This window comes from Mirounga angustirostris, unplaced genomic scaffold (assembly GCF_029215605.1).
Source record: "Mirounga angustirostris isolate CCGP_5_RB_7025 unplaced genomic scaffold, mMirAng1.0.hap1 SCAF_6, whole genome shotgun sequence".
In the NCBI taxonomy this organism is placed as follows: Eukaryota; Metazoa; Chordata; class Mammalia; order Carnivora; family Phocidae; genus Mirounga; species Mirounga angustirostris.
In genome coordinates, this window is record NW_026991714.1 from 148,960,709 (window position 1) to 149,194,066 (window position 233,358).

General features: G+C 45.5%; 1 protein-coding gene across 2 annotated transcripts; it reads right to left on the minus strand.

Moving 5' to 3' along the window:
- Positions 1-281: 281 nt before the first annotated feature.
- On the minus strand, positions 282-220,678 carry CUNH10orf90 (chromosome unknown C10orf90 homolog). 2 transcript variants are annotated; one of them, XM_045876317.3, is made up of 10 exons: positions 220,439-220,678; positions 201,779-201,851; positions 87,311-87,402; positions 78,281-79,376; positions 24,505-24,795; positions 21,253-21,425; positions 18,965-19,142; positions 4,958-5,021; positions 1,296-1,395; positions 282-1,213 (listed from the first exon to the last, which is right to left on the minus strand). In XM_045876317.3, the coding sequence occupies exons 1-10, from the start codon at positions 220,676-220,678 to the stop codon at positions 1,175-1,177; spliced, it is 2,346 nt and encodes a 781-aa protein (XP_045732273.2). In that variant the 3' UTR covers positions 282-1,174. The 2 variants fall into 2 exon arrangements, with proteins under 2 accessions (XP_045732273.2, XP_045732274.2); XM_045876318.3 differs by lacking the exon at positions 24,505-24,795.
- Positions 220,679-233,358: the final 12,680 nt, after the last annotated feature.

The following is a 233,358-nucleotide window of genomic DNA, read 5'->3' on the forward strand; positions in this document are numbered from 1 at the left end:
TGTCAACAGGGCTCCTGCTTAATCCCCCAAACCTCCTCCTCATTCTGGGGCAATTCCTAGTGAGATGCGAGGCCTTCAGGATCCTAAACCTTGCTCTTCAGTTTCCTTGCTTCTCTCATGCCTGCTTTCCGGGGCTCCTGACCCGGGTGTCCTGGTGGTGAGAAGGTGGCAGAAGAGGGGTCAGAGGCCCCCGCCGGGCCACGACAGCGTTCTCACCGAACGTCATCCACAGCAGCTGCTCAGTTCATAACGCGGAATATAGAGCGGAGCGATACTTCCATTTTTGTAATAATTGCATTTATTTCCATTTTTGATAAAAACTAGTTAGTTCTTAACTCCCCAAACACACACTGGTAAATCATGAACATCATCAGCGTTGGAAGAGCAAATGGCAGAGTGGGAGCCACCGGGCCATTTTCAGCAACACAGCTTTGGTCCTGGGAGGAGGGGGCTGTGCAGAAAACACTGAAGTCACCTGTAATTTTTTCCCCCACCAATTCCGCTCTCATAGCTTCTGTGGAAATGGACTCTTTTTCTAAATGAAGAGAAGCACTCGGTGTGGGGTGTGGTCGTGAGGACGGCTCTGCCCACCCTGGGTCGCGGACACACAGACTGCACGCTCCCTTGTTCAGAGCACCCGCTTACTTCCAAGGTCAGCTTCCAGCATTACATGGCCAACACATCCAGAGAGTATTTAAACATACTGGGCGCTGACCCAAAGTGTGGACTACCGGCAGAAGTTGGGACTGATACTTAAAAACTGATAGATGTGGGTCCCAAAAATTTGATGAAGAAAAATAACCCCCTAGGATCTAGGCCCATGTGAACGTATAAGGCCTTTCTCTGTCTCGGTGGAAATGGTGGCGCAGTGGGTGGGTGGGTGGGGGGATCAGAAGCAAACGGTAAATTCCAAAGTGGAGAACTGAGGGGACTGTATCTAGTGGTTTATATCGCGTCGGTCACCCCTCCACGGTCTGCTGGCCCATTTCCTCAAGGGTTACTGTTTCTGTGTGGTTTGGGCAAGCAATTCAGGAAGCTATGTTTTCCTTTATGAAAAAAAAATCAAAAGTAAAGTAAGTGTTTCATATCATGAAGATAATGCTAAGTTTAATGGTTGATCCAGCGTTTGAAGTCATCCCAGGTCCAGGGAGTGGGTCAGCAGGGCAGCCTACGGTTAGACCGCGTTCCTTTGAAGGAGCTGGTCCAGTAATTGCTAGGGAAGCAGGAGACAAACACGTCAAGGTCAGGTTCAGCATCTGCATGCCACACACACCTGCTGGCGGCCAGGCCGTTACCTTTTTGAAGACTTCAGCACGCAGTCTGTTACTCTGTAAGATCACTCTTTTCTTTTGTTCTTCTTTTTTCTTTTTCACTTCCGGCAAGTTATTATAGATTCTGAAACAGATTCAGAAAACACGCTGAATGGTAGCGAGACACCATGTGCCTGGGGTGGATCTGTGTCCTGTCTTGTCAGCAGGCTCTTCCATTTCAAAGACAAGACCAGCTGCAGACGGGCCATCCCAGATCAGCGAGACGCCAAGACCCAGGGCTGCCCTGACAGTCTCCAGAACAGGCCGCCGAGGCAGGGACGGCGCCAACAGGCAGAGTTCCCCCCGCCCCCGCCCCACCGCCCCGGGACGAAGCTCAGAGGCCAGTTGTCTACTGGGCAGGCACTTCTCTGCCCCTCCACTCTCGGAGATAATTAATGACTTGCGTGCATCAAGTGGGAGATTCCAAACCGACTGCTTTCCCACTCTGTGTAAACTTGCCCCCGATAGATACCTTTTTGCTACATGTTTTTTTAAGCCTTCCTATGACTTAGAAAAGGAGCAGCAAATAAATGGAAGTAGCAGGAACTATACTGGAATAACACACACGTAAATGTGTGTTTACCTCTTAACCTGTTGCCTTCCTAAGTAAACTGCTTCCAGATACATCTCAGGCATAAGTATTGTGTTCTTGTCCTGGTGTAAAATTAGTAGGAGTTTCCAAGTTACAAGCAGGGACCAAGAGACCTTCTTCTGGACCCTTCTTTCCTACCTCTTAATAGAAACTGTGTCCGGATGCCAAATGATATTTCTGCAAGAATCCATAGACACGATGGAGGGACTGCAGCCTGAGCTTTGGGGTTGCCCTATTTATGGCACATGGACAAACACCTTTTTTTTTCATTTTCTCTCATGTCTGAAAGTCAGACAAAATCTGTTTATAGATTCTACCTTTAAAATAATAATTAACGGGGCGCTTGGGTGGCTCAGTTGGTGAAGCGACTGCCTTCGGCTCAGGTCATGATCCTGGAGTCCCGGGATCGAGTCCCGCATCGGGCTCCCTGCTCGGCAGGGAGTCTGCTCCTCTCTCTGACCCTCCTCCCTCTCATGCTGTCTCTCATTCTCTCTCTCTCAAATAAATAAATAAATCTTTAAAAAATAATAATAATAATAATTAACAAAGTATAAAAATATAAATGAGGACAATATTAGCAGGTGACATTATCTTGGTTATTGAGCTCGAGGCTAATCACCTGGCATAAATGTTCTCAATCCTCACAGCAGTTGAAAGAAGCATGTAATGTCCTCCGCAATACGACTGAGGAACGCAAGCCCCAGTGAGGTCAGGAGACTCTTGTAAAGTCCCTCAGCTGGCTAATGGTGGGCTGGGATTCGAACCTTGGACTCTCACTCTATGTAACACTGTCCCCCAACCACATAGTATAAAGTGTCTGCGAAATGCTTGTTCCATTGATATGGTTTGAATGAATCAATGAACACAGAGTTGCCATATCCAGGAACTATTCAAGAAAGGGCCCGGGAGAGGACCATAAGGAATCAGTAGGAAAGCTGAATGTCCCAAAGCTTCACAGTGGAAATCCCTTCAGATGCATAGAGACCATCTTCCTGATACTGACCATATGAATCATGTGGGCAGTTTCAGATACAAATGCTTAGGTCTCACTCCTGGAGCTTCTGATGCAGTATTTTGTTAAAAGGGCTTCCTAAATAAATTATGGTACACCCATATAAGGCACCACACAGCAGAGAGTTAAAGGCAATGAGGAAAATCTGTATCTGTATCTTTCGCCACAGAAAGACCTCACAGACATATTATAAAGCAAAAAAAGTAAGCTACGGAAAAATAATACATATAGTATGATCCCATTTATGAATAAAAATTAGATAACTGTTGATGTACAAATAAAAGTCTATTTTTCAGGCAGAGAGAAAGGCCGGGAAGGATACACAGAAGGCTGATAACTGTGGGTCTCTGGAGAAAGGACTGGGCCCAGGGAAATGTGGTGGGAGAGAAGACAGCCAGGAGGGACTTCAGCTTTATCTCTACTGTTTGAGTTTCTAAAATGAAAATGTGATTTAACAATACAACTAATAACAAAGAATACAGAAGAAAAGAAAGCTCCAGAGTGATTGTGGATGAGTGAGGTCTGAAAGCCAGGGTCAGAGCCCCCACCCAGGACTCAGAGTGAAAACCCAAGTACGGACTCCATCCAGGGGATGCACCGTAACCTAGCTCCTGCATCCTCCCTGAGCCTCCATTTCCTCTTTTGGAAAGCTGCGGGGTCAGCCATCCTGTCGACCCTGAATGCTGCGTTGAGATCTAGTATTTTAACTGCGAGTCTCTGTAATAACAGCTTTGGGTTTGGGGACTGGGAGGGGAAGATTTGGCTGAAATTTTTCAGTAAATTGAAAAAGGAATACTTCTGGCATGAGGTACACACAACTCTGCAAGTCTCAAACAGCAAGTCTGAAAACCCAGTGGACCCTCAGAACCCTCAGTTAGAAGGCCATGAATCAGGTCGCTAATGGGATGCTCCCCTTCTCATTTCCCCTCTTTGACTTATAAAGAGGCTCCTTGGGGCCCCTGGGTGGCTCAGTCGCTAAGCATCTGCCTTCGGCTCAGGTCATGATCCCAGGGTCCTGGGATCGAGCCCCGCATCGGGCTCCCTGATCAGCGGGAAGCCTGCTTCTCCCTCTCCCACTCCCCCTGCTTGTGTTCCCTCTCTTGCTGTGTCTCTCTCTGTCAAATAAATTAATAAAATCTTAAAAAAAAATTAAAAAAATAAAAAATAAATAAAGAGGCTCCTTGCAGATGATCAATGTTAGCCAATTATCATGGAAACGATCCTAAAAGCAGAGATTTTGTGCCTGGACTGTGGAGAAACATATTCCTCCCATTTCAGTAGTTTCTCTAAGCACACTATCAATTGGGTTTAATTATTATAGTTCCTCCCAGTGCTAGATACTTTATTATAAACTCATGACATTTTCTTGCATGAACTTGGCCAACATTGCTGAGGTATTACCTTCTGGTTAGGAGGCCAGGGCTCAGAAAGAATGACCGCCTTTGTGTGATCCGGTGGGTGAGAATTAGTAGGAGTCTAGAATAGCAACCAGCCAAGCAGAACAGGGAGAGTTTGCGGGAAGCAGAGCCGCCAAGCCGGCCGGGGACGGAGCGTCAGGAAGGCCAGCGTGTGGCCCTCTGTGGCTTTGCTGGCTCCCACATGCCATGGGCTCCCAAGTTTGGACTCCTCCCTGCAGGCTTTGCCACTGGCAAGGCCCTCAGGAGAAACCACCTCTCTCCTCCTCATAAAATCACCTTCAAAGGTGCCCAGTGACAAACAGCACCTGCCCACAGAGACGACGAGAGTGTGCAGAAGCATTCCCATTATGAGTCTGGGGATCTCTTAGAGACCAATTACTAGGTCGGTTCAGAATCCAAGACCCGCCACTTTCCTAAGGCTTTTCCAAGAACGGCATTAACATTCAGAGGTGCAATTGGACAGCTACACTTCTTTTAGCCAGCATTTCAAATTCACGGCCAAGAAGACCTCAGACATTAAAGGTGGACCTGGGAATAGTGACCCCTCTGGACAGCGCCTGGATGCAGAAGCCACCCCTCCCCTACCTCTCCCCACATTTTTCGACCTCACACAATAACCAAATACCTTTTAGATCGCATGTGCATCTCCTTCTCTGAAATGTATCTTTCTTTGGGTTTGAACAAGTTATCTGGAATGAAATAGAAAGAGGATTAATTTCAGAAAGTATGGATATCGCACATTTCTAGAGAAACACTGTGGTGGACTTAGTACACACTTTGTTATTGATCCTTAGTCAATAGGATCAATAGTGTAAGCCCCAACCTGCTACAGATACTGCAGGACTCGGTAGACACTCCTACACCAGAAACGCTTATATTGAAATTGACAACCAACAGATTGGTCTTGACAATAAATACAGGCATGAAGTACAAGGCTGGCATCTAAAATACTTTGCAGACAGTGACCCTTCTGCGTGCTTCAGGTAGTAACTATTACAGTGTGCTCTGCAGGGAGGATGCAGGAGCTAGGTTACGGTGCATCCCCTGGATGGAGTCCGTACTTGGGTTTTCACTCTGAGTCCTGGGTGGGGGCTCTGACCCTGGCTTTCAGACCTCACTAAACTGTGTTTCAGGGTCACCCTGGGTGCAGGGCTCTGGGGGTCAGGTGGAAGATCTCCACACTAGGTTCCTGGTGCCTCTGAGGACAAGGAAATCTCCCAGCTATCCCCAGAGCATTTTGAGAGCAGAAGTGGACACTCACAACCGGGACCCTCCATCAGGGACACTCAACCTCTGCATCCATTCTCACAGAGGACTAGCTCTTTCCCAGTCAGAAAATGCAATGGACAGCAACATAGGAAAAATGTCTGTCTAGTGTACCTTGAGAAAGTACACGCGGCTGAAAATCACTATGAGTCCGGAATGTTTTCCAACGTGAGTACATATTACTAATCACAGTGATGTTTATAGATGGCACACTTAGAAATAGTATGTATTTTTTAAAAATAGTGTGCATACCCTTTTGTAATAACTCAAATTCCCACAAGGCTCTCAGCCCTATAGACTGGCCAAGAGCCTGTCACACAAAAATGCTCTTGGGGTATGTGTTGCATGGAGTGCATCTGAGAAGCTGCCACACTTTCTGGAACACCTGTAGGTGACCAGTTCACCTCCACCACTGAGCATAAGCAAATAGACAACTCAGCATCCTAGCTAAGCATCACAGAGTTGACATGGGCTCCCTGTGATCCCCAGTGAAGACCCCATGTATTTCCATTAATCTCTCCACATCAGCCTGTCCCCTCATTCAGCACTCCAGTGGAGCCACACAAGACTTTCGGGCTTGCAGAATTATCCATGAATATACACGAAGGTGGGGTAGAGACAGGGAAACTAACAAATTTCTCCCCACTGGAGAAACAAAACACAGCTATGGATTTACAAACTGGAAACAATACAGTGGCTGAGCTTGTATTCTGTCTAGTTATTTAACATAAAAGAAAAAAATGGCACCATTACTTAACTTCAAAGACAAGGTTCAAAGGAGAAGTAGGAGACAGGAACAAAAAAAAATCAATAGAATTTTCCCAGCTAAAGGAAAATGTCCTTCGCGTTTGGAAAGGCATGAGAGAAAGGAGCAGTCAACACCACCGTGAAGATTTCCAAGATGCCTCCCAGTGCACACTCTTGGTTTTCACTCCTGCTAGGACCAGCCCGGAGTGGAGAGCCTTGATGGGGGCGCCTGGGTGGCTCAGTCGGTTAAGCGTCTGCCTTCAGTTCAGGTCATGATCCCAGGGTCCTGGGATTGAGCCCCACTTGAGGGCTCCCTGCTCAGCGGGGAGCCTACTTCTCCCTCTCCTCCCCATCTCTGTCTCTCTGTCTCTCATAAATAAATAAAATCAAGAAAGAAAGAAGAAAGAAAGAAAAGAAAGAAAAGAAAGAAAAGAAAGAAAAGAAAGAAAAGAAAGAAAGAAAGAAAGATCCTGATGACTTTCCCAGAGAAATGGGGTGCCACCTTAAGGCAGCCAGGTCTTGGGAAAGTAGTTCTGTGACTGCTTGAAGACTCCTACTCAGGCAAGGAGAAGGAACCTCTCCAAAAAAATTAGACCCAAGCCCGGATTAGCATTCTTCAGGAGCTACTCAAGATTAGGGTGCAGCCAACCCAGACAGATAATGGTGCTCTAAAGGAATAAAAATGTTACAAACATAGTTTGTATCTTAATCCAATTGTATGTGGTCTACTTTGGGAAATTAGATTTTTTTTTTTTTAAGTTTGTTTCTTTAGAACACCTGATACCACAATGAAGCTTTGGTTTTATTTCCAAGAGAAAACAAAAGCAAATGTGAGCTCTTTGGCACCTCCACTGTTTTGTTTTCTGAACTCTTCGTGGCCTGCTGTGCTTCAGCAGAAATTTAAATTCGGGGCAGAGACGCCCATATTAGGTGCCAAACAAGCAGGTCTGCATCCAAGACGGCCAGCCTCACCCCAGCTGGTGCTCCTTGGTTGCTGACTCTTGAGTTTTTGTAACACCACCAAACCCGTCTGATGAGTAGTGAGACCTTTCTGGTGAGGAGGAAGGAGAGAAGCAGCGGTTCTACCCTCCTGGAGGGAGGCTCCCAACCTCCCCGGAGCAAATGGAACCCTCTCTGGCATTTGGAGGAGAGAATGGCATGGGACGGGGAAGGGAACGGCGTGTCAGACTTGAGGGGTCTGCGTTACTATTTATAACAATACTCCTAGCGTTTATTGGATGCTTCCCTACGTGATCTTCATACCAACCCTGTGACATGCAAACGATTTTTTATTATTTTAGGATTGGGGAACCCTGAGTTCAAAGGGCTGTTTCCTGGGACACCTGGGTGGCTCAGTTGGTTAAGCCTCTGCCTTCGGCTCAGGTCATGATCTCAGGGTCCTGAGATCAAGTCCCACGTCGGGCTCCCTACTCAGGAGGGAGCCTGCTTCTCCCTCTGCCTGCCGCTCCCCCCACTTGTGCTCTCTCTCTCTTTGATAAATAAATAAAATCTTAAAACAAAAAAACAAAAAAAACAAAGGGCTGTTTCCTGTTCAGACTCATGAAGTGAACGAGTGAGTGGCAGAGCTGGGTGTCAAGCTGAGATAGCCCAGCCCTGTCCTCACATTCTCTTCCCCTCAGAACATGGACACCCACTCGTACTGCAGAATCCATATTTTGGGCACCCTGGTGAGCGCTAGTCCACTTTCCAGGAGACCAACCCCAAATTTACTTATTTTATAATCCTTCCTCCTACATCTAATGAGCAACTCCTGTATCACCAGGGGATGCTCAGAAGAAAAAAAAAATAGGTAAGATCCTGCCACCGTGAACTTCATTTGTTGGGGGATCAGATAATTAACAAAGAAGAAAAAAAAATAGGTAAGACCCTACCACCGTGAACTTTGTTTGTTGGGGGGAGGGGGGATCAGATAATTAACAAACTGGCTACAACATATCAGGCAAGTGCTTTGAAGGAATCGAAACAGGCCCACGTAGTAAAGGGGGACTGGGGTGGTCAGGAGGGCCCTTCAGGGGAGGAGGTATTTATTTATTTATTTTTAAAGATTTTCTTTCTTTCTTTAACAGAGCATGGGGTATCGAGTTCCGATACCCCATTCTTTAACAGAGCGAGACACAGCGAGAGAGGGAACACAAGCATGGGGCGTGGGAGAGGGAGAAGCAGGCTTCCCACTAAGCAGGGAGCCCGATGTGGGGCTCAATCCAGGAGGAGGTATTTAAAGCACAACCCAAATGACCAAGGGACCAGCCGTGGGAGGAACTGGAGCTGGGGGGGTGGGTAGGGGGAAACAATGAGGGCCACACTGGATACAGAGTGAGGGAGCGAAGGAATGAGGCTCGAGGCAAAGTCAGGCCAGCAGGTGACACAAGATCAAAGACAGCAACATTCTCCACCCAGGTATGCTTGACAACCACCTGGGGACGTTGACCGCGATGCAGGCACTGGAAACGTGAACCAGAATCTCCAGACTACGCCACTGTGTACCAAGACTGCAAACCATCCGAATTGGGTTATGTAAGCCTGTTGAAGGAGTTTTCCTTCAGAGTAAGAGAGATGGAGACTAGAGATGGCCGTGCTCAGAGGGCGAAGTGGGGGGACTCCAGCCTCACCAACACTGCCCGTGTGCAAAGTGAGCTGTGGGCTGGGAGAAAAGGATCGGGATGACTCCCAGACTGCAGGCCGGAGCGACCACTCATTTGCTGACCTCTTTGGTGCTCTGCAGTAGAGACACAAAGGTAACTAAGACTAAGGGCTCAAAGCCCAGGGTGAGAGCCACATAAGTAAGGCCTTTGGGTGCCAGGACCAAGGGTCTGCATGGGGTGGAGGGCTCCTGGGGGAGTGGTCAGCCCTCCGGGGGAGGAGCCATGCCGGGGAGACTTTGCAGCCGGAGGCAGCTGAGCTGAATCTCAAAAAAGACAGACAGCGGGCTGGAGGAAGGGTGACCCCAGGGGAGAAATGCAGCAGGGCCACTGGGACCTGCCTGCAGCAAGAGATGGTTCTCCAAGCACACATATGTGCAACAGGACCCAATGGGACCTCATTTCAAGGAACAGAAACCATCCTGCATGCGCTTTGTTCAAAAATACAGCAAAATCACATCTATCAATTCGCTGTGAAGGAAATTCTTCCTTTATGAAATTAGAGTGGTGAGAACAATATTCAGCCTGCTTATTGGTCTTTTATGGATTTTCCTTGAAGCGTTGTTATTCCAATTCACAGAGAGCAAAGGGAACCATGGTTGTACTTACCTCTCGTTAATGTTCAAATAGAAGAGGTTTGAGGCTTGTTTTCAGTTTTTTCAATAAAATTACTAAAGTAAATTGCGCATTTATGTATTTCTGGAAAATCCTTTTTTCCCGCCTGAATCTGTTGTGTGTGTCTGGCTCATGATTGTATCCAAGCCCCAGGGCCTGTTGATAATTTAATTTGGCAAAGCCAGACATGCTTAAGCCCTTGCCTCTTTCAAAGTCAGCCAATAACCAGCTACCAAGATTTTGGTGCCTCTGAGGCTGCTCTGGGCGAGTAGCTGAGCAAAAGCTGAGTCCCGATACCCCGTCGATCTCTGTAAACACACGTGAGTGTTTATTAACGACCCTCACCTGCTTCATGTGTGAACACACACATCTACACCCATTCGGTGTCGCCAGGAAGCAGCAAGGGTCACCTAGATGCCAGCATGATTGGTTGTTTGGGGGGCTGGGGTTCTTCTCCCTCCACACAGAGCCCTATCTACAGCTCTGATTGCAAAGCTTCATTTTCCCTGTTGAACAAGTAATCTAAATGATAATCAAGTTCACCCTGGATTTATTACTACAATGCCCTCCCAGAAGCACATTCTCTGCAGTCACCCTGAGCACTTTGAAGAATCCTTCAGGTACTTGCTTCCCCCACCTTAGAAATACCAAAACCAAGAGATGCCTGTTGGAGAGAATCCAGCAGGGAGACAACAAACCACTTTGGAGTGTAGATACCAAGTCTACACCTCTCAGCATCTTCTATTAAAGACTGGGCCTCCCAAAAGGAATGCAGATGAGGTGTGGATTTGGGGGGATAATCTCCGAAGTTTGTCCCCTATAAAAGGACCCCGATATCTGTGTATTCTGAGATCAAAAGGCCCTCCACTATGCCAGCTTCAGAGCCAAGGAGCAGCTGAGCATCCTGTCACTGGAGTAATTACATCATGGTTTTGAAGAGTTAAATCCAATTACTTGCACATGATTTCTATTCAGCTCACTTTAGTGGGACCTCTAATTTATTGGACATAGGCAAGAGCAGAGTGGTCTAGCTTGGACTAATTAGCCCTCCAGAAATTAAATGGTACACATTGCACTGTGGAAAGGCTTTTGGGTTGTCTGCCTCTGAAGTGCTCTTGTGATGATAAAATCTGGTGCTGGATAAACATTCTCATTTTTCTCAGATCGCTTCGAGCCTTCTGGGGAATCCCGCTCTGAATGACAGTTCCACCTGGTAGGCAGCCTGCTCCCGGGGCCTGGAAGGTGGTAGACACAGCAGAAATGCTGGCATTGATGTGAAAATGATGTTCTTGCCAATTACCACCCAGCTACACAAGAGAGATGCTGATGTCAAAGTTTTGGAAATGTAGCGAGGCTCTCAGATCCTTCAGGTGAAGGCATACACCATTAAGAAATGAAGAATAGGGCGCCTGGGTGGCTCAGTCATTAAGTATCTGCCTTTGGCTCAGGTCATGATCCCAGGGTCCTGGGATTGAGCCCCACATCGGGCTCCCTGCTCAGCGCGGAGTCTGCTTCTCTCTCCCTCTGCTGCACCCACCCCCCACCCCGCTCATTTTCTCTGTCAAATAATTTTTTTTTAAATCTTTAAAAATTTTTTTTAAAAAAAGAAAAGAAATGAAGAATAAACCAGAGGTCTCCAGGGATATCTATTTCTCTGTTTGCATGCTCAATTTGAGAAGTAAAGTATGAAGTCTCCTGGTTAAAGAAGTGACTTGATCTCTTCATGGAGAGCTCAGCTCCTGATCAGAGATTCATCCTCAAGTTTAGAGCCGGGGCAGGGGCGGTGGTGGTGACAACGGGCCCACCAAGAACACCAGCAACCCATGAGACTCCCCGCAGATCTTCATAATGGGAGAGCCCTTGATGCGCATGGGCAGACGGGGCCTGGGGATGGCAACTTCAGCTCCCCCAGCTAGAGGAACCAGATCCCCAAGTCCAACATGTCTATGAAGAGCATTTTTGGAGAGAAATGCAGTCTTTATGCAATCCCTGGTTCTATCCTGCTCTCAGACCAAGAGCAGCTGCTCAAGCCCCTCCTTCCCCATTTCCTCGGGGTCTTTTCCTATGTGATTCTAGACTTGGTTTTCAGCTGTCTGCCAGGCCAGCTCTCTTCCCAAGTGGCACTGAACCCCTAGAGGACAAGGGTGGGGGGGATTTCTTCTACCCTTTTTGCTTCCTCATCTCCTCCCCGCCCCCATGCCCCTGGCTCCTTTCCATCCACACTCCATCCCTATGGCCAAAGACAACAAATGTTAATATTTCTTGTATTATCTGGTTACTCCTCAAAGACCCAGTAAAGGACAAAGGGGTCCAAGGCTCTCTGCTAGCTCTCATAAAAGCCACGGGGACCGCAAAAGAAGGCGAGCCTGTATCAGTCACACCTCTCCTCGGAATCGCTCCTACCCAAGCTCTTGGCACAGGCAAGGACTCTCCTTCTCCTATTATTTCACGCTGTCGCATTTGTGACATACTTTCCAAAGGGACTGTGACTGGCTCCTTTCCTCTGATGGACTTTGTGCTGGGTACCAGCATGATGGCATTGTTACAGATGCCAACGGAACCTACACGGAAGACAGGTTAGGCAGGGTCTGTCAATGGACAAGCTTTCAATGAGGCAAAGCCAACCACAGGATCGTGAAGTTGGCACCAATCTCTACTGCCCAGAGGTGCCCAGGAACCTCAACCCTTGCTTCCTGGCACTGCTAGACCAAAGGGATACAAGTAAGGAGAGTAAGACCTCTTTTCTACAGTCCCAGGTTTCTGTGGGAAATGGCAGACTTAAACTCCAGTTGGGGGTTCCTTAGCAAAGCATGGTAGATATTTCCATAAGCAAAGATTCCTAGAGCAATATTTTCAAAGTGGACTCTCAAGAATTGGATAAAAGCATTTCAAGGTCAAAAAAAGTTTAGGGGAAATAAGGTCAAACAAAGGTTAGCAGTCTTCACGGTTGCACAACTTATCAGTGCCTTTAAACAGTTATAATCATAGGGGCGCCTGGGTGGCTCAGTCGTTAAGCGTCTGCCTTCGGCTCAGGTCATGATCCCAGCGTCCTGGGATTGAGCCCCGCATCAGGCTCCCTGCTCCGAGGGAAGCCTGCTTCTCCCTCTACCAGTCCCCCCTGCTTGTGTTCCCTCTCTCGCTATGCCTCTCTCTGTCAAATAAATAAAATCTTAAAGAAGTTATAATCATCAGTTTTCAAAGTTATTATTTGTAGCTATAGAATAGGATTTAATCTATCCTAAAAAGAAAACCTGGTGTATTTTCCCCACATTTTAAAAAAATGTGTTTGTGTTAAATGGCAAGTTTAAATTACTCATTTAAAGGAACTTTAACAATGGCTCAAATCACCCACTTCACCATAAAACAGCAACAGTTAGTGAAAGTCTGAAAGATTAACTGTTGATATGAGAGTCATTGTTTGCTCCAATTCCAGGGTTTGCCAGCATTTTTTAGAGAACCACAAAATATGGTGATTTACAGATGATGAATAAACTTTCCTTCTCATTGCCAAGTAGATTTATATCCTCAGTGTCACTGCAAGGTTTACTACTGAGCTGCATTGTGAGATAAAAGGGAAATCATTTGGAAAATAAAATCCAGGCAATTGGGAAAAGGAATCTCCCATAAAATTAGTTTTTCCTACCATTCTGCAATTCCTGTTTCCACCTTGAACGATTTTAATTGGAAATAACACTGTCCTTCTAACCAACAGACGTAAACTGGTCTTTTCTTTCCATGTTTTTTTTTAGGAAAAAACACAATACCTTTATCATGGGCCTGTGAAGGATACCATAATAGTATACGTGTAAATATCTTTGAATCAGGGAAATAGACTTTTAGCTAAATCATGCCACTGTTTTCTTTGCAGGCTGATGAAGTAACAATTACTTTTATCTGATAAGCACATTAAAAAATTCCTTTGTGAGTGATATTGGGAGAACTACCTCCAAATATTTATTCAGATGTTTTATGGGAAAACATTCACAAGATCAGACCAGGCAATAATAGGGACAATACGGCCGGGGCTCAGCTAGCTGCATGATGAACAGCACATTTTTATTACTGCGATGACTTCCCTGCCATCTCATATCTGCTGGGTCACTTCTCCAGCTCAATGCTCTGGGAATGCAAATTCATTTTAATACTTGCTCCAGCCAAGATCATCAGTCTGAAGGCAGATCTGCTGGAGGAGGAATTCTGCAGTGCCTTCCGGAGAATTCCGTTCCTCTACTAGTCCGTGATCTGAATGGCTCTGACTTGGATCACCTTGGGAAGTGTGGATAATGCAATTCAGATGAATTCAGTCTGTTTTGCTACATGAGCAGGGCTGCCCAGAGTGGTTTAGTGCAGCGCGGGCCCATTGGCGCTTACAATCTAGGGAGACTTTACTAGCATCCCCACCTGACCATAATCCAAAGCGGAGAAGCTAAGAAGGTAGGGGATCCAAAGAGATACAAGCGTCATGAGCACTCAAATGGAAGAGGAAGGGGGCAGGGGACTGGATGGGAGTAACAGGGAGAACTTCGTGGAAGAAGGGGATATTCCTCATGGGTTTTCTACACATTCGCAGGTTAGGGGGGACAACCTGGGAGGGCTACGAGGAGAATCCCGACAGGCAGAGAAGAAACAGCTGAGACAGAAGGACAGCAGCCTGGGCTGTGAGCATTGCCAGGTTCCCGACGGGCTGCCACTAGCAACCATGATTCATAAAGAGCGAAGCACTCTACACCACACAGAGTAGGTCAGGCATTACGGGAAGCAGAAGGAATGGCCTTGGGAGTAAGAGGTAAGGAAGAGGCTGGACTTAGGCTGGGCCGGTGAGGTGAGGCAGGATTCTGTAGGGCAGAGACAAGGAGAAACAGATAAAGCTTCTATCAGGTGGTTTAGGGGCCCTGACTTAAGGAAGGACAGCTAAGGAGACCAGCTGGGGAGGGTGGGGGTGGGCAGAGTCAGGCTGGGAAGGGTCCAGGTCACAAGGTGGGGATGAAATCCAGGGGGGCTCTGGGCTGGACTCCCAGCGATGAAGAGGGCGAGGCTGGGGAGCTGCAGCGGGAACTGACTAGAGCCACACGCTGGTCAGCGGAGGATAGTGAGGGATGCCTACACCTGTGGGTACAGAGCCACCTGCTCCCAGCAGGCGCTGTACCACCTCCACCTGAGGGTGCTATACCTACCGCTCTCTGTTCACCCCGCCCAGACTCATTCCGTAAGGCAGAAGCATGACTAATTCTGAAACATCCCAATTCCCAGGTTAGGGTCGGCCTTTGAACACCACCAACCCCCGGGCCCCTGGGAGCTGTGTAGGGATGACGGGGAAGGCTTGCCTACAGCCCAGTAACTGTCGTGGAGTGAGCAGGGAGAGTCCTCACGTGGGAAGGCGTGGGGGGGGGGGGGGCCCTGAGACTGCAGAGCCCATAACCTCAGAGACCGCACGCGAAGCCTGCCTCTCGCCTTCCTCCTTCCGCTGCCCTGGCTCTCACCTTCTCTCCTCCACAATGCAGCAGTCACCACACTCTACTGACGCTGCCACCTCAAAACCCATCCCATCTGTCACCATCCTGCATCCCACCGCCCTGCCCGAGGCCTGCCCATCCTGTCCTGCCTGGAGCCACTCTTGCCTCAGCTCTTGACCTCAGGATAAGGCTAAATTTGGAAGCAGCGTTTATAATCCCTGTTAGCCCTCCTGGGCTCACCTGCGGCCCCTCTGGCTCGCCCTCGGCCCCCCACTGTGCAGTGCAGTCCGAGCTGAACAGACATCCTCACGCCCCCGCATCCCGTCCCCCCCCCACCACCCTGCACCACGATGGGCTGGCGCAGCCTCACCCCCGTGCGGTTTGGAGGTCTCCCCAGCAGAAGCCTTCCACCAGCCCCAAGTGCTGCTTCTACCTGTGTGCTTTCCCCACGAGGTGCTTTCCCCACCAGGGACTGTTCCTCACAGTGAGTTCTCAAGAAAGGCCTGCTCCGTGATGGATGAGAAAGCTCTCGGGTCACTGCCCTGGGCACGCAAGGGTGGCCCAGATGGCTCTGGGCAAGGACAGAGACGTACCCGTGTACGGACTTTGGGAATTTAAGCTACAGCTGGTGAGACAGTTAAAGACAGGCGGGCGGTAGACAGGACCTTTATCAGCTACTTCCTAGTCTCTCTGTCGTCTCAGTTGGTCCTGCAAATCCCCATCTACAAACAGGGAGCCCAGTGAACTCACACACACGTGCATGCATGCACGTACATGCGTGTCCCTGCCCTGAGCCTTGAAAACCACTCAGAATTCAAGAGTCAACAAGCAGCAGAGTTGGCCCCCTGGCCCTCGCTGTCATCGTCCCGGCAGCCCCTGCCCGGCGAGGCATTCGTCAGCCACCAGAGTGCCCACCTGCGCTGAAGACGAGACTGCTGGACAGACCCTGATGATGGGTGGCAGCTAGCACAGTTCAGAAAGCAGACCCATCTTCCTTCGAACGGACATCTTGATGCTGTAGCCGGAGCTCGTTCACGCATTTGATTTATTAACAAATTTAGCATGTAAGAAAAACATCTGCATTTCGCTTTTATCATCTTGCCAGCAGACAGGCTGAAGACAAGATGTGTACTGTAGACTTGTTTAATGGGGCCCTAAACACTCCCTTCTCCCTTGCCCCAGCTTACATGAGGCTCCGGTTTCAGAAGTTGTCTGCTTTAACTGACCTAACACAAACAAACAGGAGCATAAAGCTCTCATCGACACATAAATACTGCAGGGACCGGCAGAGTGGCCATAAAGTCCCTGCCCCAAAGTCCTGGCCACAGCATCCTACATGCTGGGGCTACCTCAGAACTGGGGGGACAAAAAGGTACCTTGGTTATTTAAAACTACTGACTGGGTCTGATCACACTTTATTATAGACGAGTTGAAGATGTTCATTTAAAGTGAACTTCATTTAAAGATTTCATTGAATGTGAGCTTGTGAGGAGATCTGCTTAGGGGAAAACGCCACGGTTGGACAATGTAGTGGGTAGAATTATGTCTCCCCAAAAAGACATGTTCAAGTCCTCACCCCACAACCCAACCTGTGATCGTGACTTAACTTGGAAACAGGGTCTTTGCAGATGCATGTGAGTTAGAATGGTTCATACTGGATGAGGGTGGGCCCTGATCCCGTGACTGGTGTCCTTCTCAGATGAGGAAATTTGAACACAAAGACACACAGACAAGGGGAGGCGGCCACGTGAAGATGGAGGCGGAGAACGCGGTGATACATCTGTAAGCCAAGGAACGCCAAAGACTGCCAGAAGCCACCAGAAGCGAGGACGCCCAGGCAGAGCATGAATTCTCCCTCTGAGCCGCCAGGAAAAAAACCAACCATTTAGACACCTTCATTTTGGATTTTTGGCCCTTGGACTCTGAGAGAATAAATTTCTATTATTTTAGCCTCCCGGCCTGTGGTCACTTGTTAAAGCAGCCCTAGGCAGAACCAACAGGCATCTCTCTAATATTGGTGATGATGGTAATTCTGGAGGATTTGGCACCCACCGTGTGGCATAGCTGGAAAGCAGCTGGCCCAGGGGATGAAGAACCCAGCACTGCTGCTGAGGAATGGCCCCACACAGAAGATGCTCCTGAGTGTCCCTGGGTCCCCATTTCTTCCCACACAAAATAAAGGGATCTGACCAAAAAAGAAGCTAATCAGAAGCCATTTTTCATATGTGAATCTGTTGAGCTCCACAGTGGCACTGTTTTATGTTTGTTGACAACACATTTGTTAACCACTTTTTAACAGGCAGGATCTTCAAAAATGTCAAGGCCAAGTGGCCCACACATCAGGAGCACCCTTTGAGCCCTTCCCAGGACAAGCGCAGACGTCCAAGTGCCCGGGGGGGGGGGTCCCACTTATGGCTGACGGCCGGTTCTCCTACTGACTTGAAAAGTGTGCACCTGAACCCAGATTGCTCTTTGTCGAGCCAGAGATTTTAGTCCCCAGGAGAATACACCCAAATCGAGCCTGGATCTGCTAAGCAGCTTGCAACACTGGTGAGACTCATTTTCAATGAGGGAAAGTCTTTGCGTGTTCATTTTGTTGATTTTTTTTTTAAAGCATACTGGAGGGCGCCTGGGTGGCTCAGTTGGTTAAGCAACTGCCTTCGGCTCAGGTCATGATCCTGGAGTCCCTGGATCGAGTCCCGCATTGGGCTCCCTGCTCAGCAAGGAACCTGCTTCTCCCTCTGACCCTTCCCCCTCTCGTGCTGTCTCTCATTCTCTCTCTCGCAATAAAATCTTAAAAAAAGCATACTGGAAAACGTCACTGGGAAGGAGCAGCAGGTGTTCTGCTAAATCCTCTGCCATGAGAAGGATGCACCCTTGCCCGGGGTCTTATGACCTGCAGCACCATGGGTGGATGAAGGAGACAGCCTGCCCACAGGCCAAGGAGGTGAGCAGGAATTCTGGAATAACACCCTTTGTCCTCTGTCACCCAGGCTCCCCTACAATGTCTGTAATGTTTGCTAAGCTGCATTTTATTGAATATGGTTATTTTCCTAAAGGACTTTTATTCAGATTTATACTCATGATTTCACCTCCTGGGGGCCAGAACATTTTCCTAGGAAGAAAGATCTTGTTCCTCTATCCAAAGGAATAAAAGGGAGGTTTCCCCAGGCCTCCAGATTTTCAGATTTGAGTTGGCAGGCCATCCGTATGTGCTCCGATGTCCCCATTTTTGCTCTCATCTCTTCTTGTTTTTCTTGCTGCTTTAATAGTCTGTTTATAAGCTCCAGGAAGAAAGGATCAAGGCCAGTCTGGCTCACGGTGCTATCCCCAGCTCCCAGCGTGGTGCCTGGCCCAGAGAAGATTCCTGAGTACTCCCTGTCTAACGAGTGTATGCATGCCGCCCCTCACGGGGTCAGCTCGACACTGGCTCTGCAGCGTTTGGAAAGCTGGCCATCCACTCTCTGAGCTCCCAGCAGGAAAAGGGTTTCAAGATGACGAATGTTGATGTAGACAAGCTGGAGTCACCCTCTCACCCTGAGATCTGTTTTGCAATCTATACAGGGCAAAGGGGATCGCTCGCACATGTCTGTTAGGAGCCAAGAATTTGAACTTGCTACCCTGGCTGCTACAGTTGTGTGGCTTCTTTCCCAGCTAGAGTGGTAAATTTGTGTCCCAAGCTAGTTCGGCTGAATTCAGTGCCCTCTAGAAGCTCCCACAAGGGGCTGGCTTCCGGAGCAGGCTTTATGATACCGCGGTTTGGATGCGTGGAGCAAACCTGAGTCCAGGGCATCTCAGAGCTATATCATCTGTACTATCGCCGTGGGTGAAGGTCCCAGGCCCCTCAGACCCCCCAGTCTCACCTGCCCTCCCGAGCCCCCCGTAGCTTACCGCTAAGAGGGTGGGGAACCGTGAACTGCTTCTTGTTGGCGCGGACAGGAAAGAGACTCTGCTTCTGGCCCAGGTTCTCCTTCCGCTGGGCTTTTCTCTGCTGTACCATGTGCTCCAGCTTCTTCAGCCGTTCTTGGGAACGAGAAATGAACTGGGGTTTCCGGACTTCCAGGGCTTCCTAACAGCAGCGAGAGAATATTTTATCTTTAATAGACGTGATGCGGGCAAGAGATACAGCCCTCTGATTTGGTCAAGAAGCTGATCAAAAGCACAACATTCAAAGACCGACAGCCACAGCGCATCTGCACACCACGATTTTCTGCCGCTGCCTCGTGTGGAGACTGTGACAGGCATGTTGACGACGTAGGTCCTGTGGGGCGACCCCAGCCAGCCCCCAGGGCCCCACTGCAGCATGGCTGCCTGGCCACCGACAGCAAGGTGGCACACTTCTACCCATCCCTTCTTCCCCGTCAATCCAGTCGGTTTCCAGCAGACCGAAGTCCGAGGGCCCCGAACTCCCTACTCCGAAGAGACATGGGTGGGGAAGGAATGAAGGCACTAGGAGTCACTTGCTTCTGCTGGGGGTTGGACGCCTCACACACAGACCGAGATCATCCACCCAGTGTGAAATACATGCCTTTTCAGGAGAAACAGTCATCTTGGCTACCAGGAACATCTGTTCCTAGGAAGAAAAAGTTGGCAAAGTATCTTTGCCTATGCAAACTGGTTCTGCAAGCTCCGTAGGGGATGTCTGCATGGCCGTATTTCCACTTCGGCCACATCCCTCAATCACATCCCCTCCACCCACGCACATACTCAGGTCCACTGAAAAAGATACCACCACTGATGCATTCCACTCTGTGTCAGACACCGGGCTATGCACTTCATGTGGCTCCATTGTCTCTGGGAATCCCCACATTGATTCTGAATGGCAGATACACTTATCCCCATTTGACAGAGGCAAAACCCAAGGCTCATTGTGGTTTGGTGGATCTGAGGGACCTCCACGTTTTTTTCCACACTGCCTTCCATGGTCTTAACTTGCTATTCCTTGAAAACCTCTGTTCAGGTGGTTCCACTGCCTGGAGGAATACCCTAGCTGCACCCATCGGAGCACTCCAGCTCTCCCGGTAAGCTCTGTCGGGTCTCCCCATTCAGCCCGAGCCTCGTGGTACCTCACAGACCACCTCGTACAACAGATTCATACACATCGATGGCCATGCTGGGCTGTGAGCTCCTGGATGCCATGGTCTCACCCACCCTGTAGCCCTCCCGCCACTGCCCTGAGCCCCGCACATAGTAGGGCATGGCTATGCTACCATGGCAGACTGTTCCTCTGCCTCACTGCTCCCCCAGCCCTTTGGGAGCTCAGGGTCCCACGGGGAGGGCAGTTCAGGCTCCATCTGCGTCCTGGAAGTGGCCTTGGCAGCTGTACCAGGAAAGGAGTCTTCTTGGCCACTTGGTCTCCATGGCACCGTCCCTCAGTCCCAGGCACACTGGGGCTGCACAGAGAGCCCCGGGACCAGCCTCTTGGCCCAGCGTGGCTGTTTCGGGGGCATCATGAGTCTCTTACCATGGACCTACCAAAGACCCTGGGGTGCAGGGACCGGCCAATGGCACTGTCCCCACATCTGCAGGGATGTTTACGGCCTATCAAGTCCTTTCCTAGACCGTATGCCTGATTATACAACACGCTGCTAGCAGGAGCTTTCTCAGAGTTGTCTGCCTTGCTAATTTTTATATCTCTGTGATTTTGAACTTTAAAAAATGTGTACGTATTACTTCTACAACCAGGAACAGACACCAAATGAAAGCTTTCACATCCTTGAGCTCATGGCCACGTGATTTAGGGCAACCTCCTTAATCTTTCCAAAGCTTAATAGCCTCACTTGAAGATGGGGTCAGAGGGACCCGTGCCCCATAGGGGGCGGTGTGGATGGAAGGCCCTGATGCCTATAAAGTGACCTGCGCAGTGTCACCCATAACTTCTCAAGAAATGCTGTTAAAAAAAAAAGAAATGCTGTCACTACTACGATCATGTCACTACCTGTATTATGCGATCCTCATTCTAGCCCAGTGGAGTAGACCTCGTTTCTGCATCACTCACACCGTGAAACAGAGGCCCAGAAAGGTCAGGGGACCTGCCCAGGGTCACACAGCCATTACAAAGGGGAGTCAAGCCTCCAGTCTCAGAGGTGGAAGTGAGATCGTGACCCCCCCCACCACGGACTCCCCAGGAGAGGTCTCCCCTCGGTGGGGATCAAGCCGGGGTGCACAGAGGGCCTTACCTGCAAGGTCAAGGAGCCTACAGGTGTTCGTTGACCCTCAGAACAGTCTTCGGACAGGTCAGGGGTCTCTGGTGGCTCAGGGGACGCTGGCTCCGGGGGAGCTGGCTCGGGGGTCTCCTCACTCTTCCTGCATTCCTTTATTTTTACAACCAAGTCACAGCACTTGTAATCCCCTGGGAGAGAAGATTTAGAATCCCATTTAGAGGGGCAGCAAGATTTCCTCCTGGCTTCTCAGAGTCATGAGACACAGAAGACAATTTGGAAAATAGAAACACCAGTGGGTTATTAATGGGGCTCGTTAAGCCGATGAGATCCTGCCTCCACAGACACTCCCCCCCCCCCTGCCGCCAGGTGCCCTGGTCACAGGGAGGCATGTCTGGGGGCAGCCAGACTTTGCACCGGCTAATTACACCATGGAGCTATTCCCTCGGCTTCCAGGGTTCAAAACGCTTTTGTTCACAATGAAAAGAAACTTTTCTATTCCAGGCTTCATATTAAGTGTGTCCTGTACAATTATTATAGCTCAGTTGTTTGGGAACAGTGTATTAATTTGTCTTATGTTTGCTACACTAATGATGTAAGACAGAAAAACGGTGTTCAATTATTTATCCCTCCCCTTCAGTTGCTAGTGACTACCACTGGCTTTATATGTATAATTGGGATGATCTCTCTCTCTCTCTCTCTCTCTCTCTCTCTCAGCTGGATCTGGCCACTTCCTGGGCCATTGACATTCCCTTGTGGAAAAGGTCAGGGGGCGCACTGATTCAACAGCACTTTGGGCAGGACAGCCTCTGGTGTGGGGAAGGACGAATTAATACGTATTCACTGACCACTTACTGACCAACTGCTCCGCCAGGAACACACTGTCCCTTCCACTCTTCCTGTGTGAGCTCCCCTACCCTCCTCCGCACTGTCCCCCCAACATAGCCTCCCAACACCTCCCCAGCTCTGAAACCCAAAAGCATCTTACTCCTCACCCATATGCCCTCCTATTGCCACAAAGCCCCCTCGATTCCTGTACCCAGTGACCTCCGACCTGCAGGCTGAGCCCCGATCCTTTAGGAAGTGCCCCTCTTCCCAAAGCAGGCTCCATCCCACCAGCGGTGTGTTCTCACGGCAGAACACGCTTCTCACACACAGCAGCACTGTTACGGGGTAAGGTCATAACAGGATGCTTTACCCCCACAAGCCTGTGTCTCCCTCGAGGGCTGGACCATGTCATATTCCCCTTGCATCTCTCCATGGGGGCAGCCCAGGAGCCTGCCAGGAGCTGGTTCTGTTGGGAGTGGAGAGGTGGCCATTAGGAGGCTCGAGGGGCCACAGGACGCACCTCCAGGGTCCCCTGAATCTCTTACCTGAAGCCCCTGCTAGAACATCCACCATCCATGCCTGGATCCTCTCTGGCCTGAACCAGCTGTCCTCTTTCCATGTAAAATCCACCCATGTTCCCTAAGACCTACAGGTCCTGCAAGCAGCCCAGACTTTTTGTAGCTCATTCGTGGTGGATGTTCCATTTCCAACTATTGCCTTCCATTCTGTACCAACAACATACTACTTAGAGGATCTCAAATCGTTCTCTTTCATTCCTTCGGGCATTTGCTCTTGTTCTTCCTGGAGGATTTCCCTGTTGCTCCCCTATGCCTGCTTCCAGCCTAACCGACCGGCCCAGATATCGATCCCCCAAGTCCCCTGCAGCTAGAGTTAATTACACCTTCCACCACACTGTCCCCCTTTCTTGCTGTGAACTTTCTCCTGCCTCACCTCACCCACAGGGATGTCACAGTGCCTCACAGCCTTTCCCACCCGCACCCCACCACCAGCCCCTGCACCCCAGGGGCGGTGCAGGCATGCCCGTCTTCATCAGTGCTCACATCAGTGCTCTCTTGTAGCTTCAAAGTCTCCCTACTGTGGCCTCTCCTCCCCAGTCTGTGCTCCTTGGCAGGGCCTCAGCCCCCAGCCTCACCCTTTGCCTCCCATCCGCTACCCCCGCCCCACCGTCCAGGAGACCGTCTCCTTCAGAGTGAATCTAATTAGATCTCTGCCCCTCAAGGGCTTGGCCTTGACTTCAGTTCAAAGCCCCTGAGTGGGTTTTAAGGACTTTCCAACTTGACCGTGTGACCTCAGACTCCCACTAAGCCCCCCTCTGCCCTCCTAGCACTCTAGCCCCCCTGGATCCCAAATCAACCATATTCTTTCCATCAACCCTTTGCTTTGTGCATGCCTTTCCCTCAGTCTGCAATACTCTTCACCCTCAGGTCTGATTTGTAAGCTTCTAGTCAGCTTTCAAGTCCCTGCTCAGAATCATTTCCTTGAGGAGGAGATCTGTCCCCACCGTGGAGCACCTGTGGCCACCTGCAGCTTCCGGACGGCTCGGCACAGAGACAGGTATGATCCTGGTGTCTCCAGCACTGGAGGTCAGGGAGCACTGAGCACGGTGACTAGCACACAGGAGGCATGTATATAGTAGGTGTTTAATCAATGTTTCTTCAGTATATTAATGGATGAAGAACTAGGGATTAACTTGGCTCCCAGGTGAAATTAGTTTTGTCAACTACCATAGCCCTTTTAACCTTTATATTCCAAAACTATATAACCTGGTGGGTTTCTTTTTGTCCTCATCCATAGTTGTTTGGGAAAATCTTCAGAGTGATAGGAGATCTAAATTTTCTCACTGAAAACTGGGCACCACAGATCTCTTTTCTATTCTGCCTTTATATTCTTTTATATATCACTGCTCACTGCAATATTAATAGGGGTCAGCTGCTTGATCTTAGAGGCGGGATGGCCAGGTTGGAATTCTTGGTTCCCTCATCGGTGCAAGGCTCAGATTGGGACCTACCTGGAGGACCCTGCGGGGCCTGCACCTCTCAGCCAGGACCCTTGCTAGGCACTCATGGAAGACCACGGGCGGCCTGGTGGACCCCAGAGCAGCCACACCAATGTCTCATACCCTCCTTAGCTAAGCCTGGGAGCCTGCCATGTGACCTTCCTCTAGGCCTTAGTGGATCCAGACCTGCTGCGCAGCGGGGCTGGAATCCCTGACCCACACAGGGTTGTCTTCTCCATGCTTCGGAGGGAGAACTCACCCACCATGGAAACCTGCAGGTCCCGCCTGCTCTCAGCTCACACAGTCCAGAAGGGACAGCTTTATGAGGTGAGCTTGTATGGACCAGGGCTCAGGAAGACATCATACCATTTTCCATATGAATATCAAGGCGGAATCACCTCAACCCTACCTCCCTTGCTCCTTACCTTTGGGGAACTCTCCTTCTATCTGAACATCACTGTCTTCCTGTGGAAATGTGCATAAATCTTGTAAGGGGCAAAGAAAGCCAGATAAGGGGATTCCGGATTTCAGGAAGCTTTGCTGTTGACTCTCTGAGGGCTCAGAGAAGTCGCTAGACTGACAGTTGTTGTTTGGAGAGCTATACCCATCAGGAAGGAACTCTTTAACCAGCTTCTGTTCCGCTGGGGGAGCAGACAAAGTCACACGTGCTTCTCCTTGTTGCTTCTCGCTGCTTCCAGAAAATACTTTTGCTTCTACTAAAAATAAAACAAGAGTTGTGCTCAAAACATCTGACGAGTGCACATCAAATGTACTGACTTTGGCACACCTTGCTTGTCTGGAGACGGAGACACAGGTGAGCTGGAGTCATTGGGGGCCAATGTGCACGTGCTCTGGGGGCATTTGTCACGTGATCACCACTCTGGGTAGGACGTCCCCCAGCTCACTGTGGAGCTCCACTGTATACACCACTTTCATGCATTCGGTCTAAAGACTTTGTGCTCGCCAGTGCCCTTAGAAACTCAGATGACTTTCTCAACACTAGTCAAGAGAGTGGGTGGTTCAGCACACTGACTGTGGGGTCAGAGTACCTGGGTTCAAATCCCACCTCTACCACTTCTCAGGTATCCAGCCCCATCTATAAAATCGAGGTAATCACATTATTACTTATTTATTATTTTATCTATTTTCATAAGAAGTTCATATATGTATGTAACAACACATTTATATAATTTATATCATTCTTACAGAATAACATTATAGTAATTAAAATTGAGGCAATATGAAAAAATACTGATCCATGTAAGGTGTTTAGCATAGTACCTGATACACGGTAAGCACTTAATAAATGTTACCTATCATCATTAATGCAGAAACATTGATGGAGGCTCTGTACTATGGCAAGTACAGAGGTAGGAGGTAATTAATGAGGTCATAGTGCAGACTTCTCATAAAGCAGTGGATAGAAAATGTATACAACATGTTGCTTACTGCCACACTGTAACCCCAAAGGTCTAGAAAGCACCTGCTGCCCATCAACAGGGGACTATTAGATCCTAGTGCCCCCACACTTTGCAGCAAGGGAACAGAATAGGGCAGATGCTCCTTTGTAGATGTGGAATAATCTCAGAGATGTGTTATCAAATGAACGAAGCAAAATGCAGGACCGTGCATCAGGTCTGCTTCCACTGGTAAGTGCTTATATACTCAGGGCATCCCTGGAAGGACCCAGAGGTGCTGGACATTGGGGACCCTCAGGGCAGTGCAGGACCAGGAACTGAGAGTGGAGGAGAGACTTTCTGTTCACTTTTTGCCTCTTTTATACTCTTGGTTTTTCTTTTGAAATACTGTATAACGTTTAAAAATTACTCATTTTAAATAAGTTAGTGACTCTTCACCGGGCACCATCTCCTATGTTAAGGCCCCCTAAGGAGCAGGGCCCCACCCGGGGAGAGAGCCCCCACTGCCGGGAGCACATGTCCAAACCCCTTTGAGCACTGAGGAGAAAAAAGTCCTAGGAACCGCTGGAATAATAAGGACTCTTAGAAGCTTCTTGCAATATTTTCTCAAATGTCCTATGCAAAAAGGAAATGAGCCCATGACCACCTGGCATTGACTAGAATGGGGACCTCTTTTAAAATATCTCAGTTGTCTGCACTTCATTCCAACCCTCCTGTCCCTGAGCCCTTGTGTCCTCGACAATGAGAACAGGTTGAGTGTGGTGATGCGGGGCGGGGGGAAGAACAGAGGACACAGAGGGCACAGACGGTGTGTCAATGTGCTCCCTGGCTCTGGCATCTGGGCAAGTGAATCCACACAGGGTAAAGCCGGATTTCCATGTTCTTATAACAAACAGCCAAAATGAAGGGAAGCCCCTAGTGGGTCCCAGCACACTGGGGGTACAAAGAAAACGGCAGTTATTCTTGGCCCTGTCATTTGGAGAGGACATGTGGTCTCCTCCAGTAAAGGTTGGGCTTTGCTCATTTGTACAGAAAATATCTTTCTAAACTGTTATTTCAAAAACTGCCAATTCTGTTTAAGTATGAAATGCCATGAGCAAAAAGTCTCAAAATAGTTATTCCTTTCTATGTTGCTTCCTTGTATGAGAAGCTCTCTTAAAAGAATCAAAAACGAAATCAGTGATCAGTGGTGCAGTCCCCATCTGCTCCTTGCATACTGGTGTCGAGCTCTTTAAGGGAGGCTGACCTCCCTACCTACCTACCTATCAGTTACCTGTTGATCTGGTTTCATGTAAATTCTTTTTTTTTTTTTTTTTTTTTAAGATTTTATGTACTTGAGAGAGAGAGAGAGAACGAGCAGGGGGGAGAGGCAGAAGCAGAGGGAGAAGCATGCTCCCCACTGAGCAAGGAGCCCGATGTGGGACTCAATCCCAGGACCCTGGGATCATGCCCAGACGTTTAACCAACTGAGCCACCCCGGCATCCCTGGTTTCATGTAAATTCTTATGTGAAGCATTCTCTACAAATCAGGTGGTCCACTTGTAACTTGGAAGGGTTAAGACAACTCCCAGAAAGTATAATGTAGTTGGGGTGCTGGAGAAGAGAAAAATATGCAGTCCAAGAAGGACTCTTTTTTTTTTTTAAGATTTTATTTATTTATTTGAGAGAGAGAATGAGATAGAGAATGAGATAGAGAGAGAGAGCACAAGGGGGGAGAGTGGGAGAGGGAGAAGCAGACTCCCCGCTGAACAGGGGAACCCGACGCGGGACTCTATCCCGGGACTCCAGGATCATGACCTGAGCCGAAGGCAGTCGCTTAACCGACTGAGCCACCCAGGCGCCCAAGAAGGACTCTTTTGACAACTTATTGATCAGATCTCTTTTTGTGGATTCTGAAAAGTACAACTATCAACTGTGAAATTGTCCTCAGGCAGGTCTTCACAAAGCAAGGATGTGCATGTTCTTTCTCCCCTTTATGCCCTGCGTGTGGGTTGGGCTGGACATTCTCGATTCATGCCCCCAATTTCAACGCTATCACCCCAGTGATGGCCCATTGCACTGCTGACTCTGCCTCTCTTGAGGGTCTTAAGAGAAGTGTGGGAAAATCAGCAGCCTCCAACAGGCATTTCTAGTTCTTGACTCAATCTGGGCCAGGTGAGGCTACCCCAAAGTCCTGAGCACAAAATGAGGAAAAGGTACCCCCTTCCCTGAGACACTTCACCTCCACTGGCAAGAAAATAGCATAATGAACCAATCTGATTGGAAAAGATACTTCAGTGATTCTTTCCAAATATTAAGACAGTGCACCATCTTTTATGTTCTAGTTCTTTTTTTTTTTCTGAGAGAGAAAGAGAATCAAGTAGGGGGAGGGGGAGGCAGGGGAGAGGCAGAGGGAGAGAGAGAATCTTAAGCAGGCTCTAAGCCCAGCACAGAGCCTGATGTGGGACTCGATCCCAGAACCCTGAGATCATGACCCGAGCTGAAATCAAGAGTCAGACGCTCAACCAACTGAGCCACCCAGATGCCCCTACAATCTTTTATGTTCTTAGGTGAGCCCATACCGAGCCATTATCCCCCCACTGGCCTACAATCCTGCCTGCGACAACTTGGCTCACAACAGAAGCTAGAAAATGAGCAGTGGTTGCTACAGAGAAGGACCTGCACAGCATCCAGAGTCTGTCAGTGAATTGCAAAGGAAGAGCGAATTAAAAAAACAGGAAAACACACACATGAGCCAGAGAGGATAGCTGTCTAGGGGATGCTGAAGAGCCCAAGGCAGGTACGTCACATACAGAATACATTTTAGAGTCATTTATCTCCAAATTAGTTTAGATTTTGTTTTAGGTGTTTTGGCATTGAAGATGGAACTCAGCTCCTAGGATGGTCATCTCTAAGGGTTTGGCCTACCTCTGTGTACCTTCCTGCCTTCTTAAAACAGACCGAACCCAGCCAATTAGCCAAAGAGACATTTCTGAGCAAGGCCGGCTTCCTTGAATCCAAGGCATACATTTCCTCCCGTATTTCAATGTTCCTGCTGGGGATATTTCTCCCCTCGAAAGATGGACCATCTTACAAATGACTGGGTCTTAGAAACAGAGTAATTGAAGCTTCTGTCGATGTTTCTGGGTCATGGATATAACCATGAGTTCTAAACTACAGGGCGAGTCTGAGGATCTCCTAAAGGACAATGTTATTTGCACTGTAGCCCCGACTGCCCTCGCCCGTCACCACCTTATTAAAGCTCTTATGTCTGAATTTTCTGTACAGTTTCCCTAACTCCTCCAGCTAACCCCGGAAGCACCACATCTCACTGGAAACCAAAGCCGTGAGCTTGACAGCACTGTGTGTCAATCAGCCGGAAAGCCACTCTGCGTGGCACCTTGGGGTCAACTGCAGACTCTCCGTGCTTTCGGCAGGACTTTGCTGTCCCCACTTTTGGCACAGGGACCCAGGAGGCTGCTGTCAAGGGAAAGACAGGGCAGCACAAGGCATGCTAGTTTTTGGACACAGAGGCTGTTGCAGGGGGAGGGGAGGCGGCACCATGGACCCTCAATAGCACACAACTTCTTCAGCAAGGGCTTTGCTCCTTTCACCAGAGAGAAATCCTCCAACTACCTCCAATTACGATATGCAGAAAGTGAAATTAAAGAAAGTCAACTGGTGGCCCACCAAGAAACTACCAAGAGAGGAAATAAAGAAGAGCATTTTGCAACGAGCAAGGCTGGCGGATGTTTTGTCTTTTTTACGCATCAAGGCTTCATCTTTGAGCTGCAGGTGAAAGCTCATGTGGAAATGGATCTCCACATGGGACCCCGCATCCCACCCAATCCAGACTTCTGTCTGAAATCAGCCGAGAATTGTTTCAGCATATTTCTGCTCAGTTTCTATGAGGAGCTGATGTGGCCTAGGAGGGGAGGAGAGTCCGAGGAGGGGAGGGGAGTCCGAGGAGGGGAGGGGGGCGGGCAGCAAACGGGATAAACAGCTCCCGGCAGAGAGGATGGGGGCAGCAAGCCCCTGAGCCAAGCCATCCAGCTAGAGCTGCTGCCCTGGGGAAGAGACGAGAGATGAAAAGGGAGAGCCCAGGGGAATAGACTGGCAACCTAAGAAGCAGAGGGTAAGGATGAAAGGGCGTCCCAAGGTGGCTGGGCCAGAGGAAACATACGAGGAACGAGCCCTTTCCTTCTCCGGAAATGAGACTTCCTGCCCGTGCTAGCCCTTCCTAGACAGTAAACAGCTCTCCTCTGCTATACGCCCCAAACATCAGAACCCTGTCTCTCCGTAAAGAAGTCGACTCCACGGGGGCGGGGGCGGCCACTGAGAAATACAGCAGACTTGTAAGTGGGGGCGGCAGCTATCATCTGTGACAGAGCCTTCCCCTTCTGGAACGTTGGCACACAGTGGGGGAAGGGAGAGCGGTTACGTTGTCAAGATGTCTATATGGTGTCAGGACACAAACATGCCTGCGCAGGGATCGGAAGACCTCTGTATGCAGAGAGCAAGGGAAAAACGCACTATGTCCACTGCCATTGTTCTAGGGTCAAGTTTCAAAATACCACGTGGCAAACAGTGCACGCAAGTCTTGTTTACAGCGAAGGCTCATATATGCAATTCCCGCGAAGAGCAATTTCTGAGTAATACCTCCCCTCTCCCAGAGACTATCTAGAAAGGACACTGAATAAATAGAGCTGTTTTTCCAATTATGTCATAATCCTAGAGGTCTTAAGGCTGATGAACAAAAGTCTCAGAGCATACAAAAAGTATTTGGAAGACAGAAATAAAACGCACGCCCATGTGCATGTACACACACTCAATGCCTGTCTGTTTTCTGTAACACGGTCACCTTGAACACGTTGCAAGTGATGATCAAGAGACACAAGTTCCAGGTGATGACGAGATCACACCTTTCTACCTTACACTCAGGAAAGACAGTCCCAGATCATTAGATTGTCCATAATCTTCTACCCCAAAACGTGACTTCTATTCCTGAAGCACAGGAAAAGCACATTTTAAGCCATTTCTTAAAACTTGACGCTAGGGGTGCCTGGGTGACACAGCGGGTTGGGCATTGGACTCTTGGATTCGGCTCAGGTCGTGAGATTGAGCCCCGGGTCAGGCTCCATGTGGAGGCTGCTTGGGATTCTCTCTCCCTCTGCCCCTCCCACTCGTGCTCATGCTCTCTCTCTCTCTCTCTCTTTCTAAAATAATGAATAAATAAATCTTAAAAAAAAAAAAAACTTGACGCTAAAGTTCCCCATAGCAACCATTTGGGAAGATAATTTTCACATTAAAGCACACTTCCTTTAAAAAACTTTTCTCAAATTACAAAAGCAATAAATGATCAAATTTGAAGTGTAGGAAAACATACAAAAAATTAAAATCAATGACAAGCTGTCACTCAAAAATGTTCACAATGATTTTCTCTGGGAAGTAGGGCACATTTCCTGTGGAATAATCACTTTCCCCTTTATTTCTTTCATTTCCATTACGGATATCACTTATAACTAGACAGGATCACCCGCTTCCACACCAGTGATAACATAAAAACGCAGGTTCATTAATATACTATTGTTTGGAGAGGCTTATGGCTGTTGCTAGCTGCTCTTTCCATTTTGCTTGATAATTCTGGCAGGCTTTCATCTCACCTCCTCTTCTCGCTTTTCCTGGGTGCTCTGACAATTACCAAGCAGGTAATGCCGCACGTTAAAAATTGATTAAAAAGAAAATCAAGCCAGTCTGCCAGGTGTCAAAGGGAGCAGCAGAGGAGAATCTCAGTCAAGGTTCCTGCAGAGTGAAATGCCTGCTGGGCATGTGTGCGTGCGTTTGTGTTAGTGTGAGTGTGTGCATGTGCCCATGCATTTGTGTGTGCATTAGTGTGTGTGTTAGTCTATTTATGTGTGTGCATGTACCCGTCTGTGTGCGTGTGCACGCGTGCGTGTGTTTGTGTGTATATGTGTGTGTGGTGCAGCCAGGGGCTTCTAGGTCTTACCCCATCACCTTCATCTGAGGTCTCAGTACTCCAGAGGAGAAAACAAGGCTTGTTTTTGGTCTCTCCTGCTCTCTCAAAGAAAATGCCTGACCTCTTGATCTTCAACAACACTCTACTGAGCACCTACTATGTGCCAGGCACTGTTACAGGGCACTTGGGATGCAGCAGTGAAAACAACAAAATTCCTGCCCTCATGCCAAGGGCCATCGATGTCAGCCCCCCTCTTACAACCAATGACCATCACCTCCACGTCCACTGGCAGTGACATCACTCCTGCTCCTTCAGCCAGTGAAGACACCTCCATTCCTATAACCAGTGGCATCGCCCCCACCACAGCCCACCACTCCTACAGCCAGTGACCATCACCTCCGCTCCCATTCCTACAACCAATGACATCACTTCCACTGTGCCCTCCAATCCTGCAACGAATGACATCACCTCCTCTACAGCCCGCCTCCCACAATTGTGACCATCACCTCTGCTGCAATGCCCCTCCTAGAGCCAATGACCATCACCTCCCCTCCTACAGTCAATGACATCACCTCCACTCCAGCTTCCACTCCTACAACCACATTCCATACCTGGAATGTATCTGCACCCAGAGCAGCCGCTCGTCCAAATCAGTAAATGGAAACCTCCTGCTCTCTGACTCCATCCGCTAACTCTTCCAGCTCACAGAATGCTACTTTCTCCAGGCTGTCCATTCTTCATTACTAAGACCTCAAGTCCCCACCACTCCTGTGGCACACTGGTTGGCTTCCTACCCAATCTCTAATTTGTCTTTTTTCTTAGAGAACCCTCATTTTGTTCAAGATGGCCATGAGCTCAGCTAAAACCAAGATTTTGGTGTCATAGGCTACTGATCTGGCCAGTGACATAATAGCAGAACTACTTTGGGAGAACTTCTGTAAGGTCTCAAGAAGGACTGTTCAGCTGGTATTTACTGGGAATATGGATGTGATGGCTGGAGACCCAGCAACTCTCCTATGAGCTTAGTAAGGAGTCAGATCTGAAGGAAAGTAGAGCAGGAAACCAGAGGCCTGGGCTCCCGACGACATTGTCGGCCTGCCATATCTGCCCCAGACTGCCCATCTCTGGACTTCTTTTACAACAAAAATAAACTCTTGCACTTTTAAGCCACAGCTTTATAGATATCTAGTTACTCAAAGCTACACGCAAGTCCTAAGTGATACAACCCCCATCCATCAGGGCATGGGTCTGGAGCGGCGGGGTAGTGGTAACATGTCTCTGAATCACAAGGAAGTCTTGTTAAAAACCAGAATCTGGGGCACAGCTCCAGGGTTTCCCACTCACTAAGTCCAGAGTGGGGCCCGGATGTGCATTTCTGAGTTCCCAGGTCATGCTGAGGCTGTTGTTCCAGGAACCACACATTGAGAGCAACTAGATTAGGCTCTATGGAAGTTAAGCAAAAAACAAAAACAAAGTTTTATGGCTCAGCACCTTGCTACTAAAAATGTGATCAATGAACTCCATCCCTGACACCAGATGGGAACTTTAAAGACAGAACCTCAGACCCTCCCTCTGACCTACTGACTCAGAATCTACATTTGAACCAATACCCAGGAAGGTACAGCACAATTTCCATACCCGAGTCTCAGCATATCACTGTCCACAGGACCTTGACACGTGCTTCATGATGTTGAGGCAGACACTCTGCACTCGCCCATCAGGGCATCTACTCACAAGCCCTCCAACCACTCAGATTTTCATCAGCCAAAGTATAATGTCCAAGCGGAAGGACATGCAGTCTTGCCACGTGCCCATAAGAGCAAGAATGTGAAAGAACATCTTAAAGATGAAACCACAGTCGGCCTCCTCATTTCCCAGATTTTCTGACCCCCCTTCAACTATTCTCAGACTAGAGACCAAGGAAATTTTAACAGGTCTAAGTACAAATGTAACCACAAGAATAAAGATACAAACCTTCTTAAGTACCCTTCAAAAATTACAAATAAAAAAACAAAGAGTTTATCTTAGAGAAAAAGAAATATAGTAAATGTACCAAAATACAAATAATCATAAAATTATGATGAAGATGACATCAAACATCAGTCCTATTAATAAATGCAAATGGGGGACGCCTGGGTGGCTCAGTTGGTTAAGCGGCTGCCTTCGGCCCGGGTCATGATCCCAGGGTCTGGGGATCGAGTCCCACATCGGGCTCCTTGCTCAGCAGGGAGCCTGCTTCTCCCTGTCTCTCCTTCTGCTTGTGCTCTGTCAGATAAATCAAATCTTTAAAATAAATAAATAAATAAATGCAAATGGGCTGAACTCATCTATTAAAAGAAGACTTTTAACACAAAGACTTGCAAAATGGGAACCTTGGTGATACCCAACAGAACCACATATGAATTCACCTTCCGGCCTAGAAATCCCCACACTAGGAGACCACTCTAGTGGTCTCAGGAGACAGTCTGGCCAGACCTTGCTGATATCATCGACCCATTTGCTCTTGTCAGACAGAGGTGAGAAAGCAAGCTCAGGGCAAGAGGGACAACTCTCAAGCCTGTAGGGAATAAGAGCCCTGCTGCAGAATGCACAGACATCAGTTGGATTCGCATTTGGGCAGACCATAGGTCACCCCCCCAAACAGCCAGTTTCGATGCCAGCGCTGAACTGAGCACCTGTTCCAAGAAGTCCAAATGACCAACCAGTGAGCGAATCTGATATGTGGGAGCTGGCTGACAGAGCCCAGCAGGGCCTTCTAGCTAATGAATGTGGTCAAGGTGATGTAGAAAAAAACATCCAGGGGCACCTGGGTGGCTCAGTCGTTGGGTGTCGGCCTTTGGCTCAGGTCAGGATCCCAGGGTCCTGGGATCAAGCCCCGCATCGGGCTCCCTGCTCAGCGGGAACCCTGCTTCTCCCTCCCCCACTCCCCCTGCTTGTGTTCCTTCTCTCGCTGTTGTCTCTCTCTGTCAAATAAATAAAATCTTTTTTTTTTTTAAAGATTTTATTTATTTATTTATTTGAGAGAGAGAGAGAGACAGAGAGCATGAGAGGGAGGAGGGTCAGAGGGAGAAGCAGACTCCCTGCCGAGCAGGGAGCCCGATGCGGGACTCGATCCCAGGACTCCAGGATCATGACCTGAGCCGAAGGCAGTCGCTTAACCAACTGAGCCACCCAGGCGCCCATAAATAAAATCTTTAAAAAAAGAAGAGAACATCTGAAAGCCAAAGGCAGCAAAACACAAAACATCTCTAATGATACTAACACTTCCAGGCAGTTCAGGGGGTGTGGGGGGTCGTCATCTAAATCAGTAAGTGAAGGCTCATCGGACTAGATTAGGCCTTAATCCCTTTCAAGTGATCTGGCGTTAGCCCCTGGGCAGTCCACATAGAGGCAGATCTTGATGTTCTTACATTTTATTTATTCATTTATTAAAGATTTATTTATTTATTTGAGAGAAAGAGACAGGGTGGGAGAGGGGCAGAGGGAAAGGGAGAGAGAATCTCAAGCAGACTCCCAGCTGAGCGCGGAGCCCGACATGGGGCTGGATCCCAGGGCTATGAGATCACGGCCTGAGCCAAAACCAAGTGTCGGACACTTAATTGACCGCCCACCCCGGTGCCCTAATGTCCCTACATTTTCGAGCACCCCTCAACAGCTTCCATACTTGGATACTGGAAGTTGGCACCACCGCAGACAAAAAGATCCCCGCAGGGCGATGCTGCCTTCAGCATTAACGTGATAGCCACTGTGGTGTGGACTGCTGTTTTCTGGCCATAATCTGAATATATACATTTTTCCCTACTAAAAAAAAGGGAGTGGAAAATAGTCGCATGAACCTGCTTAGGACTCATTTAATACAATCACGATGAAGATGGGAATCGTCAGGTCCTGGAAGCAGCAAATCTTTAACCTTCACTCTGCGGTCCCTGGATTCAAGCCAGAAACGGATTGATTTCGTGCTGAGTTGTGAAGGAAATAAACACAATTAAAGAGCCAATCTGAAGTGCTTAATATACATGCTGAAAGCCCAGGCTCAAAGTATGGGGTATAAAGTTAGAGGTCCGGTAATACGGCTGAGGGCTCTGCCTGCAGAATCCCCTTTCTCAAGATGCTTTCCAGTTCTCCCAGGCAACTTCCCCTGGTGCTCTCGGGTCCCCGGCCGTCAGGAAGCCCTGTTTTTCTGCTCAGTGGGGCTGGGGACAGGAAGGAGACAGGCTTGCCTGATACACAATACCTCCACTTCCTGCCTCTCCCAGTCGGTCCTGTTCCTCCCTCCAACCCCAGTCAGACATTCGTTTCCATTACAAGATCTGGAAACATCATTTGGGGAAGCTATAAATACCTCCAAGGGTTCCATGTCAGGAAAGGAAGTGAATTGCAAGGCTGGAGGATTCCCGTGGAAAAGGCTCTGGGTTCTACTTCTCAGTGCTCTTGGGATTGCCGGAAGCCCTTCCTTGAGGGGCTGACGTCATTTTTCTGGTTTTCTCAGACACTCTGTACAAACCTCAGTCATGTCAGACCAAACTCAGTTGGAAACACATGGTCCCGTATGCATCTTCTTCTAAGAATGCTGTGCCCTTTGAAGAACTATTTTTGAAAATCAGAATTGGAGAGACTCCCCAGGGCCTCTGAAGAGAAGCAGCAAAGAGAAAAATTTGAAAATAGTAACGAAGAATATATCAGGCAACACAAAGAGCCTGAATTAGGGCTGGCCAGACTGCAGTCAACATGCAGAGAGACCCTGAGGCTGGCTGGCTTTCTCCACTTTCATCACATAGGTGTGAGGCTTATACACGTCCTGTCCTTTCAGCCCCTGTTCCCTCCTGAATGACCATCACGGCCCAATGAAATAAACAGGTGGTGTCACACCAGACAAACGCTCTGTTTTCCCATTACTCCCATTTAATGTGGATTTCCTGAGTTATTTATTTCTCGTCTCGGAGAGTAATTCATGAGAAACAAAACATATTTAGTTTATGGGCTTGCCCCGAGAGATCACTTAGGTACAGAAAAATGGAACCATGTTTAACTGTTTCTTAACAGCCATAGTATTTGCATCTAGCCAGCATTTTCCTTATGCCCACAGAGGGGAAGGATATTTTTGTGTGTGTGAAAATAAACTTATCATTGTCTTATTAAAAATCGTCATTTTAGAGCAATGTGGGAAAGGCAAAATTGTTACAGATTACCAGCTTTTTTCTGAGCTGATGCCTAAAACATGAGCCTGGGGAAAGGAGAGAGACCCCATGTACTTTTATTCCTTCTAGCTGTTTCATGTTGGCTGGGAGAGTAAATAACTTCCTTCTGACAATTTCAAATGTTCAGCTAATGCAGCTGAGCATTGTTTTATATAAACTTGCACCACTGGCCGTGAATTATACTGAATTAGTGTAGGATGCGTTTTTGTTTTTTTGTTTTTTTTCTCCCATACCACTGCCTCCCCCTCTTTTTTTTGGTCAGGATATTCAACTTATTCTTGATTTCAACATGGTAGGAAAAAAAAAAAAGATAAAGATAGTTGTCTGGTTTTCATTGGGCTTTTAAAGTCTTAGTCTAAAACCCCAATCAGGTTTTCCAAAGCTTCACTTAGGAAGAGAAGTCACATTTCCCACTAGTTCTATCCAGTTCCTACAAACTCTGAGCCATCTTTTTTTTTTTTTTTTTAAGATTTTATTTATTTATTTGACAGAGAGAGCAAGAGAGCACAAGCTGGGGGAACAGTAGGAGGGTGAGGGAGAAGCAGGCTCCCCGCCAAGCAGGGAGCCTGATGCAGGGCTCGATCCCAGGACCCTGGGATCATGACCTGAGCCGAAGGCAGACGCTTAACCATCTGAGCCACCCAGGTGCCCTTGAGCCATCTTTTTTCTCATCTTGATGACTTTCAAAGAAGTCTTTTGGGTCAAGCTGTAGAGTAACTACGGCCCCTTTAAAAGTGGGTTTTCAAGCAGTGGGTCTATAAGTTGCATGGGTGCTTGACTTAAGAAATTCGTTTTTTAAAATGGTCATTGTCAACGTCTTACTTGTTAGCATTAGGGGAAGCAGGGTGAGGGGTGCAAGGAAACTCTTTGTATTTTATCTGCACCATTCCTATAAGTCTAGAATTAGATTAAATTTGAATGTTTAAAAAAAAATGGTCATTTGTGAGAGGTTAAAAATCGCTCCCAGGGTTACAGTTTTTCATAGAATTGAAAGTCCCTTCTCAGTAACTCTGTAATGTGACTCCCTATCTCTGTATTTGTTGATGTACCAGAAATGACATAGGCATGTGTGTAAAATCCTGCTCTGTATTTATTAAAACACCCTGATGCATCTCAGCTCGGTTTCCAGTTTCTGGCAATCTGCTGGTGAGTGGAGATGGGTCATGAGCTACTGAGAATCCCACCAAGGTCAGCTCTGTTAACAAGGTAGCTGCATGGTCCCTCAGATGGCCAAGTTTGCAACATGACATCATTTCAGAGAGCCGGAAGGCACTTGGAATACAAATGACAGGAAGAATTCGGAATGCACACTAGAGATCTGTGATCTGCTCCAACCTGGGTTTGCCTCCCATTAACTGTGACTAAGCAGCAGATCACCAAGCCCATCTGGCCTTAAGTCACTCATCTATACAACGGGATGATAATCATCCTGCTCCGTGAGGACGAAATGGGACAATGTTCACACTCAAAGAGAATAATGCACTGTGCAAGGGTGAGCCTTTGTTAGAGTTTACCCAGCCCATAACTAAGGCACAAACTTAAAAGTGATATGGATGAACTTTGTCCTTTATTTCAAATCCAGGGGGAAAAAAATATACACCCAAGGACAGACGGAGAGGCAGGAAGACTGCTCAATCTTTGACTCATGTCCCACCCCCATGCCCAGACTGCTGTTTCCTGCCTATTGTGCCAAATTCACTAGAGAGCCAATGAAGGTCAACGTGGGTTATGCTTTGTGGTCACTTTATATGGCAGGATAATTGCTGACCATTGGGTGGGGCAAACTGAGCCATCTTCTTGGGCCTGCAGGGGCTCTGGGGGGAGGGGACTCTGCTCTCCAGCCCCACTGGCCTTGATCTGTCCCTTGAATGGGCCATCTCTCTCCTTATGCCATGTCTGGAGATTTTCTGCCAGGGATCAGGTGAGAGAAAAGGATGTGGAATGACCTGCAGGGGTGGGAGAAGATCTGAGACCCTCAGGTGAGCTTCAAAGGAAAAGCAGGTAGAAGGGGACGCTTCTATACCTTTCCCTTTCCCTTCTCACTTCCAGAGATACCCTGACCACTTCAGTCAGATTGAGCCGGATATAAACACCTACACTGGGGTGGGCTAAGGGGAGAGGAATACGCAGCGAGATCCACCCAACCCAGGCACTGAGGGGCAACAGACAGTTGTTCAAGGTCAACCCGTGCATAAAAACATTTGGAATTTTTCAGAAAAGTCATAGGGGCCTCGCTCTAGGGTCACAAAGGTGGACCTGAGGACCCTGGAACAGAGGAAGAGAAAGCTCTGAGAATCAGTGATGCAAGGAGTTTCCCAACAAGCCATGGCAGATCCCACCCTGCCCAGATCTGGAGCCTCTGAGTGCTGAGCTCCCAAGGGACCCCGATGGTTCAGTCCCAACTCATCCCAAGTAGGGTCGGACGTGGACAGGACCTGCCCCCAAGGACACAGAGCTTATATATGCCGCAGTGAGACCTCTCTGTGGTCACGGGCCGGCTGTTATTTATACACTCTGGGATGATTCTTCTCCTTCATGAAGATGCCTTTCTCCCATTAAAGCTAATGGGAGTCATGTGGCTGAACTGAAGGCATTTCATTCTCCAGCTTTTCTAAAAATAAAATGTGGAAAAGGGAAACATATGTATTGTTTCCATTTAGGATTGTAAAAACACAAACAAAAGGGAACCAGAGAGATTCACTGTCCAAGAGATCCGGTTCCTTCTCGATTATAATAGTGGAGAGGTTACTTGTCATTAAGTAGGTTTAGATGTGAGATAATCTGAAATCCTGCTCAATGTATTATGTGAGCACAGTTTAATAAATGCTCTTTTTATCCCTTGAAAACTACATCCCATCTTCACCTTGATGACCAGGACACTGAAAGGTCCTTATTAGCTAATAGAATATGAAACGGTCCTGTATTATGGTATGTATTATGGTATGTATTGTGGTATGTATATTCCAGAAAAGTTTGCTGTAAAGAAAATTACTAAAAAGGGAATTTTGTTTTCCTAATGAGTTTCATTATTCATTTGTAATTACGTATGGCAAGGATGAAAAAAATACCTCTTGGGTAGAATAAAATTACACTTAAAAACACAAACATCCTTTTAAAGTTATATGTTTAAGGAGAAGATGATAATATTACGTTGATACCAATCGCACCAGGGTCCAATCTCAAGATGTCACAAAATAGCAACACTGCAAATGAACTTCTGGCCTGCCTTGTCTTACATTAAGTGTAGTATTATCTAAAATTGGCTACCTTTGCTCAGTCTTCTCTTGGCATGAACATTTCTAATTTTCCATGGAGGACCCTTTCTGTTTGTTTTGCTCTTCCCATCACTTGTTTACAGGCATCGTGAAACATGGTCACACCTCCCAGTGCTTGGGAACCCACAGACACTTCCAGTCTCTGCCTGGCCATGAAGGTTTCCCCGCAAGGAGCGGTGAATGGACAGCAGTCAGCTGTCTCATATATTTGAAAAGAATTAAATGAAACCTGAGCCAGCCATCCTGCCCCATAATTCAGTGAGTTATTTACTCCCAAATCTTGGCATTTCCTTCCTTCCTTCCCTCCCTCCCTTCACTCCACAAGGAGTCCATCAGCAAGTCCTGTTAACTCTAAACCACCTCAAACCATTCGACTCCACTTCTGCTGGTACCACTCACTTGTTGACCCCTGCTCTCCTGACTGTCCTGCTTCCACCTGAGATCTTGGAAAAATGTAAGTCACATCAGGACAATCCTCTGCTTAAATCTCTCCAATAGCTTTCATCCCGCTTAAAATAAATCACAAACTCCTCCCGACATGATCTGTCTTTTGCCCACCTTCTCAAGCTCATGTGGCCACCCCTGCCCCCCTGCGCTCCCCCACTGGCCTTGGTCTTGTCCCTCAAATGTACCAGCTCCATTCTTTATCACATCAGGGGCTTCTCACCAGCTGTTCCTTCCATCTAAAGTGCTTGTCCTCTCCACCTTCACAAAGTAGGCTCCTTATTATGCAGATCTTGACTGAAACATCGCTTACTCAGAGACGCCTTCTAAGACCGCCCCATCTGAAGAAGCCAGCAAGTAGCCCACCCAATCACACCACCTGACTCCAGTGCTCTGCTAAAGCTCTTATCGCCACTCAGAATTTCTCATGTTGATGCATCATCTATTTGTGTCCGTCTGTACCCACTCACTAGAGTAAGCTCCTGGAAGGCAGGGATGCTGCATTGCTTACTTCAATGCCTAATACACCTAGATGCTACCTGGCACCCTCAATAAACCTTTCTCAAGTGACTCACATCATTTAAGTGATGGCTCATGTCTTCAGTAAGGGCTTAGAGTCCATGCAGAGCCCAGTAAAATCCTGAAGACTCACTTGCCTACCAGATAATTGGAGATGATGAAGAGATACAGGAGCTGCACCCAAAAGTATCATCAGGGGGATTTTGACAGTTTCTTAGGGGGAAACATTAATTCAATAATTCAGTAGTATTTTATAGGTACTTTCTATGGTCAGAATTCCTATTGTGAATGACCAACAGAATGTGAACAGAGACATAGCTCTTGGCCCCACAGAGTGGCAAAATTGGGGTATTTGTGACAAAAGGATAAATGCCTTCAAACTGAAGATAGTTAATTCCATCCTCACTCTATGGTAACAAAAACGTAATTCTATAGGCACCTGGGTTCTTTCAATTTCAGTGGCCTCAAGGAAAGGAAAATTGTTTTGAGACTAAGCCTAATTCCTGAATGACAGAGCCATTTCTGCACGCTTACAACTTTTTCTTTTTCTGGAATCATGCACTCCACTCAGGAAGGTGTTGGAAGACTTGCTTATCTTTAGCTGGACCACCATACTGGCAGGCACTGCAAATCCATTTCGTTGAAAGGGACAGGGAGAGTGGAGAACGTGGCGTGTGTGCATCCCTGTCTGATGGGAACTGGACATTAGCTGACATTCAAATGTACAGATTTCATTATAACCATGTCATCGTGGACAACAGTTCCTGCCCCTTTCTCATCCCAAACTTTTATAAACCAAGTGGCAAACTTGACCAATTCCAATTCACAGTCTCTGCCCACTGTCTTAGCAGAAGCACGGATGGATAGAAAATTAGACAAAAGCCAGGTGGATGGAACAGCGGAGACAGAGAAGCAGAGGGCTCCATTACACTTTGACTGAAATCATTTACTTCCTAAATAGCTAGTAGTTGGCACTCTGGCTTTCCCCAGGATGTGGAATTACCCGTTTCCCATTTCTGACATGACCACCAGTCTAGCCATATGAGGGCAATTTTCAGGAAGGAAGCAGCTGATCTGCTTTACGGGCTATGTAGACCAGACAGCGAACGCTGGTGTGTCCCTGGGGAGAACAAGATGGTCAACTTGTGTGTGAGATTAGCAGGGGTGAGCATTTCCTTACAGGAAAAATAGTTCAAATTGTAAAGGGAAGTTTCTCTTCTGGAAAAGGAGTTACGGAACAACTTGGGTTTTGTTGACCTGTTAATTTTTAGTTCCCCACACCTATTACATTAGGTTTTCTTGCTGAATAATATCTAGCAATATGCAATATTCAGAATCCACTGCATTTTAAGTTACCGTCTGGAAGATACTGCTAGCTGAGACAACGCAATGCAAGGGAGTTACGGTATGTGGATTATATCCGTATGAAGTTGTTATTAAATCACTCTTTAAAAAAAAGCAGGGCCCTTCACCAAGGTGATAGGCATGTGGCTGGCAGGTTTTGAACAAGGCAGGGACAGCTGGGGGTTGCACCATATTAAACAAAGAGCATTTCATGCCTAGCAGGTGGAGCCCAAGTGAAATATGCTTGTACACTTAGCATTCTGGTCTTTGCTAGTCTTTTGACTCGCAGTCTAATTTCTTTTGGTTGAGTAACTAATTCAACTCAGCTGCAGAGAGGATCTGCTTTTTGTGCGCTAAGTTTCATGATGTAATTAACGATTCCCATCCAATTACATCATGTTAAAAAACCCCTTCCAATCCTTTCTCTACTAATCCTGGACTCAGGGCCTGTGTGGTGACTTGATCAAGGCTCAGGAGGAAAGCAGAAAGCTCATTTGCAAGCACAGAGGTGAGCCTGCCATCATCTTTAGTGATACTCTGGTCAAACCCATGCATGCTTTCAGTTTGTGAGTTGAGATCGGACGTATTTTTATAAGAAAATCCTAAGGAAATAGAATTTTACAATAAGACTTTTACAGTAGCCCGTAAACATGGTTTCCCTACCAGCTGGATGCAGGTATTGCCACTTGACTCCGTGAGGCCCTGGAGAACTTCACAGTGCCCCCAGAGTGAGGCCTGAGATCTCTGCTGTGGACTACCCTCCACAATGGGTCCTGGACTTCTTTCCATTTCCATATCTTGTTTGCAACCCATCAAGTCCCCAGGGACCTAAGTACATGTTCCTTTTGTCATTCTCCTAGATCTTCTGAATTTCCATGTCTGCTGTGTGGTGCTTTCTAGCCCCTGGGATGTCCTTCCCCATCCCACTAATGCCAGGTTCTCCCTGAAACTTTGCTAGTTCTCTCGTTGGAAATCAACCCCCTCGCTCTGCTGGCTCAGCACAGGGTGTGGATTATCCCATGGGCCTGACTTTGACTCATCTTGCATTTCTCTCTTTCCCACTAGCCTGTGAGTATCTTGGGACAGAGAAAGTTCTCTTTCTCTTCACCATACCACCAACAGCACCAAGAACAGTAATTCATCTGTACTCTGTTTTCAATAAAACTTTGAAGTGAGTTATTTTTGCATCCAGGTCTCTTCATGTGCATGCCAGTTCTCTGAAAATCCATCATTATTTGTGTTGTTACAACAATTTCAATTCCCTAAAGACAAAGAAGACAGAATACAGTAGCGGAACTGTAAAATGGAAGTCCAAAATGACTTAGGGGTGACTATACACTAGCCCCAATGGTAAAGGCTGAGCGCCGTGGTCCCTGGTGACATAAAAGAGTTCGTACCTTAAAGACCCCTAGGAAAAACCCTAATGCTCAAGGAGCTGAAGGGGAGATAGAATATAAGACAGTTTCCAAAGCAGGAAATCTACATGGCCAATAAACAATTCTACACCATCTGAAATTAAACATGACTAAGATACGATCTTTCACCTATCGAATTAGCAAAGCATAAAAATATATGCACTCGATTTTAGAGAGAACATAAGGACGCCAGCTCTGCATTGCCAATGGCCGCAGGCTGCGACAACATTTTTGTAAAGCAATTGGTAATATGGTCTCAAAAGCCTTGAAAGTGTTCAAATACTTTATCCAACAATCCTCCTTCCAGGAATATAGCTAAAGAACACAAGCAGAAGTGTGGCCTAAGACGTACACATGAAAATATAGAGTATTAAGTATGATTTATAGGGGTGAAAAATTAAGAAACAAGCAAAATGCCCAACAGGAGAAATATGGTTAAAAATTTTATATCACTATGTGATCTGAATATTAAACTAATATGTTTACAGAGAATTTTTAATAACATGGAAAACAAGCCACTGTGATTCATAGCTTGAGAAAAACTGTAATGATGTTAGATAAAGTCTGATCAGGTCATAAAAAAAAAAAACCCAACTTAAAATAAGCACCACTTAAGTCTCCTTGTGTAAATGAAGAGGCATACAATATACAGGCTTTAAAAATTAGTATTGTAGTGATGACTATTAGTCTATAAATTTAATTTTTAAAAATACCCCAGAATCCCAGCTTTTTTTTTTTCTATGGATGTCCAACTCAAGAAAATTCTATTGAAAAAAAAATGAATAAGATATTTTACTTCCTGCAACATGGTGAACTAGATACTCAAAACACCCTTAAGCTAAAAAACAACTAAAAACTTTGGACATAAGTATAGATACATATATGTGGCTCAGCTTGCAGGAAAGTAAGGAAACCCTTCAGAGCTCAAGAAGAAAACTGGAGACCAATCCACTTTCCCTAAGGGCAACTGCTGATTTCTGGTCACCTAGAGCTTTGGATTTAAGGACAAACAGGTTAGCAGACAAAACCTGGCAAGTGAGACTGTGAGAAGTCAGGCTAGAAACCCCTGCATGAAACACCAAGTCATAATCACAAGCTGATCCCCTCTCAGGCTTGGGGCCAAAATTCACACAACCTGCTCAGTATGAACAACCACAAGTTGGAATTTTAGCGTAATGTGAGCCCACCTGAAAGAAGCATGAAAATCTCTGGAGAAACTTATCCCCAATCTAGGACTCAGAATTTCCACAGATAAAGTTCCAATGAACATGTGCTCAGGATCACAGTAACGAAATAGGAACCATATATGGTGACCATGGTTACCATAGTACCCATATGAACCCAAAATCACAATATATGCAAGAAACAACCATCATTAGCAAAAGTCAGCAGATAAGCCAAACTGTAGAATCTGACTCACATATGACCCAGATATTAGAAATATCAGATAGAGAATATAAAATAACTGACATGTTTGAAGGAAGAAAAGAATTAATCAAAATTATCAGTAAGGAATAAGAGAGATTATAAAACTGACCATGGTCATTTAAAAAAAAAATTTTAAAGCACCCCCCACAAAAAAATGCATTAATTGAAATTTAAAACTCAGGTGAATTTTGATAGAGCTGAAAAGAGAATTAGTGAAGTAGAATACTAGCCTAAACAGTTTAATGAATGCATCATAGAGAGTCAAATAAATGGAAACTGAAAGGCAGGCCAGGAGGAAAGAGGATGGAATGAGTACAAAATACATCTGAGCAGACCTGAAAGGAGGTAACAGAGGAAATTAAGGAGAAGAAATAAGGAAATGGCTGAGAAACTTCCAGAACTAATAAAAAGAATCATCAGATTCATGAAGCACAACAAATCATGCAAATGACAAAAAGGAAATCCACATCTAAAACCGTCATGGTGAAGCATACTCCCAAACACAAACAGAAGATCTTAAAAACAGTGCAAAAAAAAGATACAAAGGTCAACAATTAGACCTACAGCTGCCTTCTACAGCTGGAAGCCCAAAGTGCTGGGATAACATTTTCAAAGGGCTGAGAGAAAATAACTGTCAACAGAGAAACTGATGCTTTGCAAAGTTTTCATTCAAGAATATGGCAAAATAAAGATGTTTTTAGAATTCCCACCTTACACACCCCCAAACAAATTTGGAGAGTTTATCACCAAAAGTCCCTCCAGTTTGATGTACCACCAAAAGGGACATCTCAAATACGTACTTTAGGAAGATGAAACTTGATATCAGCCGCAAAGATCTGGCATACGTAAAGGAAAGGGGAGCCCAGGCAGTGGTAACCATGAGGTAAATTAAACACTGATTGTGTAAAAATAACATCAGATTTGTAGGAGTCACAAAACAAAATAAGATAGAACTATAACATATACTAGAACTAAAACACCAGGTGTTACACGCAACTAATGAATCATTGAACACTACATCAAAAACTAATGATGTACTATATGTTGGCTAATTGAATTTAAATTAAAAAAACTAAAACAGGGGCGGAGCAAGATGGCGGAGGAGTAGGAGACCTGGATTTCGTCTCCTCTCAGGAATTCAGCTGGATAGGGATCAAACCATTCTGAACACCTACAAACCCAACAGGAGATCAAAGAAAAGAAGAGCAACAACTTTCTGAACAGAAAAGCGACCACTTTCTGGAAGGTAGGACGTGCGGAGAAGTGAATCCGAGGGGATATTCGGGAGGATAGACGGCGGGGGAGGGGCCTCCGTCGGCCGCTTCTGGCAAGTGATAGAGCCGCGGAGCACAAAATCGGAACTTTTAAAAGTCTGCTCCGCTGAGGGACGTCACTCTGGTGGCTAAGCGGGGGGTGGAACCCTCCGGGACAGTGTGGTCTCAGGACCCTCGGGGTCACAGAAAGACCAGGGGTGCCTGAGGGTGGCAGAGCTCCCGGGGATCGGAGCAGGGAAGCAGGATGCAGAAACGGAGCCCAGGCGCGGGCTCTCAGCTCGGGGGGCCATAAACCGTGATCTGCGGCACAGTTGGGCCCCTGCTCCTCCAGCAGGGACCCCACAAGCGGCAGATCCGGGGAGACTCACCTTCCTCCCCCGGGAGGAGCCGCGCGGGAGGGCACCGCAGGGATCTGCTGGGTTTGGAGACTCCAGACCGGGTTGGGTGCCAGAGATAGAAACGCGCGGTCACAGGCCGGTTGAGCATGGAGTGCAGCCGGAGACCGGGGAGACGGGAGTGACTGACGGCTTTTCTCTGGGGGCTCACTGAGGAGCAGGCCCGAGTTCTCGGCTCCTCCGGGGCGGAGATTGGAAGGCCGCCATTTTCACGCTCCGCCTCCAAAGCTGTACGGAAAGCTCGCAGGGAACAAAAGCCCCGGAGAGCAAACCTGAGCAGATGACTTAGCCGGGAGGGGGCAAGGGCGGGGCAATTCCGCCTCCGGCAGAGACATTTGGAAACCACGGCAACAGGCCCCTCCCCTGAAGATCAGCGAGAACAGCCAGCCAAGACCAAGTTTACCGATCAATGAGAACGGCAGAACTCCAGCGCTAGGGGAATACTGCACATAGAATTCACGGCTTTTTTACCATGATTCTTTAGTCTTTCAAAGTTAATTTTTTTTTTAACTGTCTTTTTGTCTTTTTATTTCTTTTTGAATTTTTCTTTTTCCCTTTTTCAAACAACATCTTATCAATCCCTTTTTTTAAAAAAAAACATTTTTATTTTTCATTTTTAGAGTCATATTCTATCCCTTCATAGTAGTTACCCATATTTTTGGCTTATATATATAAGTTGTTCTCTCTTTAAAATTTTGAGATAGTTTCTTCTAACAGATTAAAATATACCCTAAATCTCTAGTATATGGTGTTTTCTATTCCCCTGCCTGATCACATCCTCTCCCTTTTTTTTTCTTTTTCTTTTTTCTTTTTTTAAATCTTCTTCTTTCTTTTTCAAACAACTTCTTATCAATTCCTTTTATAAAATTTTTTATAATTTCCATTTTTACAGTCATTTTCTATCCCTTCATCATATCAACCCTTATTTTTGTACATATATCTTTTTCTTTCTTTAAAATTTTGGGAGACACTTTCTTCTAAAAGACCAAAACACACCCCAAATCTAGTGTGTGGCACTGATCTATATACCATATAGATCATATTTGATCACATTCTGGTTTTTCTTTTGTTGTTGTTGTTTTGTTTTGTTTGTTTTTGTTTTTATCTTTATCTTTTTCTTTTTTTTTCTTTTTCTTTTTTCTCTCTTTCCCCTTCTTATCCCACTGCTTCAGGTCTTTTCTGATTTCTTTAGAGTATATTTTCTGGGGACGTGGTTACTCTGCTAGCATTTTGTTCTCTCATTAATCTATTCTCCTCTGCACAAAATGACGAGACGGAAAAAATCACCTCAACAAAAAGAACAAGAGGCAGTACCGACTGCCAGGGACCTACTCAATACGGACATTAGTACGATGTCAGATCTAGAGTTCAGAATCATCACTTTAAAGATACTAGCTGGGCTTGAAAAAAATATGGAAGTTATTAGAGAAACTCTTTCTGGAGAAGTAAAAGAGCTAAAATCCAACCAAGTAGAAATCAAAAAGGCTATTAATGAGGTGCAATCAAAATTGGGGGCGCTAACTGCTAGAATAAATGAGGCAGAAGAGAGAATCAGTAATATAGAAGATGAAATGCTGGAAAATAAAGAAGCTGAGAAAAAGAGAGATAAACAACTACTGGATCATGAGGGCAGAATTCGAGAGATAAGCGATACCATAAGACGAAACAACATTAGAATAATTGGGATCCCAGAAGAAGAAGAAAGAGAGAGAGGGGCAGAAGGTATAATGGAGCAAATTATAGCAGAGAACTTCCCTAATTTGGGGAAAGAAACAGGCATGAAAATCCAGGAAGCACAGAGAACCCCTCTCAAAATCAATAAAAATAGGTCAACTCCCCGACATCTAATAGTAAAACTTACGAGTCTCAGAGACAAAGAGAAAATCCTGAAAGCAGCTCGGGAGAAGAGATATGTAACCTACAATGGTAGAAACATTAGATTGGCAACAGACCTATCCACAGAGACCTGGCAGGCCAGAAAGGACTGGCAGGATATATTCAGAGCACTAAATGAGAAAAATATGCAGCCAAGAATACTCTATCCAGCTAGGCTGTCATTGAAAATTGAAGGAGAGATAAAAAGCTTCCAGGACAAACAAAAACTAAAGGAATTTGCAAACACAAAACCAGCCCTACAGGAAATCTTGAAAGGGGTCCTCTAAGCAAAGAGAGACCCTAAAAGCAACATAGACCAGAAAGGAACACAGACAATATACGGTAACAGTCACCTTACAGGCAATACAATGGCACTAAATTCCTATCTTTCAATAGTTACCTTGAATGTAAATGGGCTCAATGCCCCAATCAAAAGACACAGGCTAACAGACTGGATTAAAAAACAAGATCCATCGATATGCTGTCTGCAAGAGACTCATTTTAGACCCAAAGACACCCCCAGATTGAAAGTGAGGGGGTGGAAAACCATTTACCATGCTAATGGACACCAAAAGAAAGCTGGGGTGGCAATCCTTATATCAGACAAATTAGATTTTAAACCAAAGACTGTAATAAGAGATGAGGAAGGACACTATATCATACTTAAAGGATCTATCCAACAAGAAGATCTAACAATTGTAAATATCTATGCCCCTAACATGGGAGCAGCCAATTATATAAGGCAATTAATAACAAAAGCAAAGAAACACATCAACAACAATACAATAATAGTGGGGGACTTTAACATCCCCCTCACTGAAATGGACAGATCATCTAAGCAAAAGATCAACAAGGAAATAAAGACTTTAAATGACACACTGGACCAAATGGACTTCACAGACATATTCAGAATATTCCACCCCAAAGCAACGGAATACACATTCTTCTCTAGTGCCCATGGAACATTCTCCAGAATCGATCACATCCTAGGTCATAAATCAGGTCTCAACCGGTACCAAAAGATTGGGATCATTCCCTGCCTATTTTCAGACCACAATGCTTTGAAACTAGAACTCAATCCCAAGAGGAAAGTCGGAAAGAACTCAAATACATGGAGGCTAAAGAGCATCCTACTGAAGAATGAATGGGTCAACCAGGAAATTAAAGAAGAATTAAAAAAATACATGGAAACCAATGAAAATGAAAACACAACTGTTCAAAATCTTTGGGATGCAGCAAAGGCAGTCCTAAGAGGAAAGTATATAGCAATACAAGCCTTTCTCAAGAAACAAGAAAGGTCTCAAGTACACAACCTAACCCTACACCTAAAGGAGCTGGAGAAAGAACAGCAAATAAAGCCTAAACCCAGCAGGAGAAGAGAAATCATAAAGATCAGAGCAGAAATCAATGAAATAGAAACTAAAAGAACAGTAGAACAGATCAACGAAACTAGGAGCTGGTTCTTTGAAAGAATTAACAAGATTGATAAACCCCTGGCCAGACTTATCAAAAAGAGAAGAGAAATGACCCAAATCAACAAAATCATGAATGAAAGAGGAGAGATCACAACCAACACCAAAGAAATACAAACAATTATAAGAACATATTATGAGCAACTCTATGCCAGCAAATTAGATAACCTGGAAGAGATGGATGCATTCCTAGAGATGTATCAACTACCAAAACTGAACCAGGATGAAATAGAAAACCTGAGCAGACCTATAACCACTAAGGAAATTGAAGCAGTCATCAAAAATCTCCCAAAAAACAAAAGCCCAGGGCCAGATGGCTTCCCAGGGGAATTCTACCAAACATTTCAAGAAGAATTAATACCTATTCTTCTGAAACTGTTCCAAAAAATCGAAACGGAAGGAAAACTTCCAAACTCATTTTATGAGGCCAGCATTACCTTGATCCCCAAACCAGACAAAGACCCCATCAAAAAGGAGAATTACAGACCAATATCCCTGATGAACATGGATGCAAAAATTCTCACCAAAATACTAGCCAATAGGATCCAACAGTACATTAAAAGGATTATTCACCATGACCAAGTGGGATTTATCCCTGGGCTGCAAGGTTGGTTCAACATCCGCAAATCAATCAATGTGATACAGTACATTAACAAAGGAAAGAACAAGAATCATATGATCCTCTCAATAGATGCAGAAAAAGCTTTTGACAAAGTACAGCATCCTTTCTTGATCAAAACTCTTCAGAGTATAGGGATAGAGGGTACATACCTCAATATCATAAAAGCCATCTATGAAAAACCTACAGCAAATATTATTCTCAATGGGGAAAAACTGAGAGCTTTCCCCCTAAGGTCAGGAACGCGGCAGGGATGTCCACTATCACCACTGCTATTCAACATAGTATTGGAAGTCCTAGCCACAGCAATCAGACAACAAAAAGAAATCAAAGGCATCCAAATTGGCAAAGAAGAAGTCAAACTCTCACTCTTTGCAGATGATATGATACTTTATGTGGAAAACCCAAAAGACTCCACCCCAAAACTGCTAGAACTCATACAGGAATTCAGTAAAGTGGCAGGATATAAAATCAATGCACAGAAGTCAGTGGCATTCCTATACACCAACAACAAGACAGAAGAAAGAGAAATTAAGGAGTCGATCCCATTTACAATTGCACCCAAAACCATAAGATACCTAGGAATAAATCTAACCAAAGAGACAAAGGATCTTTACTCAGAAAACTATAAAATACTCATGAAAGAAATTGAGGAAGACACAAAGAAATGGAAAAACGTTCCATGCTCATGGATTGGAAGAACAAATATTGTGAAGATGTCAATGCTACCTAGAGCAATCTACACATTCAATGCAATCCCCATCAAAATACCATCCACTTTTTTCAAAGAAATGGAACAAATAATCCTAAAATTTGTATGGAACCAGAAAAGACCCCGCATAGCCAGAGGAATATTGAAAAAGAAAAGCAAAGCCGGTGGCATCACAATTCCGGACTTCAAGCTCTATTACAAAGCTGTCATCATCAAGACAGCATGGTACTGGCACAAAAACAGACACATAGATCAATGGAACAGAATAGAGAGCCCAGAAATGGACCCTCAACTCTATGGTCAGCTAATCTTCGACAAAGCAGGAAAGAATGTCCAATGGAACAAAGACAGTCTCTTCAACAAATGGTGTTGGGAAAATTGGATAGACACATGCAGAAGAATGAAACTGGACCACTTCCTTACACCACACACAAAAATAGACTCCAAATGGCTGAAAGACCTCAATGTGAGACAGGAGTCCATCAAAATCCTAAAGGAGAACACAGGCAACAACCTCTTTGACCTCAGCCGAAGCAACTTCTTCCTAGAAACATCGCCAAAGGCAAGGGAAGCAAGGGCAAAAATGAACTATTGGGACTTCATCAAGATAAAAAGCTTTTGCAAAGCAAAGGAAACAGTCAACAAAACCAAAAGACAACCGACAGAATGGGAGAAGATATTTGCAAATGACATATCAGATAAAGGGCTAGTATCCAAAATCTATAAAGAACTCATCAAACTCAACACCCAAAGAACAAAGAATCCAATTAAGAAATGGGCAGAAGACATGAACAGACATTTTTCCAAAGAAGACATCCAAATGGCCAACAGACACATGAAAAAGTGCTCAATATCGCTCGGCATCAGGGAAATCCAAATCAAAACCTCAATGAGGTATCACCTCACACCAGTCAGAATGGCTAAAATTAACAAGTCAGGAAACGACAGATGTTGGCGGGGATGCGGAGAAAGGGGAACCCTCCTACACTGTTGGTGGGAATGCAAACTGGTGCAGCCACTCTGGAAAACTGTATGGAGGTTCCTCAAAAAGTTGAAAATAGAGCTACCATATGATCCAGCAATTGCACTACTGGGTATTTACCCCAAAGATACAAAAGTAGGGATCCGAAGGGGTACGTGCACCCCGATGTTTATAGCAGCAATGTCCACTATAGCCAAACTGTGGAAAGAGCCAAGATGTCCATCGACAGATGAATGGATAAAGAAGATGTGGTATATATATACAATGGAATATTATGCAGCCATCAAAAGGAATGAGATATTGCCATTTGCAACAACGTGGATGGAACTGGAGGGTATTATGTTGAGTGAAATAAGTCAAACAGAGAAAGACATGTATCATATGTTCTCACTGATATGAGGAATTCTTAATCGCAGGAAACAAACTGAGTGTTGTTGGAGTGGGGGGTGGGGTGGGAGGGATGGGGTGACTGGGTGATAGACACTGGGGAGTGTATGTGCTCTGGTAAGCGCTGTGAATTGTGCAAGACTGTTGAATCTCAGATCTGTACCTCTGAAACAAATAATGCAATATATGTTAAGAAAAAAAAAAGAAGAAGAAGAAGAAGAAGGTAGCAGGAGGGGAAGAATGAAGCGGGGGAAATCGGAGGGGTAGACGAACCATGAGAGACGATGGACTCTGAAAAACAAACAGGGTTCTAGAGGGGAGGGGGGTGGGAGGATGGGTTAGCCTGGTGGTGGGTATTTAGGAGGGCACATTCTGCATGGAGCACTGGGTGTTGTGCACAAACAATGAATCATGGAACACTTCATCTAAAACTAATGTTGTAATGTAAGGGGATTAACATAAGAATAAAAAAATTAAAAAAAAAAAAAAAAAAAAAAACTAAAACATAATGATCAATATGAGGGGGTGGTGGGAGTTAAGATTCTAAATTGAGAGGGGATTAAAAATATTAACTTTCAGCTTTGTTAAATTCACATGTTACAATTTGCAGCTGGTGAATGAACTAATAGAAATAAAGAGTATAACTTCCAAATAGCAAAGAAAAAAATAGAATAGAAAAAAATTAATTCACTACAAGGTTATGAAAGAGATAAAAAGGTAGGACAAAGAGAAAGCCTAAATAACATGATGGAAATAAATCCACATATACCAGTAATCAAAATGAGTGTAAGTGGTCTACATTTTCTATTTAAGTAAGAATAGCTAATAACATTCTGGGGAAAAAAAAAGAGTAGCAATTGTATTCTTGTCCTATCAGATATTAAATCTCATTATGAAGATACATAAAACAAAGTGATGTTGGTGAGTATATGCAGAAAATATTTTGAACTGAATTAAAGTGAAAAATGTATATCAGAATTAGAAGGAAATTCATATCTTGAAATAATTATGTGAAAATATTTTATATGAGCATTTGATCTAAGCCTCCCCCCTTAGGCTAAAAAAGTAAACAGGAGAAGAGCAAATTTAGGACAAAGTAAACAGACGCACAGAAATAATAAAGCTAAAAGCAGAAATCATGTAACAGAAAACCAATATACTACAAAAGAATCAATGGAACAAAACCTAGATCCTTGGAAATATTTCAATAAAATGGATAAACCCCTAGCTGGACTGATAAGGACAAGAGAGAAGACACAAATTATGAGTACCAGAAAAAAATGAGGAAACATCATTACGGATCCAAGGATAGTAACAAAATATTATGAACAACTTTGTGGCAATAGTTTCAACAACTTTGATGAAATGGCAAATTCCTCGAAGGATACAAATTACCAAACAGACTCCAGAAGTAGTAGAAACACTGACTAGTCCTATAACAATTAAAGAAATTGAATTCATAATTAAAGCTTTCCCACAAAAAAAACTTCAGGCCAAGATGACTTCACTGGTGATTTCTACCAAACACTTCAAGGAAGAAATAATATCAACCCTCCAAAGTCTCTTCCTGAAATAAAGAGAACACTTCCCAGTTCTTTGTATAAAACTAGTATTTTCCTGATACCAAAACCAAAACATTTCAAAAAAAGGACATACCACTGTTCCTTAAGAATAAAAAAAAAAAATTCCTAAAAATATTAGCAAATAGAATGCAGCAATATATTTATTTTTATTTTTATTTTTTTGGTTTTTTAAAAAATTTTATTCTTATGTTAATCCCCATACATTACATCATTAGTTTTAGATGAAGTGTTCCATGATTCATTGTTTGTGCACAACACCCAGTGCTCCATGCAGAATGTGCCCTCCTCAATACCCACCACCAGGCTCACCCATCCTCCCACCCCCCTCCCCTCTAGAACCCTCAGTTTGTTTTTCACAATCTATCGTCTCTCATGGTTCGTCTACCCCTCCGATTTCCCCCCCTTCATTCTTCCCCTCCCGCTACCTTCTTTTTTTTTTTCTTAACATATAATGCATTATTTGTTTCAGAGGTACAGATCTGAGATTCAACAGTCTTGCACCATTCACAGCGCTTACCAGAGCACACACCCTCCCCAGTGTCCATCACCCAGTCACCCCATCCCTCCCACCCCACCCCCCACTCCAACAACACTCAGTTTGTTTCCTGCAATTAAGACTTCCTCATATCAGTGAGATCATATGATACATGTCTTTCTCTGTTTGACTTATTTCACTCAACATGATACCCTCCAGTTCCATCCACGTCGTTGCAAATGGCAAGATCTCATTCCTTTTGATGGCTGCATAATATTCCATTGTATATATATGCCACATCTTCTTTATCCATTCATCTGTCGATGGACATCTTGGCTCTTTCCACAGTTTGGCTCTTGTGGACATTGCTGCTATAAACATCAGGGTGCACGTAGCCCTTCGGATCCCTACTTTTGTATCTTTGGGGTAAATACCCAGTAGTGCAATTGCTGGATCAAATATATTTATTTTTAAAAGTATAATGCATCTCTGCATGGAGCACTGGGTGTTATGCACAAACAATGAATCATGGAACACTACATCTAAAACTAATGATGTAATGTATAGGCATTAACATAAGAATAAAAAAATTTTTAAAAAAAGAATAAAGAGAAAAAGGAAAATCTCAAAAAAAAAGTATAATGCATCATGACTAGAGTTTAACCTAGAAACATATAATTTATCATGAAAATTTATATAATTCCCCCATTACAAAATAAAGGAGAGAAACCCTATTATTATCCCAATAGGTACATACAAAGCATGTAAGTATTCAACAATAATAAAAGCTTTCATCAAATTAGGAATAGAAACAATGAAACAAGAATAAAAAATGGGCAAAAGACTTGAATAGACATTTCAACATCAAAAAATATGCACTAATATATCAGCTACAAATAGCTGATAGGCATATGAGAAGATGCTCAACATCACTTAGGGAATCATTAAGGAAATGCACATCAAAACCACAATGAGGGCACCTGGGGGGCTCAGTCAGTTAACGTCTGTTTCGACTCAGGTCATGATCCCAGGGTCCTGGGATTGACCCCATGTCAGGGTCCCTGCTCTGCAGGGAGCCTGCTTCTCCCTCTCTCCCTGCCTGACACTCCCTCTGCTTGTGCTCTCTGTCAAATAAATAAATAAAATCTTAAAAAAAAAAAAAAAACACACACACACAATGAGATACCACTGCATACCTGCTAGGATGGCTATTGCCAAAAAATCAGAAAATGACAAGTATGGACAAGGATATGGAAGAACTGGAAGACTTGTGCTTTGCTGGTAGAAATGTAAAATGGCACAGCTGCTGTGGAAAATGGTATGGTGGTTTCTCAGAAAATTAAACATGGAAATATATATGACTCAGCAATTCTACTTCTTGGTATATACCCAAAAGAATTAAAAGCAAGAGACTCAAAGAAATGTTTGTACACCTATGTCCACAGCAGCGTAATTAACAATAGCCAAAAGGTGGGTCCATTGACAACCGAGTGTCCTTTGACAGATGAACAGGTAAACAAAATGTGGTCCATCCATATAGTGGACTAATATTCAGCTGTAACAAAGAAGGAAATTTTGACACAGGCTACAAAATAGATGAACTTTGAGGACATTGTGCTATGCGAAATAAGCCAGTCACAAAAGGACAAATACTGTGTAATTCCACTTATATGAGGTACCTAGAGTAGTCAAATTCCTACAGAAAGTAGAATGGTAGTTTCCAGAGACTAGGGGAGAGGGAATGGGGAATCAGAGTTTCAGTTTTGCAAGATGAAAAAAGTTCTGTGGATACATGGTAGTAATTTAATGCCACAAAACTGTACAGACAAAAATGGTTACAATGGTAAATTTTATGTTATATATATTTCATCAGAATTAAAAAAGAAAAAAATCGGAGTAGAATGAATCCTGCTCAAGCTGGCAGACAGAATCTATCCACCCATCTATTTACCTTCCTATCTATATTTTTAAATCCCTACAGCTAATAAGGGAATAAGTCAAGATGCTCACCCTCATTATTGCTGTTCCACATTTTACTGGTGAGTCTTATCTAGTGCAATAAGGCAAGAAAAAAGAAAGTAAATGCATCAAGATGGGAAAATAATAAGTAAAATTTTAATCATACATAATATTACTGTGTACATTGAAAATCCTGGGGAATCTACAAAAAACACTACTATAATTATTAAGTGCTTCCAAAGACATTGCAGGATTCAAGGTCACTACACAGAAATCAATTATATATGTCTATGTGTAAGCAAAAAAAAAATGGAAATGAAATGTTTAAAAATCACTACCATCATTTTAGGGAGCATTCAGAATGTGAAATAAGTAGGGATGCATTTAACAAAATACATGAAAGATCTTTATCATGAAAACTACAAAACATCATGGAGAGAAATTCAAGACAGTTGTCATGATGTAGAAGAATTTCAAAAGCATTAGTCTGAATGGAAGAAACCCTCCCTAGAGAAAGCCCAATCTGCTTCCATTTATATAGATTCTAGAATAGAGACAAAAAGATGAGCAGTTTTCTGGTATGGGGACAGGGGGAAGGCTGACTGGGAAGGAGCCAGATATTTTTCTGAAATATTCCATATCCCACTGTGGTGCTGGATACATGGGCACATACGTTAAACGTGTGTACTTTAAGTTAAACCTCTATAGAGCTGATTAAAAGCAAACAACAGAGTGTGGGATCGAACTGAGAGGGCTTTTTTAAAATATAAAATTAAAATTTGAAAAAGTATGATGGTGGCCACAGTCCCTCCCCCCGGACTCCCGCAGTGACAAGATACATCAGATGCCAGCAGGACTTTACACTTAGGAGTATCTAAAGAGATTTCCCACCTCTCAAATCCCTACACGGTAACAGAGCAGCTTCTGTGAGTCACATAATATTCAAAAGGCATGGAAATTTCTAGAAGGAAACTGCGTGAGTCAGGGAAATCCTCATATAAACATAAATTCGATACAGGATTGTCATTTCCAGCCAGCAGAGAAATAATGGATTAACTCATCAATAGTCCAAAGACCATTGGCAAACCATTTAGGGAACAGAGATGCCAAGCTTCTACCATCTGAGGACATACGTCAGGAGGAATTATAGATTTACACAAAGGAGCTGGAAAACAGGCTTAGGAAAATAATTAAAATTACTGACTGTCAAAAATTAAACAGACTTGGTGACTAAATGCAACATGGTGCCCTGGATGAGATCCTGGAACAGAAAAAGGACATTAGGGGAAAAACTGGTGAAATCTCAATGAAGTCTGGAGTTGAGTTAATCACACTGTAGCAATATTGATCGCCTAGTTTAGGTCAGGGATTCTCAACTGTGGGTGATTTTGCTCCCGGGGAAACATGTAGTAATGTCCAGAGACAGTTTTGCTTTACAGCGAGGGAGAGAGGGGGATGTGCTGCTAGTATCTTGGGATAGAGGCCAGGGATGTTGCTAAGCATCCTGCAACACACAGGACAGCCCCCACAACCAAGAATCTCCCAGAGCCAGAATGCCAATAGCGCCGAGGTGGAGAAACTCTGTCTTGGGAGAAAAGTGCTGTGATTATGTAAGATGGTAACATAAGGAGAAGCTAGATACATGGGCTCTACAGGAACTCTCTGTACCACCTTTGAAACTCTTCTGTTCATTTAAATCCTTTCAAAAGTCAAAGTTGAAAAAGTTATGATAAACAACATTAAAATAATACAAAAGGATGTTTTAACATAAATGAAAATTCAAAAGAAAAAAGACTGAAGTGGACAAAGAAAATATAGGCAATTTACAAAAGCAGAAATATAGATATATCACAGGGGAAAAGTTCAACATCAAAAAATATGCACTAATATATCATAAATACCATTTTTCACTTATCAAAATGGCATGGAAATTTTTGTAATGCCAACACTGAATGTTTGTGCATGTTCAGGGAAGCTGGTGTTTATGTATTGATAGTGTAACTTCATACACCTCTTGCAGAGAATCTTTTGGAAATCTATTCTAAAAGCCTCGAAATTCTGCTTATCCTTTGACCCAGAAATTCTTAGGAATCTGGGTTAAGGAAATCAAACAAAATGCCCACAACGATTTCTGGACAAGGACACTTATCAACACATTGTTACAAAAATGTAAAAATGGAAACAATCTATTCAACAAGAAGGTTTTAAAAACAAACAACAACAACAAAAAAACAGGTAAGAGAGAGGCGGAGCAAGATGGCGGAGGACTCGGAGACCTGGATTTCGTCTCCTCTCAGGAAGTCAGCTGGATAGGGACCAAACCATTCTGAACACCTACGAACTCAACAGAAGATCGAAGAAAAGAAGAGCAACAACTCTCTCATCAGAAAGCGACCACTTTCTGGAAGGTAGGACGTGCGGAGAAGTGAATCCCAGGCGATATTCGGGAGGATATACGGTGGGGGAGGGGCCTCCATTGGCCGCTTCTGGCAAGTGATAGAGCCGCGGAGCACAAAATCGGAACTTTTAAAAGTCTGCTCCGCCCAGGGACGTCACTCCGGTGGCTAAGCGGGGGGTGGAACCCTTGGGGACAGTGTGGTCTCGAGACCCTCGGGGTCACAGAAAGACCGGGGTGCCTGAGTGTGGCAGAGCTCCCAGGTAACGGAGCAGGGAAGCCGGCTGCAGAGGCGGAGCCCAGGCGCAGGCTCTCAGCTCGGGGTGGCCATTGACCGTGATCCGCGGCACAGCCGGGCCCCTGCTCCTCCGGCAGGGACCCCACAAGCGGCAGATCCGGGGAGACTCACCTTCCTCCCCCGGGAGGAGCCGCGCGGGAGGGCACCGCAGGGATCTGCTGGGTTTGGAGACTCCGCCCGGGGTCGGTGCCAGAGATAGAGGCGCGCGGTCACAGGCCGGGCGAGCACGGGGTGCGGCCGGAGACCGGGGAGACGGGAGTGGCTGATGGCTTTTCCCTGGGGGCTCACTGAGGAGCGGGGCCCCGAGTTCTTGGCTCCTCCTGGGCGGAGATTGGGAGGCCGCCATTTTCACTCTCCGCCTCCAAAGCTGTACGGAAAGCTCGCAGGGAACAAAAGCCCCGGAGAGCAAACCCGAGCAGATCACTTAGCCGGGAGGGGGCAAGGGCGGGGCACTTCCGCCTCCGGCAGAGACATTTGGAAACCACGGCAACATGCCCCTCCCCAGATCAGCGAGAACAGCCAGCCAAGACCAAGTTTACCGATCAATGAGAACGGCAGAACTCCAGCACTAGGGGACTACTGCACATAGAATTCACGGCTTTTTTACCATGATTCTTTACTCTTTTAAATTTAATTTTTTTTAACTGTCTTTTTGTCTTTTTATTTCTTTTTGAATTTTTCTTTTTCCCTTTTTCAACCAACATCTTATCAATCCCTTTTTTTAAAAAAAAACATTTTTATTTTTCATTTTTAGAGTCATATTCTATCCCTTCATAATAGTTACCCATATTTTTGGCTTATATATATAAGTTGTTCTCTCTTTAAAATTCTGAGATAGTTTCTTCTAACAGATTAAAATATACCCTAAATCTCTAGTATATGGTGTTTTCTATTCCCCTGCCTGATCACATCCTCTCCCTTTTTTTTTCTCTTTTTCTTTTTTCTTTTTTTAAATCCTCTTCTTTCTTTTTTCAAACAACTTCTTATCAATTCCTTTTATAAAATTTTTTATAATTTCCATTTTTACAGTCATATTCCATCCCTTCATCATATCAACCCTTATTTTTGTACATATATAAGTTTTTCTTTCTTTAAAATTTTGGGAGGCACTTTCTTCTAAAAGACCAAAATACACCCCAAATCTAGTGTGTGGCACTGATCTATATACCATATAGATCATATTTGATCACATTCTGGTTTTGTTGTTGTTGTTGTTGTTTTGTTTTGTTTGTTTTTGTTTTTATCTTTATCTTTTTCTTTTTTCTCTCTTTCCCTTTCTTATCCCACTGCTTCATGTCTTTTCTGATTTGTTTAGAGTATATTTTCTGGGGACGTGGTTACTCTGCTAGCATTTTGTTCTCTCAATCTATTCTCCTCTGCACAAAATGACAAGACAAAAAATCACCTCAACAAAAAGAACAAGAGGTAGTACCAACTGCCAGGGACCTACTCAATACAGACATTAGTACGATGTCAGATCTAGAGTTCAGAATCATCACTTTAAAGATACTAGCTGGGCTTGAAAAAAATATGGAAGTTATTAGAGAAACCCTTTCTGGAGAAGTAAAAGAGCTAAAATCCAACCAAGTAGAAATCAAAAAGGCTATTAATGAGGTGCAATCAAAAATGGGGGCGCTAAGTGCTAGAATAAATGAGGCAGAAGAGAGAATCAGTAATATAGAAGACCAAATGATGGAAAATAAAGAAGCTGAGAAAAAGAGAGATAAACAACTACTGGATCACGAGGGCAGAATTCGAAAGATAGGCGATACGATAAGACGAAACAACATTAGAATAATTGGGATCCCAGAAGAAGAAGAAGAAAGAGAGAGAGGGGCAGAATGTATAATGGAGCAAATTATAGCAGAGAACTTCCCTAATTTGGGGCAGGAAACAGGCATCAAAATCCAGGAAGCACAGAGAACCCCTCTCAAAATCAATAAAAATAGGTCAACTCCCCGACATCTAATAGTAAAACTTACGAGTCTCATAGACAAAGAGGAAATCCTGAAAGCAGCTCGGGAGAAGAGATATGTAACCTACAAGGGTAGAAACATTAGATTGGCAACAGACCTAACCACAGAGACCTAGCAGGCCAGAAAGGACTGGCAGGATATATTCAGAGCACTGAATGAGAAAAAAATGCAGCCAAGAATACTATATCCAGCTAGGCTGTCACTGAAAATAGAAGGAGAGATAAAAAGCTTCCAGGACAAACAAAAACTAAAGGAATTTGCAAACACAAAACCAGCCCTACAGGAAATCTTGAAAGGGGTCCTCTAAGCAAAGAGAGAGCCTAAAAGCAACATAGACCAAAAAGGAACACAGACAATATACAGTAACAGTCACCTTACAGGCAATACAATGGCACTAAATTCCTATCTTTCAATAGTTACCCTGAATGTAAATGGGCTAAATGCCCCAATCAAAAGACACAGGCTAACACACTGGATTAAAAAACAAGACCCATTGATATGCTGTCTGCAAGAGACTCATTTTAGAACCAAAGACACCCCCAGATTGAAAGTGAGGGTGTGGAAAACCATTTACCATGCTAATGGACACCAAAAGAAAGCTGGGGTGGCAATCCTTATATCAGACAAATTAGATTTTAAACCAAAGACTGTAATAAGAGATGAGGAAGGACACTATATCCTACTTAAAGGATCTATCCAACAAGAAGATCTAACAATTGTAAATATCTATGCCCCTAACATGGGAGCAGCCAATTATATAAGGCAATTAATAACAAAAGCAAAGAAACACATCGACAACAATACAATAATAGTGGGGGACTTTAACAGCCCCCTCACTGAAATGGACAGATCATCTAAGCAAAAGATCAACAAGGAAATAAAGACGTTAAATGACACACTGGACCAAATGGACTTCACAGACATATTCAGAACATTCCACCCCAAAGCAACAGAATACACATTCTTCTCTAGTGCTCATGGAACATTCTCCAGAATAGATCACATCCTAGGTCATAAATCAGGTCTCAACTGGTACCAAAAGATTGGGATCATTCCCTGCCTATTTTCAGACCACAATGCTTTGAAACTAGAACTCAATCCCAAGAGGAAAGTCGGAAAGAACTCAAATACATGGAGGCTAAAGAGCATCCTACTGAAGAATGAATGGGTCAACCAGGAAATTAAAGAAGAATTAAAAAAATACATGGAAACCAATGAAAATGAAAACACAACTGTTCAAAATCTTTGGGATGCAGCAAAGGCAGTCCTAAGAGGAAAGTATATAGCAATACAAACCTTTCTCAACAAACAAGAAAGGTCTCAAGTACACAACCTAACCCTACACCTAAAGGAGCTGGAGAAAGAACAGCAAATAAAGCCTAAACCCAGCAGGAGAAGAGAAATCATAAAGATCAGAGCAGAAATCAATGAAATAGAAACCAAAAGAACAGTAGAACAGATCAACGAAACTAGGAGCTGGTTCTTTGAAAGAATTAACAAGATTGATAAACCCCTGGCCAGACTTATCAAAAAGAGAAGAGAAATGACCCAAATCAACAAAATCATGAATGAAAGAGGGGAGATCACAACCAACACCAAAGAAATACAAACAATTCTAAGAACATATTATGAGCAACTCTATGCCAGCAAATTAGATAACCTGGAAGAGATGGATGCATTCCTAGAGATGTATCAACTACCAAAACTGAACCAGGATGAAATAGAAAACCTGAACAGACCTATAACCACTAAGGAAATTGAAGCAGTCATCAAAAATCTCCCAAAAAACAAAAGCCCAGGGCCAGATGGCTTCCCAGGGGAATTCTACCAAACATTTCAAGAAGAATTAATACCTATTCTTCTGAAACTCTTCCAAAAAATAGAAACGGAAGGAAAATTTCCAAACTCATTTTATGAGGCCAGCATTACCTTGATCCCAAAACCAGACAAAGACCCCATCAAAAAGGAGAATTACAGACCAATATCCCTGATGAACATGGATGCAAAAATTCTCACCAAAATACTAGCCAATAGGATCCAACAGTACATTCAAAGGATTATTCACCATGACCAAGTGGGATTTATCCCTGGGCTGCAAGGTTGGTTTTACATCCGCAAATCAATCAATGTGATACAATACATTAACAAAAGAAAGAACAAGAATCACATGATCCTCTCAATAGATGCAGAAAAAGCTTTTGACAAAGTACAGCATCCTTTCTTGATCAAAACTCTTCAGAGTATAGGGATAGAGGGTACATACCTCAATATCATAAAAGCCATCTATGAAAAACCTACAGCGAATATTATTCTTAATGGGGAAAAACTGAGAGCTTTCCCCCTAAGGTCAGGAACGCGGCAGGGATGTCCACTATCACCACTGCTATTCAACATAGTATTGGAAATCCTAGCCACAGCAATCAGACAACAAAAAGAAATCAAAGGCATCCAAATTGGCAAAGAAGTCGTCAAACTCTCACTCTTTGCAGATGGTATGATACTTTATGTGGAAAACCCAAAAGACTCCACCCCAAAACTGCCAGAACTCATACAGGAATTCAGTAAAGTGGCAGGATATAAAATCAATGCACAGAAATCAGTGGCATTCCTATACACCAACAAGACAGAAGAAAGAGAAATTAAGGAGTGCATCCCATTTACAATTGCACCCAAAACCATAAGATACCTAGGAATAAATCTAACCAAAGAGACAAAGGATCTGTACTCAGAAAACTATAAAATACTCATGAAAGAAATTGAGGAAGACACAAAGAAATGGAAAAACATTCCATGCTCATGGATTGGAAGAACAAATATTGTGAAGATGTCAATGCTACCTAGAGCAATCTACACGTTCAATGCAATCCCCATCAAAATACCATCCACTTTTTTCAAAGAAATGGAACAAATAATCCTAAAATTTGTATGGAACCAGAAAAGACCTCGCATAGCCAGAGGAATGTTGAAAAAGAAAAGCAAAGCCGGCGGCATCACAATTCCGGACTTCAAGCTCTATTACAAAGCTGTCATCATCAAGACAGCATGGTACTGGCACAAAAACAGACACATAGATCAATGGAACAGAATAGAGAGCCCAGAAATGGACCCTCAACTCTATGGTCAACTAATCTTCGACAAAGCAGGAAAGAATGTCCAATGGAACAAAGACAGTCTCTTCAACAAATGGTGTTGGGAAAATTGGATAGCCACATGCAGAAGAATGAAACTGGACCATTTCCTTACACCACACACAAAAATAGACTCCAAATGGTTGAAAGACCTCAATGTGAGACAGGAGTCCATCCAAATCCTAAAGGAAAACACAGGCAGCAACCTCTTTGACCTCAGCCGAAGCAACTTCTTCCTAGAAACATCGCCAAAGGCAAGGGAAGCAAGGGCAAAAATGAACTATTGGGACTTCATCAAGATAAAAAGCTTTTGCAAAGCAAAGGAAACAGTCAACAAAACCAAAAGACAACCGACAGAATGGGAGAAGATATTTGCAAATGACATATCAGATAAAGGGCTAGTATCCAAAATCTATAAAGAACTCATCAAACTCAACACCCAAAGAACAAAGAATCCAATCAAGAAATAGGCAGAAGACATGAACAGACATTTTTCCAAAGAAGACATCCAAATGGCCAACAGACATATGAAAAAGTGCTCAATATCGCTCAGCATCAGGGAAATCCAAATCAAAACCTCAATGAGATACCACCTCACACCAGTCAGAATGGCTAAAATTAACAAGTCAGGAAACGACAGATGTTGGCGGGGATGTGGAGAAAGGGGAACCCTCCTACACTGTTGGTGGGAATGCAAGCTGGTGCAGCCACTCTGGAAAACTGTATGGAGGTTCCTCAAAAAGTTGAAAATAGAGCTACCATATGATCCAGCAATTGCACTACTGGATATTTACCCCAAAGATACAAAAGTAGGGATCCGAAGGGGTACGTGCACCCCGATGTTTATAGCAGCAGTGTCTACAATAGCCAAACTGTGGAAAGAGCCAAGATGTCCATCGACAGATGAATGGATAAAGAAGATGTGGTATATATATACAATGGAATATTATGCAGCCATCAAAAGGAATGAGATCTTGCCATTTGCAACGACGTGGATGGAACTGGAGGGTATTATGTTGAGTGAAATAAGTCAAACAGAGAAAGACATGTATCATATGATCTCACTGATATGAGGAATTCTTAATCGCAGGAAACAAACTGAGTGTTGTTGGAGTGGGGGGTGGGGTGGGAGGGATGGGGTGACTGGGTGATAGACACTGGGGAGGGTATGTGCTCTGGTAAGCACTGTGAATTGTGCAAGACTGTTGAATCTCAGATCTGTACCTCTGAAACAAATAATGCAATATATGTTAAGAAAAAAAAAAGAAGAAGAGAAGGTAGCGGGAGGGGAAGAATGAAGCAGGGGAAATCGGAGGGGTAGACGAACCATGAGAGACGATGGACTCTGAAAAACAAACAGGGTTCTAGAGGGGAGGGGGGTGGGAGGATGGGTTAGCCTGGTGGTGGGTATTGAGGAGGGCACATTCTGCATGGAGCACTGGGTGTTATGCACAAACAATGAATCATGGAACACTTCATCTAAAACTAATGATGTAATGTATGGGGATTAACATAAGAATAAAAAAAAATTAAGAAAAAAAAAAAAACAGGTAAATCCATGCAATGAAAGCCTGGGTAGCCATTACATGGTTAATGGGAATATTATAGGACATGAAAATGAACTTCATAGTCCACTGCTGAGAATGAGCAGCCTCCTAGAATGATGTTTTACATGATCCCCTTTCTATTAAGAGAAGACTGGAAAGACAGAATAAAGAAAAAAGAAGTTTGTTGCATCCAAGGAATCTGGGAAGATCTATGGAAACGTGCACAGTGACGTTGCCTATGGGTAGTAGGGTTATGGTTGCTTTTTGTTTTCCACTTTTTGCTTGCCTAATTTTTAACTTTTACAATGCATTTTTTTTTTTAACAAGAGAGAAAGAAAACATTACAACAGCAGAAGAACTAAAGGAGAAACATTACATTTACAGTCTTTTCTAAGCATTTACATGGATGCTATGATATCTGGGGAGAAACCACAGAGCTCCCAGTGGTGCCAACAGCCAAGGAGGGCTTGGGACTGAGACAATGAGGATGGGCTTTCCCACACCGATTACATCAGCACGAATTCTCTCTGATGTCTAGGTAAGTGACATCTTCCAAACGTACGAACCTGGGACATTCAATGCGTTTGAAGGACCATGTCTCCCAAACTCTGCTGGCTGGGGTCCAATGCACCACTCTTCACAGCTCCTTTGCTATCACTTCTAACTGAAGCAGGTTACTCAGTCTTACATGTGTATTTATGGGGGTGCAGGACAGGATGCCACTGGAACTCAAGGTCAGTTTCACCATCCACACGGGCCATCCGATCAAAATCACCACGATATAGTCCACATTTATGCAAAAATGCATAGGCCTCTATCTTCTTAAAGCACCAGAGCTTCTCATCTGCTGAATATATACCAACCTTGCAATGCATGCCCAGGCCTTCAATTTAGTCTCCTGCCCAAAGAGGGAGCAGATTTTAGGTAAAACTGTACAATTTTTCCCTTCATTTCAGCCAACTTAGATATTTGTACATGGGCAAGAAAAGACAAAGCCAGAACACCAAATATTGCCATAAGATTCTGCATATTTACAAGAGAAGGGCCTTGAAGTTGTCTGGATTTTCTGGTAATGTGGAAGGAGAAACATCAGGGGATGTGTGGACCAAATGCCCTGAGAGGTAAGAGTTGCTCAGAAGACACACAGCTCTGGGAACAGGGAATGTAGAGGTGTTATTGCTGTGGGGCCCCCCCCATAAATGGGATTGTTTAATATGAATGATTAGGCTCATGACACAACACACCAAAGCATCATGAAGACAAAGGCAGTTCTACAGAAGATCAAAATAATGCAGTCCTTGTACCCCAATGTTTCAACTAATTAAGAAAACCTGGATTTTTAGCTTTTGCCTCCAACTTCTGAGTCTATAGAAAACCACCACCTAACGGGCCAATTTATATAGTCCTCACCCAGACTCTGAGTTTTACTCTGAGTTCCTACAGGGCATTTATCACAAGAATGGGAGGGGGCAAGGGCAGGCATTTGGGGGAGCAGGTTCTCACTGTACGTGGCATGACAAAGGCTCTGCTCCTGCCAAGAGAGCACCTGTCCTGTGCACCTGCCCTTCGGGACCCCTCGGGGGACCTCAACCTTGAAGAGTTTGATCATTAGCCCTAGAGAGCAGAGAACCTAGATGCACAGAAGGGACATGCCGTCCTCCAGACAGAACTGTCCCTGAAGGGTAGAAGCACATGCCACCCCAAAATAGGTCACTTTGAATGAGGAGCATTTTGAGCTGAAAGCAACTGAAAAAAGGCAGAGAGAAGAAAAGCTCTCTGCCCTCTCCCTATTTGCCTAAAAGCAGGACATAAATTTACAAAGGGGTCCCTCCACCCCTCTCCACCAGGAAGGACAGAAGTTAATCACCAGAGACAACTGTAGACAATCAGCCAGGAGACAGCACCAGCAGAACGGACATAACAAACATCAGCCTTTATCTGAGCAACAGTTTTCCTCCTTGCTTTGCAGAACCCCAGAAGCCTGAAACTGCTTGCTTTCTTTTGTCCTGTCATTTCTTCATGGAACCATCATTCTTGTTGGAACTCTAAACCCCTGTTCAGAGTCAGATTTCCCATGCATGCATTTTCCCATGTACACATGTCAATAAACTGATTTGCTTTTCTCTTGTTCATCTGCCTTTTTTTTTTTTAATAGGGGCCCCAGAGAGCACTTAGGAGGGTGGAGGGAAAATTATTTTCCCTCCCCTATAGACTTCAGAAAAGAGGTCTTAACGGGGGAGACACTTGATTCCAGCAGAGAGTCCAGTACGGGCATTCTGAAAAAGTATCACTGGTGTGTCTGATGCCCTTCCCTGGTTGAGAACACATTTACCACACTCTGATGGTAGGCCCTAAGCCACATAAGATCACCAGAATGCTCCCTATGTGAACTGTGGTACTTCATCCACAGTGATGCCCTCACCGGGCTCTGACCTAATCCAGGATATAAAAAACCCCGAGTAACAATATGGGAACAATTTCTACATTTAGCAACAAGCTACTGGGGCATCATGGCTTAAGATGACTTTCCAGGCTGGTCCTACCATCTTCATTCATCTCTCCTTCTCCCAAAGTTAGTCGGTAACACGGAAAATGTTTACATTTTTTGGAAACACCTGAGCTTCCGCTTTAAGATAATGGGGAAAATAGCAAGACTCATGAAGCCAAAGGAGTTAAACACACCACCTATTTCTCACATTTTTCTTCCCTTTTTTCCAGGGTCATCCATATTTGGACCACTTCCTTCCAGAATTCACCGTTATGACCATTCCTTTTTCCGAGAGCACGTCCACGTGAATTTCCTGCTGATAGCTCAGGTGGCACTTAGGTCTAAAGATAATTAGGTCCCACTGCATACACACCATGCTCGGGTCTCCTCGTGACACAAGGTCAGCAGCTAGCAGAGCCTGAACTGAAACTCAGATGGGTCTCATCCCCACACCCACACGTGGGTCTTTTTTCTGCTAGGTCCCCCTGATGATCACCAGTTCTCAGGCAGATATAGATGGCAGCTTTGCAGTTGCCTAATTTAAAAGGTCAGACCATGTATCCTGTCAGCCCACCACAGTCCTTGAAATCAGGTCTCTTAATCTTATCCCTGGCAAACCTGAGCAAATGACCCATTAGAATGACCATTTCCTAAACAAAATAAGGCCATAAACCACTCATACAACTAACGGAATTAGGAGGAAAAAAAGGGGGGGGGACATTTTTTTCCATAAAGACAGTTGGGGTAGCTGACATGAACAACTTTTAGAGATCATATGATCTGAACAGCATAGTCAAGATTATGGGGAAAACAACACAATCCCATCAAGATTTACCAAGAGCTAAATGAAAAACACACACGAAAAAAACAAAAACCTTCAAAATGTTTTTGCAACACTGTCCATATGTTTTCCCTTTTAACATTAAATCTGACCATCTAAAGGATAATAAAGCAGTTGTTCCATGACAATACTTACTCTTAAGGAGTTCTTGGAGGAAACGATAGTTGGAAACTTTTTGCCGCTAAATTTTAAAACCAAGTGGGAATACTATAGTTTTCAATTCACTTTTTTACAACCTACCTCTGGACAGTGAATCTTACATGGCTCCCCACCTTGTCCTGGCCAGAGAGGTTTTAGATATGGCCACAGGGAGAGGTGGTTTGAGGAAAGACAAGGCGGCTGGCTTTTAAGTGACCCTGACATCAGCTAAGCTTTGTTGGGTCATCAAAATGGCCTGCCCTCCACCCAGTACACAGGTCCTGTGCAAGGGCTCTGTGCTCTGCCGTGGAGAGGTCAAGGCCAAGACTCAGACCTGGATCCTGACCTCAAGGGCCATGCAATCTAGAGGAGGAAAATGGTCCTCACAAATAGCAAATACATTATATTAATAGGCCATAAAAGTCCTGGGAGTTGAGTACTTGAGAGATGTGGCTGGACCATGCGCTGAGGCTCGTCTCAGTCTGGTGAGCAATGAGAACAGCTGAGCAGGCTGGTCCACAATCACCACGGACCGTAAGGAGGTTTGGGCATAGTGTGGGCCAACTGTTCTCAACCACAGGGGATTTTGACATGCCCCCAACCAAGCAATGTCTGGAGATGTTGGTTTGGTCACAACTGGGAGGGAGGGCTATTGGCACCAAGTGGGCGGAGGCCAGGGGTGCTGCGAAACACCCTACAATGTACAGACGGACCCCCAACAGAGCATGATCTGGCTCCAAATGTCTAGCTGCTGAGACCTAAAGGAGGAGGACATGAAGGGTGGGGTCACCAGGAAAGCCAAGGTCAAGGTGAGAAGCAGGAACAATGGACACTCACCAACAATCACAGAGATGCCAGCTCAAACCATAAGGCTGGATTTTTCATCTTGGAATTTGCAAAACTTAGTAGATTGGTTCTAATCTTGGCCAAGCACATACAGAAAGGGCCTTCGCAACCCTGAGAAAAGAAGCTTCCACCTAGGCTTCTCCTGGAGTTGAACTTGGCACCATGCCCCAAGAACCCTAAAAAGGTTGATACTCTCTGACCTAGACATGCCAGTTAAAGGATTTTCCAAAAGGAAAAAATCTAGCAAAGCCTTACACACCAAGTGTCCGCATTAATATTATTCCAAAAAGTGAAAAATGAGTAACAACTTTAAGGGCCAAGAATGAAGAAATAGTTAAACTATGATGGGTCCAGAAAACACACCATTTCAGTCAATAAAATGATCTTTGTAAAGTACTGTTAATATCAGGAAATATTTATGACATAGTGCTAAGTAGCAGAGACCCGAGGGAAATCACATACGTAGCAGGATCTCGACTATTTATTTATTTTTAAAGATTTTATTTATTCATTTGAGATAGAGAGAAAGCATGAGCAGGGGGAGAGGAAGAGGCAGAGGGAGAAGCAGGCTCCCCGCTGAGCCAGGAGCCCGCATGACCTGAGCTGAAGGCAGACGCTTAACCATCTGAGCCACCCAGGCGCCCCAGGATCTCAACTATTTAAAAGAAAAAGCATATATGCATAAAAAACAATGGAACAAATTCACCAAAGTATCAACAATGATTATTAAGCTTTTTATTCTGCATTTTATTAGTCTCAGTTTCCTATAATGTATTAGTTTTATAGTCAGGAAAATAAATCTATCTTGGCATAGAAGTTCATGAAAGCAATAAAGGCCTGGGTGGGGGTAGTGGGTGTGGATGCGGAGAACAGGGGACAGCTGTGGGAGACTGTGGGCTTTGCCAGTGACTGAATAGGGCAGCGAGGGACAGGGAAGGAGTTCAAAGAGGACCCAGACTTCTGAGCCTGGGGTCCAGGAGGTGAGATGGTCGCTACCAAGAACAGGAGCAAATGAATCTGAGTGTAAAGGTGACAACAGTGGCCTGGGATGTGCCATCAGGAGGCCTGGGGAACACGGCCAGGTGGGTGAGCACGAAGCCTGCCCCTCCCCCCCACAACTAGCAGTTGCTTGGGGCAAGCCCGTTTACCTGGAACCTGGAGGTAAACAATGTTCCCACCTCATGGCCTTTGAGGGAGCAGGAAAGGGATGAAAGCCCTACTGTACATGGCACAGCTGAGACGATGCTAAGACCCCAGTACGGAAAAGCTGCCGTAGTCTGAGCACTACCGCTGAGCGGAAATCCTTCTGCTCCTGCCAGACCTCAGACATTTGCTTCCCGGCCCTTTGCAGTCCCTGTCCCTCTCTTTCCCTGGGCGTTCTCAAACTCTTCTGCAGCATAAAACTCCAACTCTAGGAAGAAGCCCCCAACCACACCTGTAGCCTAGAACATTCTCCCGAGCTCTAGATTCACGGGCCCAATCTCCAGCTTGCCGACTGTGCTGGAAGTTCCCGCTGACACTTCAAACATATCCCGACCTAGTGGTACTCGGGATCATCTCGGCTCCTCCTCATGTCCTCCGCATCTGGATAAAAACCTTCTCTCCTGTTATCCAAAATACACAACTCTTAAAACTTGACAAGAAGAAAACAAACAACGCCATTAAAAATGGGCCAACACCTTAAGAGACACCCCACCAAAGAAGATACACAGCTGGCAAATAAGCAACCGGAAGAATGTTCCGTGTCCTATGTCATCAGGGAATTGCAAATTAAAACAACTACACACCCATTAGAATGGCCCAAATCCAGAAGGCTGACCACACCAAATGCTAGTGAGCCGCGGAGCAACAGAAGCTCTCCTTCGTTGCTGGTGGGAAAGCAAAATGGTACAGCCACTCTGGAAGACAGTCTGGCAGTTTCTCACAAAACCAAACATACTCTGGGAAAGCTTTCTGTAAAAGTAAACAAACCAACAAAAACTAAGCATACTCTGACCACGTGATCTAGCAATCCCACTCCTTGGTATTTCCCCAAAGGAGCTGAAAACTTACGTCCCCACAAAAACCTGTGCACAGATGTTTATAGCTGCTTTGTTCATAATTGCCAAAACCTAGAAGCAACCGAGATGTCCTTCAGTAGGTGAGCGGAGGAAACCATGGTCTGTCCAGACAAGAGAGTATTATTCAGTGCTAAAAACAAATGAGCTATCAAGTCATGAAAAGACATAGAGGAATCTTAAATGCATATTGCTAAGTGGAAAGAGCCAATCTGAAAAGACCACATACCGTATGATTCCAACTATAGGACATTTCAGAAATGGCAAAACTATGGAGACAGTAAAATGATCAGTGGTTGACAGGGGTTAGTGGGAGGGAGAGATGAATAGGCAGAGCACAGAGGATTTTTTGAGCAGTGAAACTTCTGATACTAGAACGGTGGATACATGTCATTATACATTTGTTCCAACCCATAGAATGTACAGCACCAAGAGTGAACCCTAACGTAAACTACAGACTTCGTGTGATTATAACATATCAATGGAGGTTCACTGATTGTGACAAATGTACCACTCGGGGGGGGGGATGTTGATAGTGGGGGAAGTTGTGCATGTGTGGGATGTGGGATATGTGGGAAATCTCTGCAACTTTCTCTCAGATTTGCTGTGAGCCTAAAACTGCTTTAAGAAATAGTCTATACACAAAAACAACAGCGACTTCTCTAGATGCTTAAGTCAGAAATCTGGAGTCCACCTTGCCACCTGTTTGGCTCCCTCCTCCCAAGCTCACCGGTACTTGAGGCTTGGGAATTCCACTATCAGACTTCTCCTACCCCGCAGCCTCCAGTACGGCCCTCAGATACTCCACAACAATGGCCTCACCTGCTTCTGTCTCTCACCCTCTGAGAAGCAAGACCATCTTTTTTTTTTTTTTTTAAAGATTTTATTTATTTACTTGAGACAGAGAATGAGAGAGAGAGAGCACATGAGAGGGGGGAGGGTCAGAGGGAGAAGCAGACTCCCTACCGAGCAGGGAGCCCGATGCTGGACTTAATCCCGGGACTCCAGGATCATGACCTGAGCCGAAGGCAGTCGCTTAACCAACTGAGCCACCCAGGCACCCAGCAAGACCATCTTCTTAAAGCATACATTACAACATAGCATCTCATTACACTTGGGATAAAATTTTAAAACCTTATTCTGCTCTCTAAGCCCCTAACCGTGACCATGACTGTGGCCCGAGCTCACCTCTCCAGCCTCGTGGCACAACTTACTATGTTCCGTGGTAGGCTGCAGGTGGTCAGTCTGGTGCAGTGCAGGTACACTGACCTTCTCAGCCACTCCCAAGTGCCAAGACTCAAAGCTTTGGCACACAATGGCCTCTCCACTTATGCTTCAAGAATCAATTTAAAAGCCTCACCCTCAAAAAGTTCTTGCTAACCCCTGCCTGCACCACAGAGTGACTTCTCCCTCTGCCCATTCCTACTTTCTTCCCCCCTTCCCATCCACGGATGCCAAGACTGCTCTCTAATAAATGCCCGTTAACCTCCCCCTCAGAGTTGGGTTTCCAGAGAATCCAACATGCATGATTGGCAAACAGGGTAAAGTTTGTTTTGGAGGACGAATGATTCAGAGTCAGCAAATTTCAGCCAGGAGGCCAAATCGGTCCACTGCCTGTTTTTGTAAATAAAGTTTTATTAGAACATGTCCGCACTCATTTATTTATGCATTGTCTGTGGCTGCTTGAGTTGAGCAGTTGCTATGGAAACCATCTGGCCCTTTACCCAAAAAACCTTATAGACCCCAGCTTTAGATCATTAAAGAAAAATCAAATTTGTAAAATAAGGGCTCCTCAAATGTCTTCTGGCTCCTCTAGTAAGAGGTTCTCATGGGACCGAAGCAGAGCCTAATGCAGATTTCTCTGGAGGCTTGACATGTATGCATATAGTCTGTCATTTTCCCTTGAGTGATGGAAGTACTTTCTTCATGACATAAACCTGCCTCACTAAACATGTATTAGATTATAGCATCAGAACACTGGTAGACACAGTAGACACTTCGCGATCCAGTAGGAATCCGGTCATTCCTCTCCAGTGAATCCTCTCCAGCCATCCACATCTTTGTTCACCAGTGATGCTAAGCTCCACTGGGGACTTCTCAGACCAAGGCCACCAGGAGCCTAAGCATGGGCTGTAGCATACTGAGACAGAGAGTCTACCACAGAACATCAATGCTTGGGGCAAATCAAAAAAGTACATTCGTAAGTCTCTTCTCTGAAAGCGTCTAACAAACTTCCATGGATGTCTTGGGAACAGGGGAGAGCTTCAGATCTAGGCCACAGATGCAAAATGAAACTGACAGTAAGAAACGTATCAAAGTCAATACTGTTTTAGGCATGCAACACCCAGCAAAGAAAGAACTACTCAAATCAATATTGTATATCCCACAGAATACCACAAAGAATGGGATTTCAGTCTGGGAAGGATTTCTGAGCCAATAAATTCTAACTACCAAATGACGGACGTGGCATATTACATTTAATTAGAAATTAACCGTGTAACTCAGTCTCCTAATAGATTCTGGCCACCAGATACTAATATTACTCTATATGTCCACGAGTGGTCTTCAAACATTCCCACTGTGGTGAGAGTGGAGACGGGGCCCACCACTGAGAGAGTCCCCACCAATCAAACCACTCTGCTTAGGGCCGTCACTGCGAGGGTACAGCTTCCGGCACTGAATGGCCATGTGGACTCAGGCAAATCATTTCATCTTCAAGCCTCATTTGTCTTAGCTGCAAAATAGAGATAATGATACTGTCTTTACAGAACGGTCTGAAGGATTCCAAGTGACGGACACAACTGATGGCAGCCAGGGCCTGGCATCTAGGATCTGCACGGTATATGCTGTGGTCATTGGAAGGATGAGCGCTGAAGACGCTGTGACCCTTCCTTAGAGCAGGGCAGGGAGCTGAGCAGTGCCCATTTGTGGATGCTGGCAGGAGGCATACCAACCCATGGAGATACAAAGAATGGACATACGGGGACTGAGGAGAAGGGCAAAACAGAAAGCAATTCTTCAGCCTCTAGAAAGAGAACAGGTCTGTGTGTGTCAGTTAGAAGGCGATGCCCCGATAGACATGGCCTATCTATACTGCACCAAAAGTTTGCAAGTCTCCCATCTTCCCTAATCTTAGTAACCTTTCTGCGTGCCTGTCCTGGAGGCTCATTCTAGAACACAATGTATAGGACTTCCTGTCTGGTGACCTAACGACTAGAACTGAAACTGCCTTGCCTCTGTTGGTAGAATCTTCCAGACTGCACCTCCCTTGTGGCTGAATGTCAGCAAGGTGGCTAGAGAGGATGCTGCTCACGCAGGATTTGGGGATCCTCCAGATAAAAAGGATCAGATTCAGTAATGATGAAATAGGAAGACTGCTAGTAGCATGTGTGACCACAAGAGGCTATCAAGAATGTCCCTGACGAGTTCCCAGTTCCAGAGAGGAAACACATAACAGCTCCTCAGAGTTTTAATTTTTAATTTTTTTTGAAGATTTTATTTATTTATTTGACAGAGAGAGAGAGCACAAGCAGGGGGAGCAGCAGAGGGAGAGAGAGAAGCAGGCTCCTCGCCGAGCAGGAAGCCCGATGCGGGACTCAATCCCAGGACCCTGGGATCATGACCTGAGCCTAAGGCAGACGCTTAACCTACTGAGCCACCCTCAAGAGCACTGTGTAGGTGAGCCCAGGACAGACTGTGGTAGTTAGAGCCCATGAGTCGTGCTTATAAATCTCAGGCAAGAATTCAGTAGTGTGGACAAGAAGGGCTTTCTTGTCACCTGGGAAGAAATACATCCCATTGCAAATGAGTTTCTGAGTGAGAAGGTATGAAAGTCCGGGGAGGGCTGTGTGAGTGAGTGTGTCTACGCCCACATCTGAGGCCTGTGCCCAAAATGGTGAGTTCAAGTTTCTGTGGTTTTTGAGCTGGATGACTGAGGGACCCAGAGTCACATGGACACTCTCCCTCACACAGATTCACCTCAGGCAAATAGAACAGAGATTTTTTTTCAAGCTAGAGGGGACTTTCAAGAATACCAAATGCACCTCTTCTCTAGCCACCTAGATGAAGAAACAGGCTCCAAGAAGTAGGGTGGCTTGTCCACCTTCACTGCACAAGAAAATAATAGATCGGCAACTCTCAAAAAGGTGAGCTGGCCTCTGTGAATAGCTTTCCTCAAACGGTAGAATGAGGCCACATGATTCACAGCCACTCAAATCCTCCACATGGAATCCTTGGGATCTGGAGTTATTCTGAGGGAAGTCGGCCCGTGGGAAGTAGAATTAATTCAATACTCTTTGCCTAAGAACATCAGTTACCCGAGTAGTCATTCCACAAAGTCAAAGTCAAATATCTTCTCTGCACCAAAGCCAAAATAAGTTAGGGTGGGGTGGGGGATTTTCTCTGCTCATGTTCCTCTCCTCTGACATCAATCTTTGGGACCTGGCTCTCGTGATTTGCCACAAACCCAAATGATTATTTCACACCATGCGACACAACATAAACCCAAGGATGGGCTTTGGAGAGGGTGGCAGACATACAACAACGTAGGTTGTAGGTTTCTGGAATCTTCATTGACAAGGAAGAGGAAGTGGTTGACTTGGGCAACTTCTTAAAAATACTAAATTGAGGTCCATCTTTGCAACACTGATAAGGCCTTATTTCTTCCTTTTTGCAATAAGTCTTGTAAGACTCAGAGGCATTTTGATGGTCTAATCAACCTGAAAGCCATGTCAAATTGCATTAAAAATCTCTGCGCATTCAGTATATACATACTTGTTAAAATTAATTACATCATTTACCATTTCTACACACATTATAGCTTAAAATGTTTTACAGTTATTTTTATTAATTAATAAAGCCTTAATGGACAAAAATTACACTATAAAATTATTGTATGTATGCTGCATTTCCAATTTTACTATTATCTTTAAATATTTCCCCCAAATGGAAAGTCACTAATTTATAAATCAGAGTCTCTCCCGGAAAGTAAAACTGAAAATTGGAAGCTAATACAGAGAGAGAAATCTGGTGTCAGGCTAAAGCCTGTTTTCCTCTTCCTGATCTCCTAAGAAAGGTAAAGTGTGCCCAGGGCTGCTGACATCCGGGAACCGTGGCAATGGCAGAAATAGCAAATTCTAGCCAAGTTGCCCCAGAAAACTGCTTTTGCAGTTTGGAGAGTCCCCAATTTGTATCTTTTTGAAAATGTCCCATAATTACTAATTCCCCCCCCCCACACACACACATACACTCCATTACAGACGATTATTTCTAAGAGTAATCCATAAATACAAACTGCCGGATTGAAAAAGAAAGAAGAGCAGGACTGTGGACCCTTCCAGATACCCAGATGTTCAGACCAGAGATATAAAACCTCTGGGCGTGGACAGCACTTTTTCCTCTTCTCCCTGCTTTGGAGCGATATGGGCCTAAAATAACTTCATCTGCAGGCTATAGTTTCCTGCTCAGGACATTACAGGGTCTGGAGCTATTGTTGGAAACAAAACTTTGAGGGAAGGTCCCTGAGAATCAGATAACAGTATCTGTGAAAATCTAAGGCAGACATCAACTCTGAGCTACCAACTGCCAACTCAGAGCAGAGCAGATAAAGCGATGCTTCTGAGAACCACTTCTTGAAATAAGGGAAGTCATGTAGAAGAAACTCACTACCCACCTTGGCAGGGGACTTGCACAGATTACCTGAGGGGTGGGGATCTGTACTTGGGGGCCCCACCTCCCGAGGATGAGCGTGTCACTCACCTGCTGTGTAACTCCAGCCAGGAATGTGGATGGACAGTTGGCTTCCACCACCCCCGGTGTGCCGAGTGGTATAGTTCTCTCTCCCTTTTCTTACTGTGACCTGGTGAACTCCCACACCCGAGAACGCTTGCTTTTCCAAAAGACGCGAGCCCCTCCAAGGACAGGTGCGGGGCCCCAGATGCACCTGCTCCAAGGACAGGTTTTCCTTCGAGAAGCTTCCTTGCAAACCCGGGTTCCAGCGGGGGCCTAGGAGGTTCTGGTTTCCCTCCGTGAGCTCCCGCTTCAAGGCACTGCTCCTTGGCCCTCCATTAGCCGTGCCGTCTGCTCCATCTGGTGTCAATCCGTGTGAACTGCAGTTCAGGTTGAGCGACAGGACCGACCTGTGCATTTTAGGGCTAGCAAGCGGAGGCTGCTCAATGGGGACGGAGAGGGACCGGTCTAGATAGTAAATGGAATTGGGGCAGTGCTGAGACACCCTGACATGGACGCAGGAGCTGAACACCAGCGGCCCCTTTCCCGACCGCGCGGCGCCCGGAGGAAAACCGTTCTCTCGGTCGTCCACATCCGTGATCCAGTACTCGTGAGCCTCGCACAGCCGGGGGTCCATCTCCTGCACCTTCAGCCTCATCACAGAGCAGTTTCTGGGGCACTCCGCGCAGGTGAACGGTCCCTGGTGCCCACAGGGCTCGGCACCCCCAGCCGGAGCAGGGGCGTCCCTGAGCAGAGGGCCGTGGGCCCGGCACTCGGTGTACCGCGGGCCCCCCACGGCCTCCCACGCCAGGGTGCCGGCTGCGGGGCCCACGCGCCTGGCCGTGATGGTGATGGACGCAAAGCCCCTCTGGGGGCCGCTGCACGGCTTCTCCTCATTGGGTGGCAGCTCCGTGTCAGGTCCTGGCTCCTGGGCCGCCGGCGTCTGAATGCCCAGCCTGCCAGGAAGGCGGGCGAACGCCCGGCTGATGGAGACCCCGCTGCGGTTCACCCGCGACGGCCTGGCCGGAGGCTCGGCGGCCCGGTTTGCCTTTGATTTACTCTCATCCATCAGCTGTGAAATGACGAGGGATGAAATCATTTTTGTGCTGTGCGATGCCAGAGTCTCCTGCAAATGGGAAAAAGATGACAATTGTTCCAACAGCCTATTGTAACGCAGGCGGTCAACTCCCTTTCAAGGGCCAAGAGGACATCCCAGAACCCTGTTCTCGGCCAAGGCCCCACCGCTGCGTGCTCCGAAGGGCAGGAAACCCAGATCGGTCTGTGAAACGGCTATATATTCTGGAATCATTCTTCTGATCGGGGAATTGGTTTTCTCTGCTCAGTGTCTATTCTTAGTTTATTTAATGATGTTTGTGTGGATGGGGATCATCAGATTTCAATAATCACCTCCATTAGGCCCAGGAGCACCTGAAGACAGGTTCACAGCCTCAAGCGGGGAGGGAAGATGGAGTTCTGGAACAGAGCTGGGACTTGGGGCAAGGGTTTATGTGGGAAATGAGTTAGCACTCCTGGGGGGCGGGAGGCCTCTCTGTCTGCGTCCCCAACCCCCTAACACAATCCTCTAACTTTGCTGATTCACACTGGGATTCAGTGGCTCCCCATGCTTGTCATGGTGGGGGTCAGATCCCAGACAAGGGAACATAGGCGATCAAACACCCAAGCTGGACAGTTACCTAGACTAACACAGCGACCATGAGAATCACATATCAGAAAGGGGGTGGAGGGGTGCTGGACAGGACAGATGTGGTTCGTCTGCGTTTCAATGCTCAGGGGCAAAGGCAGTTACTGCCCAGGAGAGGGATCAAGGTGTTCCATGCTTCCTTAATCAGCAGATTTGTGTCCTAACAGTAAACTGCTCGTGTGTCCAAAACAATGTGCTGAGATTTTTAATAAAGCATCTAACCAGGTCAACACCAGGAGGAAGAATCTCTTCAGTCCTGGTTTTGTTTTTAATACATGTATGTGTAAAACACTGCAGAAAACGACAAGGGCGACTGAATAGTCAATGCTCACAGGGTCGTAGGCCCCCATTCTGATGCTCAGTATTCTAGTTAAAACGAACCCTTGCCTGCAACATCACGGGACCCAAAATAATCCGGTAACCACTCAACTCCCACCAGGAGTGGAGCCTTCACGGGGAGCCTGGAGGCTTAATTGGTGCTTCGCAAGGAAGCAGCAACTCTCACGCTGTAAGGGGCCTGAGAATCACCTGGAATGTTCACAACTGCAGGTTCCCCAGGCTCCAGAGTTTCAGATTCTGTAGGCCTGTGGGTGGGGCCCCGGCATCTACATTTTAACCAACATCCCGGTGATTCCGATGTAGGTGATCCAGGGAACACACTCTGAAAAGCTCGAACAACTGTTGGTCTTTTGTGTTTGAGAAGAGACAATTGTTCTCTTTTCCTTAGATGTGATAAGAAAGCACAAAATTTTTTCTTCAGAGCAGGATTAACACTCATTTATGCTACTAACGTAATGCTTTCCTCCACCTGGACTTTTGACAGGAGGGCTGGCCCATGGGATCTTAATACCCAAGGCTCGTGGCATTCTGTTAGCCACGGGAAGGTGGTCAGCTTCTCAGTTTTTCCTTTTTTTTTTTTCCTGTTTTTCATCACAATCCCTATAACCTGACACATGGTTAGATTTTAAAGATACATGGGAAGTTGCAAATTCAAAAGATAACCAGAGACAGGTAAAGAAGATGCAGAGTCGTCTTAAACTTCACTTCATCTTTAAAAAAATCTAAATATCACTGGCTACCTTTTCCCAGGTGGCTAGCGAGCTCCAGGGTCTGCTTGAAACCTCTTTCAAGGTGGGGTCTTCTCTTCAGCACGTCTCATAACACATAACAACCTGGGAGCTTGTAGAAGCCTCAGCCCCGAACAACGGCATCAGAATCCCTGGGGGTGGGGCCAGGCATCCTCATTTTTCGTTTCCAATGTGATTCCAGCAGGCAGGTGATGTTGAGAAGCACCACCTGATGCTTCTGAGGCACCTCGCTCTTTCTACGCGTCACTCTCCACAGCTGGGGTTTACATACAAGAACAGTGAGATGGGCCTAGCACCTACCCCAGGCAGTTTGACTTGGTACATAGTCCCTCCCTAGTTAAATTCAGTTCTGATAAAATTGTGCCCATGCATCCTACCAGGTGCATAATCATACCTGGTAGGAATTCCTTTGGCACAGGTCTCTGAAAGAAAAAGCAAATATTCATCTTGGAAATTGTGCTGTGTTGGTCTTATTTTATACTTTATAGCAATGTTTCCCAAAGTTTGGGCCAGTGACCACTTGCATAAAAAACACCTGGTGTGGGGAGGGTTAAAAATGCCAATTTCTGGACGCTTCCCTCCCCTCTCTAGACCTAAGGTGAATCAGGAGCTCTGGGGATAAGGCCAAGCAGCTGTGTTTTTAACCAGCTGCCAGGTGATTTTCTGCACAGATACGGAAGAAGGAATGCCAGGCCAGGATCAGACCTCCTGGGGTCCCTCCTGAGCACACGCTGGAGGGATGCCCTGGGGCTACACTGGGGGTTGTGGGTACCAATGTAGGAGGTCCTAGAGGCTCAGAAGGATGGGATAGAGAATCGCCCACCATCTTATTACCTTGGGCCTGGCAGGTGTAACTGACTGAGTCCATCAAATGCAAATGGATGAATGAAGAGCAACAAGAATGAAATGAATTTGAACTCAATTCTGAAGCTGGGAAATCACCTAGTATGTCAGGGTGACACTGTTCCTAAGGGGAGAGATGCTGATAGAAGCCCAGTCCCAAAGAAAAGTCTCTTTGCCTTCTCTACCTTACCAGGAAGTTTTGGAGATCAGAAACAATGGAGGACGTGAAAGTACCCCTCAAAATATGAACATGATATGTCACTGCAGGGTATGACTTTTTCTGTGATTTAGCAGAAATCGGAGGATGTCTGATGGACAGAAACCTCTGGATGAGTGAAGGAGTATTTATAATGAACGCATTTGGGTTAATTTGAATTACACAAATGGAAATAACCTATTACATACCCAATACGTTGAAATTTTGTTGATGTGAATGTAGAATGAACGAAACCTTTCTAGATGAAAGTTCTGTCATTCTAACATAGAGTCATGATCAACCCATTTATTCATGAACTCATCAGACAGATCTATTGAGCTCCTACTACAGGAAACTGAGGAAACTTCTTGGCCCCATGGAGTTAACAAAGGGGAGAGAAACACCAAGCATGTAATCAAATTATCAGGACTGGGATTATTGGTTAAATTTTACTGTGGTTTCTTCTGAGGTATTTACACTCAGCTTTGACAAAAGCCCCAACCGACAGACTGAGAGAAATTAAAAAGGAAACACTGTACTCTTTGCTTGTCAAAACACTAATCCCACTCTTGTATGGGAAGTTCTATTTATCAGATCTTATTTTCTCATTAAGATCCATTAAATCATTAAAGATAAAGTCCAACCTCTTAAAACTCTGGGCTTCCACAACAAAGCACTACAGTCTGGGTGGCTTAAAAACAGAAATCTTATTTTGTTACAGTCTTCACATTTTCTTTCTTCAGTGTATGGCTGTGTCCTAACATCCTCCTCTTGTAAGGGCATTGGTCATATCGATAAGGTCCACCCTAATGACCTCATTTAACCTAAATTACCTCTTTAAAGATTCTGTCTCCAAACACAGTCACACTCTGAGGTACTAGGAATTAGGACTTCCACACATTCAATTGGAGTGGTGTAGATGGTCCATGACAGACTACAATATAGCACTTTGTGTCCAGCTCTTCTTCCCGGGGTGGGAAGCCAAGAAAGAGATGAGACAGAGGAGCTATTTGATGTTCCTAACTCGGCCCACTAATTTTAAAACAGGGCAACTTTTTAAAAAAAGTGATCACATCTTTCACATCAAATATCTTTCTCAATGAAGCTATTTCAAGCTGCCCCTCCATCTGTTCTTTATATTGGGTTAACTGAACATGGCTTTGGAAAAAAAAAGGGGGGGGTATCTTTTATTTAAAATAAGATTAACTGATGGAAGATTTGATTTGAAAAGAAAATAATCTTGCATTTAATGTAGAACATTCAAGGTAAGAGGAAGGTCAAACGAATAGTGGGATTTCGTGTCTTGCTTTGGCAATAAATCACCCATTTCCTGACCATCCTCATACAACACTCACCTGTGTAAATTTTTTTTCTCATAAATGCTGCTTTGAGATATTGATTTAAATGTTTCAAACATGATTGTGTGGGGCTGGTAACTGCTTTCCTAGTTTTATGCATTTTTTTTAAAGATTTTATTTATTTATTTGAGACAGAGAATGAGAGAGAGAGAGCACATGAGAGGGGGGAGGGTCAGAGGGGGAAGCAGGCTCCCTGCCGAGCAGGGAGCCCGATGCGGGACTCGATCCTGGGACTCCAGGATCATGACCTGAGCCGAAGGCAGTCGCTTAACCAACTGAGCCACCCAGGTGCCCAGTTTTATGCATTTTATTGACTGTTTTTAACTTTATGTTTATGCCTTAAGGCATATTACTATAAAGGCACCATTTCATAAATTGAAGGAAGAAAGAGACAAGCGGTGGATGGTCAGAGAAATCAGATCCTAAGCCATTGGGATGAGAATGCTTCCATTTCTGTAGCAATTTATTTCTCCAAAGGATAAGCATCTACTCCAACCTGTGGCTTTGAAATCTATATTTTTCTCCACTTGACAATTCTTCCCTTTTCCACGGTCGCTCTGCAGCCTACAACTATGTTTGCCAGATGGATTCCTTGGCCCCATGTCTGCACAGATACTCCCTACAGTCCCCTCCATGCTAGCTGCAAGCATGCTACTCCTTTTTAGTCCACCCAGCATCATCACCACTAAGCAATCTGTCAGCCTTGTGGCATTTCATCATGCATGCAAGAGTATTTTTGAATGTATGAGTTCACTCTGGTATGTAGTGCTAGGGGAAGACCGTTTTGAGACAAATGGAAGAACTGGGGTTTTCTCTATCTCCGTCCTGAAACTTTTTGTCTTTTTCCATGTACTTACAAGAAACCAAAGGACTTGGTACAGTGTAATGTATAACAGTGAAAAGCTGGAAAGAATCCAAATGTATTTTAAAAGGTGATCGGGTAAGTAAATCACAGCAGGCACAACTGCATCGAATTCTGTAGAAATTAAAAATAAAGATTACAAAGAATTTAAATGCCATGGGAGGGACGCCTGGATGGCTCAGTTGGTTAAGCGGCTGCCTTCAGCCCGGGTCATGATCCCAGGGTCCAGGGATCGAGTCCCACATCGGGCTCCTTGCCCAGCAGGGAGCCTGCTTCTCTCTCTCTCTCTCTCTCCCTCTGCTTGTGCTCTGTCAAATAAATAAAATCTTTTAAAAAATAAAAAAATAAAAAAATAAATGCCATGGGAAATTGCTTGTGATGGAATGTTATGTAATAAAAGAGAGCTATAAAAGTTGATATACATTATAGTTTTATGTAAAAAAAAATTGCATGGGAAAAATAAGGGAATGAAATATATATAAATATTTTCTTCCTTATATATTTCTATATTTTCCTAAGTGTCTACATGGAGCTGCCATTACTTTTGTTATCAGGAAAATTTAAATTGTTTTTTCAAAGACGAAAACTCTGTTCCATATTTCATTCCTTTTAAATAATCACTTGGTTGAAGAAGTGCCTGCATATCATTTCTACAGCTTCAACGAATTTTGAAAGGAAAAGTGATCAATCTTCCACCGGCTCCAGAGGAGAGGCGGAGATTTATGGCAGTTACAAAGGAAGGGCATCCGTTCGGAGTGTTTCATCATCTTACAGCATCCTTATAACAAACACACAGGGACAAGCTTTAAAAGCTCAAAGTTAGGAGGGAAATTTGAAAGTCACACTACTGATACGATCAAAGTAGATAGTTCAGATCATTCCAAAGCAGATGTTTAGAAGGTGTGATTTCTGGGAGTTCAGTCACAGAAAATGTGTGTGTGTGTGTGTGTGTGTGTTCTGGAGACCCAGCCGCATGGCCCCAAAGATCTATATCACTAATAACCAAACTGATTAATTTTTTTTTAAGATTTTATTTATTTATCAGAGAGAGAGACAGAGTCAGGCAGAGGGAGAAGCAGGCTCCTTGCTGAGCAAGGAGCCCGATGTGGGACTCGATACCAGGACACTGGGATCATGACCTGAGGCGAAGGCAGAGGCTTAACCGACTGAGCCACCCAGGTGTCCCCAAACTGATTAATTTTAACATCAACAGGAAAATGCTGGAATTTGCCAGCTCAGTGTGAAAAACAGGTGGGAAAGATCTTCAGCTGCTATCTTTCTTAAAAAGAGCAGCAATCGGGGGGCGCCTGCGTGGCTCAGTTGGTTAAGCGACTGCCTTCGGCTCAGGTCATGATCCTGGAGTCCCGGGATCGAGTCCCGCATCGGGCTCCCTGCTCGGCAGGGAGTCTGCCTCTCTCTCTGACCCTCCCCCCTCTCATGCTCTCTGTCTCATTCTCTCTCTCAAATAAATAAATAAAATCTTAAAAAAAAAAAAGAGTAGCAATCAACTTCATCATTAAGTATTGATGACTAGATCTCACACCCAGATTAGCATCCTTTCTCCATCGTGTGGGAGTTCAGGCCTGGGGTCTCTGAGCTTCATTAAATGCAAAACTAAATCAAAGGATAATACCTACGACAACCATTTGGGGGGGATTTTTTTTTTACATATACCCTTGCCACTTTAATCTGTCATGAGACATCGACTCTTCTAATCCCACAATCTCTTAGAATTACAAAAGGTGGTGGCAGATGATCCATTTGTGAAAGACGACAGAGGTCTTATAAACTAACACCCTGGATGATTCTTTCAGGCAGGGAAGTTCACACTTTAAGATCTGTTAACTGGGCCTTCCTCTATGCCAGCCCTTTAGAGCAAGATAAGAACAGAAGCTCTGAGCCCAACAGCTTATGAGCTGGGAGGTTCAGGGCAAGTCAACTACCAGAGCTACTGGAGCTTTACTTTTCTCACCTGCAAAATGGGTATAATAATAATACCTCCCTCCCAGGATCGTGGGAAAGATGCAATGGGTCAATTAGCCAGAACCTGGTGTGTGATACATTGGCAATATTAACCACCCTGTACAGAGTGCTTTGTTCTCTGGGATCAGAAACATTTCATTTTATAAATACGACCTCTAATTTTCTCCCTATTTCAGACAACTGACGCTTTTTGCAGATACAACGATGTATACCAGTTTGTTAGATTTCCAATTCTCTCTTCTCCGCCTTCGAAATGCTGCATGGCATCATTCTGTCTCTCTCCGGCAGATTAATTTTGGTTTAAAATTGAGACTCAGGGCGCCTGAGTGGCTCAGTTGGTTAAGCGACTGCCTTCGGCTCAGGTCATGATCCTGGAGTCCCAGGATTGAGTCCCGCATCGAGCTCCCTGCTCGGCGGGGAGCCTGCTTCTCCCTCTGACCCTCCCCCCTCTCATGTGCTCTCTCTCTCTCATTCTCTCTGTCTCAAATAAATAAAAAATAAAAATAAAAAAAAAAAACTCCTTTAAAAAAAAATAAATAAAATAAAATAAAATTGAGACTCAATCACCGTACTCTCCTATGATACTGCAGATTTACAAACTGTTGGTGAAGATTATAAAATAATTAAATATACAGTGCAGGGCGCCTGGGTGGCTCAGTTGGTTAAGCGACTGCCTTCGGCTCAGGTCATGATCCTGGAGTCTTGGGATCGAGTCCCGCATCGGGCTCCCTGCTCGGCGGGGAGTCTGCTTCTCCCTCTGCCCCTCCCCCCTCTCATGTGCTCTCTCTCATTCTCTCTCTGAAATGGATAAATAAAATCTTTAAAAAAAATAAAATAAATAAATAAATAAATATACAGTGCACACTTTAATGTAACAAGTCTTAGTCATCGATGGTTAGATTTTCTGCTGCCTTAATTCAGTTCTGACTAAACAAAATAAAATGCAAACACATCATAAGTAGGCCAATTATCATATTTTATAGTTGGCTGTATTTTGCTGACTACTCAAGAAGTTAGAAACATGTTACCTCGGTGAAGTCAGATTTCTTCTCTGTAACATCAGACTGAAGATTTTTAAAGGCAATTTGATCGTTTGTATTGTACTGGTTGTCCCGTAATCCTAGGCAAAAGGAGATAATATTGCTACTTTTTAGTATATGAAAGGATAAGATGGAATCTATAACTCTACTATAAAGTTCCACGTCACCTAGTCAGGTATTGTACCAGCCAAGGGTGAATCTCGTATATTCTGATCCATGATAAAACCTTGTACATTTCCCTCATTCATTCTATCCCCTGATTTAGGCTCCCTGCTTTTATTATTCTTTAGTTTACAATTAGGCTGCAAGATTCCTTCCTTCACGCAGTTGCTTATGTTCCTAGATTCGGTAATAGTTGAACAAGTTTGGACTGCTCACATTCTGCCTCATCCCGGGTTCACACCCAGCAGGAGAGAAAATCACATCTAAGAGGTTCCCAACACCACTAGAATTAAGAAAGGCTGAAACATAAGACCAACTTCCAACCAATCTCTTAACACAACAGTACTTAAAGGAGCCATGAGTGGCCCAGACACGGATAATGAAGCTGCTTTGGAATAGCTGGGGATAATTTTGTGGGATAAGTGAGACACTGTGGACAGCCCTCCACAGAGACACCTACCACCCTGATGGCCCAGGATATCATCAGATCCAAGGGCACACAGCAGGCGGCCAAGAATTTTGAACCTGGATTCCTGTTGCGGCCCCACCACCCATGAGTTTCGAAAGGATGGATAATGTGGAATTTCCTGATCCACCAAACCTACCCTGCACTCCTCATGGAGCCCTGGATAGAATCCACAACTCAGCAGCACTATAATCCGCCTGGGCACCTGTTGCTAATGCGGGAATGTCTACAAACACAGGAAGATGGAGTAAAGAGGAGAGTTTGTGTGGCCCAGTCTCTGGAGCCCTGGTAACAATGCTGCCTTCCAAATGCAGATATTTTGGGGAAAGTGACCTTTCCAGAGCCTACAAGGAATGGTTCCCCAACAGCTTGGTGCTGGTGATGAGAAAAAGGAGATTTAAGAAGCACCTCCCTAAGTTAGAGTCCTGTCTTCATCAACTCATGAGAAGCATTCATTAAAAATTTACATATAATTCAAATAACTCAATTTAAAGCATTTTAAAATAATTCAAAGCATTTTATGGAGCAAATGATACGCTATAGTATTTTTATGTTTGGCAGGTTTGCAAAGGGGTCAGGACATGGCTTGCAGGAATTTCAAGGGCCCCTACTGACCCATCTGAAACCTGCTCATGTTTCACCTCGTCCTTAGGTGATGACAGGGCCCCCCCAGCCCCACCCCATACATGTGGTTATGCCTCCATCTCTGCCCATTCTTGAGTGACAGAGATCGTCATCCCAGATGATGTGCACAGATTACTTTTCATGAAGCGCAAATATAAGACCTGAAAGATCTCATGGACTTCTGAGCAGAGTCGATACGTCATGATGAGCTGACAATAAAGCTGATGAAGATGGAAATCCCTGGCTCTAGTCAGGCAGCATCGTGTCAAGGACTCTAAAGTCAGCACCGGCTTGGGGGCCTCCCGGTCCAGTGCCACCTAGCCCCAAATTCAGATGCAGTAGATGAGTTATTCATCTTCTCAGAGTTTCTTCTGAATTTTAAAATTCATTTTAAAATGAATTTCTAAAATGCAGAGAAGAACACCTCCTGCCCAGCCTTGTCACTGAGGCACTGAGGCGCGTGTGTATAAAGTAGGTGGCCCCAGGGTGGGACCTGGGGTTAATGCCTGATAAACCACACTGCTTATGACTGTTCATGAGCGTCACCAAGGCGGCACCACTTCCCACCCCAGGCCCAGATGGTCACTAGCGTCAGACCGCACTCAGTCCCAGAGTCTCTAGCTACATGTGTGACTTTGGGCAAGTCACTCAGCATCCCTTGGCTCCTTGCTGTGAAGTGGGGGTGACAAGGGAGCCAACTTTATAGAGGGACTGGGTAAGTTCAACTGACCTAACTAACTAGCCCTCAGCACAATGTGCACAATGCCCAGAACACGATGACATGGGATCAGCATCAGCTCTGGGGAAGTGGCCTCACCCCCGTGGGGAGGAGGGACAGCACCGGGGCCAGACAAGCAGGGGCTGTGTGTTAGTGGCCTGTGGCTGTTACATCAGTGGCCACCAACTTCGAGGCTCCAACAACACAGATGTGATACCTTACAGCTCTGGACATCAGATGTCCAATGCACGTCTCACAGGGCTCCAGTCAAGGTCTCAGCTGGCTGCACTCTTCAGGAGACTCTAGGGAGGGTCTGTCTCCTTGCCTTTTCCAGCTTCAAGAAGCAGCCGGCTTTCCTTGGCTCCTGGCCCCACGTCACTCAACCTCTGCCTCCACCATGTCTTCTCATTCTCTCTGACCCTCCCACTTTCCTCCTACCAGGAGCCTTGTCATTAGATTGGGTCCACAGATCATCCAGGAGAACTGTCCCATCTCAAGGTCCTTCAATCTGCAAAGTCCCTTTTGCCATGAAAGGTTAAGATGTCCACCAATTCTAGGGACATGGACATATTTGGGGGCACCACCGTTATGCCCATCACAGACTAGTTGGGGAGACTGAGGTAGCTGCATTGGATGAAATGTAGGGCCTTTAAAACAACAACTATAAAGTCTATGTAGCAAACAAGGGTAAGCACTTACAACGTGCTGTTTATTGAAAGAAAGGAAACAAAAACTTATGAGCCACATAATGGGAACATTAAAAGAAAATTTTCAATATGTGTGAGAATTCCCAGAACCAGGAACTTAGAGCCATGAACCTAGTTTTGAGTGAAAATGAGGTAGGACTAAAGCCACACAGGAGGATGCCTGACATAATGACCTCAAAGGACATGAGGTGGGTTACTGGAGTGGCTAAAAGTGTAGAATCTGGGAAAGAAAGACCCTGATTCAAATCCGTCTCTGCCACTAACCACTTGGTCAATTTAAGTAATTTGGGGTAAGTTACTTAAATTGTCAGGGTTTTATTTTCCCATGTGTCAGAGGAAGCAAGACCCATCTCCTAGGGTGGTGATAAGAAATAATGAGACTGAATAGCAAGGCCTGAGAGAGTGCCCAGCATGTGGTAACAACACAACCCTCCACCCCCGCCAGTGCCCTCCCACCTGACCACATAACTGTCACCACCAGTAAGGCTCCCACCATCGGGTGACCTGCACTGGCATCTCTGAGGAAGGCAAAGCAGGGGCGACACTCGGGGCAGGTTAGCATGAACAAGAGTAAAAGTTTTGGCTTTTCCAGTCGTGGGGATCCACCAGTTTCACGGGGAAAGGGTTCATGTCTCCAATACAGAAAATGCATTAACCAGAATGGATTGCACCTGGCCTTGGTCCTGCTCCCGGTGTAAGGACAGGAGGGGTCCAGACCGGTCTGTTCCTTCTCTCCACAGTGGGAGCTGGTCTGGCCCTGACCTCTCCCAGTGAAGTCCACTCTACATCAAGAAATTGTCCTGGTTAAAAGGAAACCGGCAGAGGGTGGGCAGGCCCCGAGCCCCTGCAGCACATACACCAGGTAGTTGTAGGTCATCACAGAAATCCAGCAGCCCGGGGCCAAATTCTAGTTGTGTCGCTTTGTAGAGTTCACATAACCTCATTGATTCTGGTTTCCCCTCTACGAAATTAGAACCTGGAGCTGTCTCTGTTCATGCCCTGCTGTGGCGGGCTGGCCTATTCCCCAGCTGTTGGGAGGTCATAGCTGTCAGTGACTCACAGCTTCACTCTTCTCTGAGAACCATCCTCTGGGGAGGCTATGCCTTTCTCTAGGTTGGCCCACAGCCCGGGGTGGGGGGGAAGACAAGAAGTGGGTACAAAAGCCAGGAAGCTCTGTTATTTATGCTCCAAGTGTAACCCAAGCGCCAGAGTGTACCTGAGACCCCATCAGGGCTCCTTAACTCTCTCACAGTCCTTTCCTGGACAGCACCCTCTCCCACATGCCCCCCAATCCCTGCCTCAGGTTCTGCTTCTTGGAAACCCAATGGGGTCCTACTTCACAGTGTTGTTTAAGAGTGAGGGCTTTCAAAGTGAGGCTCCTAGACCACCAGCCTCTTCATCATGGGTAAGCTTGTTAGAAATGCACCTTCTTGGGTCCCACCCGCTGACCTGCAGATCTACTGAATAGAAACTCAGGTGGGGCTCTGCCATCAAAGTTTTAGCAAGCCCTACAGAACATCTGATGCAGCTCAGGTCCAAGAACACTGCTGGTCTTAGGCCAACAAGCTCTTCTTCCACAAATGATGACTTTGAGGCTGCAGGAGGAAACCACATGCTTTTGATGCAAAAACACCCCACGGCTTTTAGAAAACTGTATCTAGAGGATCTAAGTGGACTTTTAATCAATGGCTTCAATTAAAATGAAGCCATCAAGAAGGTCAGCATGTTGACTTTTATTCTGAAATGAATTTAAACATCAGCCTAATTAGCCAAAAATTCATTGCTGGTTTATGGCTCAGTTGTGTTTGGTGCCCAGTGCTCTGGTCCTGTGGCCCCAGGGAGTGTGTCAGCACACGGGCATGTCTGGGGAGGTTTTCTCTGCTGAGACGGATGGAAGGATTGTCCGTGCTTCTGTCTCCACCAGCCTGAAACACTCATCCAAAGCCACCCAGCCCCAACTTTGAGCCCCTTCCCAGAGGCCACAAGCATCATGTCACTCATGAGGCCTTGAGCCAGATAATCCTGGAATCCAGATCTCCTCTCTGGAGGAAGATGTGCTTTAGCCATAGAATCCAGAGCAAGAACTGATGTAGCACCCAGGGTGTTGGGGGCCCAGGAGAGCAGCTCTCCCACCCATGGCTCAGCGAGCCACAGAGAGAACACTGCACACCTAGGGACCCCAGCAGGGTTTGGGAGGGGGACACTTGAAATGGACCCATAGGAGGGGTGAATTTAGACAAATGTGCAAGTGGGGTGGAGAGAAGGTGACAGAGTCCGAGTCAAGGCGAACGAGAAAAGCGGGAATGGCTAAAGGTATAAGAGCAGGAAAATGCAGCATATTTGGAGAATGGCCAGGGGCACACTGGGTGAAGCCCAGGGCAGGAGCGAGAAATCCCGACAGTTCCCACACAGCACCCAACACAGCTTGAGTTGTCGCTGCAGAAATAGCACACGAGCACCATCGCGCATTGCCCGGCGAATCACTCCACCAACTGCACCTGGGGAGCGCCCAGCCTTCAGTTAGCTTAGTGAGCACCCTGTCTGTCTTCCTATCATGCACGTCAGGGACAGAGAAGGCATATCCAGGTGCCCACTTCTGGGACTGTAAATGCCCTTCCTCATTTTCAGTCTTACAGGAGCCACGGATTGCTCGGAGCCTTCACCATGCTTTAACAATACCTTCTGAAAATATTTCTAAATAGATGTTTCTCAGAATCACTTGTCAAACTTAAATTTGTCACTTCTGTGGGATCTGACCCTGTTAGCTACCCAGTGTCTCTGGAGGATCTCTCCATCTTTGACTTCCAGGACAACGGGTCTTCTGTCTTCCTCCCTCCTGGCTGCTGTGTCTTGCTTTCCTTTGCAGGTTCTCTCCTTGACCCCCCTGTTCTCCCTCTGGGCTCTCGTGCCAGACCTCAGACACATCGTGGCCTTTGCTTGCTTCATAAACCAACGCCAAGGAAGGACCCAGATCTCATCCGTGAGCATCAGCTAGAACCAGGCTCAAGCTTGGCTAGTTTGAAAGGGAACCAGCCGACTCGCTGCAGGTCGCTGCCACCACCGGCCTCCTCTGCCTCTCCTCCCCCTGCCAACCCTGCATCCATTATCTTGGTGAGCGGCCCCCATCCTCCTATGCCCCACAATAGAAATCGAGGTGTCCCCTTCCATGCCCCTCCTTTCTCTCACTTCCAGTGTCCAGCGGAAAGCCAATGCCTGTTTTCTCTTACGAAATAGGCTCTGCTCCATCCCATCTGTTTAATCTCCCCTGTACTGCCTGGTTTCAGCAGGGTCATGGTCAAGCTGGTGACCCCACCAGCCTCGTCTCTTGTCTGGTTCCCCTCAATCCCCTTGACATCACCAGTTTGTGACCTTGTGGCTCCTTTGAACAATCTAATGAAAGGATGCCCCCCTTGCCCTCCCCACCCAGGTCCCCGAACAGGGCCTGGGAAACATACACATAAAAACCTGAGCTCGTGTGCATGGGATCCTGGGGCTCCAGGAGACCAGGCTCAAAATCCTTAAAACAAGCCTGCAGCTACTTCCCAGTTGTGGTGGCTTCCATGTCTCTTTGTTCTCAGGTGCCACCTTTCCGGTTTTCCCGCCTAGCTCACTTCTCACCCTCGGATACAGCTCGGGAGCATCTCCTGTGACAAGGGCTGCTTGGGCTGCCTCTGCCCTGCATTGCCCTCTGGTCTGTGCTGGTGCCTGTCTTCATCTCCTAGGGCTGCCATAACTAATGATCACAAATGAAGCGGTAACAGGAATTTATTCTCTCGCAGTTCTGGAAGCCAGAAATCTGAAATCAAGGTGTTGGCAGGGCCATGCTGTTTCTGAAGGACCCGGGGGAGAACCCTCCCTTGCCTTTCGCTAGCTGCTGGTGGCTGCCGGCTGGCCTTAGTGTCCCTTAGCTTATGGCAACAGAACTCTCATGTCTGTGTCCATTGTCATGTGTCTCCGTGTCTGCAAATCTCTCTCTTTACAAAGGGCACCAGACACTGGATTTAAGGCCCACCCTAATCCAGTCTGACCTCATCTTGACTGTATCTGCAAGGACTCCATTTCCAAATTAGGTCACATTCACAGGTATTGGGGGTTAGGACTCCAACATATCTTTTGGGGGGAACACAATTCAACCCGCATCCGTGCCCCCGACAGGCTGTCACTACGTCCGTCCTTACTATAATGTTCTGTAATTAACTGTTCACGAGGCTCTCCCCGAGTGGACTGAGGTCTTTAGGGGACGTCCTATTCATCTCCTTCCTCCCGTGCCTAGTCCAGCACCTGGCCAACTGAGGACGCTCACGGAATGTTGACCGAATGAACCAATTATTTTATATTTTGATAAGAGTTACATCTGCAGGGGAAAAAAATCACAACATACCTTCCTCGGACAGTTTTATCATATTCCACTGGTGTTTCAAAGACATTTGACTCCGTTTCAAAGGTCTGTTAATGACAAGGATGTTTTTGGCTAAAAAAAAAAAAAAGAAGAAGAAGAAGAAAAAGCAGGCACCGTTTACATCTGTAACTACTCTTGGAATGAGTCAGGCTCCCACCGTCCGCCCTGGGCTGAAGAACCTCAGAGTGTTCTACCTGTGATGAAGTCACCAGAATGTTTATGTGGCAACTAAGGATGGGGCAGGGAGTCTACCTGGGTTCCATTTCTCATTAGCAACAGCAACAATCATCACTTTGATGTTTCTATCTGAGGCTGCTTTGACAAGTAAGAAAAGTTCGCACGACCATTATTTAAAAGTGTTCTGCAGAGCACTGAGATGCAAGACAAGGAGCTATTCTCTCTCCTGCCTAAAGTCAGATACCAACTTCTCCTCTTCCTCCCCAATGTGTGAGTACTTTATTTTTTGCCTGGTTTTGATGATGCTTGTTCTCTTACCAAGCCGCATTTTTACTGTTTAAAAGTTCCCTGAGTATGAAAATGCATTCAGAAAAAATCACAATGTTAATGTTTAACCCACTTTTACTATGTTACCAAATTCTGCAAACCAGGTTATCTAGAATATTGGGCAATAGGACAGCCTGTTTACCATGCAAGCTATTGTAAGAACAATTGGTTTTCATACAATTTAATAAAACATCTTTGACACTAAATTATAATGAACATTGTTTTATAATTTATGCCTGACCACGGCATCACAATTCCAGACTTCAAGCTCTATTACAAAGCTGTCATCATCAAGACAGTATGGTACTGGCACAAAAACAGGCACATAGATCAATGGAACAGAATAGAGAGCCCAGAAATGGACCCTCAACTCTATGGTCAACTAATGTTTGACAAAGCAGGAAAGAATGTCCAATGGAACAAAGACAGTCTCTTCAACAAATGGTGTTGGGAAAATTGGACAGCCACATGCAGAAGAATGAAACTGGACCATTTCCTTACACCACACACAAAAATAGACTCCAAATGGTTGAAAGACCTCAATGTGAGACAGGAGTCCATCAAAATCCTAAAGGAAAACACAGGCAGCAACCTCTTTGACCTCAGCCGAAGCAACTTCTTCCTAGAAACATCGCCAAAGGCAAGGGAAGCAAGGGCAAAAATGAACTATTGGGACTTCATCAAGATAAAAAGCTTTTGCACAGCAAAGGAAACAGTCAACAAAACCAAAAGACAACCGACAGAATGGGAGACGATATTTGCAAATGACATATCAGTTAAAGGGCTAGTATCCAAAATCTATAAAGAACTCATCAAACTCAACACCCAAAGAACAAGGAATCCAATCAAGAAATGGGCAGAAGATGGGCGCCTGGGTGGCTCAGCTGGTTGGGCGACTGCCTTCGGCTCAGGTCATGATCCTGGAGTCCCTGGATCGAGTCCCGCATCGGGCTCCCTGCTCGGCAGGGAGTCTGCTTCTCCCTCTGACCCTCCCCCCTCTCATGTGCTCTCTCTCATTCTCTCTCTCTCAAATAAATAAATAAAATCTTTAAAAAAAAGAAATGGGCAGAAGACATGAACAGACATTTTTCCAAAGAAGACATCCAAATGGCCAACAGACATATGAAAAAGTGCTCAATATTGCTCGGCATCAGGGAAATCCAAATCAAAACCTCAATGAGATACCACCTCACACCAGTCAGAATGGCTAAAATTAACAAGTCAGGAAACGACAGATGTTGGCGGGGATGCGGAGAAAGGGGAACCCTCCTATACTGTTGGTGGGAATGCAAGCTGGTGCAGCCACTCTGGAAAACTGTATGGAGGTTCCTCAAAAAGTTGAAAATAGAGCTACCATATGATCCAGCAATTGCACTACTGGGTATTTACCCCAAAGATACAAAAGTAGGGATCCGAAAGGGTACATGCACCCCGATGTTTATAGCAGCAATGTCCACAATAGCCAAACTGTGGAAAGAGCCAAGATGTCCATCGACAGATGAATGGATAAAGAAGATGTGGTGTGTATATACAATGGAATATTATGCAGCCATCAAAAGGAATGAGATCTTGCCATTTGCAACGACGTGGATGGAACTGGAGGGTATTATGTTGAGCGAAATAAGTCAATCAGAGAAAGACATGTATCATATGACCTCACTGATATGAGGAATTCTTAATTGCAGGAAACAAACTGAGGGTTGCTGGAGTGGGGGGTGCGGTGGGAGGGAGGGGGTGACTGGGTAATAGACACTGGGGAGGGTATGTGCTCTGGTAAGTGCTGTGAATTGTGCAAGACTGTTGAATCTCAGATCTGTACCTCTGAAACAAATAATGCAATATATGTTAAGAAAAAAAAAAGAAGAAGAAGAAGAAGGTAGCAGGAGGGGAAGAATGAACGGGGGGAAATCGGAGGGGTAGAGGAACCGTGAGAGACGATGGACTCTGAAAAACAAACTGAGGGTTCTAGAGGGGAGGGGGGTGGGAGGATGGGTTAGCCTGGTGGTGGGTATTGAGGAGGGCACATTCTGCATGGAGCACTGGGTGTTGTGCACAAACAATGAATCATGGAACACTACATCTAAAACTAATGATGTAATGTATGGGGATTAACATAAGAATAAAAAAATTAAAAAAAAAAATTTATGCCTGACCACATTTGAGGTAGCTTATAGTTAGCAAGAAGGATTTTTTTAAAAAGGTAAAACTGTGATAAAAGAAGCAAGTGATGGGGTGCCTGGGTGGCTCAGTTGGTTAAGAAGCAAGTGATGAGCTGGAGAAATCGCTGACCCATAACGCCTGGACTAAAGATGACACTAAAGATGAATGGATCTTAGCTGGATCACAACCTAAGGGCGAGTTTGCAACAGCCAAGGCCAAAAGGAGACATGATAAATTGCATAACTCATTGCCTTTCAAATGAAATACGCTGTTTCCTAGGGAAAGTAGTTTCATCCCCTGGGATAAGACAGTGAAAGCATGGGTCATTACACAAATGAACAGCACCTCTGTAAGCCTTTTCATAAACAAACCAGTGTAAATTTCACTGGATAATCCCAAAGTGCTTTGAGTCTGGTCAGTGTCACTAATACATCTTAACGGCTAAAATTTCCTTTTCCCTCTCTGCAAGACAACCGATGTTGGATACAGTGTCATCTCCTTCAATGCTCAAAATGGCCTTATGAGGAGAGTGCTATTATTACCCCCGTTTTACAGGTGAGGAAGCTGAGCCTCATTTAAATAACCTGCAAGTGTTGCCCATCCAGTGAGCCTCAAGCTAAGACTTTGCAATATTAATGATCACTGTACCCGTAGAAAAGGTAGAAACAGGAAGAACCCATAGATCTGGTAACATGTCTGAAGCCTGAGAAAGTGCCTGGGTTTTGGTGACAGGGCTGAGGTGACATCCGGCATCACCACATTCTAATGCTATGACCTCGGACAAGACATACCACCTCCAAGGCTGTGTTTGCTCCTCGGACAGAGAGTCATGTTGACATAGACGCTGTACGGCTGGGAACTATGAAATGGGGTAAGTAAAGGTTTTGTGGGCTCAGCACCGTACCTGGCACGCAAAGGGCCCTAGAGAAAGCAGAATCCGTTATCAGCTACAATTTTACACAGAATTTTTATCTCAGAAAATTAAGGTAAGAAAGATGTCTTAAAAGTCTATCCACTAATTTTGCAGCCATTTTGTAGCTGATTTCTGAGATGCCTGGGATCTGAGGCACCGTGTCTCTGGCCCTTGGTGTCCGGGCTGGCTCCCTGGGGGACAGCACAAGGGCTGTGCACCAAATGTGATCGTGCATATGCACCAGTCTGTAAGCCCTGACGCCCACTCGTGTACGGTATTCATGTAATCACACCACGACCTCAGTGCCACAAACGTTTAATGAGAACCCAACATCTTTGAGGACCTGAGTTAGGTGCTAGAGTAGCAAAGATGAATAGGGCACTGGAGTCCCCATCTTTGAAAAGCTCATAGCCTAACGGGAAAAGGAGACACAAAACTAGACCTCTTTCAATGCCATGTGGATTTGATCATTTCCTCTTGTGGACTGTCGCCTTTTTAACCGCTCAACTGGGGTGAAATACACATATACAAAGTTACCATGTCAACCATTTGTAGTATCCAATTCAGCGGCATTCAGTATATTCCCACTGTTATGCAACCACCACCACCATCCAGCCCCAGAACTCTCTCATCTTGTACAACTGAAACTCTGTCCCCATAAAAACGAATTCCCCATTCCCCATTCCCCAGGCCCTGGAATCCACCATTCTACTCTCCGTCTCTATAAACTTGACTACTCTAGAAACCTAACATACGTGGAATCACACAGCGTTTCTGCTTCTGCGCCTGGCTTGTTTCGCTGAGCGTGTCCTCAGAGTTCCTGCGAGCTGTAGGTGGCCTCTGCATTTCCTTCCTCCTCAAGGCTGAGTAATATTCCACTGTCTGTCTGGAGCACATTTTGTTTCTCTGTTCATGTGTCAGTGGACAGTGGGTTGCTTGCACCCCTCAGCTATTGTGAATAATGCTGCCGTGAACACGGCCATACAAATATTGCTTCGAGTTCCTGCTTTCGATTCTTTCTGCAGGTCACCTTCTGCCTTTCATTCTGATTTCCTGTTGGTCTTATCACCAGATTTTTTCTTAGCAAACACTAGAGTTCTTTTTTTGAAGGGGAGGTAGGGCAAAGAGATAGACGCATGGAGGGATCATTTTAGTAGCCCTCTTAAAAGCATCTTTGAGGGGCGGGCACCTGGGTGGCTCCATCGGTTAAGCGTCTGCCTTCAGTTCAGGTCATGATCCCAGGATCTTGGGATCAAGCCCCGCGTCGGGCTCCCTGCTCGGCAGGGAGTCTGCTTCTCCCTCTCTCCACCCATGCTCTCTTTGTCTCTCTCAAATAATAAATAAGTAAAATCTTAAAAAAAAAAATCTTTGAAAAATTATAATTTCCCCCCCTTTGTACCCACATGCACAGTGGGGAGGGCAACAGGGAAGGGGTCTTGTTTTAAGTCCTTGACAGAGGTAAGCAAGTAAGCAGAGGTGGTCTCTGTTATGTAACCCAAATACCTTCAGTGTGGGCTCCAATGTGGAAAGGAGAGAACACAGCTCTCTTCTCAAAACCACTCCATGAGTGGGGGAAGGGGGTGCAGCCCAGGTCAGAGAAAACCAGGGCCTCGCGGTGGCGGGGGCAGGGCTTCTGCTGGGCTCCCAGGGAATGGGCAGACTCACGTAAGCAGGGGGCCTGGGTCTGGGCAGCACAAAGGAACGGTGGAAGAGGTTGAAACAATGCAGTGTTCCCTCCTTTCTTTTGGCTTTAAAAGGGACACAGCATGACATGGCGGGCAGAGTCCAGACAGGCGGCAAGGACGTTGGGCTCAGATCCCACCTGGCCACTCAACCGTGACCTTGAGCAGGTCAGCCCATCTTCCAGGCTCAGCTTCCCTGTCTGTGACATGTGGAGTGGCTGGGGCCTGCACGGCCTCAGAGACACTGTCTAGCTCTGCCATGCAGCCCTGTCCCAAGACTGCCAGCCGAAAGGTGTTGGGGACATTTGAGGGTGTGTGCGTGTGAGAACACGTCATCTCCACTCCAGCTTGCTTCTTTCACCAAGTGGAAAACAACATTACGCACCCTGTTCTTCAAGGAACTCAAGCTCGCTGAACAAAAGTCATTATTACCTGGTACTGAAAGTCATAGAGTGGTTTGAGTTCATAGGGGCCCTTCTGCCTTCACAGGTGGTGGCAGAAAACTGGGACCCTGGAATGGACAACAGGGACCAGAAAAGCCCCCACCCCTGCTCCCCCGGTGTGACCCAGGCTGCCACAGGACCCACTTGGCAGACTCGCCACCGAGGCAGCTTTCTGCAGGATGAGCGACGATGAATCGTTGGCTTTGAGTTCAGGCCTGGATAGCAACCAATCAGGCAAGGAAGAAAAATGGGCCGTCTGGGAGACCTCCTGCCAAAGAACCTGGAGCTGCCTCGGGCCCAGCTCCAACCACACACTCCAGTGACACCAAGAGGACCTGTGGGCTCTGGGTTCGTTGTGTAAACAAGCCCCGGAAATATTTTCATAGGATGTCAGCATGGATTTCCTCTCCTCCCCGACGGGCAACGTGACTCTGGTTTGGGGGTCCTCTTCCTCACTGCCATCCGCCCGACTCGGCCCGGGCCCGTCTGGAGCCTAGAGCAGGAGCCCGCCCAGAGGAAACCAGGCTGAAGCAGGCTGCCCCCTGCGCTGGCCACACGAGGGTGGTGCTGCCCCCGAGGGCGCCTGGACTCCCATCTCTCATTTTTGCAAACCTCTGGCGTAAGAGCCTCGGGCAGCACTGGGGGAAGAGCTGCTGGGCCTGACGCAGATCCCAGAGCCCCGCACTGCAGGAAACGCACAGGCTGCGAGATGCTCGTCCACACTGTGCGGCGCTCCCGGGGGGGTCTGCGCAGGAAGCCGAGTGGCCTCCCCATACAGCTCTCCTCCCCGACGGCTTAGCAGCTGCAAGGGCAAATGGGCGAGGTTGCTCTGCTCGCGGGGCGTGCTTCGGGTTTTGAGTGATGCGGGTTTTCCATCTTTGCTGCTCTCCGGTTGCTCTTGTTTAATGGAGCCAAGATCCAGAGCTCTGAGTTCCTTCCCTACTCGTCCCTCCTGCTCTAACGGACCCTGAACGCAGGCAAGAGCCAGGAAAACCGCCCCCTGAAACGTGGAGGCATCTCAGGATCGAAGGGTACTGGCTTGTTCACACCTGCCACTTTGCAAAAACGGGAAACCGAGGCTGGGTGTAGGGCAGGGCTTGCTGGAGCAGCTCCAGCTGGGGAGTGGCGGAGTCAGGCTCCCTCCTGGAAGCCCTGATCTCCGGCTCTCCCACACACTATCTTCTACTGCATCCCTCCCAGCGGGGCTGACCTTCCCTTTCCGCAGCTGATTTTTTTTTAATAACAGCTTTATTGAGCTATAACTCACATACCATAAAGTTTACCCTTTACAGTGTACAATTCGATGGTTTTGTATATTGACAAAGTCGTGCAACCATCACCACTAGATGATTCCGGGACATTCTCATGGCCCTCCAGAGAAGCCCCCTACCCATTACTCCCCATCACCCCTTCACCCCAGTCTCTGGCAACCACTAATCTTCTTTCTCTGGATTTGCTTATTCTGGACATTTCCTATAAATGGAATCATACAGCATGTGGTCTTATGTGTTTGGCTTCTTTCACTGAACATCACGTGTCTAAGGTTCATCCCTGCTATAGTACGTGCGAGGTTCTCATTCCTTTCTGTGGCTGAATAACATCCCATTGCAAGAATACACCATGTACCCTGCATCTGTTCATCAGCTGACGCACATTTGAATTGTTTCCACTTTTTGTTTTAATGAATAACGCTACTATGAACATTTGTGTATAAGGTTTTATGTGGATGCAGGTTTTCTGTCCCATGGTTCTATACCTAGGAGCAGAATTGCTGGGTCCTAACGTAACTGCATGTTTAATTTCTTGAGGAAATGTCAAACTGTTTTCCAAAGTGACTGCACCATTTTAAATTCCCACTAGCAACGTATGAGGGTTCCACTTTTTCCTCATCTTTGCCAAGACTTGTTCCTCTCCATCTTTTTTTAAAATATATTTTATTTATTTATTTGAGATAGAATATGAGCAGGGGGAGGAGCAGAGGGAGAGAGAGAAACAGGCTCTTCGTGAGCAGGGAGCCTGACATGGGGCTCGATCCCAGGACCCCGAGATCATGACCTGAGCCAAAGTCAGATGCTCAACTGACTGAGCCAACTAGGCGCCCCTCCATCTTTTTGACTAGAGCCATCCCAGTACCATCTTATTGTAGTTTTGATTTGCATTTTCCTAATGAAAATGTTTTATACCTTTTCATGTGATTATTTGCTGTTTGTATGTGTTCTCTGGACAAAGGTCTATTTTTAAATTGGGTTACTTGTCTTTTTATAGAAACTCTAGGAAAAAGATGCTTAATGATACCTCCCTTTCCCCCACCCCCATAAATGAGTGAATGGAACAACAGTGATTCACAGATTCCCATATGACAGCACTTCACATCAATGTACCTTCATTGTGAGTGGCATCACTACATGGAGCCTAAGAGAATGTTCTTTGGCATCCTACAGATAAGAGCTTGAATTTACCTTGACCACGTAAGAACTTTGTGACTTCAAGAGAGAAAAAATAAATAACAGACTCTTAAATACAGAAAACAAGTGGTTGCCAGAGAGGAAGTGGGAGGGCGGGTGGGGAGTGAAATAGATAAAGGGGATTAAGAGTATACTTATCATGATGAGCACTGAGTAATGTATAGAAATGTTGAATCACCCAGAACTAATATTACACTGTATGTTAGCTAAGTGAAATTCAAATAAAAACTTAAAAAAAGTTGAATCATTATATGTACAGCTGAAACTAATAATAGCACTGTATATTGATTATACTTCAATAAAAAATAAATAACAAAAAATTTGTGACTTAGACAAGTCACCTAATTCTCTCTGCCTCAGTTTCCCCATCTGCAAAACAGGGATCATGATGTCTATTTCACTGGAATGTTACGAGCAATAAGAGAGAAGACACACTGAAAACCCTTTGCATGTGGCTTAGTGTATAGGAAGCACCCAATACAATTCTCTTATTTATTTATTCAGTGAATATATATATAGCATCAACCATGGGCCAGTATAGGCCCTGAAATCACAGCAATGAGCAAAACACAAGAAAATCTCTGCCTGTGTGGAGCTAATATGCAGTTTCACATTTTAGCAAAAGTTAATGATTCTAGTTATTATTATAATTCAACATTTTTACTCTTGATTGCAAAGTAAGTACCAGCTCATCAGAAACCAGAAACTAGAATGACAAGATAAAGTTTCCCTAATGAACTTGAACTTTAGAGAGAGATGAAGCATTAGTTTCAGTAATTACAGCTCTCCTGCTGGCTCCCCAGAAAGGCCTTTCCATCCTTTATACTTGCACAGAGACATGAAGGAGAGGTGCCTAAGAAGACACCCAGCAGTGGGTCCACCAGGTCTTAGGAATATGAAGAAAGGAGCAAACGCTAAGATTTAGCAGTTCCAGGTATCTGAGCAAAGAGAGGGATAACACACTTACCAGTCTAAGGGAGTTTTAGAAGCTTAAGAACAGATCATTTTTTTACAAATAGGCTAACGAAGAACATGAGAAGTGTACTTGGGTAGAAAAAGCAAGCTGAGCCGCTCTTACTTCTTGAAAAACATGTGGGGTAGGGCTAGGTGGGGCTGAACCTGAAACTGAATGAAGGGTAACACTTGAGAGCTCATCTGGGCATGGGGAGAAAACTTCCTGAGCAAATAAGGGTGCAGGGTCACAGGAAACCCTGCTCTGTTGGGAGGTCAGTGGAAACACACAAAACCAACCTGTACTCAAGGCCAGGTTCGCCATGGACTAGCCGTGTGAACTGAAAAAGTTGCTTGCCTTGTTTTGATTTCCTCATCTGCAAAACGGGTTCATCAATTCCAACCTCATCCAGCAGGTTAGACTCTCAAGTCCTTCTAAGGGAACAATCCCACCACCTGGGTTGGGAGCCTTTTAGCATAACCTAGTTGTTGATGCCCAGCTTACTGTGGGATTCTCTGGGATGCCCAGATGACCACAGCCTCTTTGTGTGTGTGAGGGGATATGTCAAACCTAGGAGGACAGGAATATCAATGGTCTGCTTTTTGGAGAAATTCAGAAACACAAATAGTCCGGGCAGAGGAATTGCCCTATCAGATATAAAAAATTTACTTTAAAGATGTAAAGAAAACATCAGTGCACTGCTAAAGGAATAAACAAACAAAAAAACAACTAATGGAAAAGAATAAGAACCCAGAAAGACACACTCCCATATATGAAATGTGAAAAATAATGAGGTGGTATGGATAAAAACAAACCATAATAAATGATGCTGGGACAATTAGTTGTCATTACTTTAAAAACCAAAATTTGGGGGCGCCTGGGTGGTTCAGTTGGTTAAGCGACTGCCTTCGGCTCAGGTCATGATCCTGGAGTCCCTGGATCGAGTCCCGCATCGGGCTCCCTGCTCGGCGGGGAGCCTGCTTCTCCCTCTGACCCTCCTCCCTCTCATGAGCTCTCTCTCTCTCTCTCATTCTGTCTCAAATAAATAAATCTTTAAAAAAAAAAACAAAAAACCAAAATTTGTTCCCTACTTCTTACCACGCCCACAAATCAACTCCAGATAATCTAAAAACTGTAATCTGAAAGGTAAAGCTTTAAGACTATTAAGAGGGGTGCCTGGGTGGCTCAGTCAGTTAAGTGTCTGCCTTTGGCTCAGGGTCCCGGGATGGAGCCCCACATCAGTCTCCCTGCTCAGCCTGCTTTTCTCTCTCCCGCTGCCTGCCATTCCCCCTGCTTGTGCGTGCATGCTCTCTCTCTCTCTGTCAAATAAGTCTCTTAAAAAAATTTTTAAAAAGACTGCTAAGAGATAAAATAGTTAATATCTTTATGATCTTAGGTCAGAAATTATATCTTTAAAATGTTCTCAAAGCAAACACTACTAAATAAAAGTTTGATTAATTCAAGTATTAAGAATTTCTGACCATTAATAATGTGATAAAAAGAAGCAAGCTACAAATTAGAAAAAGATATTTGTAACCCACAAAACAAAGAGAGAGTATCAAAACTAAAAAAACTTCTGTATCTGAAACTAATGATACTCTATATGTTAACTAATTGAATTTAAATAAAAAAGTGAAAAGCTTCTATAAATTAATTTGAGAAAGACTAGCAACTCAATGGAAAAACAGGCAAAGACAGAACACAACATTTCTTGGAAGAGAATGTTCACTAAGCAACTGAAAAGATACAGATATATATATATACCTATTGTATATATGTATATATAAAATATATAAAATGAGGTTATTCAGCCTCATTCATGAGGTTATTCATGAGGCTGAATAACCTCATTAGTAAATAGAGAAATGAAAATGAAATCATCATAAGAGGCCATTTCATGTCTACCCAACTGGTAAAAAAATAACAATACTAGTTATTGGTAAAGACGTGGGGCAACAGCGACTCCCATGCATGGCTGGTGAGCATCAGCTAATACAACCACTGTGAAAGTAACCTAGTGGAAGGTAAAGATGAGAATTTAGCTCTTATTTACAGTATTTCATCTAAATCTAACACTTCATGGATTATAAGTTGTACCACTATTTTCTGTATCACCAAGGAAGAAAGAAAACTTCCAATTATGCTCTAAGATGCCACTAATTTTACAACACATTCTGATTTTGGATGTATTAAAATATTTTAAAAATGCATTTTAGGATAAAAGAAATATGGTGTGTATGTAAAATAAAACCTGTTCATCAACACCAGGATTTACAAGACTGTCCATAGCATCATGCTTTTAATGGCAAAAAACTGAAAACAACCAAAATGTACTTTGATAGAGCTTATAAACAATGAGATATTCAACAATCCAGCAGTGAAAATAAATAAACTACAGGTACACTCATCAACATGGGTGACAAAAAGCAAATCAAAATAAGAGCAGAAATTAATGAAACAGCTGGGGAAAAAAATGAAAAAAATTAACATGGCCAAAATTGGGGCTTTTGAGGGGAAAACAACAAAATCAATCAAGAGAAACATTAAAAACACATACAAATAGCCACTGTCAGGAATGTGTTGAGACTACAGGCATGAAAAGGATAATGAGCAGATATTATGAATACATTTTAAAGGAATAAATTCAACAAAATGGAAACGATGTACAAATTGCTTAAGAAAAATACAACTTACCTAAAAAAATAAAAAACAATTTTTAAAAATAATAAATTAATAAATAAATGAAATAAATAAAATACAACTCACCAAAATTGACACAAGATAAGATAGAAAATCTTAAGAGTCCTTTAGCCAGTAAAGAAATTCAGTCATTATCAAAAACCTTTTATAAGGAAAACTCCAGGCACAGAGGGCTTCACTGGAAACAAGGAATAGAATGAGATGGAAGAAAACCAAGTCTTAGCTCAGGCAGCCTGTAGGCATATTTGGAAAAGATGAACTTTAAGAAAAAAAAAAGCCAAAATACTACAAGACTCTTGAGAAATTAGAGGCAGCCAGCACACCTTACCAGACTAATAGCAGTACCTGACGAAGACATTACAAAAAATAGAGAGAGAGAGAGAAAGAAGGATTATAGATCGACGTCCCTCATGAATATGGTCATTGGTTCTCAGCTGGGGTAGTTTTGCCTCCCAAGGGACATTTGGCAGAACTATCAGCTACTGCAGATGTCCCTTCCCAAGATGACACGGAGGCTGGGCTCTGAGACCACCCCTCCCCCCCCAGTGGCTGGCATCACAACTACATCTTTGTCCCATGCCTCAGCACTTCCCTTGGCCCCAGGAGCTCTCAGACCTTGGCCCTGGAGCTTTTACTGGGTTCCATCAAAGTAGGGTGACCCCAGATCAAACCCCAGTAAGTGGAGTCAGGACTCATATGCAGAGTGAGCAGAAAACAAGCATTCTTTAAAAAAAAAAGGGGGGGGGAGGCTTGGCTCTATACTGCTGAACCCCATTCATATAAACCCAGCAGGAGTCCCAATAGTGCCATTTCAGAGTAAGTCCCTTTCAACTCGGGAAATCTGTCTTACAATTTAAGGCCCAGCCCAAACTACTTCCCTCTGGAAGCTTTTGCCCCCAGAAAAAAAACAACCAGTTGCTCTTCTGTGTTTCCAGGGCACTTCTCCCCAATGTATTGTGGTGGTCAACAGTTGCTTCCCTAGGTGGAATGGATCTCGTAGGGACAGGAGCCTCCACCTTGGCATCCCCGCTGCCTAATCTGGTACTTGGGGAGATAGAGTCATGAGAAATGAACTCAGACATTGGAGGACCTGACACCAACTTTGACTTTGGCAAAGTTAAATTTTCACAGCCCATTTCCCATCTGTCACATGAGAATAAGCACCCCACTCACTTTAAGGAATTACTTACCTGCTCACTCCCCATGGAAGAAAAAATGATGATGCCATGGGGTCCTGACAACCTTCATTCTTCTACTAAGAAATATCAAAATCCCTAGAATGAATTCCCCATTTATTTGTTGCTGTTGTTTTCTTGTTCTGCTTCCCTCCTCCCTCAGCAAAGTTACAGAAATGGGGCATAACTGGTGAATCTGGAAACTCTCAGCAGGCTCCCATTCACCTGGCAGGCATACGTGGGGACATGACACTGTCTTTCAACACCCTGGCCAGGTCTGCACAGGGTTGTTTCCCTTGGCGAGTCTCTGTGGGGTCACAGTTGCCCCCATAAACTCCATGCTTCCTATGGGAACAGAAACCAGCCACTCCCACCTCGCTGAGGAGCTGATGCCCAGGTGGCTTGCTCACAGCATCCGAGGTCCCACTCACAGGAAGAGCCATGTCTTTTCATTTCAAGGCCCAGAAAATTTTTAAACAGATCTCCAAATATATCACGATATCCTTAATAGATTCCCTGCTACCAGATTGCAAAACATGACGTTATGCTCTACAGACCTCTACAAATCAAGTGCATTGTTTGAAATCCATGGATGTAAAGGAAACAGGGAGGAAAATATTTACAATGGAAACCCACCACAGCAGGGATTCTGATTCTAGAGATAATTTTTTTTCATTTTCCTTTATTGTGTCTTGGATCTTGCCATTAGAACTAAAAGGGTGGCTTTTATTTGTTTTGTTTTGTTTTTCTGTAGGCCACAGACAAGCACTCTCCACTTTCTATCTACTCAGTCAGGCCTTTGCCCTCAGAACCTCTGTGTTAGGGAGACTGGCATGGAAAACGATAAGCCATAAAAACCCCTGTGTGGGGGCGCCTGGGTGGCTCAGTTGGTTAAGCGACTGCCTTCGGCTCAGGTCATGATCCTGGAGTCCCGGGATCGAGTCCCGCATCGGGCTCCCTGCTCGGCGGGGAGTCTGCTTCTCCCTCTCCCGCTCCCCCCTCTTGTACTCTCTCTCTCTCAAATAAATAAAATCTTAAAAAAACAAACAAACAAAAAAAAACCCCTGTGTGTAGCATAGCTGTCCTGGAACCTCCTGTGCACGCCAGCTTACTCCCACATTAGGTGTGAGTGCTATAATCCCTGCCCATGGTACCTCTTCTCCAAGGAAAATCTGAGTTGCCACTTCAGCGACCACGATTAGGTGATAGGTGGGGCAGAATCTTGATTCCTACTCCTTTTCCTATTGGTGTGGAACAAAGGTGCAGCCCCTAAAGAGCCATCTGGGGTATAGGAGGGACACGGTTGGGGGGAAGCCCACCCTTTGCATGTTACTGGTCCTGGAAGGGGCCTCTTCAGTGGTGCTGCCCTGGGAATCAGCGGGCACTGACATGGGAAGCAAGTCTGCAGTCTGGGATGAGCAGTCCCTCTGTAGCACACAGAACGTCCTCCATCTGTGGATGGGCAGGAGGGCTTGATACAACTTTGAGCTTGGGAGGGGGGCGCTGGGGGGGTGGTGGTTTGAGGCAGTGTTCAGTAAGCACTCTGGTAAATATGCCGAACTCCCTCTCATTGCCCTAGTCCTGATTCTGCACAAGATCAGGAAAGAGTGAAGCCTGTTCCCGTTTCCTGAGTGTGGCAGGGATGCAAACCCAGTCCTGCCCGACACCAAGCCAAAGCTTCCCCACCAAGCTGCACTGGCCTCAAGGAAAGAAACAGTTTCCACCTGTGCTCTCAATACTGAGACCGTCCACCACAAAACAATGCCTAAAGCCGTATTTGTGTTGTTACAGACAAAAATGCCCTTGAACTCTTTCAGAGCCCTGCCTGAGTCTGATAAAAATGTCTGCCATTCAAAAGCAGCCCTGAAAATCCCACAGCAAGAAGTCTGGCCAGGTAAGAAGGCTCGGGGTCCTTGATCACCGGCTTTTGATTTCCCCTAAAACAAAGCTTCCAAGGGCTGGATTTGGCAAGTCAACCATTCCCCTGCCAAGTCCTCAGAAGCTGGAATACAAATGCCCAAGATTAAACAAACATGGTGACGTAAAAATAAAGAGAAATGTAAGTGGGTTTGGGGCTTATCTTTTTTCCCAACAAAAGATAACAGGTAATTGCTTTTTTATCACTAGCACTTGAAATTTGAAAGTAAAGAAGGAGCGAGGCTTGATATCACACCTCAACTTGGCAGTCCATTGATCCTTAACTTCCATTTCTGAAGAGGACCAGTAGTCAAACAACCCTGATGCTCGTATACAATTCAATAAGAAAAAGAGCCAAAAAGCAGCAAAGGAAATGTCAACAATGTCATTTCCAACAGGAGGGCTTTCTGTGTAGATTTTGTTAACTGATTACATATATACACACCTGCCCTTCACCATCACCCCCAAAAAAGTTTTAAAATGCCATCGATTCTCTAAATGCAGCCTTCACCAAAGAAGAGACATCTGGACAAGGGGAATGAGATGCTTCGTGGCCTCCCCAGGAAAGGAGAAATCTGTTGCTTAGCAACCTGACCCCCCCCCCCAAACTCCTGCCAGTTACCTGGCTCTTGCAAAAACTGAACATCTTTAACAGACACAGCTCTTGCCTGCAGCTGTCAAGCAAAGCACTTTGCAGGGGAGCACCCTCTCTTTCCTCCCCAGGGGCTCTTCCATACAGTGATGCAGAGGGAGCAAAAGAGCCCGGTGTCTGAGCTTCCCAGCTTGTTTCCTTCTGAGATGAAGATCCTCAGGTTATTCCCCATTTAAGTTCTCGGGCAACTCAGCTCAACAGAATTTACTTTTTTCTGTCTAAGAGTTCTCTGGATGTTCAAGAAATTGCATGGCCCAGCAGAGAACCTGCGGTCTCTCTCATCTGGAGGTAATTCTCCTGGTTTCGATTTGTTATTGAAAATCTTAAAATCGAAATGATTTATTGAATATTGTCATGGGTTAAACTGTGTCTCCCCAGAATTCATATGTTGAAGTCCTAAGGTATTCAGGCTGAAATGAGGTCATTAGGGTGGGCCCTGATCCAATATGGCGGGTGTCCTTATAAAAGGGGGGAGTTGGGACACAGATACTCTCACAGAGAGAAGGCCACGTGCAGACGAAGATAGAGAGGAGGGTGATGCATGAACAAGACAAGGAATGTCAGAGGTGGCCAGCATCCCACCAGAAGCTAGGACGAGAAGGACAGAACAGATTCAGAAGGAACCAACCCTGCCGAGGACACCTTGATTTTAGACTTCAAGCCTCCGGAGCTGAGAAGCAATGTTTCTGCTGTCTAAGCCGCCCGATGTGTAGTCCTTCATTTGGGGGGGGGGGGGGACAGAAAACCCATACAGCTGTTCCCCACGTGTCATGAGCTGCTACAGTTGTCACTCCCTTTCTCATGGAGCCCCCATGGCTCCCCATGTATGATTCACCAGGGTTAGCACCTAAGGAAGCCATGGCTTAGCAAAATGGTGTGACTTGTCTGACACCCCACAGCTCCCAAGTACTGGAGCTGGAATTCACAGTCAAGTCGGGGGCCTCCAAAGACCATGCTCCTAACCCCCTTGCTGTTCTCCCTCTGCTCATTCTAGATGTGGCTTCCTTCATCCCGCAGCAAGGGCCTTCCCCCAGAAGTAACTAACAGCAAAGCTAACTGCTAACCAGGGCAGGGAAACCCGAAAAGCCAAGGCACTAAGAAATATTTAACGTGTCGATGGGAGGCATAGTGCCGGCTGAGCTCAAGCCAGGAACTGGTCCTTGGCTGATGGGCAAGAGATTTCTCCTGCAGCAAGATGAGCCGGGAGCAAAGTTAGCTTTGAAGTTTATTAAACCTTTGTGTCTCTAGGGCCACAAGGAGAACGAGCCTGGAGGGGGCCCTGCAGTCCTAGCGCTGGGCAAGGCCATGAAGAGGGACCTTCCCAGCACAGTCCCAGCAGAGCGGGGCATTTAGGAAGGTTTTTTTCACATTTGCAACACTGGACAATTCTATTGTCATTTGGATTCATGCATTTAGCAGGGAAGGCAAACTTCCGTGAATAGAGTAAAAACCCACGTAGGGCTCTGCTCCACAACAGAGAGAGGCTAAAATCACCACAGGCAAATGAAGGTGAATTGGTATCACAAACAAGGTCATCATGTTCAGAAAACCGTGGTGGGGGGAGGTGTGGAAATATCTTTACTGTTAGTGGGAGTCTCTGCAGTAGCATTTTATGACGTGATGAAGGTTCCCCATCAAAGAAGCCACCTCCATCTACTACATTATTTAAAGGGTCAGATCATATAAATAAATGCATCATACTGATTCTTCAGTCACACAAACCTTCAGCCAAATGCTATAGAAATAAATTCATTCTATAAATGCAACATACATGAAATGATCAAATATTAAAATCTGATTAAAATGTTTTAATGAAGCAAAAGAAATATAATGTTTATTTTGTGACTTTTATAAAGTGGGCAAAATTTCTAAGACCACTAATATTTGGAGAAGCTTATAAATTAAATTTCCCCAGGAGGTACTTACTAATACATCATATGACTTCTTGTTTTTTTGCCAATTTAAAAAAAAATAATGAGACTTCTTGTGATAAAATATGAAGTCCCAAACAAGGAAACCTTGGTTGCTGGGAACAAAGCAAGCATTCCCAAGATCACAGGGGTGCTGCTGACAGAGTAAGATAAGGAGGGAAGAGAAAAGCTGGCCTAGAAGAGAGGAAGCGCTTGTGACTTCAGACCATGTGATTGTCCACCTGGGAACTCTAGGGTCTAAGCCGTAAATGATTAGAACCATTGGCAGAGCTGAGTGGTTAAAGCACCATCAAAAACTACTTCTAAGAGCAACTACTTTCTCAAAGAACAGCAATAACCAATTACGAATCATCAGAAGAAAAAAATTAACAATGGCAAGAAAATTATGAAACATCCAGGCATCTAACGAGAAATATGCTGCGCCTATGTCGAGAAAATCATAAAGTTATATTGGAGGAAACAAAAGAAAGGCTAAGTGGATGGGGGAGCATGCCACATTTCTGGATGAAGAAGTCAAAATTGAAAGTCAATTCTGCCTAAATTAATTTATATATTCCAAATTTAATTTAAAAAATTGACCATAAATAAATAAAAGATGAAATAAAAAATTGAAAATGTGATTCCTAGATATATGTGGAAGAGAGAATACATAAAGCATACTCAGGTCAATTTTGAGAATATACAGTAAGAGTGTGATATTGCCATGATACATATAAAAACTTACAATTCAGACAGTGTGGCCCCAGTTAAAGAGCAATGAAATAAAACAGAGAGTAAGACACCTATGCACACTGGAAGATTTACTATCAACAAGACTTTACCAATCAAAGAGAATAGGATTGGTACTGGTAATCCATTTAAGGATAAGATAATCCTATGGCCCTATTTAAAGCCATTCACAAAACTAAATTTAAAATGGATTAAAAGTGTAAATGTAAAAAAAGTGAAATTAAAAAAATAAAAGAATATTTTTTATAATATTGGAAGTCTTAAAGAAGACAAAATATCCAGAGACCATAAAAGATTAACAACTGAAGTATGAAATAATGAGTAACTTTTATATGACAAATGTTGTCACATACAAAATTAAATGACAAGCACCGTGAATTATGTAATACTGATGAATCACAGATCTGTACCTCTGAAACAAATAACACATTATATGTTTAAAAAAAAAAAAGAAGAAGAAGAAGATAGTAGGAAGGGAAAAATGAAGGTGGGCAAATCGGAGGGGGAGAGGAACCATGAGAGACTATGGACTCTGAGAAACAAACTGAGGGTTTTAGAGGGGAGGAGGTGGGGGGATGGGTTAGCCCAGTGATGGGTATTAAGGAGGGCACGTTCTGCATGGAGCACTGGGTGTTATACACAAACAATGAATCATGGAACACTACATCAAAAACTAATGATGTAATGATGAATGGTGACTAACATAACATAATAAAATTAAATTAAAAAATAAAACAAAATAAAATAAAATAGCAAATAATAAAAAAATTTAAATGGCAAGCAACAGACTGGAAGAAAACATTAAAAGGAAAAATATACAGGATATAAAATTAACTTCAATGATGGTATTAGAAGAACACACTTTATAAAAGTAAGTAAATGATTTGAACATGGATTTCCCAGAAAAATAAATACAACGGGATAATATTCAATTAAAAAATTCTGGAGCTTTTTAGCAATTGGAAAGTATAAATTAAAACAACATTTAATAAAATAAAATAATACCTTATACCTTAAAGTATATTATCAAGAAAGTGAAAAGACAATCTACAGAATGGAACAAAATGTTTGCAGATCATACATCTGATAAATCCAGAATCCTGCATATATAAAGTACTCTACAACTCATCAACAAAAAGACAATTAAAATGGCCAAAGAACTTGAATAGATATTTCTCCTGAGAAGCTATACCATGGCCAAAAAGCACATGAGAAGAGGCTCAACATCATCAGTCATGAGGGAAATGCAAATCAAAGCCACAATAAGACACCACTTTATACCCACAAGGATGGCTATAATTAAATCCAAAACAAAACAAAACATGACAAACATACCCCCCAAACCCAGAAAGTAACAAGTACTGGTGAGGATGGGAAGAAATAGAAACTTTCATACATGGCTTGTGGGAATGTAAAATGGTACAGCTGCGGTGGAAAACAGTTTGGTAGTTCCCCAGAAAGTTAAACATTATTACCATATGATCATATTGTCATATACATGTACTTGCGTATGTATGTACATGTGTATATGTATACACAAAAGAATTGAAAACAGCTACTCAAATACTTGTACACAAACATTTGTATCAATCCTATTCACAGCAGTCAAAAGGTGGAAAAAACCCAAATGTCCATCAACAAATGAACTGCATAAACAAATGGTTGTACATCATACAATGGATTATATCTATATGCACGTATATACAATGGAAAATACTCAGATGTAAAAAGAAGTGAAGCAATGACAATAACCACCACATGGATGAACCTCAAAAACATCATGCTAGGCAAACGAAGCCAGACACAAAAGATCATACATTATATGATTCCCTTCAGATTATAGGAAATGTCCAGAACAGGTCAACCCACAAAGATGAAAAGCAGATTAGCAGGTGCTAAGACCTGGGATGGGGAGGAGGCATGAATAGGAAGTGGCTAAGGGGTCCAGGGTGTTCATTCAGTGTGATGAAATGTTTTGGAACCGGACAGAGGTGATGGTTGCATAACATCGTGAACATACCAAATGCCACTTCCATGTCCACTTTAAAATGGTTAAATTTTTTGTCATGTGAATTTCACCTCACTAAAGCAAGATACCTTATTTTTTCTTAGTTTGGCACACATACCCATACACACACATACACACATCTATAAAAATCCAATGTTAGGGTGTGGGAAAGTGGGTTCTGTCTACTCTTTTGGCTCCAACGTAAACTGGTAGAGCATTTTGGGGAGGGAAATATATCTATCAAAATTTAAAATGTATGTATCTTATGACCCATCAATTTCACTAATGAAATCCAATTCCACATGTGCCCCAAAATAGATGTATATGTTCACTGGCGCTTAGTTGTTTAAAAAATGAAACACAAAATCTGGCAAATGGGTGTTGTTGGTTTTGTTGAGCGCCTCAAAGAAAAAACGGAAGGACCATTTGGTCTCAAATTGCCCTTGAACATCCCTTAAATCACCCATAAATTACATATATGTGATTTGTGTAAACAACTCTGTACAGCAATAAAAATGTACAAGTATGTAATCTACACTATAATGTATACGATGTAGTTCCATAAAGTAGTTGTAATAAAAATTAAATCATTCAAGTGCTACACTGCTTAGACACACTTCAACAAATCTGTAAATATTCAAACTTGTCAGTTCTGCCTGCTGGTGAATAATGAAGTGTCTCCGCATTTTCGTTCTTTCATCTGAAAAATGGGGATGCGACACACACCTGTCTCAAAGGGTCACCGAGAAGACCTGCAGAGTCAATTCAGATGAAGAGCCCAGAACTATAGCTGGCACATCTTCTGCACGCAGTAAATGTGAGATGTTACTAGGCAGTCAAGGGGTTGACATTTTGCAAGGGGAGGTGGATCATTCACAGACAGTTTTACAGCATACAATGTGATGAGGACTCCGGCAGCTGTGGGCACAGGTACAGTGGGGAATAGAGCAGGGGCACTGCGGGCAGGCTGACCACACAGAGGGGCCCTTCCCGCCCTCTCTCAGTCCATTTGAAAGTTGGCTATGAACCCATTTCCTGATACTGACCAACACTAACGTGCTTTTCCCTGGTGGTCACAGATTTCATTTCCCCACACCTGCGCTATCTACCATTAGCGCATGTGTTTAAGAATTCCCTGTGTTTGTTCTCTGGAAAATAAACTGTCGGAAAGAAAAATCAATTTTCATTAGCAGTGCTATTACTTTCAAGAAAATCCTTTCTCAAATGAAAGTGGTAGAGGACACTCCAAAAGCTGGTGTCGCTTTGACCTTCCCTACAGGACTGAGTGAGTTGCTGGCTCGAGGCTCAATGCTGTCCTCTCCCCTCGGCCCTGTGCCAGCATCCCAAGATGACATGCCAACCGAAGCCAGCAGGTGCCATGGAAGAGCAAAGCAGGCTGGGTGGGGCTGGGTTAAACCGAGAGCCTCCCCTCGGGGCTGAGTGCCCCTCACTTCAGCTGATGGAAGCACAGGACTGCTGTTGCCCGATCCAGTTTTTAAAGAGAAACTCTATGCCTGAATTTTTATTTAAAATCTCCCAATTTTCTTAATATTCAAAGTAAACAATAAGACACTCTTGGGCCCAACCAAATCTGTGGGATGAACCTGACCCAAGGGCCCCAGTTGGTGGCTTCTGTGACTCACACTCGCCCTGGCCGGTCTGAAACCGTGCATCTGAAGGTGCTCAAAGACTGTGACTCTGGGTGTCACAGGAAAACAATCTGCTGTGTTCTTTGGGTCCGGCAAAGCGCATCGTTGGATGTGAGTCAACTTCCCATCCCCAGACTGTCAATCATCTGCCTCCAGGATTCGGCCCCAATCTCCTCTCCATACCACATCCCCCTGCTGGGGGTCATCATTTCAAATAACACCTGTCACCCTGCAGGGCTTCACATACACCTCACTTAACAAAAATGAATCACAAGACACATTTCCACCAAGAAAGCACACTGAGTTTTATTTTCATTTCCACTTACAAAGTCAACAGAATATGTGACATTCTGCACCTCCCCTTTGTCAGTGGAGGTTTTAGAAAGATTATCTTAAATGAATGTAAAGAGAACGATGGAATCAGGGAAGGGAAAGTACAGAGCCACCAGGCAATGCTAGAGCAGAATTGATTTTTTCTGACTGAAGGGAGTGAATAATCGCATAAAGCACGGCCTGGGAGAGCTACTCTGAAACCCGTTCTTTCCCAGATGGTGGAATGCCCCTGCCTTGCCCTATTGATCCCACAGCATGCACGGCCAGAAGAGTGGGGCACCTTCAATTATCTGGATATTTTGTTATCTTTCCCTCCTTCCTGATCAGCACTGGCAGGGTGATGGATTTTGAAGACAATTTCTAGACTAGATTTCCCATATCTGACAAGGGCAAACGACTTCTAAACACTACAGTCGTTTCTAAAAGAGATAAATGCCAACCCATTATTTAAAAGACATGCTGCCTGTTATCCTGTGTCTGAAAGTGACTCATAGCCTAGCTGAAGTCAAGCATAATACACCTCCACCTCCACTCTCCTGCCACATCATGGAGGATGTGACTACACTCCTACCTTCATCCCCCTCGCCACACGCAGCCTCCTCTGATCTCTCTCATCAGGAGCCAGCTCCCCACCCCCCAGGGACCCATGGGACCTATGGGACCTGAGATGACATTGAGCACAGTAAAAATCTCTCATAAACTACCATTTGGGTACAAAATGCACAAGGTATGGTTGGTTTTCCAATACCCCAACTGCTCTTGGTTAAGGTGTCTCCATGGTCTTAATTTATTCCTTGTCCCTGACCTTTTATTATGTAAAGGAAGGCATCATGACCTGTACACCTGGCCAAGTGAATGACACCAATGCCTCACTCTGTTTGGTCACTGATAAGGAAACCTTTAAAACTATTCACTTACTCTTATCAATATGCTATGACAGTTTCATGTTGAATTCTCTCCATTGCCCGTGATCCCAAGGTGATTGAGGAACCTGGAGGCAGACATTTCTCACAGTATTTAAATAGCACTCTCTCTCTCTCTTTTTCTCCCTTTGGCAAATACATTTATTGGAATTCCTGAAGCCATGGAGGCCAGAAGGAAGTGACACAATATTACTCAAGTGCTTAAAAAAAAAAAAAAAAAGAACTTTCGATCCAGAATCCTATACCTTGGGAAAATATCATTCAGAAATGAAGGGGAAATCAGATGGAAAAAAGAAAAAACTAAGAAAATCTGTGGCCAGCAGATTTACCCTAAGAGAATGCTAAAGGTAGTTCTCTCTAAACAGAAAGGAAGAGATAAAAGAAAAAAAAAAACTGGAATATCAGGAAGAAAGAAAGAACACAGTGAGCAAAAGTGTGGATAAATACAATAGGTTTTCTTTCCCTCCTGAGTTTTGTGGGTTATGTTTAATGGTTGAAGCAAAAATCACAACACTGTCTGATGTGGTTTTAAATGTATGTAGAGGAAGTATTTTAAACCATTGTATTATAAATGGGGGCAGGGAAAAGAATGTACAGGGAGGTAGAGTTTCTCTACTTCACTTGAACTGGCAAAATGATGACAAGAGACTATGACTTTATATATATAGCTACTTAATATAGTTATTCCTGCTTTCCTTCAATTGATGTTTTTATGATATATCTGTTTCCATCCTTTTACTTCCAACCTGCCTCGATTGCTGTATTTAAAGTGAGTTTCATGTAGATAGCAAATGGCTGGGTCATGTTTTATAATCTAATCCACAAACTTTTGTCTTTTAATTTGTGCATTTGCATTACATACATATATGAGATGTATAAATACATAAGTATACACATAAATATATGATACGTTCTATATATCATGCACATATTTTGATATATAACTATATCTCATGTGTGTTTATATAAATAGTATATATACATGATGTCGTACATACACATATAGTACATACATGATATATACCTATATTATGTGTGTATATATCATGTATGTACATAATGTGATGCCTAGAGTTGTACACCTATTACCCCACCCCTAGAATAACCATTAAAAAAGCTATACAAAGACATACTGAAAAACATTAGCGTTAAATCATAATGAAATTATAAAAAATGTTCAAGTAACCCATGGGAAGGTAGGAAAAGATAACAGAAAAAAGAGAAATGAAAAACAGAGAGAAAAAGCAGAACACAATAAATAAAAGGGTTGACTTAAGCTCTAACGTATCTGTAATTACATTAAATGCTGGTGGTCTCAGTATACAAAGTAAAAGTGGTTTATAAAATATTACCCGACCATTCGCGATCCACAAAAAACTCACTTCAAATATAGCAATATAGGCAGGCTGAAAGTAAAAGAATGCAAACATTAATCAAACGAAAGCAGGAGTAGCTATATTAATATCAGACAAAGTAGACTTCAAAGAAAATTACCAGAGTAAGAGAGGGACAATGCATAACGATAAAAGAGTCGATCTACCAAGAAGACATGGGAATCGTAACTGAACATGGCTTGCACAACAGAGCTGCAAACATGGGAAGCAAACGCTGATAGAACTGAAAGGATTAACAGACAAATCTGAAATTTTACTTAGAGAATTTTAACACCCTTCTCTCAACTGTTGGTAGAAGAGCTGGGCACAAAACCAGCATGGATACAGAAGAACTGAACACAACCACGAACCAACAGGATCTAATCAACATTTATAAAACCCTGTACCCAATTACAGCAGAATACGCATTATTTCCAAGCAGCCATGGAACATGCACCAGAATATACCGTATCCTGAGCCATAAAACAAACATCAACAAATTTAAAAGAGTTGAAATCATACAGAGTGTGTCTTCTGACTACAGTGGAATCAGACTAGAAATCAATAAAAGGGATAGAACAGGAAAATCTCCAAACACTTGGAAACTAAGCAATGTACTTCTAAGTAATCAATGAGTCAAAGAGGACATCTCAAAGGAAATAAAAGTGAACTGAATGAAAATAAAAATACAATGTATCAACATTTGTGAGACACAGTTACAGCAATACATTTATAGCACTAAATGCAAACAATGCAAAAGAGGGAAAGTTTCAAACTAGCAACCTAAGCTCCCACCTCAAGCAACTAGAAACAGAAGAGCAAAGTAATCCCAAAGGAGGCAGAAGGAGGGGATTAAAAAGGTAAAACAGAAATAAATGAAGTCAAAAACAAAGAAACGATAGAGAAAATCAATAGAACAGAGTTAGTATAAATAAAGTTGACAAACTTCTAATAAGACAAAAGAGAAGAAACAGATTACGAATAACAGGAATGAACTAGAAAGATATCACTACAGACCTTCCAGGCATTAAAAACATAATAAGTAAATACTATGAATAACTCTACACACATAAATCTGACAACTGAAATAAAATGGACCGATTCCCTGAAAACACAAACTACCACAACTCACCCAACATGAAATACATAATTTGACTAGCCTGATAGCAATCAAGAAAATTGAATTTATAATTAAAACCTCTGCTCCTCCAGGGCACCTGGGTGGCTCAGTGGGTTAAGCGTCTGCCTTTGGCTCAGGTCATGATCCCAGAGTCCTGGGATCGAGCTCCACACGGGGCTCCCTGCTCAGCGGGGAGCCTGCTTCTCCCTCTGCCTGCAGCTCCCCCTGCTTGTGCTCGCTCTCTGTGTCAAATAAATAAAATCTTAAAAAAAAAAAAAACCCTCTGCTCCCCCAAATTTCCAGGCCCAGATGGTTTCACTTGAGAATTCTACCAAACATTTAAAGAAGAATTAATATCAACGCTACACAATTCTGTCCAGAAAAAAGAATACTTCCCAGTTTATTATATAAAGTTAGTATTACCCTACTACAAAAACCAGACTGGAAAGAAAGAAATAAAATTGACCTTATTTATATATGACATGTTTGTCTACAGAATATCCCCCCAAATGTCATCAAAATAGTTCCTACAACTTGTAAATTCAACAAGGCTGCAGGAGACAACATAAACATATAAAACTCAATTGTATTTATGTATAGTAACAATGAACACAGGGATAGCAAAAGCTCAATTACAGTATCATGCATTATAATTGCTTCAAAAAATTAAATACTAGGTGTGACTCTAACAGAACATGCACAGGACTTGTGTGTTTAAAATGGCACAACATGGGCGCCTGGGTGGCTCAGTTGGCTAAGCGACTGCCTTCGGCTCAGGTCATGATCCTGGAGTCCCGGGATCGAGTCCTGCATCGGGCTCCCTGCTCGGCAGGGAGTCTGCTTCTCCCTCTGACCCTCCCCCCTCTCATGTGCTTGCTCTCTCTCATTCTCTCTCTCTCAAATAAATAAATAAAATCTTAAAAAAAAAAACAAAAAAACAAACAAAAAATAAATAAATAAATAAAATGGCACAACATTGGGCGCCTGGGTGGCTCAGTCGGTTAGGCGACTGCCTTCGGCTCAGGTCATGATCCTGGAGTCTCGGGATCGAGTCCCACATTGGGTTCCCTGCTCGGCAGGGAGTCTGCTTCTCCCTCTGACCCTCCTCCCTCTCATGCTCTCTGTCTCTCATTCTCTCTGTCTCAAATAAATAAATAAATAAAATCTTTAAAAAAAATGGCACAACATTAATGAAAGGAATCAAAGATATAAATAAATGAAGAGACATTCCATGTTCATGGATTGAAAGATTCAACATAGTAAAGACATGAGTTCTCCCTAAATGGATATGCAGGTTTAACACAATTTCTATCAAAATCCTAGCAAGACTTTTTATAAATATAGACAAAATGATTATAAAATTTATGTGGAAATATAAAGGATCTAGAGTAGCTAAAACAGTTTTTTAAAGGGAGAAAAAACTGGGAGAAACCAACCTACCTGATTTTAAGATTTATGATATACCTTCAGGAATCAAGACCATGTGGCGCTAGCAGATTGCTGGACACCTATATCGATGAAATAGAATGGCCCACACGGGTATGTCCAACTGATTTTGATAAAGGTGCAAAAGCAATTCAGTGGAGGAAAGATATCTTTATTTTTTTTTAAAGATTTTATTTATTTACTTGACAGAGAGAGACACAGCAAGAGAGGGAACACAAGCAGGGGGAGTGGGAGAGGGAGAAGCAGGCCTCCCTGCAGGGCTCGATCCCAGGACCTGGGACCATGACCTGAGCCGAAGGCAGACGCTTAACGACTGAGCCACCCAGGCACCCGGAAAGATATCTTTTAAAACAAATGGTGCTGAAGCAATCGGACACTTAAAGGTTGAAAAACTATCCTTGAACTAAGTCTCACAGCTTATACAACAATTAGCTCAAAATGGAACTAAATGGAAAATTTGAACTATAAATACTTTAGGAAAAATAAGATAGTATCTGTGGGATTTAGGGCTAGGCAAAGAGTTCTTAGACTTAAACTAAAAGAATGACCCATAAAGGAAAAACTAATCAACTAGACCCCATCAAAATCAAGATATTTTGCACTGTGAAGGCCTTGTTCAGAGGATGAAAAGGCAAGCTACAAAATGAGAGAAAATATTTGCAAACCACATATCCAACAAAGGGCCAGTATCCAGAATATATAAAAAACTGTCAAAACTCAGCAGTAAAAAAAACAAACCATCCAATTAGAAAATGGTCAAAAGGCATGAAGATACATTTCACCAATGAGCATGTACAGATGGCAAATAAGCATACAAAAAGATGCTCCACATCATTATCCATCACGGAAATGCAAATTAAAACTCAGTGAGACATCACTCTATTATCTGTCAGAAGGCTAAAATAAAAAAACAGGGACAACACCAAATGCTGGCAAGGAAGCAGGAAAACTACATCACTCATACATTGCTGGTGAGAATGTGAAATGGGGCGGCCACTCTGGAAAACAGTTTGGCGGTGTTTTGAAAAGCTAAACATGCAACTACCATACAACACGCCATTGCACTCCTGGGCACTCATTCCTGAAAAATGAAGACTTGTGTTCAAACAAAAACACTGTACATGAATGTTTCCGGCAGCTTTATTTATAGTATCCCCCAAACTGGGAAAAATCCACATATTCTTCAATGAGCAACTAGTTAAGCAAACCATGGTACATCTATATCATGGGATACTACTCAGCATTAAAAAGGAATGAACTATTTATACATGGAACGGCCTGAATGAATCTCTGAAGAATTAATCACGTTGAGTGCAAAAGTCCATCCCAAAGGCTGCATGCTATTTGATTTCATTTATATAACATTATTGGCACGGCAAGATGATAGAAATGAAGAACAGGTAAATGCTTGCCAGGGATTAAGGAGGGGTGGGAGCAAGAGGGAAGTGGGTGGGGCTATAAAAAGCCAACAGGAGGGGTCCTTACGGGATGGAAATGTTCCAATGCCTAGCATGGAACCCAACGCGGGGCCTGAACTCACAACCCTGAGCTGGAGACCCTCAGATCGAGACCTGAGCTGAGATCAAGAGTCAGAGGCTTAACCGACTGAGCCACCCAGGGGCCCCCGGCACTGTAAGATGTTACCATCAGGGGAAAGTAGGGGAAAAGGTACATGGCATGTCTGTATTCTTTCTTAAAACTACATGTGAACCTCCAGTTATTTCCGAGTAAAAAAATTTTTGATTAAAAACATCTCCAGTGTCACTGCCTTTCTCTAAATTCTCTAAATTAGACTTCATCTGGCCCTCCTCTGTTTTCTCCCTCTTGGAGTAAGGGGCAGGGAGGGGAGGGCAGAGCCAGCCTTGCAGCCAGGTGGGCCTGGATTTAAGTCTTTGATCTTCATATGCCAGCTGCAGAACCTTGAGTGTGTCATTCATCCCCTCCAAGCCCCAATTCTGTAAAAGAGGGATAATTAAATCTATTTTGAAGGGTTGCCCTGAAGTTAAAGAGAACATTTGCAACATGCAAATGGGGTGCCTAGTGTGCATAATAAATGCTTAATAACTAGTAAATACTTCTACTGCTACCAGCCCCTCTATGTGGGTTCATTCTGTTTTGCTTGGTACTATAGTTGATGGTTATATGGGTTCCTCCAACAGTAGGTTGGAAACTCCTTGCACAAAGTACTGAGTCCTATTCATTCATTTTTCCTCCAGTACATATCATAGTCTGTCATGTGGTAAATACCTCATAAATGCATGCTGGACTGAATTCATGGAATAAAGTATTATGGTGGGGGGGAACCTGGGCAAAAAAAAAAAAAATGTGGCAGAAAAACTGAAAATCAGTAAGAGAAAATGGAAACAACCTTGTTAAATGCAACCTGCTATATCTCAGCAGATCCAAGGAGCATAGGATTCTACACCAGGCACAATTTGTTCAAATTCGTGTCTTAGACCTCAGGTTGCATTTGAGATCATTTGATATAATGTCTACTGGGAAAAGGTCCAGAAGAGGAACCAGTGATTTGTAGGATTAAGTCCAAAACTGATTTCCTTATTGATAAGGTGGGACTTGTACTCTTGCTGAAGGCGGTTTTGAAAAGGTCTTCAGAATGATGACGAAGACAACTGTGTGTCACCTGGTCGGTGGTATGAGCACAAACAGTAATGCCTACAACTGAATTCATGTTCAAGAACGAGAGAGGACCCTTCCAAGGCCCTTCCAAGACACATCAAGTGGTCCTTCTGTTTTTCAATCTTTGGAGATAAAGTAGAAATTAGTAGAAAGTAGGTAAGGGATTGGGAGACTGCCTATGGTCACAGCCTGGAAGTACTGGGTTCTCACATGCCTGTGACAGTGGAGAAGCCTGCCACTGCCAGTGGAGGGAAGGAATTTGCTGGAGGTCAGCTGATCTTTAAGTGAGAAAGCTCCCAGTACATCTGCCTGAGGTACCTTTAAAATAATATTCTTCTCTGAGTGTAAGCTCCCTGGGCATAGGGGTCCCCATCTCTTGTTCACTGCCAGTGCCTGGAACCACATGGTTATACTCAATAAATATTTGTTGACTGAAGGGCTCACCTTTATTACCCCCGAGTGCCTCAGGTACTGATGGTAGCACTAAATGCAGTCTGCCTTTGTCTTTGTTAAAGCCAGTCCCAGGACAGAAGCCTCCATCCTGACATCTCTACACTGGTCCAGAACCTTCCTCCATAAAACCTGAGGACACACAATTGCAACGGAACCGGGCATGCTCAGTCAGGGAAGTCTTCCTGGCAAAGAGGGGAAGACTGGACAAGTGGTCCTCTATCCAGATGTCTCTCTGTAAGGGTGGAACCCAGTTATCCAGATTCTTCTTCAGGATGCACCAGTGTTCACTTCTCCATTGTTGAGAAATCACCAGGTCTGCTCTGACCTGAGTCTGGACTGAGTCTTGCCAAGAGACACTGCGGTAAAGGACACTCATCTGAGATGTGAAGCAATCCACCCGCCCTGCAGTCTGATTGTGTAGCATTCCCTGCCCACTTGGTCAGACCATTTACTCAGCATGAAAAGAAATGCAGCATGTGTTTGCAAAGGCAGAGAGTGAAGTTCTAAACCTTGAACTCTTGCTGCATGGCCAGGATGTGTTATCTAATCTCTCTGAGCCTCAGGTTTCTCATATGTGTGATAGGGGTAGAACCAGTAGATGCATTGGGTGTTATTACAAGAATTAAGTTACAGAGAACGTGTGAAACAGTAACCACTACAAGGTAGTAGAGGGAAGAAAATATTTCCAATAAAGAGCTCTGGCCAAACAGACATCAGCTTAGGGGGAAAAAACAAGCAAATCTTGACCCCTGCCTCATACCATAAACACAAATCAATTCCAGATAAATTATAAGCCTAAAAAAGAAAAGTCAAACTATAATGTTTCAAGAAGAAAACACAGGAGAACACCTTCATGACTTCGGGGCAGGCAAACTTTTCTTTAAAAAGGTCCAAAAAAACAAAAACAAAAGAAGGTACAAAAAGTTCTAATTTTAAAAGAAAAGATGGATATACTGGACTTCAGAAAAATCAAGAACTGCTTCATCACAACACACCATTAAGTGAATGAAAAATCAAGCCGCAGATGGAGAAAAGATATCTATATACACATATCTTTGTGCTAGGTATATAAAGAATTCCTACAAATCAATGAGGAAAAAACAGAAGACATAATTTTTTAAATTCGGCCAAGGACTTGAAAAGGTACTTCATAAAGGAGGATATCCAGTGTCCAGCAAACATACGAATAGGTGCTCAGCATCATTAGTCTTCAGAACAACTAAATTATGAAAACATTGCTAAAAAGCTAAAATTTAAAGGTTTGGCAGTACCAAGTGCTAAAGAGGATGCGGAGCGACCACAACTCCCATATATTACTAGTATGTGGATAAATTGATACAAGCACTTTGGAAAACGGGTGGATGTTATCCACAAACCAAAACAAACAAACAAAATCCTATGCTGACCCTACGATGCAGCCGTTCCCCTTCTAGGTATATATCACAAAGAAATGGATGAACATGTCCACTGGAGGCATGAACAAGAATGTTTGTGGCAGATTTGTTGGTAACAGCCAAACACTGGAAACAACTCAAATGTCTACCAACAATAGAACAGATAAACAAATAGTGGTATATTCATACAGTAGAATACTATGTAGCTATTAAAAGGAACACTACTAAGACACTGAAACACGCTAGGACATGGATGAATCTCAGACATACTGTCAAGCAAAAGAAGCCAGATACCAAGGTAGAGGATGCCTGACTCCCCTTCCATCAAGTTCAATGGGCAAAAGTAATCTATTGCAATAGAAGTCAGAATAGTGGTTACCTTGGTGAGGCAGGTATGAAGGTGGTAGGTATGGATGTGGAGGGAATGTGAAGGTGCCTCCTGACCTACTGGACATGTTCTATCTTGATGTGGGTGGTGATTATAGGAGTAGATACACATGTAAAAATATACCAAGCTACACATCTAACATCTGTGTGCTTTGCAGCAAGTATATGATATCCCATTAAACATAATAATAAAATTCCATGCAGTACAGGGCAAGATACATAGCAATCACTCAAAAATTTACTGACATAAAATTACTGTTAATTAACTATCATAATGAGAGATTCCTTCCCAGCCCCATTCCCTGCTACCAGTTTTCTTCAGAAACACTGCAAGAACAATACGGTACGTTTTAAGCTCTAAACTCCCAGATTTGAAATACTTCTGTTTTCCCCTTTTGTCTCACAAAACGTCCATGAAAGTCAAAGACACCTTTATTTCAAATGACGCCTCTTGCTGATTGCACCTCGCTGAGATATTCAGCAGAACGTGCAGCACAATCAAGCGGGCATGAAGATGGGGAAGGAAGGCAAGCAGAGGATGCTGATTATCAGAGGCACCTGAGAACCTGGGAACACCAGCAGCATGGGGTTCACAGCTCTTGCCTGCCTCGGGAGCCTTAAAATACTGGAAAATCTCCCGCTCACGGTTCCTTTTATTCAGGGAAAGACAGTCTGATTGTGGTCCACACAAAAGAAGCAACCTCTCCCGAGCCACATCATCTGTACGTTATCTGAGAACTCCGCCTTAGAACCAGAAAATTAAAGAAGGGAAGTTTTGGGGGTGGTGACAGAGCCAGTCCCATCTGGCACATCAGCCTTTCATTTCTTACTAATTCACAACCTGACTTTGAGTTAACCTTGAATGTGTACAGGATAAATGGATTGGGCTTTCGGGGGGTAGGAGGTGGAGAGTGGTAAATAAAACATAAAATACAGCAGTAGCCAAGCACCAGCTTCGCAGAAATGAAATTAGAGGAGATTGACACATTAGCTTACGTGCCTCATCCTACACTGTTGAAAATAAGCTCAACAGACCCTTCAAATTCACACTTGGGTCAATGTAAGTGAAATCAGCATCACATAGAGATGCCGACGGAAGCAAGCAGATAGAAGTCTCTATCTACATGAACAGTTAGTTCACTTCAGAAGTTGCTCGCTCTTAGAAATGATTACATTTCACAAAGATATCACTCTGTCTATGCCTGAGTCGATTTCACATTTTAACCTGCCATAAAACTTCTGTGAAATTATACAATTTTGGTGAATGCCTGTAAATTTGTGAAGTGAGTCATCCTCAGGTTAACCCAAATTGGTGAAAAATGTCTGGCTCAGCCTGCATCAGATCATAAATGAATCTTTGCTTTCCGATACGATCAAAACCAGCTGGTTGCCTGGCACTTAGTCAAAGCAATGCATGGGCCAAAATGACAATAATAATAATTTCAGCTCCCCTATCATGATAAAGAGATGATACTTGACTTGGGATATGGAAGATTGCAAAAAAATCAACAGCAGGTAGCAAAGAGGTACGAAAACGGAGGAAGCAGGGACAGGAAGGAGAGACTTTGCAAGGACTCAGCAGAGGGAACCAGGTGATCCGTCTTCTTCTTTTATGCTCTAAATAGACCACAGACGGTTTCTCCTCATGGTTATCACACCTTGATATTTTCCTAGCTGCAAACTCATGAAATGATCCTTGAAATTATATTACCAAGAGAAATTTTCCTTCATTGCTTATTTTGATATGATTTCAATAAATGTACAGTATGTGAAATTATTTCTTCATTTCACCCTGGTCCTGAAAATGAAATCCAATTTAGGAGCCAGTCTGTGGAACACCAGCTAAGCACAACACACCAGCAGCCTACTGTTAACAGCAGGACTGGGTCCTCCGGCGGTGTGTTTTCTCTCCCAGGGCAGGGACAACCCTTTCTGGGGCAAGGTCATTCAAGGTCATTCTCAGTGGGTTGAATCATGGATTGTGGATTCTTAATTAGTAGTGGCAACTCAGACACCCTATTTCTTCAATCTGTCATGTGATCTCTAAAAAGAAGAGCATGAGAGATTCCGAAGAAGCCAAGAGGGTCAAATACCATGGACACATTGGTGCACCCCCCAACTGTGACCCCAGACAAGGTACCTGTGTGCGAGCCAGAAACCCTGACCTTGAGGAGAGCAGGCGGGGCTGTGGGGCCTGGGCATCTCTGTAGAGTCTCTGGATAAGAGAGGAGTACAGCGGGGCACCTGGGTGGCTCAGATGGTTAAGTGTCTGCCTTCGGCTCAGGTCATGATCCCAGGGTCCTGGGATGGAGCCCCACAATGGACTCCCTGCTCAGCAAGGAGCCTGCTTCTCCCTCTCCCTCTACCATTTCCCCTGCTTGTGCGCTCTCACTCTCTGTCAAATAAATAAATAAAATATTTTAAAAAGAGAGAGAGAGGAGTGCAGGGTTGTTCCTAGGAATATGTTAAAAGAATGGATTGGGGTGATGGGCTTTTGATGACTAAAAAATTATGACATATTTCAGACACATAGAGGTATAATGTATAACAAATTGTACAATGACATACTACTGCTGAAGAAATAAATGTTATCAAAACAGCTGATGTCTTTTCCCTAATTATATCTTTCCCCGATTACCTCCCCCCTTTTCGGATAAACATTGCCCTGAATTGGCATACATCTTTCCCATGATCTCTATTCATACAAATGTATGATTTCTTTAGAAAGCATGGTTTTGTTTTGACTGTTGTCAAATGTATGTTGACAGTATTATATCAAGCCAGAACTTTTTTTTTTTTGCTCAACATTTTGAGATTCATCAGTGTTAACATGTAGTTCCAACTGATTTCTTCTCACAACTGTGGCATATGAATGGGCAACCTCTTACTGCTCCCTTCACTTTGGGTTTTCTCTTTCCAAATTTCCTACATCCAATAGGCATGAATTTTACCATCAGAAGAGAACAAAGATTGACATGGGGAGGCAGCTTCCACAGGACTTCTCCCACCCCTCCTTCTTCCAAGTCCTCTGTCTCGGGAAATGACGGTGTTAGAACTTAGAACCATCCTCCAAACCCCCAGCCAATGGCCAGGTCTGGGGGCTGCTCCTTCTAGCACCCCCGGATGCCTCGCTTAACCCATCTTCCTTCACATCAGGAGCCCATCATCCCCTTTCAAACTGGACTGAGGTGATGTGTCTACCCAGCCTTCTCCTTGCTCTGCCCTGGTTCAATCCACTTTCATTAATCCCCAGTGGGTACTATCCCGGGTCAGGTTTTTATCATCTCATGCTTGTATTACTTTACCAGCTTCATTACTGGGCTCCTGCCTCCAGTTTTGCTGTCAGAAGTACTTTTCTAAAACAGAAACCTGAACCTTATCAAACCATCCCCTCCGCCTTAAAAATCCTTCAGCGACTTCTCATTGTCTTCGGGATGAAATCCAAGCACTGAAGCATGACGTATGAGACTCCTTGTAACGCGATCTTGGCCCATCTGGCCAGCCTCCTCTCATCCACCACGAGGAGCTGGTGAAATTCCCCAGACTGACTGCACACCCTCTTAACTGTCCCTGTGGTTTTGTCTGTGTTCTCTCCTCTCCTTTCCCTGCCCAGCCCAGCGCTGGCTACTAGCACTCTGAACCACCGCGGGCCACATTTTCTAACCCCTTACCCCGCCCCAGTTGGGTCCCCCACTCTGTGACCCTTGGCATCCTTCCTGTTGCCTTTCCCACAGCATGCTCACACTGGTCAGCACTCACACAGAGCCGGTCTCCCAGGGCTGTGCCATGCACCTTGAATGCCCAAGACCCAGCTCAGCCCACACCTGGGGGTGTGTGAGGGCCACGTGCCTGCAGAGACCCTGAATTATTGGGACACGTGGCCCTCTGAAAAAGTGAACTTTCTACATAACTGAAATTCATCCCTTTGCACCAGAAATACTTTTAATTGGTAATTTATTTAGAAATTTTTCTAAAAATGATATATGCCACTGATATTTTTGGCCCATACTCTCTGGTATGCCTGGAACAGTTGTCTCTAACCACATTTATTCTTACAGGTCAGGCCTGTGCCCAACACTTGTTAAATATTTTGAAAAATCACTCCTGATTTATTTGCTTTCTCGAATCTTTTAAGTAACCAATAAAGAGATTTCCAACATTTTCCAATGCTCTATTATCACGAGCATCCATCCTAAAGTGGTGGAATCCACATGAGGCTTTGTCCTTACATCAACCGGCCCCATATGGCTGAGCTTGGATATGGACAGTTGATATCCCTTCTGCCAAAGGCCATCACTGTCCTCTGTTACTTCTCAGTCAACAAGGGAACATCCTGTGTTTGCATCATGCCTCTCACTATGCTGCTCAGAATTGCCATGGGAACAGAACTGAGGGCAGCAAGGAAAAGCCACCCACCCTGGAATAGCTCCCCTCCACAATCCCCAAACCCTCCCTCCTCTCCTTCTGCCTTCTGCCCAGAACCTGGCAGTTTTGTAACTGTCACACTGGGTCAGTGCTGGTGGGACTGATCTGAAAGTGGGTATCAAGAGCAGTGAATCATCTCTTCTGTACCTAAACACCAACCCGTTGGCTTAAAAAAACCAACCAATCAACCAACAAGCCTTACCTCATTTCTATCTGATACCAACTGGCAAAATTAGGATATTTAATATAATAGCATAATCTAGAGTTGGTTTCCTTGAGTAAGCAAGTCAAGAATATTTTTCTTAGAGTTTATTAACAGCTCCTGGTCATATTCAAAATAGGTGGTGGGAATTCTACTGAAATTAGACCCTCAACAGTTTCAGGGGAAATATAGCAGTATGCTATCCATACTTGATAAACCACGTGAAATGAGAACCTTGAAGACCTGCATGATGTTTGGATTGTTAAAGTTTTTGGTTCTTTTCAGGTCTTCTCAGGACAGCAGCTTATGTGAAGTTAGGTTGTCTGAAGGTTAATTGTACAGTATTTGCTCTGAACAATAAATGTCATATTTCTATACAACCGCTCCATTTGTTTCCCCAAACAATCCTTGAGCGAAGCCACACATAAAAGAGTATTTTCCCCTTTTCACTGGACAGTTCTCACTGGCCAGCAAGAATTACTTCCCGAATGAAAGAAGCAAGGGCCCCCCCAGACAAGGTGGGTAAGATTCAGCCTGAGATGAAAACATGCCCATGAGCAGAGCCTTCATTTTTAATTTCTGCATTTACTTGCAACAGGAGGAAAACTGAAATTAATTTTCCACTTTAGTTCATTGGCAAACTATTTTTTTTTTCCCAAGAGGTATGTCCTTTTATTCACCTTTTTTTTTTAGGTTTTTATTTTCACTCCAGGTAGTTAACATACAGTATTGTATTAGTTTCAGGTGTACAATATAGTGATTCAGCAATTCTGTACATCACCCCGTGCTGGTTTACTCATCTTTAAGAAGACATTTCCTCACTTGGTATGTCAGGCACTCGGCCAGTTAGTAGTGACACGAAGGGTAGTAGAGGACCCGAGCCCTGACTTCGCGAAAGCTCACAATCTAATTGGAAGTCAGGACATGGGAGCAATTACAGTGGAGTGTGATAAGTTCAACAAGAGAACTTCTGAGCATCTGACAATAATTAAGAGAATTAATGGGGCGCCTGGGTGGCTCAGTTGGTTGAGCAACTGCCTTCGGCTCAGGTCATGATCCTGGAGTCCCGGGATCGAGTCCTGCATCGGGCTCCCTGCTTGGCAGGGAGTCTGCTTCTCCCTCTGACCCTCCCCCCTCTCATGTACTCTCTCTCATTCTCGCTCTCTCAAATAAATAAATAAATCTTAAAAAAAAAAAAAAAGAGAGAGAATTAACATAATTCTATTGACGGGGATGAGAGAAGATTTCAAAAAGAAAATGATGATTTTGGGGGGTCAGGAAGAAAATGATGCTTTGGGGGGGTCTGATTTTTGTCATTGGCAAACTATTTTTTACTTTGCTGAACATTCAAGGCACGGTGATAAATGGCAAATAATAAGGGGGCCAGTACTCTCAATGCATGGTTGGAGGCCTCTCAACTTTGCCTTAATGGACACAGTCATGTGGCCTTCTGACTCGCTATGGCCTTCAGCAACACCGGAGGGCCAAAGTCTCAAGCCAGAGTTACCTCATGGACAACACCAAAAATACAGCTTATCACTGAATCAGAGACCAGCACAGCAGGTCTTTGGCGAGAGCCAAGGGGCCAAGGCTATGCCCACCCAGGCACCTGCTCTTCCATACTTGGGCCAGCAAAGGATTTCTGCTAAGGGCCAGAGATTAAATATCGAAGGCTCTGCAGACCACATGGTCACTGGTACAACTATTCAACTCAGCACAGATGGGGCCGCGGGACATCGTGAAAACAAGTGGACCTAGATGTGTGTTCCACTAAAACTTTATGGACACTGAAATGGGAGTGTCATATAATTTTCACATGCCACAAAACATTTGTCTTTTATTTTTTTCAACCATTTAAGAATGTAAAAAAGAAGTTCTTAGCTCAGAGAGCTTACAGACACAAGCAGTATAATTTTCTAGAACAGTATCTACAGGTCCTACAAACCCTGTGTGGAAAGTGCATCGAAACTCCTGCAGATACTTCCTGACTCTCAGATGGGTTATAGGGCTCTTTGCGGCAGGCTCTAGGCATATTGGCTGCAACCATGCAATGGATGCCCGTTAAAACTGAAGGTGACTTCAGAATCTAACATAGTCCCTCTCTTCAGGGAAAGGACAGCAACCACAAACAGCTCCTGCAGATGGCTTTGTGCCCATTTGACAGGTGGGGCGGTCTGCATATCAGCAAGGTTGCTTGGTCTACCCAGGGAGGCACAGGTAGCAATGAACGGAGCCAGAATTCCCATCCGGTGTGTCTGGGGCTGTTCTGTCTCATGCAGAGACCAAACGGGTTCTGTTGGGAAGACTGTCTCCCATGGCTCCAGTCCTGGGGTCCAATCAGGACACTAGCGTGATCTACTGGTGTTTACCTTGGCTGCTCTCGAAGACATGTTCAGAGTGGACAAAAAATTGAGTCAACACGTGCAGTCAAAGATATCGGAACCCCCAGGAAAGAATTGGGAGATGCGGAAGAAAGAATATGAAAAGTGCCTTAATAATATAATTCATAGCCTGCCCCCGGTTCCAAAGTGTGGGCCTCACCCTCTAATTAATCTTAATGGCAGCACCGCGGGCTTCTTGCTCACGGAATCCCGATGGAAATTCACCGTATTTCATTCAAACACGGGTGAGGCTTGAATACCTTAGCAGGCGGTGCGCGGTTATGAATTTGCGAAGCTGCCAGTGGCCCGCTCTCCAGGGCTCCACGGCGAGCCTGGGAGCGTGGGTGTGACCCTGCGAGCGATCACACTCCAGCACCGCTGCCCAGTTCATTAAAATCTCCGCATCAGGTGGGACTGGGGCATGCCGGTGGTCCCGCCGAAAACCGTAAAAGCAAACACATTCGCGCTCTGTGCTGCGGGGAACCGCAGAGTGTGCGCAGGGCAATGAGGCTTGGATGCGACTGACAAATGTCACCTCCTGGAACCGCAGCTGCAAAGTAAGCAAGGACACTCTCTGGGAGAAACCCTGCCTGGCTGTGACTGGAGAGCAGGGAGAGCCGGAGGGCAGGCAGGCGGCAGGTGAAGATGCCGGGGGCGGGATGCGGGAGCCGGCCCCCTCCCCAGGCTCCCGCTGCGGCCCGCTAAGCACCCATCAACACCTCCAGAGAGGATGCCAGGGAGACTGGAGAGGTGTAAATTTGGAAGTTAAGTGCGAAGAAAACCCCCACTGAGAGCTGAATTAGGAGGGTAAAAGCTGTGCTCCCGAAGGTCCCCGCAATCAGGAAACGGTCAGGAAAGACCTCAGGCCTGCGAGGCAGCCTGAATTCCTGGCAGTGGAAGAGCCAGAGGGGCGCCCCCCAGCAGAGATGCTGGCTGGCTTCTCTCCCTTCTGTCTGAGCAGGCAGGTTGCCCAGGAGAAGCTGCAGGGAGGGCAGGGCCACCCTGACACTGTCCTGAGCACAGCCCAGAGGGGCCCTGAGGTGGGAGGGAAGGAGGCCCTTCTCCCCAGCGTGTGCTCTGTCAGCGGCCATGGCTTCCTAGGCCCAAAGGGGTTCGTCTGGCCACCGCCCTCCACTCCCCCAGCACAGTGACAGTGAAGCCCCATAGCCGGAAGCTCCCAGGAGGGACAACTTTAACTGATGCTCCCTGCATTCTTCTTCCAGAAGGACCAAAGGGTTACCCCAGGACTGGAGCCATGGGAGACAGTCTTCTCAACAGAACCCGTTTGGTCTCTGCATGAGACAGAACAGCCCCAGACACACCGGATGGGAATTCTGGCTCCATTCATTGCTACCTGTACCTCCCTGGGTAGACCAAGCAACCTTGCTGATATGCAGACCGCCCCACCTGTCAAATGGGCACAAAGCCATCTGCAGGAGCTGTTTGTGGTTGCTGTCCTTTCCCTGAAGATAGGGACTATGTTAGATTCCAAAGTCACCTTCAGTTTTAACGGGCATCCATTGCATGGTTGCAGCCAATATGCCTAGAGCCTGCCGCAAAGAGCCCTATAACCCATCTGAGAGTCAGTAACATCACAAAACAAAGCTGCTAGTGCTCCCCACCCAGGGCAGTAAAAGCACCAGGAGCATCCCTCCTTTTGTAATTTACCAAATGCACATTATGCCATCTGCCCATGTGAGGCTGCATTTTCTCCCTCTGCAGAAACAGAGCTTCCCAGCGAGTCGGGGGTCTGACTCAGCTCACTCCTCCTGGCCACTTGCAGGGGTGTGCTGGAGCATGAGCGAGAGACAAGCATCTGCACATCTTCCTGATTTGGGGTTCAGTGGCATCGCGTTGATGTACTGGCCATGTGGGAGCATTTGCACCACAAAAAGCGACAAGAACTACAGCTCAGGGTGGTTCCTCCCTCTCTCTGGTGGTGCGGAAAGACTGACCAGCAGGCCCCTGGACTTGTCCAGGCACTGCCCTACACCCCGGAGAGAGCTCAGCCAGCAACATGGCTGTAGGTGGCCAAACACGCAGACCCTGGCCCACAGCACATCCCCCACGTACCCCCATATCCACCATCCACCATATGATAGAACGGGCCCTGAGGCCCCCACTTTCACTCCAGATGAACAGTCAAATGATCCAAGGCAACACACGTAGAGTCCTGCCCTGGCTTCACTGGGGTTTTGACCAAGAGTGATACATGGCCAAAAGCAGGGCTCCCACGCTCACTAATGTCCAACTGTGGACAGAAGAGTTCTGACCTCCTGAACCCATTTCCCATCTCTACGAGGCGGACAATCATGGCCCCTTCCTTAGAGGATTGCAGTGAGGAGTCAGTGTGGCCAGCATGTGGCCTGGGGCCTGGGGCCCGTTGATGGATGTGGCAGAGGGGGCTGTGGGGAGGGCAGCCTGCACTGCCCAGCAACCTGTGAGCTCAGCCCAGGGTGTCCTGGCGTCTTTGCTCATTTGCCTCCAGTGACGCTATTTGGTCCAGAGACCAGAGAAGTTGGCAACGCAGCGAATACACTAAGATACATGCTAGTATTATTCATTCCACTGACGCTCACTAAGGATCAGCCAGATTCAGTCCCTGCCTTCAAGTGACTCACCATCCAACGCAGGGGCCAGAATGTGGGAACAAGGAGCAGGAGAGCTTAGAACAGGCTTTCTGCACCTCAGCACTGCTGACCTCTGGGCCAGAGCCTTCTCTGTGGGGGGCCATCCTGCACACTGTGGGGTGCTCAGCATCATCCCTGGCCCCCATCCATCCCGGTTGTGGCAAACCAGAGTGTCTCCAGATGAGGCACACTCACTCTGGGGGAGACCTGTGGTTTAGACAGACAGCTGTCTGCTCCAGGGGATGTGGGGGCAGGGGTCTGAATCACCAGGCTCTGCAGAGCTCCACACTCAGAAGAAATCTGGAAACACATCATCAAGTGTCAGCAGTGACATTCTTACCCAAACTGGGCGTTTATAGTGTCATTTGGCCTGTGTAAGCAACCCTGTGAGTAACAACGTTGAAAACCCTACCTGACTGCGGTGAGCATAGGAAGGTGGACCCCAGGTGGTGACCAGACATGGGTCCTAAAGGCCAAGGCCTACCAGGCAGCAAGGGTGGCCTCCACTGAGGCAACAGCAGGGACAAAGTCCCTCCACGGTGCCATTCTCCTTCCTCCGTCCCAAACACAAGTCAACAAGCAAGCCTTAAAATTGTCAATGTGCTTAAGACGCCTGGCTCTCAGAGGGGCGCAGGCTAGTCCCAGCAACAGAGAGACTGAGTCCCACCAGTGCCTGCCTCACTGTCGACACACGGGCCGTGTTGCTTAAATGAACCCCGCCCCCCGCCCTTGCTTGGCAGACTGTCGTCCCAAAAGTGACTCTCCCAAGGTCTCAGAGCATGTCAGCAGCAAACAAGGTTAAGATGTAGGAAAAGAAAAATGACCCCTGATGGCCACCTCCACCAAGCACTCATCAAGGGGCGGGGCTAGTCCAGAAGTATTGAGCATGTCATTGCATCTAGTCTCCGAGGCCCCCAGTGAGTTAGGTAAGGGGTCAGTCCCACCACTGCACATGGTGTAAGTGACTCTGTCAACAGCCCACAGGCAGAAAGAGCCAGAGCTGGACGTGAGACATAAGCAGAGCCCACATTCCTGACTCCAAACCACATAACTTCCCACGGAGGAATGAGGTGATGGACAGGGAGGGCCCGATGGCAGGAGGGTCTTACAGAGAAAGCCACCAAATCTAGGTTTGTACTACCAGCCACCCCTCACCCTCAACTCTGCTTGAAAGGCCTTCTGCATCCATTTGGAAAGAAGAGACCTGCCTTTCACAGCCTGGGGAAGTCGGCTGATGGAAACCACAGCAACCTCCCCCATCTCACATAGAAATGGCCAATGTTGTCCCACATCTACTCTGGCACGCAGATTGGCTTTGCTCTTCCTTTTCTCTGCCTCCCACATGACTTCAAAGTGGTCTTCCCTTGCTCTCACCCCCCCAAGTCATCCAATTCAATATTAAAGTGACGATATCTTTGTGTTGACTCAATTATAAATTTAGGAATAAGACTCTAGACTCAAGGTTTAAAATATATTTTTAAAAAATATATATTACATAAAATAATTAAATAAATAAATAGACAAATATGTAAAATACTTATATAAAAATATATATACTTAGTCACACATACACACATATGAAACATGTATACATCTTCCAAACTAAGTAAATCAATCAATTTACTGTCACTCTCCCTAAAAACACTCTCCTTGTAGGAGCCCGCAGCTCTGCTTTAAAAAATGTCTTCCTGTATTAGCATCTGGAAAATAGGCATGTTTCCAGCAAAACGGGACACTTCTCACCACTCGGGGCTCCCAGGCCCTGCGCTGGGCTGGTTTGAGGCACTTCAAAGCTCCTTGTCATTTGAACAAATTGGAAACAGAAAACAAAGGGAGGAGAAAGGAGCCATCCCCGTGCAAGCACTCTCTGCTAGGAGGGGAAGCAGAGTCCTGGCAGCTTTGATGTGGCCCTGTGGCCACATTCCTCCCTAAAAGCACCAGACGCTGGTCCCAGCAGCTCCCCCGTTGTTTGAAATCGAGCAAATCCAGCCTCGCACACGACAGCCTCATCAGGCAAGTGCAAGCCGAGATGGCTAATGCGGCCTTGCGTGGCCACGGCGAAGGTGCTGGTGAAACTAAATACCACCGTCCGGGCCTCCCTGCCGTCTCGACAATCACGTCGAAGTCCATTTCCCTTTTTGTGTCTCTATGTCTTTGCAACCTACTCGCTGGTCATTATCACTAATTCCCCTCAATAGCCTGTGAGTGGATGAATCTCCCAGCCAGACACAGGACTGAGAGGCAGCCCAGAATCAGGGCCTGATGCCCGCCCACAGGAGCCTGACCTCGGGGAGATTATTTCACCCATTCGAGTCTGGTTGCTTTACCTTTTAAATATTCATGATCATAATACCTACGTGATGGGCTTACTGAGCGGATCAAATGGAATATCTGTGCTTGAAAGATAGCAAGCCAACAATTGATGTTGTTCTTTTTTTTTTTTTTAATTCGGCTAACATTAATTGAGGGCCCCTATGTGTCAGGCATCGTGCTCAGGGCTAAGATAGAATAGTGAAGAAATTGGACTGAATCCATGCCCTTCAGGAGGCAAGAAGAAAAAAAAAAAGAACAGGGGAAAATGTAAGAATTACTTTTAAGTTTCAGAGAGTTCTATGCTGGAAATCCCAAGGGTCTGAAGTAAAGGACACAGGACAGCTCCACTGGGCGAGAACATGGCTGGCCTCTCTGAAGAGCTAGCTGGTCGGCGGGAAGGACTCAGTTGGCACAGAGAGGAGGGGGGAAGGAGGGAGAGCACGAGGGAGCACATGCAGGGAGGACAGGAGGGGAGGAGGGACCCTACTGAAGGTGGAAAACGTCACTTAGACACGTGCAGACTGAGATGTGTATTATGCACCCTAAGGGGGCATCGAGTGGGCAACTGATGGCAAACAAGAGCAGCCCAGAGGAGAGCCTGGATGGGGGGTGGGGGGGGGGGGGAGACGTAGCTGGAAGTCTCGGCACAGCGGGGACGTTACAGCTGTGCAAGTGTGTGAGAGACAACAGAGCAGAGTCAGGGCTGGGTTCGGTGAAGGAGGTTGACCAGCAAAGCAGACCCAAAAGCTGTGGCCGGTGACGGGAGAGAAACCAACCAGGAGAAAATGGCATTTTTCAGCTAAAAAAGAGGGAGGTGCCCTGTCCTCTGCTGCTAGGAGGTCGGGCCGTCCAGGCAGAGCGGTGCTGCGTTGCTGACCTGCCGAGAGCAAACCCCAGACCACAGCAGGTGGAGGGGTGAGGCTGGGGGCTGGGGGTGGTGCGCACTTTTGCACAAAAGGAAGCAGAGCCCTGGAGTGGATCTTGGGAGAGATGCGTGGTCAAGAGAGAATATTTTTTAAATGGGACATATCTGTATGCTGGTGGCGACAGCCCAGGAGAGAAGAGATGAGTGGCATACGAGCTACAGTGTGAGGAACAACAGGAAGGACACTCTTGACAAGGTGGGGGGTGGGGAGGGAATGAAAGGGAGGCTCAGGCCGTAGATCAGAGGTGGGCAAGCTGCCCCAGCCAGAGAGAGAATGTGCTAGTTTTCAGTTGCTGTGTGACAAATAAGCACACACTCAGCCCTTAGCACCACGGTGGAGCACCTCCGTTCGGAAGGTTGGAAGTTGGGCAAAACTCAACTGGGCTCTGTGCTCAAGGTCTCCCAAGGCCGAAATCATGCTGTCAGCAGGTCTGTGTTCTCTTCTGGAGCCTGAGGCGCTCTTCCACGCTCACTCAGGTTGGAAGAGAAAGGTATCAGTTCCATGCAGTGGTAGGACTGAGGTCCTCGTTGGCTGGGCGAGGGGGTGGGGGGCTATTCTCAGATCCTCGCCACAACACCCCTTCATCTTCGAAGTCAGCACAAAGGCTCTTCCTCATGTTAGAACGTCTCTGACCTCAGGGAGGGCCTGACCCTTTTAAGGGTTCACCGGATTAGGTCAGGCCCATCTAGACAATCATCCTTTTGATTAACTCAAATTCAACTGATGAGTATCCTCATTGTGGGAATGATATTCCCTCCTGTTCACAGGCTTGGCCCACACTTATGGGGATCTTACAGGGCACGTATCCAAGGGGACAGGAGTCTTGGAATTCTGATGGAAAAGGGCAGAGTATATGTGGGGGCCTAGAGTGGGGAAGACAGATTTTGCAGCTCACAGTGTCTGCTTCCCAGTGCAACATGGGGCATGCTGTCTGTGAGGGAGGTGGAGGGGTGAGCACAGGAAGATGGAAGAGGGAAGAGAGCAGCCTGTGGGCAGGAGGGCTGGGTGGGTGCTAAGCTGGAGGGTATGATGGGTGCTGTGGGTACTGGCAGCTGGGGAAAGGGATGCATGGCCAAGACAGTGGCAGGCACTTCAGTCCAGCCAGGCTGTGCAAAGAGGGAGGAAAAAACTGTCCAGGAGTAGTAGTGGGGCACAGAGGGGATCAAGGAACCTCCTCTAATCCCCAGCTTGGGGGTGGTGGTATAGGAGAAAAATCATGGCTACAGGGGAGCAGAACCCAATGGGCAGCCTTGGGAAGGAGCAAGTCTAGGAATGCCTAAGGCTCTGGAGTAATAAGAGAACCTGTTCTTAGTATGGCACTTGATGCAAAAAAAAAAAGCAGCTCTTCCTGGAGTCCAGTGAGATTCCTGCCTCCATTATTGTAACACGAATTCTTACAATAAACTGTCTTTCTGTGAAGGAGTTTGCACAGTTCTCTAGTCCTCAGAGCCTGGAAAGCGCACCCACCCCAACCCGTGCCAGGCTTTGTGTCGGGTACAGAGGCAAAAGAGACACTGGCCCTTCCTCTGAGGATTCCACAGCCTGATGCAAACCGACCTGCAGCAGACCACGAGAGGGGTATGAACCAAGTCTGTATCCTGCAAAAAGTTTTGGGAAGAGGCGTGGAAATAAAAAATTAGACGTAGAGGGCAGGGTGAACAGAGAGAAGAGTGTGTCTTGGGAAAATGCAAGCAGAGGGAGTTTGTTGGAGGTGTGGAGTCTCATGTCTCAGCACAACCAATCCTAACAGCTGAGCGTTATAAACACTTCACCAAAACGACATTGATATGAACAATCCTGTAATTGTCCCCCACGAGAATCAACCCTTGGCACATGAAATCCAACTTTAGAAGGAGCCCCCAAACTCCTGAAGTATTTCTGAGCCACAGAGAAAGCAGATATGTGCCACCTTCAGGCTTTAAGAGAAGAAAAAAGGCAAGAAACCAACAAAAAGAAAATGATGCTTCTTTTGAGGTGGTGACCCAGTGCATTGTGGGGCAGCTGTATTCAGTGATTCATTGTAATCCTTGTGAACCAGAGGCAACAGTGTGCATCTAAAAGAAATATTTCCTTAAAAATTAAATAAAGCAAAAGCTCTCCGCGACTATTGGTGTTACCCGGCTTGCCGAGCTCGGCACTAATCATATTCTACTTTATTGCAGACCCTGGTTTATGCCGCATTATCTCCCTTCTTTTAATTCCCGAGCACAGCATACTTTACGCCTGCAGACTCAGAAACTCCTTAGGGCAGGGACTTCATTAAGGTTTGTGTCAATCAGGGGAGAGTTATGTGCATTTTCAATAGCACCATGAACTTTATGCACTGCCATCATTTCCTCCTGGAACTTCCCAATGTGCCTGCTTGTTCTTGAAGATTCAGAAGTCAGATGCATTGAAATTGACCCCCGGAAGTTCATATATTATTACCCAGTTAGCACAGTTCTATTTCGTGGTACTATAATGTAAGGCTCAATGATTTTTAGGCAATAAAAGGAGTTACTTTAAAACTTAATTAGAAAATTTAGAGACTATATAGGATTCTTACTGAATTTCTGAAAACTTGGAAGTATGCACTGATATTCCTGAGATTTATCTAATGGAAATCTCGGAAAGGGTTTTGTGAGCTGTTGTAAAATCATTCTCAAGGGTGCTATTTCTTATGGTTGCACCAAAGGCATCTTGCTGAAAAGAAATAAGAAACCCAACAAGAATGCCCATTCCTATGAGAAGTGAATCCATATTACTGTCTCCCTCCCGTGGTCTTCGGGGAGGTCCTCGCGCTTCCTTCAGGGAGGTCCTCGCGCCTCCCTTCATGTTTCATTTCACCGGACCCAGTTGTGCTCTTCTCCACACTTCCCATTTCTGTCTCTCAAATTAACCTGATCTCATTTAAAAGGAAAGAAAAGTGCAGCCGCTGGGTGGCACAGCCGGTTAAGCGTCCAACTCTTGGTATCAGCTCAGGTCACGATCTCAGGATCGTGAGATTGAGCCCCGCTGTGGGGCTCTGCGCTCAAAGGGGAGTCTGCTCGAGATTCTCTCTCTTCCTCTCCTTCTGCCCCTTCCACTCATGCTCTCTCACTCTCTCTCAAATAAATAAATCTTTTAAGAAAACAAAAAATAAAAGGAAAGAAAAGTAAGACTATTTGAGCCATAGCAGAATCTTTACCAAGACTCCAGAAACATCTTCCCACTGCATTGCCTAGAGTGAATCTACAGACCGCAGCTTCGATGCCGTGTCCCAAGCCTTCCCTCGACACAAACTCGTCCTTGGCTCGCAGCTTTATCTACTTCCATTAAGATAGATGTGCTTGCCTGCAGGAGACTGTCAGGGAAATAAATGTTGGGTTTGGCGCCAGGCCCTTTTGAAGAAGTCGGGATCCAAAAGGTAAAGGCTATTCAAAGATGCAGCCGGTGAGCACAATGCACCGGGCTCCAGACCCACAACATCCTTCTGGGGACATTGAAATTTCTTTTAGAAGTGAGGGTGAGTGATCACTTATCAGAGACAGAAATCCTTCATTTCACCCTGACAGGGGCTCCCACAACCTCACTGCAAACCAAGGGGCAGATGAGACTCACCAGAGCGAGGGTTCTCTCAGGAGAGCAGGAGGGCTGGCTGGGAGCCCTGGGGCCCGAGTCACCCAGGACGGGGCTGGCCCCACCTGCTGCAGAGACTCTGGGCAGTGGGCCGGGGCAATCACCTGTGGCTCGGCCTGGGAGGAGGCCCAGGTAGGAGGCAACACGTGAATAAGGAACACGTCCTCTCTCCCATCATTAGCATTCTATTTAAGCCATGCAAACGAAGTATCGATTTCTCTTCCTGGCTTACAAGGAGAAGCGCAGCCTCTGTCTCCTGGGATGAAGATGAGCGAGGGGACCTGGGATGGCAGGACCCAGGACCCAGCACCTGGGCTGACCCTCCATCCACCACATTGTGCAGGACCGTTCGCTACCAGTGACTTAAAAGGAACATCGCTGTGGGGGTGGAGGTGAGGGACTTCAGACCCCAGACTTAAATAACCGCAAGACTTCAAGCTTCTGTCTACCAAAACAAGGGGGCACCGACCACGTACAGCAGGACAAGCAGTCAGGCCAATGCGCTCCTTGCTGGAGAGCCAGCACCCGGAACCCTCAGAGGACGACCCTGCTGGAGATGGTGGCCAGGACAACCTCGATTGGCTTTGTGAGGAGGGCCCTGATCTGGCCTCTTTTGTCAACAGCCTCTGCTCCAGAAATATACCTACATTCACACTACATTTTTGCCCACCTCTGAGCACGCAGGGGCCTCCCATAGTCCTGGTTTGCCCCTGCCTTGACCGCTCTTCCAGGGGCCGCTCTGCTGTGCAGACTCCTGCTTCCCTGCCTGGTTCTGAGGAGTCTCAGGGAGAACGAGCCCCTCCAGAATTTCCCAGAGAGCCATATCTCAGCCCAGGAAACTCTGCTATCTCCCCGATTGTCCTCTGCACCCAACACCAAGTTTGCACAGAAGCACCTACGAAGTACCTCATAAACAGAAGAAAGATATTTAAAAACGTTGCCTTTCTAACCCTTAATAAATGGTGACTGCCACTTTGAAAGATCCGTTCAAATTCTACCTGATAGAAGGAAAGTGCATGAGGATAGGGTCGTGAAGAAAACGGGCTCAGTCCTGCTCTGGGAGAACTTATTTTTTAGTTTTTTAGGTCTAAGTATACTATAGTTTATCTTTGTTTTAGCAAAAATGCATTATGTTCCTTGTTCCATACAAATGCTAGTAATCAAAGACTTCAACAGTAAGAAATGAAGCCTTACAAGTATGAAAAGAGGAATATTTTAATAATCTGAGCAAGAACACCCTTCAGAGCTAGACCGCAAATCCAAAAGTCATGGAAAACTGAAAACTTGGACTATATGAAAAATTAGAATATTCTGCTGCATGGTGACAAAAACATATACTACAAACAAAGTCAAAAGATAAATGACAAACTGGCAGAAAGATATTGAACATTCATCTGTTAGGCAAAAAATTAATTTCCTTAATGCACAGAGAGCCCCTACAATCAATAAGACAGGGATCAAAACCAAAGAGAAAAATGGACAAAGGACACAAATGGGTAGTTCACAGGAAAAAAAAAATTAGAAATGGCTCTTAAACATATGGAAATACGTTTAACCTCAGTATAAAAAAAGAAATACAAATTATGACAGCCTGAAAACAATATTACAAGACAGTAAAATTAGAAAGCAGTCTTTCTCTTGAACATAAATGTAAAAATCTTAAACAAAATATTAGCAAATCAAAGCCAGTGATATGTAAAAAGAATGATACATCAAGATCAAGTGAGGTCTGTTGCAGGAATGCAAGTGTGGTTTAACATTTAATAAACCAATCTACATAATATACAGCATTAACAAAGGAAAAAAGAAAAAAATAACACAAACATCTTGAAGATGTAAAAATAATGTGACAAGTGGTATAAGAAAATCCAGAGCAAATTTCTTTTTTTTTAGAGAGAGTGAGTGAGCACATGAGCAGTGGGTGGGGGGAAGAGATAGAGGGACAGAGAGAGAGAAAATCTCAAGCAGGCCCCACACTCAGCACAAAGCCTCACGTGGGTCTCAATCTCACAACCCTGAGATCTTGACCTGAGCTGAAATCAAGAATTGGACGCTTAACTGACTGAGCCACCCAGGTGCCCTGTAAATTTCATTCTTGGTGGTAAAACAGTAGAAGCTTTCCCTCTGAGGATCAGAATGAGTAAAAGTGCCTTCTACAACCACCTTTATTCAGCATGATACTGGAGGCCCAACTCAGTAAAATACGTTAAGAAAAAAATAAAATGCAGAGGATTAGAAAGAAAAAAAAGAAAACTAATTATTTAGAGATAAAACATGATTATGTATTAGAAACCCAAAAGAATTTTTAGAACTATCAGAATTAATAAATGAAACTAGTAAGGTGTCTGGGTGTAAGAGAACAGGATAGAAAATTTGATTGTATTTCCATTTACTATCAACAAAGAAATAGAAAACAAATTTTTTAAATTATATTCTTTATAACAGCACTTTTTAAAACCTAGGAACAAATCTTTAAAAAATCTGTGCAAGATGTCTGGACTAAAAACTTTTAAATATTATTGAAATAGAGTAGACACTAATAAATGGAAAGATATATTATGTTCATGGAATAGAAGACCCTCTATTGTAAAGATGTCTATTCTCCCCAAATGGACCCATAAACTCATCACAATCCCATGAATATTCCTACAAGATTTTTTTGTAGAAATGGACACACCAATTCTAAAATTCATATGGAAATTCCAGGTAATCTTGAAGGACAAATCTGGAAAACTTACACTATCGGACATAAAGACTCATCATAAAGTTACAAAAATTAAAACAATGTGTTACTAATGAAAGAATGGGCAAACCAGTGGAGATGAATAGTCTGGAAACAGACCATCACCTGATTTATGACAAACGTGATACATAATGTAGTGGGGAAAAGCGTGTTCTTTCAATAAAAGGGACCGGATCAAATGGATATCCAAGGAGGCAGGGCAAATGTATCTGGACCCCTATCTCACACCACACATAATAATCAATTCCAGATGGTCAGGATCTTAATGTGAAAGGTAAAAATAAATAAATCTTCTAGAAGAATATGTAGGCAATAACATCGTTATGACATCAGAGTAGGCCAAAAAAAAGTCACAAAAAATAACAGCATTATTTATTATGTATTCATAATGCATAAAACATTAATAAATTGAGCCATATTAAATTAAGAACTATTCATGAAAAGATATCAGTAAGTGAGTGAAAATACAATCCACCTGCTCTTTTAGGCAGGTGTTCATTGCTGGCTGCCCACGTAGTGATGACAAAGTCCGTATTCTTTTCTCTAAGGAGACAATGCCACTGGGTCAGACTTATCAACCACTTGCACATAGGCGTTTCAGGGAGATTTCATTCTGAAAGGGTTTCACAATCTATATTTCATGATTGCAATTTTACACTAAGCAAATTGCACTGAACTCTATTCAAAGCAAAGACTGTTTGAAATTTGTAAGAAGTTTAGCATGTATATTATTCACAGCTAGAAATGACAAAAACAACAAAAGTGAAGTTTTCCAGGAGTGGTCATTTATTGAAATCTACCAACATTTTATTACAAAATATTTCACATATATGTTGGTGAAGTAATGGGGGAAAGAGCCAGTTCTTACCAAACACTTATATGGAAGATGTAGTCACTGGTATTTGCATGCGTAAACACATAGTTATCCTCAGGACAACCCCATAATGTAGGGTTATCATTAGCTCCATTTTACAGATGGGGAAGCTAAGTGGTTAAACAGTTTGTTTACAATCACAAATCTCTTATATGAAGCCAATGAGAATCAAACCCAGGTGCCTGGCTCCTGTACTCATGATTCTACCTGGGAATGATCTTTACCTACAAACGTGAGTCTGTGGGTCTTGGTGCTGTATCAACATGTCTTTCCTGGACCATGGCAGATTTCCTAGTAGACACCTGATTGGTGGGAACTGATCCATCTGCTGACCAGCATCCATAATCTGATCTAAAAGCTCCCAAGTAAGAGGAGAGGAAGAGAGATGCATTAAAATGAATTAAAATGAATTAAAATGAATTCCTGAATTCTTACAGCTGGAGTCCCAGGATGCCCTAACTCTCTTCCCGTGACCTGGATTTGCAAATTTTCTTTAGATCCTAAGAGATATATCTTTTCTAATAAACCTATTTTTCCAAAAGCTAACTCGAGTTGGTTTCTCCCATTGCAGTAAAAAGAAAAAAGGAAGGAAGGAAGGAAGGAAGGAAGGAAGGAAGGAAGGGAGGGAGGGAGGGAGGGAGGGAGGGAGGGAGGGAGGGAGGGAGGGAAAAAGGCCACTAAGACAGGATGCTAATCCTCTACTTGCCCATGGTATAGACAAGAAGTGTGTGTGAATGCATGTGTGTGCGTGCGCGCGAATGTTGCTGGACAGATTTCCACCCTCCCTCTGTCCCATCCATAAGGGGCTAGCTATGTTGTCCATTTTCTCCGACATTCTCCATCCTCTTTCTCCAACAGTCACGACTGACATTTACAGTTGTTACAGGGGGCATTAATTTACATTAACAAGGCAAAACTTCAGGTGTCCAGCCAAAAAGCTCACTCACAGCTTGGCTGAGAAATAACCCACTTACACTAGTTGCATTGCAGAGTGAAAACCCCGGGGAATACACGCTCCATCTTCTGTTGCTGCTTAGCTAGGACCATACTAGATCAACTTTCTCCCTCCTCTGCCTCACTTAGCTCCTTCTGCAAAATAAGAGTGAAAACCCCGGGGAATACATGCTCCATCTTCTGTTGCTGCTTAGCTAGGACCATACTGGACCAAATTTCTCCCTCCTCTGCCTCACTTAGCTCCTTTTGCAAAATAAGACCAGCAAGAATATTCATGCTTTGTCCTAAAGAACTCAAGGGAACTGAAAGGAAAAAGACATTACATGAGAATTGCAGCCCCAGAGTTCATTGACCAGCAGAAGCGCATCAGGGGAGAACAGAAAGACAGACCCACTGGCCATTTTCCTAGGAGCACATCCTTGAGTTGGGACTGCCAGGAGAGGGATATTAGAGGCCTGCCCTGTGGTGTGGCGTCCCATGCCAGTCTGTCTTGCCACAGAGCCTTCTGTCTGCACCATGTAGCCCTGTAGGTGGTCCTGGGGTGCTCTGCAGGGCTCCTTCATCATGTCACCCATGTTTCCTCTCTTCACCCTCCTTACAGGCAGATTTTGCCCTCTGTTCTTTCATAGGATGGTTTGATCATCCTCTTCATGGGCACAAAACTGATGGCTAGGGTTTGAACTGAACAGCAGCTCACATTTGCCATGGACTTGTGGACAGCTATTGCATGTGGCAGCACAAAATACGATAAACACCTTCAAATTTTGAAAATTCCCCACATTGTGAATCCTACACTCAAAGCATAGAATCTTAATACAGAAACAGACAAAACTACATTTCCCAGCATACTTTGCTGCTAGGGTGCAGGCACGTGACTCAGAGACCCACCAATCAGAGGCATCCTTGCAGGGCCTTGGTTCAGAAACCACTACAGATGGAAGCTCTTGGGGCTTCTTACAGGGACACAACACAAGGGCAGCATCCCAGTCTCAGAGGACAATGTGATTCTGAGGTTGGCAGCTGTATTGCCAACTTCTGGTTGTAGCAGGGACGGTGGGCTCCCAGGAGGGGGCCTGGGGACACAGCAGCTTCCTGGCTGTGGTAGGGGCAGCATAATCCTGGCTCAGCTGCATCTTCTCTGCCAGGTTGTTCTTCAGTGGCTCGGGAACTTGTTCCTGGAATAAGCCTGCACCTGCTGCCAGGACCCCTCCAGGGATGTCCCTAATACGTCCCCTGAACTAGCAGCAGGGGACTTTGTGGTCTGCAACTAAGAACCCTGGCCAATTCCCCAGGTCTGTGCTGAATGTGTGTCAATGATGCTTTCAAAGGATTGGGCTTCTTCCCCCCTACTCCCACCCCCTCAATAGCTTCTACACTTTTAATCCAAAACAGGCAGTTGCCTACCTTCCTCTGCTTCCCTGACTGATTGCTTTTGATTTTCTTTATCCTTTTCAACAATTCTGGTGAAATCTAAGGACACTTATTAGGCCTGCACAGAAGGTGTGTGAAACAAGGGGGTGTGGATGTGCACAACACCAGCATTCACTGTGAAAAAGATCTGCTGTAGAATAGCAAGAGGGGACTGGTATCGCCAGATTCCACATTCATTTCCATAGTTACAAGTGAGACAAAGCCCCTCAATCTGTATGGGAGAGGCGAGGGCACATATATATCTACTTACTACAGGAATGAATGAGGAGATGGGTATCTTCCAATTTGGTTCTCTTTATTTTCTTGGCATGACTGTGTTTCTTGACTGTTTTCTAAACATCACAAAAATGGCAGACCCCAGAGTATCCCATGTTACCTCCCATGATTTCAAGGAGTGAGCCAAAAGTCCTCATTTAAAAGGTGTATTGGACTACTTAAAACTTGAAAATATATACCATGCACCACGCTGAGAAAGAGGTGGTGATGCCACAAAATCACAGATCAAGAGACTGTCCCCTCCAACAGCTCAACGTCATTCTACAGGAGGGTTTCCCAACATTGGCGGACACCACTGACATTGCGGGCTGGATAACCCTCAGTTGTGGGGGCTGTCCTGGGCACTGTAGGATGTTTAGCAGCATCCCTGGCCTCTACCCACTAGGACCCCACCCCCCAGTTGTAAAAACCAAAGATGTCTGCAGACATCATTGCCACATAGCCCGTGGGGAAAAATCACCCTTAGTTGGGAATGACTGCTCTGGAGGCAGGCACAATAGGCCACTTTATCAAAGTATGGAAATGTGTGTGTGTGTGTGTATGCACCCAAGTGTTTTAGCTTAAGGAATAATGTTTTTCCGTCAATAACTCAAGAGTTGTACATTAAATCTCAAGGTAATTTTCTTTTATCTCTGAAACATTTAGAGAGGAAAAGTCATTATGAATTCTAATACAAAGAGCTCAAAAATCTCTCAACCTCAAAGTCATTCCCTCTATTTGAGATGTGATATCGAAAACAGATCCTGGGTTGTTTAAAAGATCCCTTATCCAACTTTACATTTCAGGCTTAAAAGCGTCGAATTTATATTCTTAAATTTCATTCCGTTTCATATTTATGAGGCTGAGCATTATCAGTTCTATTCTTTTAAATAATCACTTCTTGGCATTATTCTGCTCAGACTCGAGCCTGGCAGGTGGGTGTTCTCTCTCTGGGTTTGGAAGGAGCTGTGCCCTGTCAAAGTGTTCACCCTGGAAGGACAGAGCACTCAGGCTGGCTCTGCATCTGAACTCGCCACCGCGGGCCAGAGTTCCTGTGCATGACTCTCCTCCAGCCGTCAGGGCTCACTCTCTCAGGAGAGATGGTCCAGCTGCGCATCTGCCCGGTACCTCATAGGCGAGTGGAAATAAAACACCCAACTGGATAAGCCTGCAGTGCTCTGACCTGGAAGGGAAACTCGGACCCCTCCCCCACCCCCCACCCCCCGCCCCGGCAGCAACAGCAGCTTCTGCAGACCTGTCCATCATACCTAGTGAATGTCTCTATCTGCTCGCTGAGGCCCAGGAGCATGAAGGGAGCAGTGCACACGCCGTGGCCATGCTCTGTGCTCTGTGGGAAATGCCCCACGAAGCTGCCTGGACCTGCCCACCTGTAGGAGACATTCGTTGTTTTTGTTTGCCCCCAGTGTTGTCCCTCTCCTCGTGGGAATAGGACAAGAAACCCCCGCTGCCCCCCCCTCAGAATCCAGCTTTGGGAGTAGCTGACAGTCCTAGAACCCAGAGATGAGGGTGGAGAACTATTATTACTTTTTAGAACTCTATTTTGTTTTTGGTCTCTCATCTTATTTTTTTTATTATTTATTATTATTATGTTATGTTAATCACCATACATTACATCATTAGTTTTTGATGTAGTGTTCCATGATTCATTGTTTGTGCATAACACCCAGTGCTCCAGCAGAACGTGCCCTCCTCAATACCCATCACCAGGCTCACCCATCCCCCACCCCCTCCCCTCTAGAACCCTGTTTTTTTCTCAGAGTCCATAATCTCTCATGGTTCGTCTCCCCCTCCGATTTCCCCCCCTTCATTCTTCCCCTCCTGCTATCTCCTTACTCTTTTTTCTTTTTAACATATAATGTATTATTTGTTTCAGAGTTTCTTTTTGAATTTTAGAAGAGTATTACTTCCTTTTGAGAATTTCTCACAATTCTCAGGACCATCCACCTCAGTCCCTGAGAGACACTGTATGTTTGTGTGTTTGGGAAGTTCCCTTGGTGGGTCTAACAAGACATCCCTTACCCCTCCCATCCCCTGCAGGTGCACACAAACATCACATGCGCATCCCATCCCAGGATGGCAAACATTGCCTGTGGCCAACACAGCCCCTAGAGGAGGTTAAGCAGACGAGCGCATAGTATTGGATTTCTATCTGGAAGATTCTTCTCCCAGCAGCAGGGAGGATGGATGGAGGAGCACCAGACTGGAGGCAGGATTCCTGTTGGGATGCTGGGATGGAAGGAAGGAAGGGAGAGAGGGGGGGAGGGAAGGAGGGAGGGAGGGAAGGAGGGAGGGAGGAAGGGAGGGAGGGAGACAGGGAAGGAGGGAAGAAGAAAAGGTGAAAGACAGGGAGAGGGAGCAAGAAAGAGAGGGAGGAAGGGAAGGAAGGAGGAATGGTCAAAATCAGCATGTATAGGTGGGAGCATTCCATTTGACTGAAATAAAGGATTTATGAGTTGGAAACCATTCGCAAAAGCGTATTAGGGCCAGGTAAGGGAGAAAGTCCAGTGCCGGCTAAGGCCCTTCACCCTCATACTATAAGCCGGTGGTTCTCCAAGCAGGAGTCCCCAGACCACAGCATCAGCCTCAGCTTCAGCATTGTTACCCAGGGACTAGATAAAAATGCAAATTCTCAAGTGATCTCCTCCTGCCTCCAGATACCCCTGCCATGGGGCCGGGCCATCTGAGTTTAAAGAAAGCAAGCCCCCAAGTAATTCTGATGCTTTCTAAAGCTTGAGACCCACTGCTGCAAGCAATAGAGAATCACTGAAGATGATGAGCAGACAAGCAACTTAACTCTGTCCTAAAAACTGGAGCGACTTGCTTTTTTTCAACCTCTCAAATATGAATGGTAAATTCCAAGGGTAAGCCCTTTCAGGCCCTAATCCAGACCTTTGCCTTCAGCACATCTCTTAACGTCTGGCCTCCGCTGTCTCAGGGACGGCTCTGCTTCCCTAATATTTACAGCGCAGAAAGCACCTTCCTAGAGCAATATCCAGGCGTGATGAGTAACAGCCACGGGAAACCCGATCACGGAGAGAGAAAGAGAAGTGAGGATGCGGTCTTGAAACCAGAGCCTTTAGCATCCCTCGGCATCTGCTCAGCTGCAGGCCCCTGAGACCTCTGCTTTCATTAAGCAAAAGAAAGCGTTGGTGGAGTGGGGCTGAGGGGACCCTGCAAGGCGCTGACTCGAGAGGTCAGGCGAGAGAAAAATCAGTCACGATGCCCCTTTGAGAGTAAATTCAGCATTTGGGTTTGCGAGCTGCCAGGGGATGCCTTTCTTTGCCTGGCGCTTTGTTTACAAGACAGCAGTTGAACAAACCAGGTCAGTAATTGCTGCCCAGAACCTTCTTCCAAATGGCCATTTGCATCTGTTTCTTTCCTGCAGGGCTTACATTTCCTAAGCTGCTTAGAAAATGCCTATAGAACGTTCTCTTAATTGAGTCCCCTAATCCCCAAAAGTTAAGAGGTGGGAGTGTCAGACGTGGAGGGTGACTCTGGAGACTGAGCTCCTGGATAAAAGTGGGGAGGGGGTAAACATCAAGGCAGAGAGTCAAAACACTGGCTCAGTAAGGAGGCTCTTCAGTTTAAAATCTGCGCTTTGTCCTGCAGATTCTGCCCCTGGGAAATGTCCCATTACCCCACCTCTCACCCCAAGCCTCGGGACAAAGTCCAAGGGGAAGGGGATCTCAGAGGCCAGTAGGAAGGGACCCCACACAGCCTCTACTCGGTCAACAAAGGAGGCAACCGGGCTTCAGTAGCATCAAAACAATGGGACTGATGCAAAGGTGATTCTATAATTCACTCTACACTCACGCCACCGTAATGGCGGAAGAAGGGTTAGCCGTGAGGTTCCATGCCTACGGATGACGGAAGCCACCAATCTGTCACCGCTGGGATGTCACAGCCCAATGACAGCAGCAGTGATGTCAGGGAGGCCTCACTGTCCCTGGCCACGTTTATATTTTATTGGATAATTAGTGTTTTGGAGCATGGATGGGATCCAGGGCATCTTAAGACCTCTGTGAGTCACGTCCTAGGGAACATAAGAAACAGAACCTCAAGAGTTGAGTGCAGATGTGGTTAATCAGTTGACACCATGTGATATTTTGTAGACATTTAATTAAGCACTTATTAACTTAATGATTTTTCTTTTCACATTTGGGAGCCATTAAAATGTGGGGTTTTAAAAAGAATGTGGGTTTTTTTAGGCCCCAACCATTTCACAGATCTCTGAAAAGCAGTGAGGCTGAAGCTATGGAGGCTATGGAATCTAAAGGAAGGAAGGCCCTAGTGAATTGCAATTGCGAGGTGCACATTACACACCCCACTCCTCGGTCTACGTAGGAAATGACTTGCCAAGAGAACAAGAGAGAGGATTTCCAGGGAGGAGTAAGTGACAACAAGAGCTATGTGCTTCGTAACCACAGACGTCGGAAGGGAATGAAGAGATCACAGGGTAGAGGTAGCTCAAAATCATCAGGAATATGGTGTTTTCTAAGATGTATGTCATTTTTAAATTACTTATTTCCTACCATACATTGTATCCTCTGTTACTCCGTAGTCTTAAAAAAAAAAATCCTTTTTTGTTCTCAAACACTGTGTTGGGATAGGGGGTGTTATAATAACTATGTTCCAGAAATAGCATCCTTGGCATTCTGGGCAAGATACCATCTACCTTGATTCTGTGTGGGGAGGGCAGGAAAGACTGCAGGGAGGGCCATATTGTGAAGGAGCTTCCACAGGGAAAGATAAAATGAAGGCTGAAAAGCAGCATCAACCCAGGGAAGGAAGTGTTGGTGAAGTTCTGGAACCACGAAAGAAGAAACAACCCGATCATCCCTGATAGTTGGGTAGTAACTAATTGTGGAGGGCGAGGCAGATGCTCCCAAGAGTAAGATAGGTCTCTATGTGCCGAAATGGGTATATTTCCTCTAGGCACCTTCCTAGGTGGTCAGCCCGAAATACAGGACAGTATGGATGGAAATATCCCATTTACATAAAAAAAACAAGAAAAGAAGCTCAAAACACACAAATCATGTGGTGTCCGATATAAATACACCCATACATATGTAAATGTCCACAAAAGGATTGGCAGGAAATGCAGGAAAATGTGAGCAAGGATCACATCTGGGGAGGGAGCTTGGGAAGACTAGGGCTGTGAGTGGATTTTTGACTCTTTTATAGCCATCAGAACATGTCAACACCTTGTCTACCGGCTACCATTCTCAATGCCATGTCCACAAGGCGAACCAGACGTCGACACAGCACCTTCCAGCACATTCACATGGGAGGAGACAATAAACAAACACACAAATGGGTAAAATCAGGTGCCGATCTGTGCTATGGAATGACAGAGAATGGCAGGTGGGGACGGGGAGGTCCTCTCTGAGCAGCTAAGTGACAGAGGGGACCATGGCAGGTTCAGAGTAAGAGCATTTCAGGCAAGAGGGTCATCCAGAGCAAAGGTCCTGGGACAAGAAGAGCTTGCCATGTTCAAGAGATAGAAAATAGACCCACAGGGCAGGGAGTGGTAAATGGAGGGGTGAAAAGAGACTCCACAAGGTAGGCAGGAACCTCACAGCATGGTCAAGGGCTTGGACCGTGTTCTAAGTGAAATGGGAAGACTCTGGAGAGGTGGCAGAGGAGAGACATGATCAGGTTTGTGCTGAGAAAGGTCACGCAGGCTCCTGCAGAGGCAGGGAGACTCCCAGGGGGAGAACATCCCAGTAGCCAAGGCAAGGACTGACATGATTAGCCAAGGGGACAGGCTATAGACATGGTATAAAGTGGTGGTGTTCAAGATCTATTTCTGAAGGACAGTTTGGCAGGACTTACAGATGCATTCAATGTGGGCTGTGGCAAAAGAAAAGGATCTGCTGTACCCCTTGAATGAAGGCCTGAGCAACTTGGTGGAAGATGGTTTCCCTGTCGGGATTGGTCAGACTGGGGCGGGGCAAGGTGTGGGGGCAAGATTTGGAGGGAAAGTCAGCAGAGGTGCCATCCAAGAGGAGATGCAAGTGGGCGGTCCTGTAGGCAGGGGTGGGACATGGGAGGAGGTTCAGACTGAGGCCATGAACAAGAGAGGCTGTCATCAGCCCCAGACGGTGTTCCAACCATGGGGCAAGATGATGTCACCTGGAGAGATGAAGCAGGTAGATAAGCGAATGGAGTGCAGTGGCATGCCAAGAGGTAGGGTCTGAGCAAGGGAAAGGAGGCATCAAGGAAGACAAAAGGGCTGCAGGCGACAGAGTGGCCTTGAAGCCTAGAGCAGAAACGAGTCCAGGAAGAAGAAAGTCACCTGCTGTCCCAGATGCCCCTGAGCTGGGGAGCACAGTGAGGCAGAGATATGACAACAAGGCCATCCCTGACGCCCGGGACAATAGTGGGTTCAGTGGTGGGAGGGAGATGATCTGGGCCAGAGTGGGTTACAGAGAGAATGGATCATGTTCTCATCTGCCATCTAAAAGCCCTCATTAAGGGCTCCCGGAATTCTCTAGCCTTGTTCTTGAACTATGGAATTCAGCCCTTATTGTGCTTCCACCTGCGCTTATGGTTATTAGTTAGGTTGCAAGAATACAGAGTCTTTGGAAACCCAAGCGGATCATTAGAATGTCAGGCTGCATTGCACAAAGTGGACCAAAAAATTCTAATTGATACCCACGAAGCTGACCTCTGGTCCACACTGATTGATAGACTGGGCTCTTCCACGGAGATTTGGAATGTGCTTGCAGAGCCTTTGGATGGCTGCCACCCCTCCTGACAAACCCATCTTTTATCTTCCCCACAAGTGACAGCATCAGAAAAAGAGGATCTAAATTATTTAGCTTTACGGGTTGCCCGTTCTCAATGTTTAAAATGCTGAAGAGGCAAACTGCACAGAAGCGATTTTGTGGCATCTCCAGCAGCTCTCAACCAGAGGCAGCATGGAGGCGGGGCAGGGGCAGGGGCCGTGCAGGGGTGGGGGGAGACCGAGCCTCCAGCTCCAGCTCTGACACTGACTCGCTGGGCAAACCCCTTTCCCAGCCCCGTTTCCCCATCTTATACCTTAGGGAATAGACAGACCTCTAACATTGTTAGATGTAGAACACTTCGTTCAGACGAAACCCTCTGCAGAAGACCAGTGAGGCAGGGGTACAAGTGCAGGGGCCATGGTTGGGATTGCGGGACAATCCAAGATCTCCCAGACCCCCCTTCCCACGGACACATATCCCATCCAAATCTTAAGCACTGGGAATCCTCAAGCTCACTGGACAATGCCATTTAGAAAATAGCCCACCAGGGCGCCTGGGTGGCTCAGATGGTTAAGCGTCTGCCTTCGGCTCAGGTCATGATCCCAGGGTCCTGGGATCGAGTCCCGCATCGGGCTCTCTGCTTCTTGGGAGCCTGCTTCTCCCTCTGCCTCTCTCTCTCTGTCTCTCATGAATAAATAAATAAAAATCTTTAATAAAAAAAAAAAAAAAAAAAAAAAAAAAAAAAAGAAAATAGCCCACCAAATTATCCCTTCAGGAAAAAAAAAAAAAAAAAAAAAAATGAGCCTCCACCTTACTTCACACTATACACAAAAACTTAATTCGAAATGGATTATAGATCTGAATATAAAAGCTGAAACTCTAAAACACAGAATAAAACTTAAAAGAAGGTCTTGATGCTTTGGAATAGCAAAGATTTCTTAGAACTCCAAAAAAATACTGATCACACAAGAAAAAAATGATAACGGGACTTCATCAAAATTAAAATCTGTTCTTTGAAAGACATCATTAAGAAAATGGAAAGGCAAGCCACAGACTGGAAGAAAATATTGCATCACTTGTATCTGGCAAAAGGCTTGTACCCACATTATATAAAGAACTTTTATAACAGGGTGCGTGGGTGCCTCAGTTGGTTAAGCATCCGACTCTTGATTTCGGCTCAGGTCATGATTTCAGGGTTGTTGAGATCAGCCCTGCGTAAGGCTCCACATTCTGTGGGGAGTCTACTACTAGAGATTCTCACCCTCTCCCTCCCCTTCTGCTCCTTCCCCCACTCGTGCGTGCTCTCTCTCTCAAATAAATAAATAAATCTTTTTTAAAAAGACCTTTTATAACAACTCAATAAGAAGACAACTCAATTTTAAACTCTTCATAAATACAGAAAAATGACAAGGGGCACCTGGGTGGCTCAGTTGACTAAGCATCTGCCTTTGGCTCAGGTCATGATCCCAGAGTCCCGGGATCGAGCCCCACGTTGGGCTTCCTGCTCAGTGGGGAGCCTGCTTCTCCCTCTCCCTCTGTTCCTCCCCCCACCATTCATGCTCTCTTGCTCACTTGCTCACTCCCTCTCTAATAAATAAACAAAATCTTTAAAAAAAAAAAAAAAGATAAATGACAAGCACATGGAAAGGCGTTCAACATCTTTAGTCATCAGGGAACTGCACATTGAAACAACAATGAGATATCCCCAGACACCTACAAAAAATGGCTTAAATTAAAAATACTGGCAGTATCTAATGTTGACGAGGGTGTGGAGCAATCTGAACTTTCATGCCTTGTTGTGGGGAATGTGAAGTGGTACAGTTCACTTGAAAAAAGGCAATTTCTCATAAGGATAAACTATAAAAGGTTTACTACACAACCCAACAATTCCAATCCTAGGCATTTACCGTCTCCTCTCCCCCCGCCCCGCAGAAATGAAAATATATGTCCACACAATGACTTGTAGTATCAAAGTGTTTATAACTGCATTAATCGCCAACAGTGGTCCATCCATGCAATGGTATTAGTCAATATTACTATTAGTCAATAACGAGGAGGAGCGGATGGGTGCTCTAGGCAGCAGGATCAAAGTGCTCAGTAGCTGAGGTGAGAGAAGACAGTGTGCCAGAGGAACTGTGTGGCTGGGGCAGAGAGGCAGAGAACAGCCTGGAGGCTGGGAGGAGGCTGGCGCCAGATGCCACACAGCCTTGGGAAGCGTGCTAATTACCTGGATTTGTTCTAAGGGCAGGAAAAGTGATGCAGCTGACTAGTTTGATCAAATTTGCATTTTTAAAAGACAGCTGGCTGCCAGAAAGAGATTAACTGGAAAGGGGCAGGAGTAGAGGATGAGAGACCAGCTAGGAGCACCCGATGGCCATGGCTGGGCTTACCTGGTGACAATGGAGAGGTGGGTTCACTTGAGGAAGTTTTAAGAGAACATATGAACAGACCTTAATGACTAATCGGGTTTGGAGAAAGGACTGTACTTACCCCTATTAAACTCTATCTTCTTAGCTTCTGCCCTTCATTTTGGATTCGTGATCCAGCACATAAGCAATTCCTTGCAAATCTGATCAGTGACTGCCTGTGTCATCCGAGTCTTTGTCACAAATGTTGAAACAAGACAAGGGACATTACAGCACCGACGACCCTCCCCTCCAACCTAGGTTGAAACAATGCTCTTTACTCCACCATGAATCCACCCAGACCACACTTCTCTGCTCTTCCCACAATATCGTGAAAGACTTGGTCAGATGCCCCATGAGTATCCACACTACTTTCATGCCATTCCTCTGAATTGCTGCTCTTGCAAGCATATTGGAAAAAGAAGAAGGATAGGAGAACATGGCTTACTCTTTTAGGAACTATCCCGGCACCCTAGAGACCTCCAAGGACTGGCTTATGGTCTTCGAGCATTGTCACCGACCATGGCAGAGTTAATGCCACACACAGGACACTGAGCACCACTCACTCCTGCCCCTTCTCCAGCAGCTCCAGCACTGAGATGACAGATCTAGCTGGGCTGGCCTTTGACCCTTCTGGGCAGTGCGCTATAAATTCAGGTGGATAATTACATCTGGTGTGCTTTTCTTGGAAGAGAGAAAGAAATGGCAAATATCCTCTTGACATCTTTCTTTCCTGAACATCCTATAATCTGACCATAGGGGAATTAATATCTTCAAACCCAAGTCCACTGGAAGCAGATTTTAGCACAAAATCCACCTTGTCCTCCAGCTATGCCATCCAACAGGTTATGATTTAAACATCCATCACACCTGCACGACTTCACGCCCCTTGCCTGCACTCTCCTCGGTTCCTACACATTTCCTACGTCCTCCTCTGCCAGACCTGTAATTAAGCTACTGTGTCAGCACGCCGTTTCGTTTGCAGTTGGCATGTGAGCTGGTCTTTAGGAAGGAAGCAGTCACCAGCTCATGGATGGGCTTATTCAGCGGTGGCATTTCTGAACTGATTGAAGCAGGCTGTCAAAACTGAGTGAAATTAATGAGTTTACCAGGGAGCATTCCCAACTCTGGCACTGGGGTGTGGAGTGGAGATAAAAACAGGAGCCTACTGTTCCAACTTTTTCCCCAGCCTCTCTCCCTCCCTTCCTTCCTTCTCCCCTTCCTTCCTTCCTTCCTTCCCCCTCTTCCTTCTCCTCTTCTCTCTCTCTTCCTTCTAATTAAATGATGAAGGATCTCCTGGCTGTGGTTGTCTATAATTCGGTGTTGCAAACTTCAAGTCGCTATTCTGTTGACAATAACTTAGAAGCATGAGGACATGTCTGTTGGGGTCAGTGGGCCTCTGCCTAAGCCTGTTGCACACTTCTCCAATCTCTGCTCTTTCTGGTAAAATATCCCCTGCACACGGAGCAAAACTCTGTGCACTACAGAGATTGGATGCTGGGCCCCGCTGGAGCTCCACTGTTGGAAAAGAAGGCTAGAAGCAGCTTCTGGGGCCAGTCAAGGGACGGAAGGGCAGCCCTCGGGAAAGACCAGGAGACAGAGGCTGGACAGCACCCATGGACACTCCTCTGAGATGCCAGGGAGAAGCCCCACCCTCTGCTTTGTAGGGTTTTAAGTGCTCTACCGATATCTGCATGCACAATTAGAGGTGGATTCGAAAAACTAGTAGTAGGGGATTCAGCACAAATCCCTTCCCATTGTTAATATTTATTAAAGTGCTTTTTTTTTTCTTTCATTATGCAACAAACACTCATACTCCTTTAAAAGGACGAGCCAGAGTATGCGGTTTGGGAGGGTAACATTTGCTTGGTTTTTCCATCCAGGAACCATTATGTGCTTGTTTTCAGTCTCAGAACAAAGCTTTGGGATGGACATGAAACATAGGAGGGGGAAGAGAATAGCACTTTCTTTTCCCATCTTGTAGATGAGATATTTTTAAAGTTCCAAGATGTAACTGCCTGATCACTTCCCCTAAGAATTGTCTCCTTGGCCACTGCAGTCAAATTATTTAGATTAAAGCACAGAGAGGGCTCAGCTCATGGGAGCCACGGTGTGGGGGTGTGTGTGCAGGTGGGTGACTTTCCTTGTGGCCCAGAGGGCCAGCAGGTGGCCAGCTCACCACAGCTAGCACGCTGAGTCTAGGGGTGCTGAGCTTCGCAAGTACCCCACTTCCCCGGGCAGATGCCATGGAGGAGATACCATAGACATTCCCAAGGGCAACACTGCTATCTCCTCTTGTGGCCGCCGAACAAAAACACCCAGCTCTGGTTTGTGCAGAAACCTGTGCTGTGAGCAGGGAAGACATACACAGGGAACGAAAGACAGATGCGGTGAGAAGCTCATGGGCAAACTCACAGCAACCAAAGCAAAGCCAACCACATACCGAGACTCAGGAGGCACTGGGGGAGACAAGTAACACCCCCTCACCCCAATGGAAAATGCATCTCGCTCACTGAATTTCAAACCAAGAAAAAAGAAAGGTACCTACATCCTCCTTTCTGTTCAAGCCAGAAAATTTACAAGATGTACTGCAGGCCCAGCTCCACACTAAAAGAGAAGTGCGTATGTGCATGTCTGTGCCTAAATGCAATGTCTTACGCTAATTAAGGGGCACTGAAGTCAGGGATGTGTTATGTTTATCTCCGTCTCTTCTCCAAAGCATCACACATGATGCCTGACCTCAAAAACCAGTTTTTCCGGTCTCTTACCATTTTGGTGCACTTATGCACCAACTATCTCATTTGATTTAAATGACTATTTTTTTAAATTTTAATAAAATAAAATGACTTTCTAGTTATACCCTAGGATTCAGAGGCTGAATGAAGTTCCATGCTCTAAGGCTCCTGCCACACAGACACTCTTTGGGGACCCAGAATAACCAGCAAGCTGCCCTCCTAAGGAACCACAAGGACATCTAATGATGCCCAGGCCAGGGCCCCACACGCACGATGCAGGGAGCAGGCTCTCGGGGAGCTTTCGGGGAGCAGGAAAACAGTCCACTTTCTCACACGGAACTCTCCCTCATGTGTTTCAACTCCAAATGCCACCAAGTATCCTATAGGACAAATAGACACGCAGCACAGGCTCCACAGAAGGAAAACGCATTGCTAAACACTGTTTTTCATGTTGCTATGCAAATGTCCTCTGCACAGCCAGCCTCCTCCTACTAAACGGGAGAGCAGATGTGTTCTTCTGCATGAGGCCCACAGACCTAGCTCCAGGAACAACGTCCCCTGGACTGTCTGCTCACACTTCAGGATGAGCCTTTTTGATGAATCACATCTCTGGCAGAGGTATTCGCTGTGATACAAGTCACCATTCCCTGGGTTTTGAGCTACAATGAGGGTGTTGGATGCACCTGCTGGGGAACTCTTCCCTTAACCCCTGAGCGTCCACCTTGGGAAGCAAACAGCTGTGAGCACAATCAACAAACACTAATGAACTAATAGTGAGCATGGCTCTGCTTCCAGCCCTGTGCTTTTCTCAGAATATCTCATCTCATACCCACATGGGGAGGTGGAGCCAGGGCAAGACCCCCAGGCTCAGTCGGCTGTGAGGGGGTTCACCTGGATCTCAACCCGGGGTGGTCAGGCTGTAGACCCCCAGCTCCTACATACTTCCTCGGGCACACAGCGAGGTCCCAGGAGCATACAGCCCCTTAGGGGTAAGGCTGTGCCCATCACTGCTTTCTTGGTTTGTCAGAGACCATCAACATAAAGGTTTGGATGCTTATTTGTAAGCAAATTCACCCACATTGCTGGAATCAGCTGAACCTCTCCAAAGTCAGGATGTGTCTTACCAGGAATGGTGTGTCATAGTTGAGCTGACAGGCTTTTGGTTTTCTTTTTTGTCTTTCTTAGCCACACATAAAACAATGGTGCATCTTACCGTCGGTGGACCTTGGATTTGAGGAAATACAGTAATGTCTATTTACCCCATTGTAGAAAGACAGTACATTCCCAGTGGCAGTTTTCAAAATTCAGAATAACAAACAATGGGTGCTATGAATGATGCAGCATTCACAAAGTAGCAGCTCGGGGAGAGGGCCACAGTGAAGGGACGAGAGAGACACTACATAGAAGATGGCAGGTTCTGGGGGAAGGAGTGGGTTTTACATGGATCACGTTGGAGAAACAGAGGAGCGCTCCAGCCTGGAGGTAGAAGTCAGGGCATCAGCCATGTCATCTGTCATCTTGAATAAGACAATATCCCAGGGTGTGACTCCTGGCTGCCCCCACTTGCTGTGTGACCTTAGATGAGCTGCTTCAGCCCACTATGCCCCAGTTTTCCTTATGCGTAAAAGGGGACTAATAGTTGCACCTACTTCCCAGGTTAGTGTGAAGGTTAAGTGCATTCCTAAGTGCTGAAAACAGTCCCTGGCAACTATTCCTAGATGGTATCCATCTGTATTTTATGTATCAAAAAAAGCTTACACTGCTTCCAGACCTAAAAGGCAGTCACAGAAGCATGGTGGAATGCACACATTATCAGGATTTGGGGGAAGCTTCTGCTTCTGAAGCAGAAGCAGAGGAAGGTGGGGGAAGGGCACGAGGCCATCCATGGAGGCCTGACATCAGAGGCTGCTTCACGGCTGCCCCCGCCTTTGGATTCAAAGTGGGGGGAGACACACACACGTCAAGGGCAGGTGAGTACAAAGACTGAGATAAAATTAGATTGGATAAGCTTGAGAAGAAATGCTTGTGTTCATTTTCCCTGAACATGGCTCTCCACGGCACTCAATTCCCTCATGTTTTTATTTCCACCCCTCCGGAAGCCAGCCCAGGCTCCTTCCAGAAATGCAGATTCGGAGAAGCCGTCTGGCTTCTCCCAGCTCTCCTGGTAGCAGCCCGGCCCTGACCTTCTGCCTGAATCCCTTGATATCTAAGTAAAATTGAGCCACGAGGGAAAACATGAACCTTCGGTGTTACCCAGGAACCCTCTCCTATGCCACATTTTCACAAGGAGAATAAGAAGCCTTCAAGTAATTTATCCAATATTTTTTGCCTGAGTGTTTGGCTGTCTTGATCCTTCATTTCTTTTCTCCAGACTTGATCTTTAGTTGAAGGAGACAAAAAAATCTGTATATTTGCACTTATTTTAAAAGAGAGAAAATTGCTTGAACAAAAAGTCCCCAGTCTTCAGGGAGAACTTCATCTCTACTATTCAAGACAAGAAAGGGCGCCTGGGTGGCTCCGTTGGTTGAGCGACTGCCTTCGGCTCAGGTCATGATCCTGGAGTCCCGGGATCGAGTCCCGCATCGGGCTCCCTGCTCAGCAGGGGGGTCTGCTTCTCCCTCTGACCCTCCTCCCTCTCATGTGCTCTCTCTCTCTCATTCTCTCTCTCGCAAATAAATAAATAAAATCTTTAAAAAAAAAAAAAGACAAGAAAGATAATCTATAAAACACAGAAATGCAAATGCAGATGTGTTATCTCCCCCAGTTCCCCAGACTACTAGCAAAGTACATTTAGGGCCTTTTTTTTTTTTTTTTTTTTTCATTTTCCTCAGAAGCCACAGAGTGAGACTATGGTTTTTTGCCACATGGCTCAACATCCTAAGGGTCAGAAAGGCTGAAGTTCTGATAATAGACACAGATTTTGCTGAGGTAACAATTTATACTTCTCTGCAAGTTCCACCAAGCTTGAGTTTCTTTAGCTACATGAATCCATTTTAATAAGAGCTGACAGTTTAATCAGGTAAGATAAGGCACATTTTCATAATAGGGTACAAGAGGTATGCATATTTTTCCATTAATGGATCTTAGGATTTGGTCACGTAGCCTCTGCATAAAATGTACACATTTCACTCCAGCGTACCCTTTTGATCTGGTGCCACACCAGGAAAGCTCAGAAAAAAGGCAAAACTGGCTGTAAAGGACACTTTATAATAAAATGGATTGCACACATTAAAGAGAACTCGACTTTCAAATGAATGTTGCTCCATGACTTCAGTCACGCTAATTACTTAATGGCCATTTTTTTTTTTAAAGATTTTATTTATTTATTTGAGACAGAGAGAATGAGAGAGAGAGAGCACATGAGAGGGGGGAGGGTCAGAGAGAGAAGCAAGCTCCCTGCCGAGCAGGGAGCCCGATGCGGGACTCGATCCAGGGACTCCAGGATCATGACCTGAGCCGAAAGCAGTCGCTTAACCAACTGAGCCACCCAGGCGCCCACTTAATGGCCATTTTTAACCCTGTAACTAAGACATGGGGGGAAAAAATGCTTTATTCTGGAAAATGGCTTCATATTTATTCTAAGTAGAGAGAATTTGGGCCAACAAGTCATGAATATGGATGAGTGTAAACACCCTCAAAGGAGCATGCACCTCGATGTGCCAAACCAGAGATGCAGAGGCAGGAAGGCGTTTCTCTGACTCCAACCCTCTCCCCTCCGATTCCAGTGCAGGCCCAGTCCCCTCTGCTGAAAGGCACAGCCACTGAGACTGGGGCGACTGGCAGGGCCAGCCTTGCAGGGTACAAGGTGAGACTCTGTTCCCGCTGGGGGTTGATTGCAGAAGACCCTGGAAAGGTCCCAATGTTCCTGCAGAATAGCCACTCCTTGGCAATCCCTGGGTCCCCTGGTGGGAGCAGCCTGTGTAAGTGGCCCTGGGAAGACATCCAAGAGAAGGGAAAAGATTGGCTGCACCGCCCCCCCTGAGCCCGCAGCCCTGAACAGCACTCTACCCTAGCCTTTGTAGCCAAGGAGAAAGGTAGGCTCCCAGGTCTCCTGGTTTCTTGCTGGTGTTTTGACTACACCTGCCCTTAGAGATGGAGCCTGCTGAGCATCCTATCAGGCGTGACATTGCTGCCTCCGGACCCAGAGCCAAAATTTACTAAGATGAGTGATTAGAGGACCCAACAACCCAAGAAGAGAGGAATAACCAGAAACCCAGAAAATGTGGCTCCTTAAGCAACAGAGCTACAAGAGAATACAAAGGAAAACTTAAAATAATAATAAAAAAATAATAACATTCAATTGCAGTATATATTTTAAAAAGACTTCAACTAGATACGATCTTTAATTTTAAAATTCCATCTATAGGGGTGTCTGGGTGGCTCAGTCGGTTAAGCATCTGCCTTTGGCTCAGGTCATGATCCCAGGGTCCTGGGATCAAGCCCCACATCGGGCTCCCTGCTCAGCAGGAGCCTGCTTCTCCCTCTCCCTGCCATTCCCCTGCTTGTCCTCTCTCTCTCTCTCTGTGTCAAATAAATAAATAAAATCTTAAAAAAAAAAAAACACCTTTAAAATTCCATCTATAAATTGAAGTAGAGGATGGCCACTACTGAGACCCAAATTAGTAGGTTTGAAATTAAGGGGAAGAAACAGCTCAGACTAGAGTAGCTCTTCAGGGACAATGCAGTTTCAGGTTAGAGTTTGTGAATACTGAGCCCAGGGGACCCACGGATTCCTAAGAGTTCTATCTGCAGTACATAAAACAACTTTCAAGACAGGAGAATGCTCGTCAGGGATTGTATTGATGTTATGATTAAAAGAATGTCCTTTGAGACATGAAATGATATTTTAAAAATGAATAATGTCACTCTTGTAGGTTATAATCAGTAATGATAAATGATTTTGGTTTTAGAACACTTGAAGAAGAAAACAAGTATAGCCCATTACCGTAACATCATTGGTCTGGTTCTTACCAGCAGTTGGGGGCTGCCTCATGTTGGCTGTGACATGTGACGATCTCATCTCTCTTTTCTCTTTGAGCAACATGAAGATACTACAGCTCATCTGTGTCATTTCTGAAGGTTATTCTAGAGTGGGTTGTCCAATATCAACTTTCTTGACAAGTAAAATCAGCTAACCTACTACCAGGGAAACAAAAAGGTCTAGGCATTCCACCTGCTCTAGAGTTTACTTCCAAAAACTTTGAGGGGCTCTAATGTTAGGATACAGATTAGCAACATACTATCATTTTAGAATCTGGGAGTGAGGGTATGGATGGAAGCAGAACTAAGCTTCACACAACTCTTAACTGAATCGGGTTCAAAAATTTCCATGATGTAGCTGTTTTGGTTGCGGTGTTTATCTGGGACTATTTGTACAAATGCTGGAGAATATCCCTGCATTTCCATGATGAACCTGCTGGAATTGGGGAAGCAATATAGGTCCTGAATTTCATTTTCCAAACTTCATATTCAATGATATGATGAAAAACATAATCTGGGACAACAGCCATCAGAATAGTCAAGGCAATGACCTAAAGGTTTAAAGAGGAGCTATCTAAAAGTAGGCATCTCTCAAAATTGTAGTTCTCAAAGTATGGGGATCATCATGATCCTTTTAGAGTTCCACAAGCTTAAATTATTTCTATAATCTCACCAAGATGTTATTTGCCTTCCCCACTGAGCTGACATTTGCGCTGACGGTCAGAGTAATGGTCGATAAAACAGCTGACTCTTTACCATGAATCGAGTCAGTAGCACCAAACTTGGCTACAAATCTTGTATTCTTCACCACCACACACTCATGGTACAAAACAAAACAGAAATGCCAATGTCCTTTGGTATGTTTTTGATGAAACCAGAAAAATTACTGATTTTATCATACAGCTACCCTTGGGGACCCACTTTTTAGTATTCTGTGTGACAAAATGAGAAGCTCACATTGGCTGTAGTCCATAGGTTGTCCCGAGGAACAGCACTTGCACAATTGTTAATTGCTGTAGCTGTAAATGGAACTAGCCATTGTTTTCATGATGCGCCATTTTAACTTGAATGAACCACTGACTCACAAACCATAGTCCTTCAGATGTGAGTGTGTGGCAGACATTTTTTTTTTTTTTTTTTTTAATGAACAAACGGAACCTGTTACTTTAAGGGAAACAACTGGATAATCTTCGTTGTTAAAGATAAAATTTAAACTTTCAGGTGAAATTAGAATTTTGAAAACTTGTATAATGCTTCCTTGACCTTGACAGCTTCTCAATAATTAAAGACTTTTCCAATGAAATCGATGGTGATATCAGTGAATTCATTTTCTCTATTATAAAATAAAATGTGCCAACATTTAGAAGATCTGCATAACTCGAGGAATCGGAATTTTCCAAATCACCCATGCATGATGTTACGGAATCATACGTGGATGAAAGATCCATTCAAGTGCCAGACCAGCAAGTGGGTTTTAAAGTAAAAAAGTAAGAAAAGTTCACGGATACCGTTTCACATTCCACATTATGTCTAACCTTTAGAAAACTATCACTTGACAAGCTGTAGCATAGTATCAAGGAAGAAAATCCACAATTACATGAAAAGGTTGTTAAAATATCCCTCCTTTTCCAGCTGCATATTTGTATTACCTCTCATTTTCCTCATGTACTTCAATCCAAACAACACATTTGTAACAGATTGCATGAAGAAGCAGATGTGAGAATCTACTTGTTTTCTATTAACCCAGACATTACAGAAATACGCAAAAATGCATAAGATTTTTGTTTTCAAGCATAGTATTTTTAATAAAAAAATGTTATTTGTCAACATGTAATAGATATATTACTGCTCTGTTAAATGAATCAGTAAATTAATGTGTTAAGTTTTTCTTAGTTTTCATTTCTAATTCAATAAATACAAATAGATATAGCCCACATAAACAAAGGTCTCCTCAATAGGTCTCTTCTCTTTGAAGAGGGTATAGGAGTCCTAACCAAAAACTTATAGAACTACTAGCTTAAAAGATTCTGTCTCTGCCATTTACAGGCCATGTGGCTTTGGGCAAGATACTTAATCCTCTGTGCCTCATCTTCCTCATTTGTAAAATGAGAGTAACAATAAAACAACGTATATAAATCATTTAGAGTCACACCTGGCCCATAGGACGCCCTCAGTGGGTGTTATGTGTTACTGTTTTCTCATTAACTATTCATCGAGCATCTACTAAGTGCCAACACTGTTCTGGGAATTGGGAAAACAATAGCAAACAAAAGAGACAAACATCCCCAGCCTTACAGTGCTCATATTCTGCCAAGAGAAGCAAGGACTGCTCACATTGGACCCTTACTTGGAGTCTTCTCAGAAGCCAAGAAATACGTTGGCTTCATCTCTGAGTCCTAAAGATCACAAGTTTGTGGGTTAGAAGTACATCCTTCTCAACCTTGTATCCTCCAATACTGGATGTCACCCATCCACCTCTCCAGATCCACTCTATCCTTCTCCATCTGTGCTGTACCCTGGCAGGCTGACTTGCATGGACTGCTCTGACAGAGTTCCCTTGCCTCTGGCTTCCAGTTGGGTTCATCCAGAAGGGACCACAGGTGGGATGTAGAAAGGAAAGAAGTTGGGGTACTGATTCCCCTGGCTCCTCCTTGTGGGCCATTTGTAGGCTGAGTTCAGTTCCTGCAGGTGGTCCTCCCTCTCTGCCCAACCCCCAACTCTCTACCATGTATAACCTAGCTTTGCCTCACCACCTCCAGCAGGAAGAAGCTGTTGACACAGTCCTAGGGTTCTGCACCATCCCCTGTTCATAGGTTATAAATGGCCCCTTTTAAAACTCTCCTAAAATTACCCAAATGGAGTATGCGGTCAGTCTCCTTCCAGGGCCCTGACCAATGGGGCTCTCACGGTTCCAATCCAGCACCTTGAGCTTGGATGGCTCTCAGGTAGGGCAGGGATTTCCTCTGTCCTGTTCCCTGCTATTCTCAGGGGTTGAGAAGAGTCCCAGGCACATAGTACGCACTTACTAAATATTTGCTGGATGAATGAATGAGAAAAGAATTTTCATTTTAATTTTGTCCACATATTCAATCAAATGCTTCAAAACACATTAGATTAGGAATTCATTGCCTCTACTAGTCATTATTTTAATCCATAGCTATAATCAAACCTCTACCCACCCATGGTTCATAAATGAAAACCAGACACATAACAAGTTAGTGGAGAGGAGAGCTCAAATGAAGCCCCATCTGGAAATCTCACAAAGGAGTCCACGTGTCCCACGCCCACACTCTTGTGTCTGGGGAAGGGGTGGGAGACTCTATACTTGTTCTGTTTTTCTTTCTTTCTTTGTTTCCATTGCATCTAATTTATGATATTTTTAAGTGTAACAACTTGATTAAGACATAATTCACATACATTCACATACAATTTACCCATTTATGTGGGTACAAATCAATTGCTTTTAGTATAGTCACAGAGTTGTTCAACCATATCCACAATTCCAGAAATTCTTCGTCCCTTCCAGAACAAACTCCACACCCATTGGCAGTCACTCCCTATTTTCCTCTCACCACCCCCCCACCCCAGCCCTAGGCAACTACTTCCTATACCTGGACATTTCATATAAATGGAATCATACAATACGTGGTCCTTTGTAATGGCTTCTTTCACTTAGCATAATATTTTCAAGACGTATCCATGCTGTAGTGAGCATTGGTACTTCATTCCTTTCTATTGCCCCATAATATTCCACTGTATGGATACACCACATTTTATTGATCTATTCATCAGCTGATGGACATTTGAGTTGTTCTAACTGTTTGGCTATTACGAATCATGCTGCTATGAACAGTGTACAAGTTTTATGTGGATGTAGGTTTCCATTCCTCTTGTGTAGGACTGCCGGGTCATATGGTATCTCTATGTCTAAACTTTTCAGAAAGTGCTAGACTGTTTCCTAAAGCAACTGCACCATTTTACATTCCCACCAGCAGTGTATGAGGCTTCCAATTTCTCCACACCCTTGTCAACACATATTATTATCTTTTTAATGATAGCTCAATACTTATTCTTAAACACTCCCAGGAGAGAGGATTTTTGCTAAATGTGGTTTCAATCAGCTCTCTGGACCCCGCACTAACATGATCTTATTTAAGGAGCTATTCTAGAATTGCTTCCCCAGTGCCTCACAATTTCTGGAGTCCTATCCAGGCTCCAAGGGTGCTGCGTAGATGTGGCCCCAAGTAGCACACTGAGAGTACAGACAAACTCCACAACGGCATGAATTCTGCATGCTCTAGAGCTGTCCTGTCCAATACGGTAACCACTAACCATATGTGGCTATTCAAATTTAAATTAATTAAAATGAAATGAAATTAAACATTCAGTTGCTCAGTCACACTGGTCCCATTTCAAGTGCTCAATAGCTGTATTGGACAGTGCAGATACAGCACGTTTCCATCACTGTGGAAAGTTCTATTGGATAGCACTAGAGAGGAAAGACAGACACTACACATCACCACCCTGTGAGAAATGTTCATCAGAGTGGCTTTGTCTCCAGACCCCCTTCACTTAAGCACCCCATGACACACACTCCCATTTTGCCAATCAACCGAAAAAGCTCAGAACTCTTAGTGATGCTAGAGAAAAGGAAGATGGGTGTATATTTTGATGCGGAAATGCAGAAATTTAGACCTTGAGACCTTACAGGTGTCCTACCATATTTTCCAATCAGTTCAACAACTTCAAGCTATTCTCTTCATTCCTCAGGGTCCAACTACCCAAACCTCAATGTCTCAGATGAGAAATTTTTAACATCTAAAATGATCTCTTTCTGAAAACTCTTCTGTAAAGGATTGCCAGTATTCATGCATTTCTAAAACAAAGAATTTCCTGCATATGTGCTATTAATAATTAGCAGTCAATTAATACTTTTCAGCTTCCAGCATGTTAAAAATGTTAACCAAGTGGTTCATAGGAGAAAAACTTGCCCTCGAAGTAGCAATGGTGTTTTTCATACTAAAGCAGAGTCGGCCTTGAATTCTGGGGGCTGGTATCTGGTGGGGCATACCAAATGCTGGATTTCACACATCTTTATAACTATTGATATTCAAAGAGTATATTCATTATTCCTTGAAAGGCAGTCAAATACTCCTTACTATTTGTATAAATCAATGGGCACTAACTTCATCTCTAAAGCCATAATACTGCATTTTGCCACAAGTTCAATGACATCTAAGGACCAAAGCTACAGGTGAACACTTCAATCTCCTTATACAAAAGTTCACAATTACTAATTCAGTTCTGAAAAACTATATAAAGCAATTTAAAAGTCAAGTTCTTCACAGAACTCAAGTTCTTCACATCACTATAGACAAACTAGCTCTTGCCAGGTCTTGTTTTAATGAAGCAACCAGGAACTTCTCAATCAAGACAAATCAAACCTAAGTGACCTTCAAGCGAAGACTGAAGGATTTCTGAGGAACTCTTTCTCTCTGGATATAAGCCTCTAGTTTATGCATGAACCAAGGTTTTCAATGTTTTACATCTGAACAGAATATGTGGTACCCTGGGAGAAGTTGCCGATTGTGATGACCTGACATCCACCACTTGTCCAATAAATGTGAATGGGCAGCCTAGCCCTGTGCTCCCTGGAAGGCAGTCAGGAGACCATGGGCTCCACTGAAGCTGATTCTCCTTCCTTAAAATCCTATGTTCTATATTATACATGGGAAGGTCCTGTGGCCCCATCACACATCTCTTTGTGTCGTGGGTCCCCAAAGCAGCCACAAGGTATCAGGCAAAGTCGATGTAGCTGTGGAGCGGGTTCAAGAGTGGGTACAATCTGAAGTCTTTTAGGGACAGAGAGAAACTGTGAGACTGTAGTGGTCACTGCACTGAACTCCCACGGCTCTACCTGCACACTTTTGAGGGGGTAGTGTCTTTTCATCCCCACTTTATATAAAAGGCCACAGATCTTAAATGACCTACTGAAAGTCATTGGGGTGGGATGGGAATCAAGGTGTTTGGTCACCATTAAGGGAATAAAAACATTCACAAAATGGGGCAAGCACCTCCAAGAATATGACAAGGGCAAGGATAGTTATAGCTTGTCTTTGTGGAGTGGATTCAGGGTTAGAGAAAGGCACATGAAGTCCATACAGCCTTGTAGCACCTTCTGCTCAATCTCAAAGCTAAGGTATCAACTCCAGACAACCCTGTCCTTCCCATGGTGGGATTGAGGTTATCATGTAGGGTGGACATGGGGCACTGGGGATTTGGCTAGAAGCCCAGTTGTCCATTTTTCAGGTGGGTCCCAATCTGATACTCCTCCATGGTTTCCTATCCTCAGCTCAGCCTTCTAACATCAGTGAAGGTTCACACTTGATGCCTATCGGTCAGTAGGGAGGATCATTGCTCAGTGACCCTGCAGGCCATCATTTCTCTAGAAGGCAGGACACAGAACCAGGAAGAGACATGGCATTAGCTTCTATTTAATATATTCACATGCTTTGATAGTATCTGAAATCATCTGTGAAACAGAACAGCATACATACTCTTTTTTCCATGCCAACTATTAGGCTCAATCACGTATCAGGTGGCACTTACAGCACCACAAAGTGCTACAAAACTTGGTGTCCTGAAACAACATATTTATTATTTCTCATGATTTTGCATATTGACAGGATGCTTCTGATCTAGGCTGTCTCGGCAGAGGCTCAAGGGTCTAGAATGGCCTCACTGGCATGTCTGGGTTCTCAGCTGGGATCCTGAGGCTCCCAGGCTTTTTCCTCTAGGAAGCTAGCCGGAGCTTCTTCATACAGAGGCACAAAGTTTCCCAGAAACTAGGGGGGATGAGCCCCACTTCACGAGGGCTTTTCAAGTTTCTGCTTGTATTATAGCTGCTAATGTCCTTTTGGCCAAAGCAAGTCACATGGGCCCAGCCCACAGTCAGATGGGAGGAGCAACACTAGGGCGTGGCTACGGGAAGGCACAACTCATTGGGGGCCATTTCTGCAGCAGTCAATAACAAACTATCCCAGATGTGATGAGTGCCATAAACCAGCAAAGTTCATGTCCTCTGTTGAATGAAACAGAAGAATGAAACAGTATCTAAGCCAAGTTATTATACTTCATAGTAATATTTCATAATAGAACTTCAGCCACCATTATCTGTGAAAGAAGATGTACTTGAAGCAAGACCACAAAGTATGAAATCTTAAATACAAAGATCTGATTTGACTTATACTTTTAATCTCCTTGTATTTTATTCTCTAACCAAATCTCCTTAAGATTTCTTTCAGTTTTCTGCAAATACCTTTTTTACAGTACCTATGATGTATAGGGCACTGTGAAGATCCAAAGATTAGTAGCATATGATCTCTACCCCACTGGGAGAGATGAGTCTCTACCCAGATCACTGTAATATTTATCATAAGAGAGGGAGAAAACATCACAAGAATAGAGAGTCAGAGGAAAGTCCAAACGGAGTCAAGCTCAGGCCCAGTGTACACCTCACTGTTGTAACTTCATGAAATTCCAAACCCTCTCCATCTAATTCCAACTTGGCCATGCGCTGGGAACGTCCCATCAGGGTACTACCACCTCTACTGGCATCAGTGATAGGGGACCTCCGAGTGTCCCAGACCAGTGAACAGAGGGTTGTCCTCCGGGATGGCTGGATGTGGGGCTGAGCTGTGTCTCGGGGCATCGGGGCACAAATGAGCACATTTCTGCTCGACAATTGATACACAGGCCCCCCACTGCTGATGCTTGTTGTCTGCCAGAAACTGATAGTCTCTTGATTCTGTGTTCCCATCTGAGTGTGCCCTCCTTCCAAGCCTGTGACTCTTTTATCTAATCTGGGGGTGGAATAAACACCCAAATCTATCTGCCTCACGCTTAAACCAATGGCTACTGAACCTAATAATCAAGTATTTGCCCTCATCTATGCTTCTATTTCTGCAAAAACCCCCTTTCAACAAGCTAGTAGGTGACTCATGTCTAGCTGTCCTAGAGGAAAGGTTTTCAGGGCTCACCTGAAGATCTTGGACGTGCATGAGGGTAGGAGATGGGGGAGACACATACCAAGTAACCATTCTGATATGATCCCACCCATCCCACAGAATCTACCAGAGTCTTGCATGCAGTTGGCATTTGTTTGGATAGGAGGTGAATGGTGAGCTGGGCCTTGGGAGGATTTTAAGAGGCAGGCAGGCATTGTGGTTATGACAAAGGCACAATGGTGGTCATGCAGCGTGAATCCCCTGGCAGCTTCTAGCAATCAATCCTTTGGGCAGCAACATGGTGGCTCTTTGTCCACTAACTTAACTCTGGAGGGCAGGGCTCTTAGGTATTTGAGCCTTGTCTTTGCTCTGTACAATCCATCTCCTTAATTAATGGCCATTCACAGCTAAAGCCAAGCTTGGGGCAATCCATGCCACTTGAAGAGCAAAACCTTTGATCTCTGTTCTTTGCTTGTCTCTTCCTAACTGAATCTCAGGCAGGAAGAAAAATAACAGCAGGTCTCCCCTTCTTGATCCAGTGACCTTCAGTGCCCCGGCAAAGTAGGGCCTGCAACACTGATTTGACTCGGCTTCTTGCTTCCTGCACCTCCCTTTCGTAACCAGAGCTATTTAATCGAACTTGAAAGATGATGGAAGACTTAAATCCCTGACGGCGATTCTACTAAATCTGTCAGGTATCTTCTGCTATGAGAAAACCCAGCTGACTTAATTCCTCCCCATTGAAAGTTTCTGATAACCCAAAGAAGGAGAAAGTCAAAAACAATGTGTAATCAAATAGTACAAATTCCTGATATATGCTAGGCTAATTTCTTTTGAGCTGCCTCCTCTTTAACCTCCCCAAATCACTCTATACATCTACACCCCACACCAAATGAGGAGACTTGGGGCACTCCTTCCAATTTGATCTCCAACCAGGGAGTGATGTAAGATTTCCACTCCTTTCCCCAGGGTGCCAGTGAAAAGAATCTTCTGCTTGCTGATGGGCAAAAACAAGCACCACAGCAAGATAACACTACCAATCTAGGTACCTACACAAAGATGCTGTGCCTTCCACCCACGATGACTGGTTTGGATTCTTCTGCAAGCACAGCTTGGGTTCTTACACTCTGCCAGCTCAGAGCCAGTCTTCTTCACAGGTGTATCCAACATGGCCAAACATTCAGTCTTTAGGTATGGACACACATTGATACACAAGCCCCTCAGTTCATTCTCTGCAGGAGAAGCATTCCCCAACACTGCACTTCATTTGTGTGAATGGCTTCTGAGATCTTTGCTAGGGCAACAAGCTCTGATATCAAGACCTTTGTCTCTGCCTGTGTCCTGGGTACCTCTCTATCTTCCAGGCTGATCTCCCTCATCCCACTCTCTATCTCTGCAGAGGAAAGCGTCATCTACCATTGGCTCTCCCTCTGTTCTACCTTGGGGTTTGCCATTACAAATGTGGATTATATATAGAGAGAGAGAGATCATCAGTCACAAAATCCATGGGCAATAAATGTTAACATATGCCAATTTTTATTCAGAGCTGGCTGTGGCCACAGCTGATGCTTAATATTTATTGAGTGCCTATAATGGATGAGGCCCCTTCTGACCCTTTTGTGAAACAACTCTCAGGAGGGATAGAAAATGCTTTCCTAAGGGAATAAGCCTCCCTTATTATGAGGCTTACAAGGGAATCTTAAAGCTGGAAGGGGTTTGATTACCATATCTCATCAAATTGAAGGTGCCTTTCAATCTTACAATGTTATATTGATGTACCATTATTTTCTGGACCTAAGAAAGACAGATACTACCATTAACTTCCATGTGCTATGGACTGACTCCATGATGCATCTAGATCTCAGAAATGTTAAAATGTGACAAAATGTGCATCTTAGAATCAAAGAAACAGTTATTTCATCTAGCTTTGTTCATGACTTTGACATGGACTCTCCTTGGTGCTGGGACACCATTTGTTTTCTTCTTGAAGATTCTAGGACAAAGCCTTCCCATCTTCCCACAAACCATGGTTGCATTTGACCAACCTTATTTTCAATGAGTCTTTCTTCCTGCCTGGCAGATTCTCTTTTACTTCAACTTATACTTGTTTGATTTTTCACTTACCTGGATATAAGCTAGACTTCCCTGTCCTTATTTTAAATACAATACTATATTTGCCTAAAGACAAGAATCAAGCACCCCAGTCTTTGCTCCTATAAGTCAGACAATTTCAATTTATTTTTATTGAAGTATGACATACACATACAAAAAGGAACAAATGTATAGCTTGGTAAGATTTACAAAATGAACACATCTGCAGAATCACCATTCTGGTTGTTTAAAAGTGTGAGCCTCCTTTAGGCCTTGCCCCCTCATCCACCCTCAAGTTAATCATTCTGACTTCAGTCAGAACCAGAGATTCATTTTGTCTGTTTTAAGCTGTACATAAATATGGCAAGTGTGCAATACATAATCCTTTGTATTTGGTTTCTTTTACTCACATGGCACACCATCTTGCAGTGTGTGGTGGTAGCTTGTTCCTTATAATTTCTACAACATACTTATCCATTTCACTCTTGATAGACATTTAGGTTGTCTCCTACTAATGCCTGTTACAAATAATGCTGTCATGGATATTCTTATACATGTCCTCCAAGACACAGAGGCATGGGTTCCTGTTGGGAATACACATAAGGGCTGAATCACCTAGCCATAGCGTTTGAGTGTTTTCAGCTTGAGTACGGACAACTCAAGGGTTTTCCGAAGTCACTGTGCTAGTCCGTGCTCCTACAAGCAGTGCGTGAGCATTCCCACTGCTTCAAATCCTCACCAGCACTTGGTTGTGTCTATTTCATTTTAGCTATGCTGGTGGGTAATATCTCACTGCACTTTTAATTTGCAGTTCCCTGATGAGTAATGATCTTGAGAACTTTTCACATATTTTTTGGCCATTGGATATCCTCTTTTGTGAAGGATCTTTTCAAGTCTTTGGCCCTTTTATTTATTTATTTTTTAAGATTTTATTTATTTATTTGACAGAGAGACAGCGAGAGAGGGAACACAAGCAGGGGGAGTGGGAGAGGGAGAAGCAGGCTCCCCGCCGAGCAGGGAGCCCGATGCGGGACTCGATCCCAGGACCCCGGGATCATGACCTGAGCCGAAGGCAGTCGCTCAACCGACTGAGCCACCCAGGCGCCCGAGTCTTTGGCCCTTTTAAAAATTGTGTTGTTTTTCCCTATTGAATTTACAGAAATTCTTTATATATCTGATACTGGATACAAATCCTTTGTTAGATGGATCTGTCGATCTATCACAATTATATTCTGCCTCTCTGCGGTTTGCTTCTTTATTGCTTTACACGGTATCTTTTGATGAGCAGTAACCCTCAATTTTAATTTAATTTTAAAATAATTCAGTGGAATAATCTTCTCCTTTATAGTTAGCATTTTATGTTTTACCCACCGCATAATCCTAAAAATATTTTTTCATGTTATCTACTAAAACCTACTTAAGCTGGGTGGCTCAGTTGGTTAAGTGTCTGACTCTTGATTTTGGCTCAGGTCATGATCTCAGGGTCCTGGGATCAAGCCCCACGTCTGGCTCTATGCTCAGCTAGGAGTCTGCCTGTCCCTCTCCCTCTGCTCCTCCTCCCACTCGCACTCTCTCTCCTATATAATAATAAATAAATCTTTGAAAAAAATTAAAAAAAAATAAAACCTACTTGTTTTGTCTTTTACATTTAGGTAAAACACTTTACAATCCACTTGGGACTGAATTTGTATATTTCCAACTGTTTCAGGACAAGTTCTTCCTCACATCATTGCTGTGGCCTCTTTGTCACTCATCAGGCAACTGTGGGTTTATATCTGGGCTCAGTATTCTCTCCTGTTACCAATTCTAAACCATCTTGACTACTTTAACTTTATTGCTTTAATTGATAAAAAAAATTAAACCACATTTATAAAATTATCACCCATGTGATTCATCCCCAGGACAGTGTCTTGATCAAAAGAACACAGTCCACTGAAACTAAAGGAATTTTAAAACAATTCAACAACATTATTTATATTTCTTGAGCACCTTCCTCCTCTCCACCTCAGGCCACTCTCCTGTTTTCCATCACAGAAGTCAGAAAAGATAGATGACCCTCCCTGGAGGATGGAGGGGGCAGAGGGAAGAAAAATCCAGCAAACCCAGAGTCTTTTGACTGGTTATGGGGAAGGAAACATTAGACTCACTGTTAATCATTTTGTTTTAATTTGTTTTAATTTCCGGGGCACCTGGGTGGCTCAGTCGTTAAGCGTCTGCCTTCGGCTCAGGTCATGATCCCGGTGTCCTGGGATCGAGCCCCGCATCGGGCTCCCTGCTCCTCGGGAAGCCTGCTTCTCCCTCCCACACCCCCTGCTTGTGTTCTCTCGCTCGCTGTGTCTCTCTCTGTCAAATAAATAAATAAAATTTTGAAAAAAAAATAATAATTTGTTTTCATTTCCTTTGGTTTTAAACTTACAGAAGCCATATAAATACTTTATAAATTTCAGTAAATGGGAGGAGGAGAATAATCTATATTCCCAACGAATTCAACAATTATAAATTCTTTCAAGTCTTATCAAGAAATAATTGACATACATCACTGTGTAAGTTTAAGGTGTACAGCATGATGACTTGATTTACATATACTATGAAATGATCACAACAGGTTTAGCAGACATCTGTCTTCTCATATAGATACAATAAAAAGAAAGGAAGGAAGAGAAGAAAAAAAATTTTTTTCTGTATGATGAGAGCTCTTAGGATTTACTCTTTTTATTTTTTAAAAAAGATTTTATTTATTTATTTGACAGAGAGAGACACAGCGAGAGAGGGAACACAGGCAGGGGGAGTGGGAGAGGGAGAAGCAGGCTTCCCGCAGAGCAGGGAGCCCGATGCGGGGCTCAATCCCAGGACCCTGAGATCATGACCTGAGCCAAAGGCAGATGCTTAACAACTGAGCCACCCAGGCGCCCTTAGGATTTACTCTTAAGCAACATCCCTATACATCATCTAACCGGGTTGGACAGAGCCATCCTGTACATTACATCACTAGCACTTATCTGACTTGTAACTGACTTGTACCTTTTGACCCCCTTCCTCCAATTCCCCACCCCCTACCCCTGCCCCCACCTTTAGTACTTGCAAGTCTGATCTCACCTCCTATGGGTTTGGTTGTTGTCGTTTTATTTCACATATAAATAACATCATACAGTATTTGTCTTTCTCTGTCTATTTCACTTAGCATACTGCTTTCAAGGTCCACCCATATTGTCACAAACAATTATAAATTTAATGCATCCCTGCCTGGTCTTTACTTCCTGTGCTTAATTAGTCATTGCTTTTTAATTTGACCTAGGTATTATGCTTAATATTTATTGAGTGCCCATAATGGATGAGGCCCCTTCTGACCCTCTTGTGGAACAGCCCTCAGGAAGGATAGAAAATGCTTTGCATGTTTTACACTATTACAACCTATTCATAACTTCTATTGCAAATTACCAAAATTTACACAATCTTTTCCCTACTATCAAGCGTTTAGGTTGCTCCTGATTTTTCTTAAAATAGATAACACTACAGTGAACATCTTCAAGTATATGGTTGTTTTCTTTCTATGGAATTATGTCTTCCCAGTGGGTTCTATTACTTTATGTGACCACGGGGCGATGTTCAGTTTCAATAGACACATTGTGAATTAATTTACATTTTAATGGGGTTGAATACTTTTCTATGTTTTTAGCTTCATCTCCTTTTTTTGTCCTTTGTGCACTGAATCAGTGAGGTCTTAATATTTTCCTTTTCAATTTGTGTGACACATCTCCAGGTGACAAAAACAGTAGATGTCTTTTGTTTAAAAGTTGTATTCCTTTAGGTCAGGGACGGTGTGGAATTTATCTGTGTATGTTCAGTGGTTGGCCCACTGCAGGCACCCAGCATGTGCTCAATCAATATTTGCTGAGTGAATGAAGTCATATTTGTTTCAAGTGTTCTCCCCTATCTATTGTTGCCATCTGTGCTTTGTGCATGGAAGGAATTAATAAATGTTGATTGTTTATTATGATAATGATGACATATGGTGTATTTATTTTTAGTGGCATCTGTCATGAATAAGAGTCCCCAATTTAGTTATTTCAGTATGGCAATCTTATGGATTGTTTTTTCTGAGTCCATTTCACTCATTCTTGATATTAATAAAAATTCCTCCATACAATTAATGTAGCAAAAATAGGAAAATCTAGAGAGAATTCTCTCACTTCACTTTAATTCATCAGGACCCATCTATTCATACTCTACAATTATTTTGTATTTCAGTGATACTAAACTACTTACAGTCCTCTGAATGAACTACACTCTGGCTTCTTGGCCTTAAACATGCTGTTCTCTACCATTTCTGCCACCCTGTCCCATCTCCATCCCCTAACTGGCTTATACTCAGTTCCTTCAGCCCCCCCAGTTTAGCAAATATCCTTCCCATCTCTCTGTCCTATGGGCTCATTGGGGTGTTTCTCCTTATTTTCCTCCTAGAACCCCCAAATTTTCCCCGATAATATCACTTTGCATCAGATATTAGCATCTGCAGAATTGTGTCTGGTTCATTCTTATACTCACTCCCACTTCACCCTTGAACCAACATTGTCCCTGGGAAATAGTAGCAATCAGATTTATTGTTGAGTGAACAAAAATAATTGAAATAAACTCCATGGATATCAACTTTCTCTAGCTCAACTGATGAATGATTTTATCAGGCTTAGAAAGGAGACCCTGACTCCACTTTCCACTCTTTATCACCCCTGCCCATTGGTGGGCTCAGCTAGCTCCTCCTTGTGAGCAAGAAAAAAAATCCAGATTTCGCTTTCTGTTAGTGTTGTTTTTGAGTCTGAACACTCTACAACAGTGGTTCTCAACTGGGGCCATCTTACCTCTAGGGGATAGACGTCAATGTCTAGGGACATTTTTAGTTTTCATAATGGGGGAGGAGGTGCTGCCAGCCCCTGGTAGGCAGAAGCTAAGGATGCAGCTACCATCCTACAATGCCAGGATGGCCCCCACCACAGAGAATTATCTGCCCCACTGTCAGCAGTGCTGAGGCTGACAAACCCTGCTCAAGGAAGGCCTTTCCAATTATTTCAGCACCATGGTCTGCCACCACTCAGCAGTCTCTGTTCCCCCGAGAAGGCTAAATGACAGGGAGGATTTTCTAGAGGTGGCCAGGGTGCCCTGGCTTACAGTGATGGTCCCCGGCTCCGACAATGCTAACCATGCTCTAGTTAGAAAGGTGCACACACTCCCATTATGCACAGGAACCTCAACAACCCTTCAGATAGCTACTTGACATAAAATTATTTAATTTACATGTGCAACACATATTTCCATACATACTTATCATTGCCACAAATTAAGTAGCAATATTAGAAATGCTCATATGAAATATTAACCACATAATTTGATTTCAAAATGCACTATGCCATTGTCCTCCACGGGAGACACAGAAGTTAGAGCACACAGCACAGCACAAGGCCTCAGGCCCCATCCCTGCCTGACCAGCAACTCTACGAGCTGTTGAATAAGCTCACAGCTGGATGTCACAGCAGACCTTAGAGTAATACTTTTTAAAACCCAAGTCAGAGCACGCTCTCCCCTACTCAAAACCTCCCCTGGGCTCCTGACTTCAACTTGACTTACCATGGCTTCAGCACCCCCTCATCTGTGATGCCATCCCCCACTATCCCCTCATTCAGCAGCTCCTGACCGGCCTCTGTGCTCTTCTCAAACACCCTATGCATGTCCCAGACTCAGGACTTTGTCCTTCCCCAAATATCTCATAGCTCACTTCTTTCCTTCCCTTGTGTCTCCCAAATGTCCCTTTTCCCCGGAAGTCTTCTCTGACCATCTATACAAGGCAGTGCACCTCCATTCTTCTTTACTGCCTTTCTTCACTTTATATTTCTTTGCAGAGCACACTACCACCTGGCAACCTATATCTTTGTTAGTCTGTCCCCGACCCCCCCAAGTAGGATGAGAGCTTCCTGTGGCAAGGTCTTTGATTGCTCATGGCTATCATCCCAGCCCCTAGAATGGTTTCTAAAACACAATGTTTATCTAATAAATATCTGTTGAATGAATAAGCCCATCATTGCACCTTTTTAGATCTACCCCCATGATACAAAGAGATGAGGAACTTCGCTGGTCAATTCAGCAAGCAGGTATTAAAAGCTTACTAGGTGTTTCATTGGTGCAGGCACTGGAGGATGATTACAAGATAATAAAACCAGGTCCTTTTTTGTTTTCCATGCAGGGTTCCCAGCAGGAACTGCCTTGGGCTAACCTAAACCAATCGCATTTGGAGAGCTCACAGAATTGCTGAGAAGACTGAGAACATGGACCGGGACAGGAACTAAGTAGGCTCCTGGGAACTAAACAGCAGAGAGAGTCAGGAATGGTCTTACAGCCAGACACACAGTTGAGGTAAGAACTTTGGGCCATGTGACCTATGATGGTTTCTTTTCTCCTTACGTTTCTCATTCCAGGGCCATTCTTAGGAAAGAGCATCCGATGGGTCATGTTTAGGATTTATGCCGAAAGTATGGAGCAGGAAGAGGAAGAGTCGGGCAGGAAATCTGCCTAGGGATCACTTGAGCTTCCACAGTGGGGAACAGGCATCGATATTTATTTCCAACAAGGCTGAGCGCAGTGGGAATAAATATCCCTAGAAAGAACTTGACATGCTGGTGGGAGATGGAAAGGGACCTTAGGCAGCCAAAGATGGACAAATACCCACTCTGCCTTTGCCCTTAAGGAGCTGGCAGGTGTTTCCTATTCAATCACAAGTGACAGATGCATCAAGTTCAGTGGCCCAATGGCCATGCTGATGCAGAGAGCTGCAGAGGTTCTGAGGAGGGTGCCTGATGGGACCCTAGAATCTCCACACACTCTTCCTTATTGGAAGTGAAGAGATTATATCTAAGCAGACACTGGTCTATCCTTTGCCGTGGGGCCTAGCCTTCTAGAACAGGCATTCAGTAAATGTCTTGGGAGCCAGAACAGTACTTCCTAATGCATGTTCCATATGACACTTGTCCAGCAAGGTGCCCACCATGCAAAGGTCAAGCAGGCCCTTGGCATACTGAGGGCTCTAAGAGTCCTCAGTAAAGAAAACGGCTCACCCTAGTAACCCAGTGTTTCCCAAGCAGGCTTGACCAAGTAATGTTTTTATAAAATACAATATTTTATGGCATCCTACTTAAATGGTAACAAAAGGAACATCATTTGGGAAACTTGACCCAGAATACAGTGGTCTTTTAGGCTGTGTCTCCTCTATCATCCATCCTCCATCTGATCGGTTACAACATATTCTGGGGGAGAAGAGAAATTCAGAGGGCAAGAGTGTGGGGGAAGCAGTATTGGACTGAGCCAGGGCATATCCTTTCTCAGTAGGCTGACCTTGTTTGGGCAACTCTTTAATTTCCCTGAAGGTATCAAGGACTCAAAATGAAGTATAGAGAGTGGGCAATGTAGACATTAACTGGAGGACTGAAATTCAATCACTTAATTTTTTTACATCGTTCACCAGAATTTTTACTGCAATCTTTAATTCCTACAGTGGGTGGTTTTGAGATTGGAGACTTTCCCACGGAATGTTAGATTACTTCTCAAAGTGTGGGAAGGCCTCAGACTTCCTTCTTTTCCCAGTGTACAACCCACGCTCCTTTGTTATAAAGACAGATTATCACAGAATGTGGACCATTACCTCAACTTCCCTGTCCATTCCACCCCCCACCCCTCCAAGCCCAGGAAAATCCTGCTGAGACCATCTGCCTCCCAAAACCCACAGCTGCCCTAGTGAGGAAGGAGGGAAAGAGATCACCTGGCTGGCTGAATTGCTAAGGGCAGCAGCTTCAGGTAAGCTCAGGGGTGTGGATGTTTGGGGTCAGGTCAGGCACTGATGAGCCTCCTGCCTTGCCTCGCATGTGCAAGGCTCATTACTATGATAACAAAATCTTATCCTGGCTTTAGATATGTTCTTCCAACTTAAGAAAGGATTACTGCATCTTTGACATCACAATTAAAATGGATCAGTAGGAAGAAATAATGATTGATCCTTGAACTATTGTGCTGATCTGTTAAAAGTACTAAAATATGCCTTGAGCAGAAACACTGAATCACGGGGATCAATAAACCGAGCTATATGGTGCCGCCGCTGAAGGCTTCCCAGGTAAGCTGGTGCTAGCAATTAAAGAATCGGGGCTGACTTTAAAACCGCTTCACCAGGACTTTGTAACCTTGATTTCTAAGTGAAAGGATAACTGTCCTTGGGGCTGTCAACACTTCCAAACTTTCTCTGGCTTTCTGCAAGGACATTCCCATCCAGCAGCTATCTCAGCTACCATGACTAAGGCCATCTTGCTAAATTGAAATAAAGCTCAGTGAAACCAGGTTGGCCATGTAAGAGCAGTGATTTTTTTTTTTTAATAATGGAGATAAACCAGTTATTTTAAGTTCTAAGGAATAGTTCCACTTTACTATCCCTCGTGGATGATTAGGAAAACCTCACCGTGGTCCATGTTGGTGGAGCGGCCACACAGCGGCCTCGGATGCGCCAGGAGTACCGCCCAAAGCAAAACCTGCAAGGAAGCCAAGCTCTTTCTTGTCTCCATGTGGTTCATGCCTCCAGTTCTGAAGCCAGACTGAAACTCCAGAATTTGGGCTGCTCCAAGGTTAAAAAATAGAAGGGGTAGAGGGTGACCCACTACTAGAGAAAAATCACTGTGAGTTCCTATCTGTGTCTGGCAGTAACAGATAAGAAGGCGGAAGTCTAAGAGGCCAAGGTCACGCACTTTCATTCCTTTTGGTACCTCCAGCGAAGAGAAAGCTCCACTTCCAGCTGCTTGGCCGAGCCTGGTTTCATGTCAACATGAATATATCTGCTTGATTTCTGAGCATGCTGGGCCAGTTTTCTCTGAAGAGGGGCCTTGCTTGTTCTCCTTATCAAAACTAGCAGTTGTCCCTCAGAAAAATGCATGGAATTTTACCCAGTCTGTAAAGCATAAGTTTGTTCTTATCATGAAGATGGGCTCCTCAGCGTGGTGCATGAAAACTCCTTCCAGTGGCACTTATGAAGCCTGGACCCCAGTCCAACTTGACCAGGTCACTCATCTAGTCTCTGCTCAGTTTTCTCATTGGTCAAATAGGGCAAGGAGGTCCCTAAAAGATCTCTTTGGCTTTCACATTCTTGGGGTCTCCAAATGCCCATCTGTTATATAGTAAATTCAAAATGCCAAGGTCTGTGTCTTATTTATTTATGTATTTTCAGGCCTTTCTCAAAGTTCGTACCTATTAGATGTTGGGAGGATAGATGGGTGGAAGGATGGAAGATTAAAAGTTTGGATGAATGGAAGAAGAAAAGAAGGAAGGAGGGAAGACAGAAGGAAAGGAGGGAGGGAAATAAGGAGGAAGGGAAAGAGGGAAGGAGGGAAGGGAGGGAAGAAGGAAGGGAGGGAGGGTGGGTGGGTTGAGGGAAAGGAAAGAATGGTGTGGGGTGATTGGATGCTTTGTTTGTCACTACTTCATGTGTTCCTTATTTGTGGAGAATTCCAGCCCTCCCAATGTACCCTTTGCTTGAGTTTTGACCATCACTAGGAACACTGAGCCAAGGGAAGGGGTGCTGATCTTGCCAGAGGTCAGCCTTCAAGATGAGTTTCATTGGCTCCTGCCTCTCAGCATTGAGAACCATTCAATAATAAGTAATTTGGGACTGGTTTGCCAAGTGGACAGTTCTTTACACTTGGCCGTCACCACTCCTACGTTGGGTGTCTCCTTGGCCATATAACATCACCTTTCTGTCCTCCGTCTGGTCCCTGAAGCTTCTCTGAGACCAGGCTTACCTACCCACCACTCACTCTCTGCTGTCCTCACAGGCAGGAGTGCGACAGGCGATCCCAGTTCAGTAGGGAGGGCTGGGCTGTGACTGAACCATTCCTTATAAACCCCGAGCTCCTTCCATGGGCCACCCCCGCCTGTAGAAGTAGCAGTATCCATCATTTGCCATTTATTTCCCCCCCGACCTGTGCCACGCCCTGCTTCTGAAGAGACCTGTGATGGCCCTTGTAGAAGAAGCTGGGGTCTAAGCAGGACTCTCTGCGACACTGCCAATATAGAAATTAAGATTCCAAACACAAGCCAGTGTTCCATCCTCATTGAGATTGGAAGGCAGAGGCAGCCTTCCAAGGTGGCATTTAGGGCCCTAACTGCTCATGAATGATGAAGGCTGATTTCTGCAGCATTAACTTACCATCATTGACCTCTTCTTGCATTAATTGTGAAGGGTGAAAACTTTTATGACAACAGCTTCTTAAATGCTAATTTCATCTTTTCGGTGAGGGAACGAGAAGCCCAGGTTATCCTAGCTAATAGGACGACAGAGGCAGACGCCCTCCAGCAAAGGTGTCTGATGGACACATTCTAATGAAGGGGAAACATCTGGCCAGAGACCATCTTCGGCATCCTCAAATAAGACCCCTGCTTTGTGCACAACACATCTCGATTATCAAGAAAAGCCTGCATGCAGACAAATGGCAGGTGTTAACAGCAAGAGCAGGAGATGAAGTTTCCAGCTGCCGGACAGGGATCCATTCTTTATGCAATGGCTTGAAAGGGGGAAAGTTTTCAAAGTAATTTTACATTCTACATACTTAAAATTTTAGTTAAACTTATCAGAAAAACCGATGCTCACAAGGGATGAGAAGCCATTTGTAGAAAAATGGGCTTATAAATAATAGGGCTATGCATGCTTTGTATTCTGTGTGGATATGACATCCTTCCCCATTAGTAAATCCACATACTTTGTATTCAGTAAAGACAGGAGCCACCAACCCTGCAAAGCTCTGTCCAGGGATGGGGCCAGGCAGCACGGGGTTTGATGAATGCCAACTGCAAGGAGAGGTGAGGAGGAGGGAGAGCTCTCAGACCCCAAGATGGTCCATGAACTTCCCTGCTAGAGAGCCCTCCTTTTGCATTCACCAACCTCTCTTTTAACTTGCAAATATTCCTCAGAGTTCTGTCTTACAGTCCTTGCATACAGTTGTTCCTCTTTCTTTCCTCTTCAAATATAGATAATAAAAGGAGCAATCACCCATGTGTGTACTTTATACTAGGTATGGTGGGTGCCAACATGACCTTGTTTGATCCTCTCAATGGCCCTATGATGCAGGGACTATCATTGTCCCCATTTTCATAACAAAAACACATGCAATAGAGCTTAAAATCCCTGGAGCCCTTGCATATAACCAGCTCACTACTCTGCCTTTACGTCAAAGACCTTCATTCAACAAAACTGGACTAGGTGCCCACCATGCATGGAGTCTAAGATCCTGGGATGCAGAAGTCCCAGCGTGGCCCCAGTGTGGTCGCCCTGTGAATGAGCTGAGGGGGTTGGGGCGGGGAAGCGGAGGAAGAGGGAGGAGGGAGAGGTGACTGCCTCGGATGAGGCAGTTGGGTTAGGGATGGGGTTAGGGATGTTGAGTCGGAAGGTGGAAAGCACACAGACTGAGGACAAAAAAGAGAAGGAAGGGCAAAGCCTTTGCTCACGTCTATCTGATAGGTCCCATGCATGTCTAGTCTAAAGTGGACAACCCCGTGAGTGACCTCGCCAGTTCGGCAGCCCCAGCAAGCTCATGGTGACAGCCAGCTTCCATGCAGCCGGCCAGGGTTCAAACCTGACACGAAGCTGTCCTGAATCACGGCAGGCTCCTAACCTCCCAGGGCCCACTTCCTCACTCTGGACTTAGGGTGTTCATCAGTACCTCCTAGGAGTAGTGAGTGGATGCCACACCAGCATCCTCAATTCCTCCCTTCTCTTGCCACCCACCCCCAACCCTGGAGCAAAATCTGGAAACTCCATTTCCAACACCTGTTTGGCCGCATCCAGCGTCCCAAGGCCACCACCCTCATCATACACTCCCTTCCTGGACGGCTGCTGTGGGCCTTGAACGTGTCTCCCTGCACTCACGCCAGCGCCCCACCCATGCCGTCAAGGGGCCCCATATGGAGTGGAAAAAGCCTCAGGCACATTGCCCACGTGGACACTCTTCCACACCTCCGGCAGGGGTCCTGACAGTTTTGTACTTGACCCTTTGCACCCTATGTCCCAGGGAAGTTCGCCCGTTTATGTAGGCCTTTGGCCTCACAACACCTGAATCTGCCCTCACACGCACAGATGGCCTTCTCACAAAGCCAGATGAATCAGGACGCATAAGGTTCAACCCTTCAGCCGCGTCCTCGGTACATGGAAGCCCACCCTGCTGGCCGGCCCTCCAGGTTCTGCCTGATCACCGCTCCAACCACATATCCTAACCCCTCCCCCTTCCTCGCCATGACCAAGCCACACCAGCTTTCCTTTTCCCATCCTGAATGTGCCAGGCTCCTCCCTCTCTCAGGAACTTTGCATATCCTGCTTCCTCGGCCTGAAACAGCCCCTACCCTGGCTCCCCGTATGGCAGACTCCTTTCTACCCTTCCTGACCTGAAGCAGTCGCCCATCTGTATTTCTCTCCCATGTCCTTGTTATAATAATTTTGCTTATTTGTCTATTTACTTGATTTTTGTCCATCCTGAACCTCTAGAATATAAATTTTAGGAGAGCAAGTTCGCTTGATGTCATGTCAAACATTGCACACCCAGTGCCCAGCAGAGTTCCTGGCACAGAGTAAGTGCTCAGTAAAAAGGGGGCCGCCATCCTGATTTACCCAATCTCTATCTTCCAGGCCTTTGAGATCTCTGAACTTCCTGGATGGCAGGGATTTGAACAGTGAATGATCGAAATGGAAGACAGGCAGCATAAATACCAAGACCCAAGGAGCAGATGTAGAAACAGAAGCACGAAGACTATGAAACCGTCAAGAAGGAGCCACGAGATAGAACTTCCTCTGCAGGCCGAGGACTAAGCACTGCTTCGTGGCGAGAGCAGATGGGGCAGGCGTCCACTGGGGATCAGACACTGTCCTTGTTTGTGTGGCTACAGGTGCCCCAAAAGAGCTGGAATTGTCAAAGATTCTAGGGAGCAGAATTCCAAGGCATATAAACTGGCAAAATTCACATGGAAGAGAAGGAATTGGAAACCTTCGAGGGTGACCTTCAAGAGACACCATGTCTCCTGAACTCCAAAACCAGAGGTCCCACAGGTATTCAAGTACTAATCAGACTCAGACCCAGATCTGTCTGACTGACCAAGAGGTATTACCTTTCCAAGACTCTATGTGTTGTCATGCATCCATTGAACAGCTATTTATTGAGTCCCAGACCCTGTGCCAGGCACTGGGGCTGCAATGACACACATGACGTGTGTGGTCCCCGGACACGTGTGGTCCCTAGACACATGTGGTTCCAGACCTGTGGGCAGCCAGCATTTATTGTAGATGCACTTAGCATGAACGTTCCCCAGTATATGAACTCTCATCACAAAACTCAGAATAGAACCCCATGTTGGGGATGAACAGTTCAGCAACCCCATACGTAACTGGACTTCTTTAAATCTCAATATTCTTATCTATCAAATGGGCAGAAGTGTACCTTCTTCATGGAATGGTTGTAAAAAAAAAAATAGCACAAACCCTGTCCATGCCAATTGCTAGATGCATCGTTGGTAGATGGATGCTAGGTTGCTAGGTTGCTAGATGCATCGTTGGTAGATGGATGCTAGGTTGCTAGGTTGCTAGATGCATCGTTGGTAGATGGATGCTAGGTTGCTAGGTTGCTAGATGCATCGTTGGTAGATGGATGCTCGGTTGCTAGGTTGCTAGATGCATCGTTGGTAGATGGATGCTAGGTTGCTAGGTTGCTAGATGCATCGTTGGTAGATGGATGCTAGGTTGCTAGGTTACTAGATGCATCGTTGGTTGATGGATGCTAGATTGCTAGGTTGCTAGATGCATTGTTGGTAGACAGATGGCATTAAGAGTTCCAATTCCCTGCACCCTCCATAACCCACTTTTCAGAGGTGAGGTCTAGCTCTCACCTCCAGATTCTGAGTTTTGTCATTGCACTTGCTTTGGCCTGAAGACATGTTTCTGCACTTCTGTTTCTGCTCTTGCCCCCTGCCTCCACCTTGGGAGCATTCCCAAGCACCCTGCTTGACCACGTGGAGCCATCACCCCAGCTGACAGTCTCCACCACACAAGCAGGCTCAGGTGAGACCAAAGCCAAAGACAAGAACCAGGAGCCAAATTACCAACCTGTGCTTTAAGAGCCGAAGAAATGTTTATGCTTCTATGAGCCCCTGAGTCTTGGAGACGATGTGTTTTTTGGCACTTCCATGGCAATGGATGTCTGAATCTCCCTCCAGGTTCTCTGACAAATCGGCATTTCTGGAACTACATGGAGCTTTGTCTGACTCAGGACCTGCTGCCAACATCTGGATGTTGCCCCCACCACTGCCACCCACATGATAAAACCCTCCTGGGAAGACACAGCATCCCAGCTCTGCAGGCATTTTCCATCATCTCCCCAGTAATTGCCCAGAGACCCATGAGACCCATGAGGACCCATAAGGAATTTTGCTGATGGACAGGATATGTTATAGGAGAGAAGATGTAGGACCTTCTGCAAATTGCCAGGAGATTCCCTAGGGAAGGTATGGCAGTGTCTGCCTGAGATGAAGCAGAACACAGGGCAGGGAAGTCTGCACACACCTGCAAAGTGTTCAGAAGCACAGGCCGGGGTGTAGCCTGATCCATCCTCAGGGTGGCCTTCCAAGATGGCCGAGGACAGGGACAAAGTTGGCCACTGACTCCGATCTTGTCTCTGAGGGTGGGAACATTCTCTTCTGAACCAAACTGTAATTAATGCTCAGACACCCCGCGCTCAGAGACCGTGTTCCTCAATGCCATCACGTGGCACAGCTTTCTGGAAGCTTGAGGTCCCTGACCCCAGCCCTGCCTGTTTCCAGAGGTGTCCAGGAATGAGCTCGGCCCCCTAGACAGGCTGACAGTCTCCGTGTTTAATCACCACCAGAGACTGTCTCCTAAGTGCCATAAAAAGAACAAATCAAACCGAAGCATACGCAAGGCATAAGGGAAAAGCCACATTCAGAGCTGAGTAAGTAGATGGAGTCCCGCCAGGGCCAGCATGAAGGATCTGAAAGAAACTATGAGCTGAGGGTCATTAAAGCAAAGCCATTTAATACCGGAAAGGGAAGGGAATTTTAAAAGCATGGTCCTATTATAGACTCTGCTACATCCCATCTTCCAGTTGAAACCCAGGGCACATTCCCACCCCTTCTCTCTTCGCAGGACCAGCCCTCCACCTGCAGAACCTGTCAGCTGCAGCTCAAAGGTCCCAAGATGAGCACAATCAGGAGAGCCCTAAACGAAGCAGGATTTAGGAACATGACCGCCAATCGATACAGATGCAGGGGAGGTCTCTAGGTGGAAATGGACTGCCCACGGTGATAATGCTTATTCCACGGGGCTCTGGGTTAACGATGGGAAGTCTCCACGTTCAAAGAGAAAGCAATCAATTTGTATTAAAATGCTCTGTTCACTCCCCGCCGACCCCCCGTCCTGCGGAGGGTGGTTTTCAAATCCTGCTCCGCAGCGGGCAGCCCGGCTGGACCTGCAGAGCACCCCCCACCCCCGCAGGGGGACAGGGCCCCTGCAGCCAGGGCCCCTCTGCTCTGTCCCCTACCCAAACTGGCTTCCCACAAGGTTCCATTTTAAGAAAGAGTTCCATTTAAAAATAACTTGAGCAGCTTTAAGGAAACTCAGCCCTCTGTGGTCAAGGTAGTTTGGGAAGAACAGAAAGTTCTCCGCTGAAGCTCTTAAAATAAGATTCAGGAGCTCTCTCCTCAGCCCAGAGGTCAGGCGGCCACATTGTCAAATGCCAGCCGAGGGCGGAAATGTTCCAGAAGGTTTTATAAACATAAGGTCTCCTCCTGGGCCCACAGTAGGCACGTGACACGAAGCTGAGGCCCGTCCGGGAACACGAGCATCTGTGAACACAGAAGCCAGATCTTACTAGTCAAATCGCTCGAACACAGAAATGCTGTTTTTACCAGGAAACACGACGTCTTTGCACTCCCCTGGAAGCTGGAAAGGGGTGGTGGCCCTGATCTTCTTCTTCTAGCAGTTGTAACCTCTGACTGCGAGCTCCCTCTCAGCCAGGCCCGGTACCACCAGCCCTGAGGGGCGCTGGCCACCTGCACCCACACCCAGGAAGAGAGAAAGACCACTCGCAGGAGGGCAGGAGAGGAGGAAGCAAGTCGGGAGATACTTTGTTCAAAAGCAGACGCTTTGCAAGAACAATCTTATGGCCAGCACCAGTATATCTACCAAGAGGTAAAACAGGCGATGGGGGCAGACGGTGTTGCTCTGTTCGGGAGGCACTTCACTCGGCATCCTCGCCCCCTGGGCTCAGCCACGGCACAGGCACCAGAGAAATTCTCCTCTCACGCAGCAAAGCCGGACGCTAACGTGACCATTATATTCCATAACACGATAAGCCTCAAAACTACGTTTAATTCCATGTGTCACTTTCGATTTGTGCTGCCTTTGTTTATACACTTTTTTCTTTAGATGGCCAGCTGGGCACAAAGCTACTCAAAAATATAACACCTCAGCTCTTAACCAAGTCTGTTCCCTCTACACCTATTGAGAGTATTTCACCAAAACACGCAGCACTCGGTGCAGCAGGGCCCACGGAGTTGGGGGCGAGGGTTGCCTTTATTTGCAGCCTCTCCCCAGTGACATCAAACTTTGGAAGGAGTGTGGGACTTTGGCAATTATTTGTAAATGTTCTTTTTCTCTCGGGGGCTCTGGACATACAACTAACAGTAAGGAAACAGAAACAGATGAGCCTCTTTAACTTAAAGCAGCTGAAAATCACACCAGTAATCATGTGTCAGGCCTGGGGCCCGGGGCTCTGGGCAGGTGATTCCACAAGGAGAGAGACTGGTGAAGTCTGAGGAAGGAGACTGAGAAGCCCGAGGTTGGAAGGGAGCATTGTACCAATTCAGAGAGGAGGAAGAAGACAGGGCAGAAAGGGACACACACAGTGTCCCAGGGTGTCCTCTTAAAGTCCTTCTGAAGTCAGCCCCAGTGATGTGCCTGCTTCCCCGTCCCCATGACTCTCCAGGTGCCACAGGGGACTTAGCTCCTTCCTGCACCCAACCGGCTCATTCTGCCAACAGTTCATGGCGCACCTAGCCTGGTAGGGGGCTGGCAAGCTAAATCCAAGCTCCTGCGCAGCTCATAGTCTGGATGGGGGAGCAGGTGTTTCCCAAGTACAAATCAACATAAATGATTGTCACAAGGGCAGCAAAGAAGAGGAAGGTGGACTCCAGGGGCCTGAAGTGGGATTGGTCTTGAGATCAGGGATGCTTCCCTAGGATATATGGGTGAGGCTCTGTAGTCAAGGTGACTTAGGGGGAAGGGAACAGGCAGCAAGGTTCAAGCAAAGAGATCAGCTTGTACAGGGGCCCCACAGCTGAGGCACATGGAGAACAGGGGTGGAAGAGAGAGAGAGGGAGGGAGAGGGAGAGAGGGAGCTCAGGGACTGGTACCCCCAGGGCCTCTCAGACCCTAGTAAGAATTGCCTTTATGAGCAACTGAAGGGCACGGAAGGATTTTAAAGGAGGGAACGGCAGGGCCCACATAGCTCATTCTGGCTGTAAGCAGAGACTAGACAGAGAAAGCCCAGACGATTGCAGCTGTCCAGGCCAACATGGCAGCAGGGATGGGTCTCAGAGACGACTAGGAGGTAAATCAGACGGACATGGTCATGGATTGGACACGGGGTGTGGGAGAGGCAGAAAGACTCCTCGGTCTCCAGCTTGACCAGCCACATGGGTGGTGGCACCATTCCTGAGATGGGACAGCAACCTTAGCTTAGAGAGATATTAGGGTTTCATTGCTTCTTGTGCCCAACTTGAACCCAGTGTAGAACTTGGGTTTCTGCCTTGCTGGGGAACAAGTTCCTGGCTTGCACCTGATTCCTGTACCTGATGCTAGGATCTTAGGCACTCCGGGCAGGACCTATCCTGAGTCAGATCCAGCCACAGTTTCTCCCTCCATGTGGCCCCCACCCTACATTCCCAGGCACCAAGATGTACCTCCTCCATCTGAGGACACTGTGTCCTCTAGCTGCATGTCCCTGACACTGACCTCATGCCTGCTTGGTGTCCACACCTGGCTCTCACCATGCTCTCAGAAGCTGAGTCCAAGCTCTCTCTCTGTCCTCCTTGCCCCAGCAGGTGTGTTAACCCCCCCAGATCCCAGACCATGTCATTCTGCCCTGTCGTCCACACCTTTGCTCTCTCCATGCCAGGCCCTCACGGTGTAAGGCCTACAATTAAGACCCCATATTGTGTGCTGTTTTGACATCTGGTGCAACTAAGAAGGCTTCATCTGGCCAAGCTGCAAATTCCCCTTCCAGCCCTGCTCCCCCAGGGAAGACCCCCCAGCCAAATAACCCTCCTTATCACAGGGAGAGGAGCAGCTCCTGCTTGTCCCTGAGCCGTAGCTTCATTTCCCTTCCAACTCATGGAAATACTCAAACAATCCTATTACACCCTCCCACAGGAGGCAGCGGTCACCCCACCCCCTTGATAGTACAAAGCCTGAACTTGTTCACTTTGTTCTGGAATGCAAGCCTCGTGTGGCCCTGCAGGGGACGGGTGGTATGCTCCTCCCCAGGGCTAGGAGGTGTCTGTGACTCATTAACTGCCACTGATTCACTTGCCCTGTGTCAGGTATTGTGCCTGGCCACCCCCAGCACCCGGGGGCGGGAACCCCTCCGTGACCCACAGGATGAAGAAGAGGCAATTCAAAGAGTCCTCTGTAGAAGAGCTTTCTGCTGAATAACTCTTGGAGGTCAAGGAATGATAATCATGTTTATTTCTTTAAAACACAGCAAACCCCAAAAGACCCCCAGTGGTGGTTTTCACAAGGGATGCTTGTGACAGCTTCTTGGGCTTCACACCCATAGACCCTGATGCCGCAAGTCTGGCTGGATTCTGGAGACCTGTTTCTGTTTCAGGTTCCGTGGAGGACTCAGACGCCCTCTTCCACTCAGGAACTGTTGCTAGAGCAGAGCCCCTTGCCTTGCACTGCGATTTCAGTAAAATCTCATCTCTGTGCTGGTTAGCATGGGATTGCTGCTCAGCCATTGGACTCGGGCTTCTGAATGCCATTTCACCAACAGATGCTCCTTTGCAGCAAAAACAATGCTGGATGCCTGTCTCTTAGACCCGGTCATTTGTTCAGGTCAAAATCCTGGTGCCCGAAGATGCTTTGCTCTGGCAGCCACGGTAATGGAGGAGGGCTCATATGCTCCCAGGAAGATGAATGGACATGATGGGTAGTTCTCCTCGCTCTCCTAAGCATAAGACACAGTGGCCCGCATGGACCCCTACCAGTACCTCACGTCTACTGCAGCAGCTGACTGCCACACTTCTAGATGAGCTCCTTTTGTTCCTCAGTACACAAGAGGCGATGACTAAGCTTCCATGCCTTGGAGAGGATGCAGTTATATGTGGCTGGATGCACGTCTTTCTGACACAGAGCTACACAGACTGGCAAATCTTCAGCTGAGCTCTTTGCTCAGTACCTTATTTTACCAATTATTTTTAAAATTAGATTATGTACCAGGTGATGGGGAAAGATACAGCTAGAGGCAGAAATTCGTATCGGGGGGGAGCGTTGCTTATTGCACTAGGTATAAGTGATCGCAACAAAACAGAGGGTCAAAACCCAGGCGGCCACTGGGCAGAATTCGGGAAGGGACAGGAGCATAATGGTTATCCATCAGAGAGCAAGCAGGGAACTGTCACATGCCCCTGTGACAAAGCGATTTGGTCTCTTTTCTTTCCAATAATGTTGTACACAAGTAGGCCTAACAGGCCCAAACGTGTCCCTTTCATCTTGTGCAGAAAGCAGGAATAAATGTTCTTTCTTCTCAGGTGGTCAGAAAAGTTATGCTGCCTTTTCCCACCTGGACCCCAGGCAGAGTAGGTACCAAGCAGACTCCAGAGGAGCCACTTGGGTGGGGGCCTCCATCCCCCTCAACAAAGGAAGCTGAGTAACAGGACAGAAAAGCACTTGTAAGAGTCTTAGAAAAACCCAAAGGCAGTTGCTTTTCCTGACAGGCTCTCAACTACTGTCACATGACCCAGTTCCCAGCCTGCTCTGCGGGCTTGCCTAGGAGAGTCAGGTAAGGTGTCTGGATGTAGAATTAGGCTCCACATGATTCCTTCAGATAAACAATCCTGTGTAAGCCAGTGAAGAACTTCCATGCCCTGGTCCCTGACCTTGGGAACATAGAGCTGAGTGAGACAAGGTCCCTGCCCTCCAAGCCAACAGTCTTGAAAAGTCTACAAGGGAAGAGACAAGTCTACAAGGGAAGCAAGGCAGTCAATGCAGGATGGACTCTAATTGTGGGACAAACAAAGCCTGAAGCACCAAGGACGGGCTGGTTACATCAGGGAATGCACCGGACAAAAGAATTTTCACACCCGAAATATATAGAAGGTGGTTTCGGGAGCATCCTCATGGGCAAGGAGAGTGATGGGCAAGCGTAGAGTCGGATGTGGAATGGCACCAAACACTTTGCCCTCCGAGGTCTGGTGTGATTTTTAAGCAGAGAAGTTGCATTGATTAAAGCTACTCTTATTCACTGTTCCATAGATGACTTCTCCTCACAGGCAGGAAGAGGGATCTGTGAGAACGAGCCAGATGGCAATACAGCCTGATCAAAATGGCTCCTGTATAAAGACGAATCCACATGTTTCTGCCTCAACAATTAGAGCCTGAATAAAAACATGGTTTTTCAGGGAAAACAGATAAATATGGTGGCCCTGCTGGACCTTGTTCATAGAGAAATTGCCATTACAGATTGCAGAAGAGAAACGGAATACAACTCACATCCATCTCGGTGGTTTTTAAGGGGTAACAGACCAATCCTTCCTTGAGGGATGGTCAAGGGTATGTGTTGCGTAGGGGCAGTTAACTTTTTGACTCAGTACTAATGAAACTGAAAAGTACGGTTACGAAGGTAGCAAATCACTGCTCTTATAAAAGCTGGAGTAGAGAAGCAATGACCCTCAAGTTTTAAGTGAAATATAATTACTTCATCCCACTCATCAATCAAAGACACATCCTTTAAAAACTGCCAGTTGTAAAGGTCGGGCTTAATTGATCAGGAGGGAGAAAATTTTATTCTGTCCCACCTTCCTTCCTAAGCCAAGTGAATTAGTAATTAAAAATTCCAGGTGTCCCTTCATCAATTACTTTTCCATACATTTCCCGTAACTGATGTCCCCAGAAACGGCTTAACTAAGCATGTGACCCTCCCCACCATTGCTAAATCCTCAGATTCAGCAGTCTTGTCTGCAGACAGGTAGCACAGTGATGGGGAAACAGTGAAAGGAATCTTTTTGTAACACACAGAATGGAAATTTCAAAGCGACTTCCTACCTTCCACTGACTTTGAAAACAGATGTGAGTTTGGGCAGAAACAGTTTCTCTCTTAGTGTTCGGATCCTATTAATCACCGTAAACTGAGGTTTCACAAAGGCCAACTGGATGTCGAAGGTCTTGCCAACAGGGACGATTTTACCATAAAAAATCAGCTCCCTGCCCTTCCCAGTCTTGGAATTTCCAGTGACAGAGGCAGTGGATAGTTGCAGCGTGTAGGCGAAGGAAGCAAAAATGAAAATCCGGAGACGATGTTCATTTCTGATTTCGTGCATGAGCACTTGAACCCTGTTTGCACCAAATACGCCCCTGATCTCGCTTCTGCAACAGAGGCTTACCACCCACATCGCTGAGTTCTAGAGCAGCCGGCAGAGATGGGGCATCCTAAACCACTGTTATCTGAGAGCAAAGTAAGACCCGAGCAAGTGGAAAGACGTTTCTAAAGATAAAGAGCTAAGTGAGGACAAAGTCAAAAGCACTAAATACCCCACCTTAGAAAACAAAACCCTGACGCCAGGTTTGTGGTTCCCAGGACAGCGCTCTTCTTCCCCGTCCCCAGCTGCCACCCCCCCAGCCGCCACCCCACACGCATGGGCTCCTTAGGTTTTGCAGCCTCATCCTCTTGCCAGCCAGCTCATAGAGTTCCTTTTGCATTAATCTCAGCTGTTCTCATGGCTTCTCACACACCTTCTGTAAATGATGGTCATATTGAGATCTACAACCCTAACCTGTCTTCCGATCTCAACACCAAACTGCCGGATGCTTCCTGGACATCTAAGGCAGGTGGCCTCTCACAGGTAGAGGGTTCCAAGCCCACAAATTCAGGATACTCCCACTAGCGCCCCCCTACTCTGTGAATCTCCTGGACCCTGAATTCCCTACCCCACGAATGGCAGCACTGTCTGCCCAGAAACATCCTAAACTTCCCCTTTACTGCAAAAAATTCGGTCATCACCCAGTGCTCTAATGACTCCAACATGCCCACTCCTGCCCTAGACGAAACCCACATCATCTCCTGCCTGAAAGAGCACATGGAGGAGTCTTCCTAGAATGTGGATCAGGTCATGCATTCTAGCAACTCAATATTTACTGAGTCCTCTTTGCCTTCTCAATACAGATTAAAAACAAATAAATAACTTATTTTATTTTGGCTCAACACAATCCAAAGGGTTTCTAAAAGTTCCAGCTGTGGGAGCATGTCATGAGCTACCTTCAGAGGGTGAGCCCCCCGTCCGTGGGGCTGTATGTGTTCCGCCTACTCAAAGAGGCTTCCCCACTTTTGCCTGGGAATGAGTAGGGGCTTCAGACATCAGGGAGAAACTGGACAAAATGACCCTCTGGCCCCTCCCAAACGTGAGATTCTATGAGATGACATCTGCCTGGCCAGTGGACTCTTTCTGGAAGAATTGCCCTGCCAGGTACACACAGGATTAGATCCTCAGAAGCTACGTTTCTAGTATTTAACCTTGCTTCCTGACCTGAGATGAATGAATTAGGACAGGGCCTGAGAAGGTGACCTGACAGACACAAGTAGTGGACCTCAGCCATCGAACCCTGTTATGGTAGCTCTAGGCGAGGGCCCACACATTCTTGCTGCCAGAGCCCACAGAGTCCCCTTGGTTCCTGTGCTTTTTGCAACCTGATGGTGCAACTTTCCATGAAGTTCACTGGTTTCCTTACAATGGTTTCCCTTTTGTGTGTTTCTAGTCCTTGTGACACCGAGTTTGCTCTAAAACTCTGCTTTCTGGGTCCCCTAAGGCCACGGAGAGGACCGATAAAGGTTTCCCCCTTGTGCCGGGCCCTCCTCAGGACTGTGGGGCAGGGAGTCTCACTCCCAAACCAAACTCCTACTCCGCCCTGAGCCAGCAAACCAGACCAGAGAGAGCCCCCAGGGTACGGGTGGCTGCTCGGGCCAGTTTTCAGAGAACAGATGTGTCCCTGCACCCTCCTTGACCTAACATTAGTCAGGCTCCTCTGAGCCGTTGGTGGCCTGTCAAGCCCAGTTTTAGCAAAGAATCCTATTGAGGGCATATTTAGAGAGAATCCTGCTGAGCCAGTTAAAAGAGACTTTCCCCTACCCTTGACATCTAATCAAGTTTGTCCTGGTAATATTGTAGGCACTGAGTCTTCCATCACCGCTGCTTACAGATCCCGGGCTGCCCTGGCTGCCTTCAGAGTTGAGCTCAGTTCTCCACTGGGGTTTCCCTCCTCTACTGCGGTAGCTCCCAAGTCTTGCCATTTTAGACCAGTTAACAGTGTCATTTCTCTTGAACAGATGGGAATGACCTTGCAGGAAGACGCAGAGAGCCTGGATGGCCCCTCAGAGCATCGGCCAGCTGGGGAAGCATGGAGCCCACTTATGTCCTGACTCTGACAGAGACTCTCCTTGATCAACCCAGAGTCAGGCTTCTCTGAGAACTCGATGTGACAAGGCCTCACCCTTGGGTTCTATCCTTGGCCCATTTAGTCCAGTTTTAGAAAGAATCCTGCTTGTTCCATCTAGAAAAAATCCCCCACCCTTGATATCTGATCAAATTCCTCATCCCCCACCTGTCCAGCCAACTTAGCCAAAATCCCCCTTACCTCTTAGACATTTTCAATCCACTGACCCCCACCCTGCTCCTTGGTGGTGAATTCCTACTCTTCCTTATATTCAAAGTGGAGCCCAGACTCTTTCCTCCTCGAAGACCCCATGTAGGGGTCTCCCTGAATAAAATCTGCCTTACCCTTTTTACCCAGCCTTATGAATGCCTGCCTTCTAAGAGAATGCCCAAGGATTAATACAACCTCTAAAGTATCTTTCTATAATCAGAACTTAGAAAATACAGATTTAAAAAGAAAGAGAAAAAAAAAGAAAGGAGGGAACGGAAGGGGAGGGAAGGGAATGGAGGGGAGGGGAGGGGAGGGGAGGGGAGGGAAGGGAAGGGAAGGGAGAGAGGGAGGGAGAAAGTCAGAATATCTGTATCTCCTCTCCTCCTTGCCCAGGCTTGCTTGGGCACATTCCCTGCAGCCTGGACCATTAACCTGTGGCCTCTGGACCAGCATGTGCTAGGTTTCTAAGTCATTAAGCGGCTAAGTACCTTGCGAGCAGGCATCCACTGCCGAAGTGCCTGATCAGGCCCATTTTGAGCTAAGCTTGTCCTAGGGAAAAGCAGACTGACATGCCCACATCGAGGTCACCAGGGCCAGACTGCGCTCACCGCTACCTCAAGTGCTCTGAGGAAAACATGGCATGCTTCTCAATGTCCCCAAACCCCGTGTGGGGTGTGGGTGGCCAGACCTGCTTCATGAGCCTGCCGTTCAAGCCACCCGAAGCACCTGCCCACGGATTCATGTTCTCACCACCAGCAATTTCCAGGCTAGGTTTTTAAAGGATCCAAACTAAATATCTGGCACTGTTAAAGAATAAGCTATAAACCATGCTTTGTGGCTCCAGAAAGGATTAACTAGGAAAGCTTCTTTCAAATAATATATTTGTCTTGGGTTGACTGTGTCCGTTATGGAGAGGAACTCAGGTCCCTGATACCTTTGATATGTGCAGGCGGTAAGGGGTAAGGCAGAGAGAAGTTATACATGTGTATAATCACACACACACACAAGCATACACACGTACACATACATATGTTTCATAGATACCAAGTCATCTGCCACGTTTACAAATTAAAATTAAGATGAGGATGAAAAATAAAATTTGCTACATGACAACATGCTTTTACATTTTGCTAGAGTCTCTGAATTGAAATACTGTATTAACCTCAGATTTTTTACAGTACCATCAGAAAATGGGACCTAAACCCATCTGATTCCTCTTCCGGATGGGCGAAAAACAAGCTTGTTTCCACACCACCTATGTTAACAAACTTAACAAAAGTTATGAACTGTAACCACCTCACTGGTGTTGGTGCAGTGCAGGGGCTGTGAATGAAGCTTCCCGACAAATAATTTATGAATGCACAGATACCATGCCTATCTTAATTAAATTGAGCCTGTTCTGTTGCGAGAATATTCCATATTTGACCCATTACTCATTCCTGGCGGAACCCTGCACCCCGCTGGCCTGAACCCCCGCAATCTGCAGTAATCTTGGGTCCCGAATGCACTACCTGAGGTAACCAATATTTCTTCTGCATTGTTTGCTTTTTCAGAGACTGCCAACCTAAAAGCCTAGGTGTTTAGAAATTCAAATCAGCTTCAAATCTTGTCAGAGCCTCTGAGCTATCATCTTGAGGTTGGGGGGAGATGAGTCTCCAAAGCACATTTCATTATTAATAAAAATAAAGGAGAGAGAGTAAATAAAGGCTTGAACAGGAATGTCACCCGGTCAGAGCCCAGCTCTTTACCTGTGTTTGAAAGACCTTCATTTCTTTCCCAAGCAGAATGATCTTTGGGGGACGAGAAGAGCCGACTGTGGATCTGGAAGATAAACAGAAACCTTCCCAGTTTTATAGTTTTATTTGCCAGATATATAATCTTCAATAATGTGTATTATTATTTTTAAGGAATCCAGAAACGTCTCTAGAATCTCTCCAATCTCCCAAGAAAGAACTACAGGTTTTAATGAAGACTTATTTCCATTTTCTCCTGGGTTAACTCTACAAATGAATAAAGGGTAGGCTTCTGATGATTTCAAAATGCACAAGGAGGAGGAGGGGAGGGAGAAAAAACCATAATCAGCTAACATGGATTTTGCCTTGGATTTTGCTAGTAGAGCAAAGAACCACATCTAATATTTCTTCTCCATCCCATCACAATGCTGAATGGGTGTTGAGCTAAAATTGGACATTCAATAAATATTGATACATTGATTAACCACAAGCAATCAAATTTCAGGAATTAGCCTTCAAGCCCCAACGAAAATAAGATTAATATATACAGAAGTGTTCTGCTGTCTGCAAGTATGATTATGAGGCTGACTTTCTCCAGCAAAAGGCTAAGGTTTGTTTTGTATGTTTATTCTGAAAGCAGTTGGCTGTGGGTGAGACTTCTGGTTTGGATTTCTCAATTTATAATCAGACTCCAGAGCACCTCGTTCCACCCTGGGTCTGCCCCACGCCTGCCAACCCTCGCTTACCCCATGACTCTCCCCTAAAACTGAAGAGTAACTTTTCCAACCCTCTGCTGTAAGCTCAGCATGATTGGAAGGGGCAAAGCCAGCCTCCAATTCTAAACCTCAGTTAACTTCTTAGTCCCAGGCTGAGTTAAGTTTTACAATGGACAGTTCCCATGTTGGCCATTCTCATCCCCAGCATCTGGGCAACCAATCCAGGGACAGAGAAAAGTGGGTGGGACCCAGAGCAGGGCAGGGCTAATATGTGGGGAGTCATACACTGTTTTCTGCCACTCCCTGGGCTTCTCTGCTCTGGGCCCAACTCTGTCGTTGTCTATGAGCGACACAAACTAGGAATTCTTACAATGGACGTGGCATAGGGAATACTGGATAACACATGAAAAGTTTTCAGAAAGGAAATAAAAGTGCAACAACATTAGACGTCGGGATGAGAAATTATTTAAATCGCAAATTGAGCGGAAGAAGCAAGTTATCTCCCTTTTGCTTCAACACGACCAAGCAGGTGGATCTGGAACCTGTCTTGGGAGAAGGGGGAACAGATGTACAGAAGATGCCTCTGGCTGAGCAAAGAATTTAAGCTTCCCATTTCCTGGACTGTTGTCTCGTCTGGCTCTTTTAAGAAAGATATTTATGCCTATTTTTTAAAATAACGCTATCAAATTTAGCAAGTTAATTACCCTGGGACATGACAACACACAATTAATTTTTACCCAGCAAGTCCTGATGGACCACGCAGTCCTAGTCAAGAGCCCCAGCCCCACAGTGAAGTGACAAATACTGAAGTGCCCTGGTTTGGACTGAGGATTTTTCCTCTCTCTCTGGGGACCCAGCAACTGGCAGTGGATGGCAAGCTGACTAGGCCCCACAGCCCTCTGCATCTTCAAAGCCTGGAACCCTTTTGTACAGGCTCTCGGCACCACTGATCCAAGAATTCCCAATGACAGGGTGATTCAGGAATCTCTGTCATCAACCCAGGTCTCAATCCAATAGTGACATCCTGGGAAGACTTGGCTTTGACTGTCCTTTCTACTGGTTGCTCATTGTACTCCCTTCCTATAGAACAGCAACACTTTTTTGTCCTGAGGACAAAGTAACAAGAGCGCCCTGTGTGGTCTATATTAGGGAATCTCTGTGGCATCACCAGACACCTCTCTCTAGACCACACACTCTGTAAGAGTTTCCCTCAGCCCCTTGAATACAAATTCTCTCCCTGACCACATGGCCTTTGCACATGCTGTTTCAGCTGCAAAGCATGTTGTTTCCCTGGTCTTCTTCTGGATCTTGGCTCATGTGACCTGATCATGGGAGTATCTGCAGACACCCATCTCAAAACCAAGTTCCTGCTTTGTAAGATTTTAGAAACACTCCTTTCCTTCAGCACATTCACCTTGGACTGTAAAATCTACATGGATTCATGTGAATCTACAATTGATGTCTGCTTCTCCCCTAGATTCCAACTGCTCTGAGAATAAAATTATTTTGTCTTGCTTGCCAATGTATTCCTAGCTGCTAGTATGGGGCCAGACATATAGTAGGCTCTCAATAAATATTTATTGGGAAAAAAAAGGATGGAAGAATGAAAGAAAGAAAGGAAGGGAGGGAGGGAGGGAGGGGGAGAGAGAGAGAGAGAGAAAGAAAGAAAGAAAAAGAAAAAGAAAGAAAGAAAGAAAGAAAGAAAGAAAGAAAGAAAGAAAGAGAGAGAGAGAGAAAGGAAGGAAGGAAAGAAAGGCCTCTTCTCTAAGTTATGCACAGTGCCCTTTGGAATCTACCCTTCTGTCTTCTTGGAGGTCATGCCCCTCAAGGATCCTCGTTCTGTCCTCAGTCTTCAACTCTGCCTTCCTCATTTCTAACTATGTCCAAACCTTTCTTAAAAACAAAACCAGGGGCACCTGGGTGGTTCAGCCGGTTAATTGTCCGACTCTTGACATCAGCTCAGGTCATGTCTCAGGGTTGTGAGATGGAACCCTGCATCGGACTCAGGGCTAGCCATGAAGCCTGCTTAAAATTCTCTCGTTCTCCCCCAACTCCCCCCTCTAAAAAACAACAAAACAAACCAAAAAAAACAAAACCTCCCTCCCACATACATTACCTTCCTCCCTTCGCCTTCTCACTCACAGCAAATCTTCTTGGAGGAGATGGCCACACTGTCTCTGTCCCATTTCCTCACCTCCCATCAGTCCTCAGTTTTCCACAATCTAGACCGAGCCGCTGTGATCTATGTCCCTGAAATGCTTCCCACCGTGCTCTCCAGCGGCCCCCTCGCTGCCCACTCCCGTGGCTGTGTCTACCCACAACACCTGTTGGTTACATTTCCTAAATGTCTCTCCATTCCATCTCCAACTCCCTCTATCCACCGCCTTCATGGCGCCCCCGTCCTACTTACCCAGACCACCGCAACCTCCCCATTCTCAGCCCAGTGGCCTCCTGCCTCCACCTCATCACCAGCCATGTTTCCATAAAGCAAATCTGGTTATGTCCCTCCAAGCTCAAAATCCTTGGCTTTTCAACTCATTCAAAATACAGTTAAAGCTCTATTCACAAAGACATTTTTGCAGCATGGTTCATAATGGCAAAACATCGGAGGATTCTGAAATATCCAACACCAGGGAATAGCTCTGCAGGTCAGAGCACAAGTGTTAATGCATCCATTAACATTACAACAATGTTCAGGGTCTGAGCTGCAGTCCCCACAGCTACAGACCAAAGCAACATGTCATGGGCAGCCTTGAATGCTAGGCTAACCTGGGTATTCTTTCCTAGGTGACGGGGAAGTTTTGGTGATTTTTGAACAAGGAGAGTGAGTACTTAATGTTCAGTTAAAGTAAAGCAAGTGGAAGGAGACCAAATTGGAATCGAGGCAATCAAGAACAGAACATTCTGATTAGGATCAAGGACATTAAAAGAACCATGACACCTCGCAGTCATAGGGAATATTCCAGTTTGCAAAGTTCTTTTATACACATTACCTCCTTCTGACTCTCCAAAGTCCCTGAGAAGTGGCCAGAACATGTAGAGTTCTTATTTTATAAAGAAACAAAGGTCAAGGGAGTGTGAGAGACATCAGTGCCCATGGACAAGAAAACGGGGCTCTGGCACCTACACCAGCCCTCCTGTCCTCGGGCTGGCATTCTTTAGGCACCACCTCACCATCTGCTACCATATAGGGTCCAGCCTTACCAACACCACTACCAGCAGAAACTCTGTGGTCAAGCCTGACACGAGCTGGGACACTGATAACATTGACAACAAAATGATCGATGAATCCCATCAGGAGCCGGAAGCTGAGCACTAGAGAGATCTGAACATCGTGGGTATAATAATACTAGAACCATCCATTTACAGAAGACTCAACACTTTACAAAGCAACTCTCATATTCTCCCACTTGATCCTCCCAAGTTGTGCCATAATAGTTGGGTCCTAATGAGCAAATATACTATTGTTTTTGCTGTTTTTTGTTGTTTACCGACTCTCCCTTCAAGATATCTGAGTCCTCACTATGGATCCATAATCCCTTATCTGCAATTCTAAAATCCATAAAGCTCTGAAATCTGAGAGTTTTTCTTTCTCTCTGAGTTTGTAGGAAACTAATCTGACAGCCAAACATTACCTGAACTAACCTGAGGCTATTTATAATATTAATTCCATTTAGTGTGAATATTCATACATTTTATTGCAAAAACATCAATGAGCTTAATTACAGGATGCTACCTCAAATCCCACTAGAAATGTTGTGCAGTGTAACTTGCTGAAATAAAATCAAGAAATCATTGTTGAATCACATTTGGCCCCAAGAGTTCTGGATGGAGAATTGTGGATTAGTACAACAGACATTTAATAAACTTGCCAGTCCCTGAGTTCAGGTTTTCCATATCTAGCCCCTCATCCAGTTCCCACGAGATAGTGTCTCTGCATTTTATGGATATGAACACTGGAGCATGGAGACATTCAGTAATTTGCTTTAGGTCACAGAGCTACTAAATGCCAGAGCCAAGACCCTCTCCAACTAGAACACAATGTTCTCAACATTCCCCATATTAGCACATGTGTGTGCGTGTGCATACATGCGTGTCCATGGGTGTGCATCGCATGCGTGCATGTGTGAGTGTGTAGGGGTGGTCAGGGCTTTGTAAAGCACTGAGCAAGTAAAACAGGGACCAGGTGAAGAAAAAGGGAAGAAGAGAGAAGAGCAAACAGTTGGATCTTCTCTTTAGGATGATGGGAGACACTGTTGGGATCCAAAAAAAAAATAAAGAGGGCCATTTCTTTTCAGCATCCAGTGTTGGAGATCCCACTAGAAGGCAGAGAGCACGTCACAGGGAGGGTTCCGGCATGGAGTGCCAATGGGTTAACGCAGCCTCTTGGGGGCTGGGATACACTCTCCGTGGCTAATCTGGATGCATGATTGATCTTTGCCAGCATTGCATGTTTGTATTCAATCTTCTGAATTCTCTTCTGCAACAATAATTAATGTCAGAGCAGTTTATGGATCAACAGTGTATTTTCTGGTTAATGCAACCCTTCACCTATAACTCAAAACTGAGATTTATCACTCTGCCATGATTCCCTCTTCATGCTTCATCTCTTCATGTTTACATCTGGTTTAGCTTTCTCTAATCTAAAACAAATCAGTATGAAAAGCATTAGATTTTTCATTTAGATTCTCAATTGCCTTTTATTATGGAGATAATATCCCTTATCTGATTGCAAATGGCGGGATTGTTCCCTTGTTAGGATCTAAGCAAAGATGCCCCCGTTTCTCCTTGCTTCTCCTTCACTTTTGTTGTCAAGGGTGGTGTCGGTGGGGTTCTGGTTTGAAAATAAGGCAAATCAGGATGTAAGGGGGATGCATGATTTCGATCATTCCTCCTCTTGTGAGACTCATGGAAACCAGCTTCCCCCGGCTGCCTAATGAGAAGTGGTCCACAGAGAGTTCACTCTCCGCTTTCCCACCAGGGTGACTTCAGCCCCTGTCTGTCTGCAGGTATAAATGAGAACAGCAATGACGAAGCACTTGGCTGGAGATTTCGCTGCAAACATCAGGCGTGGGGGGAAAATAATGCCATAATACGGGCACGTTAATTACCCAGTTACAAAGTCAAATTTAGCTGAACTATTTTGTATATCAAAGAGGTAGAGTTCCCCTGATTCCTTAAGTATTCCTTTCGGCATGTTCTATTATGTTTCCTATCATTTGCAACATTCTCTCCTTACTTGAAAATGTGAGCCCATGAGTCCAGAAGCTGAATCCATTTCTTGTACCAGGAATTGTTTACTGTTACTGACTACTCTCCCTGTAATTCCGAATCCACTGCCATGAAGCTACCCTGACTCTCGAACACCTCAGGAAGTTCTGAGGATTCGATTGCCCAGTCCACCCTACACCTCTTAACTCAATTGCTGCCATGTTTCTTCTTTCAGAAGAACAGAAACAAACAAAAAGGACTAGGGTATTTCCTGTTCTTTGGCTCCCCTGTTCACATGGAGCTCCTCCCCTGGGCCCCTGGGAGAAAGGCCTTACTCTCTCACACTGGTGGTTGCTGTTTGCAAGGTGGTTTTCACCTAGACCGGCAGAGAGCAATCTAAACGGGGCCCTTTCACGCCTTCTCGCAATTAGAGAAGGCGATGACTTTTACTTAGTGAGAAATAGCAGAATAGGGTCCTTAATGGCCAGAATAACATCCACAGAATAATATCCACAGCTACACGACAGAGTGCTTACACCGTGCCAGGCACCATACGAAATGCTTCATGGGCATTGTTATCTCCATGGCAACACTAGAAGGAAGGTACCATGATACTGCCATGCTAGAGATGAGGAAACCCCATTCTTAGAGTTCTTGCTGATGATGGCATATCGGTTAACAGGATGATAAACAGCTAAGCGTTACTGAGCTATTGCTATGAGCCAAGCTCTGCCCCGAGCACTTTCCATACACTGCTTTGTTCAACCCCTGCAAATGCACAGGATGAAGGGAGGGGACTACTATTAACTCCACTTTGTATAGGAAGCAACTGATCCTGGATAAGGTAAAAGTTCATGCAAAGTCAGAATTCAGAAAGGGGGCAGAGTTAGGATAAGAATCTACGTGTGCCTGAATCAGGGCCCAAGCCCTCACCTCTCTGCTGCCCCAAGAGAACATGATCCATTTAATGAAGATGCAAAAAGTTGGGGCGCCTGGGTGGCTCCGTCGTTAAGCATCTGCCTTCGGCTCAGGTCATGATCCCAGGGTCCTGGGATCGATCCCCACATCAGGCTCCCTGCTCAGTGGGAAGCCTGCTTCTCCCTTTCCCACTCCCCCTGCTTGTGTTCCCTCTCTCACTCACTGTCAAAAAATAAATAAAAATCTTTAAAAAAAAAAAAGATGCAAAAAGTTGTAATGGAAACTTACTAGAGTCACACACACACACACACACAAAACTGCATACTGCATGATTTCAGTTACAGACATTCCAGACCTGGCAAAAGCTAAGTGGAAGAAAGCAGATCAGTGGCTGCTGGGGATGGAGCTGGCGGAGGGTATTGAGTATAAAGGGCACCAGAGAACTTTCTGGGTCGTGGCTATGCCCTACATCGTGATTCGGTGCCAGTTACATGACTGTATGCATTTGTCAACACAAAATGAACTGTACACTTATAAAATGTATGAATATTAATGTATGTAAATTGCACGTAAGGCTGCATTTTTTTAAATATATCATGAACAAGCTCCAATTTAGCTTAGAGTTTCCATTCAACACAGAGTCAGAGAGAGAAGTAAGACAGGGCCCCTGACCTCAGAGATCTCATCATCCAGTGAAAGGATCGCCCTGTGCATTTGTAAGCACAAGTCAGCGCAGGACCAGCTTCACAGGCGCGAGACCCAGCGGTGCTCGGGAGCGTGTACTCGGAGGGGCCACACGCAGGGCTGAGGCCACCATCTTGAATTTCTTTTAATTGTGGTAAAACACACATAGCATAAAATTTAGCATTTTAAGTGCCTAATTCCGTAAAACCAAGGGCATTCATCATGTTGCGCGATCATCACTACTGCCTGTCTCCAGAACTTTCCCATCCCCACAAACTTCTGCTTCGTACCTTAAACACTCATCTCCCATTCTCCCCTCCGCACAGTGTACTTTCTGTCTCAGTGAATTTCACAACTCCAGGTACTTCGTGAAAGTGCAGTCCATCAACATCTGTCCTTTGGCGACTGGCTTCTCTCAGCATAACACGCTCCAGGTTCGCCCACGCGGTAGGTGGGGTTTCCTTTCGCTGTGTTAGTCATGTCCTCTGATGCACACAAGGTTTTCATGCTGATGAAGTCCAATTCATCCATTTTTTTTTCTTCTGTAGCCAGTGCTCTGGTATCATCAGCTTGAATTTTAAAATAATTTTATCTTCGAACTTGTGTTTTGTACATGAAATCCCAGAGGACAGTGGAGTACACATGCGGCAGAAGACAGGTGCAAGGTGTGTGTTTGCTCCTTTCCTTGCTGCCCCAGTCACAGACGATGCCCAGGGGCCCCTGGCTCATAGGATCCTGGTGAGCCTACCATGCATGGACATTCAGCAAGATTCAAAGGGAATATAAGGTAAGCAAATTACATCTAGGACCAAGTAAGCCGAGTCCTGACAGCCCCAAGAGGCCACGCTCCCTGCTGGAAACAGACTTACTTCAAATGCAGAAAGTAGGCAGTGGAATTCTGAGAAACGCGAGTGACCAAGCAACCCTTTCTTACTCATGTTACGTCCCTGTGGTGGCCACCCGAGTATGCTGCAAATGACACCTCAGAAGGGGAGGGAGAGACAGGGCCCCCATAGCTCCCTTTTCTCTCAGCCCTTCCTCACCCAGCAAGAAACTGAAGGTACAGAGTGTTGGTCAAATAAGATTATATCACAGAATGAAATAAAAGTTGGAGTTGATTTTTGCAGTGTTTCCATTGTTCTAGAGAGAATGAGATACGTACAGGCATGGATAGGATTAGCGCAATAAAAACTGTATCATTTCAGTGATTCCATATATGAGTTAAATGCTTTTATATTTGTGTTAAAATGGCATTATGCAGTATAAAGATGACCATTAAAATTCACGGTAATAATTTAAGATCTTAATTTTTCTTTACTTAAGCCAACACTAAAGAACACATTAAAAACCACCAGGACAAATCAAGAGAAGACAATGGAAGGAAGGAAAGAGACACACGCGAGTACCTTGAAAGACTATTTCTCCCTGCCGTTCTAACATGAGGACCACATGCTCATTTGGCACTTGGCCCCATGATTACATCATCAAAACTGAGAAAGTGGCCATTTATCATGGAAAGTCTTGATACTTTTGTTTTCCACGTGTCTGGAAGCTAGCACAGGGGCACAAATTTATGGAATTAGGCACTTAAAATGCTAAATTTTATGCTATGTATGTTTTACCACAATTAAAAGAAATTCAAGATGGCGGCCTGGAGATAGAACAAAGCTTCTTTCCTGAACATCACATCAACGGTGAGGAGCAAACAATGCACATTTGAGCGCACTGCATCTCCCCTATGCTCCTGGGCCCCTCTTTGCATATCCATCAGCCGAGACCCCACCCCTCTGGCACACACGGCCCAGCTCACCACCACCTGCAAAAGGTGTCCTCCGATTCTATGGAGCCAAGTGAAGCCGCTAACCTGGAACCAAGTGCCTAGAAACCAGCAGTGTCCAGAACGCATTAGTGAGGATTTGAGCACATGTGTAGCTAAAATAATGGGTTTCGTGAACTTTCTGTAACCAGAGGGCTGGATCGGAGGCATCTGAGTCCCACTAGAGAGTAACTGTTTGGGGCTGACCTGCTCACTGCTGGCTGCAGGCTGCTTTGCTGGGAAGATGCTTCTTGTCTTCAATAGAAAATGGCAAGCAATTTGTTGTCTACTTTAAGAAAATAATTCCCCCATTTGTCTTCAGCCCTATTTGTTTCTCTGACAAATTATTCTTCTTAAATTGTGGATGTTTTCCAAGATACTTATTTTTGGAGCTGTCTTAAAGTCCTTTCTGGATGAAGAAGGGATATAAATTAGAAAACCCCAGAGAGAAAATTAAATAATTTCTCTATTTGGGATTTGATTAATGAAAAGGATAATGAAACAAGGGACCTCCACTTCGGACCTTCTCTTGGGTTTCCTAAAGCCAAGGGCTGTCTGTTGATCACCGCAAATGAGGGAATCTGTAGGGAGGCCGACATAAGCATTGAATCAGAGGCAGATCCCTTGGATGCACCAAGTCAGCAACCATCACCCATCTGGCCCCAGATTTTCATCTCAAACATACCTCATGCACTTCTGTTTATCCATCCATCCATCCACGGATGCATCCATTCACACATGTGCCCTACAATGTTCTTTTTTTTTTTTTAATGTTTTATTTATTTATTCACGAGAGTCAGAGAGACAGAGAGGCAGAGGCAGAGGGAGAAGCAGGCTCCCCACCTAGCAGGGAGCCCCATGCGGGACTCGATCCCAGGACCCTGGGATCATGACCTGAGCCGAAGGCAGACGCCTAACCATCTGAGCCACCCAGTCACCCCCCTACAATGTTCTTGAAGGTGACCTGCTCCTGGGGGCACAGTGGTGAGCTAGAGGAGATTAAGGTCACCTTTCCTTATGGACTTCCTAGACAGAGGCCCCAACCTATGTGCCTACAATTCCAAGGCCTCCTTCTATTTCCTTTTCTGCACAGATACAAAAATTTAAAATATAGTGTAGGCAGAATGCTAAGACAGCCCCCAAGCTTCCCACCCCTTGGCGTACACGTCCCATACGTTCTCTCTCCTTTTAGTGTGAGCAGAGCCTGTGAGTACAATGGGCTCTCATTTCCACAATTAAGTTACATTATCTGGCAAAAGAGTTTTGCCTGTATAACTAAGGCTGCTAATCAGTTGGTATTGAGTTAATCAAAGGGAGATTATACCAGGGAGAGCTCGGTCTGGATATTAGATATTTTTAATTTTATATTATCGCTTGCTGAATTTTGTTGTAATCCTTTAAAGAGTGTTGAACATTGTTTTGGCAAGCAATTAAACTACTTGAGGGGGATTCTTTCAAGAATTGTTTCTAAGTTACAGGATGGATCTAGAGTAGCCTTTACTAGAGGGCTAGTTTAGCATCCTTCCAAGGCATGACCCTCCTAGAATCTCTACTGAATTTACCCTCTACTCAGTGAGGTCTTTCTACTCTGGTTGGTGAGGAACTTAAGTGATCCACAGCACTGAGTGAGCTCCCAGAATTGTTCATCTTACGGCTTCCCAGCAACCCTTCTTTCCTTGTCAGCTGTTCTTTGCCTGGCCTCATGGATTTTCACAGTACAGATGAATTTTTAGCCACAGCCAGCTTCCGAAACCCTTTCTCTGCCTGGCTCCCTCCTCTCAGGAACTGTGCCCTGCAAATGCCAGCTACAATTCTAGAGACCACTGGGTTCTACTTAGGTGTGGTCTTCCTGTGCCACTACCCAGGAGTTAACAATCCTTCTGCCTGCGATGTCTTCTCCTTCTCCACATGTGCCCATATCCCCACCCTCCCTGCTAGTCATGGAAAACTCCCAATCTTCCATGAAGAACGTGCCCAAACGTCTCCTTCCCTGTGCAGCCTTGCTGAGTTCTCTGGGCCTACAGCTCAGTGTAGACACCCTGGCTTGGCACTCATTGGGATGGCTCCTCCCTCACCAGATGACAAGCAGGGGTAGGAACACTACCTTTTGGACCTCTGTGTCTCCAGCACCTAGCACAGTTCCTGGCACAGAGTAGGTCCTTGATAATTTTTTTTAAGTCATCTTTAATCCATCTGCTCCACCAGAGAGGGAAGAGAACATGGGACAGCACAAACAGCGGGGAGCGAGGACCCATGTGGGACCTAAGGACCAGAAGGAGGTGCCTGGTGCAAGAGCTGTGGGAAGGAAATCTTCCTGAAGCCGACGGAGAGAGCGAGTCAGAGCAGGTGTATCACTGTCTCTCACCACCCGATCCTGGCAGAGTTGGCTTTGTCTGCAGCCAACCCTGAAGACCCCTGGGTTCCCAGCCGCTGCTGTCAGGACAAGTGCTGTTCCCGCATCTCCCCACGCCCCAGCGCCACGCCAGAAGCCTAATCTCAGAGGAGGACATCTCTGAGATGGACCCTCCTTCTGCCCCTCCTGTGTCCCCGTGCAGCCTGCTTCAGCAATCGGGCCTCACAAAACTTTCTCTTTGGAAAAATAGGGCTCATGTGCCTCACACAGCTGTGGTGAGGATCAATGAGGCAATTCAGGGATCGAACAACAGCCCCTTTGGCTCCATCTCTATCTCTCAGCTCTCCCGGCACACAGTGGCCCAGCCACGCTCCTCTCTGACCGTGCCTCCCCTCCCCCACCCCATGCCCCTTGGCTCCAGCTTTCTCAACACAGGCCAGTCACTCGAGCTTCGTTGTCATCTGTTCCTTGGTTCATGCACTTGGAAAATATCAGTCTGGAAATTCCAGATCAGGGTTTTAGACCTGCATCAGAATCACCTGGATTTCATGTTAAAAACAGAAATTTCTGGATCCCACTCTTCCCAGAACCCAAGGCTCTACATTCTTAGAACGTTCTCGTAAGGATTCTAGAGGACACTGAAGCGTGAGGGCCATTCACACCTTCCTGAGGTGGTAAACTCCTTTATATCCTTGTGGATCTTCAAAGGGAGGGTGCATCTTACATGGAAAATGCCCTGTTAATACTTCCTGCCTTCACCCCAGCTTTCTCAGGCAGAAATCAGATGTGTATAAACTCACATTCTCAACAGTCCCTTGTCAAAGGTGGAATTTGCAGCTGACCACAGGAACTAGGTGGGTTCTAAGCAGAAACTGGGCATTCAGCTCAGGGCCAATTTGCTGACTAATGTCTAAGTTGCTTGGGGAATGGAGATTACCCTGAGCCAAGAGCAAAGAAGGTCACAGGTTCCTGTCCCTTGGCAGTCTGAGTGTGGGGAAGGGGGAATAGGGATGTGCACCCCAATCTAAACAAGACTGCATGCCCAGGAGCAGCATCCTTAAAGCCCTGGTTACAATTAGTCTGGCCCCAGGGGCCACGTCTCTATGCCACGGCCTTGGGGCAGGGTTGGGTATGGCAGAAAAAGACATATTGGAACTTGAACAGCAAAAACACTTTTATGAGATGCTGCCTCTCTGCCCTTTCTAGAGATTATCTCTCTTCATCCCTGGAGCAAACCCAGGAGGTAGATACCATCATGGTTCACATGAACACAGATGGGGAAACTAAGGCTCAAAGTGGTCAAGAAACTTTCCAAGGTCGCTCACCTAGCAAGACACCAGAAAGACTCAACCCAGTGCCCTCACACTTAGCCACATCACCACCGGTCACCTTCCATCGCCCCTCCCTTGGTTTGGCTGAAATGGGGACATGGGTCCCCCACCCATGCCCAACGTCCTGATGGACACTAGCTGCAACTGTGTCCATCTCAAGATCTCAAGAGACCGTAAGTGTTCTGGACCAAACTGCAGGTCACCTATAACAGAACATTCATAGTGCAGCTAATCTGGAGACCTCGATCACCAGATGTGCCTCCAGATGCAGCAAAACCAGTTTCAGCCCTCTGACCCTTTGCACCTCGAGAACCTTGCCCTCTGACATCCAGCCTCCCACTGATACAGGCAGAGAGGGGCTGGAAGAATGTGGCCAGTGAGCAGCACTGAGACCCAAGAGTGGTTGTTTCATCTTTTGCCTCTTGCATTTCCCTCCTCCTGCATTTGCACAGAGACTAGTAGCCACTGTCAGGGGAGGCGAATGGTTGAGGCTTCCAGGAGGAGCACCGAGGACACACTCGGGCAGGAAGCAGGTCCCGGGATGAGGCAGGGGCTCCTGATCTGCCCATGGGGTGCCAAAGCTAATTGGAACGTTTATGGTCTTTGACCAAATGGCCTTTTCTCAACCCTTTGTGCATGGGGAATTCGCTGCCTTCACGGCAACCGGAGCCCCCAGCTTATCTGGCAAAAGCCTCGAGTGGACACGAAGACTTCAGGAAGAAACAGGAGACAGTGAAGACTGATCTGGCTACACCTCTCCAGCTTGGTTTGGAAATGGGTAAATCACCCTGCATCTTTTGATAACTGTGAGAAGAAAGGGAACATTTGTTTTACTTCCTGTTTTGTCTCATTGACTTCCTCATTCCCCAAATAAAGTTATCTCAAAGCCCAAGCACTTAACACCTGAGTACTTTCATTTCGTATGACCTAAGGGCTCACCCCCACCACAGGAAGACATCCAGTAAAGCTCAAAGTGGCATCTCTCCACCTGGTGGGACATCAAACCCACCCAGGGAGGCACTTCTCCTTCCAGCTACGATGGAGCAGACAGATGAAAGCTAGGAAGCAATGGTGTCCAGACACCAGATGGAAAGCAACGGGGGTCTGCGATCCTGGATGGAGGGGGCATGAGAGAAGGGAGCCCTACAATTGTCCCCACCTAGAGGCAGTTTCCAGGCTGCAGAGCACAAAGGGGAAGCTCGAGAGAGCCTCATGTCTCACTGAGCAGAGGAGGCAAAGATCAGGACTCAGAGAAACTGAGACAGCTAGAATTTGGGGCTAACTACTGAAGAGGAGTGAACTACAAGGAAAAAGAGTTCTAGCAACCAGCAATGGGTCCCTCCAGTCTTCAGCTGAAAACTGATTTTCACATGCTTAAGAGAAAACTGCATAAAACCAGAGAAAGAACTATCAGAAAGTAGTAGGTCAGACACATCTGGGCCCTGGTGAAAAGATCACGCATACGTGGGGCATTAAGTAGAGTCCTCGCAAGGGTCATGCCTCTACAGTGGGGCTAAATTAGCCCTAGACCAGGCCTTCTCAGCCTCCACATGGTGAACATTTCAGGCTGGGTAATTGTTAGTGGTGGCAGAAGACTGCCCTGAACACACTAGTATATTTACCAGCATCCCTGGCCTCTCCTCAGCAGGGACCAGTAACATCTTCCCCAAACTGTCACAACCAAAATGTCTCCAGACTTTACCAAATACCATCTGGGGCCGAAATCATCATTTATTGGGGACCAATACCCTAGACTATAGTGTGCTGAAAAGTCAGCCTCAAAAGGATCAGACTGTTTTCAGTAACTTCCCCTCATGTCAGAACAAAGCTCAATGCTCTTTAAATGAATACAACAAAATCACACATCTGTTCTGGGTCCCAACAGCCCTGGCTGGGCTGTAGGCATACGTTCACCAAAAGTTCACCATAAGGAAACAACCCAAATGTCCATTGACAGAGGAACAGATTTTTTTAAACGTAGTATATACATGGAATGGAATATTATTCAGGCTTAAAAATGAAGAAAATACTACCATTTGTGACAATAAGGATGAAGCAGGAGGACATTACATTCAGTGGAATAAACCTATCATAAAAGGACAAACATTGCATGATTCCACTTATATGGGGTAGCTAAGCTAGTCAAAATCATAGAAGCAAAAAATACAACGGTGGTTGCCAGGTGCTGGGGAAGGAGAAATGGGGAAGTGCTGCTCAGCGGGTATAAAGCTGCAGTTACGTAAGATTAACAAGTCCAAGCTCTGCCATACAATACACCATAAGATTACACACTTTAAAAGTATGTTAAGAGGGGGTGCCTGGGTGGCACAGTTGGTTGAGCGACTGCCTTCGGCTCAGGTCATGATCCCGGAGTCCTGGGATCAAGTTCCACACCGGGCTCCTGGCTGGGCGGGGAGCCTGCTGCTCTCTCTGACCCTCCCCTCTCTCATGCTGTTTCTCTCTCTCTCAAATAAAATAAAATCTTAAAAAAAAAAAAAAAAGTATGTTAAGAGAACAGACCTCATGTTAAGTGTTCTTACCAACAAAAAACAAACAAAAGAGTAACATGCACAGAACACAGGAAATGTTTAGAGGTGATGGATACGTGAAGAACCTTGACTGTGGTGATTGTATCAGTGGGTATGTGCATATGTCCAAACTCATCAAAATGTATACATTAAATATGTGCAATTTTTGCATATCAGAAAGATAAAAAATAACAGTTTGCCATGATTCTTATAGTCAGGGAGAATTAAGCATCACTGCCAAATCCAAAAAAAAAAAAAAAAAAAAAGATGAGTAGAAAGGAAAGGTAAAAATGACAGAAGTTTTAGAAAATCTTAAAAAGCATGGCCACAGGATGATTATCACATACAGAAACTTTCTCTGGCTCATCTAATGATTAAATGTATTAGAAACATGGATGAGATTTGACTTGCATGCCCCAGCCTGTGCTTATCATCCGAAAGTTCTCAACAATCAATTAGGAGATGCTGGCTCATATTCACACCCTGAGAGATACAGGCACATCTCTGAACTCCACGTGGTTTCCCTCCCTGAGGTGGAAACCATCCTGCTCAGCTTTAGAAGGACTCTAGGGATGTGGCTGGCCATGCTTGCAATGTGGACAGCAGCCAGAACTCAAACCAAGACCCATTACTTGATTCTGGCTATTTTTATGTCTGAAGTTTATCAGATATCTACACGGGGAAAGAAAGGCCCTTCACATACTGTGTTTTTAATAGTTTGGGGCAGTTTAGAGTCAGCAGGAATCAAGGCTTTGCAAACAAGGATCTTCAGCACCCTAGCCACCATCTGCCTCCCATCCTACTTATATTTCAGACAACAGGTCTGCTGTCCTTTTAAAGGTCTGACATTCCTTCCTATTAAAAGGCAATTTAAGTGAGGGAATGAGTGTGGTTGGACCATCCCTGAGACAGAGTTAGGGACGCTTATGTCAGATGAGAGGTACCTCCTCCAAGCGATAACACAGCCCAGGACTAAGGCCACAGTTTTAGAGAAATGCCAGTTTTAGACATTAAACAACTCAAGTGGATTTGTAGGTCCTCATGGTAGGGACTTGAAATCCATAAGGTTTTTACAAGAAACAAAATTTCCAAAACTCACTTTCACTGGAGAAACCAGCTAGTTTCTTGAACTTAGTACCTTTGTGCACTGAGAGTTCACTTTACTGACCTTGTTCATTTCTCACCCCATCAGGTACTTTATGGTTACAGCCCAGGCAGGTTAACCCATGGTCTTGGAGCTAGTGAGAGAAAAGGAATCACCAGGGCCAAGTCTAACGGGGCCCCCGAGGCTGTTAATTGGGCTCTATCATCAGTTCAGCTTGGAAATTGAGCAGGGGAGTTGACTTCTTCCTGGAATTCCTAATCTAAATGGTGCTGACATGCCCCAGTGGGAATAATATGAACAGCTCAATGGATATGGAATATTTTAAATTCTGAAATGTTTGCTTCTAAAAGAGCGGAGCTCAGAAGTAAGAAGGACAGGAGGCACAGATCCATGTTGGTTTTCAAACTTGGCCTGCCCTTGAGCAAAGTGGGCCCTGCCTAGACCACTTCCCAGATCACAGACACCGTGAGGACTGTCCAGCTGAGGGCCTGACTGCCGTGGGAGGCTCTCAGATGCATTTTAACATAAGAATGAAGACTCTAGTTAGAATTAAGACTACTATCAAGCAGCAGGGACCCAACTTCCCCTTGTTGATTGTAACTGGTAATTGGGAGACGGGGCCACACACAAAAATAGTGGCAGCTGTGACTATCAGCTTACTTAAAGTTTTTGACAATCTCCTGCAAAGATGCACTTTTCCACAATGCCACCTTCAGTGTTGCTATAGGAATAAATGAAGTTTTATTCATAAAAAAAGGGGGGGGGGACACAAGAGCTGCTCTTTGTCATTTAAGGTTTAAACTGGAGCCATGAACACTTCTGTAAAATGCAAGATGGTATAATTCAACAAGTTTTTCTCTCTCGGGAGGATCGAAAACTAACCTGAATGGAAATTATACAATGATAAAATTCTGTCCCCATCCGATTAATTACTTGTGAATAATATCTCTGGTTTCTTTCAATTATATTCTAATTGCACACCTTTTGCTCTGGTTGATTGGGCAATGAACTAATGAACAATTATTACTGAATTTAATTAACACCATTATTCCTGTGGCCTTTATATCTCTGTTGTGAACATGGAAATTCACAGTCCCAGGGCTGGAACTGGAAGAATCCAGCCTTGAACCCTGCAGAACAGGTTCTCACACTGTCCTGGAATAAGGAAGCCCAGGGTGGGGAACAAAAGATCTGGAGTCTTTGCCAACATTCATGCAAAGGTCCTAACAACAGCATCAACATTCAGAAAGGTTACCATTTCAAAAACATTGGTAATTTACACGTTATATTTTTCAAAAGCGATAGGTAAGTGAGCTATATAGGAGTCAATTACAATGACATTCATAATTTATTCCATGTACAATAAAGAGCTGATCAGATTGCATGCATGTTTACTCTCTGAAAGAGAACTGCTTGTGGCTAAGACTAGTTGCAGAATACAAATATGTCTGAGTGATGTGTTTATCTCACTTTGACATTCTAAACTCCAAAGTTCTCCCCTTTTCTCCCCCCACAAAGTAGCTTCTGTTTAAAAATTAGAACTCACTCGCAATAAAGAAAAGGCCATTCTTACAGGCCTCGCTTATTTTAATTCGATCAAGGCAAGTCATAGATAATTTTTCTACAGAACACGTCAGGAAACAAATGGGAATTTGTTTTTTAAAGACAGATGATTACAAACTTACAGAGCTAGGAAGATTTAACTGGCAGAAACATCCTGCCGTTTCTAACTGTGGATACAAATTAACTGGGTAGTCACTATTAAATGTTTGCACCGCAGATGGGTGTCTCGTTTAAATGACATTCATCCGATAGGTTTCCCCCTTCCCTTATTTCAAAAACTGAGAGAAGAGATGAAAACGTCCTTTCCAAATTTGTTGGGGGAACACTACAAACAGATCAGTAATTTATTAGACCGGATAAAACACCTGAACGGTCTGTCTGATGAGGAGTACCTCTGTTTCTCCCAATTAGGTTATGTGCCCACTGTTTCCCACCCGGGCTCGGCCATACCTCGTATCGGCTGGCTGGCTGCTCAGCTGTCTTCAGGCCTTGACACATATGGATGATGCAAACTTTGGCTCTTCTCTGGGAGGGGAACCAGTTACTCTTCACGAAATCCATGACCATCACATGGTTTTTCAACTCGGTGCTAAATGTTTTTATCTGGAAAGTCCGGTGCACAGCTGTTTTCGTGTGGCGGGAAGTGCACCCCTCCAGATGAGTTTTTGTAAGAATGCCGGAGTGCCGCATGATCCTCGGAATCTTGTGACTTTAGAGAGCCGGGCAGACACAATTTTCTTTGTTTAATCCAGGTATTGAGTACAGCAGGAGGGACTTGGGAAGGGCCCTAGCTAGGACCTTGCCTGGTAGTTTCCAAGTCCAGAGCTGGTTTTCCCGGATCCCAGCGGCCAGGCGGGCAGGATGTGTATATGGAAACCTCAGGGATGACCTTTACGTGCCTTAAAAATACTCTGTCTGGCAGCTGTCCATCCGTCCCCAGCGCTTCTACCTGTGTTCTCAGGTCACTTGAAGTCATCTCTGATTTCAAAGACACATTTCTCTTTCCCGCTGTATTCAAGTTCTGCATGCAGGGTTTGCCGGTGACAGCGAGGGTCAATACGTTCTCAGTGTCAGACCCCTCAAATCCAGATGAATTATTTACTGGGCTGTACAAAGGAGCCAGGAGTGATCACTGCCTGTGGGTTTTAGAATTCCTGCTTTTTCTTGACAGGACTGAAAGGAGTGAGTGCAGACTCCCGCCGACACAAAGAGTGACCTCAGCCTTGGAGAAGATAAGAAACACATTCAAGTGAAGAAGAGAGCCCGGCACAAAAGACATGCTGGCTGCAAGCAGGCATGGAAAGCAGGGCTCTGCTGGGAAGGGCTGTGTCCAAGGGGTGGGGGTGGGGGGGGCACACTAGCTTAGTGACGGCTCTGGTCTCAAGCCAACCATGCCAAGTCCCATCACCACCCTGAGCCTCAGTCTCCCATGAGGAAAATTGGAATAATTATACCTGCCACTCACAAGGACGTCGGGAAGACCAGGTAAGCGAAATAGTGAGGAAAGAGCCGTGTGTCACACGGTCACATAGGCATCATTTCCAAAGTATGGTTGCATGTTTTCTGCCCAAGTTAATTCCCACAGTTCTCCTGATGCTCATAATGTAGTGGGGATGTACACGATGCTGAGACTCACTGGCTTGCGAATCATTTGGAAATGCAGGTGCATGATGTGCTCCTATTCATTTCATTTCACATTTTGGTACCATTTCTGTTAACCCAGTAATTTAGAGGGTGAAAATTACAAGCCTTGGATCAAGGGTTGGGCCAGGAGAAAGCTGATGACAAGCACGGTGGCCGTGTTCTGAGTCCTCACACAGCACTCTCCTCTGCGGATGACTCCCTCTTGGCTTTCAGCACAGATGCCCCTTGAACAATCCTCCCGCCCCACTCGAAAGCTACGGGAGGGAGGCTAAATGAGGAACTCTAATGCGAAACAGAACCATGGTCCCTGGCCCAGAACCACCCCCTCCTGCTGTAGACAGCAGCTAAGACTTAGACTGGGAATGTTGAATTCCACCTTTTGAGGCAATGGGAATGTTGAAGCTGAGAACGAAAACAAAGGAGAGGGAAAGACTTCAGAGATAATTTAGGCCAATATTCTCATTTGAGTGTTCAGACATGAGACCCATAGTCATTCTCTGTGATCCACAGTGATGTGGGGCTTGCTGTTCCTTAAGTAGAACACTGTCGGTTCTCCCTGTGGTTCTCCCAGGATGTCAAGGACATTGTCAAGACCCAACTGATGGCAGCATGGTTCCCATGGGAAGGGCAACACACCAAGATTCAAGCCTGAGAGCCATGCTGGACACTCCCCAGTGAGTTGCACCATGGAGCACCATCTTCAATTTGGAAGCTCCATGATAAAGACCGCAGGGAAGAAATCTGAGCAGTAAAGAAATAAAATTAAACAAGGACAGCAAGGGAAGAGAGTAACCACTTGGCTCTTTGGGGGCTGTGAAGGCCATTCCCTATGTCCAGACAGTCACCATTTGAACCAGCTCCTGCTGATGCCTGTCTCCACCCAGCAGTTCCTTCAAGGAAGGAAGGAGGGAGGGAGGGAGGGTCTTTCTGATCAGCACAGCACACCAAAGGACGGTGTGAAATGCAGGGCCCATGGAACAGCCCATCCCACCGCATTGAGACCAGCAGTGAAAGGTTCCCTGATTGTTGGCTGACCGCTGGTGGCAGCCACGTGCCATGGGCAGCATCAGCCACAGCGGCTGTGCAGACTCCGAAGGCCACTGAGGCTGTAGGTGGCTCTTCTCTCCCCCAAGGCCACAGGCAGGATCTGGGCTCCAACCAGCCCTGGCAGCCACAAGAGAAAGCAGTAGTGTGACCTTAATTCTTGGACCTTAGCCCCGGAAGGAAACCTCAGGACTGTCAGATCCAATCCCGCATCACGAGGAGCAGGACGCAGAGGCCCAGGGGGAAGGAAAGAGCGCAGCTGGGGGGCAGGCCCCCAAACTAGCATGTGATTACAGACAAGCCCCTTCCCGTCAGCCTTCAGTTCCTTTGCCACCAAGCCCCTGGCTGCTCCGTGTTGGGCCTGTTGATCCAGGCTGTATGTGGACGGAGCAGAGAGCAGCCCCCTGCCCAGGGCAGGCCTCCCCAGGAAAGGCAGCAGACCATTTGCGGATGGAAGCCTCCTCCTGACTGGGCCGCTGAGGAGGGCTCGAGGGCAGGCTCACACCCCCTGTCCAACCTTGCAACCAGCACTCCTCATTCTCAGCGGGGCCCCCCCACCCCCCATAGTCCAGTCACTGCACCGCCCAAGCTCAGCCTCCAAGTCAAAAGTCCCAGCTCCCTTGGGCACTCACAGTGCTGGCCCTGCAATCTCGGGTGAACTGCAAACCACCCTCTGCCTCAGTGTCCCCATCTGTTTAAGAGGATGACAACAGGACCTTGCCTCTCGTCTGGGAAGATGGAAGGAGCTGGAACACGTAAAGGGCTTGGGACAGACCAGCGCTGGACATGTGCTCAACAAACACCAGCTGCAGTCACCCTGAAAGGGCAAGCACTCTTATAGCAGTCAGCTCCCTGACACATTATTTTATAAGGCAGGAACACTGTTCAGGGGAAACAGGAACTGAACTGGACACCTGAGACCTGAATGCTAGGACTCCCTCCCCCATGCAGAGGGGCCCAGAACGGGGGTGGGGGCCTGCCTTCATGCACTCAGGTGCAGCATGGAGACAGCACCCCCAGGGCCGACCGGTGTGACACTGTGCTAGGTAGTCAAGAGTATGTGGAACAGTTATAAAGTGTATCTTTTTAAAAACTATTCAAATGCACGTATCTATTTAAAAATTATTTTAATGCCAGATACAAACAAAACAAAACAAAACAAAAACCCAGTGGAAGGAGGAAGTACTAGGCATGAAGCCACATTAAGCTAATTCTCACCCAAAGACAGAAAGCCAGTCACATCTACCATCACAAGAGAATGACTTCAGACACTGTGATGCCATCTCCTGAGCCTGTATTACCCAAGGACACTGAATGCTGTTCTGTGAATTCTCCCCCCAACCTCCACCCCATGGGAGCTGGCCTCTCTTACAAGAACACCTTGTCTCTGACCTCAGTTGGCTCACTCCGAGGTGTGCACCCAGCCGGAACAGGGCCAGTCAGAGTCCCTCCTGGAGAACCTCGGGCCCTGGGACTGAGCAAGAGTGGTGGCGGAGAGACAAGATGGCGCACGCGGGGCACCGTTGGTGGAGGGGGCAGCTGTCACAGAGACTGGCACTGGGAGCATCCTGATGGCTCTGGAGCCCTGGTTCCCACCTATGGGTTCAACGAGAGACTCTAGTCTCTTCCTACTACGTTCTCCTGTAGGCTTAAGCTATTTGAATTGAGTTTCTGTCACTTGCAACCAACAGAGTTTGGACTAAGTCCTTGAAAATTAAGTTGTGTATTAAACAAACACATATAAAATACTTGTGTGCGCCAGGCATTGCCAGACACACAGATGAAACTCACACCATTCTTGCGAGGTGTTCGCCACTCAGCAGTGGGACAGACACTTGGACAAGCAGCTCCTCACAGCCCAGTGAGTGCTTTCTATGATGGAGGTTTGCACCAAGCTGATGCCGACCTCGAGAAACCATCGTGCAGGAAAAGATAGCACACGGAGTCTTGAAGGATAAGGGGTGTGCTGCCAGGCCCCTGTGGCTGGACAAAAGTCACCTGCAGGGTGTCACTTTTCACTCTCTGTTCACACATTTCATTGCAAAGCACAGGGCCAAAAATGGGGAAGCACTAACCGAAACCATATTTACTGCAAATAATCATCACTCCACAGAAAACAACTTTCTGAATTCTTTGCTGTTTTTTTCTTACACCAAATAGTCAACTATAAAAGTTAGGTCTCTGACCTTATTAATGTCCTGCAGAAATTCTATTTAATTTCCCTAAATTGGTCCCTAGGGTGGCTGACTAAAACTGTAATCTTGTTAGCAATTGCTATCCAATGACACCAAATCAACATAAATGAGGTTTGAATGTGTTTAGTGTTGAAATATATGTGAAATTAATCTCTTATTTCTCCCTTGCCCCTGATACAACATGCAGGGCTGCATAGGATGCGCAGTGAAGTATTTAAATAATGAATTATTCAAAAAGAAAAGGAACTGCAGGTACCTGATGCCAGAAATCCATGCCTGTGAATTCTTAATCTGTTCTCCAATGGGATTAGCATTTATGACTATGAAAGATGTCCTAATTATGCAGTTTCAGAGTTGATTTTCTGCAGGGCCTGCGCAGATCTAAAAAGCATTAGGCAACAATAAAACTGGATGACTATGAATTTCTGAATTCATAATTTGGTTTTCCTTTCGGGGGAAATGGCATTTTTATTTATGGGTGCTTCACTCATTAGGTGGAAGCTGAAGTTTTCTCTCTCTTCTCAAAGGCACCGTGCTCGCTCTAAGTGCATCTAACCAGCAGCCTCTCAAAACAGATGTGTGGAATTCACAGGACTGTCGCATTAGGTCTGATGCAATGTAGGTCTCCTCCTCTTTCTCCCCCCCCCCACCCCTGGTGGGATTCTAGGACAAAACAGAAGGCTGAGAATGGCTGATTATGGGATCTTACACCTTTTAACCCAGTTAGGAAGGGAATGCCAGTTTGCTCGATGAACGTTATTGCCTTGTCAGTCACTCAGCTGTGCTGGGCTATCACCCTGGTTATAGTGATGGAAAAGGTGTAATCATTTCCGTGATCAGTTACAGGTGCTCAATAAATATTTGTTCGGTGGATGAATGAAATGAAAAGGTATCAGCTGTCTTTTCTTATAGGCATGCCTTTTCCTTGTCTTTCAATGGAAAACTTCTTTTTCTACTTCTTTAGACAATGTTGGGAACTATAATTTGATATGTCTGCGGCTTTCCAAGAGAAAGTAGCAAAACCAGGGAGAAAACTGGAGCTAGTGACAATGTTGCCAATTCACCCACACGGACTTGTGTTCCTCTCCCTTCAGCAAGCGATCAATAATCATTCACTCAGCACCCACTGGGTGTTCAGCTCTGCCGCAACTACTCTGATTACACATTGAAAGCCACTTCTAAAACCAAAGCTACCCACCTTTAGGGAGAAATCCTATATCCCTCCTTCAAGCTCACTGAAAGGAGTGTGTTATTTGAAGACAATGAATGGGATTTTCATATTTTCCCTCCAATGTGTGAACAGATTTTGAATAAAGAAAATCAATGGCTTTGGTAGAAACTATGCTTGATTTTAAAGCCATGTTTTGGCAAGCAGGAATAGGGGTGAAGATTAGGTTGAAATTTTAAGGAAACATCAAACTCAACTTGCCATTTACACCCCGGGTCAATTTTACCCAAAAGGAAACCCCGGAGTGTTGGCCCCCCGTCACTGCCCTCCCACAAACAAGGGATGCCAGGCGGGGATGGGGACAGCAAGCGGCGGGGTCTACTATGACCTGAGCATAGACGCTCCACTTTCTCCACGTGTACTTCTTGCAAATGCATTCATTGTCACTCCTGGCCATGTTTCCTTCCTTGTATGAATTAATTTTTCAATGAAAGTGTTGAACAAATTCTTGAAATGCAGTATTTATCAGTAAAATACCTAAGCCCCACGGGAAACTGCAGAACGAGCGCCCACCAACAGTGCAGCCTCCACCGACCTCCCAGATCTGCCCGGCTCAGATCCCTCCCTGTCACTGGGGCAGCAGAAAGACGGTGGCTGGGGTGGCAACCAGACTCTCATCCTCAATGCAAAGTGGCTGGCCACCTGTGGGGATGAGGCCCAGATCCTCAGGCGTCAGCTGGCATTCATCAAAAGAGAATGGCCTTCTTCTACCTGCACATCCACCTGTCAGTCTGGCTCATATCCTGTGCTACGTGGTCCTGTCTCGGGCTGAGGAGGGGCTTTCTTTGAGAGAATCCACTTACTTGGTACCAAGGGCGTTCCCTCCTCACTGCATGTGGCCAGTTCGGTCATTCTCAGACACCAACACCAACAGCCAGTATGGGCAGATTACTGATTTCCCAAACATTGTAAAAACTGGTTCTATTTCAATGATCGTTTGTGCATGTACATGCACACACACACGAAGATGTGTAATATTCCATGTGTTTTCTAAAAGTAAAAGGCCCAGTACAATTTCCCTTAAGTCATTAAATTCATATATATATATATATACACACATATCAGTATGTATACATATACATATATATATACACACACACACACACACACATATATATATATATATGTAAGAATTTTCTAGCCACCTCACCCGTCCATCAATGCATAGGAAGTCAGCAAACTTTGGCCTATGAGCCCAATGTGGCCCAGGGTCAGCAGGTCCACCTGGCCAATGGGGGTTGGGGACTGGCAGATCCCAGGGGACAGGCCTGAGATGCACTTCATAAAGCTTGGTCAGCAGGGCCCATGATGGAGTGTGAGTTGCCGGGACTGGTCGGCCTCACAGCACTCCTGTCCTGGCCTTTCCAACTTCCCAGCTGCATTCACCCTGCATCCTCACTCACTCCAGCTTCTGGGGTGCACCTTCCAGGTCGGCTGCGCTGCAAGTGGTTTCCCAGACTCTGCTCTCAGGATAACCCAGGCTGAGCCCAATTCCAACTCACCACACCTGGGACAGCTCAGGGACCTCCATCGAGTGACCAGTCCCTCCCTTGACTTTGAATTCTAGAGCCCCAGACACTTCGGCAGTGCCCATTCTGCACTCACTGGAGTAAATATCAGAATCTCCGTTAGGTCCCTCTAAACGTCCAGCTCAGTGCCTTGCTCGTAACCGAATCCCAATAAATGTTTGTTACATGCAAAAGCACAATACCATATGAGCCACATACAGGAATAAGGGATAAATCCTGTGCATTAGGAGAGTGTCAAGGGCCACGGATTCTCATCACAGGACACTGAGCACCTGGTGTGACTCAGAAGTCCAGCACTGCTTTCCATGGCCCTACCTGAGGGTCTGTGTCATTCTGGAGGCACCCCAATGAAGGACTGTCAAACACTCAGGCAGATCACAAAGAGGCTGCATGCCACCCTCTAGGTTTTCCTCTGATTCCAACCTGTCTTCAAGGGTGTGTAAGCCTGACAAAGTATCATAAGGTGTTATTTTTAAACAGATGCCAAAGGAGTATATGGCCATCTTCTGTTGTTCAAAAACAGGTGAAGGGAAAGGGTAAATATAGACCGAGTGGCATTTGCCTAGTGGTCATCACTGTTGGGCATCACTGGGCACCACTGATGGGCATCAGTATTGGGCATTACTGTTGAGTATCATTATCTGGGCATCACTATCTGGTCATCACTGTTTGGATATCCACTTTTGGGCACCAGCAAAAAAAAAAAAAAATGGACCCCCTAATGGTAAGCTCCTCTCTCCCACCATTTCTCCAAAGCTTGCAAGCATGGGTACCTCGAGCCTTTTCTAGGCCCATCCCTACTCTAAGGTGGGGCACAGCAAGTGTTTGCTGAATGGATAACTGCTCTCCCGTTATAGGAGTCTCCTTACTGGGAACCATTAACAGGTTTGGATATAATGCAGCGAAGGGCCACCTCTTTAGAACAGAGTCCATTTCTATGCTGCATTTGAAGTGATCTCAGACCCTGCTAGGAAACCCACAAGGACCTCTGAGTCATCTCCTCACAGTGCTCCCTCTTGATCACCTGGTGGACCAACCTCCCCCAGCCACCACCAGCGACTGTCTGAGAGGCCTCCAAAGAGGCCTCCATGTGCCAAGGAGCACAAAAGAATGATAGCCCCCCCACTGGCGGGAGAATGGAACCCGCCGGACCAGTCTGTCCAGTATCTGTGTCCAGTGCATGCTATCCACCTTGCCCACTTCCTGTGCCCGACACCCTGGCATGGAGCGAGGCCATCTCACTGTGCAAATCCACGCTCTCCCCTCTCACAATCCCCCAGGTTCTCACCCTGTGGCTCTTCATTCTTGGCTGCTCTGCCCCGCTGGCATCCCCAGCCAGCCACTTCACCAAAGGGAAACAGACCTCGGGCTCCGCGTCTCCTCCCTGTGGGCTGACCACAAAGGGCTCCCTCCTCAGGTTTCCTGCCCACTTTCTCTCACCTGGTTTTGGTTTCCCTCTGGGTTCCTCACCTTGCAGTTAAAATTCAGATCGGATGACAGCCCTATTTTTAAGCAAAGGGAAGAGCCTTCTCTCGGGGAACCAAACTGAACACGGAATACAGGGCCTGACCAGGCCAGTACCCTTTTTGAAAAGAAGAAAATAGAAATTCTCAGAGTTTTAGATTTTATTCACACGAAGAATTCACCCTGCCTGCCAACTGGAAGAACTAACAAAGTTTTAAAAGTTCTAGCCTGAGTCCTCTGAACAAGGGAGTGGCAGCCCTCTTGGCGTCCCAGCTGGAAACGCGTCACTCAGCGTCCAAGCCCAGGTCCCACTGGGTGGCTGCTTCTGGGGCTTCCTGTTGACTGCAGGGTCCAAGCTCTCCCACTTCCGGTCCTGTCTGGGCCCTCACTCCCTCGAGCCCACTGGAATGTCAGCGAGGCCAGCTGCCTCTTGCTCGTGGCTTCACGCCTTGGACACTTTTGGAACACCCCGCGCCCAGATGATAGGCATAGCTCTTGGCAGTAGGAATTCCAAGTCAAGCAAAACACAGTTCCAGATCTGCACACTGCTGGTGGGAAGGTAAAATGGTGCGACCACTATGGAAAACAATATGGTGGATCCTCAAAAAACGGAACATGCCATCACCATGGGAACCCGCAATGCCACTTCCAGGAACGCACCCAGAAGATTGAAGGCAGGGTCTCAAGGACATCTTTGTACACCCACGTTCACGGCAGCATTATTCACAACGGCCAAAAAGCGGAAACAACCCAGGTGCACGTTAATGGCTGAATGGATAAACGAAACGGGGGTGGATTATTACTCTGCCACAAAAAGGAATGTGGTTCTGACACGTGGTACGACAGGGATGAATCGTGGAGACACGATGCCAAATGAAATAAGTCAGATACAAAACCAGAAGCATGTTAGGATTCCACTTACCTGAGAAACCTGCCGCAGTCAAATTCACGGAGACAGAAGGTGGAAGGGAGGTTTCCAGGGGCTGGGGAAGGCGGGAGAGGGGAGTTACTACCTAATGGGTATACAGTTGCAGCTTCGCAAAATGGGAAGAGTCCTGGAGACAGATGGAGGTGATGGTTCCCACACAGCAGGAACGTACTTACTGCTGCTCTGTACAACTCAAAACGGTGAAGAGCGTGCATTTTGTTATTTATATTTTATCGCAATTAAAAATAATTTTAGGGGCGTCTGGCTGGCTCAGTCGGTTGAGCATCTGACTCTTGGTTTCAGCTCAGGTCATGATCTCAGGGTTGTGAGATCGAGCCCCATGTCGGGCTCTGCACTCAGCCAGGAGTCTGCTTGAGATTCTTTCTCTCTCCCTCCCCGGGACCCCTCCCCTTGTGCACTCTTGCATGCATGCATGTGCGAACACACTCTCTTTCTCTCTCTCAAATAAATAAATCTTTTTAAAAATAATAATATTGAAGAAAAAAAAATGGTCCCTGCTCTCAAGGCTGTTAAAATCTGGCAGTTCTGGGACAATGGTCTCCAAAGCTGGTCTAGGCTTGTGCAGATACTCTCTTGTCCATGGGGGTGATGGAAGACAAGAAGGCAACTTTATGTATGCTTACTTTTAACTCATCTTTTAAAATACCTGTATAGAACCAGTTCTATAAAGTACTACATTACTACAATATAGTTCATGGTCACGCTTTATAGACAAAAACTGGGTCTCTATCTTGAGTGCACTAAAAATTCCTTACTGGTGAGGATGATTGACTGGATGCTGTCTGGAGCCCACAGTCTAAAGGATGGGCCTTTACACCTCTGCAGAGGGCAGGTAGACCCTTCCCCAAACCGGAATCCTTTCTTCCTCGGGGCAGGGTAAGGGTGGGGGCAGGATAATAACCCAAGCTGCGCCAACAACCACAAGTGGCAGCGGGATGAGGCCCCTGTTCACCAGGCCACCAAACCCGCCTGGGAAGGGCAGTCGAGGGTTTAAGAACAATAACCCGGGCGCCTGGGTGGCTCAGTTGGTTAAGCGTCCGCCTTCGGCTCGGGTCATGGTCCCAGGGTCCTGGGATCGAGCCCCGCATCGGGCTCCCTGCTCCATGGGAAGCCTGCTTCTCCCTCTCCCACTCCCCCTGCTTGTCTTCCCTCTCTCGCTGTATCTCTCTCTGTCAAATAAATAAATAAAATCTTAAAAAAAAAAAAAAAAGAAAGAAAGAAAGAAAAAAGCGGGGCCCCTGGGTGGCTCAGTCATTCAGCGTCTGCCTTCGGCTCAGGTCATGATCCCAGGGTCCTGGGATCGAGTCCCACATCAGGCTCCCTGCTCGGCGGGAAGCCTGCTTCTCCCTCTCCCACTCCCCCTGCTATCTCTGTCTCTGTCAAATAAATAAATAAAATCTTTAAAAAAAAAAAAAAAAAAAGAAAGAAAGACTACTGAGGGTGCCTGGGTGGCTCAGTCGTTAAGCGTCTGCCTTCGGCTCAGGTCATGATCCCGGGGTCCTGGGATCGAGTCCCGCGTCGGGCTCCCTGCTCAGCGGGAAGCCTTCTTCTCCCTCTCCCACTCCCCCTGCTTGTGTTCCCTCTCTCACTGTGTCTCTCTCTGTCAAATAAATAAATAAAATCTTTAAAAAAAAAAAAAAAGAACAATAACCCTGTTCCCCTCCCCCTTTCTGCAGGGGAGTCAAGGAGCGTTCATGCATTCTTCCTTCTGGGGGCTTCTGTTGCTGCTCCTGGGGCTGCTTGTCACTCTGCAAAACTATAGGCAGCTGAGCCTGACAGAGTCTCTGCTACATCATCACTGCCTCTGGTCCTGGGGCCAGGCTTGCACACTTGCCCCAAAGTGATGGGATGGGCTCTCTCCCCAGCAGGATTACAGCCTGCCATTAGGTGTCCCACTGTGGTTGATCTTCTTACAGCTCCTACTCTCAAGGAATGTGTGGCACGCTCCTCTGGGACGAGGTGGATGGCACTGCCCGGGGCTGCCTCCTGATAGCCTCCTGCTAGACCTCAAGAGTGTCCTCGGCCCAGCCACTGGCCATCTTCTGTCTTGGGTGAATCCCAGGTCTACCCTGGAGGGAGAAGGAATTTCTGAGGCTTCCAAGAGAGATGCTCATCTCTGATCTGGGCACGCTGGGAGACACTCTCCTTGTGTGTGGAACAGGAGGGGGCCGTGAAGTCTGGAATTTCTGTGGCCATCTCTCCCCTGGGGATGCTGCTGACAGCAGGGAAGCCAGCGTGGATACACAGAAAACAATCAGATCCTTGATGGTAGGGAGCAGCCAAATTGAAGTAGCCCCAAAGCCTACGCTGGACTTGCCAGCCCCACACACAGATAAATCCCAGACACTATTTAACCTCAGTTTGAATTCACTCTTGGCACCCAAAAGCATCCTAATTGCATGATCTTTGATTTAGTTCTATCTCATTTTTTTATTGCTGGCCTATGACATCCTTGGACTTCACTCAGCCTCTTACTATTTCCAGTAAGAAAGAGTGGGGCAGGGAGAGAGATGTTGGCTCGATCCTCTCTCAGGAGCCACCCTTCATCATGCAGTCATCACCGACCCTTCCGATTCTAGCAGCACTGCTCTCCACAAATGGACCCAAGCCCAGACGCAAAAGACAACAGGAAGGAGAGACAAGACCTTGTATATCTACTTGGAGCAGGGGCGGGGCTGAGCAAGACTTCCAGCATCTCTGTTACTGTCACTCAGGTCCCCATAGCTGCCTCATTGTCTTCCTATCTCCCTATTAGGGGACGTGGGGACACTTTTATGTTTTCTTATATCTCAGCCAATTCTGTTCACAGGATGCTTCCTACTCTGTGATCTTTAATCTGATTAAGAGGCTTAAGCCCCATTTTTATGTTGTCTTGTCCTGCTTTTGTTCTATCAATCATGTCACTGTGTAAAAAGCAACCAAACTAACATAACAGAGGCTTATTCTTCCCCAACTCGTTTATCCTGGTCTCATTTATCTTGCTGTTCTCTTTCACCTGACTTCCTTCAAGGATTACGTGAACACTCACATGTGTTAAATTAGAAAAATATACAACCTTGTAAGAGGGAGTTACATTTGCATAAAATACTGCCACCTGACAGCCCCTCAAGCCACTGTAGACAAGGCAGGGCTTGTACGTGAAGTTCAAGGCTGCCGTGCCATATACACAGCATATGTCTTCCTGGAAAACCAGCTGTACACCAAGAATATTGTATCATTCTTGAAATACAGAAAAGGACCTGGAATTTTTTTAAAAATAAACTGGTGGTGAGTTATTCTCTACAGGTAAGAATGTTTATGGGAGTGCTAATTACTTG

Bases quoted from the DNA above. Each gene is read 5' to 3' on its own strand.
- CUNH10orf90 (XM_045876317.3), bottom strand. From the start codon at position 220,678: ATGCGGCACTCCGGCATTCTTACAAAAACTCATCTGGAGGGGTGCACT. The intron at 21,426-24,504 runs GTAAGGAGCAAG...CTTCTCTCCCAG, and splicing joins AGAAGGAGAGTTCCCCAAAG to GGGATTACAAGTGCTGTGAC. The intron at 5,022-18,964 runs GTAAGCTACGGG...ATTTCATTCCAG, and splicing joins GGTTCCCCACCCTCTTAGCG to ATAACTTGTTCAAACCCAAA.